The sequence below is a fragment of the Sciurus carolinensis genome, chromosome 9, assembly GCF_902686445.1.
Source record: "Sciurus carolinensis chromosome 9, mSciCar1.2, whole genome shotgun sequence".
Lineage (NCBI taxonomy): Eukaryota > Metazoa > Chordata > Mammalia > Rodentia > Sciuridae > Sciurus > Sciurus carolinensis.
In genome coordinates this window covers 38,616,353-38,904,710 of record NC_062221.1, presented here as the reverse complement: position 1 = coordinate 38,904,710, position 288,358 = coordinate 38,616,353, and the positions used below count along the sequence as shown (strand labels likewise).

Here is a 288,358-nt window from a genome sequence, read left to right as displayed (position 1 = left end):
ATCACATACCCATTAAAAAGCACAACATGAAATCCATCAGTCTTCCTTCAAAGTTTCCTGGCTTAAATACAAGCTATCTCCCTTGTGCCTCCTTTACACCTTACAAAAACACTTCCCACATGCTTGTTTTGAGTTTGTGCACTTTTTAATTTTATGCATCAATTTGTTTAGATGCCAGAGGCCAATTGATTGGCTAGACACCGATATGTATGTTGCTATGGATGTGATTACTATCACAATTTGTTGCCTTGAAGCAATGCAGATTATCCTCCTTAATGCTGGTGAGTCTCATCCACTCAGTTGAAGGATTTAAGAGGAAAGATAGGTTTCCCAGAGAAGAAAGAATCCTGTCTCCAGATTGCAAAATAGAATTCCTTCTGTTTCCAGCCTTTGGATTCAAAATTAAGGCATCAAATCTTAACTCTATATCCAGCTTCCTGACTTGTCCTATGGATTTCAGACTTACCAGTCCCTACAATAAACACATGAGCCAATTCTTTAAATCTTTATTTCTCCCTTGATATGTAGATAGATGATAGATTTTATAGGTTCTGTTTCTCTAGAAAACCTATACTAATAAACTCTGCTATAGTATGGATCTTAAATGTTACTCAAAGGGTCATGTGTTCAAGGTTTTATCTCCAGCTTGAAACTATTGGGAAGTGGTGGAGGCTTTGAGAGGTAGGGCCTAGTGAAAGAAAGTTAGACCATTGGGGGCATGCCCTCAAGGAAAATTATGGAACTCCAGTCTCTTCCTCTTTCTTTCCCTTGGCTTCCTGGCCACCAAGAAGTGAGCAGCTTTGCTCTATCCTGAGTTCCCTGCCTCACTATCATGACATGCTACCTTGCCACAGGCCTAAATGCAATGGAGCCAACTAAACATGGACTGAAACCTCTGAAACCAGGAGCCAAAATAGACCTTTCCTCTTTTTAAATTGATTATCTCAGGAATTTTGTCACAGTAATGCTGTAAATTCTGTTAGTAAAGCTAACACACTCTCAATTTGGTACATCTGAAACAATGGAATACTTGTCAAAGTGAGTTGTACATTTGTTACCAGTGTGCAAACAGTTGAGTACTGGTTTACTAATACAAAAAAGTATAGAAAATAGGAGAAAGCACTCATAAACCATTATAGCAATGGGGCTACCATGGTATTAAGCTCATGATCAATAAACTCATAATTTTTAACAAGATATAGATCAATATGTGTGCAATTAAAATTGTGCTTGTGATTTGTGTGAGATTCAGCTATGCATTAGTCCTATGTGATATTTTAAGTTAGACTGTCAACTCTAATCCTAAAGTATATTAAATTTGTGAATAGGTAAGCATCAAATATTATAACTTTTTTTTAAATTTCACTTTATAATTTAAAATTTTTTAAATTTACAATTTAACATTGATAGCTATGTTTGAGAAGGAAATGTTTATTATTCACATTTAACCTTAGTTTACAGAGGGTCTTTTTATAAGCCCAGTTCACTGGATTTTGTTTTTCTTTTGTCAAGAAAAAATGCACTTTTTCTACATGTGGCAAAAAAAATAAGTGATTCCTAAGAAAGAAAGAAAGATCAAATGAATACATTCTAGTTGTGGCTGGAAATCTGTTGCCTTATATATGGAGTTTAGTTTTGTGGCTGCCATTTATGGAGAAGTACCACAGCCTCAGAGCAACATTTGTGCAGAGATGTTGGCTAAAGGAGTAAGGAAATCATTAACACTTAAGTAGGATTTGCATTCATCATATAAAAATTATGTTCAAAATCTAAGTCTTTGGAAGGAAAAAAAGCATATGAAATGGGGCTGGGGATATAGCTCAGTTGGTAGACAGCTTGCCTCCCAAGCCCAAGGTCCTGGGTTCCAATCCCCAGCACAAAAAAACAAAAAGCATATGAAATGAAAAGTCCACCAAGGGAGATGTTTACTATTTCACATATGAACATTAGTGCTTTATGGATTACTTATAAAGTAACATTCCATAAAATTGTTGCGACTTAGGAAAAAGATTATATTAAAGATTTTTGCTTGGAAATGTTTGGTGGCTTTGAGGCAAAAAGGTAGCTTAGGTACTTTCCAATGACATTATGGCTTGACAGATTCAGGAGCAGGTAAATAGTATGGAAAACCAAGTCAGAATAAATAAAGCTAGCAAAATATTTTTCATGACAACTTGACAAGTGTATAGATATTCCTAACATGACAATTCTGTTATATATGTATGATTTGACCATAATGACAATAACTCTGTCAAAAAATATGGTTCATGGTTTAAGTTTAGTATGGTAATAAATTTTGATGTCATAGTTGTAATGACAGAAAAATAATCTGGAGTAGCTACTCAGATTAAGGAGTTTGTGCCGGAATGTAAATCAACTCACTGCTCACAGCATTGATAAAGATCTTGCCTTGAGGGAAACAGAAGTCCGCCTGAATGGTGAGATAAGCATTGAAAGTTGTGAGTTGCACAAAGGTGAATATATTAAATTCAGGATTATTCCCTTTATTTTATGATAATAAGGGAGCTGATCATCAATAACTAAGCACACTGACATACACTGGTACCAAGGGAGAAAGTTTTGCCAAGAATGTTTAAATTGTGAAGACTCTCCATGTTTTACAATGTTAGCAAAGAGTTCAGTCTCAACTTTTAAAGATAACAAGATGCTAAATCTGCTTAATTGTCTGGTATCTGCAGCATTTTTAATGATCTTTCATTTTTTTCATGCAAGGAAGAAATACAACAGGTTTTCCAATAGATGGGAAGATCAAAGGGAAAAATAGAAGCTAGAAACTTGAGAGAATAGTTTCTGTAGACTGTAATAGCGTATCTCACATTTGAGCTATTATGTATGAAGCAGGTGATAACGCTGATGATATCGGCTAGATGAGACTTCCAGAGGCTATTTTTGGAAATGGGAAGTGAGAGCAGGTTTGCCTTAGGATGTGGATATATGGTCAATCTGTCACACAAGCAATTATGATATGTCTGTCTCCCCTGGTTCTTCATGCTACCTTACCTGGCTTCCCTGTTCAATTTCTATGAAGATTAGAGACAGTATAAAGAATGTAGTTCAGTATTAACTACTTTCCTTACTAAAAGTATTCTTGGTCATTCCTCTATTATGGTAGAAGCTATGGTGGTGATTGTTGATGTTCCTGCTCTAGATCACTATAACTTAAAACTCTAAAGTGTGTGTCTCTTTTGTCCTCTTCCTGGAAAAGCACATTTTACATTCAAGGGCACCATGTGACTCTTTGTCACTGAAAGGGATGCATTTAATCTTTTGAGAGTCTTGGTATAATGCCACAAAAGCTTTTACCATGACATTATAGTGGAGAAAGATGTTCTGGCTATCCAGATCTATAGTTATATCCAAATTATTGCCCCAGATTTTTACTTTTTATTTTTCTTGTTCTCTAACCTGAGACTTGCAGGGAGAAAAAAAAAGATTCATTTACTAATTTAACAAACCCATAAAAATCTATGAAGGATTATAACACCAACAAATGTAATTCTCTCTAATCCATACACAAAAAGGAAGAGTGACTTATTCTGATAATTAGTTCAGGTGTATGGTGCCACAGCTTAGTTTAATAATCTGCTTTAGTCACAGGAGAAATACTGATATTTAGAGATTTTGAAAGAGAACAGAGTTATAAATTTTTGTTTGGTATGCTCAATTGGAGAACAAGTTCTATCCCCACATATTTTCTTGAGTCAGTACTAGGCCCAGTTTTACCCTCTCTCTTGCCTGCCTCTAACCAATCCCGGCAAATGTGAAATGCATCTCTCCAGGTACTTATAATTTTGTGGGTTTAAAAAATGTCTGTTATTAAGATGACATCAATAAGGAATAGGGCTGGGGTTACAACTGAACTATAGCTCAGTGGTGGAGCACTCATCTTGCATGTAGGAGGCCCCTGGGTTCAATCCTCAGTACCACATTAAAAATAAATAAATAAAAGTATTGTGTCCATCTACAACTAAAAACATAAAAAGGCAGGGGGATGGATGGAGTTAGAGAATACCAAGCTAAGTGAAATAAGCCAAACCCAAAGAACCAAAGGTCGAATGTTTTCTCTGATATGGGGATGCTTATTTACAGTAAGGAGGGGCAGATAAGGAAGAATAGAGTTACTTTATATTAGGTAGAGGGGAGTGAAGAGAGGGAAAGAGGTATGGGGACAGGAAAGATAGTAGAGTGAAACAGACATTATTACCTCACGTACATATATGACTGCATGATCTACGTGATCCTACAATATGTAGAAAAATGAGAGATTACACTCTATTTATGTATGATCTATCAAAGTGTATAAATGCATTCTACTGTCATGTACAACTAATTAGAACAAATAAAATTTAAAAATTTTTTAAAAGGGGGGATTGTCATGTTGGCTCTTCACACACCTGGGAATGATGATAATAAGTTTCAGTTCTAAGCACCAGATACAGTGAAAGAGACCATTTGGGGCATTTATTGTTGTCATAGACCTGTTTTGGGTCAGTTTCATCCAACCCGAACTAGCAGGGCAATTTCAAGGATGACACTCCAAGATTACATATCAAAATATACAAAGTAATTTTTTTCTTTTTCTTTTTTTTTTTTTGGTAACAGGGACTAAACCCCAGATGCATTTTACCATAGAACCACATCCGCAGTCCTTGATTTTTCTTTTGAGACAGGGTCTTGCTAAGTTGCTTATAGCCTCACTAAGTTGCTTAGGGCCTGACTAAGTTGCTGAGGCTGACTTTGAACTTGAGATCTCTCTCAGCCTTCTGAACTGCTGCGATTACAGGCAAGCCCCCACCATGTCTGGCTAAGAAGTAATGTTTTAAACAGTGTATGCAAAGTGTAACTTCATAGCAATATACTCTCTAAATTTTTCTCATGTGTTTTTCTTGTACTTCACCTCTAAAACTGCTGGAACCATCCATAGTTCTCAATGAAAAATGCCCTTTCTTGAAATTTGTGTAAGTTTTTAGACCTTTCTTGACATTTCTAAAGGCTTCTCAAATCTCTTTTGTGAGTTCCCCAAGGAGACTCATCTAAAATTTAGTTTGAATATTTTCCGGTGCCTCTCTCTTGCTTCTGTCAGGAATTTGATTTGCTGTGAGCTCATTGCTCACAGATCCAGATCCTGATGCGCCACCCCACCCACTGCAGGCCTGCTGCAGTTTCCCGGTATAGACTACTACTGCATCTGGCTTATCATGCCGGGCTCTTTCCTGGTTTACAGAGATTGTTGTTTCAAGGCCCTGGCTGGGGCTTTCTTCTCTCTATTGCTTTTTGTCTTTAGGGACAAATAAGATTCAGATTGTCTTCTGTGAGCCTCCCAGGCTGTGCATAAATCAGAGATTGTGCCTAGATGCTGGGGTGTATGTCAATAAACTGCTCATGCCAAAGTACTAGAACTTCACTTAAGACCTACATTTACTATAAATAATTGAAATGAGTTAGGCATGGTGGCACATGTTTTTAATCCCAGCAGCTCAGGAGGCTGAGGCAGGAGAATTGCAAGTTCAAAAGCAGCCTCAGCAACTTAGCAATGCCCTAGGCAATTTAGCAAGAACTTATCTCAAAATAAAAAATAAAAAGGGCTGGGAATGTGGCTCAGTGGTTAAGCAGCCCTAGGTTAAATCCCCAGTACGAAAAATAATAATAGTAAAATAATAATAATAATCAAAGAGAAAATAATTTAATGACTTGGAAAACAAACATTACATGTGACTAGACAGGTAATATCAGAAAATGTAACTTCAAAAACAAACAAACAAAAAATTTATTAATATAGGTCCTGATGGACTGATTCTCTTATTATAAAATGTCATTCTTTATTTGCAGAACCAATTTTTAACTTGAAGTCTAGTTTTTCCAATGTTACTATATCCATTCCTACTTTTTAGCTTACTGCTTATTTCTAAACCTCTTTCTATGCTTTTATTTTCTACTTTATTGTCTGTTTGAATCTAAAATATGTTTCTTATAACCATATATATAGTGGGATCCTTTTTAAAAACATTTTGCCTTTCAATTGGAATATATAATTTATTTACAAATAATGCAAACACTAATATGGTAGAATAGTAAGAGTCAACCAGTTCTATTGTTTGTGCATCTGAATAGAGACACTATTGTCCCTGACTTTGCATATAGGTCAATGACAAAATATTTCAACCCCCAAGTAGTATAGCCTTGTTAATATTTTTTATCTTTAAATACTTGTAATGTTTATTTGAGAAGTCAGTCCAATTAAAGTCCAAGTCTCATGCACCTTTCCCAAATATATCTTTTCCCAATAATTTTATGTCTATTTGACAGCTGTTTTATTAAAATAAAACTATTTAAATGGAAGCTCTATATCTCTATTTAAACAGAAACCTACATTCTATTTAAAATGGAGTGAAAATATAACATTGTCATTAAATATTAGATGAATACCATTGCCTATTTGAGCTTTAAAGTCTGATATTTATTTGCTCATAAAATTCATTAGCAAGTATTAGCAATGCAATAAAGATGCTGTGGAACTAAACTGAGATTTTTATTCTTGACTAATTGAAAGAAATAAAACAATTAAAAAGAAGGGAACTTTTACTCATGTGATTCAATGTTATTTAATGAACTACTTGAAATTCTTTCTACATAGTTTACATTTTGCAAAATGCTCTGCTTTAGTCCATTTGTGCTACTATGATAAAGTGCCCAAGATTGGGTAATTTATAAATAGTAGAAATTTCTCATGGTTTTGGAAGGTAGGAAGTCTAAGATTAAGGTACTGGCATTTGGTGTCTAGTGAGGGCCTTCCTTCTTTGTCCTTACATGACACAGGAGAGCCCACTTGCCAAGACCTTTATGCAGGTCCTAATCCCGTCCATGAAATAATTACCTCTAAAAGACTTCACTTCTTAATATTATCACTATAGCAATTAAGTTTCAACTCATGACTTTTGAAGAACAGACCAAAGCATGCAGTGCTAGTGAGAGATGGCTCATTTTTCCACTCTTCCAGAGACACATGTAGAGAATATTTCGGGTTTTATTTTGCTAAGCTTAGCTGTGCAATTGCATGTGGCCGTGCTCTTAGGTTGACATTGGTGCTTAAACAGTTCAGTAGTCTGCGAAGGGAAAGACCATCACACAAAAAGAACATCTGCATCCTTTCATTTACCATATGTGCATTAACTTGGGGTAAGAACCTATTTGTATGACAAGGCTTTTTTTTTTTTTTATATTCTTATCAGTTACTGAACCAGTTGCCCTATTAGTTCTCACACTGATTGATTTACAGAATATTAATGTGGGAAAGTTCTATGAAGATCTTGAAGGCTTCGCCTTTTTCATATGAGCAAACTGAATCCAGATCAGTTAAGTGCATCCTTCTGGGTCTCATAACTACTTCCCGACAAAACCAGACACTAGAGCCCAGGTCAATGTCTTTTTCTCCACATCAATGGTTTCATACCTGATTGCAAGTTAAAATCACCTGAGTTACTTAGTAGAAATAGTGACACCTGAATCTCATCCTAGATCGTTCAAGTCAGAATATCTTGGGGGCAGGGCTAATAGTTTTAAAATCTCCCCAGGAGATTCTAATGTGAAGGTAGGGCTGGAAATCCCATGTATAACATTTCATGTTGAATAAAACTACAAATACCAGCTGATGAATTTTGAAAGTATTTTTCATGATTCTTTTTGGTTTTGCTCTCTAAAGATAGATGCAGAAACATCCATTGCTTTGGGGTATGGTAGATAAAACTAAGACAAAAAAGTCATTGTTCAGTTTTGATTTTTAAAACAGACTTTAAAACGTGAATAGCAAATAGAAGAGTTTAAAAGCTGGGTTTATAGGGGCAAGGAGTAGCCACTTGGGAGAAAGATGTTTCTGAATCCCCAAATCTTTCTCTTACGTACCAAAATCCAGAGACCAGTGGATTCAGACATGGAGTATAAATGAATCACAGAAAAGAAGCTATTAAAGGGTGTGTTGAAAGAGTCATTTTCAACCTCACAGACATGAGGCTAGAAACAACAATGATGTCAACTTTCGTGGGTTGGAGGGTAGAGGACTCAGAAAACTGAAAGCAAACAATATGTGCACATCTTGGGGTGGTTGCCTGATGTATTAGGATTCTACAGAACCAATGCATTGAGAGAGAGAGAGAGAGAGAGAGAGAGAGAGAGAGAGAGAGAGAGAGAAAGAGAGAGAGAGAGATTACTTAAATGAATTGTTTCATGCCATTATGGAGGCTGCTAAGTCCAGTTTCTGGTTTCTGTAGGTGGGCAGGTTGGAGAACTGGGGAAGAGTGGATGTGTGATAGTTCTAGTCTGAAGGTTGTCTATGGGCGAAATCCCTCATGCTGGTTGTGGGAGGGAGTAATCATAGTCTGTTCAGGTCTTCATTCTATTGGATGAAGATTGCCCACATTATGAAGAAATGCCTATTTTATTCCTAGTCCACTAATTTAAATGTTAATCTCATTAAATTTTTTTTTTCATAGACAGAAATATTTAGAGTAGTGTTTGACCAAATCTCTGGGTATTGTGACCCAGCCAAATTTATACCTAAAAATAACATTACACCTGGTAATATACCCAATGGTGCTGATATCAAACCTACCTCATTCTCACTGTCCCTTCTACACTGTTCCAGTCAAAATTCAGGAAAGAATATCTGATAGGAGGGTCAAAATGCAAAGGAGTTCCTGGGGACAGCCATGGGAGGGTCAGTATCATGATTCTCACTTGCTTTATTTACTGCTAGGATTTTTTTAAACAAGAGTGGGAGAGAAGTTACATATATGACAGTCTAGGATCTAAAAGTACTAATACAGGGTCTTGAATATAGTAGCTGCTAAATAAATTCCAGTTACCCCAGAAATATTATTAAGTATCTGATTCACATCTAGTGACTTACCATGTAGTCTAGCTCTAACTGAAGATTTACAGCCAGTAAACCAGGTCTAGATTACGTGGTCTCTTTTGTGTAGAAGAAAAAGCTGGGGAGAGTTAAGTATGGGAAGAGCTAAGCAAAAGCAGGACAGAGATGTGCATGTGCCTTCTCAAAAGTTTAGACTATTTGAACAATAATGCATAGTAAGATTAATTTTCTCTTTACAAATTTATTTCCTCTCACCAACAGGACATTTTCTGTTTATCCATGATAATTTACTAAGAGAAAAAGGCACAATGCTCTTTTAAAATGTGTTTTGGATAGATAATGGTTTTAAAAGCTGAGAAAATTCATTTAATCATTGAACAGGTGTGTGCTGGAAAAAAGGAAGTAAATGAACATTTAAAAACAAATTTTCATCAAAATGAGTTTTACTTCTAAAAAATGATAGGCAATATACCCTATGGATACCTAATATAAATTTACTCAAAGGGTAGTTAAATCATTTTACCTAGTGATCAATTGCTTTGGACTTCGTTTTCATTTTAAGAGGGAGAGAGAGAATAATTCCTCTGAATAATTCAGAGTAATATGCAACTATTTGCTTGAATTTGATAGTTCTGCTTGAGAATAAATATAAATCCATATTACTTCCTTATTTTCATCCTTCATTTGAGTAACAAGGGTTTGCTGGCATTAGCTTTTTGTGTTATGCAATATGTATAGGCAAATGTCTCTTAGCTAAGCATAACCATATTGTCAATAGGTTGAGAATCATATGATTGGTATCTATAAGACTTACTCAAGATATTCTTTTATTATTTACAGTAGTTATGACATAGGTCAAGTTCATGTTGATGTTTAATATGGAACTCTGGGCATATTTCTATGTTGTGTGCCAGCACATGCCTCACTCTCATATTGCAGGAGGGTGATATTAGCATGCTATTAAAATAAAATTGGGGTCACAGTTTTAAGGAATAGCAGAATACTATTCCAGAAAAAAATACCTCCCATGGTTTTTTGGAAAGAGATAAAAGAAAATGACAATAACCAGTTTTGCAAAATAACATTTTATTACAAATTAGATCTCTGCCCCCAAAACCATCAACATAGTCTAGTAAATTGTGCTGAGATTTAATAGAACTCATATGAGTGGCTTACATTCTACTCAGCTCAGACCTGACAAATGGCAATGACCACTCCTATAAAACAAAAGCTACACCAGCCAGCTGAAGAAACATGGAATCTAACACACAGAGAAGAAATTTTAGAATTCAAGTTCATTTACCCAGCAGGAAGTCAGCCTAGCCCACCTGCCACAAAACTTCTAAGAAGAGTGTGAAGACTTCTGCTGTGCAGGAGACTGAGAGGGACAGAAAAAGAAAGGCATCAAGAAAGCTGATGCCCTTAACATTTTTCAGGTATGGAAGGAAGAGCATCAAGAAAAACCCCACCCATGGAAATCTTAGCCTGTCTTTTATCAGTGTCCAAACAGTTCAGCACTCTCTCCTTGGGAACTGGGAGAGTGAGCAGAACTATTGACTATTAGTCTGATTTGGTCAAGGGAAGGAGGTAGAAAAGAAGTCCAGAGCAACCTCAAAGTTCTAGTAACTTCTGCCCCACAGAGTTCATAACTCAGTGAGCTTTTTGGTTTTCAAAAAAATATATATATATTTTTTCAGCCCTATAAATTTTATTTCTTTAGGTTCATGAGATAAAATTTTAAAAAAAATTTTCCAGCCCTAGAAATCTAATCTCAAGGAAGATATACTTGAATTTTACTCATCCACTCAATACTAAGAACACTAAGTTCTTTGAGAGTAGAAGGAGAAATTAAGATAAATCTTCCTTTGAAGGAACTTGCATTTGAGTAGACATTGCCATAAATAACTAGAATACAACAATAAAGTGAAAAGTGTCATTAAATATGCATGACTCAAAGACAGTGACAGTTTAGAGAAAATAAAGATTTTTTTTCATAAAGAGATTTCACTATGATTTTTATATAGTATTATAAGTTTGGGTATGACCTTTTAGAAATTCTAAATGGAACTCATAGACTATTTCTTTTGATGAGAGAGGAAACAAGAGCAGATAAGCAAATATACACCTGCATCATTCAAATATTGATGCATCTGCTCCAAAGCACTAAAACTAATTAGAAATTTTGTTTCATGACTGCAATTAGCTTGTAAAAAGATGGGCATCCATTAACACATTTTGGTAGTATAATGACAAGCAATTAGTTATAATTGTTCTATTCTGGAAAGAAATAATAATCGAAAGTAGATGACTTCTAAAAGAATTGAACAAGAACTCACTAGTTTAATTTTAAAAGTTTGGTGCAGGTGATTCATTTCAGGAATTTTCCACTTCGGATGCATAAAGGACTGGAAGAAAATAAAATTTTATTTCTTGCATTTCTCTCGCCTTCCTCCATTCTCCTCATACTACAGAACCCTAGTTCTCTATTTGCATTTCCTCTGTGATAGAAGACAAAATATCAGGGTACTTTTAAGAATATAGAAGCTAAGAAAATTCTGTACAAGATAGAATTAATTATAATAATTTAATAAATTCAAACCATTTGTTGGAAGTTGCAACAGGCAAGATATAAGCTTACAAAAGAGCATAAAGAAGAATTTCCTAAAAGTTAGGATGGATCAAAAATTTTCACCCATTTTTTGGGTGTATCTAATAACTCAATTTGTTCAAACATGAGCTGGAAAATGCCTCACTGAAGGTTGTTGAGTTGATATAAGCATTCACTGGTCCAGAGAAAAGCTAGACTAGATGATATGTAAGTTTTCTTTACCCACTGATTGAGCTGTCACTGAAATTAATTTCTAACAAAGGAGTTACATGCATTATGCTTCTTTCTCAGAAAAGTATAGTGCCTACACTAGTTAATCCCTGAAACTGTTTTGAACTGAGCCTTCGAGAAAATCAGGTATGTGCACACATGTCCTTCAGGGAAAGAATGAGATGGCAACAGAAAATTTGACGTGAGTTTTTAAGTGATATGAAGACATTTCTTTTATGCCTATTTTACCTCCAGTGTATTGGAGAAGAACTGAATATTTCAAATGTAAGCAGAGGTAACTAAGTTTTGGAAATGGAGCTTGGTGTGATTCTGTTGAGTTCATAGTGCCTAAAGTCTGCCATCATTGTTACCTGTGCACAAAATTTCCATGAATTTGGCTTTATTACCGATAAAAATCATTGCATATTTTCCCACACAGCATGACTACAGGTCTGCTAAAGCCATAGTAAAGAGTAGCTCAGATCTCTGGGCTAAAATGCACAGATGATGCAAAAAAGGTCAAATAAGCAAATATATTTGAAATGATAACAATGTCATTATTGGACATTTCACCATTGGTGACTGCTAGAACTGCCATAACCATAGTGAGCAGACAGAATAAATTTTAGGTCTGATGTTACTAAATTCATAGGCCTTTCTCTACCCACTCCCCTCTGGCATAGCAATTCAACCCCTCTGGCCACACTGCCCACAGAACCCGTATCTCTGAAGATTAGACCATGAGATGTATCTCATTAGATGTGAGATACATATCACTTAGCCCAGCTCTTCTTCCTCAGAGCTAAGTGCAGCCACCCAGCACCTCTTACCTTCCATGTATGAAACCCATGGTTTACCTTGTCAGAATGTTTTTACTTGCAAATAACAGAAAACCCAATTCTAACTAGCTTGAACAGAAAATTGTTGGCTGTCACCATTTCCCAATTTTTCATGCCCTCATAATTTTTATTTTCAATACTGTTGATTTCATTAAGGTTTTAAATGCATCTCACTTAAACTCTTAGAGTTGTGTCCTATCTGGTAATTCTGTCCACTATTCATGGTGTCCTATGGTAGCTATTTACCCATTCTTTCAACATTTCGAGTGCTTATTATGCTGTTGAGGAGGCAGGTGCATCATGGAACAACTTCGATGCACCCTAAATTTACGGAACTGTATTAGTTAGGAGAGAAGTGCCTGTGTTGCAAAATCACAAAATCCCAGAGGGGGATAGCCCAGATCCCATCTCTCTCGCTATACTTCTTCCATAGGATGACTGTGACTCTGCTCCTTATCATATCTGTTGCAAGTCCCATAGAGATGGAGTAGACTTTACCTGGTAATTTGCCCACTAGTGTGACACAAGGAAGGAAAGTGTGATAGAGGACAAACTGATTCTCAGAGTTTCTGCTTGCAAGTATATCATACCCACGTATTTTTCACTGATCAAAACAAGTTGATTGACATCTCAAACTTCAAGGAACAGGAGAAATATACACCTCTTCCAGGGAAGGCAAGTGGATATTGGTAAGGAGTCAAGCAACCAAGTACATGACCTTAAAATTTAGAGCAGAGATCAGTAAACTACACCCTTCCACTTTTTTGTAAATAAAGTTTTATTGGGACAATCCACACCTATACATTTGCATATTGTCTATGACTGCTTTTGCACTGCAGATATGGAGGTGAATAGTTGTGACAGAGGCCACATAGCCAACAAAGCCTAAAACATTTACTATCAAGTCCTTCACAGAAAATATTTTCCTACCACAATTTTGAGAGGTTATATATGTGTGTGTGTGTGTGTATCTTCAATAGTTAATCATGCATGTCCCATGTTTATTAGCTTTTAGCAACAATGGTTGCTAAAATGGTGATTGCTTTCTTGTGTAGGCATTGCATTAGGATACAATACATAGTTTTGAAAATATATTGGGTTCTGGTGGTGAACAATCTTCTGGTAGCTTTGAGATCCCATCCAGCATTTTTAAGTTTGGCAAGCAGGAGAATACTCTAAAGTAAAAGTAAAAAAAAAAAAAAAAAGTAACTATATTGAACAAAAGCATTCTATTTCACTTACTCTTTATAAATGAATGGACTCTGCCTGTAGTTACAAGAAAGGTGAGTGGCTATCATTTTGTTCTGTTTTCCTTATCTTTGCAATGGGTTTGAAAGAAAGCATTATTCATGTTCATTGAGCTGATGAGCCTGCCATAGTTTGCTCTCTCCTGGATCTAATAGATCTTTCAGCAGTTGGTAAGTATTGATCAGAGAGTGGGACTGCATACAATCTGTTTTTATAAGAGAATGTCATTCCAGTTTTTACAAAGTCCTATAAAGAAAAAAAATCAATGAGTGGATTTAGTCAACTAACCATAAAAGAAAAATGAAATCATGATAAATGTTCCCATTATAGAGTTAAAGTTGAGAGAGAGAGAGAGACAGAGAGAAAGAGAGAGAGAGAGAGAGAGAGAGAGAGAGAGAGAGAGAGAAGCAAGCCCATGTTGTTTAGTGATGGCTGAGAAGTATAAAAGTGGGGTCAGTACTCATTTTGTTATTTTGTTATTGAGTTATTTTCTCTTGGTGGAGAGCACTTTTGAAGCTCATATTTCAAATTTAGAGAGTCACATCCAAATTGAGGAAGAGATTCTTTGGGTCAACTCACTGAAACTGTGGTCACATACATAGCATGTTATTAAGCAGCATTTTCTTTCAGGTGGACAGTTTTCCTAGAGCCGGGATTTCTGAGGGCTCAGGCCAGAGGACTCTATGGCATTTAGTATGCTGGACTGAAAATACTGAAAACTTTCATCAGGAATCCTGGCCAATGATGGTGCTGATCTTCTTAAAAACCCCCATTGTCTGCCTGGTTTTCTTAGAGCTAACTGCTTTCTACAGTTTATCTCAGTTAATCCTCATGGCAATCCTACCAGGTTGATTTTTATTCTCCATTTGAAGTAACCTTATGTAAGATCGTGAAACCTAATGGTGACACAGCAAACTTTAAGTCTATGTCCACAGGTTTCAGTGTTCAGACTCACTGACAGGAACTCCTAATGACTCTTATTTGGAAAACATCACGCTCTGATGAAATAATATCACATTGACTTCCAGATGTTCCAGGCAGTGGGGCTAGCCTTTACCTACTGAGACTATCTGTAAACTCTACATTAAGTCCTTTCACTTTTGAGATGTGCTGTTTTCTTACTGGAGGATCTGAAAAGAAGGAGGAAGATGAAGACATTCACAATTCTAGGAGACAACAATCAAGAAAAGTTATATTTAAAATGATCCTGAGCGTGGTGTGAAAGGATGGATCGCTGGCCCAGATCCTCAGCACTGACAGCCAGGGACAGAATGGATCCTGTCATGATCTTCTAATATGGACAATTGGCTTGGTAGCTGAGCTCAATTGAAATGAACTTCAAACTCCAGTGTAGCTTCTCAGCATGAGTGGATGCTCAAGTTCTTGCCTCAGACTTTAAAATGACCACATTTTTCTGTTCAAAGCAGCCCTACCTGAGTCAACAGAACCTGCCTTTTCACAGTCTCAAAGTCAGTATGAATCCATGTTGGACTCAATCCAATGGAGTTAATACTGGGAAAATAGGAAGATCTCATTTTATTCCTCCTTCACCTATACCATTTTACCACATCATGAATTCTGAAGACAGAATTACAGTGAGACCACGGGGCATATCAGATTTCAGACAATCTTAACACTATTACTGTAAGGCATTCTTTGAAGGGAGGCAAGTGACCGAGTTGGGACCAGAATGCTTTGTAAAATCCCACATATAAATTAACAAAACTGAAATACAATACTCTTAAATTATTCTTATGACTAAGAATGTGCTTTCTTATGAGTGATGTTGACATGTCCTGCTAAACCTCCTCTGACTGCAGGAAATATAATTTTAAACTTCAAAACATTATTGTGGTTAAATATTAGTTCAATATTAAAGCAACTGTGCTGCCAGTTTTCAGTGTTATGTAAAAACAATTTGAGAATTTATGATCACAGACCCGAAATTTTGCTTTCAGACTACAGTCATAAGGGAGACAACTGCTGTAATGAGATTTATGTAGTAGCAACAGAGATTAGAATTTTTAATTTGACAATTTTTCATTTTACATCAGGAGCTGAAGCGTCTAACATCATAGAAGCTTCTGGAATACAGTTGCTGTCATGGACAAATGGCAGTGTGAGAAAGGAGGATGGTAAGAGCTACATCTTCTGTTGAAACTGGATATAGATGAAGGACTAGGATCCAGGAATGGAATAGACAGACCCAAGAGATGATTGCAGAACAGATTCCCCTGACAGATCACATGACCTGCAATCATATGGGAGTAGCTACAGGAGTAGAATTCATTTGCGTGTTTCAGCCTTTTAATTCTCTTAAGAACACTGACAGTGGTGCTGAAAATTAGTTGGAGATGAATAGGTGAACATTTTACTTGGTGCACAATCCAAGATTATTTCTCTCCTATTAAGAATGTTCCCAATGGTTTCTTCTTGGCAGGTTTTTGAGCACTTTCAACAACTGCAGTAGACTGAAACATTACTTCTTTGTATTTTCATAATGGTGCCCTTGTGAACCAAAGGGGTAAAAATAAAATTAGAAGATAAAGAATGTATGAGATTGTCACATAGAACTTGATAGAAGTCTATATTTTGAAAATTTTTGAAAGACACAATAGCCATTAAAGATATGAGAGAAATATATAGAAATTGGAAATCTAGAATGAAACATCTTTGTGTATGTAGTGTATGCATTACTAGAGGAGCCTAAAATCTGTACAGCAATCATAAATTAACAAAAAGAGAAATGTGTATTAAAGATTCAAAACAGATGGAGAAACATCAGCTCAAAGTTCTTCAAATGGTATTGGAAGCATGAAGTGTTCAACACATAGTAAATATGATACATATTGCTGAGTGAATTTAAGCAAGAGGGCAACCATATAAAATATGACTAAAAGAATAATATACATTGAAATGCAAAATGTGACTTAAGGTATGTGGGGCCTTACCGTTTCCTGTAATTTTGGTGAAACTCACAGGGGTTCCTCTTGAGTATGAGGGATTCTAATGGAGTGCACCGTAAACTGGGGAGTCCAGCGAGGGTCTCAATATGGTTTTCAGCCAGGGATAAGTGCTGTATCTGAGGTATCTTTGGCAGTTGTTTGAAAGATGTGAAATAGTTTCTGTTCAGATTTAATGTTCTGCAGCTGGTTACAAAATATAAACATTGTCTTACTTATTTCTTAAAGAGATGGTTAACCATTAAATCCTACAAAGGATTAGTCTGCTTTACTTTGCCCATAAGAGAGTGACAGTGGTGCTTCCTACATGTGTGACTAGAATAATAGAAATGTGTGTAAATAAAAAATAATCAGAAGTATTTATAATAAAAATTACAAGAAAATAAGCAGGATATTGAAGACCATCAGCTTGCTGAGCACAGGAATCTATTTGCTTTTCCAATGTACATACTGAGTGGTTAGCACAGTATTTGGCCCATGGTAGATTCTGCATTTATCCTGAATGAATGAATAACTCCATATAATCTCCTCAATATAAAAATGTACCTAAAGAAATAAATGGTGAAGAATACTACCTCTAAGAAATGAAATTATGTTTTCTTTCTACTTTTCTGTACCTAAAAAATTCTATAGTGAGAAAATAGCATCTTAAATCAGAAAAAGGGACTTTTTATATAAAAGAAAACTAAAAAAGTACCCTTAGGGGAAGAAAAGTGTGTTAGGCATTTAAATTCAATACATTTTCCTGATAGATAATGTTTCTCAATATCTTTGCCTTGCAACCATAATTGTACAAGACTGTGCAAATGGAGAAAATAATTCAAAATCTATCACTGGCACCTCGCCTTAAGGAGAAATTTCTTTATGTATACGTTGGGATGTAATACCATGAGAGAAACACAGAGTACTTATTTATGGTCCTTGGACTCCATGATGACACTTGGTAAATAATAATTGCTAAGGGTAAAAATAGGGCCATATCCAGAGAGCATTAAAAAAGCTAATTCAGTTTGAACCCACCCAGATTTCATCAATTTTTCAAATTTATGATTTTCATTTTCCCTATTCTAGTTTCTCTCCATAGGATTTTATACATTCCTAATTATCTTTGATAACTTTTGGCCTGTGCCCCTTTCCAGGTAACCTTCCTTAGGAGCACTTTAGCACTGTGACAACTTCTAACTGAAACCTAGATCAAGCAGTTCCTGTTGAAATATGCATTTTTTTTATACCAGTGATTGAACCCAGGGATGCTTTACCACTAAGCCACATCCCCAGTTCTTTTTATTTTATTTTTTATTTTGAGACAGGGTCCTGCTAAGTTGTTTAGGGCCTCACTAAATTGTTGAGACTAGCTTTGGACTTGAGATCCTCCTGCCTCAAAGTCTTCTGATTTTCTGGGATTACAGGCTTGGGTCACCCATACCTGGCTGCTTTTCCCTTGATTACCAGTCGGGTTCTCACTTTTCAGCATCTCTCCTTATTATTCCATCTCTCAGCATCTCCCCATCACAGATGGCCCAGGTAGTAGCATATGATGAGATGCGGGCACCACCCTAGTGGGCAGTGACACAAACCTCCTGGGAAGGAGGGTTGACGGGCTATGAGCATGGAGGCATCAGTATTCTTCTACTTTGATATGTCAACTTGCAAGTTGCAAAGTTTGAATAGCAATTGTACAGTTTTTTTAAATTATAAGTACTGTTTCTAAAGAAAATAAAGGCCCAGAGAATGTATCTAGAGAACACTGAAAATGGGTCAAGCCTTATCTTTTAATGATTATGGTATTTACTTGGGTTTGCTTTTTTACATAAAATAATCAAGATTTCAAAAGTATTAATCTGAATCAAGTCAAATTTAAATATTCCAAGTAAATGACATTCCAGTATTTTTCTAAAGTATAAAATGGACATATGTGATCATTAAGATATTTTTGTTGCTTTTTATTTCAATGCATATTAGGAAAATATAACTAGTACATCATTATTATAATAAGCTCCAAGAGCTAGAGTCTGCCCCCTAAATTTACTAAATAAGTTCATATCAAGTGATACTGATTTTTAAAAATTTATGGTAGTGATATAAAGTTTCTTTTGAATTCTTTTATTTATGTATTTTAAGTTAATTATTTACAAAGAGCAGAAGTAAATTCAAAAGCTGTGCAAGTAGTCTAAAGTTTCAAATGGTCTTTGAAGGTGGGGGTGTGCTAATAAGTGTTGAGACTAACTCAGGCTGACTCCTTACTTCCTGGCAGGTGAGCAAGATCAAGGCCTCAAAGGTGGTTTAATGATGATAAATGGGACCACCGTCAGGGATTGGTTAACAACAGTTCTGCTGAATGTGATCAGCTCGTGCTTGCCATATAGTCCGATGGGACTCTCGCCTGCCTGAACCCCCCTGCCTTATTGACCTTTAAGCTGATTGGTTGCCACCTAGCCCCCACCCTACATAAAAGCTGTGTGACTTCCTCAATAAACAAGTTCCTGCTGTGACTGATCTCCCTGATTTGTCCTCCACCTGGAGGGCTGAGTGCTGGCGGTTGGTCTGTCAGCCCTACCTTTCCCCGTCTGGCCTTGTTGGGGAGTGCTCCCTTCCCTTGTCGCTGATCAAGAAGAACAAGGGGGCTAAAGACCCCGACAAATAAGAGCACATCTTTCTGCCCAGCCATTTCCCCTTTTCTATGCAGCTATGCTAGTCTCTTTGTAACCCTCTCTCAGTCCAGGATTGGAAATATATCTTAATTGCTCTAGAATTTACCCTTCCTTTTTTGGTTCGACATATTGAACTAAAAATCACCGTTCACAGCTGTGATGTATATGTAATGGAATTGCAATTACAGTTTAGAACATAAGGAAAATGGACAGATTTCTCTGCTCACAGGTTCTGTGATTACAAAGTACTTGCCTAACAATTCAAAATCAATTAATTTTAAAAAGAATAGATTTCCCCCCTAAAGTATGATATTTTATTATAAAATTTTTCTTTTTGTCTTGCCATATAAGTCACTTTAGAATAAAATATCACTTTTAAAACCTGACCACATATAGTGAGACACAACATGTGTAGACAGCGGGACCTCATATTCAAATACTAAAGATTTAACTTTAATGTGGTAACTTGGTACCTTGGCAACCTTATGGCACTTAAATCCACCAGTGAATTATCCACTAACCAGAGGGTTTCAACTCGAATTAATCTTCTGAGAATCCTGTTAAAATTTTCAACTTGATAAGGATCCCCCAAGTCCTGAAATGAAATATTCAAAATCTGAAGGAAAAACAAATTTTAAAAAGTAAGTTGATAATTATTTAAACTATTAGTTTTCATCTCTATCTTCCTCTTTCTCTCTCTCTTTCTGTCTGTCTCTGTCTCTGTCTCGGTCTCTCTCTTTCTCATTCTTTATAGTACTTATCTATCCAAACACAATAATGTTGCAAGGATTCTCAAGGTAGAGGAAGGTGAAGTGTTTGATCAGAGTCACTTAGGTTCCTAGGGGGCAGGAAGGGGAAAAGACAGAACCCTTAAACAGACTGAAATTCTCTAGGAGTGCAGAATGGAGTGGGTAAACTTCTGTTTGAGAACTACTGGTTTGAATGATCAGCTATCATTAGTCTTATTCGGAAATACTCAGAAATCATATTTTTAAGAACTTCAGGGTAAGGTAACATCATCAAAAGATGAAAACTATGATTTTAGAGCAATTAGGGATACATACCTAAAAATGACTTTGCATATTTCAAAGATAGTGAATTTTTTAGTTTTACATTTAACACCCATCAACTTTGATGCAAAGGAAATTAATCCCATTGTTGGTATTATCATTTCTCTTGGAAACTACTCCTAAAAGTCAACTTAATTTTTTATTCATATTTTACTACTGGTTTCTGTCAATAAAAAATTTGAATAGAATGATAATCCCCCATTATAATTCTGAAGCAAAATAATTTGTTACTTAAGGAACTCTAGATATTGCTATTTTTAGAGAAATTACGGTTCTTGATAACTCTGCACACTTAACATTATAAAATTTGATACTTGAAGTTTTATTTTGCAAAAGTTGAAAAGGTCTTCATTTTAAAAGAAAACTTAAGAAATCATAAAAGATTATATCTACCATCTATTCATTAAATGTCACCTCCTGAGAGAAGTTTTCTTATTTACTTTTATTTCCCAATTAATCATTCTGCGATAATCTGGAGTTTATATAGCTATTCTCTTACATTTACTGAAAGGTCAATTAGTTTCTTTGATAGTTTATTAGCAAGGCCCTTGTCTCTTGATGGTATTCCCATGCTTTAAATTGCAGCTATAAAAAGTGAATGCACATATACAACAGAACGGTTACCTCAAAGGAGAGTCCTGGGACTAGAGGTCAAAATCTGGGGTATATTTTCACATTTTTGTTATAAAAATTATTATAAGTAGTAATATTATTTAAACTTTCTGAGAGTAGTATGCATTTATGAATATTTTAAATTATTATAACAAAGCACCACACTGGACACAGATTGCTACTTGCATAGTAAGTTGTGTCACCAAGGCAAATCATTTCTCTTTCTGGACTTCCTTTCCTCTTTTGAAAGGAGGGAATTTAGATCAGACCCTCTTGGAAGCCCCATCCCACCCCCTAATTTTATAACTTTATGACATAAGATCAGCCTGTGAAGCAAAGGAGGCATCAGGATTCCCAATGAGGAGCTTTCAAACTCACTTTCATTTGTGAAAGACATAAAAGCTTCAAGTTTAATTTGATCATTTCTACTTCATTTTAAAGAGACGGATAACACGCCTTTATAGTTACCAGTGCTTGTCTTTCCCAGTAAAGGCTTCAGTCTCATGTGCACATGTGACTTGATTCAACTGGAATTAGAAGCCGAGGGGTCACAGCCTGATGGCCTTTTACTGGTTGAACTGACCAGCTGCAGGGCCATTGGTCAACTGGATGGTTTCAAGCACAGAAAAACACAGCTCATGTCCTTCACTGGTGACAAACTTGGTTTGTTCCCAAGCAGATTGATTGCTCCAGCTGATCAAAACTTTTACCCTGATATAACAGTTCAAGGAATCCCAGATTTCTCCACAAATTTGTAGATGTAAATTATTGTCCTAAATTTGACATTTTTTTTTTTTTACCAAAAGGAACAATTTCATTTTCAACTACTGTATACTTTTTTCTAAAGTTCAGCAATATCAGAATAAAATAAAAGCACATATGTAACATGTTGGGATGAAGAGAAGGGTGGAAAAAATGAGACAGACAAGTCCAAACACCATGAGTTTGAAAGAAAGTCTGAAGAGACACTTAAAGTTTTAGTACTTATGCTGCTAACTGTCCCTTAAAAAATGATGTCATAGTTTGAATCAATGGGGAATACAGGCTTTTTTTTTTTTTTTTCCCCTAAAGTTCTTACCGTGCAGTCCTCCCAATTTTCTTGTAGCCACGTTTCCCATTTGTTTTTTTCAAGGACTCTTTTCTTTGGAGGCAAGTTACGCCTTGCCTGGTGAAAGAGTAACTCTTCTTCAGAGGGTCCTTGGCAAAAATCAGAAGGTAAATCTGGTAAGTAAGGCTTAGGGGGACAGGACTGGCATCTTCACTTGGCATCTGGTCAGTTGTTCGAAAGTGCCACCCAATATCAGGATCGAAAAACTGGTTCCACTCACATCATACCCAAATTGTGTGAACTGTCACAAAACATGATTTAACCCACTACTCTTTGTCTAAATCCAATTGGGTGTGGGCAAGGAAGTGTCCACAACTTTACCACATTCCTCACTGTCTAAGTGCTGAAAATCCCTTTTTCTTGAAAATTGCCAAATAAGCTTCCTTTCATATTTTATAAACTATATACAGTTCAGCCCTCTATATCTGCAGGTTCTGCTCCCATGAATGGTTAAATACGGGGATGCAGAGTTGGTGACTAGGAAGAACCAAATGGGAGTGAGAACTCTGATTTGGAAACATCAGATTCACAGGTTTGACAGTAATAAAGATTTACACCCCCAGCTCTCTTGTTTCCCCAACCCCACTGTAGAAACCTGTCTCGATGGGCTTATTGCCTGGACCCTTTCATCACAAAAGGAGTTACAGGAGAGAGAGAGGAAATATCAAATCAGTCATTATATTTCTCTTTCATCTATTTTTTTTTTTCAAGAAAGTTGAAAGAAAAGTGAATACAGTAGGCAGAAAAAACAATTAGGACTCTAGATCATCTTAATTTAAAAAGTTCATATTTGTGATACCTAGGATCTAGGTTTCTACAGATGATTGATAGGTAGCTTTGGCTTAAATTTTTATTTTTACAGGCTCAGGAAGTAGCCCAGTGTTAGAGCACTTGTCTAACATGTGCAAGGACCTGGATTCCAACAACAAAATTCGGTGATAGATTCCTTTCTAAATCCAATTTAACAACATCATTAGAAAAAATGTGATAGTAAAAATGCATAATACCTGTCATTTTTATTAGATGACTTTAAATTCCGGGCATATATTTTGAAGTCTAGAGATAATTTTATGACTTTTCTAGAACTATTGAAAGGGCATAGGAATTACTTCTATTAACAGAAGAAAAAATCAGCGTGTAGAATTACCTTTTAACCCTGTATATCTAGCCAAGAGAAGTGAGAAAAATCACTAGTACCTGAAGTCTTCATGTAATCCCTCTTGGGGGATCATAAAGTCACTCCTGATTTTCTGTCTTTTGTCTCTCAATTCAGTGAGCTCCCTCATCCTAACATTTTTCACTGTGAGAATCTGACCCCTCCTGTTCAATGTCCAGATAGATCCTCACATCTTCCCACCTGGACTGTCCCTGCTTTCTCTGGGATCTCCCTACTTGCTTCTCTCCTCCAATATAAATGGTAAAAGTTTCCATCCAGCCTTTGTTTAAGTTTTAACATAGGCCTCAAAACACTGTAGAAATAACTTACTGCCTATCAATCCTGACTTGTCATCAAGGTTACCCTCAATCTTAGCCCAATTTCTATTCAAAACTCATTCCCCACTGTTTTCCCAACTCTATCCTCCAAATAACGTTTGTTCAAAACTCCCAGGGCTAGCAAAGGCTGTCCTGCTTCTAGTTTGGAGTTGGGTGGAAGATAATTATGTGACTCCAAATGACTGATTTTAATTTTCTGAGCTTCATTTTTCCCACATCTGCAAAAACACAAAGAAGGCTTCTTGAAACCAGGGCCCAACATGAACTGAGTTTGGGGAGAAACCATGTTTGTTTGACCTTCATAGTAATTTTAAAAAACACTTATTTCTAATAATTTAGACCAACATATGCTTTCTAATTGTCACAGGCCACCCTGATTGTGTTCCCCCAAGTACACTTTTCTCTTTAATGACCCAAACAAGCCTGTAATAGATTATTGCAGTTGCTTCCAACTCCAACATATTGTGTTTCTCTCTGTCATGCCTTGTATCATTTTCCCCATTCTATTTTTTCTGGAATGCATGACTTTCCTCATTTTAAAGGTAAAGAATAAAAAAAAGAAGAAAAGCAACACTGGAGGCATCAAGAACAAGCTTTGCTTTTGTGGCATGTTTGTTTGAATCATAATGGAAAGAAGGAGTCCATTTCCAAGGCCTTATGGAAGGCAATAAGAGGACAGCCCAATATTTTATTATTTTGATGCAAACATCAGTTTTTCACCGTGGGAAGTGGAAGCCAAGGAGTTGTCTGGCCTTTAAAGCATTTCTCTCTAAATGAACTGTAGCATTGTCACCCAGGACCTCTTATGACCCTGAGTGTGGGAGGATCAACCAATTTACAAGTCAAATATCCTCAGTTAGGAGACGTGCTTGTTCACTGATGAAGATGATTGGAGTTAAGATTCATAGCATGGAAAACTGGAGTACTCACGTAATTGATCAGGGGTAACTTTGACTCTGTTGCCTTTAACTCAAGCCCCGCCCAAATTTGGAAGATTTTTCTGTGCACTCAATTCCCCAGAGTTATTAAACTCTGCCCTTTATTGTTTGTTTGAGTTCTATTGATTTTCTGCTCTTTTAATTATTTCTCTTTACAGTAGCTTTCAAAGACTTCTTTGACATGGTAGGCCAAAGGTCACTTCCACTGTGAGCAGTTGCATTAAATTGGATTTTTTTTTTCTTACTGAGACTTAGTTGGTTCATTGGAGATATATCTTACAGCTAAGAACTACAGGCTGGAATATCTGACAGCCCAGGGATGTTGGCTTTCACCTGCTACCTCTGAGCTTGTTCTTTGTCCTCTCACTGGATTTGTAACTTGTAACAGCAGTCACTGAATTAACTTGCTGAGAGATTTTCAAACAGAAAGAATATATCCTTTAAAAGAACTCTGCCAACAGTTTGCTCTTTTGCTTCATTTAATTGGGAGAAGTGAAGTCAGTCTTGATCCGACAATCAAAGCCTTGGGAAATGGCTGTTTATCACACACGCCAGATAACCTTTCTTTTCTTACAAACTCTTCCTGGATGTACAACTGGGGCAACTGAGATAAACCAAGAGACTTTTGTTGAGTGGTTCAGGATTTAATCTAAAAGGAGGGGAATTCTTATCACAATGATTTTGAAAGCATTTGTCTCCATCTCACAAAACAAACATAAACCAACTTAAGGGCAATGAAGATGGGACATCTATTTTCTCTATGGTTTGAGGTGATGGGATTTTTTCCAGTGTTTTTCGTCCCCTAGATCATGCTCTGCTCCTTTTATGACTAGTCACTCAGGAGAGATCAGGTGTTGTTAATGATCTATGGAAGGGAAATGTAGCTTTATCTCTGCAGAGCAGTGACGTCCTCTGCATGAATGGCCACTGTGGCCATTACGTGGGATTGGTTTTACAGAGTGATGACCCCAGCCCGTGACCTGGCCGCTTAAATCAGGGAAGGACGGAGACATGTTGACCCTTCGTGCGCATGCTCATTTTCAGCTTCCTCTCACTTTTTATTCCCGTCAGCAGCTCCCATTTCTGCACTTCCGCAGTTCTAACCTCGACCCTTTACTTGTGCTCAGAACACGATTTCTTTTTACTCCTCTGACTGCCGCAATCATCAAGTCCCCCATCTTAACTATCAATGTTTTTGCTTTTCCTTCAAAATTTATTGTCTCCTCAAGCCTCTTACATTAGTGTTTCTCATAAGTATGGTCCTCAGATTACCTACAACAGAATTTCCTGCACTGATTTTTCACAAATACACATTCTGGAACTCCATGCCACACTAAGTACCTCAGATTCTTTGGGGTGCAGGAAAAGGGAATCTGAATTTTGCCCATGCTACATTTTAGGAGCCAACTTGCATCTGCTCACTTTAGCTCATGGAATTGCCTTCTCTTTTTCTGGAAAACTCCTTACACAAGTTAGACATTTGATCTCTATTTCCTGTGGTCTCTTTCGTTCCTAATATCCTAAAATTTCTCCACCTTTGGAAAAATATCCTCTCTAAGGTTTTCAAAGGAAAAGTCTAACATATCTCTAGTAGTATTATTTACTAATACTTGAAAATATAACACTTGAAAATATAAACAGTGCTTAGTAGCAAATAGAGTTGACAGAGTTAAAGCATAAGACCACACTTTACTAAAAGTTTAAGAAAATGATGCTATTTCATTCTTCCTTTGTTAACTGAGTTTGAGTGAAAGAAGACAGGTATCATGTGGGCAAAGTAATGATCTTTTTTCAAGATCAATAGTGTAAATGGACATTATAAAGTATTACTGCAAGTCTTCAAATATAGATAAGAGTGCCAAGATGAGTGATGTCTTATAAAGACTAATGCTCACTGAAGCAGGAGTTATATCTTATTATTTCATTGGCTTATAGGGATATAAAAAGAGATATGAGAAATGCATGGTCTGTGTTCTCATAGAATTTACAATCTATTCAAAGTACAAGGCCAAAGTCCTGAGAAACTGGAGTTCTGATATGCAAGAGTAGTAGACGATGGGTGTCAGGGCTCTGGAAGAGAGAGCCAATTCACTTTAACCTGAGTTTTTGTTCTATCTGGTCCTCAATTCATGGAATGGTGCCCAACCACGTTGGGTGAGGGCAAATCTTCCTGACTCAGTTCACTCGTTCAAATGTAATTTGCTTCCAGAAAGACCCTCAAAGATGTACCTAGAAATAATGCTTTACCACCTATCTAAGTCAAGGTGACATTTTAAATTAACCATCACAGTCCATGAGGGTGTTATGAGAAGAAATTAGTTTTTGAATCAACATGTTGACTACAGAAGATTATCACTCACCCATGTGGGCTGGCACCACATGATCTCCTGAGAAACCAGAGAGAACAAAAAGGTGGGGGAAGGATGAACTTCCTGTCTCTTTTGGAGAGAGCACAAGCATCTCCTCCTGCCCTTGAACATTAGAACTGTAGGTTCCCTGGTCTTCAAACTCCAGGACTTACACCAGTAGCCTCCCAGTTTCTCAGGGCTCTGGACTCAAACTGAGTCTCAGCATTAGCTTGCCTGGTTCTTGGATTTTCAGACTCAAACTGAACTGCATCACTAGATTTCCAGGTCCTTCAGCTTGTAGACCACATATTGTGGGACTTTGTAGTCTCAACTAATCATGTCAACCAATTTTCATAACTAATCTCATGCATTTATAGAGGGAGATGTTTTATTTGTTCTGTCTCTCTGAAGAATCTTGACTAATACATTTATGATTCTCTTCTGATTATTTTATAAAAAAAGTATAAAATTAAATTAGCTTGCAGTCATCCATTGAAATGACAGTATTATTCATGATTCTGAAAAATAGTAGACAAACTAAATTTCTAAAAAGGATTACTGATCAAAATAAAATACACATTTATCCAGATGATAGAAAGTCATGCAACCTTAAGAAGCATGTTTTGGTAATATATGAAGGCATGGCAAAAATGTTCACAATATCATATTACAGGAAAAAACAAAAAACCAAAATTTTATGTCTGTATGTATTTTATACTAAAGCACTAAATGGAACCAAAAGTCATAGTGGTTATTTCTAGATAGTTGGTCTACAATTTTCTCTTTATCTTTCAATTTTTTTTCCAAATAATTACTACTGAATACTATTTAGTCAGTTATGAGTGTACTATTGTAGGTGACTTCACTGTATCAACAATTTGATGGCATAAGAAAAGGAAATTTTTCTATTTCCCCTGAAATAATGATTTATAATTAAGAAAAATCTACTCAGAGCAGGTACACAAGGAATTTGCACATTTGTTCTTCTACCTTTTCTTACTCTTGGGCAACGCAGTTGACTTCCTTGAACGTCATGTTGTTCTACCTCATGCCAAGTGAGGTACTTACAAGAATCTGATGGAAGCTTTAAAATAAAAGAGAAGAAAAATATCATGTGGTAATAGGCAATTTATTGACTTCTATGTATAAAAGCAATGCAAATTCATGCTAAATATTCAGCCAAATTGAACTCCAAATGTCCTGGGATATGCTCACAGCATCGTAGTCCATTTGAAATTATGTATTCCTGTTCGACTTTGCCACCTCAACACCTGCAACTAATTTATGTTTGAAAATAAATGACAGAATGAATCAATATATGTACCCATCATGAATCTATTTCACACCAGCTCTGATAAATCATCCATTAATACTTACCGAATATTAAATGAAGAATCTCATTCCATTTTAGAACAGTTCTAACTGGTAGGAACCCCTCAGTATATGTACCGCCTTTGTTATATAATTCCTCTAACTTGCTTCAACTGTGCACATGCAATTGCCAATTCAAATATTTCATAACACTTGTCATCTTCTTAAGTCATCCAGTTGTTCCAGATCTTGGTTTATAAATTATATCCAAACATCCTGATGGCTCTTCTTGGGAAGAGTTTCAATTCACTAACAGTGTTTTTTAAATGTGTAGTCATTACTGAATGAAAGGTCTGGTCATCTTCCTTGTTCCAGCCAGTATATTACTTACCAGAACATGTACCAAGAGCACATTTGGGGCAATTTTATATTGTTTTCTAATACCAGGGTTGTAGTCAATCAAATTTCCCAATATATATAGTTCATGATAGTTTCAAGTTAATAACAAAACAAAAGAAAACAAAACAAAACTCATATTACTAGAAGAGAATATTATGTCAAACACATACATACATCATAGATTCATTCTTCCGTTAGCCAGCATTATACACGTATGCAAACAAACAAGCCCAGAAAAGTTGGTTTAAAGAAATGTCATTAAAGTATTTCACTGAGCCGCATTTCCCATAGATTATTCTTTGATTTATCTGCAAATTTGCATAACCAATGCAAACACAAAACTATTCCCACCTTCAGATAAACTCATGAGGCTCTAGATTAAATCAAATTAAGTGTTTCTCTTTCTTACAGGACTTCTCAATGTATGTGTTAATGCACATTGCTGATCTGTGAAGTGTTTCCCCAGACTTAAATCATAGAATCTTTTATTCTTGGTTCAAAAAATGGGACCAGTGAACCCTACAGAGCAAATCTGGGAAATGTTTGCCTCAAATTAAACTGGGAGGAGGTGGATTTTTTAAAATAATAATTTCACATAGATGTTTTAGCCTCATTATTTACTCATTAAATGACTTTGTTCCAGTAAATATAGAACTAATAGCAAAAGCTCTCTACCTTATTAACAGTAACTCTAAAAAGTTAATTAATACTTTGAGATAGTTTGCAGATTTGCTAATGAGCTTTCAAGGATTTAATTTCTCCTTTTGAACTGTTCTTTAAAACAACCAATAAGCACTAATGAATTTTAGATTAGTAAGGAATATAGTGATAAACTTCCTATGTTGACTGTTTAGTTTACATGTTTATAAAAGTTTCTTTCCTAACATGTTATGTGTTCTTAGAATTTTCCTTTTACTTGCTTCTGTTATAGAATAAAAATTTCTTGCAAGTGCAATTCTCTGGGGCTGCTACAGCCCATTGCCTCTTTGTGCTGCTTTATGAGGTTCCTACTGGAAAAAGAAAAGAATCTAAGCTAAAGCTGTGTTTGAGAAAAAACTTACAATTTTTACCTGATACCTAATTTTGTACAAAAAACTGTTTGTTTCTTTTTTTTTAAAGGAGACTGCTTAATTTGGAGCTTCTGACATTGTAGGAAAATGAGCTACTGCATCTTTGTTTATTTCCAGGTAAGTTTGTCAATGCAGTGTGGTGTACCACCACTGTTTAACAGTGAATAATTGTGTCTTATCCAGTCTGTTTTCCCTTTTTAACTTTGACAAAGGAGTTGATTAATCTAGAGCCTCATGAACTTTAAATTTCATTAACCTAAATATTCTGAGTTTGTTTGTTTATGAGTAGAACACTGCCTAATGGTACACTTCATTGCATGTCATCCATTTATTTAAAAATATACATTGTACCTCAGTAATGTGATAGAAACTCTGTCAGTTATTGGTGTTACAAAGTTGAAAGAGATATAAGTGCTTGAAAAAACAATTTTCTGTAATTTTTAATGCAAACATATGAATAACTCCTCTTAAACCAGTGAGATAAATGGAACAATTACAACTAAAGGAACGAGGGGAAGAATATATGATTTAAAATATATTCAATATAATATAGTTATGTTTTATAAACTTATCATTATAACTAATGCCTAAAGGGCAACTGAAAAATATTTACCAAGGATGATATTCCGGAATCTGAACATGAATGGACTCTTCTGTTCCTTGACAGAGCCAATGGAGTGCAAGTCTCACTTGGGCCAGAATAATAAGATGAATTGGATGGACAAATCTTTTGACCGCTTGTGTTTTGCCCTGAGGAGCTGAGTGAAAGGAAATATTTAAAGTGTTTATGCATCTCTCTTAAAGTCTTTCAAAGTAAATACCTAGGTTTATAATAAAAACAAGTTATAAACACAAGCTTTTCCATTTAGAGAAGAGATAAACGATACCCTAGGACTTTACCTAGACCTTAAAAGGATTTTTTCATCTGTCCTAATCCTAAGCATAATTTCTTGGCTAATAGTCACTTTAGACAAATTCTCCCCAGTGGTAAGGGTGTCTACATGAACTGTGTGTCTTGGAAAATGAAGCCTAATGGTAGACACACACTCACACACACTCACACACACACACACACACACACACACACATGCATGGTATTAAGAAGTTGAGTTCTCCTGTTGGAATAGCATTCCTACTGGAGCTGTGGATTGGGCATATGTAAGCATCCCCAATTCACTTAACACCTGCCCTGTTATCCCTATTTTCTCATTTTTGTGCTTCTAAGATAGAAAATATCTTTTCTGCTCTCCTGTCTAATTCTCTGGCTTACTATTCTCTTACACTTTTCTCTTTCTCCTGAGTGGCAGTTGTTAAATTTTCCTTTCTGTAATTGGTGCTGTACATGATTTTAAGTCAACAACTTAAAAAACAATATTTAAAGATGATTTGTATTAAGTAAAACTAGAAATCATACCTCTCTCTATTTCTGGTCTCTTTTTCTATCTTAATCAATTATTTTCCAGACTCCAAGTATCTTAAGAGAACCTTCTTTATTTTATAGCACAGTTACTAGACTTCTATGCAAATTTCACTTAACAAAAAATTATTTATCTTATATATCAAGGTTGCCTTCATGAAATACAGTATAGAGATTTTTTTTCACTTTTTTATTTAATGACTGAGTTGATACAGTAAGAAAGCTTTTATACTCATTATATTCTAAAAATAGCATCATCTAAAAATGACATTACCATGCTATTAAAAATAAACAATAACAATCTCTATTATCAAGAAGAAAATAATTTCTCTGCCACTAAATTTTAAAAAATCAAAAATTTGTTCTTAATTATGTGAAAAAGTCAGAAAATATATGCCTCTCATATCTTTCCCACTTTAATAGTTTTTGATATTGTTTCTTGAAATTACCAATGAGCATCTTCCCATAAAAACAAATGAACAAACATTAGAAGAAGAACATTAAATTCTCTGAATATTTCTTTTAAAGCAAATATATCCTGCTGTCTATAACTGGATTTTAAACCACCAATTATGAGGAAAAAATTGAATGGAAATAGAATAATATGTTTGAGAACAGACAGGGTATAAAACTTTAATTGACTTTTTTAGTTCATTTGTTTTTATTGAAGTGTACTAGCTATTTTCTGCCAAAATTAAATCAGAAAAATAAGAATAATGATCACAGCCAAATGGTGTCTTGTGATTCTAACTACAATGATGAGTAGTCATTGAGGGGCCGAGTTAACAGGACAACTTTTAAATCTCTCTCTTTCTTGTTTTCTAGCATAAAGTATGAGACATGGTCTTATTTTGCTTATATAATACCCCTAAAGTATAGCACAGAGAAAAAATTTCACATAACTAAAAGATCTGATAAGAAAGATTCAGTTGAGTGGGTTTTCACTGTACCTTCCCCTGGAGAGCCTACAGGGTCAAGCTCAACAGCTGTGAGGTGGGACTAAGTTTAAAAGTGAGTGTTATCTTGTCATCTCAGTTTAGCTCACATTAGATCTTTCTCAGATTTGTTTATTTATTTATGTGTGGTGTTGGGGGTCAAACCCAGGGCCTTGCCCTTGCTTTACCACTGAGCCACATCCCCAGTCCTTTTTTTTTTTTCTGGCTTACACTAGAGAAGAACTCCTTGTGACATTATGCTCATAACAGTTAGGCACTTATTAATAGTAGCAGGTAACTGAAATTTTGATAATGCAAGTAAGTTGGTAGCTAGCACTGTCTTTCCTTCCTCTCTCTTCCAGCTTGTTTTTTTTTTTAAAGAATAAATTGAATAATGGTCAAGAGTTTCAACCGAGAAGATTCTAACCAATAAATCACTAGTTGGATGACCTTTCATTGTAAAATCCCTGAATCCCTACTCTCTTATTCTTCTGGATTCCTGCCCTCACCAGTGACAAGGGGTGATGTGTTCATAATAAAAACTTCTGGGACGTTCTCAAAATCTTCTGTGTTACTCTACTTCTATCAAAAAACCCATATGGGATTTTTATTCATTCTTCTTATTTGTTTTAGAAAACTCAGCCTGACAAAATGATTTCTAATTCTTTGGTTTAAAAAAGGAAAGTAAAATGAAGGCAAGTTTCAGGTAATGTAACTAACCCAAACTCCTGCTCTGTTTCACTGAGAGTCTCAGGAATTTGAGGAACCGTGAGGACTGTGACCCCTGGCAAGGCACTCAGCACCTCTAATGGTCAGTTCCAGATCTTTCGTATTCAGAGATGATGCAGATTCTGTGTGAGTGATAGATATTGTTTTGTTTTGTATCGTGTAACTTTCTTCCTACTGTTACTGACACAATATTCATGCAGCTTTGTCGAACACGTGCCATATGCTGGGCACTGTACTAAGGGTTTTTTGTGTTTTAATTCATTTAGTCACAACCCAAACCCTTAATGAAATGGGCAGCATTATTATTTTCACTTTTTAGACAAGGAAACAGGCATAGAGAGGTGAGGTATCTAGCCCAAGTCACACAAGTAAATGACCATGTGCTAACTACTAGGTTTCAAATAACAGTCGGATAAGCTGATATGCTGCTTTAAATAGCTACAAAGCTCTATCACTATTAGGATGCAATTGTTATTAAGGAAAATCATTGATATTGATTTTTCTTATTCCAATTGCTTCACTTAACCATGTGTAAATAATTTCACCAATGAACAGAACCTGTAAATCTGAGCAGTTCTTATTTACTGAGAACAAAAGCCTCCTATAATAGAACTCTGAGAATACCATTCCAGATAACATCACCCTGTTTTCAAAACCCTCTCCTAACTCCCCTGCCCCTGAATAAAACCAGACACATGCAGTTTAGTTGGTATATTGGTTTACTCATTTTTAATCTCTGCCTGCAGTGAACAAACAGTTATCATAAATTACAAATCTAAACCTTTATGAAAGAGGAATTAATTTTATTAATGTTCTAATATAAAGCTGCCATGGAGAAGGTGCCAGGGCTAAAACTGTACAGCATTTGTCAGCCATGATTTATAGTGTCTTTAAAAATAGGTGGCATTATCTGAATTGGCCATCTATTCTTGGTTTTTAAAGTATAGAATGACTAACAATAAGGAATCAGGTGAGCTGAGACTCCTGGATGAAAAACAACAATATAACTTATCCATTCACGAGCACCTTTCAGCGGAAGATTGCAACGTCCTTTACAATTGCGGATTTATAAGCCTCATAAATTGTCGGCAGCAACGGGTGCTATCTGTTTAATTAAAATGTCAAGTTGGCGATTATGTAACTTTGTAAGGCAAGTGAAGGAGGAAGTGGCAGATGGCCTAACTCCTGAGGTGAAGCTGCAGACTTGAGCTGAATGAAGCGACCCTGGGCACACGTCAAACAGAAGGCCAGAGACCTCCTGGAAGACACACAGCATTGTCAAAACAGTGCTGAATATAACTCAGTTTCAAGGCTCCATTTGTAGTCATGGCTTCATCATGAGAACTTTGTATTTAGGAAGGAAGGAAGAAAATAGGTTCTGTTTTAGTTTTCCATTAGCAAAAGGCACTTTCCCAATCCTGAAACATCTCCCCTTCAAAAAAAAAAAAAAAAAAATCACTCTAGGTTCTCAACTCCAGTGAGATCTTGCTACAACTGTGCACTAACAAGATACAAGTTAGAAGAAATTACTGTCAACTCTAGAGTATTACCTTTGGATGAAAAAAGATACAAATTCTGCTTCCTTGGTTGCATAGACCACCCCTCTCTCTTTTTTAAAACCTAGAATTTCTGTCCTTCCTATGACTATATTTTCTTCACTCGTACATGGATAACGACTGTGCTACCTATATGCTAGAGATGGCAATAAAATAATAGAAAGTACTCTCAATGGAGCTCTTATAAAATCAGGACAAAATCTGCCATTTTAAGTTGTTCATTTCTGAAATGCCAAATGAAATATGCCAAGTTTTAATTTGGAGATTATTACTACTTTCTGATAGTTCTCGATCAGGTTTCCAGAACTAAAACCATAAATTGAATAAATAATAATTCATCAACTTTTCTATAAAACCATGTCTTTTAGTTATTCCAGCTATATCAAAGCCTAAGATTTCAACAGATTCATCTTATGTTATTTAGTTTGTTACCATAAAAAAACTTTTAATTTTGAAGAACATATAACCACAACTGTTTTTTTTTTATATTTCCAATACGAATGAGTCAATTTTTAATTTTATATGACCCATTTTTAAAATTAATTTTATGTGTTCTTTGCTTCAGCTCCATGCTCGGTCTTAAAAACATCAAATGGGTCCCAATTTAAGTTACAACAAAAATAGAAGAACAATTATAAAATATCTTTAGAGAGTAAACTTCAATAGCCACTCATGGATTTACTAACATGGAAAATAAATATTCAACTACCAGGAACAATGAAGAAAGAGGGACTGAAATATCTCTATGCTCCCGCTACAAATTATGTTTAGAAATTCATAGAACTACATTGTAACAACAGTATGCTTTTTTGCATGAACATGCTGCCTATATTTTCAGTGCTTATGAACAATAATCTACTGGTCCCTATGTTGTTACAACATTGAAAGTTTAACCACATACCATAACACAAGAGAGAAGATGAATATAAACACTAAAGGTTATGTGATTGAGATAGTTATTGCAAGCAAAGGCAAAGTTATGCAATCCCAGATAAAACTGACTATAGTTTAGGAAGTGGATGTGAATAAGATTCTTGTTTCATGATGTGCAGCAATGTGATCAGCAAGATACTAGTGTTCAGAAAACTTCTTTGTTCTGTTTCCTATTCCCCATCCCTCTCTTCCTCCCCACCCATGTTCCCGCTTCCTTTCCTTTCGCTGTCAAAATCTGAAGACTAAAATTTAAGCTGTCTCTGAGGTTATTTTATAGAGAATATTATCTTGCTGATTATTATAATTATTAATGTTATTTTACTGATTGAAAAAATAATAATGGTCTTAGAGTTCATTTTATGGAGAACTCACAAGTGAACACTCTTAGTAAGGTATATTAAAAACTTTTAGCATATGGGGAAGAAGTGAAGTTCATAATTCTGCACAGAACTTCCATCCATTTAAAAAGTATTATTCAATATGCCAATTTCTCCAAATAATGACACATTTAGATTTTAATATTAAAAGCAACATAATATCTTGACACTACTTGAGATATACACACTTGGCTAACAAAAATTGAACTTTTCCCACTCCTTTCGTTTCTAATCCCCTCCCTTAGTATGATCCTTCTCTTAACTACAGCAGTAAATGGAAGTTTTGAACAAATTCCATACTGTTTTATGAAGTCACAACGTATTTAATTTTGAAAACTGAAGGTACAAATCTCATTTTTTAAAAGATGAGAACCAGGTTATCTACCAATATGAAAACAAATTCAAGAAACCTTCAAACTCCTTCATCATGTATTAATTCTGAGCACACTTTGAGAAACATTTTGAGACTCATAAGTATAATATAGGAATCAGGAAACAAGAATTGGGTTTTGGTCTGTCAATCTGATTTGTGACTTTAATGAGCTAGTACTAGTCTTGGGTTGTTGCTGGTAGTAGTTTCATTTCAATCTGGCTACTTGACCCTGGGATTGCCTTTACGTTGTTTCGTCTGCTTTTTCCCTTGAAATTCACACATGCTTTCTTAAAGGGTCCTGTGCATCTATGGATATGCCACCACTAAAAGAGCAAGCCCACCCCTCTGCGTTACAACATTGATCACAGGATTTGCATTGCATTTTTAGCTAACTACAGGATGTTTCTCAAAGTAAGCATCAGCAGTGACACAGGTTGCATGATTTTACATCTTTAAATTAACTTTGATCTGGTAACACTATCTAGGTTTGTTTGGTTTTTCTCTAAGCAATGACTAAGGTCATTTCATTTTCCTACCTTTCGGACATGTCTTGCAGGCGATAAAATTTCCTCTTGTTTTCGCAAAGCTATTTTTCGGAAGACATTTTTCATCATGTTCCCAGGAGGGGATACAAGAGCTGTCCACCAAGAATCTGCAGTCACTTTTGGGGTCTTCCATGGATTCACCGTGACCAAGGAGACAAGCTGTTACCTAGCAACGTGGCCCTTTAGAGATATTGTTACCGGTCTCTTAGAGTTCATCAAAGGGATTCCTGTGTTTCTACAGCGGTGTTAAAGGTGAACATTATTTACAGGGAGTTGGCTGAACTGTGATATAACTGAACCTTCACTACAGAAATATAAAGAATGGGAATAAACCTCTGCAGCATCCCTGAAATGTGTATCATTTCCTGAATTGTTTGCATCCAGCCTGTGTTTTGCTGAAGTGGTGCTTGTGCAATGTGTCTCTCAGTATTAGGTTTCTTGCTTCTCTTCTATACTCTTCAGAACTAGAAGAATGAGCAAAAGGGAAGCATCTAATTCTTGCTTGAACTTTGCTCAAATAGAACGCCTTTGAATTGAAGATACGAAATTCTGCCCTGTTCATAACAAAAAAGAAATAATACATTTTTTTGATCCAAAGCAAATATCTTATATTTTATAATCCTTTATTAGTTCAAGTCTGCTCAGAGTGTCTACAAAGCAGAATTTTTTTTTAACTTCATGAACCGACAAAATGGAAGTTCAGTAAACTTGCAATTTGCATTGTCCTTCCCCCAAATATGACATTTTAGTGTTCTTTTGTGAGCTGAGAAATTGCTGTTTGCCAAAAGCACAGTGAATTCGTCCAGGCTTGTTTCATAGGACAAGATTTCAAGAAACCATTTTCCTCAAAATCTAGTCTCTAACCAAAATATTTGTCATTGCTCAGGAAAAAAAACATGCTTTTTTTTTTTGTTTTGTTCTTGTTTTGTTTATTTTGTTCTTTTACAGTAGTAGTCCATCTATAGGCAAAAATGACTCAGTTACCTTATGAATGTGTTTCATAGAGAGATTGAAAGAACTTTCCCCTTCATGTTAAATTTCTATCAGAATATCAATTTTATATACTAATGCTCCAGGCTAAAACTTACCATAAAAATCTTCCATGCTAAAAAATATATATATAACTTAAGATATTTTCCAAAGAGCCACAAACCAATTTATTTCTATCCAAATTAGTATGATTTTTTAAAAACTGCCAAAATTTTAAAATATTAAATCTAAATTTTCTGACTGTGTTCCCTATGATACAGGCAGAGATGACAAATTTCAGACATTTCCTTAATTATATCTTTCTCAGTGTCCTAGGAATTTCCCCATGTCCAAAATTCTAGACCAGGATTACGCAAAAATGAATAAGATACACGAATCTCAAGTGGTCTTACCTTATTGTTTTTGATCTGTAGCCGACAACAACTGCTACAAACCCCCACTTGCTTCAGGTGAAAACCATCTAACCTTGTAGTGACTCAACTTTGACTTTGCTTAGAATCATTTTGGATGCATTTTTTAAAATCTCAACCAAAATAATAAGAATGTTGGAAGTGAATGGGGCCCAGTCATAATAATGCTTTGAAAGATTCCCACCATCCACCTGCAGCTCCTCCACTTACCCACACCTGCATCTGTGCATGGTTCAGGGAAAATGCACCTCCATGATGGCTGGTCTCACTCTATACAGTTACTCACCTTGAAGTCTTCTCTGGCAACCACACTGGAGTCCAGATCCATTCTCAGTGTTCCAGTCTTCCAGATGATTTTCATATCTACTCCCTTTCGTCATCTCTAATTTTTATCCCCATCCTGACTCTTATCTGATAATCAAAAAGAGTTTTCATATGGTATCGTCACCCATGTACCCAGCTATTCTCATCTACCTGCCCACTCACTGTTTCCCCTCTTTAACAAGTATGTCTAATCAGTACTTCATCTTTGTTTGTGGACCAGATTCTATCCCTTTGTCTCTAACTCAAACATTGATCCAGAAATTTTGTCTCTGCATTATCAATTTCTACTTTCTACTGGATCATTCACACAAGAATATAAACTTGGTGTATTTTTCCCACTTAAAGCAAAGACTCTCTTTAGCCCTTCTCCCCAAAGGCAGGTGAAGCTTCCATCCTAATCAATTGTTCTATACTTATTACAGCATTTGGGAAAAGCATTAAAATTGTTATCTATGGTTGCTGCTTCCAATTCTCTTCTTGGTCTCTCTTGAACTAACTTGAATGTTTTCACTCTGCTACTCCATCAAAGGTACTTTTAGCTAGATCATAAATAACTTTTGAGTTACTAAATTTAATGGTCAATTTCCAGTCCTTATTCTCCTGATCTACCTGTTGCACTTGATATATCCAGTTACTCTCTTCTCCTACCCCATTTTTCATTTAGCAGTCAGGACTCCACACTCCACCAGTTCTCTTTTGACTTTATAGCCCCTTTCGCAGTGGCCTACTGAAATCCACAATCTCTTAACACCTCTATGCCTAGAGCTCAATCTTTTAACTTCTTTCTCTCTTAACTCACTTCATTGATGATCTTATCCAGTCTCAAGGCTTTAAAAACCATCTATATGCTAATGACTCCAAAATTTATAACTCCAGCCTAGACTCTCTCTCTCTTCTCTCTCTCTTCTCTCTCTCTCTCATCCCAGATTCATATATTCACCTGCCCACTTGAAATTCCTCTGGGATGTGATATACACATCTCAACCTAACATTTCACAAGTAAACTTCTAAAATCCCTGTCCAAATCAGCTGCTTTAATTTTCTCCATCTATTCAAACCAAAAATCACAGAATCCTCAACTATTCTTTCTCCCAAAACCTTCAACATGTTTCGTGAAATCTTAGGAGGAGCTGTCCCCTCACAGTACATTCAGAATGTGACCCACTCACTGCTACACGGTTACCAGCCTGAGATGCAACCCCACACTTGTTAATGTCATTGCAACAGCTGCTGTACTGTGCTCAAACTTCAGACCACCCCTCCCTGTAGTATGTTCTCACACACAGCACTCGTAATGATTCTGTTAAAGTGCAATCACTCATCTGGTCAAAACACTTCCATAATTACCCATCTCACAAAGAATGAATTTCCTTTTAATGGACAAGGCAACCGTGTATCATCTGATTTTAAAAAGTAATATCTCAAACTTATAAGTTATCTTTTGCATTGTCCATAAAGCAGTTAAGGTTTAAAATGACTAAATTTCTTTGACAACTTCCAGGCTAACTAAGATCAGTTAAGGACTCTTGAGCATTTTGTTGAGGTTCTTAGATAATTAACAACAAAACAAAACAAAACAAAACAAAACAAAAAGCAACAACAACAACAAAAAAACCCTCTGCTTTCTATTAAGCTTCAGGATAACTTAAAGTAAAGAAATCCAAATTTGGAGCATGAGTTATTTTTTTTTTAAATATTACTATTTATAAGGATAGAACTTGGGGGTATCTTAAGATAATGGCAGCAGCCTACCAACCAACCTACCAAAACATCCTCCAAAAATTATATGAAACAGAAATTAAGGGAAAACCCATATGCTCAACAGACCTTAAGAACAGAAACTAGTAAATTTTAAATAACTGTGACTAAAAGTCTAGTGAGTCTCTCTTGCACCAGCCCCATCCTCATCCCACAGATGAGGGGAGGATAGAAAGAAGAGGCCTCCTCACCATGGAGGGGAGAGAAAGAAGGTCCTAAAGTTGATCTAAAATGATCACCAGAAAGATTACATTCACTCTAAATCAGAAATACCATAAAAGTGGTCAGGCAAATCAAAGGACTACGGGGAAAAGACTGCAAAGTATGCAGGCTGTAATAGCACAGGTATCCTGTAAAAGGCCATGTCTGGGACACATAGCATATGGGAAAGAAAAAAATAAAAGAAGAAGAAAAGGTGAAAAGTAAACATAACTTTACATGCAAAGGGGAAGCAAAATTTCAGATGAAATTAGGGTTGTTGCTATAGTTTGAATATTAAAATGCCTCTGAAAAGTTTATGTGTTAAGATTTGGTCCCCAGCCCATGAAACTATGGGGTGAGGAAACTTTAAGAGCTGAGGCCTAGTGGGAGGTCTTTCAGCCATTTAGGGAGCTGCCCTTTAAAGGAACAGTGGGATCCCGAACTATTTCCACTCTCCCCTCCACCTCCCACCACACTGTCTCTTTCACTTCTCCTCTATGAACTGAACAGGCTTTCTCTATGATGCACTCCTGCCATAATGTGCTGACTCACCACCAGCCCCAAAGCACTGAGACTGGACTATAGACTAAAACCCCCAAAACTGTGAGCCAAAACAAAACCTTTCTTCTTTATAAGTTTATTGTCACAAATATTTTATTACATAACAAAATCAACTAACACAGTTACCAACAGTTTAAGACTGGAAGATTTTCCTGTCTCAGGAGGGCCAAAGCAATCAAAGCATCCTTAAATGTGTCAAAGAAAAGAAAGAAGAGTCAGTGTCAGAGTGATGCAATGAGAGAAAGACTCAATTGACCACTGCTGGCTTTGAAGATGGTAGGAGACCATAAGGAATGTAGCTAGAAACTGAAAAGGCAAAAAGAAATTGATTCTTTTCTAGAACCTCTAGAAGGCAGACTTGCCTTTAACTTGATTTTGGCCAAGCAGAACCCATATCTGACTTTTGACCTCTGGAGCTGTAAGATAATAATGTTTGAAGCAGCTAACGTAGTGATCATTTGTTTCAAGCAGCAGCAGGAAACTAATGGACCTCCCCACGTGAATGAAAATGAATAAAAGTGAGGTAGTCAAGTCTGTATAGACTATACCAAAAAAATCAGAAAATGAAATATAACACATGACTGCTAAGAAAAATTCTTATTCCCAGGAAACAAGTATGGAAAAGAATAAAACTGAATTTCAACCCTTCAGTTGGAATTAAATGTAAAGTCATGCATCATTTAACAGCAGGATATGTTCTAAGAACTGTGTCACTAAGCAATTTTATCATTGTGTGACCCTCAGAGTGTACTTCCACAACTAAAATGGTTATTTCATCACTATGTGGTAGAATCTTATGGAACCCCTGTCACGTAAGCAGTCCATCATTAACCAAAATGTTATTAAGTACTCAAAAAAATTATAATTGTATTCAAGAAAAGTATTTGAGAATATATTCTATAGCCTGGATATGGTTTGTACCTGCCAAACTCATTGACATTTGACTCAATATAATGTTATTGAGAGATGGTGGGGCATTTGGGGAATGATTAGGTTATTGAGAGCGTTCAATGTCTTTCTCACTGGAATTTTCCCTCTCTTTGAACAGGATTAATTTCCTCAAGAGCAGATTGTTATAAAGAAAGGCACCCCTCATGTTTTTTTTTTCCAACCTCTTCCATGCTATGAAGCAGCCTGAGACCCTCACCAGATGCAGCCATCTGATCTTGAACTCCACAGCTTCCATAATCATGAACCAAAATAAACCTCTTTTCCTAATAAATTACCCAGTCTCAGACATTGTGCTATAACAACAAAAAATAAACTAAGACAATCCGTAAAATAACCTTGAATTAGAAATTTAAAAACTAAGAAGAAAAATGAACAAAAAAGTGGAAAAATGTAAAAAGAATAGATTGAAGTGATTGAATAAAGACACACAATTATCTCATAAAAGAAGAAAAATTACGAGGTACTGAAAGGATAATAAACTCAAACAAAAATCACCAAATGAAAAATAATAAATTTACAGTGAAGAATAATAAAAAATATTACTAAGAGTAATAAAATTCCAGTTTCTGACAGATACCACCTTAACTTATGTGATCAAGATTAGTATCACCAGTAATAAGACAGATTAACATTAGTGACTGATGTGTTGTGCCGAGAGAGCACATCACTTGCATTGTGTTCTTGTCAAAACTGCATAATATCAACAACAGACTGGAAAACTGTCACAGATTAGAAGACAACTGTTACAGTTTAGATGTGGTGTCTCCCAAAAGCTCATGTGTGAGACAATGCAAGAAGGTTTGGAGGAAAAATGATTGGGCCATACCCTTAAACTAGTCAGTGAATTAATCCCTGAGGGGATTAACTGAGTGGTAAATGGAGGCAGGTGGGGTGTGGCTGGAGAAAGTGATTCACTGGGGACATGGCTATGGGGTATATCTTTGGGTCTGGCAAGTGGAGTCTCTGCTTCCTGATCACTGTAATGTGAGCTGCTTTCCTCCACAACCCTCTCCCGACATGATGTGCAGCCTCATCTTGAGACCTGAGGCGTGGCGCCAGGCTTCTATGAACTAAGACCTCTGAAACAATGAGCTCACAAATAAACTTTTCCTCTTAAAATTGTTCTGGTCAGATCCTATAGTCCCAGCAGTGAAAAACTTGACTAAAACAAGTGCAAAGTAGGCTCTCAAACTGGAACCTGGAACAAAAAAGAGTATTATTGGAAAACTAGAAATTCTTATAAGTCTGTGGTTTATTTAATAATATTGTAGGAATGTCTGTTTCCTGATCTGATCAGGGGCAATGTGCTATGGTTATGGGAGATGTTGGCATTAGAGAAGCTAGACGACAGGCATATAGGAACACTTTGTACTATTTTTGTCTAGTATTGTTTCATGGCAAATCGTAATGGAAAATTGAGAACATAGGCCTGTACATTTATGATCAACTAGTTTTCCATAAAGGTACAATACATCTTATTGCAAAAGGATGAACTTTTTAGCCGATATTGCTGGAACAACTGAATATCATCATACTCTGCTCTCACCAGATAAGCTTTGATCCATAGCTTGCACCATATTAAAAAATGAAATCATGGGGATGGAGTTGTAGCTCAGTGGTAGAGTGCTTGCCTAGCACATGTGAGGCCCTGGGTTTGATCCTCAGTACCACATAAAAATAAATAAATAAAAAAGTTACAACTAAAAATTAAAAAATAAAATAAAATAAAAATGAATCATGAAATGTAAAACTTAAAAGCATAAAATTTCTAGGACAAAAAAGAGTATCACTTGCAAAAAGTTCTTAAATGTGACACCAAAAGCAATACTTATGAAGGAAAATAATAACTAGACTTGATAAAAATTAAGAATCTGTGCTTTTCAAAAGTACTTTTAAGAAAGTCATTTGCAGACTTACAGGAAATATTTGCAAATAATTTCTATGATATATCAGAATATTTAAAGGACTCTGAAATTTAATAATAATAGGAAAACAAGCAACTCAGTTAAAAAATGGACAAAAGAGTTGGTCAAAGAAAAAATATGAATGTCCTCATAAGTGCATGAAAAAGATACTTGACATCCTCAGTAATTAAAGGAATGCAAATTAAAGCCACAAGGTGATATTGCTATATACTATTAGAATGACTAAAATTAAAAAGACAAACTACATTAAGTGGTGGGGAAAATGTGGAGAAATTGGAACTCTCATTTACTTCAGGTGAGAATGTAAAAATCTTACAATTACTTTGGAAAACAGTTTGGTAGTTCACATGTAGCCACCGTATGACCCACTAATTCCACTCCTACCTATTTATTTATTTGTCTATACAAAGACATAAATTTATGTCCCTTCAGTTTTACTTATAATAATCAAAAACCGGAAACAAATATCAATGGAAAAGTAAATGGATTGAAATTGTGGCATATCCATACAGTGAAATGTTATTCAGCAATTAACAAGAACTCTTGATGAAAATGAAATTTAATCTAAAGTGACAGAAAGCAAATTAGTGTTTGCTTGGACATGGGGGAAATATTAAAAGGGAAGAAAATGGGATTACAAAGGTGCACTAGAAAAACTGTGGGTGTTGGATATGTGTATTACCTTGATAGTGGTAAAGGTTTCACAGTATATACATATGTCAAAACATCAGATATTTTAAGTGTGTGAAATATTATTTGTCAATTATACATTTGTGTGTATAGATATAGATATATAGAAAGAGAGAAAGGAGGAGGAGGAAGAATAAAGGAGAAAGAGAAGGGCAAGAAGTTCAAAAAGGTGGAAGAGGAGGAAGACAGGAAAACAAGGAGGAAGATAAGAAAAAGGATAAAGAAAACGTAGGGGAAGAGGAGGAGGAGGGATGGAAGCAAAAGCAGAAGGAAAAGAAGAACAGTAAAATAAAGGCAGAGGCATCATAGAACAGAGAAAGCCATGCATGTTTTAATCTCCAATATTTGTGCTCATGGAAATAACCTTTTCTCACTGACGGTTTTTATGAGTATTGCAAGTTTGAAATTTAAATTGAGCTTAAATAAATGGACTACTGCTTCGATCTGTTTTATACACAGGCATCCACATAAGGGCTTTTTTTGGTCTTGTTTTGTGTTTTTCTTTTTGAGACAGGGTTTTGCTATGAGGTGGAAGCTGGTCTCCACTCTCAGGGACTCCAGAGATCCTCCTGCCTCAGCAGGATTGGGAATTGAGCCCAGGGTCTCAACATGCTAGGCAAGAAGTGCTCTGCCACAGAGTTACACCTCCAGGTGTTGTTGTTGTTGTTATTGTTGTTTGAGGGATGCTTCACTTACATTTTGAAAAGCCCCTGAGTGTGATCATTACCTGTTGCTTTATTTTAAATGAGGTAATTTTATGAAACAGTGGCAAATCTAGGTAAGCCAACCAGGTAAGCCAGACAGGAATTGGGGATGTGTTTAGGGGATACGAGACACTCTGAAACACTCAATTCCTTGCTTTCACCCAATTCCAAGTACCAGTCTGTTGGAAACCATCAAAATAGTAAGGTTATTCTTACCCTGACAGGGCAGAGTAAGTGAATACACTTTAGAAGAAACTGAATATTCTTGCTCCTGGAGCTAGGATTTAACCCAATGTGTATTTACTATATGATTATGATATGTCAGAGATTGTTTTGGGTTCTGAAAACAGAGTAGGGAACATACAAAAACAACTTTTACTTTCATGGATCCATGCAGAGATCAGGAATTGCCATAGTTTGGATATGAGGTGTCCCCTAAAAGCTCCTGGGTTAATATAGGAGTATTCAGAGATAAAATGATTAGATTATGAGAGCTATAAACAAATCAGTCCATCCTAGTTTGAATGGACTAACTTGGTAGTATCTGTGGGCAGGTGGGCATGGCTAGAGGAGGTAGGTCACTGGCAGTGTGCCCTGAAAGGGTTCACCTTCCCTGTGGTCCCTTCCCCTTTCTCTCTATGCTTTCTGATCACCATGAATGGAGGAGCGCTCTTCCACCATGTCCTTCTGCCATGATGTTCTGCCTCACCTTGGGCCCACCATGGACTAAACCTGTGAAACCCATGAGCCAAAATAAACTTTTCTTCCTTTAAGTTGTTCTTGTCAAGTATTTTGGTCACAGCAACTAAAATGACATAAGCATCAAATTCTGTCCCTCATTAATTACAGTTGTTATCTCTATTATGACATGGTTATATTGGGTGATGATTTAAGAGATTATTGCAGAGTAAGGGGGCTAATCTCACCTACAAGTTCAAGTAATGACTTCTATAAACAACTGACTAGCTAAGCAGTCTTTCTTTCTTCTTTCCCCACGTTGGTCATTACCTACTGTTAGTAACTGACAGCTACAGTAGGTTCCCTGTCTATATTCTTTACCACATTTTATCTCTCATGCTGAACACAGTGACTGCTCTATCATCAGCATGAAGTATTGATTAAATGAGTGACTGAAAGTTTAAGTGTCCAAAGTCATCCTGCTGATATAAAAGATGAAAATAGCTCACAGCTAGCTGACAGGTGGCCATTAAGCTGAAGAACACTTCACAGGATAATGACTGGGAAGTGTTTGTGCATCCACAGATGTGTTGCTTATGGAAAACATTTCAAGAGGCTTATGTCAGCACAAATTCATTTTAGTTACCCCAAAATCTGACCTGGAAGCTTCAGAAAAAGAACGGTTGATACAAGTATGAAAAATAGGTCAGAAAACAAGGCCAAAAGTGAGAAAAATCTCATGGAATGTTTGAGGTATAGATGGATGCCTCATTTTCCATTCTTTGGGGGTGATAATAGTCATGAAAGGAAGCTGGGTTTTGCTCTTCTTTTTCTCCTGTGGTGTAAACAGTGATGTGCTCAGTCTATCAGAGTTCTGAGGATCTGGCCCAGGGCATATGTTAAGTGCTCAGTGGCAGAGGAAAACCAGTGAACCGGAAGTGTTTGGAGAGACTGACTTTCCTAATTAGGCAAGAACAAAAATCTTTTCTCCAAGGACTGCAGCAGTACCAATTTAAAAAAAAAAAAAAAAAAAAAAGTAGGCTAAGAGAGCTAGAAATACAAACTGGAAGAAATTGTTATCAAGTAGTAAAATTAAGTATGGGATGCATTAGGTTTCTGTTATTTTAGATTTATGTTAATATCCATGCTTCATATGGAGTCTTCTATCAAAATTATTTATACAATATGTATATATATATATATATTATGTGTATGCAAAACTGACTTTTTAAAAAATTTAACAATTTGCTTATTATAATTTTGGATTGTAGAATAGCAGTGTTTTTCAATGAGTATTTTATAAATATGCAAATTTAAAAAAATGTATTAATTGCTAACCCAGATTATCAATTTCTTTTCTTCCAAATAAGGTAAAAAAAAATAGGAGAACTACTGCATACTTTCTTCATCATGAAAAGGTATACCAAGTAATCTAATAGGAAAAAGTACCCTAAAATGAAGAATGATTGTTAAACAAACTCTTTATAAAAATTGACTATGTTTTATTTATTTTCCTTGTTTGCCCTTAACTTTGCTGTCATTAACTTGGGGACCAGGTTCTGGGTGTGTGAGAGTGACAGCTCTGGAGTCCATTCAGGAGAAGGAACAGGCTGTTGGACTGATGTCTCTGAAACCCACTGAGGGCTACAGAGCACATCATACTAACATAACTCACGTGTTGCAGTAATGTTAACATCATGTGTGCATGAAGAAAGATTTTCTTGCTTTCAGATATAAAATGGGATGTTAACAACAGCAATTCTCTAGAGACCCAAAATATGAGCTGAGAATAGTTTTGGTTAAAAAAAAAATGTGAGGCGATCCAAGATGGCGGCCTAGAGGGAGACTGCACCTCCGGTCGCTCCACAACCCAGGAGTTAAGAAGGGGAGGCATTGAGAGACTCGGACTGAAGTGGAGCCACGGGTGAGTCTGCCCACTGGGTAAAGCTCGGCCCGGGTGGCAGGCCCAGATAGAGGTGGCTTATCGGAGCCGGGCAGGGCAGCTAGAGTCATCCACAGGCAGTCCTGCGCACTCCGGCGGTGGGCCCCGCCCACACAGCCAGCTTCTCCAGGTTCTCGGAACGGAACTGGCCCGCTAGTGAGAGCCTGTCTGAACAGAGCACGCTCCGAGTCCCGGAGCCCCTGCAGTGCAGTGTACTCCTGCAAAGAACCAGCGGAGAGCCTCGATCTGCAGTCAGCCTCAGGGATAAGGGCAGGGCAGCCGGAGACCTCTTCAGGCGGCTCTGCCCTCTCCAGCTGCGGGCTCTCTTCACGGGGCGATCCAAGATGGCGGCCTAGAGGGAGACTGCACCTCCGGTCGCTCCACAACCCAGGAGTTAAGAAGGGGAGGCATTGAGAGACTCGGACTGAAGTGGAGCCACGGGTGAGTCTGCCCACTGGGTAAAGCTCAGCCCGGGTGGCAGGCCCAGATAGAGGTGGCTTAGCAGAGCCGGGCAGGGCAGCTTGAGTCTTCCCAAGGTAGTCTTCCACACTCCGGCAGTGGGCTCTTCCCACACGGCCAGCTGCACGGTGCAGGCCCACAGTGAGAGCATTTCCGCACAGAGCCAGTTCCAAAACGTGGAACCAGTAGGGGGCTAGGGGCAGTATTCTTCGAATGAGCTGCTTTATCAGATTCCTCCAAGACATCAGGCTACTGAAGGCTGGGAGGTGATACACTGGAAATCTACTGGGACACTATAAGCCAATAGTGGAAAACTGCAATATCTCAGGGTCCCACTGACAACTGACCATTATGAGAAAACAAGGGAAGAAAATGTCCCAAACAAACCTAGATACTACATCAATAAAACCCAATGACAGCACAGCAGAAGAAATGTCAGAAAGGGAGTTCAGAATGTACGTAATTAAAACGATCAGGGAAGCTAATGAGGAGATGAAAGAGCAAATGCAGGCATTGAAGGAGGAGATGAAAGAGCAAATGCAGGCATTAAATGATCGCACCAATCAACAGTTAAAAGACCAAATACGGGAAGCAAGAGATCATTTCAATAAAGAGTTAGAGATACTGAAAAAAAACCAAACTGAAATCCTTGAAATGAAGGAAACAATAAACCAAGTTAAAAACTCCATAGAAAGCATAACCAATAGGATAGAACACCTGGAAGACAGAACCTCAGACATTGAAGACAAAATATTTAACCTTGAAAACAAAGTGGAACAAACAGAGAAGATGGTAAGAAATCATGAACAGAATCTCCAAGAACTATGGGATATCATGAAAAGGCCAAATTTGAGAATTATTGGGATTGAGGAAGGCTTAGAGAAACAAACCAAAGGAATGAACAATCTATTCAATGAAATAATAACAGAAAATTTCCCAAATCTGAAGAACGAAATGGAAAACCAAGTACAAGAGGCTTATAGAACTCCAAACATACAAAATTACAACAGACCCACACCAAGGCACATTATTATGAAAATACCTAACATACAAAATAAAGACAGAATTTTAAAGGCCGCGAGAGAAAAGAATCAAATTACATTCAGAGGGAAACCAATAAGAATATCAGCAGATTTTTCAATCCAGACCCTAAAAGCTAGAAGGGCCTGGAACAACATATACCAAGCCCTGAAAGAAAATGGATGCCAACCAAGAATCTTATACCCAGCAAAACTTACCTTCAAATTTGACGATGAAATAAGATCCTTCCATGATAAACAAAAGCTAAAGGAATTTACAAAAAGAAAGCCAGCATTACAGAACATTCTCAGCAAAATATTCCATGAGGAAGAGATGAAAAACAACGATGCAAATCAGCAACAGGAGGCGCTAGCCTAAAGGAATAGCCAAATAAAGGAGAAACCAAATCATGTCAAAAACAAATATGAGTCAATTGACTGGGAATACAAATCATATCACAATAATAACCCTGAATGTTAATGGCCTGAATTCATCAATCAAAAGACACAGACTGGCAGATTGGATTAAAAAGAAAAATCCAACAATATGCTGCCTGCAAGAGACACATCTCATAGAAAGAGACACCCATAGACTAAAGGTGAAAGGATGGGGAAAAACATACCATGCACACGGACACAGCAAAAAAGCTGGAGTATCCATCCTCATCTCAGATAATGTGGACTTCAAACCAAAACTAGTCAGAAGGGATAAAGAAGGACATTACATGCTGCTTAAGGGAAGCATAAATCAGCAAGACATAACAATCATAAATATCTATGCCCCGAACATTGGCTCATCCACGTACGTCAAACAAATCCTTCTCAATTCCAGAAATCAAATAGACCACAACACAATAATACTAGGCGATTTTAACACACCTCTCTCACCACTGGATAGATCGTCCAAACAAAAATTGAATAAAGAAACTATAGATCTCAACAACACAATCAGCAATTTAGACTTAACGGACATATATAGAATATACCATCCAACAAAGAATGAATACACTTTCTTCTCAGCAGCACATGGATCCTTCTCTAAAATAGACCATATTTTATGCCACAAAGCTACTGTTAGTAAATACAAGAAGATAGAGATACTACCTTGTACTCTATCAGATCATAATGGATTGAAATTAGAAATAAATGACAGAATAAAAACAGAAACTTCTCCAATACCTGGAGACTAAATAATACACTATTATATGATGAATGGATAACAGAAGACATCAGGAGGGAAATAAAAAAATTCTTAGAAGTAAACGAGAACAAAGACACATCATATCAAAATCTCTGGGACACTATGAAAGCAGTACTTAGAGGAAGATTTATTTCATGGGGTGCATTCAAAAAAAGAAGTAGAAATCAACAAATAAACGAGTTAACACTACAGCTCAAAGCACTAGAAAAAGAAGAGCAGACCAATACCAAAAGTAGTAGAAGACAGGAAATAGTTAAAATCAGAGCCGAAATCAACGAAATCGAAACAAAAGAAACAATCGGAAAAATTAATAAAATAAATAGTTGGTTCTTTGAAAAAATAAATAAAATTGATAAACCCTTAGCCACACTAACAAAGAGAAAGAGGGAGAAAACTCAAATTACTAAAATTCGGAATGAACAAGGAAACATCACAACAGACACGAGTGAAATACAAAACATAATTAGAAGCTATTTTGAAAATCTATACTCCAACAAAACAGAAAACCTCGAAGACATCAACAAATTTCTAGAGACATATGAACTACCTAAACTGAACGAGGAGGACATACACAACTTAAATAAACCAATTTCAAGCAATGAAATAGAAGAGGTCATCAAAAGCCTACCAACAAAGAAAAGTCCAGGACCAGATGGGTTCTCAGCCGAGTTCTATAAAACCTTTAAAGAAGAGCTCATTCCAATACTCCTCAAACTATTCCATGAGATAGAAGAGGAGGGAACCCTACCAAACTCGTTCTATGAAGCCAATATCACCCTGATACCTAAACCAGACAGAGACACATCAAGGAAAGAAAATTTCAGACCAATATCCTTAATGAACATCGATGCAAAAATTCTCAACAAAATTTTAGCAAATCGCATACAAATATATATTAAAAAGATAGTGCACCACGATCAAGTGGGTTTTATCCCAGGGATGCAAGGTTGGTTCAACATTCGGAAATCAATAAATGTCATTCACCATATCAACAGACTTAAAGTTAAGAATCACATGATTATTTCAATAGATGCAGAAAAAGCATTTGATAAAATACAGCATCCCTTCATGCTCAAAACACTAGAAAAAATTGGGGTAGTGGGAACATTCCTAAACATTATAAAGGCCATCTACGCTAAGCCCATGGCTAATATCATTCTAAATGGTGAAAAACTGAAAGCGTTCCCCCTAAAAACTGGAACAAGGCAGGGATGCCCTCTTTCACCGCTTCTATTCAACATCGTCCTTGAGACTCTAGCCAGAGCAATTAGACAAACCAAAGAAATTAAAGGGATACGAATAGGAAAAGAAGAACTCAAACTATCCCTGTTCGCTGATGACATGATTATATATTTAGAGGAACCTGGAAATTCCACCAGAAAACTTTTAGAACTCATAAGTGAATTCAGTAAAGTAGCAGGTTACAAGATCAATGCTCATAAATCCAATGCATTTTTATACATAAGTGATTAATCTTCAGAAAAGGAAGTTAGGAAAACTACTCCATTCACAATAGCATCGAAAAAATAAAATACTTTGGAATCAATCTCACAAAAGATGTGAAAGACCTTTACAATGAGAACTACAGAACACTAAAGAAAGATATTAAAGAAAACCTTAGAAGATGGAAAGATCTCCCATGTTCCTGGATAGGCAGAATTAATATCGTCAAAATGGCTATACTACCTAAAGTTCTATACAGATTCAATGCAATTCCAATTAAAATCCCAATGATGTACCTCGCAGAAATAGAGCAAGCAATTATGAAATTCATCTGGAAGAATAAAAACCTAGAATAGCTAAAGCAATCCTCAGTAGCAAGAGCGAAGCAGGGGGTATTGCAATACCAGATCTTCAACTCTACTACAAAGCAATAGTAACAAAAACGGCATGGTATTGGTACCAAAATAGACAGGTAGATCAATGGTACAGAATAGAGGACATGGACACAAACCCAAATAAATACAATTTTCTCATACTAGACAAAGGTTCCAACAATATGCAATGGAGAAAAGATAGCCTCTTCAACAAATGGTGCTGGGAAAACTGGAAAACTATATGCAATAGAATGAAACTAAACCCCTATCTCTCACCCTACACAAAACTCAACTCAAAATGGATCAAGGACCTCGGAATCAGACCAGAGACCCTGCATCTTATAGAAGAAAAAGTAGGTCCAAATCTTCAACTTGTTGGCTCAGGATCAGATTTCCTTAACAGGACTCCCATAGCACAAGAAATAAAAGCAAGAATCAACAACTGGGATAGATTCAAACTAAAAAGCTTTCTCTCAGCAAAGGAAACTATCAGAAATGTGAAGAGAGAGCCTACAGAGTGGGAGAATATCTTTGCCAACCATACCTCAGATAGAGCGCTAATTTCCAGAATCTATAAAGAACTCAAAAAACTCTACACGAAGAATACAAATAATCCAATCAACAAATGGGCTAAGGAAATGAACAGACACTTCACAGAAGAAGATGTACAAGTAATCACCAGATATATGAAAAAATGTTCAACATCCCTAGTAATAAGGGAAATGCAAATCAAAACTACCCTAAGATTTCATCTCACCCCAATTAGAATGGCGATTATCAAGAATACAAGCAACAATAGGTGTTGGCGAGGATGTGGGGAAAAAGGAACACTCATACATTGCTGGTGGGGTTGCAAATTAGTGCAACCACTCTGGAAAGCAGTGTGGAGATTCCTCAGAAAGCTTGGAATGGAAACACCATTTGACCCAGCTATCCCACTCCTTGGCCTATACCCAAAGGACTTAAAATCAGCATACTACAGAGATACAGCCACATCAATGTTCATTGCTGCTCAATTCACCATAGCCAGATTGTGGAACCAACCTAGATGCCCTTCAGTTGATGAATGGATAAAGAAACTGTGGCATATTTATACAATGGAATATTACTCCGCAATGAAGAATGATAAAATTATGGCATTTGTAGGCAAATGGTCGAAATTGGAGAATATCATGCTAAGTGAGATAAGCCAATCTCAAAAAACTAAAGGACGAATGATCTCGCTGATAAGCGGATGAGGACATATAATGGGGGGTGGGAGGGGCTAGCATTAGGTTTAGGGTTAGGTTTAGAGTTAGGCTAAGGAGAGCAGTAAGAATGAAGGAAAGAAGGACTGTGTAGAGGGAAAAGAGGGGTGGGAGGGGTGGGAGGGGTGGGAGGGGTGGGGGGGAGGGGAAAAATATAATAAACATCATTACCCTATGTAAACGTAAAAAAAATAAAATAAAAAAAAAATTAAAAAAAAAAATGGGAGGGAATAAACAAAATAATTTTTTTAGGATTGTTCCAATTTTGATTTTATAGCATTGCTGATTTTTAGAATATTAACTTTTTTTTATCTTACAAGTATCTTATTTAGCCTCCCGTAAGCTAGCTGATAAGTTCTTAAGATTTTCTTTTAGGTAGCTAAATGCCAATGCAAATTTTTCATTTACAAAAACATATGATGTGATATGTGCTAAGGGTTCCACTTTATTTTGCCAAAACCTATTAAAATACTTATGTTTTCCAGACCTAAGGATTTGCTTCTTAAGAGAGAGATTACTAAATGTCTGACATGTAATGAAGTTACTGTATTCTGTATACTTCTTTTATTATACTCTAGTTTTAATTTTCAAGTTTTGTTGGTCTATATCACATCAACCTTCAAGAAACAACTTATGCCTAGAAACTTATGTATTTGTTACTTTCAATTTTGAAGTCATTTAACCTGTCATTTCCAGTAAAATCCCTGTTCAGTGCTTATGTAATGCCTAATAATGAGACCACATTTTTGACACCAGTATTTTGAATGTCCTTCAGACTAGTAACCTGCTTTGTGTTTTAATGTGGGCTGTCTAAACTGGTATAAATAAAAGGTGCCAAATACTTTTACTGTTTCTAAAATCATTTTAATTACCTGAAGCTCCAGGGTAGCCTGGTAGTTCTGAGAGAAGTAGTTAAAAGAATTTTTATGATAAATAATAAAGAAAAATCCACAATTATATTTTAAAAAAATCATAGTCATTTTCATCAATGAATTACAGGGTTCATTGTTGGCTATTTGCTGATGGCAAAATTTGACAACATAAATATGGTCGATGAAACCAAAATGTTAAAGGCTCATTGCTTGTTAAATCATAGGATAAATCAATTTTTATAAAGAGATCTCATCTAAATTTAAATAAAATGATGTTCAAATTGATTAAAAATACTATCATAGTTCATTAGAAGGCATTTCAACTTCTGCTGTGTATTCTAGCACTATACTAGGTAATAGAAATACTGTTAAGAACAAGTCATATTTTTTTCAAGAAACTTAAATTGTTAAAGCAAAATAAATGGTAGGAAATTATTAATTAGCCTAAAAAGTCTATAATAAAAATAACTACAGAACAAGATGAAATCACTTAGAAGGGACATTCAATCTATTGGGGTGGAGCAGGTCTACAGCAGGTTACTGGAAGAACTGACTCATGAACTGACACCTGGAGATTAATCAGGAGTCAGGGAGGCAGAGAAATGATGGAACAAGCCACAAGCTGGAGGTGAGAGAGAACATTGTGGTTGGGGCCTTGGGAGTTAGTGTGGCTAGGGTTTTGAGTGAAAAAGAAAATAACAAGTGAGTGATGAGGCTGAGGACACAAGCTGAAATCTATGAAGAGCTTGTAGATAGAGTAACAATATAAATGATCATCTGAATCAGGACCCTTCTGAGACACCTTTGAGTTAAAAGGGGCATGATAGGATCTTGTAGTGAAAGGCTCAATATGACTCAGACAAACGGGGACACAGTCTTATCCCAGGGAATTTAGCTTGATCTTGACATGAGTGAGCACCACTAAGGAGTTTTAATAAAGAGAGTACTATGATATGATATGGATGTTAACAAGGTTGAAATGGATTGAAGGGAGCAACATTAGAGGCCAGGGACAGCCTAGGAGAGTGGTGGAAGTTCAGTAATTGTACCTAGAGGATAAGCCCAGAGGAATTTAGAAGTGATCATTGATAAGATCTGTTGGACAGGGAGGAGAAAATAAAACAAAGATGACCTATAAGATTTTTGACATTAACAACTACGAGAATGATAGTATCATGCACTAAAATGATGGAGGGAAAGTGAATAGTGAATCCAGATTTAGAATGTGTTGGGTTTAAGAACCCTCGAGGACATCCACAGAAACTTCCGGCAGATACACCATAAATATGGGTTTGGAACTCAGGAGAGTGACAGATGCAAATTAGAGAGTCAGGTTTGAGAGGTGTTAGTAGTTTTTTTTTTTTTTTTTTTTTTTTTTTTTTTTTTTTTTTTAGGATAATGGTAAGCACAGGACTGAATCAGATTGCACAGAGAAAATAGGAAGAGATGAGAGAAAGACATCTGGATCTACTCTTGAGAAATACTAACCTTTAACAGATAAGGAGAGGAAAAAGAAAACCCTTAAACAAACCTAGTAATGATCAGAGAAATGGAAACAAAAAAGTAGGAGAGTGGGTGGAATGCTTCCAACATCTAGCATGTTACATACAGGAGGCGTCAGAACTGAAAAAGGCGTTAAGATAAGGTGACTACCTCTAGAGATCTCTATAAGGGCAAATGCAGTGACATTAATGCAGAACTTAGAATACTGGAGGGTAAAGAGTAGATGATAGGGAGTAAAGATAAAGCAAAGTTCTCAAGACAGTGAGCTCTAGAGGGGAAATAAAGTGCACTTCCTGCACACTTCAGCTGCTGCTAGGAAGGAGCCAGACACAAGAAGCAGTGAAGGGAGGCGAGTAACTGGTGGAGTGAAAATTGGGGAGATTAGAAGGGAATGGATCCAAAGTTAAGATATAATGATTTTTCTTAGATATCCCAGAGGGACAATTCGTCCATTGGAACAAGAAAAGAGAGAGAAAAAAGGATGTGTATGCATACTGGCCCATTTGTAGATGTGACAGAGAAGTTAGGAGATTTTACCTCCCTAAGGTTTCACTTTTCTCAGGGAGGAGGTGAGACTTTTGGTTGAGTGGGAGAGAAGGTGTGAAGAGAGAGAACATTTTCCTGGCAAAGAATAATATTTTTGTTTTGTTTTTAGGTACTGGGGATTGAACCCAGGGCTTCTCTACCTCTGAGTTACACCCCCAGCCCTTTCTAGTTTCTATTTTGCTCAAACTGACCTGCAACTCAAGATCCTCTTGCCTCAGCCTCCCAAGTAGAGGGGATTACAGGCATGTGCACCATGCCCAGCAAGAATAGTTTTAAAGTTAAAATAGTGATTCTCATACAGATTTAAAATGAGCATGTATGAAAATATTTTAGCTCTATGAGGAAACCGCTAAGATGTTAAAATTAGGTCAAGGGGGACTGCATAGAACAGGTAAGAATATGAGTTGGAAAATGAATGTGGAAAAATAGGTAAAATCAGCTTTTTTCCATAGTGAGTGAGGCAATTCAATTAAACTCTTATAAAAAGAATTGCATGTCATATCTACAAAGGAGAATTATTCTCCATTGTATCATTTATTTATAAGATATAGAGTTGCAAAATTGCAACCATCAAATTCTAATCAGACAACAAAGAAAGGTATGTTCTTGTTTAGTTTAGCTTTTTCACTCCTGTGACTAAAGGATCTGACCAGCACAATTATAGAGGAGGAAAAGTTTATCAAAGGGCTCATGGTTACAGAGGTCTTAGTCCACAGAAGGCTGGCTCCATTCCTGGGGGCTTGAGGTAGGCAGGATATTATGGCAGAAGAGTGTGGCAGAGGGAAACAACTCACATCTGATCTGGAAGCTGAGAGTCCCCTGGCCAGATACAAATATACCCAAAGCCATGCATGCCCCAATCCCACCTCTTCCAGCCACACCCTACCACTTCAGTTACCACTCACTTAATCCCTATCAGGAGCTTAATTCACTGATTGGTTTAAGAGTCTTACAACCCAATCATTTCTCCTCTGAACCTTGCATTGTATCACACATGAGCTTTTGGGGGACATCACATCTAAACCATAACAGTTCTAGACAAGTGTCCAGGGAAACTACTACCCAGAGGCTCACAGTCACTTTTTCTAGGACCTATGGGTCTAGAATGACTTTGACTTATTTTTTCTTTTTTATTGATTTTTTTGTAGTTATACATAATGTTAGAATTCATTTGGACATAATTATGAAAGTATGGAATTTAATTTGCTCAAAGTCAGTCCCAGTACTTCCCCTTTCCCTCTTCTCCTCCCTCCCCATCCCCTTCCCTCTACTCTACTGATCTTTTGTCTATTTACTTGTAGTATTGAAGGGTTTGTAAAAACACACCAAACAGGCAACAAACAAGAATATGAGACTATGATATAATAGGAAATATGTATTTGATCTCTGCCCCTAGTGCTTGACACAAAAGATCCTAAGACACTTATAATTTCCTCAGTGACAGGGGTAATAGGCACATCATTTGTTATAATATGGGATTTTAATCCAATTCATGATACCGGAGCTTCTAAAACCCCCAGAATCTCCAGGGTAATGATAATACCTTTTTGTGTGCTAATGAGATGACTCATAGTGGGGGTCCCCAGAGAGCTTTAGGATGAAGGCTGGTCACAAGAAAGACCAAGGCATGTGTTATGGTTTAGATATGAAGAGTTTTAGTCAACTTTTTTGCTGCTGTGACTTAAAAAACCCGACCAGAACAACTGTAGAAAAAGAAAAATTTGAGGGCTCCAATCCTGGGGGTTTGAAGCTGAACATCATGACAGAAGAGTGGGGCAGAGGGAAACAGCTCACATGATGATGAGAAGAGAGAGAGAGAGAGAGAGAGAGAGAGAGAGATATTCCACTTGCCAGATACAAATATAGACCCCCAAAGTCATGCCCCCAATACCCCACCTCCTCCAGTCACACCCCACCTGCCTCCTGCCTCCAGTTACCACTCAGTTAATCCCATCAGGAATTCATTCACTAATTAGTTTAAGACTCTCACATCCTAATCATTTCCACTCTGAACCCTCTTGCATTGTCTCACAGGTGAGATTTTGAGGGACACCACAGACACAAAGCATAGCATGAGGTGTTCTCCAAAAGCTCATGTGTGAGACAATGCAAAGATTTTCAGATGTGAAATGATCAGATTATGAGAGGTGTAACCTAATCAGTGGATTAAGCAACTGATATGTTTTAACTGGGTGGTAACTAGGCAGGTAGGATGTGACTGGAGGAAACAGGTCACTGGTGGTGTGCCTTTGGGGTTTATAATTTATCTTTTTCCTAAGAGTGGAGGTCTCTTGGTTTCCATGTCCTGAGCTGCTTTCCTCTGCCACTCCCTTCGACCATGTTCTGCCTCACCTTGGTGTCCAGAGCTATGGAGCTGGTTAACCATGTACTGAACCTCTGTAACCATGAGTCAAAATACACTTTTCCTCATTTAAGTTTTTCTTGTCTGGATTTTTGGTCACAGCAGAACTTGCATGACTAGATCTTGGGAACTTTCAGTTCTACTCCAACCCTGACCTCCATCCAGGGAGAGGAGAAGGGCTAGAGTTTAACTTGATCACAAATGATTTAATCAGTTCAGCCTACTTAATGACAGTCCCATAAAGAAACCTAAAAGATGGGGTTTGGAGAGCTTCTGAGCTTCTGAGGGGGTGAATGCATGCAAGTGCTGGGAAGGGACGTGTGAAGGGGATCTGGGAGTGCCACACATCTTCCCCCAGACCTTGTCCTACGTACCTCTTCACTTGATTGTCCATTTTGAGCCCTTTATTACAAACTGATAAACATAAAGGGTTCTCATGAGCTCTGTTAGCCATTGTAGCAAATTACTGAACACAAGAAGGAAGTCATGGGAACTCCAATTTGTAACCAAGTCGGTCAGGCCCAGGGCTTGCAGTTGGCTTCTGAAGTGGGGTGGTCCTGTGACACCATACCCTTAGCCCTTGTGTCTGATGCTAACCTCAGGTAGATGGAGTCAGGATTGAACTGAACTGTAAGACACCATTTGGTGTTGGGAGAGTTTGTAATTGGGGACGGCTTGTGGTGGAAAACCCATACATTTGATGTTAAAAGTGCTATAAGTATATAAGAACTACAAAGCTGACTCACAGTCACTTCTGTAGGACGTGTGAGTTGAGAATAGCTTTCATATTTTAAGGGGGTTGTAAAAGAATATGTGACAGAGTCATGCGTGGCCTTCACACATGCTACCTAGTCATTTCAAAAAAAGTGTTGCTGACTAATTTGTTTATCCTTGTTCTAATCCAGGGACCAGAAAGGTATGCCAACGGGCCAATTCAGATAGCTTCCGGTGAACCAAACCCAAGACCTTGGGCATTTTAGGCCAGCATTGTACCATCCAGCACACCCTCAGTTCCTTTTTGAAAGTTTTAAGCAAGTTCTCTTTGGAATGCAGCCATATGTATTTATTTACATATTGCCTATGGCTGTTTTTATGCTACTGTAGCAAAAGTGAGTCCTCTCAACAAAGAAAAGTAAAAAATGTTATCTCATCCTTGATGGAAAAGTTTGGCTAAACCTAGACAAGGCATAGTCTTCAATAAAGTACACATTTATTCCTCCTGTGTACTTCTGTACTTTTTCCTTGTTAGTTTCTATTTTCCCCCTGATTCTTTTGCTTGATTCATCCCAGTTTTTCCTTCCTGTCATCCATGATTCTTTCTGATATTTCCCCCTTCTCTTTCTTTCTGCTTCAAATAGTCATAATATGGAATAAAGATATTTTAAAATGATTTAAAGACTTAATTTTTAGATTCCTCCTCAAATTTAAAGTAAAAATTCTTTTTGATTCTCATCTCACTCAATTCTCCAAAGTTAATCAGAAGTTACTCTCACTAACTGGCGAGCATATACTATGGGTTTGGAGCCTGTGAAAGGATGGAGGGCCTCAGTCCTCATTCCCACTCCAGGAAAAGCGAGGGACATTGTCTATATTTCTCTAAGGAGAACTGAGATGATGACTTCATGCCATCTTCTCTGAATGATTCTTCTCTCCCACTGCTGTATAGCTACAGCAGTATACAGTTGGGACTGACAACTGAAGGTACAACATCAGCATTCTTAAATATAAATGTGCAAAAACAATGTGAGTTATTGTATATTGTGTCATAAACATATAGAGCAATGTCAGCATTTTAAAAACCACAATATTCCCACACTGTAAAGAAGATTTACAAGGAAATATTTTTATCACCTTCCTCTCTGCCAGTTTTCTTTTGCCTCTTTAATTCCTTACTGCTCTCTTCTCTTTTCCTTTCACTCTGTACATGTCTTGAATGTCATTGTCATTGGGTTACTGCCCTGGGCCTCTTCCTTTCCTAGTCTCTGAGCAATATCATCTTCTTCAGTTTTTGCTGCCAGCTGATGATTCCTAATCTGCATCTCCAACTGTGAAATCTGACTAGAGCTGTAGATGGCACCTGTGTCTTATATAACTCATGCATGCAGTTGGCATCTCCAATCCAGTATTATTTTGTTGAACACAGCACAAAAGGCCACCCCATAAACTTTTCTTTTTACATCCTTCCTCATTAATCATAAACTTGAAGAATGATCCACTTTCCTTTACTACATTTTTAATCAAACTTCATTATTTTCATTGAGAAAAATACTGATGTTTACAACTGATTGAAATGTATTCAAAAAAAATAAGATAAGCCTAGGCATTGATGGAGGAGTGAGCAGATAGACAGAAATATAAATCAAGTATATTAAAAAATAATAAAAGTGTTGATTGTAGAAATTAGGTTGTGGTTTCACTGTAAAAAGTATATTTTTTGCATGCTTCAGAACTTTTTTCATTAAAATATTGTTTTGTTGTGTGTAAAAAGATCTTCTAAGTACTTGCTTTCCAAAAGTTATAGTAATTAGATTTTACCAATCTCCATGCATGACAGAAGATTGTTATATTTATCATCAAATGCAATGAAATGTCATTTAGATATTCACAAATCAATCAGTCATCTATTAAAAAAGGAAGCAAAAAAATTTTTTTTTCATCTTGCTCCCAAAACATCTTCAGTTGTTGACACTGTTTTGGCCTGGAACCTCTTCTCTCACTTAAACTGCTACGAGAGTCTCCTTGGTATTCCAGGAGTCATGTTTATCCCTATTGGATACTCCCAAGGGAAATTTCCCTTAACTGTTGCTACCTGATGTGTGTTCACAACCCAGCAGGCAGCAAGTGTCACCTGGAATATTGCTACAAATGCAGGCCCCACCAGGTATACTGAATCAGAATCTGTAGTTAAGGTGGTCCTCAAGTCACTGGTATAAAGCTAGGTTTGAGAAGCACATCTTTATATGACATTTCTAACCTGCATCACTCCCTTGCTTCAAACCCTTGGATGATTTCCCATTACTCACAGGTGATGTTTAAGCACAATGCTTAATGTGCTTAATTAAGACTTGGCTAATCTCTGCATCAAGAGCCTCATCTCAGCCTGGCGCCATGGTGCTCCCTGTAATCTCAGCAACTCAGAAGGCTGAGGGGAAAGGATCAAAGCCAGCCTCAGCAATTTAGCAAGATCCTGTCTCTAAATATAAAATGCGCTGGAGATGTGGCTTAGGGGATAAGCTCCCTGGGTTAAATCCCCAGTACCAAAAAAAAAAAAAAAAAAAAAAAAAAAATCCCTCATCTCTAGCTGAGTATAGTGTCACATGCCTGTAATCCCAGCTACTCTGAAGGCTAAGGCAGAAGGATCAAAAGTTTGAGGCCTGGACAAATTAGGAGAGGCCCGGACAAATTAGGAAAATCCTGTATGAAAATAAAAAGTAGAAAGAGCTTGGGAAGTAGCTCAGTGGTAGAGTGGTAGAGTGCTTACCTAGCATGGTGAGGCCCTGGGTTCAGTCCCCAGTACTGGAAAAAAAAAGAAAAAAAAAATATATAAATATATATATAAATATCTATATAAAATATATATGTGTGTGTGTATTTTCTTGCCACAAGAATTATCTGTGGCTAATTTCTTGCCACTGTTCCTATCCCTCCTCTGTCCCAGCAATATGCCCAACTATCACAGCTTTCTAATTAAACACGTGTCTTTTGTCTCATTTTGTTTCCTGTTACTGTACTCAGTCCTGTTTGCCTGAGGTAATTTAGCCCACCTTGCTCTCCTATTTTGTGTGTGGTGTATACGCATGTACATATCTTTTGTTGTGTCCTTGTATTGCAATTTTGTTGAACTAATACTTTGTTAGTTTTCCCACTAGGTTCTGAGCCTCAGAAGGCGGGACATGTGCCTTATTGGAAATATATCTTTTTTTGAAATTAAATGGTAACCATTCAGAAGGTGTTTAATTCAATGTAAGTGTTAGTTTGGAGGGAGATTGCAATAACATAAACAAATAAGTAAAACCAAATTTTATTACATTTGCAGTTGTTTAGCTATATATCTACCAACTTACCCATATATATTCAGTTCTTATATCTGTTTTCCATCTATCTGGGTTTATTTAAATAAAACAGTTATTTCATTCAATGTGTATATTTGAATTGCAAATGAAAGACTTACAGATTCATTCACTATTTATTTACTGCACCTCTAACAGAACAAAGCTAATCTTACCAAGATATAATATTTTTTTGTTGTATGTAAAAAGATCTTCTAAATGCTTGATTTTCTAAAGTTATAGTTATTAGATTTTACCAATTTTCATGCATGACAGATAAAAGAACGATGTTAAATTTATCAACAAATGCAATGCAATGTCCTTCAGATAGTCACAGAACAATCAATCATCCATCAAGAAAGAACAATTCAAATTTCATTTTGACTTTTGCCTGTGATCTTATGAAAATTAAAGAAAGAATTTTATATTTGTTCAGTTTTAGTATTAGTAGGGTAAATTGGAGCTGAAGGTAAAAACACAAGAAAAAAGAATTTGCAATTTAAGTTTGCCTTCCAATAAAAGCAATTATTAGACATACTAGTAAAATAATAAGATTTATTTTTAACAAATTAAGAGTTATATGTTGGCAGAAGTCATCTAACTTAAATAATAATTTAATTCTGACCACATAAAAGTAAATAAACCAATTACTGAGAAATAGAGGTTCTCCTATTCAACCTCCTATCTTCCTTTCTTCCTTCCTTTTACTGAGCAGATAAACAGTTCAAGATCTTTTGCTTGTGGGAGAACAGGACAAGGATGTTATTTTAGCTAAAATGGCCAGGAAAGGCCTCTCTAAGAAGATGATTTTGAATAGAAAACTGAAAGACCTAAAAGAGTAAGCAATTTGAAGGTTGAAAGTGGGAGAAAATAGCCCAGGCAGAGGGAAGGACAGAAACCTCTACGATGAAGGCGAGTTCAGGATATTTACAGCAAAGAAGCAGCAAAGCCAGTTGGAGCTTAGGAGACCAGGTGGAGTGTGGCAGAAATGTAGGTCAGAAGAAAAGGCATGGCCATTTTATTCGAGAGCCTTATTATTTTTGGACCATGGAGGCAAGTTTGGATTTTATTCAACATGTGCTCAGAAGCCATTAAAAAGATTTAAGCAGGGAAAGTCTCTGAAATGATTTTCATCTTAGGAAGACCACTCTGGCTTCTAGGCGGAGAAGATCCATAGTGATGCAAGGGAACTGATCAGGAAGCCATTGTACAAGTTCAAGCAAACAGCAGCAGTCTTAGATTTTGCTCCATGTAGACAGAAAAAACTGGTTGAATTGGGAATATATTGTGAAGGTAAAACTGGCGAGATGTGTGTTTGCATTCGATCTAGGAGGATTGAAAGGGAATAAACAAAGAAGACCCATATTTGAAGGATGAAGTGAATAATGAGTATTAAATCAGCTAAGGGAGGCAGACATTTGTGGGTGAAATTGAGAATTAGGCATTAGATACCCATTATGCATCAAATGGAAAAGATGAGCAGGCAGACCCGTATGTGTGACTGGGGTTCAAAGGGCAGATCAGGTTTGGAGGTATAATCCTCACACAAGACATGTTTAGAGTTTAGGGACTAGGTGAGATCACCTAAGAAATGATCTTCTTTTTCATTTCTTTTTGTTTTTACCTTTACTTAGAGATGACTGTGCTAAAGAGAGTGAATTAGTAGTATATCAAATTTGGCACTACAATAAGTTTGTTAAATAAGTATCTATATTTTATATGTTATTTATTTATATATGTTAAAAAAAAGTAGATGAAGTACAATGACTAAAACTTGCTCTCCCTTCCTGACTGTTACTTATGATACATAAAAATAAAAATTTCTGGTTCATCATACAGTAGCTTAAGTAAGCCACTAGATGGCAGATGTTACCATATTCCAAAAACCCTTCCTGAAATTAAACTGGTTACAAGATCATTTAGAATGACAAGTTGCAAAAGTAAAATTTTATTAATTTATTCTCTCATCCTTTCTGCTTTTAAAGAATTTATTTTTGGTAGAGAAAGAAATTGATTAAATTGTATTGCTCTATTGTGTGTATGTGTGAACATGTAACATCAAATTCCACTGTTTAATTATAATGCAGAAATAAAAATAATGTTTTAATCAAAAAAAGAAAAAAATCCATTTTGTGGAACTAATATCTAGGACAGATTTTTCTTGCATAAAAATGAAAGGGTTAAAGCTTTTCTCTATATACAAGATGGATGATTTTGAAAGCAATTCTGGAATCTTATCAACTCCGTAAAATATAAAGTGGAATCACAAAACAAGGTAACCAATTGCATTTAAATAATGATAAAGATGAATGTTTTCAACCAAGGCCAAACGGATAACCTTGTTGATCTCTCATCTGTCAGCATACACAAAAGTAAATAACATACTTATCACAGAGCAAGGCTAATATTACATTTACTGCTATATTGAACTAGTTATATGGCATTCAAAACTTGGACATGTTGTTTATTCATTCGATAAGTATGTTAGATTCTTATTCCTTATATAGCAATTCAAATTTAAAGTACAGTAAGGAAAAAGAAACTTGAGTTAGTAGAATTTTCTCACTCAATTATGAAAATTGAATTTCAGAACCTGCTGGAGATCATTCTAATAGACCAGTTCCTTCAGGAAGTTGAGTATGGCTTACATTTGACCAATGACTTGAAATATAATTAAATAGCATAGGCTTATAAAATGTGAACCTTTTTGTTTATAAATATCCTAAGTGAATATATTGAACTCATCCTTATCATGATGAAGCAAGTTCTTGTTGTTTGATAATTTCTTGTTGTTTGATAATTGTGAAAATTTCACTTCCTTCCTGTAACTGCAGATATCTGGTAACATTTCACGCCAGACACTTTGTTTTTGAAGGGAAAAGGGGTAAAAATCGAAAGAATGAAAATTGATTGGTATGGAGAAATTTTGGAACTAAAAAAAGAATCACGGACAGAAAATAAATTAAATTCCCTACCTGAGACCGTGTCCTCCCAGGTTCCACATCAAGCTCTCTCCTTGGTTTCCTCTTATCCCTCTGCTGCCCCTGTAAGTCTCTTTCCTCGCTTCCTCTTCTGCCTGTTTCTTAAATTCTTTGGCTCTCAGTTTTTGTTCTCATCATTCTTCACTACTGCTGTTCTATCCACTCTTGAAGGATAATTTAATTAATTCCCAAAGTTTCCACTATGATGAAGTCCCAGGTTGCTCTCTAAATCTTAGGAGTCTATTTGGTGTAGAAATTATATTTAGGCTCAACATTAGCCACTTGGGTTTGAGTGTTGATCCTATCACTTAGTGGTTAGGTAATCTTGATAAATTACTTAACTTCATTGTCTCGTTTCTATACTGTATATTTTTGTAGGTTTGAATAAAGCAATTCTTGGAATATGTTGTCCATAGTATCTGGCAATAAGTAAAAACCTAATAAAATATTCTCTTTAGGGCACTTTCTTAGAAAATAAAGCCATACTTATTAGATGTGTTCATTCAGATGTAAATGTCTTACAAAAACCTCAAGATGATATAGCCAGATTCTACACATCAATATCTTACCCATCCCCAAATTAGTTCTCTTTAAGTTCTGTCTACTTTAATGGCAACAGTGTCACCTAATTTTGTCTTTAGTCTTTCACATGTATTCTGCCTCTATATCTTCTTGACTCTACCTGGTAAATATCACCTGGGTTTATTCCCTACAGATGACTCTATGAATTCATTCATAGTTTTAAATTAGCTCCTTCAGTGAATATGTCATCAACTGTAATGGAATCTGGAGACATGGTAATGAAGAAGACTTCTGCTCTCTTAGATACAGACTACAGAGGAAGCCTGACATAAAGCAGAGAAATTACAAGTCTTCAATCTGCCTCCTCAGCAATTCTTCACCTAGAACTTAACAATTATCTCCCACTGTCTCCTCCTTCTACCATGTCTGTCAAAATTTGCCAGAATTTTCTTTTTAAACTCAAAAACAAACCTTAGAATACTGACCAGGCCAGCACAGTTTTAAACAATAGATATAATGGAGTTAGTTTTATTCTAAAATTGCAAGGGTAACCCAATATTGGGAAATCTACTATTGTCATTCATTAAATTAATGAACTAAGAAGAAACACCATATATGATCATTTCTACTCTTACAGTAGATGTGCTAGACAAAATGCAACACCTATTCCTGTTAAAAATAATCTGTAAACTTTTTGGGTTATTACAATTTATTCAAATCATCCCAAAAGCTAGGAAAATTTAATTATTTTAAATTTATTTTTATTTTAAACAATTGGGATACATCTTGTTTCTCCGTTTGTACATGAAGTAGAGGCATACCATTTGTGTAATCATACATTTACATAGGGTAATAGTTTTTGATTCATTCTGTTATTTTTTTCCCTTTCCCCCCACCCCTCTCACCCTCTTTTCCCTCTATACAGTCCCTCCTTCCTCCATTCTTGCCCCCCTCCCACCCCCCATTATGCATCATCATCCACTTACCAGTGAGATCATTCATCCTTTGGTTTTTTGAGATTGGCTTATCTCACTTAGCAAGATATTCTCCAATTTCATCCATTGGCTGCAAATATCCTAATTTTATTATTCTTTATGACTGAGTAATATTCCATTATATTTATATATATATATATATATATATATATATATATATATATATATACCACAGTTTCTTTATCCATTCATCAATTGAAGGACATCTAGGTTGGTTCCACAATCTGGTTATTGTGAATTGAGCAGCTATGAACATTGTTGTGGCTGTATCTCTGTAGTATGCTGATTTTAAGTCCTTTGGGTATAGGCCAAGGAGTGGGATAGCTGGGTCAAATGGTGGTTCCATTCCAAGCTTTCTGAGGAATCTCCACACTGCTTTCCAGAGTGGCTGCACTAATTTGCAGCCCTTTTTCCCCACATCCTCGCCAACACCTATTGTTGCTTGTATTCTTAATATTTGCCATTCTAATTGGGGTGAGATGGAATCCTAGGGTAGTTTTCATTTGCATTTCTCTTATTAATAGAGATGTTGAACATTTTTTCATATATCTGTTCATTGCTTGTAGATCTTCTGTGAAGTGTCTCTTCATTTACTTAGCTCATTTGTTGATTGGATTATTTGTATTCTTGGTGTAGAGTTTTTGAGCTCTTTTTATATTCTGGAAATTAGTGCTCTATCTGAAGTATGAGTGGCAAAGATTTTCTCCCACTCTGTAGGCTCTCTCTTCACATTACTGATAGTTTCCTTTGCTGAGAGAAAGCTTTTTAGTTTGAATCTATCCCAGTTATTGATTCTTGCTTTTATTTCTTGTGCTATGGGAGTCCTGTTAAGGAAGTCTGATCCTACGCCGACATGTTGAAGATTTGGACCTACTTTTTCTTCTATAAGATGAAGGATCTCTGGTCTGATTCCGAGGTCCTTGATCCATTTTGAGTTGATTTTTGTGCAGGGTAAGAGATAGGTGTTTAGTTTCATTTTGTTGCATATGGATTTCCAGTTTTCCCAGCACCATTTGTTGAAGAGGCTATCTTTTCTCCATTGCATATTTTTGGCCCCTTTGTTTAGTATGAGAAAACTGTATTTATTTGGGTTTGTGTCCGTGTCCTCTATGCTATACCATTGATCTACCTGTCTCTTTTGGTACCAATACCATGCCGTTTTTGTTACTATTGCTTTGTAGTATAGTCAAAGTTCAGGTATTGTGATACCTCCTGCTTCACTCTTCCTGCTAAGGATTGCTTTAGCTATTTTGGGTTTCTTATTCTTCCAGATGAATTTCATGATTGCTTGCTCTATTTCTGTATTTAACATCTTAATATTTTTTCTTTAAGGTCAGGGACAAAGAAATGATGCCTACTATATCCCTAACATTAAGCATTATACTGCAGATGCTAACTATATTTCTCTAAAGGGCTGCCATATCAAAACACTTGGGGTTGGATGTCTTAAACAATGGCGGTTTATTTTCTTACAATTCTGGAAATTGAAAGTTCAAAATCTAGGTGCCAACAGGCTGGTTACCATTGAGAACTCCACTGTGGGGTTGCAATTGGCTACCATCTTGCTGTGTGCTGCTTCTTCCTTGTGTGCATGTGGTATTGGGGTGTGGGGGAGGGGAAAGAAAGTGCCACCAAAAAGACAATAATCTTATCAAATCAGGGCTCTACATTCATTTAACCCTAATCACTTCCTTACTCCATAGACAGCTACATAGAGTTAGGGCTTCAATATATGGATTTTGGGGGACACAAACATACAGTCCCTAATACTAACCCATGCAATTAGTGGACAAGATAAAGCAATTACTGTACTGTCATAAGAATAGGAAGCAAAGAGGTAAAACCTCATAGGAGAAGATGTAATTATATATACAGAAATTTCATAAGGATCCATGGAAATATGTAATAAGCAATAAGAGAATTTGGTAAAATAACATTTTAGAATGAGGATTGTTAACTTTTTATCTCTGTGGCTGAAATATCTGAAAATATATTTAGAGGAGGAAAGATTTATTTTGGCTGATGCTTTTAGAGTTTGAGTTCAAGGTTGACCAACTATGATCTGTGCCTATGGTAAGAATGAAGAAAGGGAGTGCTGGGAAGAGCCAGAGTAGAAAATAATTGCTTCCAGGGCATGCCTCAGTGACATTTCCTCCAACTAAGACCCACCTCCCAGTAGCCTATACAACTATCCATGGATTAATCTGTTTGGAGGGCTAATTCACTGATGAGATCAGAACCCTTTGATCCAATCACTGTTGAACCCACCACCTCTGTGTTGCTGCACTGGGGGTCAAGCTTTCAACACATGCGTTTTTGGGGGTCATTCCAGATCTGAGCCAAAATAACAGTATAAAATCAATGTCATGTATGTGTATGTGAGAATGTGTGACTGAATGTGTGTTTGTGATAGAAAATATGGAAAAAAGAAAAAAGTATCTTGACAAAAACTTGACAAAGAATTTCTAATATTTATATAAGCCATTCTATAAAGTGCTTCAAAAGGAAGAACTAGACCTAAATGAATGGAAAAACAGTCACAATCTGGGAACGAAAAGGAGAACAATGTTATGAAGATGTCACTTCTAACTCCATTTGTAAAATGTACTCCATCTTAATTAAATACCTGATACCTGTAAGACTTTTTTTTCTTTACATCTAAACAAGTTAACAGTAATATTCATTAGGAATACAAAAGCAAGTAAGAATAACTATATAAACCCTGAAGAAGAAAAGCAATATTAAGGACAGGGACTCAGGAGAAAAACTAGCATAGGTCCTCCATAATTCAAACAGTTTGATATTAGCAAATGAATAGGCAGACAAGGCAGAATATCCAGAAATAGATGTAACTGCATATTGAAATTAAATATGAAACATAAGTGGAACTTCAAATCACTGAGTAGAACATGGACTTTTAAAATAAATGTTGTGATAACAGGATAGCCATATGGAGAAAGATAAAATTGGATCCATTTCTTACACCATAAGCTAGGATACATTCCCAATGGATCAGATATTTAAATCAAGGGTTAAAAAAGGAAACACACATGTATTTAAAAAAAAAAACACTTGTGAATTTATCTATCATCTGAGAGTAGAAAAATATTCCTCAATATGACTCAAAATTTTGAAACAACAAGAGAAAAGACTGGTAAATTATATTACATAAATATAAAACAAATTTTTATAGTAAAAATATACCATAAGTGAAGTTTAAAAACCTACAAATGAAAGACTGGGAACAAATATATGCAAAGTATGCCACCAAAGCTACAGTCATACACTTTACGGCTGAGTAATATTCCACTGTGTATATATACCACAGTTTCTTTAGCCATTCCTCTGTTGTAGGGCATCTAGATTGTTTCCATAGTTTAGCTATTGTCAATTGAGCTGCTATGAACATTGATGTGTCTACATCACTACAGTATGCTGATTTTAAGTCCTTTGGGTACATGCCAAGGAATGGGATAACTGGGTCAAATTGTGGTTCCATTCCATGTTTTCTGAGGAATCTCCATACTACTTTCCAGAGTGGTTGCACCAGTTTGCAGTCCTCCCAGCAATGTATGAGGGTACCTTTTTCCCCACATCATCACCAACATTTATTGTTGCTTGTATTCTTGATAATTGCCATTCTGAGTGGATAATTGCATTTTAAAAATGCAAATTGCTAGAGATATTGAACACTTTTTCATGTATTTGTTGACTATTTGTATATCTTCTGTGAAGTGTCTGCTCAGTTCCTTTGCCCACTTATTGGTTGGGTTATTTGTTTTTTTGGTATCAAGTTTTTGAGTTCTTTATATATCCTGGAGTTTAATGCTCTCTCTGATGTTCAGGTGGCAAAGATTTTCTCCCATTCTGTAGGCTCTCTGTTTACATTCTCTATTGTTTCCTTTGCTGTGAAGAAGTTTTTTAATTTGATACCTTCCCATTTATTGATTCTTGATTTTACTTCTTGCTTTTTAGGAGTCTTAATGGAGACATGGTGGAGATTTGAGCCTACTTTTTCTTCTAGTAGGCACAGGGTCTCTGGTCTAATGTATAGGTTCTTGATTCACTTTGAGTTGAGTTTTGTGCAGGGTGAGAGATAGGAGTCTAACTTCACTTTGTTACATATGAATTTCCAGTTTTCCCTATCTGCTGATGACATGATTTTATATTTAGAAGACCAAAAAACCTCCACCAGAAAACTTCTAGAACTCATATATCAATTCTGAAAAGTAGCAGGATATAAAATTAACACCCACAAATCAATTGCATTGCTGTACATCAGTGATGTATCAACTGAAAGAAATTAGAAAAACTATCCCATTCACAATAGCCTCAAAGAAAATAAAACATTTGGGAATGAATCTAACAAGAGAGGTGAAAGACCTCTACAATGAAAACTCTAGAACACTAAAGAAAGAAATTGAAGAAGACCTTAGAAGATGGAAAGATCTCCCAAGTTCTTGGATAGGAAGAATTAATATTGTCAAAATGGTCATACTACCAAAAGTGCTATACAGATTCAATGCTATTCCAATTAAAATCCCAATGATGTACCTTACAGAAATAGAGCAATCAATCATGAAATTCATTTGGAAGAATAATAAACCCAGAATAGCTAAAACAATCCTTAGCAGAAAGAATGAAGCAGGGGGTATTGCAACACCAGAACTTCAACTATACTACAAAGCAATAGTAACAAAAACGGCATGGTATTGATACCAAAACAGACATAAAGACCAATGGTACAGAATAGAAGGTACAGAAAGAAACCCACATAAATACAGTTGTCTCATACTAGACAAAGGTGCCATAAACATATGTTAGATAAAAGATAGCATCTTCAACAAATGTTGCTGGGCATTGAATTTCATGTTGGCCTCCACCATGGAAAGGGAGCACTTTCTTGTTCCAGCAGTCTCCTAACATTCCCAGTGCTTAACATGAGGTCCAGTCACATAGAAGTTTACTAAATTTCTTGAATACTGAGATTATTAGGCACTTTCCAGAGGCTTCAGCATCTCCTATTCAAATCTTCTTTCAGGACAATGTCCAGGGGAATGGAAGCTGGAAAATAGATTCTTACACATAGTATTTATTCACTTATCACTCTGAGTTTTGTCTACTAATCAGTACGCTTTTGGTTAAATGATGAAGATACAACTTGAATCAGCTCTGTGAATGGGTAATTTACTTGCTCTTAAAAGCAAACATTGGAAAGGAGTTTGTCCTCAGTGTATTTCTCTCTCTCTCTCTCTCTATCTCTTACACACACACACACACACACACACACACACACACACACTGCTGATTGCTGATTGCTGCCTTTGTCAACTTAAACTTACAATCTCCATGAGGCAACAACTGGTAGCAAATACCTCTGACTTTGTATACTTATATTCTTGCAACTAACAACGAAGAGAGATATTTATTGCCAGCTCTAACTTAAAAACAACAGCCATAACTCCATGAAAGGACTTCAGCTGGCCTGAGTCACACACCTATCCCTAGGTTAATTTCTATGATAGGAAGTGGGGTATGTGATGAACCCAGTCTGGTTCCATTTCCATCCGGGTGATGGGATAATGTGATTGACACATCCTAGCAGAGTCATTTTGGAGTACAAGAGGAATCACTCCTTAACAGAACAAAGAGGATTTCTGGGCATGCAGAGAGGGAACTCTCTATCATAGATGTGAAGATAAGAACAAGATCAAATGTTGGTAGGAATGTTTGTCATTTTTGTTCTTAAAATTTTCTCATTTCTTAACCCAGTCTATAAATTGGCTAAGGAACTGAAGAAGAAATATAATCAGTCAACAAATATATGAAAAAATGTTAAACATCTCTAGCAATTTGCATTTTTAAGATGCAAATCAAAATTACACTGATATTTCATCTCACTCCAGTCAGAATGGCAATTATCAAGAATATAAGCAAAACGTACACTCATACATTGCTGGTAGGACTATAAATTGATGCAACCACTCTGGAAAGCAGTATGCAGATTCCTCAGAAAACATGGAACATGGAATGGAACCACCATTTAACCAAGTATCCCACTCCTTGGCCTATACCCAAAGGACTTAAAATCAGCATACTAAGTGATGCAGTCACATGGATGTTTATGGCAGCTCAATTCCCAATAGCTCAACTGTGAAACCAGCCTAGATGCCCTTCAATAGATGAATGGATAAAGAAACTATGGCATATATACACAATGGAATGTTACTCAACCTTAAAGGAAAATAAAATTATGGCATTTGCAGGTACATGGATGGAATTAGAGAATATCATGCTAAGGGAAATAAGTCAACCCCAAATAACCAAAGGCAAAGTATTTTCTCTGATGTGTGTGGATGCTGTTCCATAATTGGGGTGGGGGACAAGGGAAGAATGGAGGAACTTTAGATTGGGCAGAGGGGAGTGAGGGGAGGGCATAGGGCATAGGAGTGGAAAGGTGGTGGCATGAAATGGACATAATTACCCTAGGTGCATGTATGATTGCACAAATGGTATGACTCTACATCGTGTACAAGAGAAATGAAAAGTGCTCCATTCATGTGAAATGAATTAAATGCATTCTGCTGTCATGCATAACTAATTAGGACAAATAAAAATTAAAAATTAAACAAAACTGAAGAGAAAAAGGTTTTCTTGCTGTAAATAAATTACTGCTTAAGGATATTTTTGAGAGTAGGAAAAAAGTGGACCAAGTATTTCCATAATGTTCAATCTTAGCCAAATTTCCTGCTCACACATATGAAGCTGTTATAGCACTATATTCAGAAAATTGGGCTGGCTGGCAAGTATCACCAACCAATTCTGGGAGCAGTGTGACTATCGTTAGGAACAGTGAACCAGGAGGTGCTAGTCACCATGCTGGCTTGGTAGCCCCAACAGGCAGCCATTGCTTAGATTTATTTGATCCATATACTCTTTCTTTCTTCCTTTGGTCTACATACTTTTGAGTGCCCATTATGTGCAAAGAACTGGTCTAGAAAAAGTAGATGAATGAGAGAAAGTTCTTAAGAAGTTAGACTTCCATTGGAAGAGATATATGCTGAGTAGCCTTTTCTAATAAATAACTTTTCTTAAGTGATTTCAATCATTTGATGAAAAGACACATTTTGTTTTGCTTATCTATATTTTTTTCTTTTTTTCCTACAATGAGTATATATTTCAAGGACAATAAAATGAAATGAAGAGTTATAAAATATAAAAGGATTCATCTCACCTGGCATCAAATAGATTCAAATCACATTTGTGCCAATCACCAGCTATGTGAACATGGGCAACTTAATGAACCTCTCTGTGCTTTTCTTTCTTAGCTTGCAAAAAGGAGCTAATAATTCTACCTACCCAATAGGTTGCTAGTGTGAAATAAGATAAAATGTAATTAAAAGGTTAGTGCTGCAACTTGAACACATAAGATGCCCAGTACAGATTACACTCAGTGTTCTTGTATTTGTAAGAAAGAAAACTTCATTTGAAGCCTAGAAAAACATAAAATCTAGGAACAAGGGGTGCCTGACCCAATATACTTTTTTAAAAAATTTGGTCAAGTGTGAATATTTAGATCTCCAACTTTACACTTAACCCTCTCTGAAGACAGCCCGGAGATAACTGTTGTGGGGTCTCCGGGGTTTGTGTCGCTGTTGCTTCTCATGTTTTATTTCTAGAAGCAGGAGCTGCCTAAAACTTCACCTCTGATTCTAATTATAGCCTTGGAACCAAGTGACACTTGCCACCATGTGACTCTAACCTTGGGATTATTGTGGTCAGCATGTTTCCCTCTAATTGAATCTCCAGGGGGAACACAATGGTGGCTTTTCTCTTTATTCTTGTTCCTACAACACTATTTTGCAATTAAAGGGTATTCAGGGTGGACATGAAAAGGGGTGGCAGCTTCTTGTTGGGCTGCTTTGTTCTCTCCTCAGTCACACTCAACCCAACTCTGACTGGGCTTCCAGTGTTTCTTGCACACAGGGAGAAAGTTAATTGCTGACTGTCCTCCTAAGCGATCCCCAAAGTTTGCTGCCTGTCAAACCAGGCTTTTTTTTTATAAAGAGGAAACTCTTCATTTCTTTCTCATGACCAAAATCTATTTAAACAAAGCAAATGCATACAGTTTTATCCACTTTGGAGTTTCTCATCCAGTTTGGCTTGAGTTTATTTTTTCCCCATTCAATATTTGAATAGTTTGAGAGAGAGACATTTCATTTTTGTATATAACAATGCACCTGGAAAGAAAATCAACCAGTATAATTCTCACTAACAGAATTCTTGGGAAACAGAATTGACAGCTTTTCAAATATGATAGCTACTACTCCTGATACTTCAGCTAATAAATCTTTAATGAGCACTTATTATGTGTCGAGCAAGGTACACACATAATTTATTTGATCTCTACAACAACAGTTAAATTCTAGTTATTATTTTCATTCTCACTTTACAGATGAGCAAACTGTGGCTTAGAGTGTTTACTAATTAGACCAAGGCCACCAAGTTAGTGAGTGATAGAGTCTGATATGTGCTAATGAAACTCTTATGTCTAATAAATTCTATATTTTATTCTTATCAGATAGAAATATAAATTTCTATCAAACTAGTGTGGGTCAAAGTCCATTCACAAAAGCATAAATTTGGCTTTAATCCTGTTTGCATTAAGTGAACAAGTGCAGTTTATCAAAGAATTGAAAGTATGTTCCTCTTTAAGCATAATCTATATTGTCTACTGATCCTAGTTTATGTGCTTTTTGGACCAATAGAGCATTTGAGAACTGAAAAAGGAATTAAGAATCTGTGTACTTCACTGTTTTTGTTTTTCAACAATGCTCTTAGCAGTCTACTTCCTCAGGGGTAGAGTTGACTAGCTGTGTCATTACTTGATCCCACACTTAACACAAGTGTATTTCATTTTAAACTGTGACTGTTCTGTCACTGATTGGTAAGTAACCAATAGTTGAATATTTAGTAAAGCATACACCAAACTGATTGTCTAAACGTTTAAGTTTTCAACCAGTTTTTGGTGGCAGTGTGGTTGTATAATTTGACAAGGAATGAAAATATGTTCCTATGTGATTTATGTCCAATATGTACAAACTCCATGGATTTTCTCAGACACCCTCAATTTCCAATATTCAGTTCTATCTTTTTCTTTCATCATCCATTGGAGTGTCCCCTAAATTCTAGTTTACGGTTAGTAAACATTACAATGTGAACTAGTTATAAAAGATGAGGCAACACAAAAGATGTAGAATCACAAACCTGCGGCTAGCCAGCTGCGTAAAAATTATAATTACTCATAAAAATGCATGAATGTCTAGTATATATGAGGCACAACTCTTTATGAATGTGATACTTTCCAGTCATAAAGTTTAGTAAAACCATGATAATAAAAAAGCAAGTGTAATTGAGGTTGCAAAGAAAACGAATGCTGTACAAGGTGTATGATGGGCTAATCATTACATCCATTATGGGCCATTACTTTACCTATGATCAGAAGAAATTTGAATTAGACTCAGAAGAGCTAAGTTATATTTTAATGTATCATGCAACCAGGCAGAAATAAATTTGCAATTATTTATACAACAACTATGTATGCATATGAACACATGCATAACTGCTAAGGGTAGAGTCAGAATGTGAGTGTGTTCGAGTTGCCTGCCTGGGTTTCAGTCATGATTGCTACTTTTTAGTGTATCAGTTGAATAAGTGACTTAGGTCTTCAACTTTCAACTGAACCATTTAAGAAGGCACCCTAGAGTTCGATGGTGTGGGGTCTATTCCTCAATTTCCTCATCTGTAAAATGGAGATGATAAAGATCCTAAATCATATAGTTGGTGTGAAGATCAAAGAACTCAAAATAGCATCTGGCATGTTTGGTAGGGTGAACATTTACTGAGCACCTGCTCTGTCAGGCACTGTTCTACATCCTAGGGAGATGGAAGTGAAAAAGACAGACAAGGCCTCTGCCCTCATCCGTTATTACCTTGTAGTACAAGAGAAAGAACCTGTGAGAATACAGTCTAAATAAGAAAATTACTTTTCTCTTCCTCCCTGTACTCTCCAAGTTCTACTGTGCCTTCCCTCCTGTGGTCACTCCATAATACGACTCCAGAACTTAACTTTCCTATCCTCTTGCCTTCACTCTGCGTTGCTCCACTAAAGTACAGAGGAAATATGAAAATTATTGCTAAGGAAGATTTGCTTCCCTATCAATATGTTCTGTGTGAAAGTCCTAGAGTTGAGAGCTTTATTAACAGGGAACATCTTTTCTCAGTATGGTAGGAGACTGCAGGTCTTAGATATCTCTCTCTACTGGCCATATTGCTTCTCTCAACAACTTCCACTGGGGTTTTGCCCAGTTGTCTTCTCTGCTGTCATGATGTGTTACTTAGCTTACTTTGTCTGGAACAGTAGCTTTCTTATTGGGGTTTGAACTGAAAGCAGATTTCCCTCATTGAGCTGAAATGAGAATACCCTGATGCCTCATATATAACACCATTAGGCTCTCCTTGCCTAACATGGCTTAGAAAGTTTACTGCTTAACTCGTTCGGGCCCACTATGATGTAGATAGCAAATAAAATATAGTGTAGTTGCTAGGATAAAGTGGATTCACCAGATTGAACCATAATGCCTGTAATTGGAAAAATAACTCTTAGTTAGATCATTTATATTACATTTTGGGTAGAAAATATCTGCTCCTGGGGCAGAAGTCCCTGATATTGCAATAATATTATGCATTCAGAACATAAGAGCTGCATAGTAAAATGATTTTAAACTATTTTTCTAGAATTTATGGTAAATTGTAAAGACTGGGACAGTTTAGATCTATTTTAATGTTGGCAAAATTGAGGCATGTGGACTGCAGAGAGAATATTCAGGAATTTTGTCTTCGTGGGCAATCTTTTTCAAGAGGATAGATTAGTACAATTTCCTCTTCAAAGTAAGCTTAACTTTCAGCAAAAATAATTTCTTTAGGTTTTTGGCTTATTTATTTGTATTATTTTTTACAAAGACCACTGTCTGTGAGATTGTGACATGTGGACCATACATCTCAAAAGGCAATACTAAATTCTTCACTATTTGTGCAAAAATCTGAATACTCAAGATTAGTTTCACATCAAATAAAATATTTATCCATGACTGATATTAAAATAACCCAAATCATACCTTTAAATATAATTTTAAAGTGTATCTAGCATTTATTTTGCAATAAGCATATTAGCTTTGTTATTTTATTTTCTGTAAATTAAGTAGTATTATTATCATATCAGTTTTTAGGATGCTTAAACTTAGGCATGGAGAGACTTCAACAACATTTCAATCATTATGTCCATCATCATATATATTTCTAAAAGTGTAATACTCAAAGAAAATGCAAAGTGAATAACTATAAATAAGAGGTTTCATTGTAATTAGACTTATCTTCAACTTTAAGTAATTCAAAGTCTACAATATGGCCTCCTCCTTGTAAAGACATGATTTAGGAGGAAAGGTATTCGTCATTTGGATACAAGAATACTGCAGATGTTCATTGTGTTTTGAAGGAATAGTTGCTATGAAAGCATCTCTATTGACAACCACCACAGTCTGCTATAATATATTGGTTTTCATTTTGGATTGGTTGTGCTACTAAAAAAAAAAAAAAGTGTTTGTTCCACTTCAAAAACAGAAGATATATTATAGTTCCCCGCCTGAGCTGACAAGGAAGAAGCTCCTCGGCTTTGACTGGCAGGTGCAAAACCAACAGCTGACAGGACCAACAATGGGACTAAGACCAAAAACACAGTTATGGAGCTTAAAAGTGTATTTGTTTTGAACTCAGTCTCAGTAATGTCTTTATTTTTCCATAGGAACTGAACTATTAAGTTAGAGTTGTTGCGTTTCCTTCCATTGCCCATTGTATCTATCCTTGCTGAAATTATGACAAGATACCAGAACCCATGTCGGAAAGGTGGGGAAACTTGAGCCACTGACTGGAGCAACTTTCCAAAGAAAATACTAAAAAATGTGGGCCTAGAAAAAAGAAAAATACTTGAGAAGTTTCAACCAATCTTTTTAAACTCGCCTAAGTAATTAGCCATTATTTTTTTTGTTTTTATTAAAAGTTTTGTTTTTATTAATTCAAAATTTCCTAAATTCTAAAATTTTAAACCTTCATCATAATTGAGTGTCCTACACTTTATATAGACATTATTCAAGATAATTTGGGAAAGTATTATTCAGAAGACTTGTTAAAGTTTAATATGGGTTGATAAATATCTAGTCCTGCAGAACATGAGAAAAACTTCTGACTTCTAGTGACAAGGGATCCTATATCAAATCTACTTGTCTGAAATAATAAATCTACTTTGCTGAAATAATAAATGTGAGTAATTCTGTACTATGTGTTCACCACTGAATTATAGATAAAAGTGCAACTTTGTCATTTACTAAATATCTGCTCTTGGAGACAAAATGAATGTTGGAACCTCACTATCCCAATGTGTGGCCACTATCATACCTCAAATATTTCAAGTATCTCAAGCACTAGTAGTTGCCTCGTGGTCTTCAGGGAAGAGGAAGGTATTTAAGGCTCTAGCAGGAGTTGTGGTACTCAGGGAGGGGAAAGCAGCCTTTCTGTTATGAAGCAAGAAGTGGGAGGCTGACTTTTATTACGGGTAAGGTTTAGAAGATGTGGCACCCATGTACGCCACTCTGGCATAAGAATTATTTTGAGCCAAAGGCAACTTAAAAACAAAGTGAAAAAAAAAAAAAACACAAGAAAAAAACTTTACTATTCTCCCCATATCTTTATGTTTTTGAAATTAATATATTGTGAGTATCATTCAATATCAATACATTAAGATCTAAGTGAGGGGCTGGGGTTGTGGCTCAGTGGTAGAGCTCTTGCCTGGCATGTGTAAGGCACAGGGTTCAATCCTCAGCACTGCATATAAATAAATAAATAAATAAATACCCATTAACAACTAAAAAAAATTTAAAAACAATCTAACTGACCATTTTTAAAGACTAAATACGTATGTGTACAGTAAATTGCTTAACCAGGATTTCCCTAATAGATGTTATGGAATTTTCTCATTTTTCTTGTATTGAGGGACAGTGAATGAATCTAGTTTTCATACATCTTTACACGATTGCTTATATTTCCTTAAGATAAATTTTAAATAAATTGTGATTTTAAAAGTAAATGTTCTTTTCAAAAAGTCAAGTTGTATATATTCAAATTGTCTTCCAGAAAGTTTGTATGAATTTACACCCTTATGATTAATAAAGATAACTTGTTTTCACATACCTCAAGCATCGCTAAAATGCATCATCTTTTTACTTCTCTCAGAAAATCTCTCTGTGGAAATCTGGGGAAGTAGGAAAAGAAGAAAAGAGAAATGCCCACAAAACTACTGAGACCCTTAAGCCGATGCAGGACTCCTAATTTACATCAACTTCTAGTTTTTACAGTTAATATATTCTGGGGAAGTTCTTTATGTCTTGTACAAATTTCAATTTTAATTTGTATTTGTTCATATCCTCTCAGCTGTGATTGAGATGGATACAGGCTATTGAATATAATGGATGCCAATTCCTTAGTGCTTCCCTTGAGCTATTTTATAGTTCCTGCTTTAATAGGCAGAAGATAGTCAAGAAATAATGATTCCACTATTTTCCAAAGATTTCAAATTTCTCCATTTAAAAAAGTGAATTCCTGAATATGATGGTATTTGTGAAGTATTATTTAATGTCAGCTCCCATGGAAAGCTTAGACATATCCACCAGCCCAAATCTCTTAGGATTCCAATTTACTAGTTCACCACACTCCCAAAGGGGACTTGGGTATCACTGTGTGAATTATAGGTCTAGCAGGAAGGAGTATCAAAATATTTTATGGTAAAGTTTAACTGCTGACTAAAATAACAGTAATGTTTTTCAGTTTAGAAAAGCAATGAAGTGGGACCTTAGTGGATAAAATCTTGTTTATGTTACTAACTGGATTATAAATGTGAAAGAATAGGGCTAAAATCAAACGCACGAAAAGGCGATATGATGTTCCACCTTGAATTTGTTTACTTAATGAATCATAATGATGAATTTCCCAATGTTGATCCATGAGATGCCATGGTTTTTAAACATAGAGAGATATAATAAATGGATGGAAAGATATGACTATAATGAATTTAAAGTACTTATTCCTAAATAGAAAAAATTACCTTCTCAGAAAAGTTAGTATAGGAAACACTGAAAATTTGAAACTGTGACTAAAAAGTCAAGTGTTGGCTACTGGAGAGGGAAGAGAGTTTGCACAGGCAGGAGAAGCAGGGGTCATGGAAAGCCTCCCTTTAGTGAGGTGGGAGGGAATGGGCAAATAAAATGTTTTGTTGATTATAGTTACTCATTGATTTTTATGTGTTAATAAAGACACAGATTATATGTGATTCTTACAGTAGTAAGTTATATTTAAGGCCCATATTATGGGAAATGGTAAAATAATACTAATTTAAAAGTAAGGGTAGGGATAGAAGAGAAATTTAACAGGACTAACAGAGGTCTTAATATGACTGGCAAGAATATAAGGAGGGGTGAAAACAGAATAACAGTCTATAGTAAATAAGACAAATAAATATGACAATAATTTTAAAATTATTAATTTTTGCACTAAATTCTAACAAACCAACTGGACTATTAATTTTAGTCTTTAAAAAACAGATTTGTGCTGCTTATAGGCAACAAACCTGAAATAAAATGAAGAAAAAGATTGAAAAAGATACACAGAATTATAAATGCAAACAAAATAGGATGGAGGATTGAAAATATTCGCATTTCAGATAAAGCAAAAGTTATAACAAATGCATTAAATGAGAAAGTTTACACAAGTGCATGGCAAAAGCTGTAGTCCAAAGAAAACCTTGTATCTTGTTTTACCGGGCACATAGCATCAAGAGTACATAAACATAATGCTCCAGAAATAAAAAGATAATTTAATCAAGCAAGGATGCAATGCCTTGAAAACAGGATCAGTGAACTCCTCTTCAAATATTTACAAACATATCTGTTTTTTAAATACTTGTATTATAATGCCAGAGACTATGCATGATTTTCTTACATTTCCAGAGCGTGTATAATTGTGAATCATGTACTACCCCTCAAAGAGAGCCACAGAGGCCACATTCTCCAGTTAAGCCATAAAGACTAGAAGCAACAACAAAATCACAAATAAAATAAACAAACCACTCCTCTAAACAACCACAGCAGAGCAGAAATCAGATAGCCATAAGTGGAAAATTACCTCGCAACTAATTTAATGAGCGCTTTACTTTAAAATCCAAGGAATTATGGCCCTAAAAGTTTTTATATAAAGAAAGTCTGAAACTTAACAATCAAGAATTCAACTTAAGCCTGGCCTGGTGACGCATATCTGTAGTCCCAGCGGCTCTGGAAGCTCAGCAGGAGGACCCGAGTTCAAACCCAGTCTCAGCAACAACAAAGTACCAAGCAACTATTTAGAGACAGTGAGACCCTGTCTCTAAATAAAATACAAAATAGGGCTGGGGATATGGCAGAGTGGTTGAGTGCTCCTGGTGTAATCCCTGGTACCCCCTCCCCCGGCAAAAATAATTCAATTTAAGGAAGGAGAAGAGGATCAAATTCTATTATTCACAGAGCTGAACTATTTTAGGTTTCTGACTTTTCTAGTATATTTAAGGTCAGACTACAGAGAAATCATGGAGAAGCCTGGCAAGAATCCAGGCCTACTTTTGACAATTTCCATGTCACAAGCAGGAGTATTAATCATATTGCTCTGACCCAATATGTTCCACAGCACAGATTCCCAGCCAGAAATGCAGAAGAGGAGTCTTACTCAATTAGGGCATCTGTCCACATTGACAGCTCATGAACAACCAAGAGCTTCAGCTGCCTTACAGTTCTCCACAAGGCTTCCTACAAACTATGCAATGGGTGGGCAGGGATCTAAGAAAAGCAACCTCACCGAAGGGTGGAGGCCCAGCCTCAATGGTTCTCAGAAGGCTGGTGGCTCTGGTTCTGGGAAGTAGTAGTGGTGCAGATTGTAATTTGCCCAGTGCACAGTGAGTATCAGCAGAAACATCAATCCACTTGGCTAAATCAGGCCTTAGTTTAGCCCACTCCTCCATCTTCAAAAGAAGGGTCACCTTTTCAGTTTACAAAAAGGTATGTCAGGTCCATGATTGGCAGAGGGTGGTAAGAGTCAAAGACTGCAGGTCAAAGGCTACCAATTTTCTGAGCATAGGTGGGAGCTTCGTGGAGCTGTGCAGATGATGCAATGATGAATTGAGGTGACTAGGGGGTGATCTGACTTTCTGCAGGAAGGTAGAGATGGAAGGATCACAATATCTTCTAAAGAATGGAGATGGTAAACCACAAGACCAAAGTGTTAGTGTTCCCTTCTCTGTTCCCCTTTGCTTCCCCTGAAGCAGAGACAGGAAGGTGTGAATTTGAGCTTTACTATCTGAGCTGTGCTCCAGGAAACCCTTGGCCTCCAGCAATGGATGGAATGAGGCTACCACCTGCTTAATCATTGTTTACACCTAATATGGCCTGAGCATGTTCCACATACCCACTAACAGGACAGAACTTTAGTTCTGAAGCCTCCCTCCTCACCCAACTAGATGCTACCCTTCACTGGTTTAAACAGTAATCTTCGAAGGCACTCAGATTTTGGGAGCCGTGGTATTCAATTTACAATATGGTCCTCTATGACAGTGAGTATCTATCTTGCTTCTAGTCCTAAATCCAGCAACGGCAGCATTTTCTGGGAGACAAATCCCCAAGGCAATTGGTGTTTTCCCTAAGATTTGAGAAGCACTGCCCTACCAGATCATTTCTCTTCTGTTCAAGTGTTACAATTTAGATATTAGGTGTCCCCAAAAAGCTCATGTGTGAGACAATGCAAGAAAGTTTAAAGGCGAAATGATTGGGTTATGAGAGTTTTAACCTAATCGGTACATTAGTCCCAATAGGGATAAACTTGATGATAATTATAGGCAGATTATTTATAGGTGGCAGCTGGAGGAGGTGGATTATCAGGGTACGTCTTGGTGATACATATTTTGTGAGCTGTGCTTAGTCTCCATCTGCTTCCTGGTACAATGTCTTAAGCTGTTTTCCTCTGCCATACCCTTCTGCCATGATGTTCTGGCTCACCTCAGGCCTAGAGCAATAGAGTTGGCTCTCTATGGACTGAGACCTCTAAAACTTTGAGCCAAAAAATAAACCTTTCCTCCTCTAAAATTGTTCTTTTCAGGCCTTTTGGTCACAGTGAGGAAAAGCTGATGAAAACACTAATTCAGAATAAGACTAGGAAAGGGTAAGAATGTAAACTCAAATCTTTGAGAGGTGTGTGCTTTTGCCAGGTCACTACCTTTTTCTTAGATTAAAATTTCTGAAAAAGTCTTTAACATGCTGTCCGTACACATAACTGAGAATGTTAGCTGGAAATTTTGGCTTATTTAATTTATACCTAGAGCCTGGAAGCCGATTCTAACTTCCTAAGTTCACAAGTTTCTCTAGAGGCTGAGCTCTTTAATGCAAAAGCTAGTCAACTGGACAGTAAATGACTTGTTCCTGATTAATTCATCCTTTCAGACCACTGAACTAGTTAGCTATCATCTTAAAAAATGTCATGGCATTATTTCTTTAAATTTTTTGGAAAATTTTATTTTTGACACAATCTTTACAACCTTAGAAAAGTTAAAATAATAATACAAAGAATTCTCATGTATCACTTACTTAGATCAACAGATTGTTCTTAGTTTATCATATTTGCTTTCTTTTTTATTGGTTCTTTTTACTTATACATGACAGTGGAATCCAGTATGATATAATTATACAAGCATGGAATATATCTTATTTTAATTAGGACCCTATTCTTGTGGATGTATATTATGGTGGGATTCACTTAGGCATTTTCACATATGTGCATGGGAAAAATATGTTAGATTAATTGTACTGTCTTTCCTATTCCTATCCTCCTCCCTTCCCTTTTTTCCCCCTTCTCTAATCCACTGAAATTCTATTCTTCCCATACACTCCCATTATTGTAGTTTAGCTTCCATATATTAGCAAAAACATTTGACTTTGGTTTTTTGAAATTGGCTTATTTCACTTTCAATGACAGTGTCCAGATCCATCCATTTTCCAGCAAAAGTCATAAAATCATTCTTTTTTATGGCTGAGTAACATTCCATTGTGTATATATACCACAATTTATTTATCCATTCATCTGTTGAAGGACACTAAGTTTGGCTACATAGCTTAACTATTGTAAATTATGCTGCTATAAACATTAATGTGGCTGCATCACTGTAATATATTTTAAATCCTTTGGATATATTCTGAGGAGTGGGATAACTGGATCAAAGGGTGGACCCATTCCTAGTTTTTTGAGAAATCTCCATATTGCTTCCCAGAGTACTTTCCAGAGTAGATGCACCAATTTGCAGTCCCATCAACAAGGTATGAGTGTGCCCTTTTCCCCACATCCTCACCAATATTTATTGTTACATGTGTTCTTGATTATTGCCATTCTGACTGGAGTGAGATGAAATCTCAGTGTAGTTTTAATTTGCATTTCTCTAATTGCTATAGAGGTTGAACTTTTTTAATATATTTGTTGACCATTTGTATTTCTTCTTCTGGTAAGTGAGAAGTTTTCTGGCAGAGTGTTGTCTATTTTATTTTATTTTTTCAGTCTTCTAAATATAGGATCATGCCATTGGCAAACATAATTCGAACTTTTCTTTTTCTATTTCTATCCCTTTAATTTCTTTCTTCTAAGTGCTCCGACTAGACTTTCAAAGACTATGTTGAATAGAAGTGGTGAAAGAGGGCATTCCTTTCTTGTTCCAGTTTGTAGAGGAAAATACCTTCAGTTTTTCTCCATTTTTGGCCTTCAGTATGTGTATAGTTTTCATAATGTTCAGGTATGTTCCTTCTATCCCTAGTTTTTCCAGAGTTCTAAACATTAATAGATACTCTATTTTGTCAAATTATTCTTTTGCACTTATTGAGATAATCATGTGGTTCTTGTCCTTTTTTTTTAAAATCATTTTTAAACTTTATTTAGTTTTATATGTGGTGCTGAGGATTGAACCCAGTGCCTCAGGTGTGCTGGGCAAGTACTTTACCACTGAGCCACAATCCCAGCCCTCAAGTTCTTGTCTTTGAGTATATATATGTGATGTATTATATTTATTGATATTCATATGTTGAACCAATCTTGAATCCCTGGGAAGAAACCCACTTGATCATAATGCACTACATTTTAATGTGTTTTTGTAGGCAATTTACTAGTATTTTATTAAGAATTTTTGCATCTAAGTTCATTGAGGATATTGGTGTGAGGTTTTCTTTCCTTGGTGTGTCTTAGTCTGATTACAGTATCAGGATGATATTAGCTTCATAGACTGTTTTGGAAGAGTTCCCTCCTTTCCTATTTCATGGAATAATTTGAGGAGGATTGATATTAATTCTTAAAAGTCCTGATAGAAGAATGGACAAACAAAATGGGCTATAGAAGTAAATATATTTCATTCTATTCATATATAGAGAATGGACTACTAATCAGCCTTAAAAAGAAATGAATTCTAAATCATACTCCAATATGGATAAACCTTGAAAATATTATTATGCTAAGTGAATTTTTAAAGGACATCTCTTATTTTCTTTGGTCTCAAACTGGTCCTCTGCAAGCCTTGTAAGTCTTGTAAGCTCTGCCTACTCTGTTAGCCTTGGAAGAATAGAGATCTGACAGAAGCTAAGAAGTAGGGGAAGATACTGTTCTGAGCTTGAGAGGCAAAACCTCATACATAGGGCATTTTAATAACTATTTCTTTCATAAAATCAGTCTCTTAAGGTGTGGTCTTATAATTTATGTTTCCTCTGGAGACCAGCTTTCATTCCCCCACGTAGTAATCAGGCCAGGTTGGATGCAGAAAATTTTGAGACATCTCCTTTTTCCAGCTGTGATTAGTTTATTACCCAGGCTTGGCAGCAGAAGAAAATGGGGCATTTTTGAGCATCCAGCTCCGAGAGCCTCTAGTAGTCAGCAGTTTCCAGCCCTCCTTTTTGAGAATGAGGTACCTCTAGGAGCAATATGAAAATCCCAGGTTTTTCAGTATGCAGACTAGTAGTGAACCTGACAAAACTGTTGAGAACAAAGTTCCCATCTAAGCAAGAGAAAACAACTCAGGCACCTGTGCCAGAGGAAACTCCATTTTTTTCTTTAGGAATATCTTCCTATGAGCTTCTGATGACCAGCAAATCCATCTCTCACCACAAGGTTCTGCCAAATCTATTGTTGACATCATTGGGAGAATGAACAAGGATCTTTGTTTTGTTTCGTGCCAATGAATCTGGAGAGTTCAGACCTGAGAAGAATGACTAACCTCTCCAGTCACTACAAACCTCCAACTGTAATAAATCAGGGGGAAAAAATGAACTACATGGGATATTTCTCTACTCCATGGACCAAAGGGATCTCTAGAGGGTAAAGAGGACATCTAATGGTCATTAGATAATTAATGCCCTTTACCTGGAGGACTTTATGGAAGGCATGAATTGAAAATGCCTCCCTCTGCACAGAAACAACAATGGGGAGAAGCCCTACAGGCTTGGAAAGTCTTGAAATGTGATCAAAGGGAATCTAGTCATTTCTTTAGAAACCTGTCCATGTGAAATGTCTCTCAAGGGCTGAAATCTGATCAGTGAGGGGAGGGGAATGCTCAGGAAGACTGCAGTTTGGCTCATCTGAAGGTGTGTGTCACTGGGGCTTTTGGAGAGCACCTTTTTCATCAACCAGTCACTACAGGATGCCCCTTAAGGGTGGTTAGGAGAAGAGTCGGGGAGAAATATTTAAGGTTCACTGGGGAGTGACCCCGGCCAGAATCTCACAGTGGCACCAACCCTTTGTCCATCCCCACACATCCAGAAGCAGACCTGGATCACGAACACTGTGAACTCACACCAGACACGCTCCCAGCCTGGATAGGATAGTGAGAGAGGGCTTTGGCAGACCCCCACGTGCCCGACCTGTAGCACGGGTAATTAGAGGCCACACAGGCCAAGAATCCTGGCACCCGAGTCTTGAAGAGGGCAGCCGGCATTAACTGCATTCAATTAGTCAGGTGAGCATTTTGTCCTCCAGAAAGAAAGACAGAAAGGCACACCTCAGAAAGAAGTGGGGTGTGGAGGAGCTTACCCTGGTGGTGATCTGTGCAGAGCCCACATCTGAAACCAGTCTTGAAAATCAGGATCGGGTCCCATTCTCCCGACCCCAGGTGTTGAAGATTAAACCACCAAAAATGCCAAGGCAAGAGCAAGAAGTTTTATAGCAGAGAAGTGAGAGAAAGAGAGAGAGAGAGAGAGAGAGAGAGAGAGAGAGAGAGAAAGTCAATCCTCTGGAGAGGCAGAGGTTCAGAGCTACTGCCCCAGGGAGTGGGGATGTCATAAAACCTTCATAGATTTCACGTTTCCTTTCATCTCATGTCCCCCTCCTCCCATTCTGCCTATGGGGACGAAACATGGGAAGGGAGCCTTTCTGGTACCTCTCTCTATTGTCCACAACTGCCCAGAAAGGCAGAAAGGGAGCCACCAAGAGGGTACTAAGGAACAACTCCTCCCTGGTGGAAAAAGTTCCATGGGGGCAGGTAACACTGGGGAACTGCTCTGGAGGTATCAGCACTTTATGTGCTTTTGAATCAGCCCCCATCTTCCTGACCCAATTAGTCAATATCTACACTGACTGTCCTTTGGCCCTGTTCTCTATGCCACCAGCCATGATCTATTTTTAATCAATTTAATTTCCTTGATCAGGCATGGTGTCTCACATGTGATCCCAGCAGTTTGGGAAGCTGAGGGAAGAGGATCTTAAGTTCAAAGCCAGCTTCAGCAACTTAGATTCTGTCTCAATAAAAGGGTTGGGGATGTAGCTCCATGTCTCTGGATTCAATCCCCAGTCCAAAAGGGTACTGGGCACTACATATGGTCTTTGAATCTCTGTGCAGTTCCTAGCATCTCAACCTGACTACTCAGTCAGTTGGTGGTAGCAGTTCTAAAATAAAATTGATGTCACCTGGATCACAGGCCTCTGTCATCACTGTGAGAGAAGCCACAAGTATTTGGCCATTGTTAGCTCCAATTGGGATGGGAAAATGTTTTCAGCCCCTCACCAAGATAGGAAAAATCCACCAAACCCAGAGGCTCTCAGGGGCTCATTGGCCAATACGATGACCCATGTCAGTGTAACAGAAACCCAGTTACCTTCTCATAATATGCAGCTCAGTGGGAGGTAGTTGAGGGATAGGACTGGGACTCAACAATGTCACAAGTTGTGTCTGGGTAGCATGACTTGTGGCCCCAAGGGTCCCAGGTGACACCCCAGCCTGAAGGTGTAGCTTCAAGACAGGAAGAAGAGGGGCTGGGGAGATAGCTTAGTCGGTAGAGTGCTTGCCTTGTAAGCACAAGGCCCTGGGTTCGATCCCTAGCACCCAAAAAAAAAAAAAAAAAAAAAAAAGACAGGAAGAAGAGACACAGAGCTCTGCCAACTGCATCATCTTCCCTTTCATTGAAAAGGCAAAATCTTTCCCAGAAATCCTCAATTGACATTTGCACACGTCTCTTTACCCAAAATTGTGTCATACAGCCCACCCTGGAAATGAGGGAAATGGGCAAGTTATTTAGTTGGGTAGATCGCTACCTCCTTTCAGAAACTGGAACTCTGTTAAACAAAACAAAACAAAAACAAGACAAAACAAAGAAGTGGAGATAGGATAAGCAATGAGCACTGTCTGCTTCAATTAGCACCAGGCCTGAAAGGATGATGAGAATCAGTCAAATTCTCCCCATGCCACCTCCCCAGAGACCATGCATTAGCTTGCTTCATCTTGTTTTCTTCTTAAAAATACCCAAGAGTGGGTGCTTTGTAAAGAGATGATGTTTATTTATCCCAGAGTCCAAGATTTGGCAGCCCCTGTGACTGAGCTTTGGTGAAGGTTATCACAACATGGTGCCTGTGCCCGGATACCCGGCTGGGCTGAGACATCTTGCGCCTCTGCCACCTGGCATGTTCTGGGCTTTCTCCACTGCCCTGGGCCCTGATGCTGCCTCATTAGTCCTTCCACACCCACCTCTTAAGATGCAGCTCAGGTCTCTTCTCCCCTGGAGCTCAGTGGTCACTCTCCCTACTGCATGCATTGCTTCCAGAGCCTACTGTGTGCTAGGCTGCGTGTTCATTGAGGGAAGCGATAGAAGTAAGTGCATCTGGCACTTGTGTAGATAGGCAAGCTGCAATCAGTGACACCAGGCAGACCCCCAGGGACACTCTGAGAGGGGGTGGGTCCTGAGTGGTGCAGCAGACTGGAAGAAACTGAGTCTGTCCCGGCCTGCAGTGTAGAGTAGGACAGGCCACTCTATGCATCCCAGGTGTGATTTTGGAGAGGCAGAGGACAGGAGGGCATTGCCTGTGAGAGGCGCACTATCACAAAAAGGCAAGGAACCTGAAGGTTTTCTGTTGAGGGAATGACGAGGATAAGGCTCTAATTCAAGCACAAGGTGGCACGGGCCATGAAGTTGACCCTGTGGGGGTCCAGATTAAAAAGGCCCAGAAAGTCAATTGTGGGATTTGGTTTGGATGAATTGCAAATCAGGTAGCCATGGTAGGGTTTTTTTTTTTTTTTTTTTTTTTTTTTTTTTTTTAAGTCATTTATTGAAGAATGATTTACACAGTAAAATTCACCCTTTTTGTTCTATGGTCAGGGATTTTGAGAAATAAATACATCCTGCACTGTCCACCATGATGAAGGTTAGACCAGTTTCACTACCCCAGAAAATCATCTTTGGTTGTCACTTTGTCTCCCTAGTCATCCTGGTTTGTCAATTTCTCTCCGTAGTCCTCCTGGTTTTTCTTTTTTTAGAATCACCATGTAAATGGAGTCTTTGCCTTTTCAATCCGCTTCCTTCATTTAGGACAATGCATTTGAGAATCATCTATGTGTTGCTCATATCATTAGTTCATATTCTTTTATTTCCATGTAATATTGTATGGATGCCTACAGATTATCTCTACATTCACCAATAGAAAGATTTTAACTTTGCATCTAGTTTTCCCATACTTTCTTTGTTTTGTTTTGTTTTGTTTGATCTGTATTGAAGCCAGAGGTGGTTAACCAATGAGCTACATCCCCAGCCCCACGGACCCATTTATTTTTTCCATTAATTTTTTTTTTTTTTCTTTTTGATTCTGAGTCTCACTAAGTTGCTTAGGGTCTCAATAAGTTGCTGAATCTGGAGTTGTACTTGCAATCCTCCAGCCTCAGCCTCCCAAGCTTCTGGAATTGAGATGTGGGCCATTGTGCCCAGCTAGTTTCTCACATTTACATATAAACTTACAAACATTGGTGTACAGGCATGTTTACATAAGTTTTCATTTCTGTTGGGTAAGTACTTAGGAGTGGCATTGCTGAGGCATAAAGTAGGTGTGTCTGGAAATTTATAGGAAATTGCCAAATTTTTCTTCCAAAACCACTGCACCATTTCTAATTTGTACCAGCAACAAATGAGAATTTTCTCCACAACCTCAACAACGTTTGATGCTGTCATTTATTGTCATTTTGTTTTGCGCTTTCATTGTGGCCTACTAAATGAGCAGTGGTATCCCATTCATGCCCCAGTTTGTTCTGTCCTAATGAGTGATGATGGTCAGCATATTTTCATGTCTTATTGACCATTGGTATATCATGGTAAAGTGTTTGCTCCAATCTGTGGCCAATCCAAATGAAACAAAGAAGATGGTTTTCTTACTGAATTTCAAGCATTCTCTATGCTGGATTCAGATCTATGGTTTGCAGATCTATTCTTGCAGTCTGTGCCTTGTCATTTTATTTCTTCATAGCATCTTACAAAGAGCAGGAGTTGTTAGTGGTGGTGTTTTTCCAGGACCAGGGATGGAATCAGGGGTGCTCTACAGCTGAGATTCTCCCCTAGCATTTTTGTTGTTGTTCATTCCACATGGAAAATCATGTCATCTGTGAAGCACAGCTTCATTGCTCTCTTTCCCATTTGTGTGTCTTTATTTTTATTTTTTCTTTTTAGTGTGAATAGTAATGACAGCAGTGGGCACCTTTGCAATGGGATTCCTCTAGTATGACAAGTACTTGACTAAAGGTTCCTACAGGAAGGCTGGTGGGCAGCATCAATTGGGGAGGTAGGAGCTGCAGATCCCAAGACAGCTGAAAAGTCAGAAGAGCCTCTTGGCTCCTCATCTCCCAGACTTTTGGTCACCACCCCCCTACAGCCATATTTGGCTCCCCTCCCATCTGTGGCTCCTCTGCTGAGCCCTTACTCATCACCCTGTGGTCTGCCTGTCTTCTTCTCTCTCCAGCTTCAGGCATCATTTAGTTTGCCCGGCAGCCTTTTCCCTTCCTCCCTCCTGTGGTTCTTCCAGCCCCAGGTCAGGCCATAGGCCTCCTCTGCTCAGATGAGACCCTCCAAGTGCAGGATCCCAGTCTCAAGGGAAATGTGGTCTGCACTCTGGATTCACCAGACAGGGCTCCCCCCATTGCTGGCAGCACCCATGCAGGCATCATTACATGCAGCCACTTTCATGCAGCTCCTCCTGGAGTCAATTGCTTGGTGGTTGGTAGAAGGACTCTGGAGCCAGATCGCAGAATTCCAAATCACAGCTCAACAACATACCATCAGAGAGATCATGGGTATGCTTCCCAGCTACCTGGTCACTTAGTTTCCCTATCTGTACACAGTGAAGAGAAGGTTATTTTGCAAAAGACATACAGAGCAGTGGCTGGTACCAGAAAGGCCCTTTGTGCTGCTTTTACAATGACTACCATTCCTTCCCATTGTCATTAATACATGTTTGTGCCTCATTTTAAAAGCCAAGCGAGCTCTACCATTAATGTCCCACACCTCCAATGCACCTGGTGTATCCTCTGTGCCTTATTCCCTAAAAGAGTTGACCTCTCTACTGACTTCACCCTTCACTTCCTGGCCCATGTCAGTCCAGCCCCTGCCCTTGCTGTGGGGATGATGCTCCCATCAATGGCCAAAGCAGCAGACATTCTTCAGACTAGTATTTTGTTCTGGAAAAAGCCTCTGAAACGAGAAGTAGCTGAGCAAGCCCTCTTGCGTGTCTAATTGCTTAACTCTCTGGGCTTCTCCTCTCCATGTAGCTGGTGCTGTGGGCTGGGTTGCCTATGCTTTGTCTATGATACCCTCCCTGAGCTACCCTGGCCACTTCTCATGGTGCTCAGGGCCTCATGTTGCTGCTGGACTCTGCACCCTGAAGTAGGCTGGCCATGCTCTTTGCAGTGTGTTTTCAAACCCAGTTCAGTGACTGGACTTTATTTTTTGGCTACTGAGTATTGAACCCAGGCACACATTAGCACTGATCTTCATCCCTAATGTCTTCAAATCTCTACCTCAAAACAGGGTCCCACTAAATTGCTGAGACTGGTCTCTAACTTGCCATCCTCCTGCCCCAGTAACCCCAGGCTTTGGCATTACAGGCGTGCCATTCTGTCCGGCTTAACTGAGACATCTTTCATGTCCTGACATGTATCTGGCTGGATGTGTGTCTGAGTGGTAGAGCATGTGCTTAGCATGTGCAAGGCCCTGGTGCTTCAATCCCCAACAGACAAAGGATAGGAATCTGACAAATGAGTGGCCAATAAACAAAAGAATCAATTTTGGGGGATAGAAGAAAAGAGAGAAAAGAACAGAGACAAGCCTGATGCCCTGATCCCCCCAGGATAAAGGAAGAAGGAGAGGAAGTAGGAAGTTGGGCAGAAGAAGGGGCAAGAAGAACTTGCCACTTTATTTTGATCCTGTGGAGTGGGAGGGTAATTGAGTCCCAGAATTGGAACCAGAGTTTCAGGAGTGGAGGCAGTGATTGAAACTGTTCTGGGTGCTCCAGAGTTTTAATTCTGTTTGTGTCTGATAGGATTCCATGTGGGGAGAGGAAGGTATTCAAGTTTACCGCTCTGTTCTGAAAAATGTACTAATTATCATTCCTTTCAGGATTTTTCTTTTCCTTAAATAAAACCAATATTTTCTATACTTTATAAACATCTACTCAAAAATTATTTCTATAAATTTAAAAATTTTCTTAATTTTTCAAATGTTCTTCTACTAAATAATCTACTTTTTTCTGGTATTAGGAATTGAACCCAAGGGTGCTTTGTTATGGAGATATGTCCCCAATCCTTATTATATCTTGTTTTGTGAGAGGGTCTACTAAGTTGCTGAGGGTCTTTCTAAATTTCTGAGACTGATCTTGAGCTTGTGATGCTCCTGCCTCAGCCTCCCAAGTCACTGGGCTTACAGGTGTGATCCACTGCAGCATACTAGTTTCTTAAATGCCGTGAACACCTTACAGCAGTCAGAGCTCATAGAGAACAATGATTCATGTTGCTTTTGGACATGTTGGGATATTCCAGAGCTGTCCTGATGATGTTGAATTCTGGTTCCTTGTAGTGATGAATAGGGTTGAAAATCAAAGTCTCCATTTGTGGGTCCTGGAAGACTTGGGGTGGATAGTAGGGCTATTGAACCTTGTTCCACTGTGACTGAATATTTCATAGTTAAAGCCTTTGAAGTTGGGATGACACTCATTCCAGTCTGGGAGGAGTACAGGGCGAGGCTGATGGATGGAGTTGGGGGGAGAGGAAGAAGGGAGAGGAGATGCAGGTCAGTGAGGACCTGACCTTTCTGCTTGACCTTTACTCCTTTGTGTACTGAAGGCCTCCAGCCAAGACTATCCTGGGCCATGTGATTTCTTACTAGGAAAATACAACTGGGCATCCCTGCTGCCACTGCCCTCCCAGATTGTGAAATTCACTGAAGGCACATGTTTAGGAACAGTGAGGGGTGGGAGAGGGAAGTGGGAGCAGGGGTGACACTGACTGTGGAGCAGTTGAGCAGCAGAGGGAAGATCTTATAAGGGATCTGGAAAGATGTAGGGGGAGGACGAGTGGGCCCCATGGAGACAGAGCAAGGATGCTGCCAGGTGGGGAACAAGGTGAGCAGGGAGCCCTGAGAAGGCAGGAGAGATGGTGCAGGGTCAGCACTGTCAGGGAGAGCTGCTCACAAGTGGGAGGAGGGAGGTGGCTCTTCCCAGGAGCCCTGGGAGGCAGGATCCCTGGGCCACTCTGGGCTTCCCTGCCCTTGGATTCTCGCTCCAGGCCCGAGTTGAACCCTGGCTCAGCTGACCAACTTAGGGAGGGTCACTGGGAGATGGTTGTGCCGAGTCCTGCCATTTCTGAGCTCTTCTTCCCATCCCCGTCTCCCTTCAGGACAACCCATTCGACCAGGGTTGTATCAGAAACTGGCATGTCACCCTCTGCGCACCACTGGGGCCCAAGTAAGTCGGCAAACCAGAGGCTCAAGTGGTGGTCCCTGGGGCTGGTGGTGTGGGTGAGTCTGGGTCTTCTTCCTTGGTCCCTTACCCCAGCTCCCTGGCCCTGACCCTTGGGGGTTTTCTCCAGGGCACTCTGGGAGCCTCTGGGAACTCCCCTCTTCCTTGCCTGTATAGGTTGTAGCCCCAAGAAATGGGGTAGAGGGAACCCCAGCCTGGATGGGAGCCCTGGATGAGAGCCCTGGGCTCTGTGCTATCCAAGCTGAGGGGTGCGGATGGTCAGGGAGAGCAGGAAAGGTGGGTGGTGACCCCTTTCTTTGGACCTGTCATTGCCCAGGTACATGTCAGAAGTTGTGTTGCTCCAGCAAGACTCGGGATCCAAGTGGGAGCCGATGGCGGCCCTGCAGCCACCAACATTCTCCCCAGAACACCATCGCCCACACCTCCCTGGGCCCAACTCTCAACCTGTGTCTTTTGACACATCTTATGAAGGAGCACCAGGGAGTGCAGTCATCTAGGTGAGGAGTAGTGGGTGTGCAGTGGACAGGGGTGTCTGTGGGCTGCACGTGTGTTGTTGGAGCCCCTGAGGTGGGGCTGGCCCTGCAGCTGAAGCACCTGGAGCTGAGGAGTGGGAGTATGGATGTGAGGGTATAGGTCCAGGTCACAGGGCTTCAGAGCACACCCAGGTGTCCCTGAATAGACAGAGAGAAAAGACTGCTTGGCTAACTAGCTGGGTGGCTCTGGAGCAGGTCCTTATCTTTTTGGGCCTCAGTTTCCTCAGCTATTATTTGGACTGAGTCTAGTCCAGGAGTTTATAATGTTTTAAAGGAGACTATTTGTTTTTGGAAATTTTACTTGGAGTCCCATGTGAAACACACGCAGTGGGGTATTAGTAGTAAAGTGGGATGGTAGCACACGGTGCCCCCAAGTGCTCTTTTAGTCACTTGTGGTGCCAGCCCTCTTTCTGTCCTGCCTTAGGGGCTCAGGGACTTGACCGTGAGCTGTGGGTGGAGTTCAGGGAGAGCCCCATGTACTGACTCTTGTTTCTCTTCCCATCAGCCCAGTGCTGCAGTGGAAGGCCCACAGGGAGACTTGGTCTCCTATTCACCCCCTCCCAGTGATGCCTGGATATGGACATGCTGCCAGGATGTGAGCCCCACATCAGACCTCTGAGGCCTGAGCCCCGACTCCCCTGTTGGGAGCACCCTGACCCCATGACTATCCAACCTCCATAACATTGTTTTTTGCTGATTCTATGGCTGCTCTGCCTGTCTCTTCTAGATTCAGAAGAATGTGTTTCCTGGGGAGGCTTTGAGGGGCTGGGACAAGTACCTCCTGGAAGGGAAGAGAGATGCTCTCTGGACACCCAAGATCATGAATCCACACACTCTGACTTTTTGCCCTTGGGCAAGACACTTAGCATTTCTCTAATCCTTAAAATGTGGCATCAGTAATAATCACAGCAACTGACCTTCCTGCCTTCCTGGCAAGGGCTGAGGATGAGAGGAGAGAAAACCCACCAACCAGGATAGTACATAGTGTACCTCAAACTATTCCACGAAGTAGAAAGGGAACCTATATATTAATATTTCTAGTTGTGTGTGTGCACATATGTATAGTACTTATGAGTGTGTGTGTGTGTGTGTGTGTGTGTGTGTGTGACAGAATGAGAGACAGAAAGAGGAGAGAGGGAGAGAGATTGTGTGTGGTACTGGGGATCTAATCAAATCCAGGGCCTTTTGCATGGTAGGCAAGCACTCTACCACTGAGTTACATCCCCAGCCCTTTTTTATTTTCAGACATGGTCTCACTACATTGACCAAGCTGTCTTCCAACTTGTGGTCCTCCTATCTCAGCCTCCCATATAGCCTCCCAAGTTGTTACAGGACTTCACTGACATAACTGGTTTAGAGTTATCTATATGCAAGTTCTTGCCACCTGCAAATATTTTTCCTTTTTTCATTTAAGTGAATACTTTAAAATGTTTTTCTTGCCTAATTTCTGTGGCTGTAACTTTTGAACAATCTGATGTTAGATTTTTCATAAATTCCCTTTATCAATTTGAAGTTTTCTTTTTTAAAATTTTTTCATGTGTGTGTGTGTGTGTGTGTTTGTGTGTGTGTGTGTTTTAAATATGGAAAGTTATTAGGTTTCATCAAACACTTTTTCTGCATCAAATGCTTGTGTCCTTCACTATTAATGTAGAGTACTATATAATTGACATTATTTCAAGTTTTAGTATTTAATAATTTATAGTATGTCTGACCAGTTCCAAGGCACAAAGCTCCTATGTTCAAGACACAAAGATGCTGGGAGTAAAATCACTCTATAAACTGTATAGTATGTGATAAGAATGTGCATTATAATATAAAACCCTTGTACACATAGTAGTTAGCTGCAAGAAACCATTCTTAGTTCAGGAACTTGTGTTCCAGATTTCAGTGTAAACTACTAGCATCTTTCAACTCTTTGTGTCACCATATCTGTTGTCTGTTTTCACACTCTTCCAACCCAGCCTGAGTAATGAGGTCTGGACTAGTTTTCTCCAATCACACAAGTGATTACCATTATTGTCAATTCTTGCATTGATCTGATGAGTCCGGCTCTGACATATATGCTGCATTAATTGCAGGAGCCTGTGCCCAGCAAGGTGAGATCCTGCATGATGGAGTCAGTCTTGGCCATCGCCCCGGTTCCCAGTTTGGTGATAATGTTCAGACTTTCACCTGTATGACTTTTTTTGGAGAGGGTGTGGTATTCCTGGGATTTAACCCAGGGCTGCTTTACCACTGAGTTTCATCTCTAGTCCTTTTTATTTTTAATTGAGTCACTGTCTCCTTAGGTTGTTGGGCATCCAACTAAGTTGTTGAGACTGGCCTTGAACTTGTGGTTCTCTTGTCCTGGTCTCCAGATTTGCTGGAATGATAGGCGTGGGCTGCCATGCCCAGCTACACTCCATTTTTATATGTTGAATCATTCTTGCATTCCTGGGATAATTCCCAGTGACAATGATATATAATCTTTTTAATATGTTGTTGAATTTTGGTGTTTTTTTAGAAGGACATTTGCATCTATACATGAAGGGTATTAGTCTTTGTTTTTCCCTGTGATATCTTTGTCTAGCTTTAATATCAATGTAAAATTGGTCTTGTAAAATTAGTTGGAAGTTGTTCCATCCTATTCTATTTTTGGGTAGAGTTTGAGAAGGAGTGGTGCCTGTTCTTTAAAAGTTTGGTTTTATTTACCAGTGAATCTAGTCTTTTTTAGAAGAGCCAACTAAGTTGTCAAAGTTGTTGATTTTCCTCTTTTAAATGTTTAGCTGTCCTAGACCAGATTGTTTTAAGTAATCTAAGTGGAATTCTAGTATCAGTTCTGTTGACATCATAAAATAGTGACTTTTGCAAGAATTTTATTTTACTTTGTAATAAGTTGTCATTGTAAAAATATTTTACTTTGCATCTGAGCTTCATGGGAAAGGATGATACTAGTGTGCTGTTTTGCTTTTTTTGTCATATATATGTGTGTGTATATATATATATATATATATATATATATATGACAGTAGAGTACATTTGACATATTATACATATATGGAATATAACTTCCCATTCTTATGGTCATACATGATGTGGAGTTTCACTGGTGGTGTGTTCACAAATGAACATAGTAAAGTTTTGTCCAATTCATTCTACTGTCTTTCCTGTTCCCATCACCTCTCCCTTCCATTCGTTCCCCTTTTGTCTAAACCAATGAACTTCTATTCTTCTATTCTTTCTTCCCCCCTCATTGCGTATATTTTGTCTAAACCAATGAACTTCTATTCTTTCTTCCCCCCTCATTCACATATTAGAGAGAACATTTGACCTTTGATTTTATGTTATTGGCTTATTTCACTATTGCTTTGCTTTTTAAAAAATTTTATATATTTTTTAGTTGTAGATGAACACAATACCTTTATTTTATTTATTTATTTATTTACTTTTTATGTGGTGCTAAGGATCAAACCAGTACCTCACACATGTCATGCGAGCGCTCTACCACTGAGCTACAACTCCAGCTCCTGGCTTTGATTTTTGAGATGGGGTTTCACTATGGTGCCCAGCCTGGTCTCAAACTTCTGATCTTCCCACCTTAACTACTGAGTAGTTGGAATTACAGGCCTGTGCCACCATGCCTGGCTCAACATGCCAGTTTTAAATGAAAAAAGATGTATGAATGGAGACTCTTAGATGAGTTCATTAGTGAATATTATGTGTTATGGTGTGTGTGTGTGTGTGTGTGTGTGTGTGTGTGTGTGTGTGTGTTTAATTTGTACTGGGGATCCAACCCAGGGTCTTGTCTGACTCAGTTTACCACTTACCTACATCGCTAGTACTTGTATGGTGTTTTGTTCATAACTCTATGGATTCAGATGATAACAACTAAGAATGCATAAAGATTCTTTTATTTGAAAACTCAAAAATAAGTGGTGTAATATCAATAGATTATTGATACTAAACATCCACAAACAGACTCTAGAGATCAACATACAGGATGTTTCCTGGGAATGATTTGGGGATAAACACCCATGGAAGGATGGGAAGGGAAAGGAAGGGAAGATGCAAGACTGAGCAGAGGGCAGTTGCTGGCTCAGCAAAGTCAAGGTCACATGACCCTTCAAAATTGCCCTACTTTCAGATGAAGTGCCTGGAACGTTATGCCCTATGGTGTCCACTCCTTGGATACAATCTGTCCCTGGAAGGAGGGGAGGCAGTCCCACAATTTGAGGCTGTCTCCCACCCACACTGCAATTGGAGAAGAATCTGGAAGACACCTCACATGGTCCATTCTGCAGATCTTAGTGTATACGAAAACCTCATTGTGCATTGTAAATTGTGATCATGAAAAAGGGAATTGAATTCTTACTCGATAAGTCATGCTGGAACCACTGATTATAACTATGGGGAACACACATGGATTAGAATGTTATCTCATCTTACTCAGCATTAATTTCATATAGATTAAAGAATTAAAAGGATACTGCCTGATACTTATCAGCTTAAAGGAGAGGGAAACACAAGTAAACTTAGATGATGCTAATAAAATGATTGTTAGATTTGATTACATAAACAAGCATTTTTACATTCAAAATTTCACACAAAATTAAAAGACAAACAAAACTGAGATTGTTTGCAATAAACACACTTTATGTCTATTAATTTATATTTGATTGGTTCTTTATGTTATCCTATCCTTCTCTCCCTCTTTCCTTTATTTTACTCTAGCTTCTGTATTTGAGAGAAAACATTTTACCTTTGAATTTCTGAGTTTGGCTTTTTTTACTTAGCATGATATTCTCCATTGCCATCTATTTATTGGCAAATGCCATAATTTCATTCTTTGTAAAATAGTGATCCTTTGAATAATAAATTAAACCCATCACTTACATCAAAACTACTATGAGCTACCACTTTACATCCATTAGGTGTGGAGTGCAGTGACTGAGATTGGGGGTGGGGGTCCCTGATGGTTTCATGCCTGCTGCCTGGGAATGTTTCTGTGCAAGTGTACAAGATGCACAGTTGTTATGGTGACACCCTGCTCGAAGAGGCTCCGTGCAAGAGTCTTATGGGTCTCAACTATGATCTAAGGCACATAGCTCCCAGGGATAGATGAATTCTGTACATGAGAAGACAATTACAATGTTTCACCAGTAGTACTATTTCTAAGCCTGCTCACTTTATAGTAACTTTGAACAATGGGCTTTCTGAATGATGCAGGACACTCCAAGAATTGCAATGGTGAGATAGCTACAAGAACGTTTCTAGCCCTATAACTTTCTAGTGCACAAAAGTCTCTTGGTTATGAGACGGTATATAAGTAAACTTGCTGAACCAGCTCTTCAGTCACTCTTTTTCCATCAGAGTGCAATGTTCCACCTGATCCCAGCTTTTCTTCAGTATCTCTCTGTGTGTTTTTCTTAATCTCCCATCGCCCCTCACCAGTTTCTCTGGTTCAGCTATGCAGGTGGTGGCACTATACTAAGCTTATTTTAAGTCTTTGGATATATGCCTAGGAGTGGGATAACTTGGTCAAATGGTGGTTCCATTCCAAGTTTTCTGAGGAATCTCAATACTACTTTTCCAGAGTGGTTGCAATCCCACCAGCAGTGTATGAGTGTACCTTTTTCCCCACATTCTCACATCCTCACCAACATTTAGTGCTACTTGTATTCTTGATATTTGCCATTCTGACTGGAGTGAAATGAAATCTCAGTGTAGTTTTAATTTGCATTTCTCTAATTGCCAGAGATGTTGAACCGTTTTTCATATATTTGTTGACCAATCATATTTCTTCTTCTGTGAAGTGTCTGTTCAGTTCTTTTGCCCATTTTTTGATTGAGTTGTTTGTTTGGTGCTAAGTTTTTTGAGTTCTTTATATATCTTGGAGATTAATGCTCTAGCTGAGGTTCAGGTGGCAAAGATTTTCTCCCATTCTGTAGGCTCTCTGTTTACATCCTTAATTGTTTCCTTTGCTGTGAAGAAGCTTTTTAGTTTGACACCTTCCCATTTGTTGATTCTTGATTTTACTTCTTGCTCTTTAGGAATCTTGTTGAGGAATTAGGTTCCTAAGCTGACATAATGAAGATTTGGGCCTACTTTTTCTTCTAGTAGGCACAGGGCCTCTGACCTAATGCCTAAGTCCTTGAGCCACTTTGATTTTAATTTTATGCATTGTGAGAGATAGGGTTTTAATTTCACTTTGTTACATATGGACTTCCAGTTTTGCCAGCACCATTTGTTGAAGAGGCTATCTTTTCTCTAATGTATGTTTATGATGTCTTTGTCTAGTGTGAGGTTTAAAACTGGTATTGTGATGCCTTTTTCTTCACTTTTCTCACCAAGGATTGCTTTGGCTATTCTGGGCCTCTTATTTTTCCAAATAAATATTATAATTGCTTTTTCTATTTATGTGAAGAACATCATTGGAATTTTAATAGGAATTGCATTTAATCTGTATGATGCTTTTGGTAGTATGCTCATTTTGACAATATTTATTTAGTCCATCCAAGATCATGGGAGATCTTTTCATCTTCTAAGATCTTTTTAAATTTCTTTCTTTAGTGTCTCCATAGTTCCTACAGTTTTCATTTGTAGAGGTCTCTCCCTCCTTTTGTTAGATTGATTCTCAAATATTTTTTGAGACTATTATGAATGGGATAGTTTTCCTAATTTCTTTTTCAGTTGATTCATCACTGATGTATAGAAACAATATTAATTTATTGGTGTTAATTTTATATCCTGCTACTTTGCTGAATTGATTTATGAGTTCTAGAAGTTTTCTGGTGGGGATTTTTCAGTCTTCTAAATGTAGGATCATGTCATTGGCAAATGGGGTATTTCATTTCTTCTTTCCTTATTTGTATTCCTTTAATTTCTTTCTTCTAATTGCTCTTGCTAGAATTTCAAGGACTATGTTGAATAGAAGTGGTGAAAGAGGACATTCCTGTCTTGTTTCCATTTTTAGAGGGAATACTTTTAGTTTTTCTCTATTTAGAATATGTTGGCCTTGGGTTTAGCATAGATAGCTTTCACAATGTTGAGGTATGTTCTTACTATCCCTAGTTTTCCTAATGTTTTGAACATGAGTGGGTGGTGTATTTTAGCAAATGCTTTTTCTGCATCTATTAAGATAATCAATTTTTTCTTGTTTTTAAGTCTATTTATGTGATGAATTATGGTAAATGATTTCTGTAAGTTGTACTAACCTTGAATTCCTAGGATGAAACCCACTTGACCATGCTTCACTATCTTTTTAATATGTTTTTACATGAGAATGATCAGTATTTTATTAATGATTGCATCTCTGTTCAGCAGAATATTGGTTTGAAGTTTTCTTTCCTTGAAGTGTCTTTGTCTGGTTTTGATATCAGTGTGATATTAGCTTCACAGAATGAGTTTGGAAGGGTTCCCTCCTTATCTATTTCATGGAATAATTTGAGGAGGATTGATGTTAGTTCTTCTGTGAAGGTCTGGTAGAATTTGACTGAGAATCCATCTGGTCCTTGACTTTTCTTTCTTGGTAGACTTTTGATGGTGTCTTCAATTTCATTGCTTGAAATTTGTCTAAGTTTTCTGTCTTCTGATTCAATATGGGTAGGTCATATGTCTCTAGAACTTTGTTAATGTCATCAAGATTTTCTATTTTATTAGAGTATAAATTTTCAAAATTGTTTCCAATTATTGTCTGTATTTCAGTAGTGTCCATCATGATAGTTCCTTTTTCATCACAGATTTTAACAATTTTAACAATTTGAGTTTTTCTCTTTCTTTTAGTTAGCTTGGCTAAGGGTTTGTCAATTTTGTTTATTCTTTCAAAGAACCAACACTTTGTTTCATGGATTTTTTTGAATTTTTTAAATCTCAATTTTATTGAGTTTGGTTCTGATTTTTATTATTTCCTGTCTTCCAATTATTGTGGTATTAATTTTTTCTTTTTTTTCCTACTCCCTTGAGATGCAATGTTAGATTATTTATTTGGTATCTTTCTATTCTTTTGATGAATGACCTCAATAATATAAACTTTCCTCTTAGAACCACCTTCACTTTGTGCCAGAAATTTTGATGTTTTATAGCTGTTCTCATTTACTTCTAATTATTGTGTTTATTTCCTCCTTGATTTCTTCTGCTATCCATTTATCATTCAATGGTGAATTATTTAGTCTCTATGTGTTAATTTGTACTGTTTGTCTTATCATTTACAAAATAGTCAGTGAGAATATAAGTTTACTATCTGTGCCAAACTGATTATCTTTTCATTTCTTCTTTTTTTAAAAAAAAAAATTTGTAGTTGTAGATGGACAACATGCCTTTATTTTGTATGTTTGTTTTAATGCAGTGCTGAGGATCAAACCCAGTACCTCTCACATGCTAGGCAAGTGCTCTGCCATTGAGCTATAGCCCCAGCCCCTTCATTTCTTCTTGAGGCATGAACTGAGCATGGGAGTATGGGTCATGGACTGCCAATTCTTTCTCTTTTATTGTGTTGTTCTCCAGGTTGCCAGGAGGGGTTTAAGACTTCTCAACTTCCCTTCTTGGCAGAGTGGTGTGGGGATGGGAAGAACTGTCACCTCCATTCCCAGGGTGTGTTTGCCACTGGGTTCTGAGAGTGGAGTTCCTGTAGGTGGAGACCCTGGGTATGGGGCTTAGGATTAGTGAGGTTTCAGGTGCTTTATTGTGTGGTGAGTTGTCTGGTAGTGTTGAATCAATGTACTTCTAGAGTCTCATAGATGCTGTTTTATATTGGGAGACTGCATCCCTGGAGTCTCCCCCAGGGTTCCACTCGTGGGACAGGACAGGGGATCTTATACTTCATTGCTTCTATTGCTCTCAGATACATTGCTTTCTGGCCTCCCAGGGTCAATTGCTAAGCCCAGGGCAGAACATCAAGCAGCAGGCTGATTAGCAAAGCAGTGGGCTCAGGGAACTGGGGTGAGGTAGTCCTCAGGTGGGTCAAGTGGGTCCCACATTTTAAATTCATTGAGAAGCACCACTTTATACTCCATAATTCTAGTTCTTGCAAGATGATGACCTATCCTGATATATACTATCCTGATTTACCTCCCTCCTTCCAAAAGAAATGATCCCTTGTAAGTGAGCTAAGATTTACCAAAAATACTGAAATTAACTGCTCAGGAAGGGACATTTTTGCTTTTATTTTCATATGTCCCAATGTTTGATATAGACACAATCCACTATGTTTATATGACATTTCAACATAATTACAAATATTTTAATCATTTTGCTTACAATGAAATATAAGTTGATGAATATTCCATTCATTATTATCAAGATTTTCAAATATTTATTATATATGAATGCTTTAAAAAAAAACCAAAAGTTTTTTTTTTTAATATGAGCTCTTCAAATTCCTCAGCACACCCATCTTTCTGTCTCACCATGCAACTGAGAGACTGAGTAGAGTGGTTTGTTTAAGTGGATGTAGTTTAATCCCAGTAGGGAGTCAAAAATGAAAAACTTGACATCTCTGAAAGGGTTTACAGTGTAGATCAACATCTGCAAGGTAGAAAAATATTGAATATTATATTATGGTCATACTGCCGAACTTGAAGGTCAAAGAAGAGGGAAGTCTTAGCTTGCTGTGGGTATCTAAGAAACCGGCATGAAAAAGGTGTGATTAGGACATTCCCTGTAAAGAAAGTCAGGTATTTCAGGGAATGTAAGTATGATAATAAAAGTTAGGTGCCAGCCAGCACTTGCATGCAGGTAAACTACAAAATGCCCTTTCCAGGTTTCCAAATTCAAATGTCCTCCTTCTCTTCTAGTTTTAAATTTGTCATCAGAATGTCCTGCTCATAACAAACACAATTTAGAGACCAGGATTCAAATCATGGGTTATGGGGATGGAGAGAAACTTACAGGGCATACCAGGACTCCCATCATACATGCAGAGAATGAGAAAAACTGGGATTTCTAGGTCTTAAGATTATGTATGCTATGTATATTTACTTCAAAAAATACAGAAAACTAAAAAAGAAAATATTCCCATATGACTGATAGAATTCCTATAAGCATTTAGGACCATATTTTATGCATGCATTTATACTCAAATATAAATGTGTGTTGTTACATTTTATTAATTACCAGAAATAGAATCACATTATACATCCTCTGTGTAATCTAGCTTTAAAAAATTAGCATTTATTCTGGACATATTGCCACAACAGTACTTGAAATATGCATGTTAGATTTTTATATTTGTATAAATTTTTAAAAGTAGTGTTGCTGGATTTAAAGTGTGTATTTTTAGGGTTACACAGAGTATTCATATTGTCCTCAAATGTGCAACAATTTACACCATTAAAAGTTGTATTTTTACATACCAGTACTAGGTATTATTCGTGTTTTAAAATTCCTGCTGTGAAAACTCTTGGGACAAAGTGAGAAGGTAGGGAGAGACAGGTAAAGGAAGCTACAATTTAATCAGCCTCTTTGGGTTGAAATTACTTTGTCTTGCTTCAATTTTTCAATGCTATCATTTTGATATATGGTGTGAAAAGTTTTCTATTCCTTGTGAATAAAATTCAGTACTGGTCTATATGAGGTTTGACTAATGCATGCACTGAACAAAACAGAAATAATTCTCTTAATGCTGTTCCACAGCCTTGATTTTAGTAAGTAAATCAAAACAGAGTTATTCAGTTATTCCTTAAATGATTTCAAATGTCTATATCTACTTCAATATGAGAAATTTTTGGACTTTTCCAAGTTGTATTTCTGACATAAGGTAAAAATGTGTTTTTGTTTTATTTTGGTCCCTTGGACATCTCTTAATCTCAAATCATATGTGTACCACAGAATGAGACTGCTTGACTGAGAGGTTCCAGATCCTGAGCAAGAGAGAAATGTGTACCAAACATGGACTTTGACTTAGAGAATCCCCTATCTAAAATAAGAGATAGGGAGCATGTGGATACTAATGATGGGCTCCATGAGACACATAAGTTCCACAAAGGAACAGAGGTGATCTGTCCTCACACTGCACCCTCCCCGAGGAATCCCCAACCTCCTTCAGATTCTCTTGGGCATCATGTGCACCAGAGAACCCCAGAGTTTCCACCTGGGCTAGAGACATATTTCTGATGCTTCTGTCAGACTGCATATCTCTATCTTAACAATTATCTGTAGTGTTTTTCTTTCATGTCTGTTCTTTCCTATTCTGGGAGAAAAATGAGAACAGATAGAGTGATACTCATTTTTGCATCCCCAAGAAAGAGCACTTGGTACAAAAATTATCTAATGAAGTTTATTGGAATGTATGAAACTAAGAGGGAGTTGTGGAAGGGACATGAAAAGTATTTTGATTCAATGATAATAGCAGCTTCCTCAAGAAGCTAAGATTTAGGAAGCAGTTACAAATGTGAAGTGAAAAGGAAGAGAGGGTCCAGGGCTCTGAATGAGACACAGAGGACATCCTCCTGTCCCCTGCAAGTGGCCTGCCTTGGCCCACCACAGCAGACAGCCATGCTTGGATAGTTAAGACCTAATAGATTTACTTACTTTTTTAGAAGTTGTGACATAAAATCCAAAGAAAAAGAATATTAAATAATCTAGCCTTTATTTAAATAAGACAGCAATATCACAGAAATATTTCTTTCCCTCAAAACAAGTGGTCTTCTAAATAATTGGATGGGTTCTAATTATTTGAAACTGCCTCACCCAGTCTCTTTCTTATTTCCTACATTATCTTCCCTCTCTACTACCCTTTAAACCAACATTTTAGAACACACACACAAATATTTGTCATAGGCATTCAAGAGAGGTATGAGGCTATTTGTCTGTGAGAGGCTCTCAGGGGAAGGGAGAAGCCTATTTTATATGATGAGGTTAAAGCAATTTACAATATGAGCATATATAATTTGTAAGAAAATAATAAGTGCATTTTTAAAAATATTTATGCTTTTATTTTAATTAACAAAACCATATGTGTATTTATCCTTTACATGTTGTTTTGAAATATATACACTTTGAGGAATGACTAAATAATAGAGCTAATTAACATATAATTACTTCACACACATTCACATGCATTCATGTATATGATGTGTGCATATATGTGAGGGGTTTTTTTTTTTTTTTAGTAGAAACACTTAAAATCTACTCTTTCAGAGTTTTAGTCAGCTTTTTCACCATTGTTACCAAAAGACCTGACAAGAACAAATTTGTGGAGAAAGAGTTAACTAGTTGCTCATGGTTTCAGAGGTCTCACTCCATACAGAGTTGACACCGTTGCTGTGCGTCTGAGGTGAGGCAGAACATCATGGTGGAAAGGTGTGGAGGAGAAAAGCAGCAGCTCAGAACATAGCACCAGGAAGCAGAGAAGGAGCTCTGCTCACCAAGACAAAATACATATCCCAAAGGCACACCCCCAGTGACCCACCTCCTCCCACCCTACCTGCCTATAGTTAATCACTATCAGCAGGTTAATGCACTGATTAGGTTAAGGCTTTCATAACCCAAATTATTTCACCTCTAAACTTTCTGATATTGTCTCACACATGAGTTTTTGGGGAATGCTGCATATCTAAACCATAATATTCAGTAATTTTAAAGAATAAAATATACTGCTATTGACTATGGTTGCCATGTTGTCCAGTATATCTCCTGAGCCTATTCCTCCTGCCTAACTGAAATTCGTAGTCTTTACTCAATATTTCCTCAAACACAATCCCCATCTACACCCCGCCCTTTGCCAGTCAGGTAACCACCATTCTACTCTCTAACAGTCAGTTCTTATTTATCTTGGGGAACATATTTCAGAACATTTCTAAGAGAAAGAAGTTAATATATTTGAATACAAAATGGAACATTTCCAGCTCATCCTTTATTTCTGTCATTTTAATCAAATCTATAAAGATCAGATTATGTACATTTTTATTCTCAAGTTTTTCATAAGACTTCCTTGTAAAACTCTTTAGGAATGGGTTACATTATCAGTATTATCTTTAGCCTTATTACCTTCATTTTCACATTGAAACTCAATTTTCTAGAGGTTATCTTTAGATTAGAACATTTTATTACAGAACAAGAAAAAGAATGTCTTAGAGTTGGAAGGAATCTTGTAGCTTTCTTAGATTAATCCTGAACAAGTTGACTACAAGGACAAGTATTTGTCAAAGAACATAAATTTTAAAATCAAAAGACCTGGGATGGACCTTAGTTCTAACCCCTAACTTGTGTATTTAAAAAAAAAAAAAAATAGGAGTTGAATTAAAAGCAATTAATACCTGAACTAAATTGAAATATTTGGCTAAATTAAATGTTTTAGGTAGTTTCTATACCTGTTAAAATAAGTTTTCCAATAGAATGTAAATTCCATTAATTTCTATTTGTTTTTCATAGCCTAGCACAATGCCTGCAACATAGAGGATTCTCTATAAATGCTTTTAAGTGATAGGCTCTAATGATTGAATAGCTTTGAAGAAATAAAACATTTAGCACTAAAATGATGCTGAATGTACTTCAACTTTAAGTAATTAAAGTTACATTAATGTTATGGATAATGGTATAGGTGTTTGAAGTGCCAGAAGATGATGTTAGGGGTTCTGCATGTATAGAATGTGATAATGAAATTTACTGGGCTTTAACATCTATTTAAAAATTTCCTGATTAAAAATGTCATTGAGGTATTCCCTTAAGATTTGTACACCCTCTATGTATGTTCTACATGAATCAAAATATGAAAGTGGAAAAAAATCCAGATATAAAGAAACACTATGTCACCACCACTGGGGCGGGGGAGAATGACCGCTTGCCCTTAGGCTTATTACTAATATAAGACAATTCTCTTTTTATTTTTTTATTGTAAACAAATGGGATACATGTTGTTTCTCTGTTTGTACATGGAGTAAGGGATACCATTTGTGTAATCATAAATTTACATAGGGTAATGTTGTTTGATTCATTCTGTTATTTTTTCCCTTCCCCCCCACCCCTTCCACCCCTCTTTTCCCTCTATACAGTCCTTCCTTCCTCCAGTCTTGCCCCACTCCCTAACCCTACCCCTCACACTCCCCATTATGTGTCATCATCCACTTATCAGAGAGATCTTTTGTCCTTTGGTTTTTTGAGATTGGCTTATCTCACATATCATGATATTCTCCAATTTCATCCATTTGCCTGTAAATGTCATAATTTTATCATTCTTTATGACTGAGTAATATTCCATTATATATATATATATATATATATATATATATATATACAACTATTTCTTTATCCACTCATCAATTGAATGGCATCTAGGTTGGTTCCACAATCTGGCTATTGTGAATTGAGCACCTATGAACATTGATGTGGCTGTATCTCTGTAGTATGCTGATTTTAAGTCCTTTGGGTATAGACCAAGGAGTGGGATAGCTGGGTCAAATGGTGGTTCCATTCCAAACTTTCTAAGGAATCTCCACATTGCTTTCCAGAGTGGTTGCACTAATTTGCATCCCCACCAGCAATGTATGAGGTGTACCTTTTTCCCCACATCCTCGCCAAAACCTATTGTTGCTTGAGTTCTTGATAATCACCATTCTAATTGGGGTGAGAAGGAATCTTAGGGTACTTTTCATTTGCATTTCTCTTATTACTAGAGTGTTGAACATTTTTTCATATATCTGTTGATTGCTTGTACATCTTGTTCTGTGAAGTGTCTGTTCATATCCTTAGTCCATTTGTTGATTGGGTTATTTGTATTCTTCCTGTAGAGTTTTTTGAGTTCTTTATAAATTCTGGAAATTAGCGCTCTATCTGAAGTATGAGTGGCAAAGATATTCTCCCACGCTGTAGGCTCTCTCTTCACATTGCTGATAGTTTCCTTTGCTGAGAGAAAGCTTTTTAGTTTGAATCTATTCTAGTTGTTGATTCTTGCTTTTATTTCTTGTGCTATGGGAGTCCTGTTAAGGAAGTCTGATCCTAAGCCGACATGTTGAAGACTTGGACCTACTTTTTCTTCTATAAGATGAAGGATCTCTGGTCTGATTCCGAGGTCCTTGATCCATTGTGAGTTGATTTTTGTGCAGGGTGAGAGATAGGGGTTTAGTTTCATTTCGTTGCATATGGATTTCCAGTTTTCCCAGCACCTTTTGTTGAAGAGGCTATCTTTTCTCCATTGCATATTTTGGCACCGTTGTCTATTATGAGAAAATTGTATTTATTTGGGTTTGTGTCCATGTCCTCTATTCTGTACCATTGATCTACCTGTCTATTTTGGTACCAATACCATGCCGTTTTTGTTACTATTGCTTTGTAGTATAGTTGAAGGTCTGGTATTGCAATACCCCCTGCTTCGCTCTTTCTGCTGAGGATTGCTTTAGCTATTCTGAGTTTCTTATTCTTCCAGATGAATTTCATAATTGCTTGCTCTATTTCTGTAAGGTACATCATTGGGATTTTAATTGGAATTGCATTGAATCTGTATAGCACTTTTGGTAGTATGGCCATTTTGACAATATGAATTCTGCCTGTCCAATAACATGGGAGATCTTTCCATCTTCTAAGGTTTTCTTTAATTTCTTTCTTTAGTGTTCTGTAGTTCTCATTGTAGAGGTCTTTCACCTCTTTTGTGAGATTGATTCCCAAGTATTTTATTTTTTTTGAGGCTATTGTGAATGGGGTAGTTTTCCTAACTTCTCTATCTGAAGATTCATCACTTATGTATAAAAATGCATTGGATTTATGAGCATTGATCTTGTAACCTGCTACTTTACTGAATTCACTTATGAGTTCTAAAAGTTTTCTGGTGGAATTTCTAGGTTCCTTTAAATATATAATCATGCCATCAGCGAACAGGGATAGTTTGAGTTCTTCTTTTCCAATTCATATCCCCTTAATTTCTTTGGTTTGTTTAATTGCTCTGGCTAGAGTTTCAAGGACAATGTTGAATAGAAGCGGTGAAAGAGGGCATCCCTGCCTTGTTCCAGTTTTTAGGGGGAATGCTTTCAGTTTTTCACCATTTAGAATGATATTGGCCATGGGCTTAGCGTAGATGACCTTTACAATGTTAAGGAATGTTCCCGCTACCGCAATTTTTTCCTAGTGTTTTGAGCATGAAGAGATGCTGTATTTTATCAAATGCTTTTTCTGCATCTATTGAAATAATTATGTGATTCTTAACTTTAAGTCTGTTGATATGGTGAATGACATTTATTGATTTCTGGATGTTGAACCAACCTTGCATCCCTGGAATGAAACCCACTTGATCGTGGTGCGCTATCTTTTTAATATATTTTTGTATGCGATTTGCTAAAATTTTGTTGAGAATTTTTGCGTCGATGTTCATTAAGGATATAGGTTTGAAATTTTCTTTCCTCGAGTGTCTCTGTCTGGTTTAGGTATCAGGGTGATATTGGCTTCATAGAACGAGTTTGGGAGGGTTCCCTCCTCTTCTATTTCATGGAATACTTTGAGAAGTATTGGAATGAGCTCTTCTTTAAAGGTTTTGTAAAACTCGGCTGAGAACCCATCTGGTCCTGGACTTTTCTTTGTTGGTAGGCTTTTGATGACCTCTTCTATTTCATTGCTTGAAATTGATTTATTTTAGTTATGTATGACCTCCTCATTCAGTTTAGGTAATTCATATGTCTCTAGAAACTTGTTGATGTCTTTGAGGTTTTCTATTTTGTTGGAGTATAGATTTTCAAAATAGCTTCTAATTATGTTTTGTATTTCACTCGTGTCTGTTGTGATATTTCCTTGTTCATTCCAAAGTTTAGTAATTTGAGTTTTCTCCCTCTTTCTCTTTGTTAGTGTGTCTAAGGGTTTATCAATTTTGTTTATTTTCTCAAAGAACCAATTCTTTATTTTGTTAATTTTTTTGATTATTTCTTTTGTTTCAATTTCGTTGATTTCAGCTCTGATTTTAACTATTTCCTGTCTTCTACTACTTTTGGTGTTGGTCTGCTCTTCTTTTTCTAGGGCTTTGAGCTGTAATGTTAAGTCGTTTATTTGTTGATTTTTTTCTTCTTTTGTTGAATGCGCTCCATGAAATAAATCTTCTCTAAGTACTGCTTTCATAGTGTCCCATAGATTTTGATATGATGTGTCTTTGTTCTCGTTTACTTCTAAGAATTTTTTTATTTCCCTCCTGATGTCTTCTGTTATTCATTCATCAAATAATAGCGTATTATTTAATCTCCAGGTATTGGAGAAGTTTCTGTTTTATAATTCTGTCATTTATTTCTAATTTTAATCCATTATGATCTGATAGAATACAAGGTAGTATCTCTATCTTCTTGTATTTGCTAACATTAGCTTTGTGGCATAAAATATGGTCTATTTTAGAGAAGGATCCATGTGCTGCTGAGAAGAAAGTGTATTCGTTCTTTGTTGGTTGGTATGTTCTATATATGTCTGTTAAGACTAAATTGTTGATTGTGTTATTGAGATCTATGGTTTCTTTATTCAATTTTTGTTTGGAAGATTTATCCAGTGGTGAGAGAGGTGTGTTAAAATCACCCAGTATTATTGTGTTGTGGTCTATTTGATTTCCGGAAATGAGAAGGATTTGTTTGATGTACATGGATGAGCCAAAGTTCGGGGCATAGATATTTATGATTGTTATGTCTTGCTGATTTTTGCTTCCCTTAAGCAGTATGTAATGTCCTTCTTCATCCCTTCCGACTAGTTTTGGCTTGAAGTCCACATTATCTGAAATGCGGATGGATACTCCAGCTTTTTTGCTGTGTCCGTGTGCATGGTATGTTTTTTCCCATCCTTTCACCTTTAGTCTATGGGTATCTCTTTCTGTGAGATGAGTCTCTTGCAGGCAGCATATTGTTGGATTTTTCTTTTTAATCCAATCTGCCAGTCTATGTCTTTTGATTGTTGAGTTCAGGCCATTAACATTCAGGGTTATTATTGTGATATATTTGTATTCCCAGTCATTTGACTCATTTTTGTTTTTTGACATGATTTGGTTTCTCCTTTATTTGGTTATTCCTTTAGACTAGTTCCTCCTGTTGCTGATTTGCATCATTGTTTTTCATCTCTTCCTCATGGTATATTATGCTGAGAATGTTCTTTAATGCTGGCTTTCTTTTTGTAAATTCCTTTAGCTTTTGTTTATCATGGAAGGTTCTTATTTCGTCATCAAATCTGAAAGTAAGTTTTGCTGGGTATAAGATTCTTGGTTGGCATCCGTTTTCTTTCAGGGCTTGGTAAATGTTGTTCCAGGCCCTTCTAGCTTTAGGGTCTGGATTGAAAAATCTGTTGATATTCTTATTGGTTTCCCTCTGAATGTAATTTGATTCTTTTCTCTCACAGCCTTTAAAATTCTGTCTTTATTTTGTATGTAAGGTATTTTCATAATAATGTTCCTTGGGGTGGGTCTGTTGTAATTTTGTGTATTTGGAGTCCTGTAAGTCTCTTGTACCTGGTTTTCCATTTCATTCTTCAGATTTGGGAAATTTTCTGATATTATTTCATGGAATAGATTGTTCATTCCTTTGGTTTGTTTCTCTAAGCCTTCCTCAATCCCAGTTATTCTTAAATTTGGCCTTTTCATGATATCCCATAATTCTTGTAGATTCTGTTCATGATTTCTTACCGTCTTCTCTGTTTGGTCAATTTTGTTTTCAAGATTAAATATTTCGTCTTTAATGTCTGAGGTTCTGTCTTCCAGGTGTTCTATCCTATTGGTTATGCTTTCTATGAAGTTTTTAACTTGGTTTATTGTTTCCTTCATTTCAAGGATTTCTGTTTTTTTTTTTTTTCCCAGTATCTCTAATTCTTTATTGAAATGATCTCTTGCTTCCCGTATTTGGTCTTTTAACTGTTGATTGGTGTGATCATTTAATGCCTGCATTTGCTCTTTCATCTCTTCCTTCAATGCCTGCATTTGCTCTTTCATCTCCTCGTTTGCTTCTCTGATTGTTTTAATTATGTAAATTCTGAATTCCCTTTCTGACATTTCTTCTGCTGTGCTATCATTGGGTTTTATTGATATAGTATCTAGTTTTGTTTGGGACATTTTCTTCCCTTTTTTTCTCATATTGATCAGATATCAGTGGGACTCTGAGATATTGCAGATTTCCTCTATTGACTTATAGTGTCCCTGTAGATTTCCAGTATATCACCTCCCAACCTTCAGTAGCCTGAAGTCTTTGAGGAACTTGATAATGCAGTGCTTCTAAGGAAAACTTTCCCTAGCCCGCTACTGGGTCCAGGGCTGGGGGCTGGTTCTGTGTGGAAATCCTCTCACTGGGTGGTCCTGCTCCTAGAAGCTTGCTATGGACAGGGCCTGCCCCTACCTGAGGGAGCCAGGCTGCTCGGGGAAAGCCTCTCCCTCTCCTGCCTTGGTCCCAGAAGATGCCTGCAGGCCAGGGCCCACGGCTGGGTCTGGGGCTTGGGGTTGGCTATGCAGAAAAGCTCTCACTGGGAGGCCTCCTCCTAGAAGCTGGCTGTGGATCGCGCCTGCTGCGGGAGAGAGCAGGGCTGCCTCTCCCTGCCCTGCCCTGCTCCAAGAAGCTGCCCCCTGTCAGGGCCTGCCACCTGGGCCGAGCTTCACTGGGTAGGAGAGACTCACCCTGTGGCTCTGTGTTGGTCCGAGTCTCTCAATACCTCTGCTTCTTGAATCCTGAGTTCTGGAGCCACGGGAGATGCAGTCACCCTCTAGTCCGTCATCTTGGATCTCCCACTTTTCACTATAAGACAATTTTCTTTGTGTTTTATAGGGAAGACCAAAGAATATGATTTAATTATAGGCAGCAAAATTTTGGCAGCAACCTGTCAAGTAAATTCACTCATTAATTTCTCCAGCCTCTCATCTGTTTATAGTAGTTGTTCCCTGAAATTTGGCAGATGAATGAACCAGGAAGTGTATGGTGTCTTGTAGTTTGATAAAGTCTTCTGTTTAATATTTATTAGGCATCCTCAGAGTGCTAAGTAACCCATGGAATACAGATGAGATCACAGTTCTCACCTTTAAAAAATAAGACATAAGCACCTCATAAAGCCTATGTGGAATGAGGTGAACTTGCCAAACCAGAAAAATAAAAAATAAATTAAAAGGTAATGACTGCTGTTTTGCTCTGTCTTTTCTATCTTGATTCTTTCTTGCTTAGTCTGAAGGAATAAATCTGAGACAGAGCAGATGGGGCATATCCAGCCTGTGTTCAGTTACCAGGCCATTGAAAGTAGACCCACCCATCTGCAAAGCCTTCTATTGAACTGCTTTGTGGAAAGAAAGTTTGATTCTTAGTTAGGAGATAATAAATTTCATCAGTTTTAAAAAGCTGTGATACGAAGTTCAAAGAAAAGTTATTTGAGAAACTCACCTCTCCTTAATGAAGGAGGTAACTTGAGTCAGGAAAAAAATATTCCTTTTAGAGTTTTAAAAATCGACTGAGTTTCTAAATCATCAATTACAAATCAAAGACAAGTTGGGCTTCCCAAACATGCAAAGGGGAGAAATTGCATCAGGTACCCTCTCTAGCATCCTTGAAGACAACCTTGTAAAACACAGCTACCCTTATAATAGGATTTTGGACCTATAATGTAAGCAGTAAAGAATCATTGCCAGCTTTGGTCACAGGTTAATCTGCAACTGCATTATGCAAAACAGGTACTGAGCACTTGAAATGAGGCTATCCAAACTGATATGTGTTACAAGCATAAAGCATACTAGATTCTGAAGACTTGGAAATGCAAATTATCTCATTGATAATGTTTATATTAATCACTTCTTAAAATATATGTAGTAATATCAGACTGATACATTTTTAAATTAATCCCACCTGTTTTGTTTTACCTTTTTTAAATATAACTTCCAGAAAATTGAGAATTGAATATATGGTTTACATTCTATTTTTAATTAGACACCAATACTGAATGTTGAATGTCAGGTGCAATTTCTCCTGTTGCCTTGAAATTGGCTTCTGGGATGTACAGATGAGAACAAGAAGTGGACATTAATCCCACATTCTGAAGAAAGCAGCTAGCTATTGGGGACTATACTCCCTCCTAAATGAAGAGATGGGGAACTATTTCTCCCCAAATCCCAATGTCGACTAGATAATACACTCCCCAAGGCAGTGTGTATGAAAATAGACTTTCCTCTTGTCCTCTCTGCGTTCATGTTCAATCCATCCTTAAACCAAGTGATGAGGTTAGAGAGTTGTCTGGGCATCCTGGTCAAGAGAGGGGTCTCTCCCTCTTAGCAAGAATCCTGTACTCTCTCACTTCCTCTTCCCCAGTGCTGCTGCTAGTGTGTGTGTGTGTGTGTGTGTGTGTGTGTGTGTGTGTGCACATGTATTGCAGAGGAGGTCTACACGAAGCCTATTGCTTGAATAATTAACTGTTGCCTTTATCGTATGAAGTGCTTAGCATTGTTCTCACCTATAAGCCCTCTTTCCATGAGCCTGGAAAGAACCACAACATCCTACTGCTCACTTGCCTCTGTTACTGTCCTACTCAAATGCTGTTTATGGCTGCCCACTGTTGGCAAGACAAATCTTAATTCCTTGGAGAATCACAGATGTGGCACTTGGTCTTTCCCTACCTTCTCCCTTCTTTTAACCCCAATCTTTCTGTGCAATAGCCAGATAACATGAGTAGGAATCGCTCACCTTTACCTGAAATCAGGTTTTCACTCATTCAACAAATATATATTAATCTCGTCTTATGCCTCAGGCACTCTCCTAGGCATTAAGGATATAGAAAGTCAATCAAACAGTCTTCCTTCCAATACAGAGCTTACATTTCATGAGTAGCATTTCTCTTAACAAATTCTATCCCTGGTTCTTGAATAAGTTTCCATCTCTCTTCTTCACAAGTCAAACACTACTTCTACTATGAAACCTTTCTTCACATAGGATCAATGCTATCTGGTTCTGTAGTTTTTATTTGTTTGGTTGAATTTTGATTTGATTAGCTTCCCAGCTAGTCTGATATTTCAATGACAGGAGCAGTGTCCTATCTATCTTTGTACCTACAACATTTGGCATATTATGGGTGCTTAAGAGATGCATGCTGAATTGCCTAAACCTTATTGTCCTTATTTAATTCTGCCTTTATTCCTTATTTTTGTATTTTCTATGAAGTTATATAACATCTAGAGACTTGGCATGCCAAGTTTAGTTCAGAACAGTTACACAATCAAAATATGCTTTAAAGAGGTCTATTCTAAGCAGCATTGGTTGAATGACTTTACATAGTTCTCTCTGTATCTCAACAATGAAGTCATCTCTGTTTGGGGGGCAGAAAGTAAAGTACAAAGCTCACCAAATTATTCTCAAAATTAAGGATAAAACAGCTGCTATCATTTTGAAAATGATAAAACACTATTTTGACCATCGTAGGTTTATTTTAATGCATACAAAAATAGAGCTATATATAGTTAACACAGACTTGCATGTTGCTAAGTTATAATCACTGAGTCACTGATTAAGGAGTGGCTTACATCTGGGACTTATCTTGAAAACAAGATTTTTTTTTTCCCCATCAGAATGACTATTTTCTTTTCTTCAGTATTTGATAAACACTAAAATAGTCCATGGTTTCAAAGGGCAATATTTGACACTTTCAAATCTAGCAGTTGAACTTTATTGATTTGCTCTGGTAGTAGGATTAGATTAAGAAAGGTACATAGTTAGTCCTACGCAGTTCAGAATTTGTGGGACACAGAAATGCTAGCATGATCCTAAGCATTTTAAAGTGGCATTGAGAGAGTCAAGGTCTCAGTCTCCTTCAGGATCTGGCAGCCCAGCAACCATGGGCACAATAGAAGCAGTCTGAGACCAAGGTGAAGCAGAAAGAATGGATTCATGGGAAGAAAATCATGCAGTGTGGTAGTATCAGTCTGCATTTAAAATCTGTCAAGTACCAATAGAAGGATGGCCAGGCCAGGAGATGACAGCATCAAGGCCAGATATTCCACACACTCCCAACAACTCTGATCTGTATGTACCTCTTAGTTCTCAAGTGCAACTCCACGAAAATATCAAGGAATGAATCCTGAAATGAATGAGATTTATTTTTACTGCCTGGGTGTAATGGGCTTGACATAAATCAAGTTGACTTATGGGGAAAAAAAAAGATACTTATTTTCTTGGGCTTAGGAGCTGCTATGCAAATATATTGCACTTCATCCCTGTGCATTTATGTGCATTTCCAAAGGATGTATTTCTAGAATTGAAATTGTTGGAGCAAAGTATATGTATTTTTCACTTTTTGGTGAGTACTACCAAAATTGCCCTCTAAAATTACATATATATGATTTTTCCACTGATAGTGTACAGGAGTGCCCCTTGACTGATGTCTTTGCCAAATCATATCATTAACTTCTAAATGTTCAGTTATCTAAAATATCTTCTTTGCCAGGGTTGACGATCCATGCCTATAACCCCAGGAGGCAGGAGGATCCCAAGTTCAAAACCAGACTAAGCAACTTGCAAGAACCTAAGCAACTTAGCAAGACCCTGTCTCAAAATAAAACAATAAAAGGGCTGGGGATGTGGGTGAGTTGTTAAGCACCTCTGGGTTAAATCCCTGGAACAAAAAACAAACAAACAAAAAACCACTATTTTCTTATATTTCCATAGACATATCTCTTTGGTTTGCTTCCAGAAAGCCTTGCCCAAAGATAATTGGATGTATCTCAATTCCACTCATGTTCAATGTCATTAACTCATTTTTACCATCTAGTTCTTTTTCTTTGATGAAAGGCAGCACAGAGGAAGAAGACAAAGTGACTAACAGTCTTTAAGCAGTAGCTTGAATTAGGCACTTCAGATACAGTTCTCTATTTCTTGTCTTATAGAATCACACCAGTAGTTCTCCAAGTATGGTCTTAAAATGTAAATGATTGAGTTCCCCCACCAGATGCACTGAATCAAAAACTCTGTGGAAGGCCCAGCACTTTGTGTTTACCTTTTTATAGGCCCTCCGTATAATTCTAATGAGCCCAAGAATTGGAGAGCCACTGTTATCATCCCCATTTTGTAGATGAGGATCTGAGAAGTAAGCAGCTTGCTCATGGTCACCAGCTGTGCTAGAGTTGGGCCCAACTTCACAGTTTGCGAGAGCTTCCACCCTGGGTGGATGCAGATTTTAATAGGAATCCGTGTGCTAGGTTTAAGATATGCTCTTGTAGGACAAACGATATGGTAAAGGGTGACAGTGTGGCACTGTGGGGAAAAACCAAGAAGTGGCAAAAATCTGTGGATATCCAGGTGGATATTGATAGGGGAAACTGGGGCCCCAAAACTGGAGAGACGGATGCTGCCAACATGTTAACAGGGCCTAAAATTGGTTGTGAGACTATTATTCCTTTTATGCTCATGAATGTGTCAGGTACATGGAGGATAAGCAGTATGCAGGGCATAGGCCCATGATTTATGGGTTAGAATTACAGTAGTGCCAATAATGTAGTAAAAGACAAGATTGAATTTGGAAGAAGGCAAATTTATCTTGTACTAAAATTAGAGTATTTTCATCATGGATGATTATTAATCATGAAATTTTTTGTCTGCTTGTTTGTTTCAAGAAGGAGAAACTTTCACAAAAGTTTGTATCATGGAAGAATATGTGAAAACAGAGGGCAAAGGGCTTTCATTTGGAAGAAGAGAGAATGCAGAGTGACTAATTATTAAGACAAGAAAATAAACTCTATGAAAAGCAGACTTTCCCTAACTTCCTTTCTGAGCTCACATGAAATATAACTTCAGCTATGTAGAGGACTAACTGGCCACTACACACTTGATTCAAGAACGTGACATTGGAAATGGATCCAAAGAGTGGATCCTTAAATGCAAAAGCCCTTTGAATCTGGAAGTAGGGATAAGACAATTCTGACTTCTTATGATGTATCTGAAGAGCACAGAAGGAGGTCCCAAGGTAAACATCAGGAAAGGGCAATGCTTTTCTATTTCTGCCAAACGATGTAACAACCAGAAAAAGAAAAAAATATTAATGAAGTTAGGAGAAAGTAGTGTGGGTGACGGTATGGAAGAGTGGCCGTCTTCAAACTCTAGAGGACATCAGGATCATCTGGAGGATTTTTTTTTTATCTTCTTTTTTTTATTATTATTGTATACAATGGGATACATGTTGTTTCTCTATTTGTACATGGAGTCAAGGCATACCATTTGTGTAATCATACGTTTACATAGGGCAATGATGTTTGATTCATTATTTTTTTCCCTTCCCCCCACCCCTCCCACCCCTCTTTTCCCTCTATACAGTCCTTATTTCCTTCATTCTTACCACACTGCTTATCCCTAACCCTAAACCTAACCCTAACCCTAATGCTAACCCCTCCCACTCCCCATTATATGTCCTCATCCGCTTATCAGCAAGATCATTCGTCCTTTAGTTTTTTGAAATTGGCTTATCTCACTTAGCATAATATTCTCCAATTTCTTCCATTTGCCTGCAAATGCCATAATTTTATCATTCTTCATTGTGGAGTAATATTCCATTGTATATATATGCCACAGTTTCTTTATCCATTCATCAACTGAAGGGCATCTAGGTTGGTTCCATAATCTGGCTATGGTGAATTGAGCAGCTATGAACATTGATGTGGCTGTATCTCTGTAGTATGCTGATTTTAAGTCCTTTGGGTATAGGCCAAGGAGTGGGATAGCTGGGTCAAATGGTGGTTCCATTCCAAAGATTCTGAGGAATCTCCATACTGCTTTCCAGAGTGGCTGCACTAATTTGCAACCCCACCAGCAATGTATGAGTGTTCCTTTTTCACCACATCCTCGCCAAACCTATTGTTGTTTGTGTTCTTAATAATCGCCATTCTAATTGGGGTGAGAAGGAATCTTAGGGTGGTTTTGATTTGCATTTCCCTTATTACTAGAGATGTTGAACATTTTTTCATATATCTGTTGATTGCTTGTACATCTTCTTCTGTGAAGTGTCTGTTCATTTCCTTAGCCCATTTATTGATTGGATTATTTGTATTCTTTGTGTAGAGTTTTTTGAGTTCTTTATAGATTCTGGAAATTAGCGCTTTATCTGAAGTATGAGTGGCAAAGATATTCTCCCACTCTGTAGGCTCTCTCTTCACATTGCTGATAGTTTCCTTTGCTGAGAGAAAGCTTTTTAGTTTGAATCTATTCTAGTTGTTGTTTCTTGATTTTATTTCTTGTACTATGGGAGTCCTGTTAAGGAAGTCTGATCCTAAGCCAACAAGTTGAAGATTTGGACCTACTTTTTCTTCTATAAGATGCAGGGTCTCTGGTCTGATTCCGAGGTCCTTGATCCATTTTGAGTTGAGTTTTGTGTAGGGTGAGAGATAGGGGTTTATTTTCATTCTGTTGCATATGGTTTTCCAGTTTTCCCAGCACCATTTGTTGAAGAGGCTATCTTTTCTCCATTGCATATTTTTGGCCCCTTTGTCTAGTATGAGAAAATTGTATTTCTTTGGGTTTGTGTCCATGTCCTCTATTCTGTACCATTGATCTACCTGTCTATTTTGGTACCAATACCATGCCATTTTTGTTACTATTGCTTTGTAGTAGAGTTGAAGATCTGGTATTGCAATACCGCCTGCTTCGCTCTTGCTACTGAGGATTACTTTAGCTATTCTAGGTTTTTTATTCTTCCAGATGAATTTCATAATTGCTTGCTCTATTTCTGTAAGGTACATCATTGGGATTTTAATTGGAATTGCATTGAATCTGTATAGCACTTTTGGTAGTATGGCCATTTTGACAATATGAATTCTGCCTGTCCAATAACATGTGAGATCTTTCCATCTTCTAAGGTGTTCTTTAATTTCTTTCTTTAGTGTTCTGTAGTTCTCATTGTAGAGGTCTTTCACCTCTTTTGTGAGATTGATTCCCAAGTATTTTATTTTTTTTGAGGCTATTGTGAATGGGGTAGTTTTCCTAATTTCTCTTTCTGAAGATTCATCACTTATGTATAAAAATGCATTGGATTTATGAGCATTGATCTTGTAACCTGCTACTTTACTGAATTCACTTATGAGTTCTAAAAGTTTTCTGGTGGAATTTCTAGGTTCCTCTAAATATATAATCATGCCATCAGCGAACAGGGATAGTTTGAGTTCTTCTTTTCCAATTCATATCCCCTTAATTTCTTTGGTTTGTCTAATTGCTCTGGCTAGAGTTTCAAGGACAATGTTGAATAGAAGTGGTGAAAGAGGGCATCCCTGCCTTGTTCCAGTTTTTAGGGGGAACGCTTTCAGTTTTTCACCATTTAGAATGATATTAGCCATGGGCTTAGCGTAGATGGCCTTTATAATGTTAAGGAATGTTCCCACTACCCCAATTTTTTCTAGTGTTTTGAGCATGAAGGGATGCTGTATTTTATCGAATGCTTTTTCTGCATCTATTGAAATAATCATGTGATCCTTAACTTTAAGTCTGTTGATATGGTGAATGACATTGATTGATTTCCGAATGTTGAACCAACCTTGCATCCCTGGGATAAAACCCACTTGATCGTGGTGCACTATCTTTTTAATATATATTTGTATGCGATTTGCTAAAATTTTGTTGAGAATTTTTGCGTTGATGTTCATTAAGGATATTGGTCTGAAATTTTCTTTCCTCGATGTGTCTCTGTCTGGTTTAGGTATCGGGGTGATACTGGCTTCATAGAACGAGTTTGGGAGGGTTCCCTCCTCTTCTATTTTATGGAATACTTTGAGAAGTATTGGAATGAGCTCTTCTTTAAAGGTTTTGTAGAACTCGGCTGAGAACCCATCTGGTCCTGGACTTTTCTTTGTTGGTAGGCTTTTGATGACCTCTTCTATTTCATTGCTTGAGATTGGTTTATTTAAGTTGTGTATGTCCTCCTCGTTCAGTTTAGGTAATTCATATGTCTCTAGAAATTTGTTGATGTCTTCGAGGTTTTCTGTTTTGTTGGAGTATAGATTTTCAAAATAGCTTCTAATTATGTTTTGTATTTCACTCGTGTCTGTTGTGATATTTCCTTGTTCATTCCAAAGTTTAGTAATTTGAGTTTTCTCCCTCTTTCTCTTTGTTAGTGTGTCTAAGGGTTTATCAATTTTGTTTATTTTTTCAAAGAACCAACTATTTATTTTCTTAATTTTTCCAATTGTTTCTTTTGTTTCAATTTCATTGATTTCGGCTCTGATTTTAACTATTTCCTGTCTTCTACTACTTTTGGTATTGGTTTGCTCTTCTTTTTCTAGGGCTTTGAGCTGTAGTGTTAAGTTGTTTATTTGTTGATTTCTACTTCTTTTGTTGAATGCACCCCATGAAATAAATTTTCCTCTAAGTACTGCTTTCATAGTGTCCCAGAGATTTTGATATGATGTGTCTTTGTTCTCGTTTACTTCTAAGAATTTTTTTATTTCCCTCCTGATGTCTTCTGTTATCCATTCATCATATAATAGTGTATTATTTAATCTCCAGGTATTGGAGAAGTTTCTGTTTTATAATTCTGTCATTTATTTCTAATTTCAATCCATTATGATCTGATAGAGTACAAGGTAGTATCTCTATCTTCTTGTATTTGCTAACAGTAGCTTTGTGGCATAAAATATGGTCTATTTTAGAGAAGGATCCATGTGCTGCTGAGAAGAAGGTGTATTCATTCTTTGTTGGATGGTATGTTCTATATATGTCTGTTAAGTCTAAATTGTTGATTGTGTTACTGAGATCTATGGTTTCTTTATTCAATTTTTGTTTGGAAGATTTATCCAGTGGTGAGAGAGGTGTGTTAAAATCACCCAGTATTATTGTGTTGTGGTCTATTTGATTTCTGGAATTGAGAAGGATTTGTTTGACGTACGTGGATGAGCCAATGTTCGGGGCATAGATATTTATGATTGTTATGTCTTGCTGATTTATGCTTCCCTTAAGCAGCATGTAATGTCCTTCTTTATCCCTTCTGACTAGTTTTGGCTTGAAGTCCACATTATCTGAAATGAGGATGGATACTCCAGCTTTTTTGCTGTGTCCGTGTGCATGGTATGTTTTTCCCCATCCTTTCACCTTTAGTCTATGGGTGTCTCTTTCTATGAGATGAGTCCTTTGCAGGCAGCATATTGTTGGATTTTTCTTTTTAATCCAATCTGCCAGTCTATGTCTTTTGATTGTTGAGTTCAGGCCATTAACATTCAGGGTTATTATTGTGATATGATTTGTATTCCCAGTCATTTGACTCATATTTGTTTTTTTTTTTTTGACATGATTTAGTTTCTCCTTTATTTGGCTATTCCTTTAGGCTAGCGCCTCCTGTTGCTGATTTACATCATTGTTTTTCATCTCTTCCTCATGGTATATTATGCTGAGAATGTTCTGTAATGCTGGCTTTCTTTTTGTAAATTCCTTTAGCTTTTGTTTATCATGGAAGGATCTTATTTCATCGTCAAATTTGAAGGTAAGTTTTGCTGGGTATAAGATTCTTGGTTGGCATCCGTTTTTTTTCAGGGCTTGGTATATGTTGTTCCAGGCCCTTCTAGCTTTTAGGGTCTGGATTGAAAAATCTGCTGATATTCTTATTGGTTTCCCTCTGAATGTAATTTGATTCTTTTCTCTCGCGGCCTTTAAAATTCTGTCTTTATTTTGTATGTTAGGTATTTTCATAATAATGTGCCTTGGGGTGGGTCTGTTGTAATTTTGTGTATTTGGAGTCCTGTAAGTCTCTTGTACCTGGTTTTCCATTTCATTCTTCAGATTTGGGAAATTTTCTGATATTATTTCATGGAATAGATTGTTCATTCCTTTGGTTTGTTTCTCTAAGCCTTCCTCAATCCCAGTTATTCTTAAATTTGGCCTTTTCATGATATCCCATAATTCTTGTAGATTCTGTTCATGATTTCTTACCATCTTCTCTGTTTGGCCAACTTTGTTTTCAAGATTAAATATTTTGTCTTCAATGTCTGACGTTCTGTCTTCCAGGTGTTCTATCCTATTGGTTATGCTTTCTATGAAGTTTTTAACTTGGTTTATTGTTTCCTTCATTTCAAGGATTTCAGTTTGTTTTTTTTCAGTATCTCTAATTCTTTATTGAAATGATCTCTTGCTTCCCGTATTTGGTCTTTTAACTGTTGATTGGTGCGATCATTTAATGCCTGCATTTGCTCTTTCATCTCCTCATTTGCTTCCCTGATTGTTTTAATTATGTACATTCTGAGCTCCCTTTCTGACATTTCTTCTGCTGTGCTGTCATTGGGTTTTATTGATGTAGTATCTAGTTTGTTTGGGACATTTTCTTCCCTTGTTTTCTCATATTGGTCAGTTGTCAGTGGGACCCTGAGATATTGCAGATATCCTCTATTGGCTTATAGTGTCCCGGTAGATTTCCAGTGTATCACCTCCCAGCCTTCAGTAGCCTGAAGTCTGGGAGGAACTTGATAATGCAGTGCTTCCGAACTAAGCTGCCTCTAGCCCCGTACTGGTTCCAGGGCTTGGAGCTGGCTCTGTGTGGAAAGACTCTCACTGGGGGCCTGCACCGTGCAGCTGGCCGTGTGGGAGGAGCCCACTGCCAGAGTGTGGAAGGCTACCTGGGGAAGACTCTAGCTGCCCTGCCCTGCTCCGATAAGCCACCCCTATCTGTGTCTGCTGCCCAGGCCAAGTTCGCCCAGTCGGGGAGACTCACCCCATGACGTGACTCTATTTTTTTCCAAGTCTTTCAAAGCCTCCCCTTCTTGAGTCCTGGGTTCTGGAGCAACTGGAGATGCAGTCACCCTCTAGGTCGCCATCTTGGATCGCCCTGTGGAAAGAGCCTGCAGCCGGAGTTGGCAGAGCCGCCTGGAGAAGTCTCTGGCTGCCCTGCCCTGATCCCAGAGGTTGCTTGAGGATCGAAGCTCTCTGTTGGCTCGGGGACTTGTGGCTGGCTCTATGTAGAAAGGCTCTCACTGGGCGGTCTGGTCCGAGAAGCTAGCCTTGAAAGGCACCTCCCACCGCAGGGGTCCAGGCTGCTTGGGGAGGTCGCTGGCTGCCCTGTCCTGGTCCCTGAAGCCACATGTGGGCCAGAGCATGCCGCACTGGCTCTGGGACTCGGAGCTTGTTCTGATCAGAAAGGCTCTCACTGGGGGGCCTGCTCTGAGAGCCTGGAGAAGCTGGCTGTGTGGGTGGGGCCCACCGCTGGAGTGCACAGGGCTGCCTGTGGAAGACTCTAGCTGCCCTGCTGTGATAAGCCACCTCTATCTGGGCCTGCCACCCAGGTCGAGCTTTACCCAGTGGGCAGACTCACCCATGGCTCTATTTTAGTCCGAGTCTCTCAATGCCTCCCCTTCTTAACTCCTGGGTTCTGGAGCAACTGGAGATGCAGTCACCCTCTAGTCTGCCATCTTGGATCGCCCCATGGAAAGAGCCTGCGGCCGGAGTTGGCAGAGCCGCCTGGAGAAGTCTCTGGCTGCCCTACCCTGATCCCAGAGGCTGCTTGCAGATCGAAGCTCTCTGTTTGCTCGGGGACTTGTGGCTGGCCCATCTGGAGGATTTTTAAACATCGGTTCCTGGGCTGCATTCCCAGTTCTCATTCAGTAGGTCTGGGCAAGGCCAGGGAGTAAGCGTTTAAAACAGCTTCCCAGGTGATGCTGGTGCTCTGTGATCCAGTGGTGGAAAGAAAATGGTAGGGATTTGGGAATCAGAGCACCTGTGACCCTTTCCAAGTCTAGTCATCTAATTGCTGAGTGCTTTTGGACAAAAAGGTTACCATTTCTGATTTGTGATTTCTCCTTTGTAAATTAGGTGTGATAATAACACCAGTCTAATGAGGGTGTCCAGAAATGTTGGGAGGTGATGCAGGAAAGTGTTTATTCATTTTGGTTAACAAGAGGCATTTCTTCCACTTTACTGTCACAGCTAAAAATAAAACAAAATTCCTCTATCCACACATTTATCTCCAGATGACTCTACCTTGCTTTTCTGGGAATGTTGTATGTCAAAGTAGGTAAGTAGTCTCACAATGATAAATTGGAAATTCTGGTAGACAATGCTGGTAGCCTACTTCAACAGGGAGCCTCCCCTTTTCTTTCTTGATAATAGAACATTAATTTTGTTCAAGAGTGGAGTAGATTTGTGCTCGAGGAAAAGAGTCCCTCCTCTAGCCCAGATATATGAACCCTAGTTTTTTCTCTTATGAATAATGTTAAGAAGATCAAATTCATGTATTCAACAAATATTTATTCAGTATTAAGCATCTTTTTTATAATTTGTTTTTATTGTAAACAATTGGGATACATGTTGATTCTCTGTTTGTACATGAAGTAGAGGCATACCATTTGTGTAATCATACATTTACATAGGGTAATGTTGTTTGATTCATTCTGTTATTTTCCCCTTCCCCCCACCCCTCCCACCCCTCTTTTCCCTCTATACAATCCCTCCTTCCTCATTCTTTTCCCCTTCCCCCCATTATGTGTCATCATCCGTTTATCAGCGAGATCATTCTTCCTTTGGTTTTTTTGAGATTGGCTTATCTCACTTAGCATGATATTCTCCAATTTCATCCATTTGCCTGTAAATGCCATAATTTTATCATTCTTTATGGCTGAGTAATATTCCATTGTATATATATATATATATTGTGAATTGAGCACCTATGAACATTGATGTGGCTGTATCTCTGTAGTATGCTGATTTTAAGCCCTTTGGATATAGGCCAAGGAGTGGGATAGCTGGGTCAAATGGTGGTTCCATTCCAAGTTTTCTAAGGAATCTCTACACTGCTTTCCAGAGTGACTGCACTAATTTGCATCCCCACCAGCAATGTATGAGTGTACCTTTTTCCCCACATCCTCGCCAACACCTGTTGTTGCTTGTATTCTTGATAATCGCCATTCTAATTGGGGTGAGATGGAATCTTAGGGTGGTTTTGATTTGCATTTCTCTTATTACTAGAGATGTTGAACATTTTTTCATATGTTTGTTGATTGCTTGTAGATCTTCTTCTGTGAAGTGTCTGTTCATTTCCTTAGCCCATTTGTCGATTGGATTATTTGCCTTCTTGGTGTAGAGTTTTTTGAGTTCTTTATAGATTCTGGAAATTAGTGCTCTATCTGAAGTATGGGTGGCAAAGATTTTCTCCCACTCTGTAGGCTCTCTCTTCACATTACTGATAGTTAAGCATCTATCTTGATGCAGCGATATAAAGATGAACAAGCACAGCAGATAGTCTCAAATGGGAGAATCGCCTGTTGAACAAATAACGCAAATGGTTTCTACTGTGAAGAAAAAGGACTGTGTGCAGTAAGACAATGTTTGGAATCCTAACCTGATCTGGGGGAGGAAAGTGGAAATGAATATCAAGGAAGATTTCTGTAAGTGGTATTCAAGGTAAGAATTAAGGATGGAAAGGAACAAAAATATTTTAAGCTTTATTAATTCTGTGAGATGGAGGAGCTTTGTCAATTATAGAAATTAGAGAGATAAATAGGGTCAGATCACAGGATGTTTCATGTTGGGAGTTTAGACTTTAGCCAAAGAGAAAAGCAAGAAATCACTGAAGGATTTTAGCTGGCCGTCATTAGAGCAGATTTACATTGAAAAAAAAAAAATTACTCTGGTTGCCCACAAAGCAAAACAAGTAGGCATGTGAGAAACCCATTAATACATTAAAGGTGGTCACAGCTTGGACTAGAACTGCTCTGTCCAAGATGGTAGACACCATCCTCATGTGTCTGTTGAGCCTTTAAAATGTGGCTTGTCCAAATTAAGATGTGCTTTAATTTAAAATACACATCAGATTCCAAAGACTTAGAAAAAAATTAAGTCATCTCATTACTAATTTTTTAAATATTGATTGCTTGTTAAAACATTTTGGGACTATTGAGTTAAATCAGATATCTTATTTACATTTTGCCTATATTTTAAAACAATTCTAACATGGCTACTGAAAATTTTTAAATTATATGTGTGATAAGCATTATATTTAATTGGGCAATGCTGCTCTTAAATTTAAAAACAGAGATGAAAGTAGACACACATTTGAAAAGTGTTAAAGAGACTAATACTAAACTGACCAATTTGATGATTGATTGTGGAAAAGAGACTTGATAAAGATCATAATGTGGGTTTCTGGTGTTAATAATTGGATGGGTACATCATTTCTAGAGATAACTGAAGGAGGAACAGGGTGAGGGAGAGTATGAAAGATAATGTATTCTCGTTTTGGATATATTGAGTTTGATGTTCCTTAGGGACAATTTGAGCAGAACATGAATTTAAGGGTGGTCAGCCAGGGGACTGGTTGAGCTCAAGAGAAAGCTAATAACTTAAAGAGAAGAGGTAGCTAGTAAAGAGAATTTTGAATGTTCCCAACACAAGAAAATGACGTCTGATGAAAGATATACCAACTACCCTGATCCAAGTATTATGCATTGTGTGTGTGTACTTGAATGCCACAGTCCACCCCTAAATATAAACAATTACTATGTGTCAGTTAACATAAAAATATTTTAAAAATAAATAAATAAAGGTAAGGGGTGGAGACTAAGAAAAAAACAAAAAGGGGAAAGATAAGCAAGCCCTTTTCCAGAACAAAGTTTGCCATCTTCTTGCATTTTCATGTGGTGGAAAGAGGGCATGAGAATTCTCTGGGGCCACTTTGAATTGGGTACTAATCTCATTTATGGGGACTCCATCCTCCTGACCTAATTGGAACACGAAGTCTCTAAATTCTAATACCATCACATTGGGCGTTAATATTTCAACATATAATTTGGGGAAGGACATAAGTATTCAGTCCATAAAAGTACTATATTGTTTTTATGCTTTAAAATTTTGTAGAAATGGTATCGTACTACATGTATTTTTATTTGATACTATTTTTGGTAATTTCCACACTAATCACTGCAACTCTAGTTTATTCTTTTTAATAATGTTCTCCTGTAGAATCTATGATGAATTATTCATCCATTCCTTCTTTGATGGACATTTAGTTCATATTTTATACAAGGAATAGACTCTACTTTTACAAAATCACAAGTTACTAGATTATTGAGCAGTGGTAAAAAATTTATATGATGAGATTCGAAAAATACATTTGGCTGCAATATCTCATAGGAATTATCTGATTTTACTACAAAATTGCAAATATCCATCAGAGTTCTCCTCACACAGATGAACTCTACTAACAATCCATGATAATTTTAAATTATTTTATCTTTAAGTTTTAAAAACCCTTTACTTTCTGAAGCACTAAAAAGAATTTAAAACAGAAAACAAAAACTGTTTTTACTTCTTTCTAATGGAAGTTTCCTAGGTAATCCCACATCCAGCAAAAAAGAGACAGTTTTACCTTATTTAAAGGTCAACTGAATTTTAATGTGCAATTCACCATCAAGTTGACATACAGCTACTTATTTTTTGGAATCCAAAGGTGGGAGTAATGCTCATTTCTCTACCCCAGGGGTACAGCACATAACGGATGGCCAGCAAATATTTGTTGAATAAATTGATGTTGGATGTATTGATTTGTAGTTTTAAGAGAAAGTCTGAGAGAGAGCATGTTAGTGTCAAAATGTGGAAATATCGGAAACATCTGTCTTTTATTCTCTTATGGAGAGAATACATACTTTAAATTGGTAATATCCTAGGATATTTGAAATGTGGTTATGGTAGATTATGGTAGAGTTTTGTCTGCCTTGATGGGTTCCTTTATTTAATACATGCTTGATGAGATTAAAACTTCAATAAAGAAGTATCAGCAATACATTGGCATGTAAATCATAACCCCCACTTAGTGACATGTGTGGGTAACTACATACCATAGATACTTTTAGTAGAATTTTTAAAAGTCAATATTGATTAATTGAAAATGTTGTGGCTTCTATTTTATCATTTGTTGCTGATTATTTCCTTCAATAGACCCACATATACTTAGTTATGTTTTCAGGTCACAGACTCTGTGGGTAATGCACATTTTCCTTCTCAAAATTTTTTTATTTTCCGTTAAGATAGTGACTAAAATAGTACTATAATTGCTATAGTGTGGATAAATGTCCCTGAAAGGCCCACAAGTTAAAGGTTCGGTCCCCACCCTGTGGTTATTAGGAGGTAGTGGAAGCTTTAGGTGGTGAAGCCTAGTCACAGGAAGTTAAGTCATTGGGTTTGTGCTTCTGAATGGCACATCAGGACAGCAGGGCCTTCCTGCCTCTCTCTTTCTCCTTCCAACTGTCATGAGGTGAGCAATTTCTTCTGGCACAGTTCCCACCATGACAGAGTGCCTTGACACCAGCCCAAAAGAAACAGGCAAATTGGCCATAGACTGAAACCTTCAAAACTTTCCTTTTTATAGTTTTCTCAGTTATTTTTGTCACAATGCTGAGAAACTGACACCATGATTTAGAAGGCAAATGAAAGTGATATCTAATTTATTACATGGTTATAACCACTGTTTAAAATGTGTATATGAACATTTGTTGCACACCTGTTGGTAAGAATATACCATTACATTCTGTGCATTTAATTTTAATTTATTTATTTGCTTAACCATGTTTGTAAGTGCCTATATGACGAATGAATTGTGTAATACCATTGCTGACTATGCTTGGTAGTATTAAGCCCTGGGTTCTATCTATGGCACCACAACTAGCGTGCAGTTTAGTTAGTGATTAAGAATACTAGTTCTTCTTCCTCTGCTCTACTAGACTTCCTTTCACTTTCTTTCACTGTGCACAGGTTGTTTCCATACTGTTTACTTTTATTAAAAATTTTGTATTTTATTTATATTTGATTCCTTTTTACTTATATATAAAGGTGAAATTCCCTGCAGTATAATTAAATATGCACATATCATGATTTTTTTTAAGAAATTGGGAGAGAGGATGGGAGGGAAAAGGAAGGGAATCATAAACTGAAATCAAATTTCATACATGTATGAATTTGTCAGAATGAACCCAAATCCTATGTGTAACTATAGAATTTTAATTAAAAAAATATTAGCTCTGAAGAATGACCATCAGGACTTAAATTTTAGTTTTGTGATTCTGAGCTCAGTATACAACTGCTTTCAGCTTCAGTTTCCTCATTAACAAATGGGAATAAAATAGCACATAGGTTAAGATGATGACATTGTACAAAGCAAGTGACCATCACATAGAAAGTGCACATATCCCCAAAATTGACAATGGTTATACTGGGCAAGAGTTGCACCTCACTAGGTCTCCGTTTCCCTAATTGTAAAACAGATAGTTGAACTAAGTTCTCTTTAAATGTAAATACATGATAACTTGGAAGTGATGAGGACTTCTAGAAGAAAACATTTGTACCCATATTACCTTAGAGTAAATTAATCATTCTGAGAGGTCATTAGGGTCTAGTCAGAAATGCAAATACAGAGAGATAACAATTATTTCCATAGTGTTTATTTTTATTAAAAATTGTTATTTTCATCACTGCCATTATAATATGTGGAGCAGGTTAATTGTTTTTCATCATCATTTTGTTGTTTATTTCTGACATTTTGTTTCGAATTTTGAAACTTATTCTCACAGCTGAGTTCTTATAATAATGGCTTGAACTTGGTTTGTCTCCCAGGGGGAAAAATACATGCCAAACTGCTAAATTGTCTTCAATTCTTCCCTCACCTGCAGGTTATAATTTAAAACTTCCATGGCACTTTACATTTTCAAAGTATTTTAGCACTGTTTTTTAATTCATGTTGTGCCTGTGAAATGAGGATGCCATAAATATCCCCAAAGTAGGTTAGTTTATAAAGGATCAGTAAACATCTTGGTTTTCAAGAGAAAGTAAAGGCCCAAACTAAAAATCAGAAATGACAAGGAAATATATTTAAATAAATGCTGTAGGGAAAAAAAAAAAAAAAAGAAGTGTTCACTGCAGCAGAAGGGGAGGCTAACAATGAATGCCATTAAAAAAAAATTAAAAACAGACTTTTACAGATTCTTTTTTAACAGCCCTTTTAAAAATATATTCTGCTGCATACTGTAAAATGCACAAAACCTCAGCTTGCACAGCTCAATTAATTTTGACAAATACTCGCCCTGAGCATCCCTCTGCCTCACACCTTGCATAACATCAACTGCCTACATATATGTCTGTCTCTCTCTCCCACTTTTTTCCACTAGAGTGAACTCTCTGAGGGTGGGGGATGAGTCAGGTTCCCTTGCTTCCCTATACTCTTACTGAACCTGGTGGGTGCTCAATAAATGATAACTGGATTAACAAACGCATACACATTCATCATTTGGTATCCTATTATACTACCTGGATGCTTAGTGGTTCAAACCTGGAAATAGATAAGGTTAAAGGTTGTCCACAAACTGTAGCAGCATCGGCCTGAAGTTTTTGGAGAACAATCATTTCAGGTCTCTTAACTGCAGTTCCAAGCTGCTCAGAGAGTGGCAATTAGGCAAAAGATGCAAAATTCTGGTGCAAACAGAAGACTGTTTCAGAAAGTACAGTATTTGGTCTCAGATCCAGATGCAGAGAGGGGGTAAAATTCTAATCAACACGTTAGTTGACACTGGGTGTGTGCAAAGGAGTGGCTTCTGGTAGCATAGTATTCGCCCTGTATTATTCAATAATTTTTAGTGAGAGCAACCTCTGAAAGATCAAGGATTAATTCAATTAATAGATTTGTCTTTCTGATTGTAGACTACATTGTTGTCTTGGGTAAGTATATTGCATAGTGTATTATTCTGATAAAATGTCAAAGAAAAGAAAAATAGGAAGAAAAGGTATAAAGCATGTTTATGAGAATAAATTAGTCATATGCATGCTTACAAAAATCACAGTAGGCTAACTGTTATGGTAAACAGACTCAAATCAGGTTGCTTAGCTACACGAGTTTTAGTTTTTGCTCATGCACAGGCCAAGTGGACATTTCAGGTCCCATGGCTCTAGTGGGTGTTTCTCCTCTAAGTGACACCTCAGGGAACTAGGCTCCTCGCTGCTTTCCCTGGTCATGTTGTACCCAGGCAGCAGGTGAGGGGAGAGAAAGAGTTGGAGGATAATCAAGTGCACATATATTTGTGTTCACACACACTTTGGCCAGAATTGGGTTACCTGGTTGCCTCCAACTGCAAGACAAGCTGGAGTATGTAGTCACTGTGTGACCAGGAGCAAAAGGAACTCATGCTAAAAAGTTAGCCATTTTTTTTTTCTGTCCTGCCTTTTCCTTTCCTATCAACTGTCAAGTTCTTTTCATTTCCTTATAATTATATTTAAATTTTAAAAATCTAATTCTTTGAAGACAAAATTTCTGGAATTTTGACATTAAAAGGAATATGAATGTGTCTTGGATAAAACTTAGGGTGCCAGTATTTGGGTTTATTCCCTAAACAGCAAAGAAGCAGTGCAGAGGATAGAAAAAGATCAGGTGTGCCTGGGTGGACACAGCATTTTAGTGGCTCCTCCTAGACCTTCCCTAAGGGTTGGTGACCTGGTAGCATTCACAGAGATTTCCCTGAGGTTGGAGGAGCATAAGGACTGTGATCTTGTTCCCATCTACCTCTGCCAAACCAGTACTCCAAAAAGGTTTATTTGTCTGTTCATGGTATAAACCTAATACTCAGGCACTCTATTGCTGTGGAGTGATATCTATGTTCTGGCCTTAAAACTCCTTCTCTTCCCAGACTGGAGAAATCTCCATGAGGTTTCACACAAGTCAGTCAAATCTGGCCTACCATAGGTGAGAAACTGTTTTCCTAGTTTGGGGGACCAGCTTTGGGGGTCTGAAAATGTTCTACCAATGTGCAAAGAACTAGCTTGCATTATGAACAGTAGTCTTTGCTGCACCTTTATTGTCCATTAAAGTTATTTTTTGTTTACCTTTTCCTGTTTTGCATACTGGTGGATCAAAGGATAAGCATCTTTTTGCAATAAGTTTTGTGCAGAAGCAAATAAATAAAGAATTCAGTATGATTATGCAACCACATATTACTTTAGAGACTGTTGCTTTAGAAAGGTTTTCCCCAAGTAAATAATTTCTTACCTCTCTTTCATCATGCAAATTAGAAATTCATGTTATGCAAATTGGAAATTAAAGTAAAAATTATTTTGAACCTCTAAATTAAAAATTGTTTTTCTTATTTAAGTCAATTTATCAGACTGAAAGCTGGAATCATGCATGTGGGCAGGTTTTCTTCGAGTACAGAGAGAAAGAAGTCAGCATAACAAGGGAAAAACAATCCCCTAAAGGTCTTGGTTATATATTTGAACTTTCTGTGACACTGGAGCTGCCTAATCAGCCTTCCAAGGAATTAGCCATTTCTTCTAGGCACCAGCTGTGCAAAATATCAACTTCTTTCCTTAAAGTCTTCTACTTATACAGTCATCTCCTTCAAATAGAGTTCATGAGCCTAAAGAGGCAGGAAGCTGTTTTTCTAAGTACTATATGCATCACTGGTGCATGAAAAATTCATAATTGTTAAATAAATAGGTATGAGGACAATGTCAGTAAAAGGAAAAGTGATCTCCAAAGTTATTGGTGGCAAAAGTTTTCATGTACTTAGTTAAAAGGATTGGCTTGTGAAAATGTTCACTAAACCCTTATTTAAAAAGTTAGGGACAATGTAAAAAAACTGTCTCCAAATCCATTTATGGCAACCACTCAGCCCCTTAAAACTAAAACCTAAGGACACTGTGAATATAATATTATTTTACATAAATAAATAGAAGATCTTTTTGTGATAAATTATGTGTTATCTCTTCTAGTAAAGGCAAAAGGCACCACAGAAGAACCAGTTAAATTTACTTTCCCCATGAGTTTGTCACTATAGTTGAAACACGTATTTAGATTTCCCTTTAATCAGCTTGCGCGTTAACTGCAGGATATGAATCAGAAGGGGACACACCAGGAAAGTTAACAAGAACAATGAGTTCATTTGTTGTATGTCTCCTGGAGTACATTAATGAGAGAGATTTTTTTTTTGTTCCTTTTTTTTTTTTTTGATAACCTAAGCTATGTTTTTCTTACAATTTTATCTCCATTCTGACTGAGAATGGAATCTTTCATGGGCATCAAAGACATCAGAAAATGGGCATGAAGAGCTGACTCTTTAACCTTGACTTTGTATTTCCAATGAGTCAAAAGTATTATTCCGCTTCAAATCTGAATCAGAAATAGGGTAGATGGAACTGTGTCATAAAAATGAAGATTATTTTACTTCAAAAGAGTGAAAGCTTCTTATTCTATTCTCTGAAACTTACCATTGAATGTTAGCGGTTCATTCTAGGGTGTACTTTTTGTAGTTTTGTGTAGATCAGGAGAGTTAGACTAACATTGCCAAGTGCTTTTGTGCCTATTGTGAGGAGTTTTTTCACCCATCTGTTTAAATGTTCAAAGAAAAGTAGATATTACCCTTATCAGTGTATTAGGATTACAGTGACATCTTGTGGCATATCATTCTCCCTTCAAAAACTGTTGCCCAGTTTTAAAAAAAACAACAACAAAAAAAACCTACCCCTTAGCTTTACTAATATATGTCAATTAAAATACTCAGACTAATTGAAGTGGTAACCCAATGAATACAACCATTCCACTTTACTTGGTTCAAGTAAATATTTCTGAATAATTTAAATGAGAAAATATTGTTTTTTAAAAAATATTTTAAAATTTACCATTTATTTTGAATTTTCTTTTATCCGCATCTTTAACTTAGGAAAAGTCCTAGAAATTGGTTGAAATTTGATCCACATAAAGACAATGAAATTCAAAATTAGAAGTCTGCTGCAAAGAAAGTAGCATGTGATCAAAACTCTATGACTTGTTAAATTCAGGCAATTAAGATAATCTCATCAGAGGAAAGATTTTTATTGAAAGAAAAGGAATTTTTCAAAGCAAAGTTGAACCTTTGCTATTTAGAATGAATAATTACCAGCTTCTTCAAGGACTACCTCTAATTATCATGTGTGATGTGTAAAGTAAGACCATGACTAAGCTACATTAAGAGAATAGACATTTTTTTTTAAAGACAGCTGAACTGGAATCAATACCCCTTCCTTCCACTCTGCCCCCATCATGTCATAGATTAGTGATGAGCAAGCTTAGTCCATTTCAGGTAATGTAAAGTCATTTTACTGAAAATCATTGCTATTTGCAGGTAGGTCGCTTCTGGATATTTGCTGTTCTCTTGTTCCCTTCTTCCCTCTCTCATTTCATCTCCTTCTTTTGCTTTCTGTTAGTCAATTCCTTTGGAACTGCAATGACAAGGAATTAGAAGTGGCAATGTTTCCCCTTGTATCTATGTACTTTAATAAGTAAGTTCCTTATAAGTCTTGGTATATATAATATGCTATTTCATGTGCTTCAAGACATCAACTATAAGACACTTTTTCTTTTAGTGTGCTACTATGAGAAAGGAAAATATCACTGACAGGTATTCTGTGACACATTGTCTGGATTATTTTTAAACTCATTCAAAACTCACCAAATGACTTTTGACTCATTTAAATAGATTTTATTATATATCGTACTTACCCATATTTTAAAATGAAAATAAAAATATAGTAAGTGCTTCTAAATCACAGGGTCTGGCTCCAGGTCACCACCAGTGCAGTGACTGCCATCAGTGTTCGCCTCCACCATGACTTTCTGTGTGCCAAGAGCACTGGTGAGTCAGCAGCAGCCACCAACCACTGAGTGCTCCAACTTTTGTCTCCAGGACTTTCTTCCAAGCTATTGACACCTATTCTGAAGGTTTTGAAACTGGCAGTTTATCTTACAGAAAAATCAATGAAAGGTTTCACACAACAACCAAGATTTACGATACTTCCTTAAATGGTCATTACCATTCTTTCTCAAGTGGTTTGCTGACTGAGACCCCAGGGGATAACAGTCTGCAACAAGATTACCTTGTGCACAGGAAGTGGCCTCTAATTGTGGCTGTTACCTGACCACTGGTGACTGTAAAATGCCATTCCTCACTCCATTTTCATAAACGTGAAAATGTAAAGAATGATGTCCTTGAGAACAGAGGGAATGTGGTAGTGTTAATGCGAATAGGTCTTTCCTGATGCCAAGTATCAAGTGCTTATGTTCTTCCTACACATTACAGCTTTTAATCCTTAGTATAATCCTATGAAGTAAGTGTTATTATTTGAGTAAATAGATGGAAATTAAACAAACTCTTCCAAGGTCAAGACATTCAGTAAGGTGGAATATCTGAGGTTTAATATCTATTCTGTCATTTCAAAATGAATATTTTTTTCCATAGGCCTCTCCTTTTATTTTTTTATTGGTACTGGAGATTGAACCCAGGGGTGCTTTATCATTGAGCTTCATTCCCAGTCCTTTTTACTTTTCCTTTGGAGACAGAGTCTTGCTAAGTTGCTTAGGGTCTTGCTAAGTTGCTGAGGCTGACTTTGAATATGGAATCTTCTTGTCTCAGCTTCCCTAGTAGCTGATATTACAGGCATGTGCCATGGCACCCACCTGGTTATAAATATTTAGGTAAAAATTATCTGAAGAAGGGGCCACTCATTCATATGGAAAAGGATAATCCTTTCATTGGCAACTTTCCTTGAATAACAGAACAAAGAACAATTAATTGTGTGAACAAATGTTGGATTTATATATTCATGAATTAGGACAAAACTTTCAGAAAAGGAGAGAGATGAAACATTGTCTCTTATTTGAGAAGGAGAAAAAAATTCTGCATCAGCTAGAAGCTGTGATGACTGAAGAAGAACATCTTCCGGAAATGCCATATGTCACAAATAACCACTTTAATTTTCCTCAAGGAAACCAAAAATTCTGCAAATTTCAAACAGAAGAAAAGTGTACCTATATTTACTGTATAATAAAGTGTGAATTTGGGCAAAGGACAGTATGTGCTTCTTTTGGCATAGTTTTATTCTAAGTTAGCACTCTTTTCACACATCTTTGTCTCACCAAAACCAGAAGTGAATATGAACATGATCCACCTTTAGTTTTTAGCTTATTAATGTTAAATTATTTTCTATATTTTGAACTAGTTAATAAAAATACCCTAATTCTTCTGTTGAATTTCTTCAGAAGACAGATAGGTTTTTCACAAGTTATTTTTATGTGCTTATGGAGGTTTCCAAATCCCTTAAGAATAGCTCTGTTGGCAGACGTGAAATAAAGTGGCTGTTATAAACTTCCTATCCTTTATGTCTTAATAAATGAAAGAAAAAATGTAAACTATCAAGCACTTTTTTCCTTTAAAGGCAATAAATGGTTTTAGTTTTTTTAGTTCTATTAAACTTTCAAATTTTGTACAAAGATTGAAATAGCTACAAATAATCTAACTTTTAATTCTTGCAAAAATATTTTCATCTCATAATATTATAAATGTCTATATAGTTGAGAAAGTAAGTTAATAATTATTCATAAATTGGAGATTTTGAGAACTGAGCTCTTTACATTTTTGCATTTTGTTCTTATATTTTGCAGTTCCAGTATTACTATAAACCAAAGAACAGAGTTTTAACATTTGTCTAAATTCTTCCTAAGGGCAAATTTTATGACATAGTATATACAAGATAAAATGTATCTAGAATAATCATAGCTATGTGAACATTAAGGTAAAAATATAAAGTTAAACAATTCAGAGGTAAGAAAATCTGAACATTAAAAGTCATGTAATTTTGTAAAAAACACATAGCATTTTGGCCTAATTGTTTTTTCTTTTCTTTGCATTTTAATTCAGTGTATAAATTTCTGGTCATGGTTATGAGGAAGCAAATTCAAATGTGCCAGATTCTTTCCACTGTCATTTCAATTCCTATCCCCCTTCCCTTCCCTTCATTTCCCTTTGTCTAATCTACTGAATTCTATTCTTTCCCTTGCCCCTTGCTGTGAGTTAGCAACAGGTATAACTAAAAATAACAAAGAAAAAGGAAAAAGAAAAAATTATTCAAACATGGAGGGAGACATAATCCATAAATAAGAAGAAACAAGAGAAAAAAAATAAGAAAATACAGCCAAAGAAAGAAAAACATGCATGCATACATCTATAGACATCTGTAGCAGGTTTAAAATGTAACAAACCAGTAAACTTTCACCATTCTGAACAAACCGCATTAAATATCTCAGTAATCATGTGCGTACCTTAACATGGCAGTAGGCACAATAATAGATGTTTATAATGATGACATGGAATGACTGAAATGGCCGTCCTGTTCAGAAAACTTTTTAAATGTGTAAGAATGACTGCAAGACACTTAGAGAATGGCTGAAGTGAAGCATTTAAAATTTAAAGGAGGACTATAACTTATAAAATTTACCTTTGAAATCCTAGTGATCAGATATGATTTCCTTCAAGAAATGTTGAACTTATGTTTTCTTTAAACATGTTCAGATACTTATCCAGGTTTATACCAGTAATTTAAAGTCTTTCTTCTCAAAGGGTGGTCCTTGGACCAGTAGAATCATCATCATCTGAGAACTTATTAGAAATACAAACTTGTAGTCTTGACCTTCAGACCTGTTAAATCAGAATCTGAATTTTACCAAGATTTCCACATTATTCTTATGAAATAAAAAGTTTGAGAAGCAGTGGTTTAGAGAATTTTAAAACATAAATTGCAAATAAATTGAGAAATGGAATCCACATAGTGTAAAGTACTGGACAATCCCTAAACTGCTACATGAGGAAGTGAATTTAATTAGGATACTCAATGCTTTGACATCTGAACAATAGTGTAGAACAGAATCTAGGTACCAGACTAACTCCAAGGGGCTCTAGGTACACATGCTGGCTATAAAATAACACTGCAAGGTCTTTTTGGGGGGGGCCGGGGGCATACCAGGGATTGAACTCAGGGGCACTGACCACTGAGTCACATCCCCAGCTGTCTTCTATATTTTATTTAGAGACAGGGTCTCACTGAGTTGCTTAGCGCCTTGCTAAGTTGCTGAGGCTGGCTTTGAACTCTTGATCCTCCTACCTCAGCCTCCTGAGTCACTGAGATTACAAGTGTGTGCCACCACACCCGGCCTCCCTTCAAGGTCTTTGAGAACTGACCTGCCATTGGAACTATAGTCCACAGAAAGCAAATCAGGTTAAGCATCCTGAACTTGACTGGGTCAAATGTCTACTAAAACAACCACCAACAAAAATCAACATTCTCCTGTAAATTTAAATAGGAGACTCAATATAATCTAGAATGCAATCCAAAATTACTTAGCATACAGAAACTCAGAAAACGCTTAAGAACTCACAAGGAAAAAAGATAGTCAATAGAAGTAAAACACAAGATAATGGAAATATTAGAACTAATCAAATGCTTTAAAATAGTTACAACTGGGCTCAGTGAAGGGCAAACACTTTTGAAATTAAAGTATAGTAAGGTTAAAACTACTCAGTAGAGAAATAAGTTATTTTAAAAGAATCATGTGAAAGTTTTGTCACTTAAAAATACTACTGAAATAATTCATTAGATGGACTCAATAGTAGAAAGGTGATAACAGGAAAGAATCAGTGAACTTGGACATAAATGAATAATAATTAAGCCATTTGAACAACAGAAACAAAAACTGTTTTAAAAAAATAAACAAGCCTCAGTGACCTATAAGACAATACCAAAAGATCTAATTATATATGTCATTTCAATCTTACAGGAGAGGAGGTAAATATCAAGACAGAAATTGTTTTGGAAGAAAATAGTAGCCAAAAACTTCCTAAATTTTGTGACAGACACAAATTTACAGATTTATAAAACTTTATTTTTGAGGATAAACTCAAAGTAAACCACATCCAGATAACATGGCAATCAAAGTGTTGAGAACCAAGGATAGAGAAAAAAAAAATCTTGAAAGCAACTAGACACAAATGACACCTTATACACAGAGAACACTAATTCAAATGACTGGAATTCATCAGAAACCATGGAGGCTACAATAATAGTTTTAAATTTCTGAGAGAAAAAAACTGTCAACCCAGAATTCTATGTTCACTGAGAATATGTATCAGTCATGAATAAAAGTGAAATAAACAGTTTTTCAATGAAAAAGAGACTAAAAGATATTCTCAGTAACAGTCCTGTGTTAAGACAGACAGTAAAGAAAGTTCTCCAGGGTGAAGGGAAATGATACCAGACAGAAACTGAAAGCTTCATAAATAAAAGAAAAGCAATCCAAATGGTTAACATTTGGGTAAATGTAACAAACTGTCTCCCCTCTTAAGGATTTTGAAATGCATTTGACAATGGAAAGCAAGGATTATAACTATTGTCTGATGGGATTTCTCCAATGCACGTACATGGAATACGCATGAGAACTAAAGTACAAGTGAGGATGTAAGGGAATTAAATTATTTTAAGGTTTTTACATTCTGTGTATAGTATTAAAACATTAATTCTAGGTGGAAAATGAAAATTTTAATTATAATTCTTGGAGCAACTACTAAAAACTGTAGAAAGAGAAATAATAAAAAGGCAGTAAGTATGTTAAAGTAGAGTAGTAGGAAAAAAATCCAAATATTCCTTCAAAAAACAGGAATGGTAAAGTGGAGGAATGAAAAAGAAACTGGGCAAACAGAAAATGAGTAATAAAATGGTAGACCTAAATCTAACCATATCAATAAATGCATTAAATGATCCAAACATGCTAACTAAAGATGAAGTTCATCAGACTGAATAAACAGAACAAGAGCAAACTAAATGTTATCTAAATAAACACACTTTAAATATAAGAACATAGATGGGTTAAAAGTAGAAGATGGAAGAAGTTACCAAGCAAATGCTAATCAAAGGAAAGTTGAAGCTGCTATACTGATATCAAAGTAGAATTGAAGCAAGGAAAACATTTCATGGATAAGAACAACAAAAATATAGCAATAAAAGGGTTAACTTTCCAAGAAAAGACATAACAATTCTAAATACATATACACCTATCATAGCTTCAAATTACACAATACAAAAACAGAGCCAAAAGGAAAAATAATAAATAATATAATACAACTGAACCCCTAACCCTCCTTCCTTCCTCAGTAACAGGTAAAGCAGACAGAAAATAAGCAAAGATATGAGAGAACAGTATAATCAACCAACTTGACCTAATGAACATTTATAGGACATCCCAACCCCACAACAGTAGGAGAATACACACTCTTAAAATACACATGAAACATTCGCAAAGATACACCATAGTCTGGGGTATTAATAAATTTAAGAGACTTAACACCATACTAATTGTTCTCTCTAAAATGGAATTAAACTAAAAATCAAATAGATGAGAATCCTCAGGTAGTTGAAAATTAGTCTTTAAATATTCATAGTCAAAAAGGAATTTTGAAGATAAATTAGAAAATATTTGTAAATGAATGAAAATGAAAACCTAACACATCAAAGTTTGAGATAGCTGAAGGATTTTGAGAGGGGAATTCAGAGGGTTTTAAACTTGTACTTAAAAAGAAGCAAAGGCCTCAAGTTATTAATATAAGCTTCCATCTGAACATATCAGAAAAACCAGAGCAAACTCAGCAAGCAGAAAGAAATACATAAAAGATGAAAGATGAATGAAATGACTGCAATGAAATCTAAAGTTTATAGTTGTAAAGATGAATAAAACCGATATACCTCCAATCACACTGACCAAAGAGGAAAAGAGGTAGATGCACATTACAATGGTCAGCACTGAAAGAAGGGACATCAGATGATCTTGCTGGCATTGGAGGATATGAGGAAATATTAAGAGCAATTCTACACATCTAAATCAAACAATTTAGATGAAATGATTTAATTATTGACACAACACAAACTACTCAAACTCAAGAAAAAATAAAGTTTCAGCACTTATATCTATTAAAGAAATTGAATTAGTATTAAACATTTTCTAAAAATGATTAAGTCCATGCCAAGCCAGGTTCACTGATAAATTCTGCCAGACATTTAAGGAAGAAATAAAACTTATTCTACACTGTATCTAAAAACATAAAAGAGGAAGGAACAATTCCTAACTCCTTCTATGAGACCAGTTTTACTCTATTCCAAAACCAAATGAAGAGAGAAGAAATCTAGGGACCAATACCCCCCTTGAATATAAATGCAAAAAAATCATTTTTATCTCTAAAGAGAAAAAAAATAATATCATAAAAATGGGGTGTCTCTGGGAATACAAGCCTTGTTGAACATTCATAAATGAAGAAATGCAAGGCTGGTTGAAAAAAATTAATCTGCTGCCTCTTTTCCTTTAAAGGGGTTTCCTTGCTAGGCTCTACGGAGCTTGTCTGTAATCCCAGCAGGAAAATGGTACATTCTAGGCTACAGTCTTGGGTTCAATCCCCAGTACTACAAGAAAAAAAGGGAGGGTGTTTCCCCTTGATGGAATAAATGCCATCAAGCATTCTGAGGGAGAGTAAGTTACTGCCTAGTAAATAAGAATGGACGCGGAAGGATTTTTCTCATTTATTGACACAGGAGAAAATTTGTCAGTGCAGACAATAAGTTATTAAAACAAGCATTAATCTAATTAGAATAACATATATTCCATGCTTGTATAATTATATCAAAATAGAGTCTACTGTCATGTATAATTCAAAAGAACATATAAAAATTTAAAAAATGGACTGGGGATATAGCTCAGTTGGTAGAGTGCTTGCCTCATAAGCGCAAGGCCCTGGGTTCAATCCCCAGCACGGCAAAAAAAAAAAAAAAAAAAAAAAAGCCAAAACAAGCATTAAAAAGAAAAGGACAGAAAAAGGCAGACGTAAACACACATGCTGATGCACAACCTTGTAAGGACGCAATGGAGTGGTTTTCTAGTTCGGTTTCTAGGCAGAACAATAACTGAAGACATGTCGCTTGGAGGTGGGTGAGAAGTGGCTCCTTCTCATCTGGGCCCACATATCAAATGGTGAGAACCTGTAGGACGCTGGTTTCAGATTTGCCCACACTACCCTTGCTTCTGTTGTCTGTCCATCTCTCCCTGTCTTGATACCACATCACACTTCTTACTCCCACCACCCCTATTCCATCACTTCCTAGGGAACAGTGATTTTTCACCCACCATTTTGTATATTACGAATAGCCATTCATCTTATTTTCTCAAGATTACAATAAAAACGCACATTTCACCAAGACACACTTCAAGTTGTCTTTGGTCAATAAGCAAAATAAGTTACTCAAATAAGAAAAATGGCTATCATTTACACATTCAAGAAGTTAATTATACAGTAAATCAGTGAATTATGTAAAATGTGCATATTTAATGAGAATGGAATATGTTGCTTACCATATTTTCTCTTTATTTGCATTATTTTTATAAAACAACTTTGTTTTTCTGGGGTTCAAATAAACACTTCTGTAACAGTGATTCTAACCATCATTTGGTTCTGGTTGTGGTGTAAAGATTGACAGATTACATTCTCTACAATTATTCCATCCAGCCTATTGCATAGACAAAAAAAGTAAAATCAGGATTTCAAATAAAAGTAAAAAACATAATTATTACTGATTTCCCCCCAAAAATTGGTTCAAAGAACAAAAAGCTTTGGTACACTGTGCATGTTCTATGAGTACATTTATGTGGTAATATATTCCTTTTAAAGGAAATGGAACTGAACTGTACGGTGTTTTTTCCAGGGAAAGGAAAATGTTGAAGAAATTATTAAAAAAAAAAATCAAGCCAAAGGAAAACCTTGCACTGTCAGTTATTATTGCATTCCACAAGCAAGCTCAGAACAAGGAAGAATCTATTTTCATTTAAATGACACCTAAATTGTATTGAAATATTTTAAAACAAACATTCTGAATGGGAGAATTTAATCTTATACCAGCTAACAAAAAATGCATTTGGGGCTTTATAAAATTCACGGTGCCTAATGATGTTTATTCTTCCTTATAGGTAACACATTTAGTTGACTGATGAACAGATACAGCAATGTATGTAATGCTTAACAAGTAGCAATATGGTAATGAAGAATATTGCAAACTCAGAATTTCAATACAGAATCAACATCAGTTAGGCCAGCCTGCATAAATTATAAATGAAAACAAGAGCAACTATTCTACAATAACTGGAGATTTATGAATAAACTATAAGTCCTCTCAAAATATAAGCTGTAAAAGATTCAGTGTTAAGTGTTGTGTCCTTGGATATTCATAAATTCTTTCCTGGGTATTACCTATAAATGTCTCCATATTTTTAAAGAATATATTTCACGTGTTCAAATATGCAGAGGAATTTTGCTTTTGTTCATAGCATGTAATAGAAAAGAGACTTTAGAGTAAAAACTATTTTTCCTTTGTTTTGGACAAATGTATTACATTATTAATGCAGATTACCACCCCGCCCCTCCCTGAATACCTCCAAGCCCTATGAATTGTATGGTTTTTCTGTTTCCATTTATGAAAATATTAAACATGTAAGCCTATGTTAAGTGGAGTTTTGTTACCAAAGTGAAAAAAAGTAAAGTCCATGGACAAACAGCAAAGGCTTCACTTGGGAAGTATGCAATCAGGTCCCACCCCAGAACAACTCAATGAGCATATGCATTTGTAATGAGATCCCCAGTTGACTACATTATACATTAAAGTTTGACAAGTACTGCTTTAATATACTTCACTGCCTGAGCTAATTTTCTATAAGTTAACCATATCTAAATCACTAGTATAGTCATTTATCACTTAACATCAGGAGTATGTTCTGAGAACTGAGTCCTGAGGCACTTCATCTCTGCGTGAACATCAAAAAGTGTACACATTACACAAACCTAGATGGTGCAGTCAGTCACTTGATGAGGGCTCTTGATGCATTTAAGAGATAGGTAAGCACAAGATGTATGAGGTTATTGCTGGCATCCCATGGCATGCTGTCTTACAATAAACCTTTTTTTAAAATAAATGGAAGGAGTACATTCTAAAATAATAATATAAAAGCATCTTAATATAGTGAGTGTACAAACCCGTAATGTCTGTAGCATTTGCATAGTCCTATTTTTTTCTAACAAGTTTTGTTATGGAGTCTTACAGATAGATATTCAGCTTGCATTGCCTTGTCCTGCCCTCTATGTTGATATCAAAGAAATGGCAGTTCAAATTTTAGTGGAGTATCTGTCTTCATTTCATATATTATGGCTTTTTTTTTTTTTTTTGTACTAGGGATGAACCCAGGGTCACTGTACCACTGAGCTACATCCCCAGGACTATTTGGTATTTTATTTAGAGACAGGGTGTCAATGAGTTGCTTAGAACCTCGCTTTTGCTGAGGCTTGTTATATAGAAGTATACAATGCTACTTTACCTTGGTGTTTTGATTCTGCATGATTATGAAAGATTTAAGAAGCACCAAAACATTACTATTTCCAAATTCTCCTACTGGTATCTGTATACCCCAATTTCTACTGAAATATTATTGTTTCCAAATTTAACTGATAGGTATAGGTATACTACTGCTACTTTTAAAAATGAAAAACAACTGTTTACATGTTCAATATGTATTTTTATTTTAAACAACAGCACAGCAAACACAATGACATAACAGGACCACTACCTTAATACTGATAACATTCCTTGTCAGGTTGACCTATAATTCACATATATCATTTCTATCTGGAGCTATGTTAAACATTATCTTAAGATATATTGTAAAACACAAATCCTAAATATAGATCAGTTGCAAACATAATGTGCTTCGTTGCGTTTTTTCTTGTTACTCAAATTAAGTCATTTAAAGTTCCTCAAAATCATGTGCGCTTGTGTTCATTGTTTCAGGATGCAGGACTCGTCCCATGAATAAGATCGTACCTGTGTTCATTTGGAAGTGAACAAAAAAAGAGGGTGAACAGAAGAATGGGCTATTTTCCTTCTCATTTACAATTATCAATGTTTTAAGAAATACAAATACAGATTATTTTCATCTTTAAAAAAATCATTTGACCATTAGACATTATCTTTTAAATTCTATTGGGCAGTCCTCTTTTTAAAAAAGAAAGTTTCTTTGTGCCCTTTTGAATAAAGTCGTCTTCTCATAACAGACTCACCAGTTCTCCTGTTCCTGATAAGAAATAAAAATGGATGGTCCACAATAACTTGAGGATACAGCACGGCCATCCTACTAATTGCAATCAATCCTACAGTGCAGAGAGAAAGTAATTACATGTCCAAGGATGTGCAGAGAGGAATGAATAATTTCTCAAAACTATCTATATCTGTTCATCTAATGGAAAGGCAACAATTTACAGAACACAAGATTTTAAAGGCTTAGAGAAAAATTTTAAAGGTATTAACATTTCTACTTGATTAAAAACAAAACAAAACAAAACAAACCATACCATTGTCTCCTTCCACCCCACCAAAAATAATAGGACTATTTATTCTGCCTGTTACAAAAGTTCTATTCTCACCCTAAAATAAATATTTGTGCTTTTATCAAAACATCCTTTCAGTTAAGGGAAGAGGGAGAAGAAAGAAAAATCCTCGTGACAAAAAACAAAGGCAGTTTTTGTTTTCCAGTCACTTTCTTCTGTTTAAAATGGGTCTATTGACATAGTAAATCACAGTAAGAGGTGGACTGTCAGGGATTAAGAGGAAAAGTGCAGCAGTAAACCATGCTATGGTGCTTTATAAGGTGGGATGCTGAATTCCCCTTCATTCTGGGATGGTTGCTGCAGTGTGGTTAGTTATCAGGAAAAAAAAAAAAAGTCCAGATTAGATTATGTAAGATTTCTGATGCCCAAGACTAGTACTTCTACACCCTCTTGGAAAACACTGTTATGACTAGTGAAGTTAGAAATAATGTGCTGCAAAACAAACATATGACCAGGGTAGGCTTGGTATCCTGCTAAAATTGGATGATAGCTGTGGAACATAAAATTGAATCCAAACAAATGAAAGGAGGAGAAAAATGCAGTGGCAAAGTTATCAGTTAACTAGGGAAGTCAGAACCATCAAAATGATCAAAGATATTTACCATTGTAATTTGGACATGTGATTTATGTTGATCTAAAAAATTATTTATTTAAAACTATTGCGTTGTTAGTATTTAGTTAAGAGCATTTAAAATTATTTATTATATCCATCGCACACACTTACAAATGTATGTGCTTCTAAAGAATCCAAACTTTTCACTGATAAAATTAAGAATGAATTTCTAAGAATCATTAGGGAGGAATAAAAATGCTTAAATGGGTACCAGGGAAATATTTAAAATATTTTAAAAGGAAGTTCTGTAGGAAAATGCATTCTACCAGAGCTGCCAGGTGTCCTGTGTCTCTTTAGGAAGAAAATGAAGATGGGGTTACAAAGCGAAGGACCAGTGGACTGAGTGCTTGCTTCACATCCTGTTTAGAAAGTTCTGACTGGCTCAGCATTTGCTTGATTTCTAACTTAGGAAAGAGTCTGTTTTTTGGCTTGGTTCTGAAAATGAGTCCCGCCCCCACCCAAGGTTATTTTAAATATATAAATCTAGGGAAGGCAAGAAGATTTGGGAAAACAACTTTGTACCTGAGGCAGCGGCAGCTTCTGAGCCTTCTTCGTTAATCTCTATGAAAGACTTGTGAATTGCTTTGGAAAGGAATAGCTCTTTGTTATCTGCAAAACAAGAATCAAGCAGAAGGGGTTTTTTCAGTATCAGGGAGAGGGAAATATTCAATCCTTTCGTTAAATAAGATTTGGAGATGTGAGACTAAGATTCTGATTTAAAAAAAAAAGACGAGATAAAAAATCACAAGATTTCACTTATGATATGAGAGAACCATTGAAGATATGGTTTCTAATTTGCCCTCATTGTATATTTTCTTGTTAATTTTCCTCTTCATTTTTATTGGTAATTTTCCATTGTTTATTTCTTGCATTGTAAGAAAATGTGGAAAATCTGTTTTTAGTAGTGTCTTCAAATAAGTTCATAACTCAAGATAAAAACATTGTACACAGTGCACTCTAATTTGAAATAAAAAGTACATACTGAAAGCTGGTAAAAATCCAAAAATAACCTGAATAAAAAATTTTTTTTCTCAACCTAATCTCTAATTAGTATGATAATGTAGATATCCTTTGCAAAGAAAGATAAAATTGACTTCAAGTTTATAGAAATGTGAATAGATGTTTTTAAGAAAGTTCGCTTTCATTCTTGTTAATTGGTTTATCTGAAGATTCATAAAGATATGTTAGCCCAAGAGCCAAGGAAATAATACATTTTTAATAACAGGAAGATTATTTTTTTCCTTTAAATTGCCTTTCTATTTATGCTTACTTTTAAATTAATGGTCATGATGGGTTAAATCGTCCCCTCAAATTCATTTGTTGAAGTTCTAACTCCCAGTACTTAAAAATGTGACTAGATTTAGAAATATTATCTTAAATTAAAATGAAGTAATTAGGGAGTGTTCTAACCCAAGACAACTAATGTTCTTATAAGAAGGGGAAATATGGACATGGATAAGTACAGAGAGATGACCATGAGAAGATTAATTTCATGTATCAACTTGCATAATGCCCAGATTGTTGGTCAATTATTATTCTGGATGTTTTCCTGAAAATGTTTTTGGATGAGATCAACATTTAAATCAGTGGACTTTGGATAAAGTAGATCACCCTCACAATGTGAGTGAGCCTCACCCAGTCAGCTGAACTAAGGCTGACCTCCTCCTGTCAAGGAGAAAGTACACCAGCAACCTACTTTTAGACTCAGCTACAATTCTTCCTGGGGTCTCTACCATGAAGATTTTGGATTTTCAGAGCCTCCACAACCCTATGAAATAATCATTAAAATAAATCGGTTTGTCTTTCTCTTTCCCTCCCCATATATATGTATACATTCCACCATCACCACACACACACACACACACACACACACACACACACACACACACATTTTCTTGGTTCTGTTTCTCTGGAGAATCTTGACTAACATACCATTTTAAGACAGAAGGAGAAGATGCCATCTATAAAGTCAAAAAGGAAGGTCTCAGAAGATACCAACCCTGTTGACACTTTTATCTCAGACTTTTGGCCTCTAGAACTGTGAGAAAATAAATTTCTGCTTTTAAGCCACTAAATCTAGGGTACTTCGTTGTGGCAGACTTAGCAAACTACAAAATGATTTTTTGTCTTGAGTTTCCAACTGTTTTCCAAGATTATAACAAAGCAATGACAAAATAGAGACTCCAAATACATTTTTTAAAAGAAGATGCACAAGAAAGGATTACTCAAGCTCATACCACTGTATTTTTTTTTTTTTTTTCAATTCTAGGTGGTGTAATCCCAACTTCAGTTAAATAAATTTGTTGCTGATGTCCAGCACCATTCTGTAAAAACACAATAGATTTCCCATTTGACACCTTAGTAAGACTTTGTAAGAAACCAAGTTTTTACCCACAACGTACATTTTCCCTTAAAGTTTTCAAAGATACCTAAATATTCTATATGCAGAGGGGAAGATGTTTGTTAACATTTTTGATCCATTGGTTGCATGTACTTGATTATTCTGAATAAGCACCAAGACAACTAACAACAGCATCTCTGAATATACTTTTAAGAGAAATATTATTTCCTCAGATTATATTTGATATTAAGATATAAGTGTGGCATCATTAGTCTGTCTCATAATTATAATATTTTCTTATAAAATATATTTAATGATTAGAAAAAAATAAAAAATAATCAAGCTTTTACTTTTGGCAGTTAAGTATAATTAGCTCTCTCAAATCCACAGGAGTAGTTATGTTTTGTTTTATTTAACAAAAGGAAAAGTATAAATTGTGTTAAGTAATCAAATATATTTGGTTGGGAAAACAAGCATATGACTCCAAGACAGTAAAGTATATTAAGCATTTAGCAGGAAATGATGCCATTCAGTTTTCAGATTCTGCTGCCCATTTTCATCAGTTTGTCAGTTAAGGAAAGGTCATGTGTCAAGAACCAGCACTACGGCTCTGACTACAAAATGACAGGATCCAGGTCCTAAAGGGTAATGAACATCCACATTGCCAGTTAAGTCCTCCTCCAATACTGGGAGGTGAGTTTTCAAAGACACTGAATGATATTTCAACTAATTAATTTGCACAGAAGAAAGCCTCCAATAGCTAGTAGGCCCAACATACTAGCTACACTGGACTCACTGAAACAGGAAAAGTCATTGGCCTCTGCTCCCAATGTTATAACCTTCTAAGTCTTGTATGTTCCCATTTACCCACATAATATGGTGGTGTTGGTGACAGGGATACTGCAAGGTCTGTGGCAGAAGGATCAAGAAAGATAAGGGTAATTCTCCAAGAGCTAGTTATTTAGAAGACAATAAAATGGACAGACCTTTTAACAAGATTTGTGAAGAAAAAAGAGAGATAACCTCCCCCAGAACAAAGGATGTACCTAAAGATACAGAAGAGAATTTTGAGAAAAATGAAGATTAAGATGTATAACTTTCTGCAGATAAATGTATATAAACATAAAGAAATATAATTTTAGAGTGAAATTTATAAAACAATTTGGTAAATTTGATAAATTTATCAGCCAACCTTTACAAATGAGACACAGAATATTCCTAATTCCCCTCAGAGATTTTGTATGCTTCTTTATACAGATAATTTGAAAATAGATTTGCTATGAACTAGGTTATATTAAGTCAAGGGGAAAAAAAAGAATATCTGAATCCTTCGGTAACCATTAAATTTATTGAAACAGTAGACAAAAAGAAAAAAAAAACTTACCATATTCTTAAAATTAAATTCTGCAAGCCTAAATGGTTTTCTAGGTGATTATGTCCAAATCTTAAAAGAACAGGTAGGATTATCTGTTATAAAAACCACTCTAAATTTTAGAAAGAGAATAAAAGCTATGTAATTCATCTGTGGGTTGTTTTACATTGCTGCCAACACTGAATAAGGACTCTATAAGAAAAGAAAACCATAAACCCAATTCGCTTGTCAACATAAATATAAACATTCTCTAAAAAATCAGAAAATCAGAAAGACTCTATAACCAACATCACAGAAACATGAAGGATGATTAGACATGATTACAAACGACTATATATATCCCAAACTTTGATACCCTAGAAGAAATGGTCAAATTCCTAGACACATACACTGTACCAAGATTGAATTATGAAGAAATAGAAAACCTGAAAAGACCAATAACAAGTAGTGAGAATGATTTGGAATCTGGGTTAGAAGTGTAAGTCTTGTGTATAGTGCTCGCTTGGCACTTCAAACAAAAACAACAACAAACTTTTTCATTAAACAAAAGTCCAGGACCAGATGACTTCACTGCTAAGTTCTACCAAACATCTATGGAAGAATTAAAAACAATTCTCCTTAGCTTACTCAGAAGAAAAAAAAAAAAAAAGTGAAAGGAAATCTTTCCAACACAGTCTACGAGACCAGCATTATCCTGATTCCAACAACAGATAAAAACACAATCACAATAAAAATCAAACAAATAAGCAAACAAAACCCTATAGGTAAATATCCTTTATTAACACAGATATAAAAATTCCCAGTTAAATATTGGCAAATCAAATTCAATAGCATATTAAAAGGATTATTCACCATGATCAAGTGCAATTTATCCCAGGAATGCAAGGGATGATTCAATATAAGCAAATCAATAACTGTGATACATTACATCAATGGAATAAAGAATGAAAACCATAAAATTATCTCAAAACATACAAAAAACAAGCATTTGATAAAATTCAACTTCCCTTCATGATTTAAAACACTGAAGGGTTCGGTATAGAAGGAATACCTCAATATAATAAAGACCACAACAACTAACATTACAGTGAATAGAGAAAAGGGGAAAGTTTTCTAACACCTGGAACAAGACAAGGATGCCCACTTTTACCACTTTTATTCAAATTAGTGCTGGTTGTGCTAGAACAATCAGGCTAGTAGCACTGCTGTCTGACAATAGTGGTTTATTTGAAGTAGGAATCAAGAAAACATAGCTATTTACAATAGCTATGAAAAAGTACTTAGGAATAACTTAATGCAAGTGATGAAAGATCTCTACAATAAAAATTATAAACTACAGATGAGAGAAATGGAAGAGCTCACCAAAAATAGATATCTCCTTTTCATGGATTGGAAGAATCAATATGGTTAAAGTGTTCATACTACCCAAAACATTCTGTAGATTAATGTAATCCAACCAAAATGCCAATGACATTCTTCACAAAACTAAAAAAAAAAAAAAAAGTCCAAAATTTCCGTGGTAGTGTAATGATCCTAAAAAGCCAAAGTCATGTTAAGCAATAAAGAACAAAACAGGAGTACTTTACTTCAAGACATACTACTAAGCTGTAGCAATCAAAACCAGCATGGTATTGGCATACAAAAGAACATGTAGTTGAGTGGGACAAAGTGAGAGCCTGGAAGTAAATTCTTGTTTCTATAGTCAACTGATGTTTGACAGAGTTGCTAAGAACAAGGACTGGAGACAGAAATCTTTTCAATAAATAGTGCTGGGAAATTTGGATATTCACATGCAGAATAAGGAAATTAGATCACTATCTCTTGCCAATTACAAAAATCAAATAAAAGTAAAGATTTAATAAGACTTGGAACTATGAAACTGTTAGAAGAAAACATAGGGAAAATGTTTCCTTTTCATAAGGGACTGGGCAAAGATTTCTTGCACATGACCCCAAAGCACAAGAAACAAAAACAAAAATATACAAATTGAAGTACATTTAACTGGAAAGCCTCTGAACAGCAAAGAAGACAATCAACAGAATGGAAGAAAATACTGGAGTGGTAGAGGATACTTGCTTATTTGCAAAGTACATATTTGAAAAGGAGTTAATACCTAGAGTACATGAAGAACTAAAAAACAAAACAAAACCTCAAGAGCAACAATAATAAAAAAAACAGCCATAGTTCCATAATACAGCCATTATGGAAAATAATATGCAGGTTCCTCAAAAAATTAAAAGTAGAACAACCATATAATCTAGCAATCCCACTCCTGGGTACATATTCAAAGGAAATGATATCAGTATGTCAAGGAGACATCTGCACTCCCATGGTTACTGTAGCACTATTCAAATAGCCAAGAAATGGAAACAACCTAAGTGCCTATCAACTGAGGAATAGACCAAAAAAAGGTGATACATATACACAGTGTAATACTATTCATCCATAAAAAAAAGAGTGACAAACTGTCATTTGTGAAAACATGAATGGAAATGAAGACCATTATGTAGTGAAATAAGCCTGGCACACAAAGACATGATCTTACTCATGTGTGGAATTTAAAAAAGTAGATCTCACAGAAATTGACAGTAGAAATGAAGTTATCAGAGGCCAGGAAGCGTAGGGGGAAAAGAGGAAGAGAAAAGGATAGGTTGTGAGTGGGTATTACGCTGTAGTTAAATGGGAGCAAGAAGTTCTGGTATGCCATTGCATTGTAGGGTGACGACAGATAATGTGGACGATTTTTCTGAGTTGGCTAAAAAACAAATTTTAAGCAATTCAGAAAATTGCCGGGTGACGTGGTGCATGCCTGTAATCCCAGCAGCTTGGGAGGCTGAGACAGGAGGATTGTGATTTCAAAGCCAGACTCAACAAAAGCAAGGCACCAAGCAACTCAGTGAGACCCTGTCTCAAAATAAAATACAAAATAGGGCTGGGGATGTGGCTCAGTGGTTGAGTGCCCCTGAGTGCAATCCCCAGTACCTGTCCCCCCCCAAAAAAAAAAATCAGAAAATTAAGCTCAGAAACATATACAATGAGTTTCAATAGATGCCTGAATGTACCATTGCGTAGTACTTCACAAATCTACCACTAACTGCCTCCAGGTCACACTGATACTTCCCCAGGATGATCTTAACACCCTTTGTCCCCTCTTCCGCTTCCTTTATCTCCATCTTGTTGCAGGCCTGCTTGAGGTGCAAGCTCGAAGGCTGCCTCTGCTTCACACATTCACCATCCATCACCCCCCATGCACTGTACTTCAGATTATTTGAACTGAACTGCCTCAAATTTTACTGTGTTTTGTTTCTACAGATCCTCCCTTAACCCTTGCTGTACAGTGAGATGCCCATCACCTTCTAAGGCTCAACTTCTAGCCCCAGACTTTTCTTCCGCTCTCCTCTGATTCCTTCTACGTTTTAAAGTAGATCTGATCATTCTTTCCTACTGAAACCAAAAACTAATTTTACTGAAGACTTCGTAATATATCACACCTGCATTAATGATTCTCTCTTCCTGGACTGATTGTTAACTTCCTTAAGCAAGGTCTTAGAATCCCTGATTTCTGGCTATAAGTGGATCAAAAAAATGAGCAGCATGAAGTAGAGGGAGTTGCCTGGTAAGGTGCAGTTTTCTAGAATTTAACACAATATAGTACAAAAAAGAGAATTTCAGCAATTGTTAAATGAAAGGGATTAGCTATTTCATACTATAAAACATCCTTTAGTTCTGTTCTATGGACACCATGACCACAATTCTGTTCACAACTGTGGCTATAAAGTTTGTTTTTGAAAATTAAGAACGGCAACAGAGGCAGAGTACAAAACCCAGGCTAAAAACTTAAATATCTGATCAAGTGGAAGAGTAAAGGGAATGGGACACAACAACCAGTTATTGTCTGTTGCAAAGACAGTAAAACAAAGATTGAATCTAAGGTTCAATTCCCACAGCACCACTAACTGAAGTTCAGTAAATATATACAGATATAAACAAGATTTCCGGATCCTTAGCCATCAGAATAACACCATCCTTTGATATACATGAAAACAATGTGACAAGAAAGAAATAATATCACAGATACTGAGGAATGAAAGGAAATAGAGCTCCCCCACCCTTAGGACAAACTTCAAGCAGAGACATTAAAATAAATTTTAGCTAAACGTTGTTTCAGTAAGTATGTCTGGGGCCACCAAATCCTAGAGATCAAGTCATGCAGGAAAATAGGCAAGTTCATCACTTCTTACACCTGCCCACCTATGTTGCTCATCCTGTGTTATTAGTGTCAATCAAAACCATCTGTCCTGCTAGGCTGACTGTGTGCTCTTCCAGGGCCTGCACACAGCCTGTCCTATTCACCTCATCCACAACCCTCTGCACAATGTCAGGAACCAGGTACATACTCAGGTATTGAACTGGATCAGAATGTAGGACTGTTATGGAAACTTACGCTGATGACTTCATCTTACTGGTTAGAGAAAAGTTAGCTAATTTCTCAATCAATAAATCAAAGGCAAATGCATTTAAACTTTTTTTAGTGGTGGTGGTACTGGGAATTAAAGCCAGGGCCTCACACATGCTAGGCAAGCACTCTACCACAAGGAAGGAAGGAGGGAAGAAAGAAAAAGAAAAAAATCTGTACACAAGTCTTAAGCAGCCTCTTCTTTTCTTCTGGCCATGGCAGATTCTACTGCCAAATGACTGGTCCTAGTTTCCTCCAGGCTGTGAGGAGTGAGGCTCTTTACAATGGATAAAATGGGAACAGGGCCAGTGAACCCTATGTTTCCCAGAGAAGAACTGGGCATAAATTCAAACTCTTATGAAGAAATCAGGGCAAGGTATTAAGGCATTCATTCAGTCACTGAGCAAATATTTATCAAGTGCACTCTCCATATGAGATATTGTGCAGGGTGCCAAGACTCTAACTATTTGAGATTGACATAATGCTGGTAGGATGGCCATCATGCAAGTTTAGGCCAATACTTCCTTTGTAGCACTGTTACTAAATAAGGTCAATTTAAATAAAATTCTGCATCACAAGGGCGTGCTTAAAATAGCAAAATAGACTATCACAACAGAACCCTTGATACCAAAAGTGCCTCTGTGCTTTAGTTGCTAAAATATTTTTAGCTTCAGCCCCACCCATGATATTCAGAAAATTTTCTAGAGTATTCCTTCAAAAGAGGAATAACATTTGTTGTTTGTTTTTCTGGATAGATTTTGTTTCAGAGACAGCAAATATTTATTTATTTGTTCATTCATTTATGTACTGTGCACCTACTGTGTGTCAGATACTGTTGATGCCCTGGGTCTACCATGGGGAACTAAACAGTTTCTTCCTAATAAGAGGAAGGTGGACATAAATAGACTGACAGTAAAAGAAAGCAAATCAATAAATGACCACAATTTCAGGGTGTGGTAAAAAATAACCAAGAAAACAAGATAAAGTGATGTGTAGGTGGGTGACTGGGGCCATGGAAGAGCTGATGCTTGACAAAGAGCATGAGGAAGCGTGTCTGAGAAGGTCAATGTCAGCTGAGACCAAAGGAATAAAAAAGGAAGCAGCTGTGGGAAGACCTGAAGGCAGAGTAGCGTGTAGGGTGGAGATGAAGTTTAGAGAGGTAGATAGAAGTCAGGCCTGTTCTTAGGCCTGTTCTTGGACCCACCGGGGCCCATGTGGCAAGTGGGACAGGCGAGAGGCATAACAGAAGAGCTCTCACTTGTAGCCAGGCAGCGACCAGTGCCATTAGTCACTTCCCACCCAGAATCTATCCTACCCCTCCAGCACCATGCTGGACTCTGGGGACAGGACAACCTCTAAGCTCAGTCCCTACTTTTGAACAGCTCTGAGCTTAGAGTGAACAAACTGTCCCAGGAAAAGGTGAGACACGCAATAACAGAAGTAGGTGCAAAGTGCTACCAGGTTCCAGATGAAGAACAGTAAACCACCTAGGAAGGAGAGGGGGTGTCAGGGGAAACTTCTCAGAGAGGGTGACATTCAGGCTGGTTCTTGAAGTGGAAGAGTGAAAGTCAGAGAGAGAAGGGGGCAAGGACATTCCAAGCAGAAGACGGCCCTTGCAAAGTGAGAGAAACAGAGGGGATGACATGAAAGTCCCATTTGGAACCTGTGCTATGAGAAAGCAGAGAAGTGGCAGGAGACAAACATAATTTGAGGAGCTCTGACTATAAGGTTAGAGCCTGGGTTTTGTCCAGAAATAATGGGACACAACTGTTATAATTTTAGAAGATACCTGTGGTAGTAGCTGCGAAAGATGAATTGAATGAGCAGATAGCTCAGGGCAAGATCAAGTTGGTTAGCTGTTGCACTAGTCCAGGCAAGAAGGCAGAAGCAGAACAGGAATTATAGCAAAGGAAGAGAAGTGAGCCCTCTGGCTTACAGGTGCAAGGGGAAAGAGAACAAACAAGGGCAGGATGTAGGAGCTCGTCCAGTGTAAATCCACAGCACTTGAGTCTGACCTGAATATGGCTTTCTCTTTGTCTTCTTAATTCCTTTATTTTATTGGCTTCTTTATTAAAGCTCATACTTCATGCCGAAGGATTTAGTACTCTCTTTCTCTTTTCCCTTACACCTTCCAAGAGGATTACCTATTAATCCAAATGCTGACAGTCATTCATTTTCATTACAAAAATAGCCCTACTCCATAACAGGATCCTCACAGCAACTCCATGAACATTTTAAATGCAGCCTGAGAAGAAAATGATTCTCAGCACTCTTTATATTCTATGTTTATTGTATGAGTCTTTACTGTGTTTTATGTTAATGGAATTTAGCATCAAAAGCAATGTATATCAAATTGGAAAGAAGAAATAAACATAAAAAAATATGAAGCATCTCATCTTATTCTTTTCTCCATGCAGTGAGAACTAAGCAGGAAACACTGTTGGGAGTCTCTGAGGACAAATGCTGAAGAATCTATCTTTGGGTTGTTTAAATTCTATCAGGGGATGTTAAACACAAAAGTAACAATAATAGGAGGTAAGATGTGATATGTGCCATAAAGAAAGGTACAAAATATCAGGAATTTAATGAGTGATTACTCCTGGTTGGTATAATCATGGTGGTTTGATTTTGAAGTCAGGGATACCCCAGCTGAGATTGAATTCAAGAGGTGTTCCAGAACTGGGCACAGTGGCATATGCAGGTAATCCCAATGAGTCAGGAGGCTAAGTCAGGAGGATCACAAGTTTGAAGCCAGTCTTAGCAACTTAGCAAGACCTTGTCTCAAAATAAAAAGTAAAAAGGGTTGGGGATGTAGTTCAGTGGTAGAGTGCCCCTGAGTTCAACCCCTGGTACAAAGGAAAAAAAAAAAGTATTTCAGACAGGGGAGATTTCATAACAATGGGGAGCTGGAGAGAGCTGAGGCACAGAGCTGGAACACAAGCTGTGTGTGAGGAATCAGCCAGAGCGATGGCTGGAGGGAGCTGAGGTCTTAGGCCCTGCAGAGCAGTGGGTGGCACCACAGACTGAAGCAGGCTTTGAAGAAGACGTGGAATGATCTGAAAATGGATCTTAAGGTGAACTTTCTCAGCAGTGGTGGATGAGACAGACTAAACTGGAGAGAGAATGGAAACTATTAGAAGGCTATTGAAATAGTCTAGGACAGCAGTAATAAGTATCTGAAATAAGAGTGGATGCAATGGGATGCAATTTCATGACAGTGGATCCCAGAGGTCTTAGCAAAGGAACACAAGTCATTCAGTTTTTCTGGAAGCAAGAGAAGGTGAAGCAGTTTTTGTTTTCTATTTTCTAAATCACATTTGCTACTTTTGAAGAAAGAAAATTTTCATTACATAATTTAAGAATGTAGCAATGTCACAGTAGGACTGAATTGTTCACTGGGTGCTTTCAAGTTTACCAATTAATTCCATTAATATAATTTTAAAACACCTTTTCTAATTTTTAAGTAAGAATTTTAATTGAAAAAGTAATACACATACAAGGTAAAATACCAGTGGAGAGTGATGTATGAAATGAAAATGCTCTCATCTAAGAGATTCCTGTTCTAGATGCTATTGCTACTATCACTTTTTAAAATGCAGTTTGAAAATGTCCTATGCATTTGAAAACATATACACATGCATACACATATTCTGCTCTGTCTTTTGATTCAAAAACTCCCATTTGCCATTTGATTTTCTTCTTTCCTACTTCCATTAGGTGTTCTCTCATAAAAGGCTTCTCAATCTCTTCACTATTGACAATTTGTATTGGTAATTTTTACAGTAAGGAACGTGTCCTGAGCATGGTAGAAGTTGAGAGTGATGTGTCCAGTAGGTAGATACATTCCCCCGTTGTGACAGCCTAAGAGATCAAATGTTCCCTGTGCGTGTGGGGTTGGAAAAAATCATCCTTGTTGAGAACCACCGTTTCAATAAAACATGTCTATCAGTCTTAGTTTTATTAAATCCAGCTGTTACATCTTTCTTCCATAAGTCCTCCAAGTCCTTTATGTTAGGCATGATATCATAATCATTTCTTTATTTTTTCTGACATAGCACTTTTCTCATCTATCTGCCTTGCTAGCAGTTGTTTAATGAAAGGAATAGACAGTATGGAAGGCAATTGATACTATATATCCTCACCACCATGAAATCCTCACTAAAAGAAAAATAATTAGTAACCGAATACAAGAAAAATAATTTTCCTGGGTAGTTGGGTGGGTTATTAAGAATTATAGGTTTTCGTGTTTCATGATTTTCATGCTATTTGGAGAGGAAACAATCTAGCTATATAAAAAAGATACTAACTAGGACAAGCAGAGCCTTTGGTGTCCAAATAAATGATGCAGAGATAAACGCTATCAAATTTAGAGGAAGTAGAGAGGCAAATTTTGTACTTGTGACAGTAGATAGTTTCTGAACGAGTTGCTCGAAAATTAATGAAAGAGAGAGAGCAAGAGAGGAAGAGAGTGAGAAAAAGGAAGAGAAAAGAAGTATGTATTAGTTGGAGTGATTATCACTGCTAGCACTACCAACACTCTGATAAAACTAGTAACTTAACGAATCAAAGAACTCCTGCTGAAAACTTGAGAGGTTGGCTTTCATTCTTTCAAGTGATCCTGAAGACCTGAACTGGATGATGCATAAGAATGGCAAATGCTAGGTGATTATTATAAGAAGACAAATATTTTAAGAAATGTAATGTATAAGATGTGTGCAAAGAAAACTTTTCCTTTCTTCCCTCCATTCATTTTATCATCCTGTAAACATTGCTGTGTGCCATGTATGTGTCAGCCCTGTGCCAGGTACCAGAAATGCATCTGTGAACAGGACACTGAGCAGGATTCAATCCTCATGGAGATATGATCAAATAAACAGATTATCTGCATATAAAATATATGAATTATCTGAGAAATTCTAGTGTCATTTCAAATCTCCAAACCATCTGTATTCATATTGCATATTTATGGTCCATTGTCTCTGTACATAGTAAAGGCAATTAAATATTACCTTATAAACCTTCCAAATATGTCAGAAATTATAAGCTAGACTGACCACAATAATTGATTTGCCGCTGCAGTGCTACTCCCTCAGGACAGAGAGACAGCAGATATTGTATTTGTGTAAAATAACTGCCTGTATGTTTGGGTAAGTCAGTGAGGAATCACTAATCAAACTGAAAAGAGAAGATGTTGAAAAAGGAGAATGTAATTATCCAGTTGGAATTTGGCCAGTATTTATAAGACAGATTCTCTTCATTCCTGAGGAACAAAGCATTCCATTTTAAGTTGTGCTGTGCTTCAATTATCAATGTATTTCTTCTGACTCAGCTACAGAGATACCACATGATCTTTAGAATTTCCACCAATCTTACCTTCTTGATAACCCCAAAGAGCAGTTCCAAGTCCCAAGAACTTGGATATGAGTCATGAAAACTTTACTCAGGGAAAACTCATTTTTCTTGTGTAGACAGGAACATTTATATAGTAGACATTTAGAAAAGCTGTATTGGTCCTTAGGGTTGTAAGCCCTCTGAATGAGAAGTAGAAGTTGTGGTACCAAATACATCAGTATCAACTCATTGCTAGAAACCGATTGCTGCTTAGAAAACAATCTACGCAATCCTAAATCTGGGAGGGTGAGGGATTGTCTGATCACACACTCCTTGAGCATTTCTTAAAAGCTGTGACCCCTTCTCTGTCTCTCTCTCTCATATGCATGCATGCTCACAAAAGTGCACACATACACACACACACACAAACGTGCCCCCTAAGCAATTTCAGAAGTGGGGGCATCTGTTTTTGTTGAATTCGATCCAGGTTTAGAAGCTATAGTTTGGCCAACTTGATTGTCTACAGGCTGCTGATTCAGGAGAGGAAAACTAAATTCTTCCCTGTAACATGGGAACTGCTTAAAAAAACTTCTATTACCTGCATGTTCTCTAATTGAATAAGAGGGTTCAATAAAATTGCCTATAAAGGGGGCTTACAAGTTGAGTTTCTTGATCTTACTATGTTGCTATCCTTTTCTGATCAGAAACCAGATTCTATTTTTCCTGCCTTCCAAAGAAATGATAGAAAATAATCTAAGCCTTAAGCTCACTATTGCCTTTTTTCCAATGATAAGTTTCTTGGGGTTAGCCACTTAAAGATACATCCAAAATTATTTTAATTACACATTCTAAATGCTTTAATGTTAGCAACAGTTCACGAGTTTTTACTCTGAACAAGTTAGGCTTCTGAATCCAATAATTTAACTTGATTTTTCTTTGGGGTATTTAGAATAAATTACTCAACACCTCAATGAGCCTATGTACTTTGAAGTTACTTCTTCAAAACCACTGTTTTTTATTGAAGACTTAGGAAAAGGTTTATATCATCTTGCTGGGTATTCTTTATTCTTTAAAAAGAATCTTTGGTCTAGCCCTCACAGCAGGGGGTACTCATTTATCTTCTCCTCTCTTTACTATGATTCATTACACTGGAACATATTGAGATATTCAATCAACACACTTATTGATTCTACAAGGCATTCTGTCAGAAGGGATGATCTCCTGGAGAATAAAATCTACTATCAAAGATAAGACATACATCACATAATACAAAATTAATGTTATGACTGTATTCATTGGTTTGCTTGAATAAGTTAAATATACTTCTTGCCAGATTTATTTGGCAAGTGATAGCTATACTTTACCTCCAAATTCCATGGTAAATAAAAAATTTAACATTACAGTTTTTAAAAGCTTTTACAGAATAATGTTTTTTAAAAGTTGATATATATTTCTTACCAGACAGGGCTGTCAGATTTGCATCTTTGATGAAAATTTCAGTTATTCCAAGATCCTTCAAAATGTCTTTTAAGTCAATTTCTTGTTCAACTGTGAACCTAGAAAACACATAGGGGGGAAAGTATTTAGTTACAGCATCTTGTTACTTTGGACAAGAATTAACTGTTAAATGTGTTGATTCAAAATGTCCACTCTGTAGAGAATAAATTATGCTAAACTTGGCTTTTGATTGCAAGAAACATTTGATTGTGCTTGTAAAATGGGGCATCAAAGATAATGACATAAGAAAATAAGATATAAATCTGTAAGTTGGAAAAGATATAGACACAGAACTGTATTATATGGTAGAATAAATGAATTTTGAGATCAAGAATCATTAAGTACCATGTAAATCTTGTAAACAAGTAGTTTTCAAAATCTCTTGAACTAGTATGTAATATATTTGATATTTCAAACTGGTAATAATCATAAACTTACTCAGTATATTTTGTTTTTTACTTAGCATTTTGGTCAACTTATACTGTTCATTCACCCTCCACCATGGATTGGGTTAAATAAAGAGACAAATTCTGCTATAAAATTAATGCATTCAGCATTTCACCTCCAAAACACCTATCACATTAAAAATGCATTTTCATAGTTAAACTAACTTCAAGAACATAAATAAGGGTGTTATCATAATATTATCACTCCTTAGTGAAACTGAGTTAAATATCACATTCTAAAAACTGTAGGGATTTACAATAAGAGGTTTTTTAAAACAAAATAATAATGACTTTTTATTTTTTGTTTTAATGGACTTAAGTTATTACATATAAATGTGCATCAATTTTGTAAGAAGAAAGAGAACATTAAATATAGTGGTAATAAACAGAATATTAACTTTAAAAATGGTTTCCACACTGGAGCCATATTGGTTAATACAGAATCTCCCCCAAACCAATGAATTGTATCACCAATCTTTCCAGTGAAGAATATGGACCAAATATGTCTGAATTAACAGATACACTTTTGAAAAGGAAAGGTGCTTATTACTTTTTAAGAAATTATGAAAACTGGTCAGAAGTAAACATTTTTTTTTCTAAGATGTTGCCTTTTGATCAATACAGCTTATAAATATAAATTTTTAGGCAATAGATTATGCCTTCAAATGAGCTAAATCTATTATAGTCACTAAAATTACATCAGCATTATTCCCTTTTTTATGTTAGCATTATTTCTGATGTCTTAAGAAGAACTAGAAGGAAATTATTTTTATAAACAAGGCCCAAACATAAAGAGGAATGATCATGGAAAATCAATTTTGGCAGGTTGGTGTTTATGGAAAAACAATATCAACAAACAGGTAATATGCAATATCAAACATATTGATGTAAGTATTGATTTCTACTAAATTTTATACTTTAACTGAATTTAATATTATATATTTTTATACCAAAAGTAAATATTGATCATGAAAATAGAATCGTTCTATACAACACAGCACACAAAAGGAACAATTAAGAAAATACAGTATCTCACAGAACAAACTCGATGGCTTAAGGTGCTTTTGTGTGTGTGTGTGTGTGTGTTTATTTTTTGAACGCTTAGAAGGAGCTTCCTGTATATCACCTGTACACCAGAAACTGTCCCAAGAGTTTAAACACCATATTCATTTAAATATCATGCCAGCCTTTTGAGGTAGGTGTAAGTATTATTCTCAGGTAATAGAAAAAGAAACTAAGTGGCAGAAGGTTAAATAACTTGACCAAGGTCACTCAGTAATAAGTGGCAGAGGTGGAATCTGGATTCACGTAGAATTATATATATCCCGATTCATTTAAAATCTGAAAGTGAAAGAAAATACCAGTAGTGGGTTCTTTATATTTCTTAAAAGCAACTTGATTTGTTTCACACTCTAGCTGACTGGTTAGGCAAAAGTGAAACATTTATACAGATGAACTTAAGCAAGTTGTTTAATTGTTAACCCTCAGTTTTGCATGTGGAAAATAGCAATAATAATGTGTATATTCATAGTATTATTAGAAAGATTAAACAAAGTCTCTAAAAATCTTAGGTTGGGGCTAGCAGGGGGCCTGCAGTGAACAGCAGACACTATCAATAAAATGTACCATATTGTATGTCATGTAATTATAGATGCTCTATTAGTAGCATTCTAGTACTACTTGGAATAATTTGGTTAAATTGCTAGATTAGCCACTGCTACTTCAATCATAAATTAGTCAAGTCTAGTATCTTATTCATTCTGGTATTTATAATATAGTTCAAAATGAAATAAAATCTTGGAGTTTATAAGATTTTTTGTTCAAAGTTAAAAATAGATGTACATAATCTCCATTTATTCATGTCTTATCTATTTTCTTGGTCAACCCACTGAAAACAGTTATCACTCAATTATTATGTCTTTCCTCTTAATATAGGCAAATTAATACTATAAATAATCTTCATCATCTCCCTATCTTGAATGCTTCCTATGTCCCAGACACTGTGAAAATCACTGTACATGTGGTATCTCATTTAATCATTCCTATCATGGTCTCAAACAGCACAATGGGGTAGAAATTATTTTCTCTAAGATAAAGAACAAGTTTAAGTTTAGAAAAGTTACACAAGTTGCCCTAAGCACACAGGTAACAGGTGGTAGAATGAGGATGTGTACAAAGGTCTTTCAGACTGCAAAACCCACCTTCACCAACCACAATAATTTCAACAATGGTTTTTAAAAATAAAACAACCTACACGGAGATTTTACATTTCAGTGAATGTTAAAAAGCCACAATACTGCTTTATATTTTTTATTTACTTTTATGAGGTGCTGGGGATCAAATCCCAGTCCTTATGCATGCAAATAACTGAGTTCTATCACTGAGCTACTTCCCAACTCCAACACTGTTTTTAAAGACAAAAGGTACAGCTATTTTGACAAAGGCATACAATATCATCATACACTTGCAGCTTTCTATTTGAATAAGTTGAAGAGGCATGTAAAGAGCAGAAGCTTGAAAACTGAGAAGAGATGTGAAACTAGTGTTAGAAAAACAGATGTCCCATGTAGACAATTATAAAACCTGTAAACAAAAAAGAAACTAATCAAACCCTTTGAAGAAAAACCCAAATGAAGGTATTCATTTTAAAGAACAAAATCATATGTCTTATGTTATTTTTCTTTTAAACACATGAAACTAAAATGCTTTGCTAATAGATAATAGTTTCAAAGCACCAGGATGGTTTGTGGTTACAAAATGGAGCAGCACTTCACATCCTTGGGTTTTTAGTCCTCTGATGGAAAATGAAAAATCTGACACTACAAAAGTCAGATGGAATAATACTACAGCAAGGTGCATTTCCATAAGTATTATGATATTTGATGTTGATTTTAGAAAGATTCTCTTATACTAAGCATTGTCGGTAAAAACTGATGAGGAAGAGCATACAATGGAGAGAGCAAAAGTCAAGAGAAAAAAGTGTTTTTTAAAAAATCCATTCAGAGAGAAGTATATATAAAGTTGCCTACAAGATTAACACAAAATAAGTACTAGCACTTAAAATGAACACTAAGCCAATAAACAATAATAGTAATAATGGATAATAACTATATGATGTTTGCTCTTTGTTAGGTATTATTCCAAAGTGCTTTTTAGATACTTACACATATTTTATATATTTGACAATTTTTTTTTTACTGTAGTAAAAAAAATGAAAGAAGATCTGGAAATCTTTTTTAAACCTTAGAGATATACAACTATGTATCAACATTGTGATATTTCACTGGGTTTGATGATATACAAGGAGGTACAGCAATCTACCATCTTCTGAATATACTTTTGTATTTTGGATAAAAGTAAAATTTCCCATTCATTATCTAATTTTTGTAGAATTTATTGTTCAGGGAAAAGTCAAAAGAATACCAAAGTAATTGCTCCTTCTACACTCCACCCCACCAGATACCTTATACCTAGTAAGGGGAGCATTTAGAATCTGTTTGTATAAGCTCTTTTGGGTAGAAAGCAAAAGTCTCCTTCAAGCAGGACAAGAATGTGTAAAATTACAGAAATGCAAGTCTGTTCTTTCAAGCAGGTCAAATTACAGAAATGCAATTTGCCCTTTCAGGCAGGACAAGATCATGGTCAAGTTACAGAAATGCAAGTTTGCATTTTCAGAATAATATATACATGAATAAAACTATACAAATAATTTGACTGACACTGGAGTAAACCTAGAATACAGCTATTAGAAACATTTTTACCTTTGCTGAAACTGGATCACACAAACCATTACCTTCATTGAACACTGAGTGGATCCTAAAGCTGTAAAATGGAGAGGATGAACAGTTTTCCATTGGTTACTAGAACATGCAAGTATTTGAATACTGTCAATCTGTTAAAAAGGGAAACCAACTTTATCTTATTTAGCTATTTAGCCTTCTTATCTGTGCATTAACCATGCAGAGGAAGAGTTTGTAGAACTACTGGAAAAATGGAGAGATGGTGATTAGCTGTGCCTGGTTTAGTAACAGGCATGAATATGAGCAAGTAAGCTAAACTATTTCATAATTGAAGAGTAGCTCTTAGAAAATAAAAATTTAATTTTCTTCTGCTGCCACATTCAATTTCTCAGTGGACAGCACCCGAAGGCCACATTTTCTTATGAACATAGTTGAATTAGAATATATGATACTTATTAAGTATTCATTTAGCATTCTGTTAAAATACTCCAAAATAACTTTACATCTTCCCAAAATTAAAGCTTTTTCAGAGAGTGTATTTAATTTATGGAATTTAATAAGGGAAGCATTAATACTGCAGTGAATTTCTCATATTATCAAAAGGAATTTTCTATAGTTTCAAGGAAAAATACAAAGATAATAATAGAATTTCACTAAATGATGGTTAACATGGACTAAATGGTTTACAAGTTCAGACCTGACTTAGAAAATAATTTAAATTGGATTATTACTGTTCAAAAGAATATTGTTCTTTGGAGTTAAGATACATTTATACATTTAATGTTTATACATTAAGTATATTAAGGTCAATTATAAATTTTCAAAATTGGCTTTCTTAGATATTTACTGACTACTTCTTCATGAGAATAGAATTCCAGTGGAATCTTTCCATATAAACCTATTGTCATATTGATAAATTTCTAGACACATCTGATCTGCCCAAATTGAATCAGGAAGATACAGAAAACCTAAACAGACCAAACTCAAGTAATGAAATTGAAACAGTAATTAAAAGCCTTCCAAAAAAGAAAAACCCAAACTGTATAGATCCTCAACTTAGTTCTACTAGACCTTTACAGAAAAACTAATGCTAGTCTTTCTCAACTTATTCCATAAAACTGAAAGGGGGGGAACACTACCAAATACATTCTATGAAACCAGTATAATCCTGATGCCCAAATCAAAGATGCATGAGGGACAGAAAACTACAGACCAATATCACCAATGAACATAGATGCAAAAATCCTTAATAAAATATTAGCAAACTGCGTTCAAAACATCAAAAAGTTAATACATCATGATCAAGTGGGTTTCATTCCAGAGAGGCAAGGTTGGTTCCACATATGCAAATCAATAAATGTAATTCACCATTTAGAATGAAGGACAAGAATCACATTATCATCTCAATAGATGCAGAAAAGGTCTTTGACAAAATCCAGCACCCATTCAGAATTTACCTCAACCTTGTAAAGGCCGTTTATGACAACTCAAAGCCAATATCCCACTGAATAGAGAAAAAATAAAAGCATTTCCTCTAAAATAAGAACAAGACAATGCTGTCCACTCTTACCACTGTTGTTCCATACAGTCCTTGAAACATTAGCCAGAGTGATCAAGCAAGAAAGGGAAATCAAAGGGATACAAATAGGAAAAAAAGAAGTCAAACTATCTCTCTTTGTTGATGACATGATCTTATATTTAACAGACCCCCCCCCAAAAAAAAAAAACTCCACCAGAAGGCTTCCAGAGCTTACAAATGAATTTAGCAAAGTAGTAGGATACAAGATCAAGACCCATAAATAAATAGCTTTCTTTTATTACCACAGTGATTTGTGTTGATTCAGTCAAGGAAGAAATCAGGAAAACCATCCCATTCACAATAATCAAAAAAAAAAAAAAAAAAAAAGAAAGTAAAAACCTTGGGAATTAATCTAGCCAAGGAGGTACAAAACCTCTATGATGAAAATTAAAGAACATTGAAGAAATTGAAGAAAAACTTAGAAGATGGAAAGATCCTGTGTTCTTGAATAGGCAAAATAAATATTGTTCAAATGGCCATACTACCAAAAGCAATATACAGATTCAATGCAATTCTCATCAAAATACCAGTAACATTATTCACATAATTAGAAAAAACAATTCTTAAATGCATTTGGAAGAATAAGAGACCCAGAATAGCCAAAGCAATACTAAGGAAGGAAAAGCAAAGCAGAAGGCATCACAATACCTGATTTGAAATTATATTACAGAGCTGTAGTAACAAAAACAGCATGGTGTAGGCTTCAAAACAGACATGAAGATCAATGGAACAGAATAAAATACACAGAGGTAAATTCACATACCTACAATAGTCTGATATTTGACAAAGGTGCCAAAAATATATTGTGGAGAAAAGACAGCCTTTTAAACAAATAGTGCTGGGAAAACTGGATAGATGATATGTAGAAAAATGAAAGTAGATACTTATCTCTCAACCTACACAAAACTCAAATCAAAACAGATTGAAGACTTAGGAATTAGACCAGAAACATTACAACTGCTAGAAGAAAACACATGGTCAACGTTCCCTCACATAGGTGCTGGCACAAAATTCTTTATTAAGACCCCCAAAGTAGAAGAAATAAAACCAAGATTCAATAAATGGGATGCCATCGAACTAAGGAACTTTTGCACAACAAAAAAAATGAGGAAGAGCATGAAGAGAGAGCCACAGAATAGGAGAAAATCTTTGTCAGCTACTCCTCTGATAAGGGATTCATATCCAGAGTATACAAAGAACTCGAAAAACAACACCAAAAAATGAACAAACAAACAAAACAAACAAATAACCCAGTCAATAAATGGGCAAAAGAACTGAAGAGAAACTTTGCAAAAAGAAGAAATACAAATGGTCAACAAACATGAAAAACTGTTCAATATCTCTAGCAATCAGGGAAATACAAATCAAACTGCACTAAGATTTCCTCTTACTCCAGTCAGATTAGCAATGATCAAGAATACAAACAATAATAAATGCTGGCAAGGTTGTTGAGGACAAGATACAACCGTAAATTCTTGGTGGGACTGCAGACTAGTCCAACCACTTGGAAAGCAGTATGGAAATTACTCAGAAAACCAAGGAAACAACCACCAAATGACCCTGCTATCCCCTCCATGGTGTTTTCCCAAAAGATATAAAATTAGCATATTACAGTGATATAGCCACCTCAATGTTTATGGCAGCACAATTCCCAATAACTAAATTATGGAATCAACCCAGGTACCCATCAGTAAATGAGTGGATTAAAAAATTGTGATATGTATATGTATATATTATATGTACATATTACATATATAATATGTTCTACTCAGCCAAAATAAAAAAATGAAATTATAGCATTTGCAGGCAAATAGATGAAAATGGAGAAAATCATGCTAAGTGAAGTAAGCCAAACTCAGAAACTCAAAAGGTTAAATGTTATCTCATATGCAGAAGCAAGAGCAAAATAAAGGAAAGGGGGAAGGAAGGATAGGATAACATAAAGGGATGATCAGTAACATAGAAGAAAGAGATTAAGAGGCAGAATGGAAGGATGGGTAAAGGGAGGTAAGGCAAAATGAATTCTTTAAAAATCATGTTATGTGCATATATAAATGTACCACAAGGAGCTTTACCTTTATGTATAGTGAGAAAGAAGCAATCAAATACAAATAAGTAGATGAGCAAGAGAAAGTCTAAAAGAAGATGGGAGGGGAAGGAGGATGGGAGGGGAAAAAGGAAGGGAAAAGGGTGGGGATCATGGACCGAAATCAATTTCCACGCATATGACTTTGTTAGGATGAACCCAACTACTACGTATAACTCTGAAACTCTAATAAAAAAGAAAAGATAAATAAAACTATTGTCATAGAAAATGATGCATATTAATCTAGTCAAAAATAAAATAATTGAGCAATTTGTGTTGTTAATTACTTTTTTTATAAGCAGACAATGATATGTATGGTTATATATTATGTTTGGGTAGATTATGAATATAAAAAATAACTTTGTAGCCAAAAATATCTGCAGTTTCAAATAGATCTCCTTAACATACAGAAAAGTGAACTAAGTATTTGGAAAAATAGACATTTACATAAGACATAACTGGGGTTTTTGGTACTGGGGATTGAACTCAGGGACACTTAACCACTGAGTCACATCCCCAGCCTTTTTGGAACTTTATTTAGAAACAGGGCCTCACTGAGTTGCTTAGTGCCTCACTAAGTTTCTGAGGCCAACTTTGAACTTATGATCCTCCTGTTTCAGCCTCCTGAGCCACTGGGACTATAGGCGTGTACCACCAGGTCCAGTATAAGACATAACTTTTTAAATGAAAATTCCTAAAGTCTGAATAAAAATGAATGAATGAGTTTTAATAATTCAGCTTTAATATTATTGTCTTATTTACTACCTTTCAATGTTCATATATGAACATATTTGATCAGTTTTCTTAATTTGGGATGAATGTTAGAACTGTGCTACCACATACACACATAGATTGATCTGTTATATATTGGTGTATCTTGTTTTCTAGTCTAAATATACATATTGTGTCCATAGATAGGTCGTGTGTGTAATGGATGTAGATTTCCTACAAGGTTTTAAGGTACTCAAAGACAGAGTAAATATTTTCATTTACTGTGTCCCTGTGGTGGGACAGAAAACTGGCTTTACTCTTAAAGAAATCACAGAAGGAAAGCAAGACTCACAAAAGGTAATGTTATTGTGGGATGGTAACAGGTAATAACATGGAGGTGCAAAAGTAAGTAAGAGTGAGAGTCACCTGCTACAACAGGCAATTCATGGAAGGCTTTCTAGAAGAACTGTGTCCAAGTTGATCCTGAAGGATAAACAATTTGGAGCAAAGAAATGTGAGGAGGACATTTTGGTCAATACAAATAAATGGGGACTCAGACATGAAAAGGACATGATGCATGTGGAAAACTAAAAGCACACAGATAGAACATGCTACAAAATGTTGATGTATTGAGTAGCCAGAGGTGAGTCTGAGGGAGTGAATGGTAGTCAGGATATTCCGGTAGCATGGATCTTATTCTTTCAGCCACAGGAAGGATTCCGAGCACAGCTGCTTCTACTTGCTTATTTATGGTTATATCTCGAAACCTAGCACAGTGACTTTCTTGCAGTTCTTAATGACAGAAATGTGTGGGAAACCATCCATGTTTAGCAGAATCAGGCCAGGGATACAGAAGTCTGATTCCCAGGAACTGGCAGTCATGAGAGACTGTTTCAGATAGGTAGGTGACAGAGGTGGCTCACCCCTGAGGAAATACTAATTCTCTAAGCAAATGGCTTCACTCACCCTACCCCATCCTTTTCCTCACAGAAGAAGTTCCTCCCGATTCCCTTTGACCTGTGCAATTATAAATAAAGGGAAGGTGGTCTTCTCCATCTTGTTTTGAGGCCAGCTCTTGGCATGGCCCAATCCATCACACCCCTTTCCATTTAAAGAGATTATTGGCTCTTTTGTTTATTTAATTAGATAAGTTTCTTAGTGATTAATCAATAGCTGGCATGGTCCTCCAATAGAAACCTTTTCCCTCATTCACACTGGATGTGATAGGAGAACCCCCCACAGAGATGTTTTTCTCTTGAGGTGTAATCAACCTTAGTAACAATTTACAGAAGACTGTAAATGAAATTTAGAGATAATTGCTTGAAAAAAACTTCTAGAATGAAGCTAAGGATATTGAATCATATCTGAACCTAGGTCTTGGCATATTGTACTGAATGAATCAATAAGTGAATATATGTCTCTGAGCAGGACCATTTGAGTATGAAAGAATCTGCAAGAGAAAGAGAAGAAGAAGGAAGAGTTGAGAGAGGAGAGAGAGAAGGACACTTAAAATTCAAAAACAGTGGCAATAGTTTTTCTGAGTCAAACCTTTCTTGATAGCCCTCCCTTCATACTGTGGGAGTGGTCACACAGGAGCCCCTCACCTGGGCAGGTATACTTCCACTTTTTGCTTCTTCACAGAGTTCGCCCATTCTTCAATCAGCTGTGCTTTGACCAATGGCTCCAGAGTGGCCAGTGGAACTTCCTGCCTGGACAGTACCAGCATCATGCTTATCTCATCTCCTTCATATGGTATTTCTAGGACTTGGTAAATACCACCAGCTTCATTGGAGCCATCACTAAATTCCCCTATAAAAGAAAAGAATGATCATATATGACCCATATTTTTAAAAAGTTTAAATTTGTTATAACTTTCTTGTTCTAGTGTGTATGAAATAAGAAATTCTGGCATCTGAAAAAAAAGAAGGTTCATTCGAAAATACACCCTGAAATTTAAATGATTCCTCAGTCCTGCAAAGTTTATTTAATTTTAAATCCAGAGTTATTTCACATAGCTATGACATATTCTCTAGACTTTTTTTTTTAAATGAGATTTTTCAATACATTTAAAGGTATCATTAGCAACAATGAAAACTCTGGCTAGAAAAACAAAGCCCTGGCTCCAAGTTGGACACAAATCTCATTTATCAATATCTGCCTATTTTCAAAGAATGGGAAACTTGACTTTGAAATACGTGGTACTCTGATATCAACACAACTACAGGTTGTAAGGCCAAGGGGGCACAGCTGAAATAAAATCTAAGCATATTTCAAGACTCATCTAGTATATTTATGATGATTAAGATCTCCAAATTAGGTAATTTGGTAAATGAGGTAAACTGGCTTTGTGTTCTATGAATTTAGCCAAATTACCTGGGCTTTAAAAAATATTAAAATAACAACAACAACAATAACAAGAACAACAAAAAACTTCTGTCCTACTGCTTTAAACTTCCTCCATTTTAAAAAATAAGTGCAATCCTTTTGTTATGAATATTTTCCTACAATGGATGTAGGTTTTTTTAGACATCAAACTAAACATTTTGATTTTCAAATAAATGGGTATTGTTCTTTCACATTTTGACTGTTAACTTGATTAACTGACTATAGTCTTTCAATATTAAAACATACTCCGAAATAGAATAAACTATTCTAACATATATTTGGCTTAAAATGCATTTTGGCTTATGACTTAACAAATTATTACAATTCAATTTAGTATATAGGAAGAAATAGTACTCTAAAATTCTGAAGGGTACAGTAAAACATCTTTGAAAATAATGCCAAAGAGATTGAATACTATCTTTGTACTGCAAATTTCAACTCTCAATAATCGAAACTATGAAGGAACAATTATGTCTGAACACACAGACACATATCTAAAATCGAAATTTTAAAGGAATAGAAAAGTCCTTGTATGAGAAGAATGCTCATAAATCCAAGGTAGTTAAGAAACTCAAATCTTTAGTGAGTCACATAGTACACTAAAAATTTTCCAAAGTCAGTGATTTATAGAATAAATCAGAACATTCTTGCACAATGCCAGATTTTTTTGGATGAATAAAACCCACTCGGCAGGTGTGATCAGTTTTATAAATTAAAGAAACATATTGGAAAACTGTCAATGCATATGATATTCACTCAAGATCTAATTACAAGCCTTTGAAAATGCAGCCAAGGAAACTGAATTGTAGCCCAAATTAGATCAACAAAGAGTTTGAGTAATGAATATTTCATGTTCTTTCTTAGAAACTTGTCAATATGCTGCAAGAAGAAAGGAAAAAAAAAATCCCAAAATGTTTTACCGTAATAAAATTCTCCTTGTTGATACATCATTGGAATCTGGACTTCACTTTCATCATCTTTAGTGAAGGAAAAGGTTCTAGTGTTTTCAGGTCTAAACTGTGACTTCCAGTTCCCCTTGAAATAGACAGCATTAATGAGGGCCAGATGAGTGGCAGCATCAAAATCCCTTGGGGACACCAAATCCTTTAGCAGATCTATTTAGAGAAAAATAAACCAGATGAAAATTCATGTTAAATTGAAAATTGAAGGGGGAACCAAAAGATTATGAATCCACTAATTGATAGATGGGTCCATAAAAATTATATACTAAATTTAAAATTAAAAGTATCTTTCAAAGGAAGAAATGTTACACATGTATGTGATTATAGAATTAACAATTAAGGGTATGGAAACAACAGTGCTACCTAACATAATACTAACATCAACTTAACATCATCTTGACACCCAAACTACAGAACCACATTCAATAGAACCTCAGTCTTCACTACCTTCTAGTTGCAATAGTGCATGCACACGACACTCTTGACACAAAGTAAGCATTCGAATGTTTCTAAATTTACAAGTGAACAGTTGATTAAATGTTATCCAATCCAAACTTTCCCTCAGAGAATATTGGACATCTTCCTGCCAATGCAACAACTGCATTTGAAGAGGCAAAATTAAGTGAGTGAAAGCCAATTTAACTCATGATGCATTGTTTTCTATCTTTTGAAATGCTCAAATTTATTTTGAAAGATATTGGGTCTTTGGTGTTTACTAAATGTGCATCAAAGAGTTTGAAAACCAACAGATTTTAATAGTTCGACCTTTTTCAGGTAGGTTATTATTCTTAATTTTATTCTCTGAATGCAAAAAAACCCACTAAAGTGCCTATCTTTTATTTTACATTTTAATCGCATAGTTGAAAAACAGGACCAAAATTTGCTCTGTAGTCTCTCATTTTCTTGGTCATAGGAATTCTTAAGGTAGAGGATTTCTCAGTATTTTGTAAATTATAGCATTCAGGGTATCTTATTAGGTTTTTTGGTTCCAACATAAAATTTTAGATTACCATTATTTGGGGAATTTAGTGAACAGCTAATCTCCTTCTTAATTAATCTTACTTTTTAGATTTTAATTTCATTTATTTTGCTGGTAAAATTGGAAAATAAAATGGTAAAGTCTGAAATATCTGGAAATCTTAAGTACATTTAAAAATATGAATTAGAAATAAAATTTAAAATCTAATGTATATTTTTCTAATTTCCAATGGGGCTGCTTTTTAAAAAATAAATCTTACTCAAATTTTTTATTATCAATTAAGTTCTGTGGTACAAAAGTCACTAAACATCTTTAAACTCTGATTTTAACTCTCTAATTCTATTTTCATCATATTGCTAAGAGTAACCACTGCCATTCTATCTAGTAATAATTTATTAGTCAGCTCAAGCAACATTCTATACAGTAGTTACCATTACTATTCAGACACCCATCAATAAGAGCACAGATTTCAAGTTATTAGTGCCCAAATCCTTTACAATGCCTAAAGACCTAGCTTCTTCCTTAAATGTTCATTCATAAGCTACATTTCTGTAATGGACTATAGTCCACACAAAATTGTCATTACATACCCAACTCAGTGCTACCTAACATTCAAAATGTGAAAAGAGTGAGGGACAAGATATTTTCAGAAGTAAAAGATGCTTAAAACTAAGCTATTAGAGAAAGAAAGAACATACTATTTGTGTTATTTTCCACCCACTTATTGATGTGGTTGGCCACTGCTACATTTTGACTGAAGTCCACATGATTTACTTCTGCATTAAAGTATTTTTTCATCATTTGCAAAAACTCATCATTGATATGAAATCCATTTTGCACAAAGAGGGAATTGGCAATTTTCATCACATATTGGTTCTCTTCAGCAGCTACCATGTTAGAAAAATCCTTCAAAAAAGAAAATTCTTCTCCTGCAAGATGACAAAGGACACGTTTGTTAGTGGAAAAATATGGCAAGAGTGAAAGAACATTACAAAACAGCAAGGGATGTTAGGAGAACAGGGACCCAAGGGAAAAACAGCAGGATACTTTCTTCATTGGCAATGGTAAAGTGGTTTCAATGCTTGTATCAGTTCTGGATGTTCAAATTAACTTTTTGCAGCTTAATATTATCAACCAATATTATTTTATATTTCATTATCTTGATAGAATCTACAAAGTAAGAGTTTTTTTTTTTCTTTTTTTTTTTTTTTCTTAGTTGTTCTCTCTCAAAGTACTCAGGTTACTCTCATTAAATTGGTCTTATTTTGAAATTATCAGGAAGAATTAAGTTTAAAACTCAAGATATTCCTTTAACTTTTATTCTCACTAGACTTTTTAAATCTCATGATCAGAAAATCCATTGGAAATCATTTCAGTTTTTAACTCTCTCATGAATTAATTCACATGTATACTGGAAGCCTTAAAATAGAAATCATACATCATATCAAAATGATTATAAAGTATCTTTTGGATGGAAATTTTATCTAATGCTTAGAATTTTAATAATAATATAGTATTTCAAAAATTTTATTGCTATTGATGCAGTAAGTAAAGTTGATTTTAAGCAAAAATGTCTGATATCCTCAAAAAACCAACTTGCCTTTATAGCACTCATCACTGTTGTCATTTTTAATTTTTTTGTATCATAATTGATGAATACAGGTCTTTCTAGACTAGAAACTCCAGAATTATTTTTGCTTTTGTTTATCATTTTGGGGTTTTTTGAAATGATAATAATTTTGAAAAGAAATAATTTCTCTAGATTTACTCAGCCAAGATGGAGCCAGGAATTAACAAATTAACAGTTCTTGCTTCCTAATCCTTCCTCCAGCCCTGTCATCTCCTAAGATCATTTCTTGCCCTGAGTAAACATTGCTGCCTCTGACATAGGACAACATAACTGAGTTCAAAGTCAAAGCCAAAACCATCTTGAGAAATCAAACCTAAGCCCCCTTACCATTTTTCAGGCTGTCAAATCCCATTGAATGACGGATTTCCTTCAGAGTGGAACCCTGAGCACCCAGTTCCATCATTCCCATTGCAAGGGCAATACTCAGTGGAGAGAAGAGAATATTTTCATCTTCCCCAGTGACTCGAAGATGGTTATACATATTCACTGACAACTCAGCAATGGTTTCTTCAGAGAAAGTGGCCCCTACCACCATACTGTACAGAACCAGCAAAGAGAATAGTCCAAGGAAAGCCATACTGGAATAGGTTCAAACCTGGAAAACAACAATTTGCATATCAATTGCCAATTATCTCAAAAAAATAGAGTAAAAGGTAAATACATAAGAAATTATTTCTTGGCAAATTTGTAAAGTGAGCCAAACATTTCTAAACATACGCAGTATTAATAACTCTACAACAAAAGCCTCATTAAAGGATGTGTTAGGAAGTTCACCTTTTTCTTTATTCATTTTTTGGTGCTGGAAATTGAACCCAGGACCTCATGCATGCTAAGCAACATGCTCCACTACTAAGTTAAACCCCCCACCTTGAAAGTCCTACTTTTAATGATCTAATTAATATTCAAATAAACAACTAAGATTGCTAAGATCTGAGGATTCTTCCAGGAATAAGATAACCATGATCCTCACCCTTATGAGGTTAAAAGTAAGTAAAAATTTATACAAGTAATTCCAAAGTCATGCTTGGTGAGGCTAGTTTAATAACATTGCAGCCTCACCACACATATTTTGATCATGATTTTGAACCAACTTACCCTAGCTTCTAATAGGGTACATAGTTCTAGGACAAGGGTAATGAAATCCCAAAGATGTTTACAGGGCTTGAGATGAGCTAGTGAAATTAGGTGTTTGAAAATGTGGCTTTACCCATTTACTACAATGTATTAAATTAACACGCCTTGCAGCTAGGTTACCAGTTGATGGAAAGAGACTGGACACACATCTGCCACAAGTCTCAATTTATTCTGCCGAGGCTGCAGAGCTCACTGACAATGATAAACCAGACAGAGAAGGAGCAGACTCAGCACAACCTTGTGAATTGTTCCTGACCTGCTGGCTCCATATGAGGTTGCTGTTTTCAGCGACAATATTTGGGCAGGGAGGAACCTCCTGTCAAAGTTGAGAATGAAGTTGAATTCTTGGTATTTATACTCAGGCTTATGTTATCATCAGCTTATACCAACCAACTGGTGGTTGTTTTTGAAATGAGCATTTCTAACTATCAGGATTAGATAATTCTTGAACCAAATTGAAGGGCATCAAGGTCCTATTTTGTCTTGGGAAAAGAAAGCATTATTGCCCCCATCCTTCTGAGTCCTATTTTTGCCTCTCAACATGCCAGTATTCCAGAAGCCCTGTCTCTCCTCAAATAGCATGACCAGCAAACACTGGGGACAGGATCCCCTCTTTTCCTTGTATTCTCCCACTCTGTCACTACAGGCATCTGGAAAGCAACACATAAACTGCTATTGAATAAACATATTAGGAAAACTGCATTTTAATTAGGATTCAGCATTAACGGTTTCCATTAATCAAATAAGAGAGTGCTTACACATTTAACTGAAGAACAGTTCATTTCCAACAGGATTTTGCATCAGAAGATCCTCATCAGTCCTGTAATATTTGTAATTCCAATTTCAGAGAATTGCCTGGTCAGTTTATAAGTCTTTCATATTTTTTGAGTCAGAAGTGTTTATTTATTTTTCCCAAGTTCCTCTCCCCTAACCCTTACCTCCCTGCTTTTGTATTTAGATTTGAATGATTCTGGCTTGTATGAAGTCTGGGTCAATATGAACTGTTACAACCCCTGCTGCTAATGCCCTGGCTGCTACTGGTACAGAGCAGTCTGTGTAGCTTAGGCAGCCCTGGGACAGAAGCCAGGTGCTAAGAGCCCACCACCATGGGAAGGCTACAAATGCCGGAGCATTCTCATTTCTTTTTGTGCTCCAGAAAACTCCAGGACCAGGTAGAAATAGAATAGACGGAGCTTTCTCTCTCTAGATTCAGGTGGACATTTAGCAGGTACTCTTGTAAGTTAAAAAAGGACTTAAGTCACATCTGGTATTTAGTGCATAGATTGTAATCCTACTTAGTGGAAGTCAAATTCAATCAGATTCAAACGTCCATCATCTTAATCACTACACTATACCATCTTTGCTGAAGGCCCAAATCTAGGCCTCATTACTTTCATTTACTGTTGTCTAGTCTAAGACAAAGAAACTAAATTCACTAGATGACAGTTGTTTCTGTCAGTCAATAATGGAGCTATTAAGAAACCACTGCCTTTAGGATGAGCTTATATTTCAGGCAGTTAAAAAATATTTATAAAAATATATAAAAAATTCATAAAAAAAGAACAATGTACTACTAATCAATACATTCCAGAAAACAAAGGTAGACTCATCATATGTTTATAAGCATTTTTATTTACAAATGAATATATCATGAGTTAATCACAGCTAACATTTTCAAGTACTTATCTTATTTAAACTTTGTAATCACTCTGTGAGAAGGAACGCTTATTGCCCCCAATTTATAAATGGAAATGCAGTCTTAGAGAGAGGTTAGGAACTTAACCAATGTTATATAGGAAGTTGTAGAGTCAGGGCTGGAACTCAGGACACCCCTATAGTGCCTCAGCCACTAAAGTAAACTCCTTCTCCAGTGTTTGATAAACAAGAAGACATGAGACTTGGGGAACTAGCATTTAAGTCCCAGGTGTGATGTCATGCTGTATAACCTTCAACAAGTCACGTGCATCCTCTCAACCTCAGCTTCCTCATTTGTAAAAAGAAAGTACTAGTCCCTGCATCACAAAACTGTTAAAGAAATAAAGGAAAAAAAAACGTGTGAGCTACTCATTTTAAGCTACAAGTTATACTAACATTGGACATTATTATGAGAAAATACATTTCATAGGTAAACTTGCCAAGTCAAAAAAGAGGCTATAGAACTAAAATGAGTATTTTATCATTGCTATTGGCTATCTAATATAGCACCATTATCTATGATCATAGAGGTAACATGAAGAAATGAAAATATATAAAAACAGGTTTTTGTCCTCAGCAAATTCACATCATTGTGCAAAAGTATAAAACTTATTACAATGGTTCTTACCTTTTTAAGAAAGAGATCTTTTAAGAATCAGGAGAAGGGTAAATCAACCCTTCATAAAAATACATAAATGTAGATAATTGAAAATTATATCTGGCCAGGATATTCACGTGGCCTCAGATTAAGAACCCCTGGTCTACAGCAGATGGTCCAGATGTAGAAGCAGTATATGCTGGACCTGCAGCTGTGCAGGTTTCCCTTTCTGGGGGAGGGGGGACAATGATGTCAAAATCACTTAGGTATCTTTGGGCTTCTACAGGACTCCTAGAAAAGCACCCGTATGTTTGTGAGCGAGGGCTCTTCCAAGGCAGTAAGCAGCAGTCCACTGATTACACGTTCTGCTAGGATGTTAGGAGCCTGTGGCTGTGAAATAGCAGCAGTAGTTCATGCCAGCAAACGTTTTGATAAAAGACTGAAAAAACTCTGCTTTAAAAATGTACGTTTTGGCCATAGTTAACTAACCCTTCCTCCACTAAAGGCCAAATTTCTAGGTTTCAGGCAATATTACCTCTGCTAGCCTGGTTCAGTCTTTTTGAGCCCACTACTCACACCTGGTTGTTGACTCCCTGCACCTCTGTTGTCTGTAATTACTCCTGAGAGCTTGGAGGTCCTTTTTGGCTAGGGGTGGGGGTTTTCTTTCCATGTTCTCCCTCATGAGTATAGAAGTTCCCATGGATCTATCCAACCCTAACCCTGCTCTCTTCTCTCTTCAGTAGTAAGAAGTAGGAAGTAAACCACTGAAAACTCAAAACAAACATACTTCGACTATGATATCTATTCAGATTATCCTCCCTAAAAGTAAAATTCCATTTCTGGCCTTATTTTTACATTTATTTGTGATGTACATTGCTAATTGTTCGTGGGATATTTATTCTTCAACTCTTGGGAGTACTTTGCATAAATAGCTCAAACAGGATCCCTTTATTTATTAATCAAACTCACTTATTTCTTTACAATGTCAGTCTGACTCTTCTCATCGCTCTCCCCCTCATGTTTAATGGGTTGTCAACATTTATTCTATATTGCATTTCTGGTACCTCTCCTGACTCTTGGTCCATGGCCACAACAGTGGTCCTTGCTCCCAATGCGTTCTCAAAGACTATGCTACTGGTTCCCAGTCATTCTCTGAATTCTGGTTACTACCCTGTTCAATCCAACATAACAATAGCCTCCAGATCAATCTTGGTATCATATGGCCAGGTTATTTCCTTACTTAGAAAACCTCAAAAGCTCCCACATAGCTGTAGACAGAAGTCCAACATCTTTAGTCTTGAATCTCCTTTGCACTGTGACCCACCATAACTTTCTACCCACTACTCTCAATCACGGATTCTACAACTCTAGCCAGACTCCTCTGTGCAAAACATATTTCAGAATTTCTCTCTTTTGTTGATGGTTTATGTAGCTTTTTTTCTTTCTAAAATTACCCCAACCTAGTTTCATATGTTCAAAACTTAACCATTCCTCAAGATTCTGTTCCAGTTGTACCTCCTTCATGAATACCCTCCTGATCCTTCAGGTAAAACTGCAACTTCCCCTTCCTCTGAAATTTCAGCATATTTTTTTTTTTAATCTCTATGTCTGCAATAGCACACACCACTGCTTCCTGCTGTTAAAGATAATTCTATGTATGTATCATCTCTTCCTAGGTTTATTGAGGGCAAAAATAGAAGGTCTTCATCTTTTATGTCTTAGGCTGATCGGAATAAGCACATACTGCATTATACATAGTAGGTGCCAAATCAATATTTTTTGAATTAATACAGCACAGATATTTAAGCACAAGATGTTGCATTAGAATGAACAATAAGAGTTGCTGCAGCTTCTAAGTTCTTGAGGTTAATTTAACCTGAGGCCATAGGTAGTGGCTCATTTCCATTTTTTTCCCCTTTGATAAAGTGTTTCCTTATTGAGTGTGAGGTCAGCTTTCCCACTGGACAAAGTGGCATTGTCACCAGCACTGGCACAAAACAATGACTGGACATGTGATGCATTAACAACAGGTACACCACCTTGAACGGTCACAAAAGTGGCACTCAAACATTACTGTATTAACATCAATCTACAAAATGCCAGGACCTCACTCTTAATCATAATAATCAATAGATTCTCAAATGAGCTTCTCTCACTCGGAGACTTACATTGGAGATTTATTATTTTCAAGCAAGTGAATAAAATGCCTTTTTATAAAAATCACAAGGGGCCACAGCACCAGAATAGGAGTAGATCATGTTGCAGTAGTAGAAAAGGAAAAAGTAATTGAGCTACGAATAAACTACCATTAATTCTTGCATTTCTCCTCCCTGATGCCAGTGGTAGGGGTTGATTGTGTGCTGTGTGTAAGTGCTTATTATTTTAGAAAACACTTCATTTAAAACAGGGAACTAAATCATTCTGTAATTGAAGTGCAAGAAATCACAAGGCTAAAACCAGCATTAAAAAACAGATACTTTAAAAAATATCATTGGGAATTAATCTTATTTGTAAGGAGATTGAGGGTGGGGATGTAGCTCAGTGGGAGAACACTTGCCTTGCATGCACAAGGTCCTGGGTTTGATTTCTAGTACTGCAAAAAACAAAAACAAAAACAAAACAAAACAACAACAACAAAAAAAACCCAAAAAGCATTTATTTATAAATGCGTCTTGTTGACTTCTTAACAACTCAATTATTTCAAATTTTTAAAAAATGTTTTCATAATTATAAGTTGAAATAAAAGTGGAAGTGCTCTTTAACAGTTGAGAAAACTGGCTGAAGAATGTCCCTTCCTTTAGCAGTGAAAAACATAGGAAATAAGAGCTAAACACAAGGAACCCTGTCTTAGAAGTAAGTCCTCCAGTCTATTAATTTTCAGACTTTTGCATGAGGATTAGTAATTTTTTAAATATCTTAAAATATTGAAGGAACCCAACATAGGGTTGCTAAATTTCTATTGATTATGAATGCATTGGAGTTGGGGCCAAAACAAACCAACAATAGCCACAGCAAAACCCCAACCAAGCCAGGTATGGTGGTGCGTGCCTGTAATGCTAGCAGGTTGGGAGGCTGAGGCAGAAGGATTGAGAATTCAAAGCCAACCTCAGCAAAAGTGAGAAGCTAAGTAACTCAGTGAGACCCATCTCTAAATACAATACAAAAAATAGGGCTGGGGATGTGACTCAGTTGTTGAGTGCACCTGAGTTCAATTCCTGGTACCAAAAAAACCCCAAACAAAACCAACCAAAAAAAAAAAAAAGTCTCTTAGAATCACACAAAAGAAAAAACATTTCAAAATGAAAATGACAGTCCTTTAAAGCTAATATATTTGAATTAATAAATTTCACTATTCTCTTTTTTTTACTTTGCCAAAGATTGGAAGACCGAGTGTTTGGGAACCACTGTTCTAATTCTGGTTAGTATTAGCATAACAAGAACATTTGCAACAAGTCAAAATCTCTAGGCCTTTGTTTCCTGACTTTCTAAGAGAAAGGCTTAAGTTAGATAAGCAGCAATGAAGCTGGAAAATTTGAGAAAGAATTTGTCCAAAAACAGAAAAGGCACCATCTTGTGAAAAAAAATCTGTATTTTAGTAATCTGTAAATTTTAGCAAATTTTGAAACATGCATTGTATTCTTTGTCTACCTAAATTTTAACTGTTTTGAAATTGGAATAAATCTTATAATCATTATCCAAAGAAGTCAGCCAGTCCTCAGGCAGAGAGGCAAGCTGTGACTCAGCTGTCATTTCTTATGCAGGTGTCACAGCTGGGGCAAGTGTGAATTTGAAGCTACTTGTTAATTCCTGTTCCCTCAATGGACTTATTTCCACTGGTGCTGCCTCTCATAGCTGTCCTTAAACTTGAATCTGGAATTGCCCTTAATAGGGCATTCTGTGTATGCAGATGAGAACAGAAAGGGCACTGGAGGATATAAATGTACTCCAAGTAAAAAAAAATACCCAACACTCAAAAAATGAACGAACTAATTTTCTTGCAAAGTAACAACCAAATGCTTTACAAAGGACCCAAGAATAGAAGACATGTGCAAATAGATAAATCTGCTCAAGGAGATAAATCTTTTGCCCTTGGGATATACAAAAGAATTGTTTGTTGGGTGCCAAGCAGTACAGCTAAAAGCAGAAGAATTTGTCAAATCTCTCAAAATAAATCCTGTTGCTTTCAAAGGCAGGAAATATGTATGTATACTATGCTAAAGACTTTGCTAGGTACTAAGTTGCTGAAAACTTCCTAACTTTCAAAATTATCTGAAAAAATTTAGGTATATAATTAAGTTGAAGTGTGTGTGGAAGGTAAGAGTGTGGTGATAGACTACTAAAATAATCAGGTGGAAATGTAGAGAATTCCAACATTCTTTGAAATGCTTTATGATTCCCTCAATCAAAAAACACTAAAAAGGTTGCAATCAGAAAATGCATTGTGAAATGATCACATGATATGCATGATAAATGATGAACAGAAGTGATTCAGAGGAATGTGAAAGGCTTAGATTTAAGTCTTTCCTTATTGAAAGAACAATATGCCATAGTAGGAATAAGTATACTCCACTACTGTCTTTTTTAAAGAAGTGTACCTTTTTTCCCTTTAAGTTTTTCTCTCTTCCCCAAAAAACTGTTGTTAAATCAAAATATCTGTTAAAAATCAATTGGCCAGAACCAAGGAAATAAGGAACTATAAAAAGGGCTTAATTCTATTATCGTTAACATCTTACAAAAAAAAGCCTAGAATATAGGACCCTATTATACTGTTTATTTTAAATTAAAGGTCCTTGGAGGGCAGCAGATGCTGGAACAGTCTTTATCCTGATATTCCCACATCTGTCCAAAACAGGACCATCAGGAAGAACACAGGGCCCTCCATCTTCTCTCTGAAACTTCAGTCTTGGGAAAGAAGATTGAGGAATGTAACCATACCTGGACAGATTTTATCACAACATATTATCTCTCAGTCTCTTTCAAATCTCCAAAGGAATCACTGACAAGGTAATTGCTGCTTCTTGAGTCTATTCATTTTTCCAAAGATCATGTACAACTCCTATAAACAGCCTATATTCCCCAAATCTCTCCTCCTTAGAAAAAGGGTTAGGTTAGGGTTAAGTTCAATCATCCAGGCCCTCTGAGTTCACATACTTTGTTTGGCTCCCATGCTTATTCATAGTAACAAATTTTATTATGGGTTTTCTCTTGTTAATCTATTGTTGATCTGTTTCTCCAGACTCATTTATCAAACCCTCAGAGGTAAAGTCTGAATCTCCCTATAACACAAATTTTAAACCTTGTTTCCTTTTCTTTTGTCTCTCTCTAACCACCCAGCCAACTCACGGTGAACTTTTCCATGACTTTTAACTTGCAGTTTTGAGTAGATACATGTCTGTTTTTTTCTCCTGTACTTTTGAATCAAGAAGAGGAAAGCACCTCAGGTGTCTCTCAAACAAGGTTAACTTGGGAAAACACTAGATAAATCAAAAGGACAGAACCATGGACAAATTATAGAACTTATAGAAAGTATTTGTCAGAAAAAAAGAAAATATATAGTCCAAGATGATGAGTAGATCTCTTGTAGGGAAAACTATGCATTATCTAAAACACACATTTCCAGGCTGATTCTGTTGTTTTGGATATTTCTTGGAATTTTGGACCACTCTAAATTGTAGAAGACTGATAGTGATGTAAATGTCTCTTGATCATAAAAATATAGAACCCACATGCATGGTGGAGTAGAATGTAACTGATTATTTCCCTGTGGGTATTGACCAGTTTTGCATCTATTAAGCAGATACATTTTGGGTGTTTCTGATATACTTCTATATTTGTCTGCTTTGTGAATTCTCTCCCAAATTGGTCATAATATCTTATAGGTTCTCTCATTAATTAATGCTCATTAATTAATAAGCTAAAATTTTTAACATGTAGTCATTTTATATATGTATGAAAGTCAAGATTGTAACCTTTAAAAATAATTATCCTATCTGCTTTTTTAAATCCTTAAAGCTAGACATTTTTCTTTCAAAAATATTATTTTTTATGAGATAATCCAAGGGTCAGAGTAAGAAAGCACTCAGATACTAGCCTTTTCTTATTCACTAAATATTCCTTAATTATTGGTTGCATTAGTAATGGACCACTGGTACCCCAAAATTATTTGGGCAAACTGTAGCTGGGGGTTACTAATCACATGGTAATTTGCACTGACCTGGATGAGCTACAAATCAAAATTTCTTGAGCATTTTTGCATGCATCCAGGAGGAGAGTTGGGCCTGATGGCCTGCTCATTTAGGGACTAACAAATCTAGTCCTGGATATATTGGAGCACAACCAAGAAAAATTGTGTTGTGGCAAAATTCCCCAGGAATTTCTAAAATGCTTTGTTAGATGTTTAATATATTAAGTCTGGATCCCTCAGCATTGACAGAAAGGTTAATTGGAATGAAGATGAACTGTGACCTTTGGCAGTACCTGAGGCTTCCAAGAAGTTTTGAGTTTTCCTGGAAGTCTCCCTGGGTGGCAACATCACCTTTCCACAAGAGGATATGGGCTCCAAATCTCCAAGAGTATTTCATAACTACCATAATTTCTTGGGAAATTGTTTTAACCCGTTTACTAGTGAAAATTTGGTAGATCCTTCTCCCATCTTAGGTCATAAGTAATTTCTAAAATTAAAAGTGAAAATAACTTGATTACTTTTTGGCCTTTAAAAAGTTAGACTAATACTATTAAAGAGAAAAGTTATTCATGACACTTTTTAAAGATGGTCAGGAAGATGTACTCAAGAGAGACTACTGCAGTGGGTATATCACAGCAATGGGGAGACGTTGAGCATAACTCCAAATACAAGAACAAGTGGGAATATATAGCCAAGGAAAAGAATGGAGATCAGTGGATGGAAAATTACTAAGTGGAAACATTAGCAGCCAAGGGGGGTTCCGCACAAATGAACTTGACAGGATCTTGCTGGAGGAAGGCCAGGATGATACAAAAGATAAGGAATGAGGGATTTGATCAGATAATAAGGGTGGGGTATCCTTGCTAAGATGCAGGATTCTTACTAAAGCCTGAATAAGCAGACCCAGGGTCTAGTTGAGAAGAAGGCTCAAAAGAGAATGACTCACATTCAGTCAAGGAGAGAATCCTTATCATTGCTGCCCAATAAAATTTTCTGCAATGATAGAAATGTTACAGATGCATGTTTGTCCAATGAGGTAGTCACCAGTCACATGTGGCTATTGGGTACTTGCACTCTGGCTAGTACTACTGAGGCACTGAATTTTTTTTAACTTAAATTTAGTTTAAATTTAAATAAATGGTTAATGGTTACTGCATTAGACAAGGCAGAAGTAGAAGTAGGCTAACATATCAACTTTTTATAACACTTTCTTAACCAAATAGTCCATAGTACAAGCGTGTAAGACAAAAATAAGTAGCATGAATCCTACAAACTATGTTTCTGTACCTAAGATGTTTTTGTTTAAAAAACAAACACCCTTTCCTCAGGAGATTGCAAATGATAAAGTGACTCCTTTGGAATTTCAAAGTCTTTGGTTAAAGCAGGTGATTATGGGGGAAAATAAAATAAGTGTCAACAAAGTTCAATGAACTGGCAAGTTCCCAGTTCTCCTGGAAATATGATTTAGGCTTTCCATAAAATGCTAATGAATAATTCTCTTTGGCACAATTGGGGAGAATAAGCACTTGCCAATGAACGGCTTCCTCTGGATTTGTGTCAGAAGAGCTAAACAAGTGACACAGGAGCCCTAAGCCAAATTCAGGAAGTAGTTTCAGAGAGATGGGTGAAAGTCATCAATCAAAGTCACATGTCATCCAAGGCCATTCTGAAACCAAGTCAGGCATTAATGGTCTTAACTTACCCATTAATGTTTTTAAGAGATCCCTACCCTTTGCTCTCTTCCCCAGACATTGTCTGGCTTGATTATTTACAAGAACGTGAATGTTAATGCAGGATGCAGGAAACACCTTGTCTACCCCCTAATTTTGTAGGTAAGAAACTGGGCGATTTTTGCAGAACAGCTTCTTGTGTACAAAGGGTATTTAATGAATTAAAGAAATACTCAAATGTTAATGCAAGTCCTAGGATTTCATTTATGCCATTCACTCTTTTAGTAAATACTAATCCTTGCTAACTATGTGCTAGCCCCTGTGCTAGATGCTAAGGGTATAGAATAAACCCAGATGACATAAGCATCCTGTCTTTGTGGCATTTTCTTTTGTGTGTTTTTCAAAGAGATATTCAGATTTTTCAATCTGAGTTTTTAAAAATTAGATTTTCTAATTTTTCATTATTAAAATGTTGCTTATATAATAACTTTTTAAAAATTGATCCTGTTTCTGAAAATCTAAAAATACATCCTGAGCTGTAAAGTTACTTCTCAATTATATTGCCAAAGGAGAGAGTTGTAGTTTGACTTGCTTTTAGTCATTCATGTGTTTGTATGACACTTCAGTGTGTTCTGAGGACTGGAGAATGAGGTAAAATTTTCAAAGAAGTTATTTAATGCACAAAGGCTTTCATAGCTTTCCAAGTCAGTTTTAAATTTGTCTTGTTAATGCACATTCAGAACTGCAAACATGCTATTTTAATATAATATCCTAGTAGAGTAAAGCAGTTTATAGGGCCATATACAAAGGATCCAAATCAAATTACACTTGGCTATGTACACTTGGCTATATTTTAAAAGTGTTTCTTTCTTCTTCTCCTTTCTTCTCTTTCTCCCCTGCCCCTAGTTTTCTCCTCTATCTCTTCCACTTTCTTCTCTTCCTCCTCCTTCTCCTGTTTTGAATTCTCTGTCTCTCTCCACAACAATATCAGACTCAGCTATTGTTATTTTGCTGCCTTATCTATAACCTGCGAACTTATATAATAAAATCATGTGTGAGGATTTCAGGACATTTCCTTAACTCTCCTGAGGTGAAATGTTTAGGTTCACTTGGCTCCAGTCTCTACTGAGGTCATGCAAAGCTACTTTCTTAATTTGGCTAATGACCATAATGTTCCCAAGATGAGCACTCCTCTCAGTAAAATGGCTTAGATTAATGGGATTCTGACATCAACTAAATATGGAAGGATGATAATATTAGCTTGAATCTTGTGCAATCTTAAGTCAAAGTGGTCAAATATCAGCAATTTCATATGCTACCTACTGAGTATTTGTTGTATGCAAAGCTCAAGGGTAGAACTTTTTTAAAAAATTAGTTTTTGTGGTGCATTATAATTACCCATAAGAGTGGGATTTATTGTTATATATTCTTACATGCACATGATATAATTTTATCAATTTCATCCCCCTGTACCTTCCCTTTCCCTTCTCTTCCCTCCTCCCTACACCTTGTCCCTTTCCTCTACTTTACTGATCTCCCTTTCATTTTCATGAGCTTTCCCCCAGCCTGGTTTTTTGGTTTTTTTTTTTCTCTCCAGCTTTCACATATGAAAGAAAAATATGACCCTTGACTTTCTAAGTCTGGCAAATTTTTCTTAATATAATGCTCTCAAAAGTTCTGTCCATTTTCTGCAAATGACATAATTTCATTCTTCTTTATGGCTGAATAAAACTCCATTGTGTATATATGCCACATTATCTTTATGCATTCATCTGTTGATGGACACCTAGGCTAGTTCCATATCTTGTCCATTATGAACTGCACTATTATAAAATATGGGGAGCATGTATCCCCATTCCATGCTGACTCTAATGCTTTTGGATATAAAACAAGTAATAGGATAGCTGGGTCATATGGTGGTTCCATCCCTAGTTTTTGAAGATTAGACCTTTCCCATGCATTTTTGCTATTTTATATTCCATATCATTGTTTTGCTGTTTTAAAAAAATGCATGCTAACTGAGAAATCTGGAAGAAATTCTGTATTATGATTTTTCTCCAGAACTCTTCTTCTCACCTTGTACCAGAAGTATTAGTAATTGACAGAAAGAACTCTCTGATACAAACCACCAATCTAAATGAAGTACCTCTTCCTTAATCATAAAAACACTCATGGTTGGGCTGGAGTTGTAGCTTAGTGGTAGATCACTTGGCTAGCAGATGGGAAGCACTAGGTTCAATCCTTAGCACCAAATAAAAATAAATGAAGTAAAGCCATTGTGTGTCCAACTAAAAAAAAAAAAAAAAAAAAAAAAAACCACTCATGTTCACACAGCTTTACCCTGAGGAAATTAAATGATATACATGATTTTGTAAACATTCATTTTTTAGGACTATAGACTGTGGCAAAAATGAAAGTAAGAATGTGTCAAAAATAATTTTAATTCTTTGCTTTTGAAAGCTCTCATAAACTCAAAATAAGAAATTTTCCTGACATTGAGTAGTGTTGTGCTAATGCTACCTGAAAATACCTGCCTGGTAATGCTATTTATAAATGTTGCAATAGGGAAATTTCTAAAACTGGTTTCCTCATCCCATTCCTTACTGCGAAAAGGCAACTTGTAATTTTTATTTCTGATTGTGGGCAAACAAGTAGAGCATAAGTTGATATAAAAAGGTTCTGAGAAAGTATTCTGGTTATATTTCCCTGTAATTTTCAGAACAGCAGTTTTACAATATTGTAACAGCTTTAGGAAGTGTGTAGAAAGATGTGTCAAGGAAGTCAGCCAGTGTTAATGACCGAGAAGAGGGCAAAAAAGTTGGAGAAGAATGGCATTTCTCCATGAGGCACTTAAAATGGTAATTGACCACTCTTATTTTCAGAGATCAGGAGAGAAATGGATTTAATTATTTTCTTCTGAATCTAATCCAAGTTTAACAGTCCTCACTGGCAGGAAACTATCCTTTACCGAGCTCCTCACATGCCAGTATAAAGCTTTCCCCATCATTGGACAGGTGGAATAGAAGGGATAGTTTATGGATCTTATATTGTGAGCACCCAGCGTCCCTGGTCCTTGGCATACTATTAGGATACATGGCTCTCCTTCTTAGTTAGCCACTGGAAGATCTCACAAGAATCCAAGTGAAATGCAGGTAAAGGAGGTTTTTGGTTTTTTTTTAACTTTTGGTTTGCTTCTTATATGTTTTAAGCATTCTCAAAATTTAAATCTAGCTGTGTCAGAGAAATTTCAGAGACTATTTTAATGACCCCAGGATATGTGTCAGAGACTGTCATGTAGATGAGACTTGTCTACAGGTAAATTAGAATACAATGGAATAGTTCCATTGACTTAACCTTTTTAAAAAATACAGAAAATTTGTCCTGTAGAAAATGACTGAATAATGGCTATCAAATTGCCATGAGCATCACAGAGTTTAACTGAATCAGGCCTACATTTAAATACAGTTTTATTATCCTACTAAGAAAAATAATGGAAGTCAATCTCCAAGCAAGTAAATGTAAGTCAGGCTACCCCAACAGGGTGGAATACCCTGTCAGATGTTCTCATTTCTAGTACTGACTATGGAGTTTATATGTGAGTAGCTGGGAGCTAGATTATCTAGAGAACTGCTAATAAAATTCTAGGAAGTTATGTGTTTCAAACTGCAAAGAGAAGTTCTTCCCATAAAATACACCCTTTGACTTCAGTTTTCCCCGCAGGAACAAATTAATTCATGGAATTCTAGAGCTGGAAAAATAATATAATGGACCAGGCATCTCTAGACATAATGCAAATCATTGTTAATTCTCATAACAAGCCTACAAGTAGATGGACATAACCCTGTTTTGCAAATTAATAAATCAAAATCAAGTAAATTTAGGATATCTGAACTTTGTCTGAAACCTTCAAATCTCATTCTATTTCACTATGCCCTGCTGGCTTGATTGGCTGTGGGATTTAGAGACCATCCTTCCACTTCTGTTAATTTAATGCAGGAATTTCCTATGCCAGACTGAATCTACTGAATTCCATGTGTGTGCACATAGACATATGCACAGCTGTTCCTCTCAGCTTTGGCTCTCTAGTGATTAGGTAATTCTTAATGTTGGGATGAAATATCACTTTCTTTAACACATTGATCTTACTTAAGGCAAATAATACTACAAGTTTTAAGTATGGAATATGTTAATTGATATCTTAGTCTACTTTTTGATTCATTACAGTGCTTACATTATTTAAATAAAAATAATTAAATAGGTAAAACATTAAGAGCCCAAACTTCAAGGGATATAAAAAAGTGCACAGTAAAGGTTCTCCTTCTCAGACTCCCTGGTCCCTCATCAGTCAATTTCTCCAGGTGAAACCAATTAATATTATCTTTTAAACATATCTTATGTATATACAGCATCTGTATTATCCCTTTTCTTACAGTAAAAATAATTTAATGTATATTCTATGCATGCTCTTTGTCTTATAAACAATATAAGTTGAGACTATTTCCTATAAATAACCTTCTCCATACTGCTTTCCATAGTGGTTGCACCAATTTACTATCAGCTTGAAAGCATTTCACTGTATAGATGTTCCATGATTTATGTAATTGGCCTCCTACCCATGAGAATTTAAACAGTGGCAATCTTTTAATATTACAAATAATGCTGCAATGAGTAACTTCAGAAATAATATCATTTCTCAAGTGTGTAATTATCTCTGCAGGATAAATGCCTACAAGTGAAATTACTAGGTCAAAAGACACAAGTGATTTTTGTAAATACTGCCAAATTGCCCTCCACAGAGGTAATATCATTAAAAACCCTAGGAATACACTCAAAAGGAAATAAGGAAGAGTTATCTGAGAGAAAAGTTAAAATGAGACTGAAGAATAAGCACAAAAAAAAGTTAGAATACTTTATCTCCTATGTAGTGTTCTTGCTAAAATAAGGATAAATGAACATATTAGATATAATGGTACCATCAGGAAGATCCAAAAAATAGGAAAATTCATAAGACAATTGGTTCAATTTTAACAAAATCTGGTAAGAAAGGGCTGTGATAGTTGGGGAAAGAGAGAGAGATATGACTTAGATTTGAGAGACATCAATCAATTTAAATGCTTAAACTTTATTTGAATCCTGGTTTAAACAAACCATAAAAATCATTTATGGAAAAGTTGTACCCCATTTGTGTACAATGAATCAAAATGCAGTCTGTAAAAATAAAAATTAAAAAAAGAAATATGACCTCTTATTTTATCATATCTCCTGGTCAAGGTCTTGATAGATATGAATAAAAATTTAAATGTTGAAATTTTAAAAATTATTTATGGAAATTATGAGACAATTGAGGGAAAACAGGATAAATGAAAATTGATACTTCATTCTTACACAGGAATATTCAATATTGTATAGACGTTAGTCCTCACTATATTACTCTATAAAGTTAATGCAATTTCAATAAAAATAGTAACATTTTAAAAATTATACAAGCTAATTCTAAATGTCTTATAGTATAAATTAAGATGCAAGAATACCAAAGGAAATTCTGGGGAAAAGAATAATGATATGAAGGTAAAAAGCATTAAATAGTTATAATAATTAAAATAGGATGGGTCAAAATATAATTGAGTATATAAAATTTAGAATTGCAAATCAGGGGGCTAAAAGAGATATTTAGTAACAACTAGTATTGAGAGAACAGGAAATCCATATATTTACAAATTTAAGAAGGTGCATACTTGTATCTCAAATCAAAATAAATTGCAGATGAATAGATTTTAAAAGTAAAATATAGCACTTTAAGATTCTAGGGGGAAATCATGGGAATTTTAAAATATATACATTTATAATATATGTATAATATGATTATATAACATAATAGTATATTTATTACAATAATACATAGTATTATATGATTTATTAAATATACACATATACATATTACTTATATTTTTCACATGTAGATATATGATATATGTGTATTTTATATATAAAAAACACACATACACATAGTGTTGAACTGGAGAAGGCCTAAAGGTGACAAAGAACTAGTAGCCATTAAAAGAAAGATTAATAAATATAATCATCCTAATATAAAAATATGTACAGCAGAAAACATGTAAGTAAATTGAAAATTTGAGCAACAAACTCAATCTTCAGTTACAAAAGGATAAAGGTCAACAAAGAACCTCTATAAATCAATAAAACCAACAAAAATAGTATAGAAAAGTGGGCAAAGAAGGTGAACAGAGCATTATAAATGGCTCTTGAACACATAAAAATGTTTTGTTTTTAATGGCTAAAGATAGAAAATCTATAATTATTAAGAAAAATAAAACTCCACTGAAGTAACACTAGTCATTTATCAGACTGATAACCACTAGTCACATGTAAGATTGATAAAATACAATAGTAAGACTTAAACTGTTAACATTAGAGAATAACCCAAAGGCTATTTGACCTGTGGGAAAAAGAGATGGTGGCAAAAAGGTAGTCATTTCTTTAAAGTATTGTACTCTATAGTCTGGGTGTTGTAGTTGTATCTCAATCACACAAAGATCACAAAATCAGATGATTCCTTTTAACAAGAATGCAAGATCCAGCCCGGTGCCCCCCACCCCGCACCTGCCCTCTGGGTGGACAGGCGCGCTCCTGCACCACCACGCTGCAGCTCCCCATCTATGAAGACATTGGTACACCTCTGCCACCATCTTGGATTTTCCCCACTGCTGCTGCCGCCATCTGTAGTTGGGGCAGCTTCCATCTTGGTACTCCTGATGGATACTAGAAGCAAGGTACCTACAGGTTAGCTGCTGCTGCCACCACCATCTTGGGACATGGCCGCTTACCTTCAGGGATAACTGTCAGGACCTAAAAGATCATCACCAAGGGCCCTGCGGGCTTGGTTACATCTGAAGTATCCCTGCTAGGTGTACTAATAGCCACCATCTTGCTGCAGAGGCAGGAGAGAGCCTTGCAAGGGGTCGATAGGTTGGAAAGGGTGTGAGAGCATCTTGATCCCAGCTCATCCAGCCAATCAGTCCTGCACCCACCAGGATCCCAGTGACAACTCAGGCAGCACTTGCTGGGACCAACATCAGCCTGAGCACGACTCCACCAATCACTTGGTCCTGCTGGTTTGGCAACCAACAGGGCCTTCCGGCTCTTCAATCCCCAGTCTCCCGACCATCCTCTGGCCACCAACTTGGCCCAGTGCCTGCAGCTGCATGGTTGACCCACAACTTTCAACATCCGGTCCTGATTTGCCCGATACAGAACAGTTTTCCGAGACAGGCACACAGGTCCTGGCACTCAGCCCTCAGGACCTCCAGGGGGAGAGTTTCCTGATTGGGAAGACAAAGGGCAGGGACAGGAGAGATACCATTTAGAGACTAAATTATAGACCAGGAATTGTGGGTCCCCAAGCAAGGGAAGGGGCTAAGACCAGGCTCCTGCATCACACGAGTGGGCCCCAGAGAAGAGTCCTGTGATGCAGTCTTCCAGCAAGACTGGCAATCGCTATACCCTGCCTCGAGTGGTCCTGCCTCCAAGTCTAACGCTCCCACCTTACTAAATTTCATCATCCTGAGGGTGGAGTTACCAGCAAAGTCCAGACAATCTCAACTATCAGAAGAGAAGGAAAGCAGAAGATATTGAACTCCAACAGAAACAATTGTTCAATTTTCCTTCAAGACTCTTTTTTTCCCCTACTTTTTTATTTTTTCATTTCCTGCTCTCACATCACATCCCCATCATCTTTGAAATCAAGTGCCTTTCATGCATTAGGCTACTGAAGACTGGGAGTTTTAAATAGTACATTACAATTTTGTTGTAGATTTTTTTTTTACTCACTCTCAGTATTTTCCTTTTATTTATGTTTCCTCGGAGTCTCTTTTCCTTTTCTCCTGCTAACAACCAACTTCTTTTGATTCCTCTTTCACTCTTCCTATGATCTAGTACCTCTATATTCCCACTTCTTTCCTCATTAACATCACATCCTCCACCCCACACCATCCTCTTTGTCCACCACTAGAAATTGTAGACTTTATTGCAAACCTATTGCTTATGTTGTAGATAATAATCCAACACATTATCTCTGTTTATTTTGACTATACAGTTAATGTCTTAAAAGAGGGCTATTTGGTTTAAGACTGCATATTGTTTTGCATTGGGTGCTATTAATATTGATCTATCCTTTAGAGACAATCTGCAGGGACAGTATAAATCTGTAGGGAAGAAACTGTAATATCTCGGATCCACATTGCTAGAGGGGAAGATATGAACAATATGAAAAAACAAGGGAAGAAAGTGACCCAAACAAACCAGGATGTTATATTAATAGAATCCATTGACAGCACAGTAGAAGAAATGTCAGAAAAAGAGTTCAGAAATACATAATTAAAATGATCCTTGAAGTAAAGGATGATATAAGAGAGCAAATTCAGGCAAAAAGAGATTATTTCAATGAAGAGTTAAAAGAGCAAATGCAGGAAGTGAAAGATTATTTCAATAAAGAGAGATTCTGAAAAAATGACAGAAATCCTTGAACTGAAAGAAACAGTAAACCAAATAAAAACTCAATAGAAATCATCATCAACAGATCACTTGGAAGACAGAACCTCAGACGACAAAGACAAAATATTAATCTTGAAAATAAAGTTGACAAGACAGAGAAGATGGTAAGAAATCATGAACAGAAACTCCAAAATTGTGGGATAATATGAAAAGACCAAATTTAAGAATTACTAGGATTGAGGAAGGCACAGAGATACAAACCAATGGAATAAATTATTCAATGACATAATCCCAGAAAATTTCCCAAACCTGAAGAATAAATGGAAAATCAAATACAAGAGACTTATAGGACACCAAATGTACAAAATTACAACAGATCCATGCCAAGGCATATTATAATGAATATGCCCAGCATACAAAATAAAGGCAGAATTTTAAAGGCCACAAGAGAAAAGTATCAGATTACATATAGGGGAAAACCAATATGGATATCAGCAGATTTCTCAACCCAGACCCAAAAAGCTAGAAGGCCTGGAACAATATATACCAAGCTCTGAAAGAAAATGATGCCAACCAAGAATCTTATACCCAACAAAACTTACTTTCAGATTTGAGGATGAAATAAAAACCTTCCATGATAAGCAAAGTTATAAGAATTTCCAGTAAAAAGCCTACACTACAAAACATTCTCAGCAAAATATTCCATGAGGAGGAAATGAAAAACAACAATGAAAGTCAGCAAAGAAAGGAACTGCACTAAAGGAAAAGTCAATCAAAAGAGAAACCAAGTCAAGTTAAAAACCAAGAATAAGCCAAAATGAATGTGAATACAAATCATATCTCAGTAATAACCCTGAATGTTGATGGCCTAAACTCATTAATCAAAAGACATAGACTGACAGATTGGATTTTTTAAAATGACCCAACAATCTGCTGCCTTCAGAGACTCATCTCATAGGAAAAGACATCCACACTGAAGGTGAAAGGAGGAGAAAATATATATCAGTCATGTGGACTCCATAAAAAGGCAGGGGTTTCCATCCTCATATCAAATAAGTGGACTTTAAGCCAAAGTTAGTCAGAAGGGATACAGAAGGACATTTCATACTGCTTAAGGGAACCATAAATCAATAAGACATAACAATCATAAATATTTATGCCCCAAATAGTGGAGGCATCTATGTACATCAAACAAACCCTTCTCAACATCAGGAATCAAATAGAACACAACACAATAATACTGGGTGACTTTAACACACTTGTCTCACCACTGGATAGATCTTCCAAAAAAAAAAAAAAAAAGTTGAACAAAGAAACCACAGAACTCAATAATACAATCAATAATTTAGACTTAACAGACATATACAGAATATTCTATCCATCACAAGAGGATACATGCAACCTTAGGTATTGGCGAGGATGTAGGGAAAAAGGTACACTCATACATTGCTGATGGAATTGCAAATTGGTGCAGCCATTCTGGAAAGCAATATGGAGATGTCTTAGAAAACTTGGAATGGAATCACCATTTGACCCAGCTAGTCCACTCCTTGGCCTATACCCAAAGAACTTAAAATTAGCATACTATAATGACATAGCCACATCAATGTTATAACAGCTCAATTCACAATAGCTAGATTGTGGAACCAAACTAGATGCCCTTTGATAGATGAATAAAGAAAGAAAGTGTGGTATATATACACAATGGAATATTACTCAGTCATAAAGAATAAAATATGGCATTTGCAGTAAATGGAGTTAGGGAGTATCATGCTAAGTGAGATAAGCTAATCCCCAAAAACCAAGGACAAATGTTTTCTCTGATAAGTGGATGCTGATTCATAACAGGGGGCAGTGGGTAAGGGAAGCATGGAGGAACTTTGAATTGTGTAGAAGGAAAAGAGGGGAGTGGAAGGGGTAGGAGTAGGAAAGATGGTGGAATGAGACAGACATCATTACCCTGTGCACATGTATGATTACACAAATGGCATGACTCTACACTGTGTACAACCAGAGAAATGAAAAGTTGTACTCCATTTGTGTACAATGAATCAAAATGCATTTTGCTGTCAGATGTAACTAAATAGAACAACAACAAAAAAAGAATGCAACCATTTGCCTGCCTCTCACCTGTCCATCGCCTGCCTTACACCTATCCATCACCCAACACACGAGGTTCACCTCCCGATTGTCCGACAACAGTCAGTAAACTGATCGCCGACCGCCAGTGGAGCACCAGCTGCCTGCTATTGCCTGCAAGTTCACTGTTACAGTACCTGCAGGTTTGATTACACGTGGCTGCCGCCATTTTGAGACAACAGCCGGGCCCCGTAGGACCCCTGGTCAGACTGACTGAACCCCGTCTACAGGATCCCTCAGCCCGACCGATCACTCCCTGCCTCTGGGGCCCTCACATCGACTGACTGCTCCCTGCCGCCAGGACCCCCAGAACAACTGACTGTGCCCTATCACCCGGGACCCCAGACTAAGTGATTGCAACCGGCCTCCAGGATCCCGCAACCACACCAAACACACCCGAACTCCAGGACCCCTGCCTGACCAGCCGCACCCGCCTCCAGGACTTCCTGCTGACCATGACCACACCCTGAGCTGCAGCTCCCATTTGCCAACACGTTTTGAAGCCAGAGTGGCCATCTTGGATAATCCTGGAAGCCATAGCTCCGATCTTTAGGTGGGGCAAATCCATCCTGAGATGTTTGCTGGAGGCTTGAAGTTCATTGTCAGGTACCTCTCCTGCATCAGGCTACTGAACTCTGGGAGGTTTCATTACTATATGACTGCTATATTGTAGATTTTCTTTTTTCTCCTTATTGAAAAAATTTAAGTTTTTATTTCTTTACTTTTCTTGCTCTCTTTTCCTTTTGTTTACCTGTTCCTCAGAGTCTTTTTCTCCCTTTTTTGCCTGCTAACATCCAATTTCTTTTGATTACACTCTCACCCTTTCTATTATCTAGAACTTCTGTATATTTTTTTCTTATCCCATTAACAGCCACATTCTACATCCCATGCAGCCTCTTTGTCCTCCATTGAAACTGCAGACCTTATTGCAAATCTGTTTGTTTTACTGAAGATAACATTTGAACTCATTCTGTTATCATGACAATTTTGTTATTGTCCTCATAGGAACTATTTGGTCTAGGATTGCCTAGTGTCTGAATTGGGCACTGCTAATATTGATCCCCCTTAAAGAAACGGTTTTGGAAACCTATAGGGCCACTATAAGCCTATAAGGGGAAATCTGCAATACCCCAGATCTGTACTACTAGAGGGGAAGATACAAGAACAACATGTAAAAACAAGGGAGAAGAAAATGATCCAAACAAATCTAGATTCTATATTAATAGAATCAATGACAGTATGTTAGAAGAATGTCAGAAAGGGACTTCAGATTATACATGATTAAGATGATTCGTGATGCAAAGGATGAGAAAGAGAGCAAATGCAGGCAATGAATGATAATATAATAAGCTGAAAGAGCAAATGCAGGAAGTAAAAGATCATTTCAACAAAGAGATAGAGATTCTCAAAAAAAAAAAAAAAAAAAAAAAAGGAAATCCTTGAAATGAAGGAGACAATAACCAAATAAAAAACCTCAATGGAAAGCATCACCAAAGATTAGACCACGTTGGAAGACAGAACCTCAGACAATGAAGACAAAAATATTTAATCTTGAAATAAAGTTGCCCAACAGAGAAAGATGGTAAGAATCATGAACAGAATCTCCAAGAACTATGGGACATCATGAAAACACCAAAGTTTAAGAATTATTGGGATTGAGGAAGGCACAGAGATACAAACCAAAGGAATGACAAAACCTATTCATGAAATAATATTCAGAAATTTTCCCAAACCTGAAGAATGAAATGGAAAATCAAATAAAAAGAGGCTTAAGAACACCAAATGCACAAAATCACAACAGATCCACACCAAGGCACATTATAATGAAAATGCCTAACATTGCAAAATAAAGATAGGATTTTGAAGGCCACGAGAGAAAAGAATCAGATTACATATAGGGGGAGACCAATACAGATAGCAGCCGACTTCTCAACCCAGACTCCAAAAGCTAGAAGGCCTGGAACAACATATTTCAGCTCTGAAAGAACATCGTTGCCAACAAGAATCCTATACCACAGGAAAACTAACCCTCAGAGTTGAAGATGAAATAAAATCCTTCCATGATAAACAAAGTTAAAAGAATTTACAAATAGAAAGCCTGCGCTACAGAATGTTCTCAACAAAATATTCCATGAGGAGAAATGAAATATTCCATGAGGAGAAAATGAAAAAACAACGGAGGTCAGCAAAGGGAGGACTACTTCGAGAAAAACCACCTCAAAGGAGAAACCAAGCCAAATTAAAACCAAAAAAATAAGCCAAATTACTGGGAATACAAATCATATCTCAATAACAACCCTGAACGTTAATGGCCTAAACTCATCAATCAAAAGACATAGACTGGCAGAATGGATAAAAGAAAGACGCAACAATATGCTGCCTGCAGAGACTAATCTCATAGAAAAGACATCCACAGACTAAAGGTGAAAGATGGGGAAAAACCTACTACACACATGGACTGAGTAAAAAAGCAGGCGTTCCATCCTTACATCAGATAAAGTGGACTTCAAGCCAAAGTTAGTCAGAAGGGATAAAGAAGGACCATTTCATACTGCTTAAGGAACCATAATCAGGAAGAATAATATGATAGTAAATATTATGCCCCAAACAATGGGTGCATCCCTGTACATAAACAAATCCTTCTCAATTTCAGGAATCACATAGACCACAACACGATAATTCTGGGTGACTTTAACGCACCACTGTTACCACTAGATAGATCTTCCAAACAGAAACCAACCAAAGAAATCATAGAACTCAATAACACAATCAATAACCTAGACTTAATAGACATATATAGAATATTCCATCCATCAATGAGCGGATTCACTTTCTTCTCAGCAGCACATGGAAACTTCTCGAAAATAGACCATATGTTATGCCACAAAGTAGACTTAGGAAATGCAAAAAAATACAGATATTGCCTTGTGTTCTATGAGATCATAATGGACTGAGAATAGAAATCATGACAAAATAAAAAACAGAAATTACTCCAACACCTGGAGACTAACTAATATGCTATTGAATGAAACATGGATAACAAAAAACATCAGGGAGGAGATAAAAAAAATTCTTAGAGGTCAATGAGAACGACGATACAACATATCAAAATCTCTGGGACACTACAAAAGCGGTACTAAGAGGAAAATTCATTACATGGAGCGCATTCCAGAAAAGAATGAAAAGTCAATAACTGAAAGACCTAACATTATAGCTCAAAGCCCTAGAAAAAGAAGAACAGAATAACAGCAAAAGTAGTAGGAGACAGGAAATAATTAAAATCAGAACTGAAATCAATGAAATTGAAAAAGAAACAATTGAAAAAATTGATAAACAAAAAGTTGGTTCTTTGAGAAAGTAAACAAAATAGACAAACCCTTAGCCACACTAACAAAGAGAAGGAGAGGGAAACTCAAATTACTAAAATTCATGATGAAAAACGGAAATATCATGACAGACAACACTGAGATACATAACATAATGAGAACTACTTTGAAAATCTATATTCCAACAAAATAGAACTACCGAGACATTGACAAATTTCTAGAGACATATTCTCCTCCCAAACTGAACCAGGAGGACATACACAATTTAAACAGATCAATATCGAGCAATGAAATAGAAAGAAGCCATTAAAAATCTACCATCCAAGAGAAAGCCCAGGACCAGACAGATTCTCAGCAGAGTTCTCTACAAGACCTTCAAAGAAGAACGCATTCCAATACTTCTCAAAGTATTCCAGGAAATAGAAAAGGAGGGTACCCTACCAAACTCATTCTATGAAGCTAATATCACCCTCAGACCCAAACCAGGCAAAGACACATCAAGGAAAGAAAGTTTTAGACCAATATTCTTGATGAATATAGATACAAAGATCCTTAACAAAATATTGGCAAACCATATCCAAAAACATATTAAGAAAATTGTGCACCACGATCAAGTGGGGTTCATCCCTGGAATGCAAGGATGGTTTAACATCCGTAAATCAATAAATGTAATCCATCATGTCAATAGACTTAAGGATAAGAATCATATGGTTATTTCAATTGACGCAGAAAAAGTGTTCAACAAAATACAACACCCCTTCATGCTCAACACTAGAAAAAATGGGGATAGTAGGAACATACCTGAACATTGTAAAGGCTATTTATGCTAAGCCCATGGCCAACATCATTCTTAATGGAGAAAAACTGAAACCATTCCCTTTAAAAATGGGAACAAGACAGGGATGTCCTTTTTCACCACTTCTATTCAACATTGTCCTCGAAACTCTAGCCAGAGCAATTAGGCAGACGAAAGAAATTAAAGGAATACGAATAGGAAAAAAGGAACTTAAGCTGTCACTATTTGCGGATGACATGATTCTATATTTAGAGGATCCAAAAACCTCCTCCAGAAAATTTCTAGACCTCATCACTGAATTCATCAAAATAGCAGGTTATAAAATCAACACGCATAAATCTAAAGCATTTTTATACGCAAACGACGAAACAGCTGAAAGGGAAATGAGGAAAACAACTCCATTTTCAATAGCCTAAAAAATAAAATACTTGGGAATCAGTCTAACCAAAGAGGTAAAAGATCTCTACAATGAAAACTACAAAACATTGAAGAAAGAAATTGAAGAAGACCTTAGAAGATGGAAAGATCTCCCATGTTCTTGGATAGGCAGAATTAATATTGTTAAAATGGCCACACTACCAAAAGTGCTATACAGATTCAATGCAATTCCAATTAAAATCCCAATGACGTACTTTACAGAAATAGAGCAAGCAATCATGAAATTCATCTGTAAGAATAAGAAACCCAGAATAGCTAAAGCAATCCTTAGCAGGAAGAATGAAACAGGGGGTATCTCAGTACCAGAACTTCAACTATACTACATAGCAACAGTAACAAAAATGGCATGGTATTGGCACCAAAATAGAAAGGTAGATCAATGGTACAGAATAGAGGACACGGACACAAACCCAAATAAATACAGTTTTCTCATACTAGACAAAGGGGCCAAAATTTAAAGCAATGGAGAAAAGATAGCCTCTTCAACAAATGGTGCTGGGAAAACTGGAAATCCATATGCAACAGAATGAAACTAAACCCCTATCTCTCATGCTGAACAAAAATCAACTCACAATGGATCAAGGACCTTGAAATCAGACCAGAGACCCTGCATCTTATAAAAGAAAAAGTAGGTACAAATCTTCAACTCGTTGACTTAGGATCAGACTTCCTTAACAGAACTCCTATAGCACAAGAAATAAAAGCAAGAATCAATAACTGGGATAGATTCAAACTAAAAAGGTTTCTCTCAGCAAAGGAAACTATCAGCAATGTGAAGAGAGAGCCTACAGAGTGGGAGAATATCTTTGGCACTCATACTTCAGATAGAGCACTAATTTCCAGAATATATAAAGAACTCAAAAAACTCTACACCAAGAATACAAATAACCCAATCAACAAATGGGCTAAGGATATGAACAGACACTTCACAGAAGATCTACAAGCAATCAACAAACATATGAAAAAATGTTCACCATCTTTAGTAATAAGAGAAATGCAGATCAAAACTACACTAAGATTCCATCTCACCCCAATTAGAATGGCGATTATCAAGAATACAAGCAACAATAGGTGTTGGAGAGGATGTGGGGAAAAAGGTACACTCATACATTGCTGGTGGGGCTGCAAATTAGTGCAGCCACTCTGGAAAGCAGTGTGGAGATTCCTTAGAAAACTTGGAATGGACCCACCATTTGACCCAGCTATTCCACTCGTTGGCCTATACCCAAAGGACTGAAAATCAGCATACTACAGAGATACAGCCACAACAATGTTCATAGCTGCTCAATTCACAATAGCTAGATTGTGGAACCCACCTAGATGTCCTTTAATTGATGAATTGATAAAGAAACAGTGGTGTATATATATACAATGGAATATTACTCAGCTATAAAGTATAATAAAATTATGGCATTTGCAGGCAAATGGATGAAATTGGAGAATATCATGCTAAGTGAGATAAGCCAATCTCAAAAATCCAAAAGATGAATGATCTCACTGATAAGCGGATGATGACACATAATGGGGGGTGGGGGGGGGCAAGAATGGAGGAAGGGGGACTGTATAGAGGGAAAAGAGGGTGGGAGGGGTGGGGGGAAAAGGAAAAAATAACAGAATGAACCAAACCTCATTACCCCATGTGAATGTATGATTACGCAAATGGTATGCTGTTACTCCACATACAAACAGAAACAAGTATCCCATTTGTTTACAATAAAAATAAATTTAAAAAAAAAGAATGCAAGTGAGGAATCAGGATAAACAAGAACTTGAAGATCTTTGAACAGTCAAAAATAAAAATCCATAAATACAAATTTTGCATTGAACCTTGTGTAGTTAAGTTGGAGGGACAGGCCTTTGTTCCTACCCAAGAATATGTAGTTTTATTTGATGTACAATCTTAATTAATGTGCTTATTTGTTTTGGTTTCCCATTTTTAGCAATTAAAATCAAAGTTAGAGAAAGGGCTCCAGGAGACAGGCACTACGACTTCAGGAGTAAGGCAAAAAAAAAATGTTAGTGTGCAACAAATGAAAACCTACATAGACTTGACAGAAAGCCTCAAAGTCTAGAACCACTACTGTAACAGTATTTCCTATGATGATCATGATATTACTTCAGTGCGCAGGTCTGGATATTCATGGCGATGCCTTTGAACCATTTTAAACATATTAACTTACTCTACTCAGTAGACTGTGGAAGGATGTGCATAATATATTTTCAGATAAACTCTGTGAACCAACTGAAACAAAATATTGAGTATCTAGTGGAATATGATATAGTTGCCTAGAAAATTCAAACAAGATTCTTTTGGATCTATATTCCTGCAGATCAAAGACAGTTATACAGTGTCATTGATGTGCTTCTGTTTTAAACCCCACAAGTCAGATTTTCTATTCTTTGATAATTCTGGATTGAATATTATGTAATTTACCTTGAGACTACTCACTCAGGAATACTTGGTGGGTTTATGACCTTATTGAAGAACATGGCCACATGCCAGGTTTCAAAATTCTTTGACTTAACATAATTACGTTAAGAGAGTGAAATTATGTTCATATTTGAATCTGCATGGCTTAATAATTGCAGCCATCAGCACCATCTGTTGATCTCTGTCCTCCATGCCTGTGGCAGAAAGGCTGTCTGAGGTCAATTTTCTTTTTGGTCGCGGCTCTCTTTGCTGTTCCTTACTTTTTAGCCATTAAAATTGATGGCATTTTAAAACTCTTCAAGTATTTTCTGCAATAAGGCCACAGACAACAAAAGGGGTCCTCAGGGAGGCAAGTTATTTTGAGATTTAGAACCTGGTATGATTAGATGGTGAGTATGTGATCTCTATGGATCATTAATATCATTAATGTGAGGCAAAAGTCCTAGATTAAATGGCTTCTGGGAGAGCATAATTTATTCAGAATGACATGGCTTTAAAATGTTTTTATAACCCGTTATTAAAAAGGGAGATAATAAAACTATTTCTCTAAATCAGCACTTTTCAGTGTGTAGTCTGGCGAATTCTGCACAAGAATTTCCTAGGACAGTAAAAGTGCAGTTTAGGGGCAACATCAACAAATTCTTGAATCAGAAATTCTAGACATTGACCTCAGTTGGCTGTATTTTTTAGGAGTATTTCAGGCAATTGTCCAACATGTTGGTAGGATATCAACAAGAATATACCTATTAGTAAAATTGGTTGAAACAAGGTAGTGGTGGTCTGCGAATGGGGAAGGAGGAAGTATCTGAGCATTAATTACAAGTAAGGCACTGCATAAACCTGCTCCTCTGTTCCTTTATATCTAGTGGCTATGACTTTTATATCGGATGTCCAGATTATTGTGTAATATCTATTCCTTTTCTAGACTGAAGTTCCATGAGGACAGGAACTACATCTGGCCCACTCAGAACTATCTGGGCCTTGCCCGCTTCTTAGTTCAGGTCTGTGCTCAATATTTGCTGAGTGAATGATTTGGGCATCATTTACTATCTTTACTTAACTCATGAGTCAGCTGAGACTCAGAAACTTTGGGGAGACTGGCTAGGACTATATAGTTCATAACTGGTGAACAAAGTAGATCAGGACTGGTCAGGTTCCTTCCCTTCAATGTCACCTTCTTGTCATGGACATTCAATTTGTTTGTAAAAGGAAACTTCTATTTTGTCTGTTAAACTTCCAAACCTTTATAATGGAGTTCATTGAAAAAAAAAGAAAAAGAAAAACTTACATAGCATATTAGAATGTGGTCCATATTCTAGGGTCTGCTACTTAGTGAAAAGAGATAAGAAAGTGAGGGAGTGAAGAAGCACTGGACTTTTAAATACTAAGATTAGGAAAAAGATATTGAATTGGTGAAATGTGAAAGGAGGCTTCCAGGAGTAAGGTGAAGAAGCAAGCCCCACAAGCCTCAGGTTCCAGGACCAGGATTAGCAAGTACAAATCCCAAAGAAACAGCGTGTCAATCATTCCAAAGAGCAGTCAGAAGCCAGCACAGCTGGAATGGAGAAGGTCTGAAGAGAGTGAGTGAAAGCCTGCTCAGAGCAAGCTCGGGAAGAATGAGGGAGAGAGACTTGGACACTGAGCCAAGGTAGCTGTTTTGAGGAACAGAGAAATAGAGTACGAGTTGGATGGAAAAGGGAGCAGTTAAGAGAAAGGTTTGTTTGTTTGTTTGTTTAAAATGGGAAAAAAAAACAGCATATTTATTTTTTCATAGTAATGATCTAGGATGGGGGAAATTGATTATCCAGAAGAGAGGGGCACCATAGGAGAGGAATCATGAGCAGAGGAGAGGAGAGAAGATGGAGAATAGCAGATAAGAGATTGGCCTTAGAAGCACAGACAATATATCTATAGAAACAGGAAAAAGGGTAAAACACAAGGCTCCTGAAGCTTTGAGGTGGGTAAATGGGATAGTGGGAAACTATATGTTTCCGGATCAGTCCCTTTTCTCTGTGATACAGAATGTAGGTCCTTAGCCCAGGCCAAGGCTGGGAGGAAGTCTGGAGAACCTGACTTAAGAATATTTTTCAAGGCACTCTACTCACACATAAGAACCATACTAGGCCATTCTGCTTAAACATATGGAAATATCTTAAGCACAGACTCTTGCCAAGGCCGTGTTTCTCATCCTTGGTTAGAATTAGCTTAGAAAACACATTGCACAAGTAATGAATTTTGAAAAATAAATTAATACAGATTGAAAGCCTTCTCCTCTGTTCCCACTTGTATTGCAAATTTATTCTCTCAAAATAATTTCATGTTCTGAATGTCACTGAGAAATTTAGTAGATTGCTGAGCTGTACCCCAGAAGTGGGTTTCCAACCATAATTTAATTGGAAAGGTCGTAACTAAGTTTCACCATATGGGAATGCCAGATGTAATCAATGCAATAGAAGTTTGAAGAAGACATTATTGAGTGTGTTGAAGCACATTTTATAAGCAATGAACCCATCATTTATGCAACAGAAAGCACTCTAATGTCTTATGAAATCAGCACATCAGTAGAATATACAAGTGTTAGAGGTTAATGTAGAATGAGTAATCATAGTTGAAAGGTAGCATATTATGTAAGACATACATAAGTCAAACAATAAAGGTATTCTAACCAGTCATCAATCAATTCTGTAAGGGGCAGATGGTTTAAAGTTTTTGCACTAATACATTAGGTGATACAATTGGAAACTGATACAAGTGGGGAATTTACTTTTATCAACAGAGAAACTATACAAGAGCATCAGCTATTAATAGAAACCTATAGTCTTTCTCTATTATTTTTATTCATTCTTTTTGGTCGTACATGACAGTAGAATGTATTCTGTCATACACACATGGAGTATAACTTCCCTTTCTTATGGTTGTACATGATGTGGGGTTACACTGATTGTGTATTCATATATAACATAGGAAAGGTATGTTTGATTCATTCTTACTGCCTTGTCCATTTCCATCCCCCTTGCCCTTCCCCATTCCCCACCCACACCCCATCCAATCCAGTGAATCCCACCCCCACCCCTGCCTTTGTGAATCAGCTATAGTGTTGAAACCCTAGGACAATAAATGCTTCAACCAACTGAAATGCCATCATTGAACGTTTTTACTTGGACTCTTCAATAATCTCAAAAATTTTGCAACACTGTGGCTAGTCTTACCACAGATAACATAACAAAAATGGGTATCTGAAATGTATCAAGTCGATTATTAAAGGTCGGAAGACAGGGTCAAAAAATCACACCAAAGTAAATCAGGATAGGAGGTACTCCTCTTCCAGGTTAGATTGAAGAGGGTTGCTTCAACAGATAAAGAACTTATCTGCCCTAATTGTGCATCAGGAATACATATTTTTATCAATGTTAAATCATATTCAAATATGTGTGTGTATTTTTTTCCATATGCCTGCACCTAAACAATGACATTCCAAAGTAATACCAACTACCTGCCCCTGAAAAGAATATCATTTGGAGTTACTCTTTCTGACCTTGCCATACTGATTTCAGGATTGTGGTAATGAGTGGATCTTAAATATTAATACCTTAAATCTCCATGATGTTGAAATTCACCCTCCTCATAGGCTACTCTGAACACACATGTAAAACCAATGAAGAAAAGGCAGATTCAGATCATTTGAATTGTGTAATCTTGGGCTCAATTAGATAAATTTAGGAGTGATGTTCCACTAAGATGATCCATAGAGTTAAGTGTTGTAAAGGTAATCAATGCACACATGTACTCTTATGGTTGGGATGTGATGTGCACCCCACAAACTCACATGTGAGACAATGTAAGGAGATTCAGAGGAGAAATGATTGGGTTATGAGAGTCTTAACCCAATCAGTAATTCATTCCATGATAGGGATTAACTAGTGATAATTGAAGGGGTAAGGTGTGGCTAGAGGAGGTGAAAATTGGGGGTGTGACTTTGGGACACATATTTGTATCTGGCAAGTGGAGACCTCCTTCACTGCTTCCTGGTCACCATGTGAGCTGCTTCCCTCTGGCACATGCTTGCTTGAGGGCAGGATGTCCTGCGAATGGAGCTTGCTATCTCACCTACAGCCCTGCGGAATGGAGCTTGCTATCTATGGACTAAGACCTCTGAAACCGTGAGCCCTCCAATAAACCTTTCCTCCTTTACAGTTTTCTGATCTGATCTTTTTGTCACAGCAGCACAAAAAGCTGACTAAAACATATACATACACAGACACACTCTGGAGTTGGAGCCAGTCTCCCAGAATTGTGAAAACTCTTACCACCAGCTTATGAATTTAAGCTGAGGGCATCATGTTCAACCCCAGAGTCAGAGTATCAGAGGACTGGAGGCCATGCTTATTTTCTGGTGAGGTTGCCTTCCTCTGCCCTGGTTCCAGAACAGGAGTGTGATGCTCAGTTTCAAAGCCTAGCAGGCATATCTCCTGTTAACATTAGTTACCTAGCTGGTTGTAGGCCCATGTACTACCCAACGATTACAGCTTGGTTAGATCACACAGGGGAGGAACTCATGAGGTCAGCCAGTCTGGACCACAGAGACACATGGGCAGTGAGACTCATTTCAGCTTGTAAGGCAGAATTTTAAGTAGATTCCAAAGCAATCCCAGAGCAAAGTTAATGTGAGGAAAATAAAGTTTACTTCCAACGGTAGTCCTCTAAGTGGCCCTTCACTGGTGAAAGGATACTAAATGTTTACAGATAAGTAATAAAAGAGACCTTGAGGACATTGTTGGCTTCAAGGCCAATTCAGGAGTACTTTTGCTGCCCTCTCTGGAGGCTTAGTGAGCACCATCCCTGACCAATTTCCACTTTTTTCCTTTAAAAGAACTCATTGAAGATGACACACAACTAGTCATATCCTTTTTTGTACCAACAATGGCTAGTACAGTGTTTGACTGGTAGAGTCTATATAAATATTTGATCATAAGTCTAAACAAATAAAAGACACAACTGTAGTTTTGGACTATGAACAGGAAAACTGAATTTAAAGTAAGAAGACTCAGACTTGACTTCCAGCTCCGCTTATTCAATATCTGTGTTTCTCATGTCAAATCTTGTTTTTTTTTTAAACTGGAACTCAGGTTCCAAATCCATAAAATGGGATTAACAATACTTCCTCCATCTTCTTTGTAGTTATGAGAATGAAATAGGTGAAGCCCAAACATCAATAGTGAGGGAAAATGGGATCTAATGGAACAAGTGGCTCCATAATGGGTGGTCTTAGGCAAGTCATTAAAATGGTTGGCATGTATTCCTGTGTCAAGTCTAGATCATAAAAGCATCCTTCTGTATTTGTTTTCTTGTGGTGGGGACTGAACCCAGGACCTTGGGCTGCTAGGCAAGTGCTTGACCACTGAGCTGCATCACCACCACAGCCCCACATCCCTCTCTTAAACTTCTTTTATAAGAGCACTCAATATAAGAAATGTTATAGCTTAATTTATTTTAAAATATTTTAAATTTAATTTAAAAATATGTGACTTACAAAGATGTTGAAAAAAGTAGAGTATCCATGCAGCCTTCACTCAGCTTCTCCAAATATTAACATTTATTTTAACTAATACACACCTATCAAACCAGGAAATCAATTGTTGCAATACTGGTTAATTACCTACATCATTTATGTAATTTTGCAAATTATTACACTAATATCCTTCTTTTGATCCTGGATTCTGTCTATGATCCCATATTGCATTTAGTTGTCAGTGTGTCCTTAGTTTCCTTCAGTCTGTAAAAAAAGTATCTTATGGGTGACTGTTTAGGATTATGTAAATATCATAATTATATAATATCTCAATTTTGGCCATGATTTAAATATTCATTGATGATCCTTGTCTGCAACAATTATTAACATTTGTCAGTTTGTGATTTTTCTACTTCCATCATTTTCCCCATGTCCTTCAACTATATTCTATTATAAGGAATAGCTGTTTCCTTCTTTCCCATTTATTTATATTCAAATAATTTACTTGTGTCAGTCTGAACTCATAGGTATTATTTCATTGTATGGACTGCAACACATTTTTCTCATTATTTTCAAACTGTCCCAAACTTGTTATGGTTTTTCAGATGATTCAACTCCCACAGATCAATGCCTTGCTAAAAATCAATCCATCCAAAGAAACATGTTTGAAGATGTGGCATAAAAGAAAAAATGAAAATGTACGCTTAAAGAAGAAGAAAACATGTGGGGTACCAGAGGACATGGTGCACTATATCTAGACACCTGCAGATTCCAAGAGTGAAGACAAAAGACTCCCAGGGATCAGAAACTTAGGATGCTGAGTACCCTGACAGTTATAATCTGGCTGGATATGTGGCCATCGGGCATTTAGCAAAAGGGCATTTAGGGACTTTCATGTCCCTGTTATCTGAGCGTACAGAGAACAGTACAATGTATGATTACAAGTTCAATGGCCATCTCTGTGAGAGAGAGAAGTGTGGACATACCACCAACCTAGGCTACTTCAAAAAAAAGAAAGAACTTTTGGAATGTAGGTAAAAATCAACCTTTAGTTTGATTTGACAACATAGCCCCCTATACATAAGACGGATCACATTCTTTCCTCTATGCTTTTTTCATAGATTCATTATTAATTCATCACACCAACTTATTTTTGAATGTTTAATATGTCCAATCCCTGCACAGACATCATGTATAAAAAACCACGATTAAACACTTTTTAGTAACCTTGCAGTTTAGTGGAACTAAGGTCCTTTCAAAAGGCTAGTCTTTGAAAAAAACTCTGGTTTTATCAGTAAAAATGAGAGGGGTTAGTCTTTGATCTTTAAAATTCTTTTCCAGCACTAAGTCATTGATACTATGATTAACTAACTGATTATATAAAGGTTGCTGTTCAGGGGCCTTTCTCTCAAAATATCCTAGTCAGTAATAGATATACTTTTCTTCTTTAATAAATCTTTGTAGCTGTTTGAATACTCATTGACTCTCACAGAGAGATCCCTATGGGTAATTTACATACAGACACCAACTCTATTTTTCACACTGTGGCTTAGACTTGTAACATAATGTAAAGTCAGTTGAGACTCAGAATACATTATTTTTTAAATCTGAGAAAGTTGGTTACATATTGTAGTTTCTACTCAGTTTTTTGTCTTCTTTTTATTCGTGGCAAATAACTAATCTAAATAATTGTGGGGGACTAGAAAGTGCTTTCATGATTATAAGTGCCATATCAATTGCAAGTGGCATATGCTTACCTATGTATTCCAAATCAAGAAAGATGCCTCATCTCAGGGACTGATGACCACATAGATTTATTTGGAGATTTTAATTAAGAAAATAATTTTGGGAAAATTAGCAGTATCTACCTTTTTTATACCTAAATCAAACTACGTCAATAGTACAAGAATCTGAGATTGCAGAGAAGTAAACAGACTGAAAACCAAAATAAAAAAAAAAAAATATGCCAAGATATTTATTCATCTTATTTTAGAAAGACTAGGACAAGACTTCAAATTCACATTTTACAAATACTGTAATCTAAGTGTGAACAGTCAGTGACATTAGTATGCATGAGATTCTTCTTTTGATCCATGGGCTTCTCCTGGGTTGCTACTTCCCTGTCTCTAACCTAAACAACCATTTTTGTTTTGTTTTGTTTTTTTGGCAAAGTATAGCTTTGTCAAAATGGACTGTTTTGAAGTAGTGTAGATTCTTATTTTTTAAAATAAAAAAATTTCGCTTGAAAATTGATTGTAATATATTGAGCCTACCAGTATGTTCGATCATTTGCCTTTTCCAAATCAGGGGCAAGATATGCTGCAGACTTAAAAAATACACACACACACACACACATATACATATATATATACATATACACACACACACACACATATACATATATATATACATACACACACACACACACACACACACATATATATATAAAATTACTCTAAAAGGAGGTTAAGTTAGAGTGATCATCATAATGCCAGTGCGTTCTTTCATCTTTCTTAATTAGGAAGTACTTCTAACCATTATCCGGAAATATATCATGGATTATTTTTTTCTACACAGATAAGTGTATGAAATAAAGACATGAAGTTATGGGTCAATATTTATAGTGAGAGGTATGGACCCAGTAACCTGTTAGGATTGTTGAGAGACTAGACGTCAAGAAGACTTTGTTGAATGAGTCCATTCTGGAAGTATCAGATGAGACAACAGAATATCTCAACTGCCTGAGGCTGCTGGAAAGAGTTATCAAAGATATTTGTGAACAGTAGGAAAGGAAGAAAAGTAGTAACCTGGGGAAGCCAATTAGATGATCGGGTAACAGAAAGAAAAAGTGCTAGTAGGAGTCTAGGAAGCAAATAGCTACTCTGGGTTGGAGAAGACAAACAAGTAGTTTATCCCTGAACTCCATGGGAGGCATGAGGATCAGGAAAGATGAGAAATCATGAAGTGGAAGGAAACGAAAGGATTTACTTAGCTGTTCAAACCTGGGATCCCTATAGAAAGTAGCAGCCTGAAAATGAGTTATGCTGTAACTGAACAAAAACTGAGGGTGTGTTCAATGAACTTCCCTTTTGAATATAGCTCTACAGGAAATAGTTTTTCTTCTAACAGATTTATCTGATTAGTGATACTCCTGGTATGTTCCAAAGATGTGTAAACTCAGATTTTGCACTGTGTATTTCTTTGAAACTAACTCTAAATCTTAATGATATTCTATGTTGACATTTAAAATATTCAAATTTGAACAGCCTGTATGTACTTTAGAAAATACAGCTTTATGCTAGAATCTGTAACTTAAGAGAATATATGCCTCATAGAAGCAATTAGGACACTAACACCTGCTTAAATATTTAATTGCAAAAACAATCAAAATGCTTGTAAACACTTTACAATTATAGACCAGCAGAGGGCTTTAAGAGGCACTTTCATCTTTTCCAATTGCTGAAGTTGCATCTCTGTAGACCAAGGTCTTGCTGTAATGTGTGGTTCAATTCGTTGATGAATTCTCACTTCACCCATTTCTGGGACTTGTGGACATCCTGTGGTGATTCCAACCCTCATTCCTTTCTCCCTCCTGAATTTCACGCCCAATTAACTGATATAAAAATGATTGCAGAGCTCACAAATTCTTAAACTGTATGAAACAAAAGTAAATGTGGCATAACAGTTTCTCCCAACTGCAATCATTGGGAATATAAATATTTCCCTTGAAGAAGGAGGTTGAACTAAAGTTAACATAGAATTTGGGAAGAAATCTATTCTCTTCCTTTTTTAAAACTTATGGGCTATCAAATGTCCTTAGAATTAAACACAAAGTATTAAACCCAGAGGAACACTCAATCACATGTGCATTCTGATATTTCTTATCAGAAGACAGTGGTATCACCATGGAATTATTTCACAGTTTACCATATATACATATACATACATCATATTTCTTATATGTTTATATATCATATGCATTGATTTTTCATGCATATATATTTTATACATATAAAGTGTATCCTTTTTAAAGTATATGTGTGTGTATATATACATACACACTATATGCGTGTGTGTGTATATATAATACACTATATGTGTGTGTGTATATAGTCTAAAGTGTATAGAAAGTATATGTAAAATACATATACTTTAGCCTACTGCAAAATGAAGAAAAAATAATGTGTACTTAAAAGAATAAAAGAGGCCTAATTTAGGTTGGGAAGGGAATTAGGGAAGGCCTCTCTGAGAAAGTGTCATTGAAGCTGAGAGCTGAAGTTTAAATAAGAATTAATAAGGAAAGCAAAACAGTAACAATATGAAGGCCAGAGGGCAGGAAAGAGCTTGTGATTACGAAAAACTGACAGAATTTAGTGAACAAAAGGGAAAGAGGAGACTGGATTAAGTACACAGGGGCCAGAATTATAGGGCACTCTAGACAGCAAGGATGTTGTTATTTTCTTCTAAATGCAGTGCAATTTAAGAAACTTTACATTTATAGGGCAGAAGCTAGAAAGTCTAGAGTAGAAGGCTAAGAACAAATTGAGTGGTTTCTGCAATAATAAACTGAGAGGAGATTGGGACCAACAAAGCTCCCATAGAGATGATTCTGAGAGATAGATGGGAATAGACATACATAACAGAAAGGGCGAGTCAATGTAGCTTCCAGGTTTCTCTTGGAGCAAATGAATGGGTGGAGGTGAACTTCATTGAGATGGAGGTTTGATTGAGAGCAGACAGTGATCACAAATTTTGTTTCAGACAAAAATAAATTTAAGATCCTATGAATATCTACTTCAATGGTTAGAGGTAAGAGACACATCTTGGTATAGATACTTTGGGGAGGTGTGAGCACATTGAGGCTACAGAATGGATGAGATTTCCTGGGCAGTGAGGAAAAGACAGCCTATAGCAAAGCTCTGGGAAATTCCAGTAAGACTTACTAAAATGAAAAGACAAAAATGATCTTCCATTCCCAATTTGGAAGTTATTCTAACCATATTCAGGTTAGAATAGTTAATAGGCTAGCTTCAACCATATGAATAGTCTTTTTTCTTTTTCTTTGTAGCTCCAAAGCAGTCAGATATTGTCAATTTTATAATGTTCAAACTCATATAACACATTGGAACGAAGTTTATTCATATTACAGGGCAGTATAGTTTTAAAATGTTGTCCTTACGTACATGAGGGGCAACCATTAGTTGGTATGAGAGACTTCTGTCTTACCTTATGTACTGGAAAAGATATTAGAACAAATCATACAGGATGCTGCATTACCACTTGCCAATTTGTCTTACCCTGATGATGGAGCTGACAACCTGAAAATGCCGTTGACACCCCATCACCATGTTCTGACTGCTGAAACGTTAATATTATTCCCTGAAAATAAATCTCCATATTTGACAGAGGAAGCACTTGCACTTTTATACATCTCCAATTCTTCATCTGGTTAAGAGAAATGTTTCATTTCCTACTTCTTTCTGCAGGGGGAAACATTTCAAAGAAATTAATAGAGATCAACTCCTTCGTCATTTAATTTCAACTTGTGGAAATTAGGCTTTGAAAAACTTCTATACAGTTTGAGTTACTTTGTAAATTATTTGATCAACCTCATTTTACCAAACAGACACATTCCAAGGGTTTTGTAAATAATTCAATAGTATATATTAAATTCACCAAGAGGCTCATAATCTAAAGTTCAGACAGATTCAGAAGTTTTGAAGTCTCTTAGCAGATATATTGAATGTGTGATTTGGGCCAGTGTAGGAACAGCAGAGTCTATGGCCATTCTATATAAAAGTTTATATTTTTCCAAACTTTAAATTTTATAAGTTAATTTAAATTTAATTTATATTTTGGAAAAATATGAACTTTGCTAAACACAATTCAGTTGTGATGAGGTGAAGCAGAAGGATTTCGATCTTTCTGTCTACTAAGTTGTCAGTTTATGACACCTAACTTAAAATAACCTTGCAGTGCTTTTTTTTTTCTTTTTCTTTTTTTTTGTATCATCACCAGACATTCTGTAGTTTGGCCTGAAATTAGAAATTTATTTTACCTCACACAGGGGATTGAAACCAGTTAAAATGAAGTGCACACTACACTGAGCTACATCCCTGCCCCTTTCTTTTTTTGATTTAGAGACAGGGTCTCCTTAAGTTGCCCAGGCTGGCCTCAAAACTGTTCATCTTTTTGCCTCAGCCTGCCGAGTTGCTGGGATTACAGGTATGCAGCAGTAGGTCTAACCTAAAATTAGAATTTTTATATATTGATTTTATTATTTTTAAAAGGGTCATATCTATCATTGTAATAGATTTTAAAGATTTTAAGAATGCTAGAGAATTCATGGTTGCAGAAAGCAAGCTGTTATACATGAACACCGTGTAGTAACTAGGAACCATTTTGTAGAATATATAAAGGATTTTGGTTACTTTTGAAGTAATTATTATATTGCAGAACCATGTGTTGGCTAGAAATAAATGTAAACTTAGTACTATGGAGTGATACATGGGGTGACAATGTAAATTTCTATGCCTCACTTTTATCATCCATGTAGTACTTATAGAGTTGTTGGACAAATGAAGGAGAAATGTATGCATATATAGGTAACTAGCACAGTGTTTAGGTCAGTAAAATTCTAGTCTTGAAAAATAGTGAGGTATTCTGAATTTCCCTTTACACAGCACCCACTACCTTCTTAAAACCTTTCATTTCTTCCCATACTATCTTCACAAACAAGTGTTGTGAACACATGATTGCAAACCCCCATTGCTCAGGGCTGCTTTTTCTATTTCATTAATTTTTGGTGCAGTCATCTTTTTCTTATTTTCCCATGCAAACTGCATAGCTGAAATAACGCTTCTCATACAACTGCCTGAATTCAACTTGGAAAAGAGAAAACGTTACGTAATGTGTACTGAATCATTTCATATTCACATGAAAACAAACATTCCAACATTAACTGTTTTTTAGATACTTGGGTAAAATATACATGTGGGAAAATATACACATAGGAAAAGCTCTGGTTTCTTAATTTCTCTGAATAAGCCATCCTTGTGGAGTTTTTGCCAGTAGCTACGAATTTACTTGTTAAGCACCAAGATTTCTTTGTATTTGAATGATTGGCAGGAAACTTTAAGAAAATGTGCAACCCATTATTTTCCCCATAAAACTGAAATTGTAGCAATTCATCCTCAGGCAGGTCTGAAGGTCACGGTTTTGAACTTGCTAGCCCAGTCTCTCAATCATCCAGTTAATACCTAGTGAGCACCACCTGCGGTCCCATGGCACATGCTTCTCTGAACTTCTCTACCTGGACATGACCTCTTTAGTAACTCTGCTTTCTTAGTCTCATAGGTTTCTTCCCTGGTCTTTTCTTCTGTGTTCTATATCACTGAATCACGGTTAATCTGTCTAAATGTACAAATTATATAGCATTAAACTGAGAAATTAAACAGTTTTTTAAAAGTAATCAGGTTCTGTATAAAGTTTAAGGGGTTAACTGATAAATAAAGTGAATATTTTAGGCAAAAACTTGTCTGGATTTAGAAACCTACTTCCTGAGTTCTAGGGTGTGTCGCTTAAGAATACAAGATCCACTTGATTAATGAGTTCTTCCTGTTAACGATTTCATTTATAAGTCATTCTAAGGAGAGGAAAAAGGAAAACACTATTTAAAATATCAACTGGCACACTATTACATTTAAAATGAAACTAGGTTAACAGTTTTCATCACCCTTTATAGTCACAGGACTATTATAAAGACAGCAATTACTGTACCATGTCACATATGATTAATGGTTGTCAGTGATGGATAATTCATACAAGTTAGCTATCTACATCCTGTGTTTTATGAGAGTAAAATGCATGGGTGTCTTAATATGCTTTGTGGTAGAGAAGACAAGAGTTAAACCAACATATAAAATCTTCCAGTTAGGGTAATCCAAAAGGCAGTTGATAAATAAGTATACTAGAGCAACAAATACACAAGCAAAAACAAAACAAAACAAACAAACAAACAAACAATTAAGACTGAAAAGAGAGGGAAAAAAACTCTGTATTTTAATGAAAATTCACTTCCTTAATCTAAAAAGGGAGAATTTTAAAATAATGATCAATAAATGTCTAATAATCCATTTTGTATAATATGAAGCAAACTAAATGACTAAATGCAGATAAATTAATACAATCCTTTTAAGACAAATATCCCAATGATCAATACTTGATATTTTTAGTTGATTTACAATTAACATTTTAATTGGTCTCAAAACATTTCTTGTATTTTGGCAAAATCATACAATACAAAATTAGTCATTTAACCTTTGAGTGTAAACAATTGGTAGTTTTAAAATTACTAAAATTATTTTTCATTTCTTATTATCAGATTCACAGCTTTCTCAGGCCTTCAACACTCCTTCCCTGACCTTATCCTGGGGTAACAAATTCAAACGCCTACAGAGGCAGGGAGGCCAGGGAGGCAAGTGACCAAACTAGCCAAGTATAATACAAAGGAAAATGGTGGTGATAATGGAGAATTAGCATTCAAACACAGCAAACCCCCTACACATACACACACAGTTACTTTTACCTGTGGATTTTACTTTGGACCTGCAGCTAATTCAGGGATAAAACTTGATGATTCTATAATATCTCAAATTTCCCTTAAACCTGCTTGCTTCATCATTGCTATTACCTCAGGGCCACTGTCATCTCCTCTACTTCATCACAAGTCCATTTTATTCTTTTTTATTCTTCATTCCGTGTTCATTTATTTTTTTTCCTTGAATCTAGATCTGACATGAAGAATCATGTTCATACTTCTTTTTTCATATTGTTTTTATTTTACATGAGCAGCACAAAATGGGCTCAGATCTATGAAATCTTCACTACAGATTACATCTTTACCATTATAAGTCACTCTTTAAATCAGATTAAAGTTTTTTCATCTTTAAGTTTGTCTTGTCCTATACAAATATGGCCGCTGTAATTTTTCTTTGGAAATTATTCCTTTGTAACCCTTTTTCTTTACACTGGTATTATTCAAATTAATTTATTTCTCTTTTCGATAGTGTATGACAATTTTATTTTTCAACAAGGAACTAAACCTGTTGATAATTGAAATCTTTTTGCTTAGCATGTTGTCATTTTAAAGTTTTTATTTTTTGCCCTGATCACATTTCTTTGGTTCTTAAATATTTTTTGTGAATATGAAGAATAAAACAGCTACTGACTTCATCATTTGCAAAACAAGAAATTTCTTTCTATACATCCTCCTGTTTTTCAAATGATCTGGGATATCTGATCCAGAACCTTATTATTAATTTTTCCTTTCATAAAGCATCTTATTTTATAAGAATTATTTTTAACATCTGAATCATCTTAATACAAAATAGCAGCAATTATTTAAATCTTGTTCTATCATTTTATCATCCCATCTTAAATTCTTGATTTGGTCAGCAAAGGATGCATTTATTATTGTTTTTCTTGGTAATCGTGTTTGACCTTTTATAACTGAGATTTTTCTTTGTCCTTGCACCTGCTGAATTATAGTACAGCTGGATAGGAAAATTTGAATCATCAACTTATTCCACTGTAATTCTGCACACATTGTTCCATTATCTTCTATCATTAAGTGCTACTAGAAGAAAAATCTCAGGACAAGTAATATTTCTATTTTCTTTGTTTTTAATCTGCTAGAAGTTCAGGTGTCTCTCCTTCTTTCACTTTAAAATTCTAAAAAAATAATTATGTTGTGACTAGATCTCATTCTCTTTTTCATTAATTTTGCAGGGTGTTTATGAGGTCAAATGATGTCAAATGAAGGGGTTTCTATTGTATTACTTTTGTTGCCTAGTCAAGGTTCCTTTTAACTAAATCTTCTATAATTTGCCCTTTGTTATTTTTTTATATTATGTTCACTTAAAAAGGTATAGCTTTATTGTAATTTAATTCACCCACCATAAAATATACCCCTTAAATGTGCAATCCAGTGGTTTTTAAAAATACGTTGGTAAAGCTGAGTTGTCCCCAATTTTAGACTATTTCATCATGCAGGAAAGAAACCCCACTGGTAGGAGTCATTTTCCATTCTTATCCATCCCTTGGCCCTAAACTACTTTATGTCTTTATGAATTTGCCTATTCTGAATATTTCATATAAAGTGTGACTGTTGAATTGGACATTTTTGCTTAGCATGTTGTCAATAGTAATCCTTATAGTATCAATTAATACTTCATTTCCTTTTGATGGTCAATAATACTCCATTGTTTGGATAGAAAAACAATTTGTGTTTCCATTTATTAGTCAATGGACACTAGGTTGCTTCCTCTTCTTGGTTATTGTGAATAATGCTACTATGAACATTCATGTACAAGTATTTATTTAGACTTTTCAAATTCATCTATGAAATATATATATATTCTATATTATGTTGTAGATATATATATATATATATTTGAAGAGGAATTGCTGGGTCACATACTAAGTCTGTGGTTAACATTTTGAGAAATGGACAAAATTTTCCAAGATGGTGCACCACTTTACAATCCACAAAGAATTTATGAGGATTTCAGTGTCTCCAAATCTTTGCCAATATTTGTTACTGTCGTTTTTACTTTAGTCATCCTAGGGATATGAGCAGTTTCTCAGTATGGTGGTGTTTTGCATTTTGCAAGTGACTAATGATGCCATGAATATTTTCATGTGCTAATTGGCTATTTTTACATCTTGTTTGGAGAAAATAATGTCTATTTGATTTCTTTGCCTATTTCTAATTGGGTTATTTGTCTTCTTGAGTTGTAAGAGTTACTATATATTTTGGATACAAGTCTCTGCTCAAATATTTGAATTTGCAAATACCTTCTCTTATTCTGCCTTTTCACGTCTTGATTTTGTCTTTTGAAAACAGCAAGTTTTAAATTTCATGAAATCCATTTATTTATTTATTGCTTTTTATAAGAAACAATTTAATTTTTACTTTTTAAAAACTTGTTTTTTTTTGGTAGTGCTGGGGATTGAACACAGGGCCTCGTACATGCTAAGTATGAACTCTATCACTGCATTACATCACCAACTCTAAGAAACATTATTTTCAGAATTCTTTTTATTTTTAGCTTGTGTATCATTCTTCCTTTGAATTTTTTATTGGTGCATTACAATTATACATAAAAGTGGGATTCACTGCTCTATTTTTCTATACACACAATATAAATGCCTGGGTTACCAACATTTCTACATAACTTTTAAGATTAACTTGTCAATTTCTGAAGAAAGGGCAACTGATATTTTGATACACTGAATCTGCAGTTTAATTTGGAGAATATTGCCATCTTAAACAAGAGTAAGTATTCCATCTCTAAACAGGAGATGTCTTCATATTTTTAGGCCTTCTTTTGTTCAGTGATGTTTTGTACATCCATTTTATGATGTTGGTGTACAGTCTTAAACTTCTTTTGTTAAATTTGTTCCTAGTATTTCATTCTTTTAATGATATTTAAATGGATTTGTAAAAAGGTTTCATTTTTGAATGTTCCCTGCTGGGAGTAAAAAATATGTTGATATAAATATATCACATTTCTTTGTATTGATGTTGTATCCTACAACCTTGTTTACATTATTCTAATAGTTTTGTGTGTGTGTCTGTGTATTCTTAGGACTTTCTATATATAAGATAATTTCATCTGTGAATATAGATTTACTTCTTTCTTTCCAATCTTGGATAATTTCTTTTTCTTGTCTAAGTGCCTTGACCAGAACCTCCAGTAAAACATTAAGTAGAACTGTGAGCATAGATATCCTTTTGTTATTCTTTATCCTAAGGGGAAGTATTCAGGCTTTACCATTAAATATGATATTAACAGAGCTTTCTGTAGATGTCCTTTAATAGTTGGAGGAAGTTCCTTTATTCCTTTTTTTCTAAATAAATATTTTCATCATGAAAGCATGTTGGGTGTTGTCCAGTATTTTTCATCTATTAAAATGATCATGTGTCTTTTATTATTTTGATATGGTACAGTACACTGATTAAACTTCTTGTTAAATCAACATGACTTTCCTGAAATAAATCTTCCTCAGGCATGGCATATTATTGCTAAATCTGGTTTACTAGCATTTTGTTGAGCATTCTTTGGGTTTGTATTAAATTTTTATTTCTCAAATTTGTTTCAGTAGTTTGTATTCTAGCAATTCGTCCATTTCATCTAGGGTTATCTGTTTTCATATATCCATAGTATTCCCTAGTAATCATTTTTATTTCTGTAATATGGGTAATAATATGATTCATTTTTAAGTATGATTTTCCTCTGAATTCTAAGACAGTAACTTACCTTTATGTTTTTAATTGACTGGCATGATTTTCTATAATATTCAATATATTGTTCCAGTGTTAATTAACTATATTTTAAAGTGTAGGTTTTACTTTTCCATACACTTATGTTGATTGGCATTTATGTGAATCTCTTTATCCCCCACAGAATATTTCATGCAACTCTTGAAATTTCTTACAATTATACGACATACTTTCTAGTTTCCTTTACATTTATTTTAAGGAGGAGGGATTAAATTTAGAACTTTAAGTTTCCATTTGTACCAAAAGTTATAGCTCACTTAAAATATAAATAATAATAAAATAAAACCAAACACCTAAGAAATAGCATTTAATGAGCATTAATTACTGCCAGGTACTGGGGTATTGTATGTTTGTGTAATCTCAACCTTATCAACATACATAGCCTTGAGTCAAGTTATATATCGCAAAACCAAGGCTTAGAAAGCTTAAGGTACATATCCAGGATCATAAAGATAGTAGTTATTGATCAAAAATCTGAACCCAGTTTTGTCTGATTGCCAAGCTCATACTCTCAACCAGTGATTGATCACTTCTTAATGATAGCTAGACAGGAAATATTTTAGGCTTGTGGGGTGGGTCATTCATTCTTCATTCCAATGGCTGGACTGTGTTGCTGTTTGATCTAACTCCACTGTTGTCATAAGAAAGCAAACAATACATAAATGAATGGACATAGTTATGTTTCAGTTAAACTTTATTGACAAAAAAAAAAAAAAAAGTTTGTGTGCTTAGAAACCATAGCTTGCCATCACCTGCAATTAACCAACATAAACATCATGCCTTAATTCTTCCTCACAGACAGTCTTCATTACCACATAGATCAATTTCTTCTGCTTCCGGGCTTCTACAATTATAATATCATAGTTGTAAGTCACATGTCCTTATTCTTACATAAATGTCTCTTATAATGTCTTTGTTAACTATACTGACAAAAGATTATGCCACGCAGTAAGTAACATTATATTTTTTTCTATGTCTCCCTACAGCACCCAACCCCGTGCTACAGATTTACTGTAGAATTTAAGATTCTCAGGAAAGGTACTCACTTAAGGGAATGTGGTAGAAATTGAAAATTGGGCAAGAAAGATGTTGTTATGGAAATGCAAAGAAACTGCAATATAGTCAAAGTCTTTGGTCAACATCTTTCATAACAAAGGTTTTTTGTTTGTTTGTGTTTTAATGCAGGAAGAAAATCAGTATTACTTGTTCCCATTTTCTCCACTTCAATATTCTCTTCTAGCTTTCTTCTCTCAAGGAATCATAATGCATCAAAAGTGTATGTCCGAAGTGTGTCATTGTATGGTATGAGCCATGATTTAGGTAGTAATCACTATATAGATGTTGATAATATTTTCACATTTAGAAATGGATAACACTGCCATTTAAGTAGGATGACAAATTTTTAGGTTGAGTTTCCCTCTAGAGAACAAGAGCTAATTTTGCTTTGTCAGACAGCTAAGCAAATTTTCTTAAAAGGAATCCTAATTTTCAGTTTTTCTCTGATTTGTATTAGACCTGTTTCTTTGAGTGTGTGTGCTCAGGGGATTGAATCCAGAGACCCTTTACCATTGAGCTATATCCCAGTCCTTTTGTTTTTTTTAATTAATTTGACATGGGGTCCTGCTAAGTTGCTGAGGCTGGCCTCAAATTTGTGATCCTTCGGCTTCCACCTCCTGAGTTGGTGGGATTACAGATGTGAGCCACTGTGCCTGGTTAGACCCATATTCTTGAATACAGTCTATTCAGAAAGAATCTTGAATTCTTTAAGATTTAAAGCAGATTTTTAATAGATTCATCAAGTTTTACTGAAGTAGATGCGGTTATTGGCTAGATAGCTTTTAAACTAGAGATACCATCAGTCTTTGAGGACTGCCTTTACCCAGGAAAGGGTAAAAAAAAAAAAAAATCTTATAATCATAAGTGAAAACTTGGTGTGGGAAGGTTATGCTTTGCTAATTTACCAAGAAAAAAAGGGGACAGGAAATTGGTAAGAATGAGAAGGAATAAAATTTTAAATTAACATGGTTTTAATCATCATAGTATGTCTGAAATTATTGACAGTTATCCAGAAGATCATTTTCGAACCTTTTTTCCCTGCTTCATTCACCAGAGGCAGAAGTTCTTGCTATCAAAACATCTATTAAAGTTAGGGGATCCCATAAGACATAGGCCAGGAAAGTGCACAGTGGACACTTTCTGGAAGTCTTCAGGAAAGCTTGTATTTTTCTGGTTAAAAGAGAAAGAGTCAACGGACACAGCTGTCACCCATTCTTCCTTCCTAGATCAGAATGTGATACCTATCAGAAGAAGCATCCGCCTTACAGTAACATGACAGAAATCATGAGGACAACCTTGAGCCCCAAACCAAAACAAGTGGCTACTGTTCTCTAGATTGCCTGTTCTAGAAAAACAAATGCCTATGGTTTTATATCATTGTGCCTAAATCTTACAGCTGAAAACACTTGAAACTGATGCATATTTTAAAACTAATTTTTAAATTGATAATCATTTTGAGCCATATAATGTGAATAAATATTTGCTTTGAAGATAATTTAGATACGATTCTTTCTCTTTCAAGATTTTGACTTTATGTTACAAATGTTAACTAATCTGTTATATTTTTAAAAATGAGTAGTTATTAGGCCTTTATACTTTTAAGTCGTGTCTTTTTTTAACAAATAGAAACTTTAAAACACAGGAAAAAAAAGAACTTTTCTGACAATCTTAATTTATGTACTTTATGCCAAGACCTTGTATTAAAAAAAAAAAAAATGTTTTCTGAGTTACCGCAAACAAATATTAAACATTGGTATGTAGCCGTAAGAATAAGGACTTTGTACAAATTTCATCTGGCATTATATGTAGAAGAATATATGATGTAAGATACCATTTAAATTGCCTTAGACATAGAATAAGTGATATTCATATCTGTAAGCAAGTAGGATACTATATAGTGGTTTCTTAACTGAAAGGTTAACATACCCTAAAACATTATTTGCTTCAATAATTTTAAATTGCTTTGTCAAGTAAACAACAATTAAATGCTCCAACAACTTAACTCAGGAGAATGGCAAAAAATTACATTTTATAACATACTATCTATCAAGAGGTGGGTAAAAAACAATAAAATTAACTAGCTCTTCAAGTTAAATAGGGTAAAAACCCTCAAGTACAATAACAAAATTTAGATTATCAAGAAAATTATAAAAGATATGAAAGGTGGGTATACTATCAGAAGTTTTCCAGTGAGCTCTTTGAGTTCCATTAAAAACAAAACAAACAAAAAAAACCCAAGATGTAAGTTGATGACTACTCATTGGGTTGTCAGACTGCGCTTTAGAAATCATGTTGTGATATTTGAGCTCCTGTTACTGGTAACTCTGGAACCAAATGTATCTGGGAAAAACAATACACTTAGGAAAACTAAGGTTATTAAATCAAAGTGAGTTCCAACCTCTTGCCTTGCTACACTAAATGAAGAGCAGTGAGGCTCTCAGAAGCCTCCTTTCCCAGGCTAAGCCAGAAGGGGGCCCCAAAGCAGAGGCTGGAGCCTCAGGAGCCAGGCAAGTTTTAGTATTCAGTAGTTAAATAGTACAGAGCACAGCACTGGACCTTAATTTCAAGCCTTAAAACCTATTCTTTTCCCTGACAGGGTTCAAAGATAACAAGTACGGTGTAATTCAGGTTTAATAAGCCTTAATAAGACCCCCAAAGCAAGCATGTCATTAAATTAGAACATTCAAGATGAGTTAGATAGTAGTTAAGATAAAGCCTCATGTTACATTTATCTATTTTTCTGGAAGTCCTCTATTTCTGTATGTTAGGAAAAAAAGTCATAGTGTGAGTGGGGGAAATATTACTTAGAAGCACATCTTTAAAACAGCAGAATTCTACAGGCAAGAAGAGAAAATGAACCACACATACTGCAAAAGGTATTCAAAGAATAAGTTCATATCTAAAACACACAGGTACAAGGTTGTAGTTAATGACACTATTTGCTCTATTCATTCAGAAATCCAACAATAGAGAGCAATATTTATATTTAGCTCTAATATAAGCAACTGTTGTGGGCAGAGGGTTGTATTTGGTGCTAAAACAGTTGTCTAAGAAAAATTCATTTTTTTTATAAGTTATACTTGTTTGTAAAATGATTCTTCGTTATAGCTTGCCAAATAGCTGAACAAATAGTTACCACCTACTAAGTTTGGATTTTGTATAAGGCTCTCAACATTGAGGGAAATGAGGGGAGAGGGGGTGGAGGGGGGAAGGAAAGATGGTGGAATAAGACAAACATTCATTACCCTGTGTACATGTATGATTACACAAATGGCGTGACTCTACATCATGTACAACCTGAGAAATGAAAAGTTGTACTCCCTTTGTGTACAATGAATCAAAATGCATTCTGCTGTCAGGTATAACCAAATAGAACAAATAATTTTTAAAAACCCAAATAAATAAATAAAGTCAGGGAAACAGTGTTAGTTCTTAAAGACACTAAGCATCTATTGACTAGGAAGACAATTATGAACTCAGCTAAAACACAAACCATAGTGTTAACCATTAGGAGTAATGCCAAAGGAACAGGAAGATAAGGAAAAGTAATCATTAGATCTAAGATAAGTTACAGCTATCAGTATGCTAGTAGAAATATTAAAAAGCAAAGCAAAGGGCAGTTAAATACCTGCTGTAATTAATCTCATTACCAAGAACTACTTAAAACTAACTAAAATTGTTCAGGTCTTAAGTAATGAAAGAAAAATAATACCGAATTTTTAATTTTAACACTAATCAGATTAATTTGTTTCTGGAATGTCAAAAAAAGACCAACAAATGCCCAACTCTATACATGTTTAAACGAATTATCATGATTTCTTCCCCCCCCCCCTTTTTTTTTCTTTTTGGTGTGAGGCAGTAGTTAGAAAAATGGAGAAAAAAGAACAAATTCAGTTTTTATATAATGAAATAATTTTTTTAAAGATAACATCAACAAAGGTATGTCTCCAGGGACTTAAGGTAAGTAGAGGTAAGCCAAGGGCTTCCCTGGCTATAAAATGCAGACCTTAGGTGCCTCTGGTGGGAGAGTCCTTCCCCTCAACCATATTCTCTACCTGTGGGATAAATCTGGAAATGCTGGCATCCAAAGTTGTAGATAAGTCTTTGCAGTCCACACAGTCTAAATCAAACTGGGCTTAAATAACATTTCTTCAAAGCTAATTAGAATAAAGACATTCTCAGAATTAATATATAGTAATCATTCTGTGAGGTACACTGACTTGTGTATCAAAGTACAAAATATGTACTTCATGTGTACATTAAAAAGTATTAGCCAATAATGCTAATTCATGAAGTTTTTACAAGTCAATTCTTGATGCCTAGCAAGACATAAGGTGCTTAGGATCAACAGGAAAGAGAGAAGAAATACATGATCTCCAGGATCTAATAATCTAGTTACCCAAAATACAAACCCCAAACTTTAAGAACTAAATGCTAGAAACCTTGGAGGTAAGATTGAAAAAGCAAAAGCAAAACCCTTATCTGAATATAACAATCTAAATCCCCTCAGAATTTAACCTTAGGAATTTACATAAATAAATAAATAAACAGGTTCTTATTCATCTTTATTGTCTAGTTCAAGTACCTCTTATTAAAGATAAAACAACATTCAAGTTTTTGCTCCTTTTAAAAATTTTGTCCAAAGGACAATATTTTCACTTAGATGTGAATGTACATACAGAATCTTTTCTGCTTTAATAACACGTGTCCTCAAATTCTAACGAATTAATGTCTGAATCCAGTGAATATGTAAGTGTAGAAAAGTAATGTCTGCACTATGTATACAGAAATTATGATTGAGGGGGAAAGGCCATGTCATCACTTATAGACATTTAACAAAAAATAGCAAATCTTTTTCCTCTCGGGTTAAGGGTACTTTTTGAAAGCAGTTTTCTTCATATCTATCCACATCTTTCATCCACACCAAAATAATTTAATCTTGAACCTTTAAGAATTGCTCCTTTGTATCACATTCATTAGTGATCCTCCTGTTAGAAATCCAAGCTACTCAATAATTTTTACTCAACAGACTTAGAACTAGAATTTTAAATCTATACAAAAGTCTAAAAGACAGTATAATTTGAAATTAACCAGGTCTTTTGATTACAGAATAATCATCTCCTAAGCAATTTCCATTCAAGAGAAATATTCTGCACTGTGTTGCTTCTTTCTCATCATATATTCACTCATAGCCTTATATCTGCAGTAAAACTTAAGAGCACAATAAATAATATGCTTTCACACAGGCAGTACAATGCATAAAATTAGTATGCTTTATCAACACCAATCAAGAAAAGTCTTCATATTATCTGATATTGAATGTGAACATTAATTAAATGAGTGACGAATATTCCAGGTAACAAATGGCCATGATTTTTCTCCCACAAAAAACAGGGTCTTCTTACTCCTTAATGATACAGGAACCCAATTTCTTTCATTGACACGCTTAAAAGGATCTAAACCTTGAAAACGAGAAAACTTGGCACTTTAATACCACAAATTCATTCATTCCTAATAAGATTCTAGTCTTATGATACCTTAAAGCAGAAGACCTACATACATAGCTCAGATTCAAGTACATCTGAATTTCAATTGTTTTGTTACAAATCATCTTCCTATTTGCTTGGTTATTAACTGATTCTCAACAAGACTCTTTCAAAAAGATCTTTTAATGAAGACTTAAAGAACTTATTGCCAGTATTATAATTATTATTATTACATGAAGAGGGAGATAACCCAGTGATAGCAATTTTCCATTTCACCATATTAATCGGTAGAAGAGCCTGAGAATCTAAGACTCTGATTCAAGACAATACATTTAAAATAATGAGTGTACACAACCTCCCAAGCTCCACTAGCGCCCTAGTAGTTTTTCTCCCCAAATCATTTTCTCAAGGTCATATCAGCTATGTGGATTAATATATTCTCCAGTGATGTAACAAAGATAAAATCTGATCTTGTCATGGCTGCTAAGTTTAGTGCTACTGTTGCTTTTTTCTTCCTTTTAAGCTCTTTGCTGCTTCTAATACTTACCTGATCTGTTTGGGGACAATCTACAAGTAGCAGTTTTTCTAAGATTTGTCTGTCTATATATTCCTCTGGTGTGTGAGAAAGTGGGAGAGGAGGAATATACACTGATGTGTTACTTAAACTTATCACAGTAGTAGTCCATGGAAGTAAACTTTAAGCTATGAGAATACCTTTGCGTCATTTCTTTTCAAAAAGGAATTTTGTGTATATCACAAAAGTAAAATCCAAAACCTTAATCAGGAATGCATGATATAGAAGGTAATGACTATTTTATTGACTCTAGTACAAAAAATCTAGATTAAAGTATTCAGACTTTGAAATATTAAACTGTTACAATGAAGACATTTCAAAACAAAATATGGGAAATATGCTATGATTAAAAGCCCTATAATCTGGGGAACTCTATAACAAACAAAATTTAAAAAAAAAACTAGACAAATAGATTCTTACTAAGTTTCTAATTAGAAAATGCTGTAATCTTGTCATAGTCAACAAAGCTGGTGAGACTTTGAGGTTTACCTAACATTTCCACTGATAGGTACCGTAATTACATCAAAGAAATACACTCATGGTTTAATACCGAGAATAAAGTATTATTTTATGACGCTATCTGTATTTAAAATCTGAGCCCATTATAACACATACTAAGGGTAATCATTTAACATATACTGTCTAAAGAGAGAAAAGATCCTCACACAGCTTTCCTTGTACTCATGCTTGTAAAAATGTACAAATGTTACCGGACAGAAATGAGAGAATAAGGAGCAGCATGAAGTGAACCATATGTTCCCATTGTAGGCTGAGTCCTGGTCTTTGTTTCAGTATTCCAGAACCACTGGAAAGAAAGCTAAGTATCTATCCATTAAAATATATTTTCACGTATTGCTGGCAAAAGTTATACTTCTGATAGGTTCAGTTAGAATCGTCCTATCCTATTCCTGCTTACATTTGCTTCTTTAATCCTGATCTGCAATTCTAGGAACCTGCAATACAACCACCCTGGATAACAGATCAGAAGCAGAATAGTCTGATAAACCAACGCAAAGAACAAACACCGAAGAAGAATGCAAAGTTATTTTGAATAGTTCTGAAGTATTTTATATCAAAGACACATATTTGCTTTTTACCAGCTATGCACCTATCCAGATATCAATCCACCTTGTCCTCAATCGGCAAGGTTTCCTCAATCTTGAGATCTCCCAGAACAGTTTTAATGGTGCAACTCAAACCAAAACCACTAACCACGCCCTTTAAACCCAGGGTCAAGATACCTTTTGCACCCCCACCCCAGTCCAAAAATGTACATCGTTCACCCAAAGGGGATTGTACCGATTTCCTAACCCAACGCAGACTCTTTTAGCTGTGCCTTGATATAATTCCTATCGGATGGTTTTTTCTTCCGGGCAGTGTGCGGACGCCGGGAAGAAGGCAGCCACGCTTACCTCCCACACACCTTCAACCCCTGGCGGGATGCTGGAGCTGATGCTCGGAAGATTGCACTCTGCTCCGCTCCTGTTCCTGCTCTGGTCTCTCCCGGGAAACTACAGTCCAGGCTGTGCCTTCAGCTTCTACAGGGACTCAAGCTCCGCCTCCCCCTCTTCCAGTTGGCGAATTTGGCAGCTGTTGCTCCTCCCCCTGCTGTTCCTGCTGCTGCCGAGGCTGGAGGCGGCGGGAAGCGGCTCCGGTGTACCTTCCCGCTCGCTGCACTTGTGCAGCGACTCTACCTCTTCCCTTTCTCAGGGTACCCTTCTTCCCACACTCAGTGGCCTCACACCTGGACTTGGTCACCCCTCCCAGGTGCCCCTGCAGGGAGCCCAGGTTCAGCCTATCCCTCCCTAGTCCGCGGGTCTGGTTGCTTGGTGTGCCTGGGGCTTGGCTGCTCTTAGGAAGCTGCTCTTTCGGACGGGGCGCGTCTCCACACCACACCCTCCCTCCACACCGGCGAGTTCCTTAAGGCTTCCTCTCCGACCGCGTTGCTCACTCAACCCAGCTACCCCACGTTCCCTGCCTCGGGTCCCCCACCCTCTTCCTTCCTCTGCTCCGCAAGCCCAGCCCCTCCATGGGTGAGGCGCCTGCGGGGCTGACAGCGCGCCCTGATTGGCGCAGGTGAGAGCTGGCCCCGCCCTTCCTCTCCTTTCTGTGTACCCTCTCTCTGCATCTCACCTCCTCCCGCAAAGGCAGGGAGCTCTCTTACTATTGGCTGGAAGTGTCCCCACCCATCGCCTTGGGCTCCGCCGCTCAGCCTGCCGGGAAGTGTAGTCTCGCAAGTGCAGGAATTGCTGGTAACGCCGGCGAGTGGGACTACGAGTCCCCATAGAACGCTGCGCGACTCCGGCTGGGCAGGATTCCGGACAACGCCTGGTTCCTCTCGGGTCCTTCCGGCGTCGCCGGAGTGAATTGATCCGGGAGTTGAAGAGGGCTCCAAAGGTGGGAAGTGAAGTCAGTGCCTCAGTTGCCGGTAAGGTGTGGCTGTTCTGTCCTAATCACCGTACCTCCGCACGGAGTAAAAAAGGTCAGGTCACTCGGGGACTGAAGCACTCGGGCTTGGCTCTGGAAGGCGGAGCGGACGGGGTTGGGAGCGGGGCCCTATGGGCGTAAGCGAGGTTACCCTACGCGAGTGGCGTAAAGCGGGTTTGTAAATGCCGCCTGCCCCGCTGGGGCCCGAACGCCTCCAGGAAGTCTCGTCTAGGTGGGGGCGGAGGGGAAGGGTGAGGTTGGCCTCTCTGGCCCGGGGAGAGGGGAGAGGGCGGATGTGCCTGGGGTGGGGTCCTCTAAAGGTGTGGCTTGGGAGGAGAGGTGAAGCTGCTGTTTTTCCCCCGGCTTTATAAGTAAGCTAGGGAAGGAGTGGAGGAAAGAAAGGGTTCTTGGGAGCCTGTCTTGGGGTGACCAGGGTTATGCCCTTTGAAGGAAGAGGAGCGCTGGAGAAGGAAGAGTCAAATGTTGACAGATCTACGGATTTAGTTCCAGTTTTAAGATGTGGCCCCTTTGAGGAGGTAATCTGTCCCTAAGCAGAAAAGCTTGACACTCTTAAGAGTAATACCTAAGATATCTTTAGTCCAGAACTGCTTTCACTTTGGGATGCTGACGAGGAAACTGAGGGAATAAATGACATGCCCAAGGTCACACACATAGAGACAGATCTTCTGTATCCAGTCAGAGTGCAGGTTCTGAACTGGAGCTGCTGCCTGAGAAAGAAGGAAAGTACGGGGGTTTGGTGTGTTCTTTGAAAAGGGTGGAGGAAGTTGCAAAGTAATAGTATTTTATGTATTTCTAAGAAGGCATTTGTAAGGTGAAGCGGTTTTTTTTTTTTTTTTTTTTTTTTTTTTAAGTGGGGTGAAACTCCTCACTAAAGAATTCTAACCTTTTAGAAAAAAAGAATGAATCAATTTGTACTTCCACAGACCATTTTAAGGGTGGGTATGTTTAACAATATATCTCAGACTTAGAGTTAATACTCCTTTCCCTTCCTACCTTACTCATTTTGTAAAACCGAGAGCAGTTGGGTTGGAATTCTTTAACAGAAGTTATGTTACACATTTTCTTTTCAGATACATCAAAGAGAGTTTATTGTGCCCATTAGAAAAGAAGATACGTTGCATTTTGGGTGGTAACTTTTGTTAGAGAGTTCTAATTTTCCCTCATTTTCTTGACTTCAGGATCTGTGTGTGTGCGTGTGTACACGCGAGATAGAATAATGTTTATATCTTATATTGAGCAGAAAGCAGTGCACTTGTTCTAGACTTATTCTCCTGTATTTTTATAGCTCAGGAATGTTATTTTTGTGTAGTTTTTAAATAGAATTATAGGCATGACCTCATTGACCTCAGGAATTTTTGTGATAAGTTTATATACACAAAGGTATAAAATTATAGTTACCAGGAAATCAGTCATGGTTTATTGTTACATAAGTTGTATTTTGAATGTACTCTGCAGTTATTAATATTATCAACAAATTGTCTTAAAAATGAAAAACTATTTTCTAGGATCAGGTAGTATGTTCTGCTGTGAACATTATTTGGTTTTAATATGACTTTTAAAATATAAGGATAGGTATGATACTACAGAACGAAGTAAAATCAGGAACAATGTGGTGTCATACGTAAAGTAGTACACAGTAAGGAAGAGCCAGCTAAACAAATGGAAAATAACATGGGGATAACTGACTCTGTGCTAGATGAAAAAAGGGCACAGCTCTCCATTCTTATCCCTAACCATTTTCATTTAGGTAGACCATAAACTGGACATGAGTCAGTGATGGTGAAGCAAGAATGTCATTGTATTTGCCTTTTGTAAAGGTGTAAAGATGAGTTTGGCATGTAGTTATGTGATATGGAAGAAGTTTTTGAGGTAAGAGGAAAATTTTAGAAAAAAAGAAAAATTAACATAAAATACTTGTTCTGAATATATTAATCCTAATCTTCAATTCAGTCCTATCACTAAGTTCTCTTTATTTTGTAGGTTCATTATAGTTTTGATATTTCACCTGTGTTGGAATGGCAGAGTAATTTTTCTGTTGTATATATCATTATATCATCCTTTAGTCACGTGCTAGAGTTCGCAGAAAGGTGTGTAACTTGTGTTTTTACTGTGGTGTGCAGCCCACCAGTGTTCACATTTGTTCTTATTTTGGACCTTATAGGAGCCTTTTATGTCAATTTTTTTTTTTTTTTTTTTTTTTGGAGGACATCATCTCCTGTAGTACTGAGGTTGTTTTCATATATACTTCTCAAGGATGTGAAGTCTATAAGAACAGGTGCTGTATGTTATTTATTATTGTAATCTCAATAGGTAGAGTAATTGAATACTGGATTACAAAAAATAGAAGAGGCTCAAGTTGGTTAAATGATTTGTCCAAGGTCATGTGTCTAATAATTGGTGAGATCAAGTCATAATCTAACTAAAGATCTTTGTGGAATAAAAACATAGTTCCCTTAGATTATTTTATTCAAGAAAAAGACTTAATATGGCTTAAATATTTAATGCTATTCATCCTTTATTTTCATTAATACTGACAATTTATCTTCTGTCCTTTATTCAGCTCTCCATTCTTATCCCCAACCATTCTCATTTATCCTTTTAGTTATTACATACATAAACTCCGTCCTGACTTGATGAGGGCCTTTTAATATGTTCCATCTCCCTGCCTGGTCTGTTTTCCCTTACCTTTCCAAAATCTGCCCAATGCATAGTCAATTTGAAATCTCAGTTTAAACCTTGTACCTCAGTGGAGCTCTCCTTGACCTCCTTTGATTTCCTCCCTCCCAAAACAGAGTCAGTTTCTATGTGATCTTCATCATCTCTGCACTTTTTTGCTATCCACATTAGAAACTTATTTATTTCTGTACCTATTTGATAAATATTTGTCTTATTCACTAGACTATAAGTTACCTGAGCAAAGCCTTATCATTTATGGGTCTTGTCCTACTACTTACCATCTGGCACAAAGTAATTGTTTAGTAAATATTTGCTGAATGAATGAATGAATATATTCATGCACAGTGCCTCCGGAATTCTGCTAGGGACAGAAATAATGAAAGGTATAAAACAGGTGTGCATCCCACCTAAGGAGGATTGGAAGATAAAAGAATTTTCAAATGAACTAAAGCACAGGAAATTTAGGTTAGCTGCAAAGGAGTTATTGCCTGAAATTTGGAATATAAATTGTAGAAAGGTGTTTGTTTTTTCTTGGAGCTCTTGAAACTCCAGATAGGTGTTTTTCTATGTGGAAAGGACAAAACAGTCATTTTCACTTATAGCAGTTTCTGTTCAATAACAGTATTTTGGAGACTTTATTCCTGCTCTCGTTTTGCAGGTAACTTTTTTTTTTTTTGGGGTGATGCTGGGGTTTGAACCCAGGGCCTTGTGCATGCTAGGCAAGCACTCTACCAACTGAGCCTTATCCCCAGCCCCTGCAGGTAACATTTTTTTATAATAAATTATAGGTGTAGAACAAACTTTTAATGGACTTTCTTCTTCCTTTGTGTTACCTCATTTTTGTCCTCAAACCAATTATTTAGGTATTATTAACACTTTATAACTAAGGACACCAAGGATTTAAGTGAATTTACTGACTAAACATAGAAAAATTAAATTAAATTAAATTATTGGAATTTCTAGGAGAAGATGTCAGAGCCAAGGTTTGAATTGATCTCTCTCTATGCTTTTTCCCTTTTCTTTGTTTTTGTTCGTTTTTAACTGCTATTTTCCTATGAATTTCACCTTTAATATCACTTGCTTCAGACAGGGTGACTTTGGAAAATTGAGTAATTCTTGTTTCAGATAATCTTATTTTGAGCTTCTTCAGAATTTTCCAAATACTGCAGTGGGTCTCAAGGTAATACTTGCTTTAAACCTAGATACTTATAAGAGTTTAGATTATTATTTTTAAAACAAGGAAATAAAATTTCATGGGTAAATTGTGTTACGTTTTAGTCTTAGAAACAAATTTGTAATCTTTTACAGTTCCACATTAATGGAATAAAAATATACCCAAGAGCTCTGAGTTGCTGTAGTCTGATATTGGTTTCATGGATTTGCCAATACAGTCTCCCACAAGATATTGTCAGAAAGTGATTGCTGATATTTGGCTTTAAAATTTGATGGTGCTACTAGTTTTCATTATTAAATGTAAGCTTTTGCTAAGTCCTAAACTTACTTTTTAAAGTCAGACCTAATGTTATTTGAATATGGATAACAGTTTCATATTTACCTAGTATAACCAGAATGCAGAAGATAAAACTGAGGTACTGCTTCTTATATGTTTTTATATTATTAAGTTTATTAAAATAGTTCATGTTAATAAGAATTTTAAGCCAGAAATTGATTTTTTTTCTGTACTATACAGTGTAGAAGTGATTTAGAATTTAGTGTGATTTTGTGATTTTTGAAATATAATAAGATGGCAGTCTTAGAGGCTTATGGGATGGGTACACACACACATACACATAATGTAAAAAATTAAAGCCTTTATCATAGTAATTAGAAATAATTATTTACTGAAAGTTAAACAGTGGTTTGATGGTTCATTTTTGTATGAAGTTGGATTTTTTTTTCATTTAAGCTACACAATTTAAATGTATCTTGGATGTTTTATAATATTACAATTCTCTTTCTCAGGGTCACTCTTAAATTTTGGTTATGGGGGACCTGTGTTTGTTTTGTTCTCTTAATTGCTCAAAAGTGATTTGAATCTATTTAATTTTAGTCTTCTGCAGTTACCTAGAATCAGGTGTTGCCGATGGGGTAAAAGATTAAAATAAGAAGGAAAAGAGAGAAGAAAAAAAAAAAGGAGCTATCTTTACTAGCAGATTTATGAATTATTGGGTAATAGCAATTGAACATACCAAGTTATTATCATTCACTCAGTTAGGCCAGTTCCTTGAAAACAAATTTACCAGAGGTAAATCTAAATTGCATAGTAATGATCCTTTGGGTCATTCACATATATCTTTATTGAGTATGCATTGCATGTGGAATTGCCTTAAATTTGCTTTGGAATGAGCTGGAATCTAATATGATAGCTAACATTCATTGAGCCTTAACTAATTTCCAGGCCTAATAGTAAGCATTTCAAATGATCTCCATGTAATCCTTACAACAGTGCTAGGAGGTAAAGGCAGTATTATCCTCAATTTAGAAATGGGGAAACTAAAGTTAAGGGGGTTAAAGAGTTTGCCCAAGGTCATAGGACTACTAATTGCTCAGATCTAGAATTTGAATCCTAGCTGACTGACTCAGTAGACCAGGGTTGTAATCATTCCAGTAAATATGTTTGTGATTAAAGTTCATTGGAAACCAGTTAACATTGGAGTTACAGAGAAGTTGTATCTTAGTTTCTAAGGTCAGTGTGTCAGGTACCAATTACTTAATATTCATACTTACTTTTTAAAAATGTGTTAGGAACCTAATACAGAGATTAACAATTTCAACCCAACCAGTTTTTTCCTAGCATTGGAACAGATTACTGAAGTGTCTGATTTTTTATTTAGAAAGTATTGAAAAGAAATATATATGTTATAAAATCAAAATTAATTTGGCAAGCTACTCATTGTGAGAGGCCCTGTGACTGACCCATAAGTCTGACATGGGAAGTAAGCAGACCATGTCTCTTACCCCTCTCATTCTGGGGCTTATGCATGTGGAATGAAATTTTGATCACCTACATATTTCAATAATTTTTTTTTTCCCTTAGGGGGAAAAAAATGTTAAGAGGGTCCATTGAACTTTTTTAGGGTAGGTGTATAATGTGATGTGAGTGTGCTCCCTGGAGCACATATATAGATTGGCAATCTGACATGTCACTATTTCTTTACTGTCTCTTCTGTGTCTTTTTATCACTACATCTCCAACTTTCAGGAACTACCCAGAGAACTATGATAAGTATTAGGAGACAGAAAAATGGATAAGACTTTCAATTAGGGAGTTTGTGCATTAGTAGATAGTAGGGGGTATAAAGACCATTATATGGCATTTAGCTTTTCTAACGTATTAAGTACTATAAAGTACTTCCACAGGCATCAGTTCATTTGATAATATAGAACTATAGCTGATAGGTTGGGAGAATTGATAATTTCTCTAACTTACCATCTGATTCCTGGAACCAAAACATGTCTCCCTGCCTTCTTCAACCATCCTTTTTTCAGGATGACCTGGAATCCTGCTGAGATTGAAGTTAAGAAATGACAAAACCGTAAGATGTCACACCCCTGCTGCCTTCTCATACTTATGTAAGGTTATACAACAAAAGCCAGTTGAGAATGTTAAATGAGTCAGCCCTGACCTCTAGGCGGCAACTATATACCAATTCAGATTGTTGCAAGACTTTCTTAATTTAATTCCAAAGGATTTTGGATAATGTTATGCTATTTTATTCAGAATTATATATACTTTGTGGATGCCTTTACCCATATTAAAGTTGGCATTTTTGTAATAATTGTCAAACCTTGAGAGATTTCCAAGGTTCTACCTTAATTTTGGTATTCTTTATTAAAAGATGAATTATACTTTTGCAAAGTGAAAATCCCAGGAAGAACTGTAAATGCAGTATTAGAAATTACCATTCTGTTGCCTTCAACAGAATGTGACTAGTAGCATTTGTATTTGAAATGAGTTTGAGAACAAAAATTGAAGTTCAGTAGAATCATTGAGATAGAACCTTGACCTCCTTAACATCTAGTGTTGAACAGATGAGCCGTGGTTAATTTGTTATTTGGGGTAAAGATTTTATTAACATTAGGAGTTTCTAGTGCCAAGAAATTTTATAAAATAAAGAAAATACATGTTGCATTTTGTGGACCTTAGGCAATTAGGAGTCAGTAAGTGAAAGAGGCATCTAAGATTTTTATTTATTTATTTATTTATTTTTGTTTTTTGGTACTGGGGATTGAACCCAGGGTCACTCAACCACTGAGCCACATCCCCAACCTGTTTTTGTATTTTATTTAGAGACAGGGTCTCACTGAGTTGCTTAGGACCTCCCCAAGTTGTTGAGGCTGGCTTTGAACTCACATCCTCCTGCCTCAGCCTTTGGAGCAGCTGGGATCACAGGTGTGCATTACCACAAAAACCCTGCTGCATCTAAGATTAGATTGCAAGTAGGCAAGACCCAAGGTGGTACAAAATCCTTTAATTGTCCCTTTAAGCATATGGTAGGTAAGAACACTCTGAGGGCTTAAGTTGATTTGAATTTTTAAGAGCTTTTAAAGGAAATCCTTAACATCATAATGGAGAAATTAAGAGATCACAATACTAATGAAAAGGAAGATAGAAAGCCACCTGCCTCAGGAAGTACTTGTTCAGTTAAGCAATTCCTGAGCCTCTACATCAAGAATTTTATGGGCAAAAGATGAAAATATTCAAGGGGAAAAATTTGTTTAATGTTTTTCATTAAGCATTTTCACTTGAATTTTGATCAAATTCGAATTTAACAAAAGTTTAGACACTGGAATAGAAAAAAAAAAAGTGAGATTGAGATAACTAAAGAGATTTATATTTTTCTCCCTGAGCCAATTGTTTCTAAGTATCTTAGAAGCAATTTGTTGCTATTTTTGTTATTAATGTTTCCATTTTCCATCAGCCAATTCAAAAGTAATGAACTCTTTGATTCTGTTGTCAATTTTTGATTAGCCTGAGATTATCCCCTTTGATAAAGAATTATCTGCAGAAAATCTTTGTTCATATCTTGATTTTACTGTGCTACCCAGCCTGCTTCTAGGTCACAACTTCCTTTATGAAGTTGACTTTTGTACATTGAGAGAATAAAGGATAATTTTTAACACCATTCCTCTCTCAGATTCTTTTTATACTCTAAAACTGAGTGATTTGCTTTGAGTGGTATGTAAATTTCTTCTGGTGGCCCAAATTTATTATTCCTCCATTTTGGCAAATGGAGGAAAAAAGGTTTTGTAAATAAGCTGTGTAAGTGCTATGACATTGTGATACCAGTATTAGTCTACCATTCTGTGTGCTGTGCAGGGGTAGGACTAAAGGGGAGGCAAGAGAGGCCTCTAGATTACAAGATTAAAAGAGGTCTTAACTCTGTCATGCATGTCAGTTTGTACTCTAGGCATCTGATTTACCTCACTCTAGTTGCAGCCCTGATGCAATGTCAGGTTCATAGAAGTTTGGATATAATATCAGTACCAAGGTGAAGTGAATGTTTATTGGGTGTCAGCCACTGTGTTTAGTGTTTTAAATACACTTAGTACTCTTAACAACCCTGTAAGATGGTAAGAACTCCCATGAGAGGGAGGGACTAGTAAAGAGTAGATATTTAATACACTTATTGGATGAATGAGCAGGTTAGTGTGTTTCATGTATAGGGAGATTAAGATTTTACTTGAAAAAAAGTGTTTTGTCTTAAAGAGCTTTAAATTTCTCACTGGGTTTAGAAATAAATTAAGTGATATTACACAAAAATTCAAACTCAGGTCTTTCTGTTTTATATCTAAGCACTTAACCTCCTGCTTTGTACTACCCATGTGTAGAAAAGCTTGATTACTTCTTACCCATTCTGTAACTCATTGTATTAAGAAACAGTACTCCTTAAAATATATCAGTGCACACACTTGACATGGTGCAGTTAACCTTTTTGGTGTAGCAAATTAAAGATCCATAAACTTCTGCTGCCGAGTACTGAGAGTGATGGTTGAATCATCCACATTCTTGATTCAGTCTCCATCATGACTTCATGAAGTTTGGGATCTTGGCTATATGCTCATTGAGCCAAGGATGACACAAAGGGCAGGTTAATTTAGAAGTAGTTCAATTTGTCTGACTACTTCACAAGTCTATCACAATAGGCTGTAGTAGCACTGTACGGTATTTAGTTAAATATCTTTCACTATTCTGGTTAGTTTCTTAGGAAGTTTCTTTTGTCCTTTGTTATGGTTTGGATAGGAGGTGTCCCCCCAAAAAGCTTCTGTGTTAATGCAGGAATGTTCAGAGGTGAATTGATTGTGAGAGCTGTAACTTAATCAGTTCATCCTAGTTTAAAGGGCGAGAGTGGTAACTCTAGGCAAGTGGGGTGTGACTCTAGGAGGTGGGTTACTAGGGGTGGCATGCCCTGGAAGTATACATCTGCACTGAGGCCCCTTCCCCCTCAACTCTGCTTTCTAGCAGAGGTGAGCTGCTTTCTACCATGAGGTGAGCTGCTTTCCTACACAGCACCCTTTAGTCATAGCTGGCTGCCTCATCTTGGGCCCAGAGCAATGAAATCAGCCATCTACAAACTGAGACCTCTGAAACCATAATAAACTTTCCCTCCTCTTAGTTGTTCATGTCATATATTTTGGTCATAATGACACAAAGCTGAGTAAAATATTTATTTCTAAATTGTGAAAGTTGGACATTAGACTAAATTTTAGGATTTTACCATTTAAGTTTCCTAAATGGATTATGTGTGGCAAGGGTAAATATACTGGTTAAAGATTGAGATCTGGAACTGAGTCATGGAAAAACATGGTTCTTCTGCGAGCTGCCAGTAAGGTTCTGGCCCTAACCTTTCTAGTAGGGCCTCTCACCTTTGTTTTTCATAGTACTTTGTTCATAATTCTTGTGTAATGATTGTTCTAGAGCAAACTTTAATTTCTGGAGGAGGGAGAGATGGGTAAGGCTCCTGTGAGAGGGAGGGACTGGTAAAGTATTTTACTGGTAAAGTATTAAGGTATTTTAATACATTTATTGGGTAAATGAACAGTCTAGTGTATTTTGTGTTTAGGGAGAGAAAAGACTTTACTTGGGGGAAAAAAACCCTTTAAAAGGTTTAAAATCATGTATCAGTTTTTCTGTGTTCAAAGAAACCTTGATACCAGTGGGTTGGGGAATTTATGGAGAGCTGATTTCTAGAGAGATTGCACTTCTCATCCTAGATTAGATTGCAAATGTATTTTCTCTATTTAATCATGGTAGCTGATATTAAATAATTACTATATGCCATGCACTGTTCTGTCTGTAATAATATATTAACTCTTCACAACAACCTTAAGAGATAGACAATATTATTATTATCATCTCATAGATGAGAAATTTGTACTCACCTCTCTAGTAACAGTGCTCTTAATGTTGCTTGGTATAATTGAAATCCTCCAATTTCTATTTTCCTTTATGTAATATTGTGAATTTTTAAGGTTCTTAGTATCTCATTGCTCTCATGTTGTCCTTCCATAACTAAAATAAAATATCTGAGATAACCAACTTCTGAAAAGAAAAGATTATTTTAGCTCATGGGAGGCTTCAGTCCATGTTCTGTTTGCCCTGTTGGTTTGGGCTTGTGGTGACATAGCATATCATGGGAGGAGTGCATGGGGGCAAAACTGTTAATCTCACAAGCCAGGCAGAAGAGAGTGGAGAGGGGACTGGAATCCCACATTCCTTTCAAGGGCACGCCCCTGGTGACTTCCCGCTAGACCCCATCTCTTAAAGGAACCACTGTCTCCCAGAGTTGCCAACCTGGGGATCAAGTCTTTGGGGGACTTTCCAGATGCAACTGCAGTATTTGATTCCTGGTTTCTAAAGGTTTATGTCTAAGTCACAGTACAAAATGTATTCAGTTCATTTCTAGGAGTTCTAAAATCTTAACATTCAGCATTGCTCAGGAGTCCAAGTATAGTCTCCTGTAAGACTCAAGACACATTCAGCTAAGAGTCCCTGTAAAAATCAAAACAAAAGTTAAATACTTACAAGTTACAGTGTTGGGTAGTACATGAGGTATATATTCCCATTCCAAAAGCGAAGTCTAGGATTATAAAAACCAGTCCAAGACATCTGCGAAATCCAGTAGGATAATCATTAAATCCTTTGACCTTGTTGATTACAGCCTACATGGCCACTCGCTTGGGCTGGCTCTGCTGGCTGCTGTACCTTTCCCTGACAAATGCTGCAACTTACTGTCACCTCTGCCTTCCTGGATTCTCCATTGTGGCTTCAGCTTCAGCCTCAGAGTTCCATTCATTCTCCTATCAGGGAATTCTTGCAGGGACTCAGACCCCACAATCTATCATAATCTGACCTCTGTGGATTTCCTGTGAAATCTCCATGCAAACTTTGTTGATTCCATAACTTTTGCATTTTGCATGACTGCAAAATCAGTATCACATGGATGATGCCAAGGTTGGCCACTATATTGACCTATACCTGGACCTGCCCGAGGTTCCGCTTGAACTGCAGTTACAGTGGCCTCTGACTGCCTTGCTAGCTGAATATGGGAAATGAATCCCAGGGAAACATGTACCTAGGTGGACCTCTTGGACAGTATATCCCAGGGCTCTATTATCAAAAGAATCTACCCTGGGTAGTGTTTGAAACAAATTTGTATTTCTAAGCCTTTGAGCCTGTGATGAATGGAGTGGTATTGCAGTTCCTGAGATGTCCTTGAGCCATCTTTCACATTGCCCTGGTGCAAAACATTTGACTTTTTATCTTTGTTAGTATCTGCATCTTTACTCATGCTCTTTTTTTGGACCAGACTGGGAAGTTGTTAAACCTTTCTTCTCTGCTCCTTATTGTTTCTGGTTCTTATTGGCAAGTTTGGCTAAAAGCAGCCAGTATCATCCATACCACTGCCTGAGTGCTTTTCTGCCTTGAAATTTTCTCTGCCAGATAAATTAGTCCATCACCCTTTATCCTGGCTTTCCCATAAAGTATCAGAGAATGGACAAAATGTGACCAAATCTTTTGGCCATGGTATAACAAGGGTAACCTTTAGTCCAATTGCCAAGAGTTCTCATTTCCATCTGAAACCTCATCAAACTGGCCTTTACCCTCAGCGTTCCTGTCAGCGTTCTGTTTTGAGCCTCTACATGCATCACCTGTTAAACTCCACCTACAGCATTCTTGGCTTTCTGTAGCCTACTCCTCCAAACTTTTCCAGATCACTGCATACCAATTCCAAAGGCTCCTCCACATCCTCCAGTATGGCTATAGTTGATAACTTCACTTCTTGGTACCAATTTTCTGAGTTAACTTTCTGTTACTATTGTATGATACTTGAGATAATCAGCTTCTAAAGAGTAAAGATTTGTTTTGGCTTAGTTTTGGAGGTTCTAACCCATAATTGGATTGTGGCTTTGAACCTGTGGTGGGGCAGCACATCTTGGCAGGAGTACATGGTGAATCAAAACTGCTTACGTGATCCAGGAAGCAAAGGGAGAGAGGAAGTGACTGGGGTCCCACAGTTCACTTCAAGGGCATGCCACCAGTAATCTAAGGATCTCCTATTTAGGCTCCATATCTTTGTTTCATCATCTTCTAATATATCACCTTGGGGATCAAGCTTTTAATTAAAGAGGTTTGGGGAAACATTCAAAATTAAAACTATAGCACCTCTGTAGAAAAATACATTTTAATTTTGAAATGACTGGTTTATAAGTGTATGCTCAGATTCAAATCTGTGTAAATATACTGGGATTAACCATGAGTGATAAAGTAAATGGAGTTAAATACTGAGCACTTTTACATTTAGGTATTTTTCCATCATGAGGTATTGTGCTTTAATTAGCTAATGTTGTTTATTTACAAAGACATTTTAAGTAAATGATGTTTTATTTAGAACTTTACCTAATAGCCTATTAAACACTTATTCATATTTACAGAGATACAGAAGGTAATATCTTATTTGTAAAAGAAAAAGAATAGGTAGAGCCTTTGAACCAGTTAGTGGTATCAGATACCTGAAAAATGTGACTTGGCAAAAGAGGGGTGTCTTTTCATGTTTAATAAAGTAGGCTAAACTTTCCAGTGAAGTGAAAATCCATTACTGAATATCATACTTTCTTTGGATAGTTATTTAAAATAGCCAAAATCCAAAGATTGGTAACCTAAAATTTAATATAGAGACTATGGTTTGGTTTAGAAATTGCCTTACCTTTTATTTTAACTACATCTTTTTTAAGTGTATAGCTTAGTGGTCTTCCATCTATTTCAATCAGACAGAGTTTAGTTACTTGCTCGGAGACAAGGTGTTTTATAAATGATAGGACCAGAATTTGAGCAATGTTCTCAAACCTTAATTCTTAGGCCTTTTCCCCACATTTTATGTACAAATTTCCATTAGTATTTTGAAAAAGGATGGAAAAAAATTATTTACGCACAGATACACACACAATATAGTGCCAGAGTGCTTTATATTAACTGTTAACAAGAGATTACTTATAGATGTCTCCAGATAGCAAAATTCTATAACCACTGAACTCACAGTAGTGCATATTTTGGGAGGTTGAGTTCCACATAACCTGTTAAAAAAAGAAAACTTTGAATTACAGAAAATATGATTTGTAGAAAAAAGGAGAGTTATGTTAGTATATCCTGAAGACTTCAAGATCATTTGAATCTAAGTAGTCCTACTTAGGATCATCTATTTAAACCCTGTTCCTCTGCTTTCCTAGCTGTCTTCCTCCAAATATTATTTCTTATTTGGAAATGGCTTTAACATTCTGGCCTGAGAAAACTTCAGAAGGTATGAAGGATGTGATGGCAAATGACAGCCTTTACAATTATATAAAATAGCTATACTATGATTTATACAGTCTTGGAAAAAATCCAATTTCTCTAGGATCTGGTGGGCATGATTCTCGAGAAAGCCAAGGAAGAGGGAACCAGCTCTTGAGAACCAGCTCTATACCAGTAGCTACCAGCCTGTGTTCTTGAGAATCATCTGGGTTATCTGCTAAAAATAGATTCCTGAACTATTCATTCCTTGGAGATTCTGAGTAAGTAGTCTTGGGAATGAGTATTTTTAATAAGTGCCAGGGTAATTGTGATGGCTTAAGTCTTTAGACACTGAGGAACTGATACACTTGTACTTTCTCCTAGGGAAAGATTTACAGTATGCTAAAAGCTGAATTATGTTTTGGATCTTGCTTATGTGTAAAGGAAGATTAACTTCTGTAATTATCTGGTGGCTATATTATCTTAGTAAATATAGAAGAAACTTGGGATAACCAAAAAAGAAAGTAAAAAGTGGTAAATATGATTGGGTCTCTCTCAACTTGGTTAGTGTGATTAAATTTTTATGTTTACTTTTAACTTGCAAAACGTGGTATTTTAGAAGTATTAACAGGTAGAACATATAATTTGTCTCTCTGTATCATTCATTTGCCCCTTCATCAAACATTAATTGTCTGCTATGCTTCCTTTAGTGTCTCTGTGGGAAAAAGAAATACACAGGAATCTGAACATAAACATGTACATTCTGCTCAAAGCTAGAATGATTCAACTTTTTAAACTAAGTAGGCATGAACATTTTGTTGAAGATTCAATATTAATCAGTCTTTCCCTTTTCTAGGGAGGGAGGTTATAGGAATAACAGTTTAGGACCAGGTGAAAAAGCTGAGTACTGAATTTAACTCAGAAAAAAAATAAGCAGGACCTGCCTACAAATGTTTCACATGCAGAATTTACTTAGGAAGTACTTTTCTGTCCAAGAACTGCATATACCAGTGTAAGGACTTCTGCTTGTCACTCTTATTTGGGAGTAAATAGCTTTGGCTCTAGAGTTATCTCACACCCCAGATGGAGTAAAGGGACTCTCTCAGGAAATGCTGATTCTGAGCCTAACGATGCACTAAGTGTAGTTATGTAAATAAGCAGACTGGAGTTGGCTAGGCAGGGCAGAAACCCTAAAGACTGAGAGTTTGGTAGTGAAGTGACCAAGAATCTATATTTTTTTTTGCCTCCTCATTCCAAACAAGTGGTTATTGTTTTAGCCAGAAAGCTATTTAGAGCTGATTCATCTGTTTTAGACATTAGCCATATTTTAAGGAAATAAGGGGAAGTATAAATGAAAGGATTGTTTGTATTTTATTTGTAACCTTCTTGTAAAGGGTGTTTTTCAAGAAGAAAAGTTGTTAACAAATATGCCTTTGGTCTAGGTTATTGTCATTTACAATTTTATGGCAGTTTTTTTTTTTTTTTATTCTGTGGATGCTCATAGTTTAGATACAAAACTTGCTTCAAGCTAAAAATTTCCTCCAAAGCAACACGTTTGAAATGGGAAACAAAGTTTTTGCTGTATTGCCACCATACTGATATTAAATTTTTATTACGTATTTTATTATTAACTAGTAATTGTGACCATAGGTTGTTCAGTATATCCTTTTTAGACTTTGTTTCTACTGTAGGTAGGAGGTGGATGAAATCATTTTTTAGGCCCTTCCATATTTGGGATTTAGAATCTGTCATCTTCAGTTCTCTGTAGGTGTACTGTCAGCATTCACCCCAGAAACTAGCACCCCTTAAGAGAGCTGAAACTTTGTTAATGTGCTGCTCAACTGGGAAGACCTGGTCACACCCATAGTGAAAGGAAGGGCCCTTGTCAAAGGGCCAGGATCTTCCTTTTTTTGTAACAGGCTCTGTTGGCTTGGAGTAATTGCAGATGGTCCATTGAACCATTTCAAATGAAGAAACGTGGAAGGAATGATAGAATCATATTTTAATTTGAATTAAAAATTGAAGGATAATTCAGTTTTTATAAAGCCTTATTGGAATCATTGATTTGTAATCTCATGTAAATACTAACAAAACTGCAAGTGGCCCCAGTTCATGAATGTGTGTTCTGAAAAGTTTGGTTGTGAATTGTTTTTTGGAGCATTTTCCATAGGAACAATATTACAATATGGTTATGTATGATAGAGGATAGCCATCTGTTGAGCACATAATGTTGCTGAAATATTCTTTTTGGTGACAAATAAGAGCTGATAGTGCTATAAAATTAATTTTAGAAGACTATTAAACACAAAGTTTCTTTGTGTTTATATTCAGTGCCAGCATTTACGAAAGGTAAAAATTAAATATTTGAGCAATTTTCTTGTGGTACATAAATAGGTAAAGATGTATTATCAGGAAGTCTGTGGTTCTAGCCACGAAACCTGCTCCCTTGACCTCTGTCACCCTGTATATCTGTGATATGTATGTGTTCACAAGAGTAAAACACAAAAAGGCACCTTTCTGTTGAACCTGTTCTCCCTGCTAGTAGTTTGTCTCCTTTTTACTGAGGTCTTGAAAACTCAGACTCCTCTCTCATCAGCTCAGTCTCTTTGCTCCTAGAGAATTTCCTTCCCATTGTGTAAGTACACTACTCTTTGAAGGTTGCCCCTAAACCTCATCAAGAAATCAGGGTTGTTGTTTTTTTTGTTTGTTTGTTTTGTTTTTAATTGATTTATTTTTCTGACACTGAGATAGCTCTCCAGGTTCTGTCATTGGTCCTGTTTCACCATTTCTCTTGCTTTTTCATTGATATCATACCATTCCTTCTGCTGCCGTCTGTACTCCACATTCCTTCATCCTTTTCATTTTCCCTAGCATCACTGCATTTCAGGTTCCCTTCTTTATTCCCAGTTTATTATGAAAAAGTATTCCCAATTTATTTCTAAGTGGAAAAATGGATTACCACATAGTATATTAAATATTTACATAGGAACATTAAGGCCAAAATTGGTATTTACCTACTTTTTCTTGCTTAGTGTCCTGGTCTTATTCATTTCTTACTACGTTGATATACTAGGTCTAAATTTTCCCCACCTTCACCTTCTGTTCCTCCATTGTCCCTTTCATGCTATGAACAAAGCCATCTACTTAAGTCCACTGGTAATGGTTTTCTCTTGCCCTGTAGAATAAAATATAATTGATTTTTTTGCTTTTTTTTTTGTTGTTGGTGGTGTTTTGGTACTGGGAATTTAACACGGGCGCTTCACCATTGAGCCACATCCCCAGCCCTTTTTATGTTTTAGTTTGAGACAGGTCTCCCTAAAGTTGCATAGAGCTTCACTAAGTTTTTGAGGTTGGCTTTGAACTTGCGATCCTCCTGCCTCATCCTCCTGCACTCAGGAGTATGTGCTGCTGCTCCAAGCTTGACTTTTTTGTTGTTTTATAAAACTAGGGGACAAATTTCATCTATTAAGTAAATGAGTAACACCTGGGTACTTTGAGTACATGGGAGTGGAAGTTTTTACTTTAAACTCGATTTGTTAAGGGCTCTGCCTCTGAGCTACATCCCCTACCTCAGATTTGGTTTTGTTATGTGGAAGTATAGGATGTAAACTCAGAGTACTAGGGTCAGATCTGAGGTCTCTGAGTGATCTTGGAGCAAGTTATTTGTCATCTCTCAGTGTACTTTTGCATCTCTAAAATTAAAAAAATAGTTACTGTGAAGTAATCCTGAGGATTAAATGCGTGGTAAAAATGTTTTATAGTGCCAAAATCTTTATAAATAGTAGAAATTATTCAAAATTAAAGACTTCTTATTTAATAATGTAGGTATATAACTCTTTCACCGTATGATTGGGATCATTTTTTTAGTTTAGCAGAAGAAATAAATATTTTCTTTTGAGAAATAATACATTTCCCAGGTCTTTGAGGCAAAATTTCTTTTATTGTTGAATTCATGATTTTAATTCCAAACTATGAGCACTTCTGGATTTTCTTCTTTCTCAGTTTCATTTCAGATTTGGGCAGATTCCACAAGTTGTTCTAAGTACCAAAAAGTACCACTGGCAAAACTAAGTAACATTTATTTTTCCAAGTGGATCACATTTGCTAAAAGGCCCAATTTTAAGGTTTTTCTTAAGTCTTTGGTGCTTACTATGTTTTTACTGTTATTTTAAGGTGATGAAGTCAATGAACAATTGACAAAAAACTTTAATGATGATATCAAACACCTTAATTCTTTATTTATTTTGATTATTTCAGTTGTCTCTCTACACACGATCACGTTTTATATTTTGTGGTTTTAATTTTATATTACATATAAATGCTGTAATTGTGCATGTTGTTGTTGATATCGTTTCCCAGACTCTATAGAATGCAGTTAGATATGTCATTATTTTTAAAGGTTCTTCATGGAGCACTCACTATGTTTCTGTGAAACCAGTTTTTGAATCACTGTTTTGTGAAAGAGTATCTGGGTAGGGAGGTTAGCTTTAGGAAAAGGTAGTTCTTGAGTCTGCAAAGAAAAAGAGAGATTTCTTGCTGACCATGGTGGCTTTCACAAGTAACAGATCAGCTTTTTATAAGATGGGATACAGGTGCATCCTTGTAATCCCAGCGACTTGGGAGTTTGTGATAGGAGGATCACAAGTTTGAAGCCAACTTCAGCAACTCAACGAGACCTTCTCTCAAAATAAAAAATAAAAAGTTTTGGGATGTGGCAGTTGTTAAGCACCCCTGGGTTAAATCCGCAGTACCTGCCTTCAAAAAAATAGAGGAGCTCTATAATTTGGAGAAGAAAATTATTGGTATTTGTCGTTTCCCTTTAAGATGAATTTCTGTTTCTCCTTTCTCTTTTACCAGGTGGTGTATGTTTTGTGTGAAACTGTTTTATAACCCACAAAAAGAGAAGAAATACTGCAGTGAATGAAGATTCCTCTGCATTTTAGCATTGCTTTTTCTACTCTAGTTGGCTTTTGAATGAGGATGACAATGGAAGAGATGAAGAATGAAGCTGAGACCACTTCTATGGTTTCTATGCCCCTCTATGCAGTTATGTATCCTGTGTTCAATGAGGTAAGTGGGTAAACTTTCTGGTGATCACTGCGGTTTCTTAATTTCTGCTTTCGTTTATTCATGTTTGTTCTTTCACATAATAAATACTGCTGTTGGCAAACTCCATCTATGTGTTAGGAATATGTCAGCCCATAAAATAGTGAAAACAAAGCCACACAGATATGCCACTTCCCTCTGGATCTTGTGCTATAGTGGGAGAGCATAAAGAATACAATTATATAAATTGAAAATCATAATAAGTGCAATGAAGTAAGAAAAAAATGTATTAAGGGGGAAAAATGGTTTGTGGGACCTATTTTAGGGACCAGAACAGGGCTCCCTGAAAAAGACACATATATGCTGAGGCCTGAAAGAGATAAATAAAAGCTACAGTTGATTATAAGCACATTTTAGGTAGCCAGAATAGTAGGCACAAAGATCCTAGTAAGTTATTGTCATTGATGATAAAGTGCTTTTTAAAAATTGATATTTGGACGATTCCACTGCATTTGTATCTGGAAAATATATGGTTTTATTTTTTTATTGGAGGAACTTCCTTAGATTTAATATCAATATTTTTTCTTTCAAATTATTTTTAATAGAATAATATACGTAAGAGAATTTTAGAGCTGAAAGTTCCTTAAAGATTATTGAATTAATCCTATTGAATTAATCCTGTTCTGGTAAACTGACACCTTGAATTATGAAATTATTTTCCTAAAATTACCTACAAGCAAAATCAAATCTAGTTGATCTGACTCCAAACTCAGTGACTCAGTTTTTTTAAAAAACTTTTTTGATATTTTATTAATTGAATTAGCTTTCAAAAACCATTAACATTATAGGTAGCTCAGCTAGAAACCCTCACCATTTCCATGACTTTCATCCCTTTTTGTAAAGTTTTAAATCTGTTTTTTCCAACATTACTGGGTTTGAGTGCAGTTGATATATTTTATGATCTTAAGTCTTGGTCACAATAGAGGGTAGTACATAAATACTTTGAGTAAGAGTTTAACTACAAAGTCAGATACACATTTTGGAATTTCAGTTATTATCAAATAGTATCAGGTTCAGTGACTAAAAAGGAGAATTCAAAATGGGGACTTTGGTAAGTTTTTATTGCCCTTTTACATAAAAAAAATTATAGAGGCAAGTGGTCCAACGCTTGTATTTTTATGACTCATTGTGATCAGAAACTCAGATTCTGATCTTTTGCCCCACCATCCACAAGATCTCAGCATGCAGGATAGCTGCCCAGACTTCATCCATCATGTCCAAAGTTGTCTGGAAGGGGCAAAAGCACCAGCATATGAAATTCTGCTTCCAGCCAAGTCTACTTCCTTTAAGTAACCCTTTGGAAAGTTCTGCTCAAAACTTCCATTTACACCACATTTGCAAGAACTTGGTATCGTGACCAAACCTTGCTTCACAAGAACCTGTCCCTGGTAAAGCAATACCATGATAGCATCAGAGGCACTCTCTCCATATATGGCAGCTATTGCCAACACACCAGGAATTCTACTGTTTTGATGTTGTTGTGATACTTTATTCATTCATTGCAAGTAGTAATTATTAGAAACAAGTATTTCAGTTCTGTTTGGGAAATACTCCATGCCATCCATTTTTTTTTTTTTCCAAGTACTCTGCTAGAATCTGGAGGTATGGAAAAGAACACAACATACCTGTTCTCAAGAATCTATTAGGAGACAGAGATATTTAAGGCAAATAAATTATTTAATTGTCTTTGTATCAGGAATGAAGTGTGGAGATGGTCACTGAAATTCAAATTCGGTTATAATTTGAACTTCTTAGATAATCTAAGAACCATTTTCACAGTTCTTCCCAGAGGTTTGTATGCCATTTTTTCATGTCTTCCTAACTTGGTAAGACTGTTGGGCAGATTTGTATTTATCTATTTTAAGTCTTTACTTGAGGAGAGAAAAATTTACATCGTAGAGCTTTAGTTTAATCATCTAGTTAATGAAGAGAAATGAGAAAAACTTTTTTGTTCTAGCTATGTGGTCCTTTTTCTACATACGGCAAATGGTTCTTTGAATCTTGACTTAAAAAGTCAAGTTATATAGAATGTGGTACTCTGATAAAATGAACCATTGGGATTAATATTGGTTGTGTTTTTCTTATTTATTTGCAAAAGAAATGAATTTTTGAAAGAAGGGACTATGAATGAACTGGTAAAATCTCTTCCATAAGTAAAGGTAGTGATTTTCTCCAGATGAGATATTTGGCTTACTGGGCTTAGAATTAGAATGCATTGCCAAATCACTCATAGTTGATCCAAGAACAAATTGTTGCAAGTGAAGTTTGAAAATGAAATGGTCAGATGTGGCAGACTGAGAGGTACAACAGTAAATAATCATGGTCTAATTCACAAATTGAATATACTGATCTAACATAATTTTATCAAACTTTTTTAAAAAATTATTTCTGTAATACGTTCAAAAACATGGGTTAAAACTCTATGGGGTTTTAGGAATAGTGGTGGTACTTTGTAGGTTTTCTTTTAACAGATGAAATCTTGGACTTTTTTAGGAATGGAACAAAATAATTCTTAGGTCTTCAGATGTGAAGTGTTTGGTTAAAAAGTATTTTAGCCAATTTTAGCATTATTCTCTGGCATTCCAGTGTGTTACTATCAAAATAAGATACCTAATGAATTAAACATTAATATTTAACTGTAGTTCAACCATAAATTTTTCTGTAAGTTTACTAATGGGGAAATTATAGTTTAGTGTGGCTCTGTTTTTCTGTGCTATGCAGTTTAGAAGATAAAAATGGTTTCAAATTAACCTTCTGGAAAATAGTACCACAGTAGGCATAAATATTTTACTCTGATAAATGGTGCACTAAATCTTATCCACAGTGTATTTGGAATTTAAAAACTTATTCTCACCTTAACATTTTGATACATAACAGCTACAATGGCAGTCAAGAAAATCATCTTTGAAAAGTTTATCCATTGGTATATACTCACATCTGGGGAAATTTTAGTACTGTTGCTCTGCTTACAAGGCAAAGAAAGTTATTGATGGCATTCTGAGAACTTGAATCTTGGAAATTAATGAAGTTGTTCCAAGACAGTAGAGGAGTGCACTTCTTGTTTGGTTAGCTGCTGCCCAGGTGTATTGCATGTGTTCTAATTTATGCTATAAATTATCCATATAGCATAATGGAATAATTGGTTTCTAGAAATCTCATGGCAAGTCTTTAGATCAGATTCTCATGTAACTGTTTTATTCCTTACCCTGTCTTCGTATGTGGAGGAGGAAAGAAATACAACTCACTTCTTCATTCCAGGAAAAAATAAACTGTGTCTTCTTTTCCTGTGACCTTTTAGAGTTATTCTAAGAAGAAATATAGTATCTGAAGCAATACATGTCATTTTGAAAAATTATGACTAAATAGGAGTTTTAGATTGCCAAAGTTTTAATGTTTATTGATAAAACACAAAAGTGTATTTGTGAAAGAAATTATATCATTCTATTCAGAAGCCTCTGAGTCAGCTGTTTCTGCCAACTTGTGGCAGATGTGTAACTCTTGATTTTTTCTGGTAAGCAGTTGAAACCTGGGAATACTTCTGCAACTTGACCTACCTGCCTTTCATTTTTTTCTCCCTTTTTTGAAACGGAGGCATAACTCAAACTTTGAGTGTGGTAAACATAATTTCTCCAAAGTGAAAGTTTGGATTTTACCTCTAAATTTGCTCAGAGTTACACTTTTTTTTTTTTTTTTTTTTTAATGCTGCTCTGCCACATTCTGGGCTATGTGTATAATCTTAATCTCAACGTCTTTAGCTGTAAAAATTGGGGTAAATAGTACTACACTTTGTTGTCATAACTCTTGAAATAAATTGCTGATGTTTTATAAAGTCCTTAGAATACTACCAGGCATACAGTAAATATTAGGATTCTTTCACATTTGTTTTCTGAAAATATTGTGTTCATGCACTAATTTTGTATACTTGCCAGTTAAAGTTTTAGTGGAATTATTTTTATACTAATTTGATGGCTCTACTTATCTTTTTTACTAGATAGTTTGGCAACCCCAGGAACTGATTATTCTAGAAACATATGTAGAATTTACTATGTGTAAAACATAGCTAATTACATAAATTTGTGGCAGCTCTAAAGCTGAAGGTGACCACTTGATTGTTTGTTCTTCTGGCATCCCTGTTTTTTGACCCGTCTTACTTCATTCTAATTTGAATCGTAAGAAGTATACCTGGAGTTTTTAATCTTGTGACTTGGCCCAGTTTAATTTCTTTTAAGAATAGGATCAATAATTTTGGGGGTGGGCATGTAGGGAGAGGGGTGTCAACATGGGAAAATCAAATCTTGCCTGATTTTAAGGAAGCAAGTAGATTTGTAGGCAATTCAGAACCAATTAACCTAATTATTTTGACCTTTAAAAAAATAGCTTGAATAAGATTTTATGCAAGGCTTTCAAACACTTGAGCACCAAAGGGCTAATTGGATTTTTTTTTTTTTTAATTATGAGTTTAGGAAACTAGCTTGATTCTGGAAAAGTGTAGAAGTGAATTGATATTTCTAGAAGGAGCAGTGTAGTAAATGAGCTTTCTGTAGAATTGAAACTACAGGTAAGCATGTAAAATATTTTTGTAAATGAACCAAAGAGTATAGATTTGACAAGTTTGTAGTTGATACTAAGTGCTCTCAAAAGCTGTCAGGAATAAGCTGTAGAAGGTTGGGTAGACAGGGCTGGGGACATAGCTCAGTTGGTAGCGTGTTTGCCTCACATGTACAAGGTCGGGGGTTCAACCCCAGCATCGGAAAAAAAAAAAAAAAAAAAGAGTTGAGTAGACAGAATGTAGGGTTGAGGTAAGGCCTAATGTTGAGCTCCCAGACTTGTCCATTTCTTTCAAGTGTTCTTCAGCAGTCACTTTTTCTTTTTTAGGTATGCACCCTATTTTCTCATTCTAATTTTATTTTCCCTCAGTTATATGGAAGTTCTCTATGACTGAGGCCCAAGAAGTGCTTTTCCCTGTTCTGGTATCTATTCATTAATGCAAGATGCAGTCATAATGTTCCTCCTCCATTGGACCCCAAATATGTGCTATCAGTTAATATTAACCAAGTAGTTTAGCATTCTTCAAATAGACTACGATTCTGTCAATTAGGGTTCTGTAAAGATTCTGTAGCCAAAGATGATTATTCTAACATCTCACAAAATGTTGGACTCAGTGGAAATATTGGAAAAAGAGTGGAAATTTTTTGTTGTTCTAAACTTAAATAAAATCATCACATCCTCATATGTTACCTGAAGAAACCCTGAAGTGGGAGATCTTCTAAGGAAGATCATTTTTAAGAGACCAGGCCACTTTTAAAAAAATCAGTTCAGATGCCATCTTATAAAGACTTGACTTTCAACTTCAGCTGATCATCCCACAACTTTTCATGTAACTACTTATCTAAATTGATCTCTGGAGGGAAAGAACTGTAGCATATTTCTTTTGGCTTCTTATATATGATAGAAACTCAAGTGTGTGTTGGCTCTTATAGAGTTACAGACAGTTGATGATAGGGTAAACTCTATTGTGGAAAGCATGAGTATGAGGAGTCAGGTAGCAGTAGTGGCTTGTGTGCAGATTTTGTAGCTATACAGATCTCATATGAATATCATCTGTATATTTACTAGATGTTTAACATTGTAAAAATTAATACAAATGGAATTTTTCTCTCTATAAAATGAATAAATATACTGATGTCTATAACTTGGTTTATTGTGGAAATTAAAGATACTCTATAGGAAGGTACTCTAGAAAAACCCTAAATAGATGCTTAATAAATGGTGACTCTTGTTAGAATATTATTAGAACTTGCTACTGTCAAGAGAGGCACTGGTAAGATGAAATGAAAATAATTTTGTTAAATCATATATCACAAGTGAGAAGGCTACAAGAAAAGCACTTTTTTTTTTTTTTTTTTTTTTTTTTTGCATTACTGGGGATTTGTACCCAGGACCTAGTGCTTTCGAGGCAAGCACTCAACCAGCTGAGCTATATCCCCAGCCCAAGAAAAGCACTTTTAATAGGGGAGTTAACATATCTTGGTATCTAAGTAGTACAGGCTGAAATTATAGATTTTAAGAACAATTTAGATAAATTTATGGATTAGAATTACTTCAGTTCAATGATAGGTGTCCATTGCCCTTGGACATGTGCAATCAAAAAGCTTGTTGAGTTTATTGCAAAGCCTGTAGGTGTACAGTATACTCCAAAATGAGTTCTGGTGCTTCACAGCTCACAGACTATTGATTTAGTAAAATATGTCTGACTTACCTATGACTTCCTCTCTTTTTAATAAGGTATGCGTGTAAACTAGAAATCTAGAGATGTTGATGTCTGTCTTTTACTAGTTCTTCAGCTTTTCTGGGCCTTTTACTTCCTTGATCCTTTCTTATACCAGTCAGGGCAATAGAGAATGAGTTAATGTTGCTGATACTTGAAGGCACATGTCTGTTTCAGACCTTTGACTTGCTGAAAGAGGTCACTGTGGTGTAAACCCAAATAAGGAAATGGGTTCCTATCAGGAGGGAAACATTCATCCTGTCTGCCTGCTCCTACCTCCCTTACATAACAACTTATAGTCTGTTCAGCTATATTATTATTTTAATTATTTAAGTAGTAGTCATTACCTGAGTTATGTGAAAGTAGAAAGCCTTTTTCATTTTTGGAAATATACCTTACTAATTATATAAACTACTTTTATAGTAAATTCTTTTCTATATTTGCTTACTAGGTCCTTGCTCTCTTCCCTTTTACCTCCTTATGGCAATATTATATTTTACAAGCTTTGTAACTTTTACAATATTAGATTTTTACTAAGCTAAATGACTATTTTTTTGAGAGATAAATTATTTTGGTAGATTTTGCTGCTTTTGCTTAGCACTTAAGGTAAATAATTTGTAGGAATATTGGATTCATAGCATTCTGTTTTATTTAGAAATAAATTGATATAAAGTACTTGATCCCCTAGATGTATATCTAGATAAATGTGACTTATTTGTTTATTCTGATATATCATTTATAAAAGAAAACTTATACTTTCATTGACCCATGGTATTGGAGGAATTATTTATTGCATAATATGACATATATTCATGAAAATTTTGTATAAATATTCACTTGCATAAAAATCTATAAAGGTTAAATTGTTTTCCAACGTTTAATATTGTCCCAAATAAAAAATATATGCAGTATGTTTATATTAATTAGCCCAATCCCTAGGGACTAACAACTTCTGAATTTAACTGCAGTTAGTTATTTGAAGTTTGGCAATAACTCTTCAACAAAGGGAGTTATTTTTATGAAATTCTGTGCCTTCTTTGGTTTACTGGATATGAAATAATATCAGTATTATACTATCATTTAATAATTAAGTTATTTAATATATATGAAGTATATGAAAACATTTATCTTTCATATTTAATAAAAACTTCACACATTTGACCTAAAATTAATGCTGTTTGAATTGAACTTTTTTAAATTAGTTCATTATAGATATATATATAATAATGGAGCTCATTTTGACATAATTATACCAACCTAGAATATAATTTGCTCCAATTCAATCCCCTTACTTCCCCTTTCCCTTCCCATCTCCCTCCTCCTGTTCCCTTTCCTCTACCCTATTGATCTTCTGTTTATTGATAGTTTTTAAATTAGTGCATTATGAAAGTATAAAAAGGTGAAATTCACTGTGGTATATTCACATATGTACCTAGGAAAGTTTGATCACTATTTTAGATGATCATTTCTTAATACTGGTATAATAGAAGATAGATAAGAATCAAATCCATACCATCCAGTCTTCAGTTTGAGTATCAAACATATCTTCCTCAGCACTACCTACTAATTGATAAAATAAGAATGTCAATTTAATCACTGATTGAGAGGTTGAAAAATAATTAAAAAGGAATAAGGTGGTAAATAGAATGTTTTCTGTTTATTGGTCATTTTATATTCATCACACACACAAACACACTTGGAATATATTTGCCTAGCAAGACTATAGCTTTGTCAACATAGCATTAAGAGTTCAACCTTCAGCCTTCATGATTTCAGTAATTCAAGTAAATGTTTATTTTTTTTTCTATAGGATTGAATGTTATTGTTACTTTGCATTTTGTGCTTAAAGTAGAATGCATGTTATTTTTTAAAAAAGAAATAGCTAAAAACAGTTTTTCATGGTTTTCATTGAAAATTTTAGATACCCTTTTTGAAGAATTAAAATGATTTATAATCATTAGGTACATGCATGAACAATGCATGTAGTGATATGATTGCAAGAGAATGGACTATCAAATGTGCCTTTCCCAAGGAACTGATATTACTAATGATTTAAAATCTTTATTGCAGCTAGAAAGAGTAAATTTGTCTGCAGCTCAGACACTGAGAGCCGCTTTCATTAAGGTAAGATACAAATAATATATGATTAAAACATGTTACATATATGTAAATCTAAATACTATCTGATAGTTGTCAGTTTATTTGCTTTTAGTGAAAAACTTTTTAGGTATCTTGTGCCTATTTCAGTATATTCTGTAAATCTTCAAACACTTCCACAAGGTAGATTAGAGCAGATGGTGCTTTCTAAGCATCATTTCTTCATCACTTTGTGCCTTTGAAATGATTTCCTCAGAGTGTTTTTCTCTTTCACTTTAGAATATATGTTCAAATTATTGTTTGATTTGTTAAAAACTTATTTGTAAAATTATAACTTGAGTAGGTATCCTTCATATTATTTAATTACCAAATGTAAAAAAATCCCTCCATGTATAACAGATTAAAGATACTTTATTACCTTTTAAGATAAATATTTTACTTTATCACCTGATACTCTTATCCCCTCTCAGCTCTTTATAGGTTGTCCTGTCTCCCCGGTTTAGAATCACTGAGCCATAAGAGTGTACATTTTTACCTTTCAGTATATTTGTCTCACATACTGGATTCTTCACAAAGATTTGATACCCTCGGAGTTCAGAACGATTGAATTCTGAGAGAAAACTTGCAAGTGTAGGTAGATCATCTCTGATTTAAGAGTAGATCTACTTCTTTGTCAATCAGAGACATTGGGTTAAGTTTTAAACTGAGAAGCAGTTTGCTTAACCAGGACTTTAACCAGAAGACACTATAACTATTATTCTCAAACTATGTGCCCAGACATCCTGGGGCCCACAGCAAATTCAGAGGGGTGCCATGAAATATTTTTAAATTTTGAAAGCAAAATGTGATACTCGTCATCTGTTTGACACTGCCTGAACTACTATCTTGAAGTAGTTTGCAGTGTCAACATATATTATATTGGTCTGCATTCCTTTAAATGGAATCATATCTTTGTGAATCTGGACCCTGCTCAGATAAAAAGTAAGTACCACAAAAATAATCTGTGTGCAAGAGGAAGTGGAGGTTGCAAGTCCAGTCTGAGTCTAGTTTTTGAGAAACTGCTCAATAGGTGCAACATCTAATAAGTATTCAGGATTAAGAATGAAATAAATACTTTTCATTGTTTATCAATTATTAAATGCTTAGGACATAGTATTTATTATGTTATTTGAACCTGACTATATAATAAACAACATAATCAGATACATCTTTTCACATTAATGGCATTATAAACTCAGAAAGTTAAAGACCTCTGTAAGATTTGTAATGCTTCAGTTTTGGCATTGAGTAGGAGCAGGCAGACCAATTTAGTCTTAAAAACTTTGTGTTCAGACATATAGCATTTAATTCTTTCACACTTTAACATAATTGTTTTTCTGCTGACATTTTCTGAAGCACATTGAGAATGTTCCCCTGCCCCACCCCACAAGGTAATTATTATGTAGGTAGATTTAATACTGTGTGGAGAAGGAAGGTAAACCACTGCTATCAAATATTGCATTAAGTGTAATTTTTTCACACTTCACCAAATTAATTCTGTAATAGCATATCTTAAGCCATGTGTGGACAACTTTTCTTTTAAAGAAAATTTTTTAAAAAAGTTTCTATCTTAAATATATCCTTGGAAGAAAAATCAAAATAGGCTATAAAAGAAATGGAATTCATTTAGACACACTTTATTGTTATTAATCTATCACAATGATTTCTCTGAATAGCATTTGACAGCAGTTAAAATGATACTAGGATTGAGATAAATGTGTATATTTTCTTTTCCCATTTCATTCCACAACCTTTCGGTTTTTGATATTTGAGATCTAATAAGAAACAAGATGTTATAATGGAAAGAGCAATAGGAACAGAAGAAAGCTATAACTGCAGTGATATCAGTGAAATTGAAGAGGCAGAGGTAAAGTGTACTTGACACATAAGGAAGCAAAAAGATTGCCATCTGATTAGAATTATAAATTGTATTCTATTTGCTGTTTAATATTAGGGTTAAAAAAAGAAAATAATTAACATTAAGGATTTAAATTGGCAGGCATCCTAAAGTAAACAAACTGTGAGTATGATTTTTTAAAAAAATTTAAAATAACAATTGTGCCAGAATTACTGGGAAAAACTAAAATTTGAAAATTAGCCTTGGTGAACTTAGAACTCTCTGTGTTCAATCTTGATATGACTAGAAGCTTTTAGTGTGTTGAAGTAACAGAACTAGTGTAAATTCACTAGCAAAAAGCTCAGAAGTTAGTAGGATTAAAAATGTTCTGAAAGCTAGTGAATACTTATGCTACAGAAATTAAATAGGACATTAAAATTATTATATGGAAAATTATATAGCTTCCCAAAAAACTTATAAAAGAACTCCTATTTTTTGTTTTATTTTTGGTTTACCTGGCATTTGTTAAATAAGTGCAAAGGATTTGCACAGTACTGGTGAAATGAGTTACTGTTTGATCCTCAAGTTGCGATGTTAGTTAAACTGAAAATCCTTAGTGTATTTTAAAAGAGTAATTTTATGGATTACCAAAATATGTATAATTGTTGTTTCTTTGTTACTAGTTTGATTGTAAGAGAATATAATGGAGAATTAAATACTAAGTAGTGTATGTTCAAATGGAAAAGGGAACTTTGGATATAGTGAAAAGTTACTAATGCTCAAGCTTTTGCATATCTGCTTACAAAGACTTCTGGCCTTATAAGTAATCTGTCTGTGACATGCCCAACAAATTCTCAGCTATGAACTTTAAAAGCCTGTTTCCAAATCTCTGTTTGAAAATCAGCATTTTTTTCTTATAGGCTGAAAAAGAAAATCCAGGTCTCACACAAGACATCATTATGAAAATTTTAGAGAAAAAAAGTGTAGAAGTTAACTTCACGGAGTCCCTTCTTCGAATGGCAGCTGATGATGTAGAAGGTATCAGAAAGAAGAGCTTTGTTCAATTTTATAGTTGTTGAAAAGTATTTCTCCAGACCATTGTCACTTGACGAAAGGGTCTTCCTTCCCTTGACTTCCTTCCTCTCCCTTTATCTTCTTATTGTAATGATAGTAGAAGCAATCTATATAAAATAAAAATGTAGCTCTCCTTGGTTTTAAGTTTGTTAAGACTTAATGGTGTGAAGTGTTTGCTGATACTGCATGCTTTAATTTTTTCCCCATTAAAATATTTGGCAAGTTCCAATTTCACTAAAAACTCTATGGAATGATTACTTTATCTTGTATTGAATTTAAAACTGATGAACATTTTGATTATGAATTTATGCTTTAGGACAGCATTTCTTTTTTCGAGTGAATATTTGGGGCTGTTTCTTTTTGGTGTTGTTTTTGCTTTTTGCTTTTAAAAAATAATTAGAAATGGGTTTTATTTAATATTAGTTGCTGTTTTCTCAGTAATTTACAAAACATAAAGGTACAATTTCCCCTGTTCATTACGAGAGAATAAAAAGTAGGTATTTTAACTGATCTGTGACTTATAGTAAAACTTTTATCATTGTTTAAACTTGAATATTTGCAGCCTGTTAGGCCATGTTTTATTGAATTGGTAGAGTTGCATTGCTTCCAGTTCTACAGTGAACCTGGTGATAGGCTTATTTTCCTTCCACCAAAGTGTGATTGAACCTCTTTTTCAAAATTGCTGTTCTGTGACACCAACCCTTCCTTGTCTTGACTTGGTGGTGGTGTTTGTGTTTTTCAGTGAGATTTCAAGAATATGTTGAAATTTTTAGTAGGTTGTTTGGGCTTTTGATATAATGAACCTTAGATATTTTTAGTATGGGGGTTTTAAATTACGAAACTCACCTTTCCCATTTATTTGTTTTTTAACATTTTATGGTGTTTCTATTTACCCAAACTTGAGAATGCTATCTTTCATACTCTTAATTTTTTTACATAGAAGAGACCCTAGTGTTATTTCTGGACTAAATTGAACTCTAATGAATTCTTTGCAACCTTGTCTTTTCCAACTATCTGAGCTTTTTCTTCCCCTGCTCCCTTTGACCATCATTGAGAATTCTTTGACCTGAATTTGTCAGGGAATTAGTTGCATGATGTCTTTTATTGTGTGCTTCTTCTATCAGAGTATATGATTGAACGACCAGAGCCAGAATTCCAGGACCTAAATGAAAAGGCACGAGCACTTAAACAGATTCTCAGTAAGATCCCTGATGAGATCAATGACAGAGTGAGATTTCTGCAGACAATCAAGTAAGTGATTTTTTTTTTGTTTTGGTTCTTCTCTTAATAGCACTTCAAAGGAACTGTTCATTCTAGATGTTTTTATTTTAACATGGTATTAAGTTAAAATATTAATTTGAAAATTTGAAATGCATTTTTGTTAATTTCAAAACTATGATTTAAAGTTTAATATTTTCAGAAGGTTTTAATTTAAAAACAAATGATTGAAATGTACATAACAATGTAATTTGAACTGTATAAATAATGGAAAAGTATAAATGTCAGAATAAAATAAGAAATTAATTGAAAGAAAGACAACAAGATACCAATTTTGTTAATGACTTTTATTGTTTTATGGCATGTCATAAACATGAATAGCATTTTCTTTTAGTGACCAAAGTGAACCTCCAAATTCTTGCTGTTAGTATACAAGTTAAATAAAATAGAATCTGCCAGGGGACTGCAGTATAGCAGCAAAAAGGGTGATTATAGCACAGAAGTTCTCAGACCTGGGCACTTTCTCAGACCTAGAAAAATATGGGGAGAAATTCAGCAATAATATATTGTATTTGATAGTATATTTTACTTAATAATTGTGTATTTATTGATAAGCCATGCTACATATCTATGAGGGTTTGACATTTAAAATAATATTTTCAACAGATTTTGTTTCAAATCATTGAAATAGGGGTTACAGAATCAATGCCATCTTAATAATAATAGTAAATACTTGAAATCATTTTGTTCTAAGCATTGTTACAAACACTTTACCTGTGTTAACTTATTACAGCTCTGTAAAAGAGGAGGAAGTTGAGGCATGAGAAATTAGGTGTTATTCCCAAGATCACAGAGCAGTCTGAACCCAAGCAGTCTGATACAAGGAACTTCTCTCCTGCTTTCTAATCACGAGATTCCTAATGTTGATCTAATCTGGCAGTTTTCAAAAGTTTTCATTATTTTAAAGAAGTGTGATAAAGAATGTCTTATGTAGAATGTCAGTATGTAAGAGAGACAACAGTATTATGATTGAATCTGGGGTAGAAATAATAGACCCAGAGCCATTATCCTATTTTCTTTGACACCAGCTTTTCCCCTGGGAATCTCTGGGGCAGCTCAGCTAAATCCTTGATTCTAGGAAGATACAGTTTGAAAATCGTATTTTAGTGGTAGTAACATTTTAGTCATAAGGAAGTTGAATTCAAGAACTAAAGAAGCTTGTCCATAGTCAAGACTTTGTCTCATTTATTGTCAATAGATGCTTTATTAGGACTTTGTCTCATTTATCCGTTCTGTTTTCTGAAGTGAAGATATCATAACTGAATTAAGAGTAATGGCAGTGGAAATTTATTTCTTAACTGTTTTAGGAGGGACAGTTTCCCCTGGTATGTTTTTGGATATGTGTGTTATTTCTAAGACTTAAATTCATCCATGTATGAATACCATAGATGGCTAAGATCTAATTATTTGTATACATGTCATTTCTACTGTTAATTGTTGTACTAATAGTTGATAAAATTGCATGAAAATTGAAATGTTACATCATTCAAGCACAACACATTGTGTGATTACTATTTTTTCTTAGTAACATTTTTCATCAAGCATGTGTCAGAGACCTGTTATACCACGTATTATAGGTTATGCCATAGGGTGTATTCAAATAGTACAATGATTCCTGACAACTAGTAAGTGTGCTGACTTTTTTTAACATTAGCAGACTTAGGTTTGTGTCTCTATTCCAACACTTAGGCTGTGTGCTTAGTTATAAGTTGCTTAACCTTTTTCATTTTTATTTCCACCTCTTAAAATGAGGGTGATAATTGTGAGAATTAAAAGAAATCAAGAACATAAAACCTTATACAGAACCTAGCATATACTCACAGCATGTGCTAGCATTGTGAAATAAAAGAATGGTTTTATTTTATCCCACTTCTGTATCTGAAGTTCAGATATAGTGTTTACCTAGTATGTGGATCAAACTGGGTCTAATATCCAGCATCACATATAAAACAAATAAACAAAAATTCCCACATCTCAATAGAGGTGATGAGAAAAAATGATCTAGCAAACAAATATTTTAATACTTCTTTTGATTAATCAATGCCTCTATTTAACTACTATTTAACTTATGCAGATATTTTATAGAATTAATTTGTAGATTTGTTTTTCGGTACCAGGGATTGAATCCAGGAGCACTTAACTACTGAACTACATCCCCAGTTTTTTGTTTTTTTGTTTTTGTTTTTATTGAAACAGGGTCTTTTTAAGTTGCTGAGACTGACTTTGAACTTGTGATCCTCCTGCCTCACCCTCCTAAGCCTCTGGGATTACTGACATGGGCCACTGTGCATGACTGTAGTTTTCTTTTTTAGGTCTGATGCATTCCCGTTAAATAGTTTACTAGTTGAGACTCATGATTTACTAGATCAAAAAAACATGCATTTATCTGTTTACTCTTTGTGATCTATGTTTGTATAATCAAGTTAGTTTTCATGATGGCCTCAGAATAGGTTTTGAGCTCAGTGGGTTGGTATAAATACATATCATTACAGATTGGAATGGCATGATTAGAAGCTCTAGTTTTCCATGTTTTTGGTTTTTTTTGTTTTTTTTTTTTTTGGGGGGGGGGTAACCAGGAATTGAACCCAGGAGCCAGCCACATCCTCAGCCCCTTTTTGTGTTTTATTAGAGACAGGGTCTCACTGAGTTTCTTGGGGTCTCTCTAAGTTGCTGAGGCTGTCTTTGAACTTGGGATCCTCCTGCCTCAGCCTCCTGAGCCACTGGGATTACAGGCATGTGCCACCACACCTGGCTTCCTTGCATTTTTTTTATAAAATATGTTACATTTCATCTGATGCTTACTGTTTTTCATTAAGTGTGTATGTTTCCCAAAAGTTTCCCTACTACTAGATAGCTGCAAATTGATAAATTTCTTCTCATTCCACTTAGTATAAGTCCCTCATCACAGAATTTATATGCTCCAAACTACATTGTTATAGGATAGTTTTATTTTACTCTAGTTCTGTATCTAGTTACTGTCTCAAGTATTTTTTGTGCTGGTGTTTTCTCATATAGGAAACAAACTCTCAGGTAATTACTAATGTGATTAGTACAAACCTTGGTGCCAAAAATGAAAATTATTTTCTGTGTACATATGGAAATGTTATTTGACATAAATTATTTCAGATTGTTTTTAGAACACATTTTTTAACATTTGGTAAGCCATTAGCAGTGTCTTGCCTAATATACAAGTTGTAGACCAGGCTTAGAGATACAGACTTGGTCAATAGAATTTTTTATTTTATTTTTTTAATACCAGGGATTGAACCCATGTGCTCTTAACCACTGAGCCATATCTCCAGCCCTTTTTTACATTTTATTTTGAGACAGGGTCTTGCTAAATTGCTTAGGGCCTTGCTAATTTGCTGAGGCTGGCTTTGAACACTGCCTCAGCCTCCCAAGATGCTAGAATTATAGATGTGTGCCACCATGCCAGTGGAGTCCTTTATAAAAGTTCGATGCCAATAAGGCATCAAATCTTATTACCTTCTTTTCTCAAACAATGATTTTCAAATGTGGCTCACTAGCACAGTCACCTGGCACTTTTTTTTTTTTTTAAGTTTTATGGGTTTTTTTTTTTGGTAAGTGACTTTTCCTTCCCATTTCAAAAGTAGAGACAGATTTTCTGTTTTTTCTTTCTTTCTTTCTTTCTTTCTTTATTGTTCATATTTTCAATTCTTAAAAGCAGATGTGAGCAAATCTCTTCTCCTCCTGTCTTTCCCCCCTCTCTCACACATGTTAGCAGCCTATTTTAGAGCTACTGTTTTGACCTGTATAATTCAGCCATTACCATATACAGAGAAGAATATGTTCATCTTATTAATCAACCCTGGAAGCACATTTTTATAATCCCATTTTTTGCAGACCATTAAAATATACTACAAAATGAGATTATATGTAAGTGGTTTTGTGATCACTGTATACTTTATTCCTAGATAGCTGCATTGTGAGTTTGAGGAACCTTGCTCTCTGAGTAGATTTAACATTTTTATTTCTTGATATTTTAGTTTTTCTCAGAAAACAGAATGATCGTATGGTAATATTTTATTAAATAGTGATGAATTTTTGTCCATCACAGCAATATAGAAAGATCAAATTTGGTTGAAAATGAAAAGAGGTATTATATAACTTAAAAATGATGTTGCTAGAGACAAAAAAAAAGTGGATAGGTGGCATTTCTATGTAATAATCATTATCCTAGTTGAATATGTAACATTTTAATGTTTTTGCCTAATACCAATGTTTGACATACAGGAGGTGAATAAGTATTTATTGAAAAATGTAACTATTTATGATGGCTTAAATACTTTTTAAATATAAAATTCTGTATGCCTATAATTATTTGAATTTTCCACATGCTTATTTACTGAAAAATATGCTGGCAAACATGCACTTTCACACAGAATCCTGAACACTGTATTTTCCCCCCAAAGAGTGAATCTGAACATTTTTTTAGGTATGAAATAACTGAAAACTGACATGTGGATTAAAAAATCAGTAATAAATGGTTGTTTTACATTTATCTTAATTTGTATCTTCAACCTCATGTTGCATTTGAACAGCAGTTTTAACAGCTAAGAGAATGGATAACAGAAGACTATCCTTAGAGAATGTGAGACTTTTTGAGAATACAGTTACATAAAGTTCAGATTGACAGAAAAAAAATTGCTATGAAGTTAGAATGTGGAAATTGAAAAGGGCATAGATATAAAAAATGAGAATAGTTCAGAAAAAATGGTACATGGATAGGAAGAATAGTCAATTCAAATGAGAATTATTGATCTCTTTTCTCTCAGAAAGGGTAGGAATGTGTTGATGCTTATATAGTCAAAGGATGATTGTTGGAGAAGTTAAGGTAGAGTATTTTGATCTTGTCTGTCCCATTACTTTAAATGTATTTTCCAAAAGAAATAGCAAGGTTTGAGAGATACTTAGTTGGAAGGTGGAAGTTAAAATGTCTAAGAAAAAGAAGAATGGTAATATTTACTCACTTCTCAGGAGGAAGTATTTTGACTTCAAAACTGATCAGTATATAAGGTGAAATGTCAGTTAATGCATTAATGAGTTACATGAAATGTAAAATTTCATAAAATCATTTATGAAATAACCAAAGTGAAGAGTATGGTAGCCTGAATTTATTATATATTAGTGAATTCATTAATTCAATACATTGATTGGCCTTTGGAAAGTATATAAAAAATTGATTAGGGCATAGGAATAAGAATCTTTGAAATTTGATAAGCCATAATGAAATGCTCTTGGTTTAAGAAAATTGCTAATAGTTGAGTGCATTTGGTTGGCCAGACAGAATCCTGACAATTACAATCTTAGAAAAATTTTTGAAACTAAACTCCCACCAGCTAGCAAACTAACCAGCTGGTCAAACATTGGCCCTTGTAAAGTGTATACTTAATACATAATAATTCCAGGTGTACCGTGAATTAGTAGTTATAGGTGCATGCACATTTTTCTTTCAAATATAGCTGATTTTGAGTATTCTTTTTTCCTTTCTTAAAAGGGATATAGCTAGTGCAATAAAAGAACTTCTTGATACAGTGAATAATGTCTTCAAGAAATATCAATACCAGAACCGCAGGGTAAGTAGAAACCTTGCTTCTTGCCACCCGAAGTATTGTTTACACTTGGTTATTTTATTTAACTAAATAGAGGATTGGATTATTGAAAAAATTGAGGACAATTTAAATATGCTGTTACATGTGTTTAAATAGATATTGCTAAAAATGATGCTCTGAAATATGTATTTCATATTTTGTGTAAACGCCAATCTTTGACTTTATTATTTTTTCTTGCTGTTCCTAAATGTAGGCACTTGAACACCAAAAGAAAGAATTTGTAAAGTACTCCAAAAGTTTCAGTGATACCCTGAAAACATATTTTAAAGATGGCAAGTAAGTAATGTTGTTTTGCCTTTCTTTTAAAATTGAGTAGATTATGTGACTTATATGATATTAAAACCATATAAATTAAGCCCTTTTATTGTATTGGTAATGCTCAAAGCAGTTAGTGACAAAGGCAGAGATTGTTGGAAAGTGAATTGCAGCTAACCCAGCTGTTACTCTAGTTCAGAGCAAGAGTGGTTACACTTTTTCAGGAAAGGGTCAGATTGTGAATATCTTAGAATTTGAGTCTGTGATAACTGCCCATCTCACCTCTGCTGTTGTGGTACAGAAGCAGCCATAGACAATATAACTACTAGATATAGCTGTATTCTAATAAATGTTTATAGACACTGAAATTTTATTTTTAATTTTTTTAATTTTTTGTTTCTGTTTTTAACCATTTAAAAATGCAAAAGCATTTTTACTATCCCCTTTAAAGTTCCACATTGCCTGGGCTCCACTTTAAGAAATTCTGATTCAGTTATCCTAGTATTGGAACAGGGTCTTGATATTTGATGTGAGTGCTCCAGGTAATTTAAAAATGTCTGGAAGGTTGTGATACAATCCTGGAAAGGAGACTTACATTGACTTTTATGGTGTCATTCTTTTAAATAAGAAGAATATGTAAATTGGGTGTGATTTTTAAGTTTACATTTAATTGGTTGTAGAGCACTATAGAAAACCTAGTAGGTTTACATTTTTAACATACATACGCATATTTACATATAATGTATAAACTGGTGTGCAGAGGACAAGTCTTCTGTAGCATTCTATCCTATGGGTAGTTCTTTGTACTTGAAGTAAAATGCTAGGAATTTTGTGAACAAGCCTGTTTTCTACCAGTGCTTAAAAGGTCTCAAACATCCTATTCTTTTTGATTCATTGGAGTTTTAGATCCCTATGTACATAGCATACCATTTTGATATTGTTATAATATTTTAAAGCAGTGAAAGAAATGCATTGTAATTCTGTCAGTTTTAACAGTTCAAACAGGTTAAAATATTTACATTTATGTTACAAAATTAAGATATTGAACTATATTAATGATTGTATGTCATTCCATACTCCTGTTTAGTTTGGCTAGGGGAAATGCTCCTTGGTGACTTAGTTTCATAAGCTACCATTTATCTGAAAATGAAACTTATGTTTTTCTTTCATCTCCTGTGCTTAAAGTTCAAATAACCAAAAACATTAAAAGACTGATTTTCATGATGTGTCATTATTTCTTATTCTAATTAATTAAAAATTACTATGGAAGAAGCACATTGAAAGATAGAAACTTAGAACCTACTTTTTGATAATCTGAATTTTTTATTTACTGTGTCATATGTGTTATTCAGGCTTCTTGCTGATACTTTTTTTTTTTTTTTAGTTGAACAGCTTCTTTAAATTCCAGTTTTTTATGTATGAATAACGTGCTATAAGATTTGTACCTGTTTTCTGAAAATGGAAAATGATTAATTGAACCTGATCCTTAAGTCATTTTTCAGTAGTGGGGGTAAATTTGCATTGATTGAACTAATAATCCATTTCTGCTCTGTCTTTTTTTGAGAAATGTCTGAGATGAAAATACAAACCTTGGCTTTGATGCCAAGAAATCAGTAAGGCTGCACTCCAGGACTAGGGCATCAGTTTTGTGGTGAAGTTCACCTAATTATGTATCATTAAGAGAATATGGGGGAGCATAAAACATTTTTAAAGAGCATACTACTGCACATTGTCAGGTTAGATATTGAAACCACATGCTTATTTTATTTCAAAAGTACTTTAATTGAAATTTGGAATTGTCACTTTTTTTTTTCCTTTGTTTTTTGAAAGAAGGTAAGAGAAATTTGGGATAAATCAGAGTATAAGTAATTTTTCTTAAATATTTATCAGGCCTTTTGAATTTCAGATCTTGAGAGTGAGTATAATATTTTTGCAGATTTTGTTGACTTCTTTGAAACCACAGCTAGAGATCACATCTGAATCCTCCTCTTTAGCTAGTTATTTGACCTATGAGTGAACTCTTTTTGACTCTTGAGGGACTGACTACCTGTCATTAGCAGGCGTCCAACACCTTATTGCCAGCCATAACCACTAGGGGGCAATAATTCCTAGACACTATAGTTTGAAATGCTGCAACACCATTAAATCCCAAACTGGAATGTAAGTTTTAATACTCAGTACTAACGTGTTTTGTTTTTTTTTCCAAATATATTTCCTTGCTACTATTGATAAATGACATTAAGGATCAGTATTTTGAAAGGATGAATTTTGGGGGTGAAATTAATGCATGTTCTTTTTCTTTTTAAACAGGGCAATAAATGTGTTCATAAGTGCCAACCGACTAATTCATCAAACCAACTTGATACTTCAGACCTTCAAAACTGTGGCCTGAAAGTTGTATATGTTAAGAGATGTACTTCTCAGTGGCAGTCTTGAACTGCCTTTATCTGTAAATTTTAAAGTTTGACTGTATAAATTATCAGTCCCTCCTGAAGGGATCTAATCCAGGATGTTGAATGGGATTATTGCCATCTTACACCATATTTTTGTAAAATGTAGCTTAATCATAATCTCACACTGAAGATTTTGCATCACTTTTGCTATTATCATTCTTTTAAGAATTATAAGCCAAAAGAATTTACGCCTTAATGTGTCATTATATAACATTCCTTAAAAGAATTGTAAATATTGGTGTTTGTTTCTGACATTTTAACTTGAAAGCGATATGCTGCAAGATAATGTATTTAACAATATTTGGTGGCAAATATTCAATAAATAGTTTACATCTGTTAAACATTTCTTTACTTGAAAAAAGATGCATATATATATGTGTGTGTATATATATGATCAGAAGACCAAGACAACTTGGTATAATATCTAAAGAACTTCTAATGGGAACTTTTAGCAGTTTATCAAATAATAAAGCAACAAGAATTCCTATTTTTTGTCCTTAATCACTTTGGGCAAAAAGTAGTCAAAGAAAATATTTTCTTAGTTATTACATAGGGGATGCTGAATATTTTTTCATTATTTCCAGTCTGTTTTAAGAGACTTCTGAAAGAGAGAGAAAGAGAGAGAGCGTGCAGTTTATAGTATCTTCACACTATAATGCCACTTTTTGAACCATGTAACTATAGATTTTACTCTGAGAAATTAAGTATTTCTGGTATGCTGAGCTCTAGTAAGCTTTGCATATCTCTTTTTCAAATATAGCCACAATTAATAATAATTTAAAACTATACCAGTAGTTGGTTTGAAATTGTCTTGAGTGTTACTATTATACACTCTTTAAATATGTACAGTTTGTTTTACCATAGAGAAGTTTTAAGGAAATGTATTAAGTATTCATGTTAAGTGATACATTTTTCAATTATAAAATAAAGGAAAAAATCAGAATTTGTTTATCTTTTATAAAGATTAAATAGTAAACTAAATTGTTGATGATATAATTTTTTGCTATAAAGCAGTTTTTTGCTCCATTTTTCAAAATGGATTTTTAAAGAATTACTTTCATTGGCCACATAAAAGTAAATCATCTTGTTAAATAAAAACAAGAAATATGTGGAAAGAAGCAAAAAACCCTGTAGATATTGGGTGAGATCTCATAATTTAGGAACATTTTACTTACTTGATTTTTTTAAGGATACATAGCTAGTAAGACAAATAGAATTGATGATCTATATTTATTTTGGCATAAAGTATCATTCACTCTTAGAAAAAGATACATGATCATTTGCAGAATATATGAAGAAAGAAGAGTTTTCTTTGAAACTGGCTTTTCTAACATAAACCAAATACTATCATTTCTCTTGTTTTTATTTTCATAACAGAACTTCACAGTTACCAGGCATGTCCCAAATCACTTGTTTTATAAGCACTCTCTTCTGCTGTTCACCATCTCTGGCCTTCCATTTTCATGAAATATGCCTCCAGAAAGGAGGCTAAGTTTCAGAATATCTTTACTGGGAAAGTATTGTTATTTTGGATGTTTAAAATACCCCTTCCCAATACTTTATTAAATAACATGAGTTTGTTTGTTTTAAGATTACGTTTTTTTTTTTTTTTAAAAAAGATTACGTTTTAATAACAGGCAGAACATGAAGCTGGCAAACCAACATAAGTCCTTTATAATTCTTTTAACTATTTATGCAGATAATTTCAAATTTACAGAAAATTTTCATAAAGAAGAATAATACAAAGAACATTCATATGCCTTTAATCCAGACTAGCTGTTGTTAAAATTTTAGCTTTTTTTGTTTTATCATTTATTTGCTTGTTCGTTTGCCCTGCCTTAATTTGCCCTTGTTTGGGCTGCCTTTGACTTAAAAGTCATTGACAAGCTTTTGAAGAGAAAATTCTCTTTCCCCTTATTCTTTTAGTAGAATGTTCCTCATTTGGGGTTTCCTTTTGATTAGATTGAAGTCATGCATTCTTGGTCAGAATACTTTCTTGGTGACTGTGTCATCAGGACATGACATCTAGGAGCACACAATATCTATCTTCTCATTGGTGATACGAATCTTGGTCACTTGGTCATGGTATAGTTCTGTTTCTCCAATGTATAGTTACTAGTTTTTGCCCAGCAATTAATAAACAATCTCTGAAACAAGAAGTCTACATTAAAATTCTCCCCCAGCATTTAAAATCCACTGATGTTTCTTGATTCAAACTATTTTGGTAGATTCCGTGATGATTTTCCAACTACAGCATTCCTTCCACACGTTCCGGTTGGCACTCAACATTCTATTGAAAACACTCCTCAATCCATCCATCCTTCCATCCATTCATCTATATCCACCTAAACCTCTCTGTTACAGATATAAATTCAGTTTTCTAGTCTTTTTTCACTTTACCTGCAGTGGTGTATAATTCATTAATACACTTACTTTGGTGCTGAAATTGCCTTAGATTTGGCAAGAGTCATTCTCTACTTACATAAAAAGTATTGGGATCTATATCAGCAGTTTCTTCATAGAACCCGAGGACAAATTATTAGATACCTAGATCCGTACCTTGGGTGTGTTCATTGCTAATGAGTGTCTGCTTCTCAGCTATTCAACAGACAGAACTAGGAAATGATGTATGTACACATATTCATGGATATATTTTTATGTGCTCATGTAACACATGCATGATTTCAGAAATCATGAGTTCACACACCAAAACTCCCAAATCCCAGGCATCCTCTCAGGGTGCTTCCTTGCCTTCAACATTCTGCATTTCTGTGTCACTTCCTCAAAACCCTGGTTCCTCTAACATATCTAAAATAGTTACAGAATTGCTTCTGTCAATATTGTAAAAAACAAGGTTTGTTTGCAGTTCCCTCCCTATGTATATCTTATCCAAGATTAAGGATAATTACGATGTTATGTGTTCATAAGTTTTGGTTCTTTTGTCCCTCCACTGTAGTAATGTTATTTATTGAAATGTAATCCAATTTATGTTTGTAGCTTACTTGCAGCTTTAAGTCCTCCCCATAGCCCCTACCCATTCTTGTTGATTCAATTTTATTTTTTAAATATATAGAGTTTTAACATGCTTGTAGAAGTCAGACCTATACCAAAGCATGTAAATGGTGTAGTTTGCTTTCACATCCCTTTAGGTGTTCACCTTTACTTTTTGTTTTCCTCTGTAGTTTTCTTTTTTTGAAGAATAATAAACCTCTTTTCCCCTTTGCCCTTTCCTACCCCTTCCCTAGCACACATGTAGTAAGACCAACCATCCCAGTTTGCCGAGGAGTGAAGGACTTCTTGGAACACAATACCTTTAGAGCTAAAACTGGGAAAATCAGGCAAACCAGATGATTAGTCCATTTCCTGATGTTTATGATGTGGCAGATTGGATAAGTTAGAAGAAATGTTTATTTTAGTTCACAGGTCTAGTCCACAGTTGATGGCCCTGAGACAGTGCAGAGCAGAATACTGTAAGAAACGGATGCACACGCCCAGCTTCTGGCATCTTCCTCTTATAAAGACACCTGTATTCTATCCTGGGGCTCCATCATGATGACTTTTATCTTAACTTATCAGCTCCTAAAGAAACCACCTCTAAACATCATACATTAAATGTGCATCCTCTCGGTACCTTACAATGGGATTAAACTCCACAGTGAAAGTTGGAGAAAATAAATCCATATTCAAACCATACCTGTTGTCCTAATATCTTTTTAAAATGTTTTATTGATGCATATTGTGACCATATGATTCACATATCTGATCTTCAAAAAAACTATGTTGAAGTATAATTTAGTGCCACAAAATTTGCCCATTTTAATTCTAGCATTCAGAGATTTTTTTTCAAATATTGACAGAATTGTACAACCTGACCACAATTCAGTTTTGGAAAATTCTCATCATCCCTGTAGGAGTCCCTTACGCCCAGTAATAGTTACTCCTTCATATTCCCAGTTCTGGGCATCAGTAGCTACTTTCTGTCTCCATAGATTTTCCTTTTTCTGGGGGTATCAAAATAATGAGATAATATGTTGTCTTTCTAATCTGTTTTTGTGGTTTATTTGTGTCAGCATATATTAGCATCCTCTCAGTTCTTTTATTGCTAAATGTAATTCCATTATATATCATATCTTCTTTATCTGTTTGAGAGATGATGGACATTTTAACAGTTTTTTCTGTGGTACACACTCAAGCTGCTATGAACTTCACATGGAAGTGTTTGTAGACATGGATATTCATTTTGGGGTAGAGATGTAGGAGTGGGATTGCTGGGTTATATGGTATATTTATATTTAACTTTTAAAGAAGCTGCCATTGTTTTCCAAGTGGCTGTACCATTTTCAATCCTCAGTAGTAATGTATGGAGGTTCCTCATTTTCCCACATTTGTTAAAGGCTTTTTCTTTAATTATTGACTTTCTACTAAGTGTGAAATTGTTTTAATTTGCTTTTTTTCTAATGACGGTAATATTGAGCTTCTTTTCATGGGTTTATTAACTATTTCACATACTAAGTTGATAAATCTTATTCTCTTTTTTTATAGAATTCCATGGTGCACCATAATTTATCAGATTGATACACATTGACACGTGGACATTTAGGTAGTTTTAAATGCGTTTCAAGAATACAGATACATATAATACAGCCAAGTCAAAGGCATATACAAAATTTTGTTAGGTATTACCATTTCCTTTCCTTAAAATGGCATTTCACATTCACCAGCAACTAGGCCATTTCCCCATAGCATCCCTTAACAGATCATCAAGCTTTTGAATTTGTACCAATCTGATAAATAAGAAATGGTATCTCATAACTTTAATTTGCATTCCACTTACTACCAGTGAAGTTAAACATCTTTTAAGGGCCATTTTTAGATCTTTTTGTGATTTTGTTGGTTTATGGTAGAGTTTCCCACTCCCCATGCTATTATTTTTTTATCAACTCTCCTAGGAAACCATTGGGCATGGTGCTTTTTTGAGAAGTAGTTGCTTGATAACTTTTATTTCTTCTATGAAAATGGGTTTCTTTAAGTTGTTTATACAAGTTGGTTACACTGAGTCTGTAGTGTGTGTTTTAAGAAATTACCCCTTTCAATTTTTAAATGTATTTTCACCAAATTTCATTTTTAAAATTTTTTTCTCTGTCAACAGCATTTCCCCCTTATTATTTATTATTCTGTATATTTGCACTTTCTTTTTTTTCTATAATAAACTAGCAGAGTGACTTGTTACATTCTTTTGGGTTTTTACTTATTAATTTGGCCTGCTGTTTTTCTATTCTGTACTTCTTAATTTCTACTCTTATATTTTTTATTTTCTTCTGTGAACTTTATTTGATTGTTCTTGATTGTTGTTCTAACTCTTTCAGTTGGGAATTCATTTTTTAAATTGTATAGTTATTTAGTGCTGTGAAATTTTCCCTGATTACTGCTCTAGAAGGTGTCCCAGTGATATATCTATTACTGTTATTTTTCATAAATTCTATAATTTTTGTTTGCATTTTCTATTTTGTTCCAAGAGTTAGGTTTAATAAATATCTTTAATTTCCATCCAGTATGGCCATCTCAATTTCTGTTTTTATTGCTTGTATTAATTTTGCTTCATGTTACCTGGTGATTTTTTTTTTGCGTGCTAACATGTGGTCTATTATTTTTGAATATATGTGTGACTGTCTCATGAATACTTGAGAAGATGATACATTCACTGTTATTGGGGTGTAATACTCAATATATAGACTTCAATAAAGTCCACCTTATATTATTTAGTTCTTAAATGTCCTTGCTTTTTTGTTGTTATTGTTCATTTGACACATCTTGTACTGAATGTTAAGGTGTCCTTTTAGTGGTGTGTTTCTCTCAGCTGCTCGCATCTCTATAGCTGTGTTTTGTGTAGGTGGTTGCTGCTATTTTTTGTACAAATAACTTCTACATCCTAAATGTGAAATGTGGATTTTACTATTCTCTGTCTTGTTTAATGACTCTTGAAATTTGTCTTTTGACTTTGAGTTAACCAAATTCACATTTATTAGTGTGACCATTATGTTTGGGCTTAATTCTGTTATATTATTTGCTATAATTTCTGTGCATATCATGCTATAGTTACTATACATCTTTCTCTATGTGATGTTTCTATTTTGCTTTAAAAAGTACTCCTTTTGTTATTGAGGTAGGTTAATATTTTTATCCTTGGGTTTTCTTTGTATTAGTATTTTACAGAATTTGAATCCCTTTTCATTCTTAAACTTTTACTCCTATATGTCAGTTTTAAAACATATCCTTTAGCTCTCACTTATTATTTATGACAGTGTTCCTATTCCACATTTTTTCCTGTTCTCTCTCTTTCACTTTTAAGTGCATTTTTCTACCTTATCAAAGCAAAAAATCCATCGTTTACACATAATTTTTTACCAAAATTTCTATTTTTATTTTGGGCTAATTTCCACAATGAAATACACAGAATATTTACTATTATTACTTTTGTCAGATTTTCCCAGTTATACATCAGTTGGATGAAGTTGGTCCTCTAGAAGATTCTTAAGGAAAAGCACATCTAAAACAGTATTCTCCAAGTTCTTGCATATCCAACATTATTTTCCTAGAGTCTTGATATTTGAAGTATATCCTGGTTGATTATAATATCCTTGGTTCACATTTAATTCTCCTAAAAAAGTTTCTCGAAAATGAGGTTTCACTGTTGCCCCACTTTGTGTATTGTTTTTGAGGTCTCTTGTCTAATTTTCTTGCCTTTAAATTATTTCATCCTTTTTCTTGGAATCCCTCAAGAATTTTTTCTTTAAGAGTCTACTAGTTTTATTAAGATATATATCAAAATGAATTATTTCAGGAAAAATTCAATTTTCCTTATTCCTAATAGACATTTTCTATGTGTAGATTGAGGTCTTTTATTTCTGGAAAAGTTGTCTTAAAGTTTTAAATATTAGTTTTATCCCATTGCTTTTTGTCCTTCTGGGGTATCAAGTAAACATGTTGGACTCCCTTTGCCTATATTTCATTTCAATCACTTTGTCTCTGAACTTTGTTACTTTTTGCTTTATTTTATGTTTATTCTCTTGTTTCCTTGCCAGTCTCCAGGACTCCATATTAAATTTTTAATATATAAAAATTAATATAATTTTAAATTATAATTTACAGATTAAATATCTGTATATCTAGTATGATTTTATTTTACTTTCTAATTTCTTTCCTGCACTCAATCCACTCCCATTTTATTTCTCTTCTTGTGCCTTTCTGTTCTCAATACTTGTACTTCTGATTCAGTCTAGTTTTTCATATACCATTTGCTTGTTTGAAGATATTTAATTTTGTTGGAATGTGGCAGTGCAGTTTTCTTTAGCTTGTTTTTAATTTTGTAGTGAATGGAGGAAGATTTCATCAGCTGAAGTTGTGTTGATAATATTGAGGAGAGAGGAGGGTCAGCATCACCTTGTTTCTTTTTTTTATCCCCCCAGGTGCTGAGTTTCCCCTTTATATTTTCATTTTTCTTTGCTTCATTCTCCCCTAAAAGCAGTGCTTCACCAAAATTGCCTCTTCTATGTTAGTGATTTGACCTGTCAAGTACACACCTATGTTCAGAATCTTGATCTTTAATGTTGCACTTTGTTCTTTCTAGGCAAAATTTTGCTTTTACTTTATCTATGTCCTCTGTTCCCTTGCAATCCTTTCCACAGATTTAATTGTCCCCTGACCTGCACACTGCACTCACAAGTTTGTACAGCCAGGGAGCAGTGGAAGCTCTGTTGGAATTGTTTTCTTTGTTTATAGGTGATTATATAGGCAATGTTCTCTCTCCCACTAATATTGAAGACATAGGTCATCTGAGATTTAATTTACTCTTTTGTTGATTTACCAATTAATTTAGGAGGAAATGAGGAGAATTCAGAACCAGCCACCATAGTTTTCCAAATCTGGAACTTACTTTTTCAATTTTTAAAATAACTTTATAGTGCTATGAAATTCAAAATTCCTGAGAACTGTACTGGGAGACTTGACATTTAGAGATAAATCATAAACTTTTTTTTGTTGGAAAGAAAGTTTCAACAGAAAGCTGTTGGCACTTCTCAGTTCTTCCTGTCCCTTTCTCCTATAGGTAGCACTGTAAGCTCCATTACTCTTTTCCCTGGTCAAGATGTGTTTGACGTTAAGATAAAGGTTAACTTGAGACAGGATTATTCACTTTGAGAAAGTTCCAAAAAGCATTTCAAGTTGGCCAAAATGAGGAATCATGAGCTTTAAATAAAAAGAAAAAAAAAAAAAACATGAGTATTAAGTCCAATGATTATTTCCACTCATTGGATGAACTTTTCAAACTAACTGTGATAAATGGTGTAAAAGTGTGCATTTTGGGGCTGGGGTTGTGACTCAGTGGTAGCATACTCGCCTAGCACACGTGAAAGCCCTGGGTTCAGTCCTCAGCACCACATAAAATAAAGGTATTGTGTCCACCTATAACTAAAATATAAATATGTGTGTGTGTGTGTATAAATAAACCTCTAAAGACTAAAAAATATATATTTTTTAAAAAGTGCATTTTAAGTAAAATTCAGTGTTTTTAATGATGTCTAAACTCACTATTAGCCTGAACTAGCATAACAAATTATAATGGACTGAGTGTCTTAACCAAATTTATTTTCTCAGTCTGACAACTGGGAGTCGGAGATTAGAGTGCCAACATGGCTGGGTTCTGGTGAGGACTCTGACTTGCAGACAACCACCATTTCCCTGTGTCTTCACATGATGGAAAGAAAGAGAAAGAGTACTAGCAAGCTTTTCTCTACTCTAACAAATAACAGATAATCAACTCATAAATAGAAAATGTTTACTTCAACTCATGGTTTCAGAGGTTTTAGTCTATGACCAATTGACCCAATTGCTCTGGGTTGATGGTGCTTCATCATGGCAGGAGACATAGCAGAGCAAAGCTGGTCTCCTCATGCCAGGAAGCAAGAGAGAGAGAGGAAGAGATGGAATCCCACTATTCCCTTTGAGGGCACATCTCCAATAACTGGAAGACCTCCCACTAGGCCCCACCTCTTAGTTTCTAACACCTCCAAATAGTGCCAGCCTGAGGACTAAACCTTTAATCCACAGGCATCCCAGATTCAACCTACAGAAAAGGGAAAGTGAAAGAGCCTTTTCTGATCCTACTTGTTATAAGGGCACTAATGCCATCATGAAGACACCACCCTCATGACTTCTCCATCTGATTATCTCCTCAAAATCCCACCTCCACCCATCAGATTGGGGGTTAGGTCCTCCACAAATTTGACACAATTTATGACATAATTTAGCCTAAGCACTATTCAAGTATTGCCTGTCTAGACTAAGGAATTAAGGATTATTAGAGGGAAAAAGTGGTATTCTTGAAGACAATAAAAGTAAGTGTGTAGATAATTATTGTAGACGATGTTAGATTATTATCATGTGATCAAATGGAAACTAGTCCTCAAAGAATTGAGAAAGCTTTAGAGAGCACAGGAGGTGCCAGCCAGAGTAGTGGTAAATAAGTCCATATTAATGAACTGCTCTAGTGTAGGGATAATACCACATCCATACACACACCAATGGGGAAAAAATTTTAAAAAGAAGTTCATTGTGTTAATTGCTTCTTCACCACTTGACCAAAATACCTGACAGCAACTTAGAGGAGGAAAAATCATTTTAGCTTCTAGTTTTGATACCGGCATTTTATCGGTGACGAATTCTGCTTCCTCAGATGCAGAAGTATAACGTCAGAGAAACATGCCAAGGCAAGCATATATTAAACAGATTTATTTAAAAGTAGTAACACAGACTGCTCCCAGGAGGGAGAAGGGGGCCATGGCTGATGTTCTAGAATCCCAAGAAATGAGTGCACCCTACATCTTTTTTAGATTAGGGTCTCCTTTGTTCCCCTCCCTGTTATCTCTATGTGACCAGGCCCAGGAGTTGCTGGTGACATGGCAAAAAGGTGAGAAGCAGAGGGGCAGGGGGAGGGCCAAAGTGATTCAGGCAGGTAAGGGCCCAAGGGGCATTAATTAGCAATTCCCTGCCTACAACGTTTGGGAAGGGACAGTTAAACAGGTAACCTTGGTGAACAAAAGGCCACTGGAGACACTGACATTTCCCAGGGGCGGTCTCCAACTTCCCAGACTCAGATGGCCTTCATTCCTCGATTGAACCACATTTCTTATTCTACATTAACCACCAGTCCTCAACTCTGGCTTCAGTTTCAGAAGTTCAGTCAATGAAAAGCAGACTCCACTGCTTTGGGTCCAAGGTGAGGCAGAATATGTTGGTGGAAGGGTGTGGTGGAGGAAAGTTGCTCAACTCATGGCAGCCGGGAAGCAGAGAGAGAGCATGAGGAGCCAAGGTCAAGATATAAACTGCAAAGCCATGTCCCAATTAACTACTTTCTGTAGTCACACCCTACCTGCCTACAGTTGCAACCCAGGTAGTCCTTTTAAATTATTAATCCACAATGGACTAATCCACCAATAAGGTTATGTCTCTTATAATCTAATTATTTCACCTCTGAACGTTCCTATATTAATAAAGTCCTTTTGGGGGATAGTTCATATTCAAACCATTACAGTCACATATCAATATTCTGGTTAATCCTGAAAATGCCTAAGAAAATAGCAACTCGGATATAAGGATATACAGTCTTCATTTTTCAGAATGTTATACTCTTCCAGAGGACTATTTGTAAATATGTTACATTGTAAATTATGTTTCCCTAAAGTCAATTTGTGAATGGGTTAGCTATTCTGCCTCTTATAAGCTGTATGTTCTTAAAATCATAAATTCCTGAGCTTCAATTTCCTCATCTATAAAATTTGGGGACAGACTTTCACTCCAAAATATTAACCCCCTCTTATTTCCTCCACTCTCTTATAAGGAGAATATCTTCACAGTGTTTTGTCCTTGGTTACCTCACTATATTCTGCCTCCAGTAGAAGGTAAGATGGAAGATGAATAGGGGATCGTATATCAGTCAGGGTTCTCCAGAGAAACAGAACTAATAGGACATGGATGTCCTATATATAAATAAGATTTATTTTAAGGAATTGGTTCATGTTATGGAAGTTGACAAGTCCCAAGGTCTGCAAGGTGAGCTGGCAAACTGGAGATGCAGAATTAATTCAGTCCAAGAGTAAAGGCCAGAGAACCAGAAGACCTAATGGTATAATTTTCATCCAAAGACCATTGACCTTAAGATCCAAGAAAAACCAATGTTTCAGGTCTAGTTTGAAAGCATGAAAAAATGAGTGTTCCAGTTAAAAAGGGTTCAGGAAGGAAGAATTCTCTTTCTCAGGGAAGGGTCAGCTTTTGGTTTTACTCAAACCTTTGAGTGATGAAGTCCTCCCTCATTATGGATGGAATCTGCTTTTCGCAATCTACTCATAGAAACACCCAGAATCATGTTTCTCCAATTTTCTGGGAACCCTTCTTCCTTGTCAAGTTGACACATAAAATTAATCACCATATCACCTGTAATCCCAACATCTTGGGAGCCTGAGGCAGGAGGATCACAAGTTCAAATCAACCTCAGCAGCTTAGTGAGGCCCTAAGCAACTTAGTGAGATCCTGTCTCAAAATACAAAGTAAAAAGTACTGGAGATGTAGCTCAGTGGTTAAGCACTCCTGGGTTTAATCCCTGATGTGAAAAAATAAAACAAAAATAGCCATCATAGACTGCAAAGAGGGAATCTTGATCTGTTTGTGAGACTAGCTACAGAGGAAATGAGCAAAACAATCTAGAACTGACCAATAAAAGTTTCTGAATTTAGAATTTACATCATGTGAAACATCGCATTGTCTTTCAAAACTGTGACTGTGGTGTCAACAATAAGGTTAGCCATTACAGTATTATGGTTCTGATATAAAATGACTTTGATTTTTAAATTGCCCACATCAATGGTATATTTGACCCTCCCTCAGTCCCTGTATATCTCCATGAAAGCCAAATGAGGCTTATCAACAAATAGGCTTAAAGAAAGGTATGCTAGTAAATATAATTTGTTAAATTATTCTGTTGATATTACAAGTTCCGTCCTCTTCCTAAAACCTACACAGAAAAACATTGAGAGTCCAGAAGAGGAAAGGCCAGACACCAGCACCATGTTTAAGTTAGTAGGCACTTCATAAATACTGAAGGAATAAGCCATCAATCTTCTCTATCATCATTAATCAAATTTATATTTCATTCAGAAAGTCTGTAGAGGAGATTAACAGTTAATCGAGGGTGTTAAATGAAGACTGTTGTTTGTTTTCTTCCCTTGAAGAGCAACACAGAAGAGAATAATCAGGGAAGAGAATGTTAGGGAAAAAAACTGATGAACCTTCACATATTTTAAAGAATACCTAAGATAGATGATTTCACTTGCTAAAATTAATACTAATGAAAAGGGCAAAGAATCACATGGAAAAAACACACAAGAACACAAAAATAAATTTGTATACTGTGACTTTCAGTTTCAAGACTCATAAAAAGAAGAAATTAAGGGAATAAGGAAAATGTCCTGGAATTATTTTAAATAATATTACCTTATAAATGTGGTAAGATGTTTCATTCAGGATAAAATAATTAAGATACTTGGGGGAAATTTTTGTAACCATGCTAAATTAAAGAGCAAACAGTCATCCAGAAAAGATGACTTTTTATCTAGGTACATTGCTTTAAAAGCTACAAATTGTCAATAGAACCTTATTCTAAATGGATTTTTTAAAAGAAAAAATTACATAGATTAAATTCCAAATAAAATTAAGATAACTAGGGGGAAAAAAGTGGCTGAATGCAGGTCTGTTCCACCATTGATCTATGCCATTTGATTGGCATTTGTATTTGACCTCCTTATCATTTTTATGCATTCCTCTTTTCTATTAAGCTTTTTTCCAAAAATTGTTTTAGAGAGTTTTTATGATTTTGACAGTTTGACATTTATAGTCCAAGCAAAAGTACTAAGCTTTTCCAAGCATGTGTTACTAAGGTCTTA

General features: G+C 36.0%; 2 protein-coding genes across 6 annotated transcripts; one reads left to right on the top strand and one right to left on the bottom strand.

Annotated features, from left to right (window-relative positions):
- Window positions 1-148,507: 148,507 nt before the first annotated feature.
- On the bottom strand, window positions 148,508-235,201 carry Serpini1 (serpin family I member 1). 2 transcript variants are annotated; one of them, XM_047563033.1, is made up of 10 exons: window positions 234,845-235,201; window positions 181,432-181,493; window positions 179,867-180,134; window positions 178,608-178,838; window positions 176,889-177,083; window positions 175,188-175,392; window positions 164,983-165,080; window positions 150,547-150,633; window positions 149,085-149,174; window positions 148,508-148,848 (listed from the first exon to the last, which is right to left on the bottom strand). In XM_047563033.1, the coding sequence occupies exons 3-10, from the start codon at window positions 180,114-180,116 to the stop codon at window positions 148,772-148,774; spliced, it is 1,233 nt and encodes a 410-aa protein (XP_047418989.1). In that variant the 5' UTR covers window positions 180,117-180,134; window positions 181,432-181,493; window positions 234,845-235,201; the 3' UTR covers window positions 148,508-148,771. The 2 variants fall into 2 exon arrangements, with proteins under 2 accessions (XP_047418989.1, XP_047418988.1); XM_047563032.1 differs by lacking the exon at window positions 181,432-181,493 and having other exon boundaries at window positions 148,509-148,848; window positions 234,845-235,195.
- Window positions 235,202-235,731: 530 nt separating this feature from the next.
- On the top strand, window positions 235,732-276,270 carry Pdcd10 (programmed cell death 10). 4 transcript variants are annotated; one of them, XM_047564909.1, is made up of 8 exons: window positions 235,732-235,860; window positions 254,184-254,396; window positions 262,771-262,824; window positions 265,594-265,711; window positions 266,872-266,998; window positions 272,544-272,622; window positions 272,852-272,934; window positions 275,224-276,267. In XM_047564909.1, exons 2-8 carry the CDS (start codon window positions 254,301-254,303, stop codon window positions 275,303-275,305), a joined length of 639 nt encoding a protein of 212 aa, XP_047420865.1. In that variant the 5' UTR covers window positions 235,732-235,860; window positions 254,184-254,300; the 3' UTR covers window positions 275,306-276,267. The 4 variants fall into 4 exon arrangements, with proteins under 4 accessions (XP_047420865.1, XP_047420866.1, XP_047420868.1 ...); XM_047564910.1 differs by having other exon boundaries at window positions 235,778-235,914; window positions 275,224-276,269; XM_047564912.1 differs by lacking the exon at window positions 235,732-235,860 and adding an exon at window positions 236,280-236,395 and having other exon boundaries at window positions 275,224-276,270.
- Window positions 276,271-288,358: the final 12,088 nt, after the last annotated feature.

What these genes read in the sequence shown, in the direction of transcription:
- Serpini1 (XM_047563033.1), bottom strand. Translation starts at nt 180,116, where the DNA reads ATGGCTTTCCTTGGACTATTCTCTTTGCTGGTTCTGTACAGTATGGTG. An exon ending in ATTTGACAGCCTGAAAAATG is followed by an intron (nt 178,839 to 179,866) that starts GTAAGGGGGCTT and finishes GTCATCTTGCAG; the next exon opens with GAGAAGAATTTTCTTTTTTG. An exon ending in AGAAGCTGCCGCTGCCTCAG is followed by an intron (nt 149,175 to 150,546) that starts GTACAAAGTTGT and finishes TCTGCACTGTAG; the next exon opens with GATTGATTGCAATTAGTAGG.
- Pdcd10 (XM_047564912.1), top strand. Translation starts at nt 254,301, where the DNA reads ATGAGGATGACAATGGAAGAGATGAAGAATGAAGCTGAGACCACTTCT. An exon ending in TGTATCCTGTGTTCAATGAG is followed by an intron (nt 254,397 to 262,770) that starts GTAAGTGGGTAA and finishes TCTTTATTGCAG; the next exon opens with CTAGAAAGAGTAAATTTGTC. An exon ending in ATCAATACCAGAACCGCAGG is followed by an intron (nt 272,623 to 272,851) that starts GTAAGTAGAAAC and finishes TCCTAAATGTAG; the next exon opens with GCACTTGAACACCAAAAGAA.